Source organism: Brachyistius frenatus, unplaced genomic scaffold (genome assembly GCF_029030835.1).
Source record: "Brachyistius frenatus isolate BFR_SWC_R1_liver_20210118 unplaced genomic scaffold, ASM2903083v1 Contig_21, whole genome shotgun sequence".
Classification (NCBI taxonomy): Eukaryota; Metazoa; Chordata; class Actinopteri; family Embiotocidae; genus Brachyistius; species Brachyistius frenatus.
The window spans coordinates 4,837,060-5,123,494 of NW_027210620.1; the positions used below are offsets into that span (position 1 = coordinate 4,837,060).

General features: G+C 41.0%; 16 protein-coding genes and 1 non-coding gene across 28 annotated transcripts in view; 9 read left to right on the forward strand and 8 right to left on the reverse strand.

Moving 5' to 3' along the window:
* The first annotated feature begins 15,319 nt into the window (after positions 1–15,319).
* On the forward strand, positions 15,320–42,701 carry LOC138619823 (potassium channel subfamily K member 2-like). 4 transcript variants are annotated; one of them, XR_011310841.1, is made up of 8 exons: positions 15,320–15,705; positions 18,575–18,888; positions 25,673–25,790; positions 30,366–30,526; positions 33,532–33,727; positions 34,567–34,709; positions 37,964–38,716; positions 38,823–42,701. XR_011310841.1 is itself a non-coding variant. In XM_069696615.1 (8 exons), coding segments are annotated over exons 1-7 (1,278 nt in total). In that variant the 5' UTR covers positions 15,320–15,704; the 3' UTR covers positions 38,309–38,322; positions 38,540–42,701. The 4 variants fall into 4 exon arrangements, 2 of the variants coding, with proteins under 2 accessions (XP_069552716.1, XP_069552715.1); XR_011310840.1 differs by having other exon boundaries at positions 37,964–38,443; positions 38,540–42,701; XM_069696615.1 differs by having other exon boundaries at positions 37,964–38,322; positions 38,540–42,701.
* A 15,481-nt stretch (positions 42,702–58,182) lies between these two features.
* LOC138619869 (uncharacterized) lies at positions 58,183–81,685 on the reverse strand. Its single transcript, XM_069696679.1, is given in 44 exon segments — positions 58,183–58,852; positions 59,247–59,322; positions 59,837–59,899; positions 60,159–60,275; positions 60,592–60,755; positions 60,936–61,077; positions 61,478–61,567; positions 61,668–61,804; positions 62,304–62,424; positions 62,526–62,567; positions 62,701–62,748; positions 62,955–63,020; positions 63,662–63,750; positions 64,027–64,104; positions 64,317–64,380; positions 64,588–64,693; positions 65,146–65,259; positions 65,418–65,584; positions 65,754–65,884; positions 65,960–66,036; positions 67,243–67,332; positions 69,312–69,357; positions 69,570–69,661; positions 69,664–69,740; positions 71,866–71,933; positions 72,117–72,319; positions 73,146–73,311; positions 73,408–73,456; positions 73,536–73,709; positions 73,830–73,942; positions 74,242–74,287; positions 74,426–74,608; positions 74,710–74,870; positions 75,669–75,908; positions 77,766–77,833; positions 77,969–78,097; positions 78,957–79,073; positions 79,153–79,296; positions 79,389–79,474; positions 79,734–79,849; positions 79,969–80,083; positions 80,199–80,284; positions 80,405–80,528; positions 81,642–81,685. Coding segments are annotated over 44 exon segments (4,716 nt in total). The 3' UTR covers positions 58,183–58,765.
* Positions 81,523–88,763, reverse strand: fdft1 (farnesyl-diphosphate farnesyltransferase 1). Of its 2 annotated transcripts, XM_069696617.1 has the most exons (8): positions 88,547–88,763; positions 87,071–87,168; positions 85,626–85,809; positions 85,354–85,482; positions 84,504–84,695; positions 83,895–84,071; positions 83,248–83,400; positions 81,523–82,719 (listed from the first exon to the last, which is right to left on the reverse strand). In XM_069696617.1, the coding sequence occupies exons 1-8, from the start codon at positions 88,643–88,645 to the stop codon at positions 82,492–82,494; spliced, it is 1,260 nt and encodes a 419-aa protein (XP_069552718.1). In that variant the 5' UTR covers positions 88,646–88,763; the 3' UTR covers positions 81,523–82,491. The 2 variants fall into 2 exon arrangements, with proteins under 2 accessions (XP_069552718.1, XP_069552717.1); XM_069696616.1 differs by lacking the exon at positions 88,547–88,763 and having other exon boundaries at positions 87,071–87,583.
* A 6,781-nt stretch (positions 88,764–95,544) lies between these two features.
* Positions 95,545–103,810, reverse strand: gata4 (GATA binding protein 4). 2 transcript variants are annotated; one of them, XM_069696267.1, is made up of 6 exons: positions 103,070–103,810; positions 98,389–98,555; positions 98,123–98,248; positions 97,153–97,234; positions 96,596–96,732; positions 95,545–96,375 (listed from the first exon to the last, which is right to left on the reverse strand). In XM_069696267.1, the coding sequence occupies exons 1-6, from the start codon at positions 103,590–103,592 to the stop codon at positions 96,250–96,252; spliced, it is 1,161 nt and encodes a 386-aa protein (XP_069552368.1). In that variant the 5' UTR covers positions 103,593–103,810; the 3' UTR covers positions 95,545–96,249. The 2 variants fall into 2 exon arrangements, with proteins under 2 accessions (XP_069552368.1, XP_069552369.1); XM_069696268.1 differs by having other exon boundaries at positions 96,596–96,754.
* Positions 103,811–120,972: 17,162 nt separating this feature from the next.
* On the reverse strand, positions 120,973–121,044 carry trnae-cuc (transfer RNA glutamic acid (anticodon CUC)). Its single transcript has one exon. It is a non-coding gene; the product is annotated as a tRNA-Glu (tRNA).
* A 220-nt stretch (positions 121,045–121,264) lies between these two features.
* ncoa7b (nuclear receptor coactivator 7b) lies at positions 121,265–136,569 on the forward strand. 2 transcript variants are annotated; one of them, XM_069696619.1, is made up of 17 exons: positions 121,265–121,346; positions 122,137–122,328; positions 126,639–126,790; positions 128,858–128,928; positions 129,056–129,163; positions 129,250–129,351; positions 130,270–130,392; positions 130,861–131,045; positions 131,558–131,712; positions 132,125–132,718; positions 132,930–133,101; positions 133,331–133,478; positions 133,647–133,772; positions 133,873–134,025; positions 134,358–134,453; positions 134,538–134,611; positions 134,728–136,569. In XM_069696619.1, exons 2-17 carry the CDS (start codon positions 122,291–122,293, stop codon positions 134,861–134,863), a joined length of 2,433 nt encoding a protein of 810 aa, XP_069552720.1. In that variant the 5' UTR covers positions 121,265–121,346; positions 122,137–122,290; the 3' UTR covers positions 134,864–136,569. The 2 variants fall into 2 exon arrangements, with proteins under 2 accessions (XP_069552720.1, XP_069552719.1); XM_069696618.1 differs by lacking the exon at positions 121,265–121,346 and adding an exon at positions 121,373–121,633.
* Positions 136,570–137,506: 937 nt separating this feature from the next.
* Positions 137,507–142,778, forward strand: LOC138619870 (adenosine 5'-monophosphoramidase HINT3-like). The gene is made up of 6 exons (XM_069696680.1): positions 137,507–137,608; positions 139,418–139,535; positions 139,943–140,012; positions 141,290–141,416; positions 141,668–141,744; positions 142,655–142,778. Exons 1-6 carry the CDS (start codon positions 137,507–137,509, stop codon positions 142,776–142,778), a joined length of 618 nt encoding a protein of 205 aa, XP_069552781.1.
* A 19-nt stretch (positions 142,779–142,797) lies between these two features.
* Positions 142,798–145,102, forward strand: LOC138619643 (adenosine 5'-monophosphoramidase HINT3-like). The gene is made up of 5 exons (XM_069696270.1): positions 142,798–142,916; positions 143,016–143,133; positions 143,676–143,745; positions 143,952–144,078; positions 145,003–145,102. Exons 1-5 carry the CDS (start codon positions 142,839–142,841, stop codon positions 145,048–145,050), a joined length of 441 nt encoding a protein of 146 aa, XP_069552371.1. The 5' UTR covers positions 142,798–142,838; the 3' UTR covers positions 145,051–145,102.
* A 2,308-nt stretch (positions 145,103–147,410) lies between these two features.
* Positions 147,411–174,547, forward strand: ppp1r13bb (protein phosphatase 1, regulatory subunit 13Bb). Of its 3 annotated transcripts, none has more exons than XM_069696620.1 (19): positions 147,411–147,775; positions 148,101–148,259; positions 155,034–155,181; positions 156,440–156,559; positions 157,718–157,788; positions 163,519–163,620; positions 165,126–165,300; positions 165,605–165,804; positions 165,899–166,063; positions 166,333–166,525; positions 167,270–167,398; positions 169,508–169,641; positions 169,873–170,323; positions 170,657–171,441; positions 171,534–171,671; positions 171,848–171,981; positions 172,098–172,264; positions 172,438–172,637; positions 173,455–174,547. In XM_069696620.1, the coding sequence occupies exons 2-19, from the start codon at positions 148,251–148,253 to the stop codon at positions 173,494–173,496; spliced, it is 3,363 nt and encodes a 1,120-aa protein (XP_069552721.1). In that variant the 5' UTR covers positions 147,411–147,775; positions 148,101–148,250; the 3' UTR covers positions 173,497–174,547. The 3 variants fall into 3 exon arrangements, with proteins under 3 accessions (XP_069552721.1, XP_069552722.1, XP_069552724.1); XM_069696621.1 differs by having other exon boundaries at positions 165,899–166,039; XM_069696623.1 differs by lacking the exon at positions 167,270–167,398.
* Positions 174,548–176,310: 1,763 nt separating this feature from the next.
* Positions 176,311–177,744, forward strand: LOC138619871 (tubulin alpha chain-like). Its single transcript, XM_069696681.1, has 2 exons — positions 176,311–176,393; positions 177,333–177,744. Exons 1-2 carry the CDS (start codon positions 176,311–176,313, stop codon positions 177,742–177,744), a joined length of 495 nt encoding a protein of 164 aa, XP_069552782.1.
* A 1,165-nt stretch (positions 177,745–178,909) lies between these two features.
* On the forward strand, positions 178,910–225,687 carry LOC138619829 (disheveled-associated activator of morphogenesis 1-like). Of its 3 annotated transcripts, none has more exons than XM_069696626.1 (26): positions 178,910–179,058; positions 204,863–205,154; positions 207,536–207,625; positions 212,296–212,367; positions 212,706–212,800; positions 213,397–213,730; positions 213,852–213,962; positions 214,097–214,200; positions 214,599–214,665; positions 214,757–214,874; positions 215,763–215,901; positions 216,128–216,186; positions 216,299–216,486; positions 217,424–217,732; positions 217,820–217,927; positions 218,843–218,872; positions 219,229–219,326; positions 219,415–219,499; positions 219,854–219,960; positions 220,689–220,777; positions 221,023–221,191; positions 221,394–221,501; positions 222,054–222,114; positions 222,230–222,361; positions 223,472–223,642; positions 224,177–225,687. In XM_069696626.1, the coding sequence occupies exons 2-26, from the start codon at positions 204,963–204,965 to the stop codon at positions 224,387–224,389; spliced, it is 3,249 nt and encodes a 1,082-aa protein (XP_069552727.1). In that variant the 5' UTR covers positions 178,910–179,058; positions 204,863–204,962; the 3' UTR covers positions 224,390–225,687. The 3 variants fall into 3 exon arrangements, with proteins under 3 accessions (XP_069552727.1, XP_069552726.1, XP_069552728.1); XM_069696625.1 differs by lacking the exon at positions 178,910–179,058 and adding an exon at positions 193,749–193,964; XM_069696627.1 differs by lacking the exons at positions 178,910–179,058; positions 218,843–218,872 and adding an exon at positions 193,749–193,964.
* A 456-nt stretch (positions 225,688–226,143) lies between these two features.
* Positions 226,144–236,506, reverse strand: LOC138619830 (trans-L-3-hydroxyproline dehydratase). 2 transcript variants are annotated; one of them, XM_069696629.1, is made up of 6 exons: positions 236,469–236,506; positions 232,808–233,292; positions 232,549–232,718; positions 231,691–231,813; positions 226,764–226,901; positions 226,144–226,606 (listed from the first exon to the last, which is right to left on the reverse strand). In XM_069696629.1, exons 2-6 carry the CDS (start codon positions 233,283–233,285, stop codon positions 226,481–226,483), a joined length of 1,035 nt encoding a protein of 344 aa, XP_069552730.1. In that variant the 5' UTR covers positions 233,286–233,292; positions 236,469–236,506; the 3' UTR covers positions 226,144–226,480. The 2 variants fall into 2 exon arrangements, with proteins under 2 accessions (XP_069552730.1, XP_069552729.1); XM_069696628.1 differs by lacking the exon at positions 236,469–236,506 and adding an exon at positions 234,621–234,685.
* Positions 236,507–237,071: 565 nt separating this feature from the next.
* On the reverse strand, positions 237,072–253,174 carry LOC138619828 (voltage-gated delayed rectifier potassium channel KCNH5-like). Its single transcript, XM_069696624.1, has 12 exons — positions 252,440–253,174; positions 250,656–250,779; positions 250,278–250,384; positions 250,068–250,196; positions 249,120–249,235; positions 248,602–248,994; positions 248,391–248,483; positions 247,477–247,906; positions 242,625–242,824; positions 240,864–241,116; positions 240,354–240,550; positions 237,072–238,230 (listed from the first exon to the last, which is right to left on the reverse strand). Exons 1-12 carry the CDS (start codon positions 252,510–252,512, stop codon positions 237,076–237,078), a joined length of 3,270 nt encoding a protein of 1,089 aa, XP_069552725.1. The 5' UTR covers positions 252,513–253,174; the 3' UTR covers positions 237,072–237,075.
* A 1,872-nt stretch (positions 253,175–255,046) lies between these two features.
* Positions 255,047–261,941, forward strand: LOC138619831 (sphingosine-1-phosphate phosphatase 1-like). The gene is made up of 3 exons (XM_069696630.1): positions 255,047–256,073; positions 258,624–258,713; positions 259,849–261,941. Exons 1-3 carry the CDS (start codon positions 255,330–255,332, stop codon positions 260,398–260,400), a joined length of 1,386 nt encoding a protein of 461 aa, XP_069552731.1. The 5' UTR covers positions 255,047–255,329; the 3' UTR covers positions 260,401–261,941.
* Positions 261,942–263,430: 1,489 nt separating this feature from the next.
* abcd4 (ATP-binding cassette, sub-family D (ALD), member 4) lies at positions 263,431–272,353 on the forward strand. The gene is made up of 19 exons (XM_069696632.1): positions 263,431–263,754; positions 263,864–263,982; positions 264,214–264,341; positions 265,174–265,313; positions 265,517–265,633; positions 265,952–266,077; positions 266,416–266,466; positions 266,646–266,740; positions 266,945–267,066; positions 267,579–267,670; positions 267,780–267,869; positions 268,056–268,261; positions 270,479–270,570; positions 270,737–270,773; positions 271,034–271,083; positions 271,224–271,276; positions 271,384–271,460; positions 271,588–271,703; positions 272,078–272,353. The coding sequence occupies exons 1-19, from the start codon at positions 263,714–263,716 to the stop codon at positions 272,171–272,173; spliced, it is 1,848 nt and encodes a 615-aa protein (XP_069552733.1). The 5' UTR covers positions 263,431–263,713; the 3' UTR covers positions 272,174–272,353.
* Positions 272,354–272,358: 5 nt separating this feature from the next.
* LOC138619833 (acetyl-coenzyme A synthetase 2-like, mitochondrial) lies at positions 272,359–283,573 on the reverse strand. The gene is made up of 14 exons (XM_069696631.1): positions 283,148–283,573; positions 282,796–282,892; positions 282,520–282,719; positions 281,509–281,684; positions 280,900–281,052; positions 280,359–280,506; positions 279,452–279,589; positions 278,333–278,425; positions 274,762–274,874; positions 274,016–274,142; positions 273,793–273,920; positions 273,255–273,318; positions 273,049–273,170; positions 272,359–272,947 (listed from the first exon to the last, which is right to left on the reverse strand). Exons 1-14 carry the CDS (start codon positions 283,461–283,463, stop codon positions 272,780–272,782), a joined length of 2,043 nt encoding a protein of 680 aa, XP_069552732.1. The 5' UTR covers positions 283,464–283,573; the 3' UTR covers positions 272,359–272,779.
* A 1,868-nt stretch (positions 283,574–285,441) lies between these two features.
* Positions 285,442–286,435, reverse strand: part of LOC138619872 (visual system homeobox 2-like) — a 5,098-nt gene continuing 4,104 nt past the window's right edge. Inside the window, exon 5 of the mRNA XM_069696682.1 lies at positions 285,442–285,800. Within this exon, the coding sequence (XP_069552783.1) occupies positions 285,442–285,800 (359 nt within the window). The remainder of the gene's footprint in view (positions 285,801–286,435) is intronic.

The window sequence follows — 286,435 nt, forward strand, 5'->3', positions numbered from 1 at the left end:
GACTTGTGTGCAGCCTGGCACGAAAGTAACAAACAATGAACTTATAAAACTACTCGTGCGTGTTTGTAATGCAGTATACTCAGAAATGAAGGCTGCAAAAGCAACACCATATGACAGGCCAGTAGTTCAGACCAGTTCAGTGTAGTTCTGTTTAGTCTTTCTTTTCATAAGGCAACATATAAAAATGAGATTTTCAATAAATAAGAAGCCTTGGTCAACAGCGTGACACAGTAAAGTGATTCATAAATCTTGTCAGGTTAATTGAGATAATAGATATAAGCTGAAAAACATTTCAGTGAAGAGGATGTGCTATAAATTCATAAATGCCGTACGCAGCGACAGATTACATTTTGCCTGACATTTATTCTGGTAACCATGGAAACAACACGTGCAATGGTCATTTGTGGAGGGAGAAAGTCCCCTTTCTGTTCTGATGAATGTGGAAAAAAAAAAAAAAAGAAAGACCCAAGAACGTATGTTTGCCTCATACCAGATGGAAAACCAGGTTCTGTGGCTGTGATCTCATTTCGAGACTGACTGAGTAAAGAACAGCTATAATCCTCGAGACTGCATGTCCAAGCATAACTCTATCCTCCCACTCTGGCTTTTTAGCTTATCGCTCTCTGCCGACTTGAATTGCTTTCTTCATTTCTTATTTGCATAATGCTAATGACAACAGGGATGCGTTTGTGTGTGCGTGTGCGTCTGGGTACTCCGCAGCCTCCTAATGTGTAATTAAACGATGCTGCTGCTTCTGACAATAAGGGCTATTGTACAGTTTTTACAGGGTATCCTCATTCATTGTTAAATACAGTCTTTGTAATTGTAGGAGCTATTTCTGTTATTGTTGGCATGTTATTTTGTTCAATGTTTTGCAATGTTTATTTTTTGGACACATGGTGACAGTAATTGAATACACAGGGGTGTGTGGGTTTTGTATAGAAAGGGCACCGGAAACAGGAAAGAGTGGGCACAGGTACGTGAAGAGCACACAGTTCTCACCAGACCGCATATCGGACGATTCGCCAGAGCAGAACCACGCAACACGACAGATTCATGGTATGTTAATTTGCATGCTGTTCAACTACAAATCTTCAATAAACTGCAATCATACGGGAAAATGTCTGGTACTCGTTTCATGGTCTGCGTAAGAACTTAAACCTACCTGTGAAGTAATGGTAACAGGAAAACTGGAACAAAGGATTACCATTATAGTAATGTCTGAAACAATTTGATCATCCTCATTGTCGTTAGCAACTGATCTGCTGTGTACAAGGTTTCATAATGAATTTCATAATAAAAAAGGAAAGTGACAATATTTAAAAGACACTTCAAGTCCCCTTCTAGAAAGTCAATAGTACAACAAATACAAATCAAGCAGGTTATGCGTGTTTTTTTTTGTTTTTTTTTTCCAGTTGTCTGAACCATAGATGTAAGAGAGGAGATCAAAAAGTTCAGAGACTGCTCCTGTTGCGCACAGAGAAGAGGGAAGCTAGAACCTTTGAGTTATCACTCCAGGCTATGTCTCTTGATCATCATCATTGCACATGATTTTGTGAGCAGTAGTCCAGGTACGTCTGTGATTTCTCTGTAGACACGAGCAGAGAGCACACGTCAGATTTTGTTAAACTCTTGAAACTGGCAAACAGACCCAAGTGCTTCAGAAAGCCTACGCCAATTATGCAATGACTCGGGCGAGGTGTTTCGAGTGGCATTTGCATTTCCGAGGGGCGAAACATCACTGTCGAAAACCAAAAAAGGTGTGTCAGGTCAGGTGCGCAACCAGGTGGGTTTTCTTTGATGAAAGTGACCAGAACTGTGGCACAATGGCACCGTGGTTCTCCAACGTAACAAACGCACCTGCTCACAAACGGGCACGTTTCGGGCCCACAACGACACAATCGTAGCTCCCCACCACCCTCACTCACCGGATATGACTCCCTGCTGCTTCTGTCTGTTCCCCAATAATTTGTCACAAACTTCGATGTGCGCTCACTGCTTAAGTTTCCGCTGCGTAAAACATCACCGACGCATTTGGATTACTGCTCACAAAAAGTGTGGATCTCAAGAACTGGTAATGACCAAGCGATGAAATCTGAACCAGTTACTCGTTAGGGTTATGCCTTTCCCCTTCCTTGCACGTCACGGTGCCGTGCCATGGAATTTTATTTGATGTGATGCGGGATCGTGCTCACTAATGAATCCAACGTGCCAAAGTCAAGACAAGTTTTAGCCTTTTCGGTGACTGAATTTCTATTATTAATTGGTCCGACTGGCTATGGCGGCTAGGCTAACATTAACTCCGTTAACTACGGCCAGCTTTAATGTTTGCTTTCGGCACATCCATCGGTGGTAAAGGAGTGGCATACCACTCGGCATCGGTACATAGCAGTGATTGCTATACCGATGCAACAGCCGCTTTCCCATCTCGGTGCTACTGCCGGAAATCCTCCGGAAATGGAGCTAAAGTTGACGGACCGGCTGATGACGCTACCTCCATAATTTTGGGGCTGCAAGTTGCACTTCGGGACTGCTCCTTAATGTTGTTGTGTTTTTTTTTCTTTTTGTTTTCATGATTTGCGCTTCAGGGCTGCTCATTTTTGTGGTTGTGTTGTTGTTTTTTTGTTGCTGTATTTTGCACCTCGGTGCCACCGTAGTTATAGCTTCCTCACGCTCCGTGCACGTCACAGTGGCGCGCAACAGGAGCAGTCTTGAACCTTTTTGATCCATCCTTATGTTAATGAGCCAATAGGGAATGGTGCAACGCTTAGACATAAGGAAAAACGTAACATTTAGGCAGGAACATGTTCCACAGCAGTCACAGTATTGGATGTCTAGCCTGCAGTCAGAATGTGACAGATCAAAGGTCAGTGAAGAGACGAGGATTCCCATAATTCGTTAATGCTCATTTTCCTAGTCCTACTCCTCATCTGAAGGCATTAGACCTATGCTACTGCTGACAGGCATCAGACAAAGATAATGACAATGTCATTCTTGAATTAAATCACACATTATATTTCAGCCATATGAGAGGGCAATTTAATTAATCCAAATTCATGGGTCATTCAATAAATACAGGAGCATCCAGGGTCAGTCCCTCATCAGTTACGTATTTTCCAGCATGATAGATGTTCATATTACAGATTATAAGAATCATTTTAAAGCCCTGAGTCTGATTCTAATGAAGGATAGCATATTTTAAAAGCTCCCTATAGGTCAGTGTCTTTCTTTTTACTGTTGATGTGAGAGGGTTTCTCTTTTACACTAAAAAGAGAATTATATAACGCAGACATGTGAAATGTTGCGTGCTTTTTTTAACCTTTTTTTTTTACAGGACGTGCATGTTCATCACAGTATGTGTTGTAATCACTGATACTGACACTTTCTTTTTCAAAAAACAAATGCATCTCATTTTATGAGACTTATCTGACTCTTTCCTTTTTTTTTACTGTATCTGTTTTACAGATGAGTTTGTACAATTATAGGCTGCTGCATGCCAGTACATCACCAAAAGCACAAATTGGAGAACAGAAAAAGAGAGGAAGCTGTGTTTTTTCTTTCACTGCTTTAAACTTGGATCTTTCAGCAGTCCACAAATAATCCTGAGAGAGAAGTTCAATAAATGTGTGAATTATTGATACAAGTATATTAATTTTACATCGCACAATCCAGGGTATTCAAGGTCGACAAATTCAAAATGCATGCTCATGACAGGGATCTGGATTGTCACAGCACAGATGAAGGTTGATGGGCGTTGAATTTTACATGAGACGTGTGCAGCTGAAGAGTCGAGCTAAATGGTAACCTCAGTACACAAGGATACAATCCATCTTGCATCATTAAATATTGTGTATTTAAAAAGCCAACCTATTATTTTTTTTAATAATAAAATATCGCAGAAGGCTTCCAGGCTTCCGACAAATTTCAAAATGACATGGCCAATATTTGTTCTGACAGAGACACTGATGTAGAACACCTTGATTTAAAACTATAATTCTATTGTACATTGATAGTATTACAATAGATGCAAAACTGAAAAATGGCTAGTATTTAATTTGTTAATTCTTATTTTCATCTAAAAGATCATATTGAATTCAAATTCATGCCAAAGCTATCGGCCTAATGCCCTTTGGTGTTATTGCCATGACAACCAGGGTTGTCCACAGGGAGGGCGGTTGGATCGGACAAGCACAGGACTTTCATCTAGCAGACCGTTTTTTGAGTCCAGGAGAAAGCAAAAACCATCATGGTTTTCTGTTCGTATATAAAATATAAAACTCTGCTGGCAGTACTCAATGGATTAAAATGGGATTCAGATCCAGCTTAATTATTTCTGAAAGGTGTGTCTATTGAAAATAATTCGTAAACTAACGACATTCCTTTTGAAGCTGATTTTATGGTAACTTAAATGTATTGACTGCTGACAGGTACAGGAGATATGTATGCAAATTAAAATGCTAAGTCTCTTACCAGAGAGCCAGAAGCCTTGGGGCTCCCTCACATTACTGCACCTCATTGTTGTTTAACCTCACGTTATTCTCTGGCTCATCTAATGCAGCCGGAGACGCCATCAGTGTCTGCAATTACAGATCAGACTTCTTCCCTGGAAAATTACTTTGGTTGCTGGGCTGAAAACAACATCTGAGTCTCATTGCTCAAAAATGTCTTGCTCTACGCTTCATCATGCAGCACTTCAGGTGTGAAGAAGATGCAGCCCTGAGTTCATCTGGCCCTGAAGTAACTGCTGGTGTAGCCATCTGGCTTATTCACCGCTCCACAGGTTGACAGCTACTCTTGAAAAGACTGAAAAGCCCACACCACTTATGTTTCACAGCAGCGTGAAGACGTTGTGGGGGCAAGCTGTCCATAATCACTGCAAACAGAGATTTGTCAGAAAAACGGTATATTTTTCTGTTGTTTGTTGCCTCGGGTGGATGACGTTATCTCGTCGAGGCTGCTCTGCTCAGCGCCGAGTCTCTGGTTTTGCTTTTGAGCAAACTTTTAACGCTTCGGTTCTCAGCGTCTCAATTCCTCAAGCTGATCATTATCAGTGAGAAGAATATCCTCCTATGAATATAGGCACCACTCGATCTTCTTCCTTAGCACACTTGTTAAAAGGTGAAAAGCCTCATTCAAGAGAAGCAGATAGGTTTATTCTTTCCTTCTTCTTGGGTTGGTTGAGTTGACCATATGTTGCCCTAATGCTGGTGTGAGTACAGGTCAGTGAGTTAGGGTCCAAACGCTCGATTTCCCTTGCACTTTGAATCGGCATCAAATTTGAAAGCATATAGTGCAAGTCAAGTATATTCTTTATTGAGTGTTATGTAACCTAAAAACTGTTGTGAAACTTCAGCATCGCACCTTAGCTTTGATATTTTTACACCTCACAATCCTGTTTATGCTGTCAGAAAGAGAGAATCTGTATTTGCAGCCAAAAAGCAAAAGCTCTGCCTCAGCATCATGGTATTGCAGATTGTGATGCTGCCAAATGCGGCGTCATAGATCCTTTGAAATAGTTTACACCCATACAGACGACAGTAAATAGGACAAGAATCCACAAATATTTGATCCCGTTTAAGAAAGTGTAGTGGCGGATGAATTGTCCATTTTAATCTTGAAAAGAAATTGGAACTATCTGCATCCACCATTTGAATGGCCCAAGAACGTGTACACGTGTACCTGCAGGAGAAGAATATTTTTGTGAAATGTTTTTTGGGGAATTTTACAAAGATTTTGGCTTGACAGGCTGTTAGAAAAATTACTCAGAGGCTGGATTCAAAATCAAACATATCGGACATTTATTCTTGCAAGAAGGAGCAAATACATGTACACTCAAAGAAGGATGCCCAGCATTGCTCAACATCACTCCTCCGTACGGCAGCTTTTATACAGTGTGACAAACAGTTGACAGTGTCACCCCCATTCCCTTTGTATCTGCTTTTGTATGGTAATACTGAGTTGGTTGCAGGTCACAAGATAACACAGGGGAGTCGTCAATTAGATGCGGAAAGTAAAACAAAAGGAACTTTCCAGGACTCACTTGCAAATAAGAGTAAAACAAAAGAAGCCTTTCGGAGCCACTTGATGAGAAACTTTCCGGAGTCACTTGCAGACAGGAAGAAACAATCTTTTTTCTTTCCATCACTGGCGGAGTTTTTTTTCTTTCTTTCCTTATTACAGTAATGCTGTTATAGATTTGGTCACTCATCAGCAAACACTACTACTATTTATGAATCAGCTCACACTGCTGCAGCTTTTGAAAGACTTCAAATTAAAATGCACCTTCCCTGTACAAATTATTTTCCATCTGTGAGCAGATTTGGTTGCCCAGTGTTGACCGCCAATAACGTGTACTAAAACGTTACGTGAACATTTCAGTAACATTAACACTGCACAAAATCACTAACCAGTTTCAGCAGCAGATTTTCTCAGCTTGTTCGTGACGATTACAAAAATACACAATGTCAGCAGCTTTTAATTTCGTGAGGTGATGACAACAAGGTATTCCGTGTCACTGTGGTAACGGCGTCAGAGAGGTGGTAATTGTTGATTCATTTATACAGACTGCCAGGTAAACGGGAGAACACGGATTAAAATCTGGTTAGTTGATATCTGTCAGCTGCCGGTTTAATTTCCACCCACATGGCACCTGATTTCTCATGTGGATGGCAACAGAGACACCTGGAGATGAGCTGCCAACACATCTAAATTTCACTATTCCTACTCGTTTTGTGTGTGTGTGTGTGTGACTGTGATCTACCACCCACACTGTTCATCTGGCTGATGTGCAGCACGCTGAGTAGAGGGGTTTAAAAAGCAGCAATGAAAACATCTGATCTTTGCTGCAGCACAAATTGGGAATATAAAGCACTCTATCATATAAGAGGGGCTGCAAGTGCCAGAAAACAAAACAAAGCAGTTTAGTTTTACAGAGAGAATACATAGAGTTGTATCATGCAATGTGATGTTTTTAGAGAAAGAGCCAAATCGCAAGTTTGTATGATCTCGATGGGGCAAAAGCATCCATATGCATACGAGAGCCGCCTTCCAAGTATAGTATCTGCCACCGACATGTTATTCAACAGATAATGAGACTGTTGGGCTGCTGTGAGTTGAAGGCTCCAAAGGGAAATCAGTAACCACCAAGTCAATGTGATAGGACGAGAGGGAGGACCTCGGCGGGGGCTTTCTTATCAAAGCCACACCACATAATAATATCCTTGGGCAGTAGCGTATTATACAAGGTGCAAAACCCCGATCATGCATGCTTCAGCAGTCTTCCCCTCAAAAGGCGTCCCAGATGTCTAAGAACATGAGTATTTTTTAACCGAACGTTGGTATCTGTGGCTACAGAAATATACTGTTTGTTAAAAATGGGAATAAAAATATCTTTTGTGGTTTGATGGTGTCGTTCAGTGGTCATGTCTGGCAGTTAAATATGAGAGCCCAATTCACTAGTATGGATTCGCTCAGTTCAGCTCTGTCATGTATTGATTGGTCCGTCATTGTCTCTGACTGGCATTTGTCTGTAAAGACAGAGACGAGGCGATTGTACTACAAACACATTGCAGAAACTGTAAAAATGTGTGCGTACAAACAGACAGAAAGAGAATGACAGATGGTGGGGAAGTTGTAACAGAAATTATAAAACAATTATTGTAACCATCCCTTTTCCAAAGACACTTTCTTATTAATGAATCAATCTAATGCCACTGTTAAAATTCAAACCACAAGAGGAAGTTGTGATTCTTGTCAGTTTTATAATTAGTTTCCATTATTTCACCTCACACCGTCCTATTATTTAAACAGCTCATCTTGTGTTGTTTGTCATGGCTGACAAATAACACATTACTTCCCTGCCAAACAAACAACCCCCAGAGGAAAGTTCCTTATGCACTTCGTGGCTGATCCCATAACAGTCTTGGATCCTGCAGGAGGAAGAAAAGGCTGAAAGGAGCAGAGTCATTGTCAAAAATTGGATGGATTAGTAGAGCAGCCATCATGATATTATTGTTAAAGGGCCTTTTTTTTTTGTCATTTCAGGAGGAAAAAGGTTCATTCTTTAACTCTGAGATATATGTGCAACACTTTAAATTCTGAGAAAGTACTATTCTTATAACTTCATCGTCTGATATAGGTTCACTACACCTTAATAAAACTATTTTTTTAGCCTCTTGTTGTCAGACGATTCCCCTGAAGAGACCAAATAGCAGCATCGTGCTGAAAGTTGAAATACAGTGCATCCGGAAAGTATTCACAGCTCTTCACTTTTTCCACATTTTGTTGTGTTACAGAAGTATTGATCTGGAACCCTGAAACTCTCCATTATTTACTGAAGAACAATTGTGCGTTCGCACATTCCCTATTTCCACTGCTTTTCTCCTTTTGACTACCAATAAACATTTGGGTTTATCACCTGTTGTGGCTTGCAGGCACGCTTGGATTTAACCACAACCATAGTAGCGTGTAACACCAGCTAATGAAAAAAACCAATCAGATGATCTACGGACAAGTCATACGGAGACAAGTTCAAATCCGTAGTTTATGGCCCCATATGTGCTTTCTCTTGTAATAAGCCCTCTTCCCTGTCAGCAGATTAAATTAAAGTTTCTGATTTGTTACACTTGAGAGGGCCAATGAGAAGAACATCAATATATGTGCTTTATGACCTTGCTTTTCTTTACCTGATGTGCACTCTCATGGATAGGTATCACTGCATTCTGCATGGGCCAACGAACGGTTATCACCTCTCACCAGCTTGTGTGTGTGTGTATGAGTGCGTGTGTGTGTTTTAGCTCGGTCAGCAATACCTTTGTCAGCCCCCACATGAATCTTAATTAGCCCTCCGCTGCTGAGGTATAGCCATGTGACAGGGCATTGAGGAATGGGTGACATTGACATTTCAGCGGGTGTTGAAGAACACGGACAGAAAATGTGTTTTTCTCTTCAAGTCTGAACTGTAACGCAACCAAAGGAGCGGAGCAGGGTCAACTGTCAAGGAAGACCTCAAGCATGTTCTAGACAATAAAAAAAACTACTATAAGAAGTAATTATAGAAATACACTGATGAAGAGCAATGTGCTTGAAACGTCACTGATGTTTTGGTGTTAATGAATGAATTGCATCGGGGTCTTTGAATGTACATAATTGAGTTTACAATCATTCATAAAATGTCCTTTACATGTAATTTAATTGCAATTCCTTTGTACAAACCCCTGGTTGCCTTTTATATCATATGGCTGAGATTAGCTACTGCATCATGACACGTGCCAACTGCTTGACTAGCATTCAGGAGGTTACATTCAAAAGAATATTGTTTTAATTATTTATGCAAGGGGGATGAAATACGTATAGGACATCCATCAAACCTGTCATTTTCCCCCTTCTAGCTTATGTGGGAATTGTTGAATTGTTGGGTTTCTCTGTATAATATTGTAACGTCTTGCTGTAAGGACGTTAATGTGTTAAGTGCCATGAAATAACCTGTGTTGTGATTTGGCGCTATATAAATAAAGTTGAATTGAATTGAAATTGCAGAGGCCACTGAAGTTTATTTTTTGTTGGATGGTAAGACAATAAATTGTAATTTTAGTGGTATAGAGTTTTGGTTTTTGATTTAATAATACATTTGAGGAAAATGTTGATGTTTCAGCAGCCTCTGTCTCTCATCAGTTATGCAAGAGACTTTTGTGTGGGATTAGTTTTGAACTTTTGTACAAAAGAAGTGTCCAGACTGTTAGAAAAAAGTTTAAATCTTCCTCAAAATTATCCTTAAATTTTTGGGTCCAAATACAAACCCAGAGAAGACAGTTGCTTTTTTCCTTCTCATTCAAAGCCTCGCATTTCAGTTCAGACTCCATATTTTTACCAACTTCTACAGCATACTGTTTCAGAACTTATTCTAAAATGGATTCAGCCTCATCTACTGTAAATCAAGTAGGTCCAGAAATGTCCAAGAGTTCAAACGTTACCTAAAATTCGACCTGTTTTTATTTATTTATTTATTACAGTTAAGTCTTTTGAGCAAAGCATTAAACCTTAATCAGTTTCATCAGTTAAGGCCTGGCCATAATTTTTTTTTAATCCAAGTCTGTTTTTTCAATAGGTTACCATCTCATTAACATTTTTATGACATGCAGAAGGAGCCATTGATGGCATACCTATTCAAGACAGTCGGGTAATTATTGTTGCTGCCCAAACCTTTTTCACACTTCACTTTTTCCTCCCCTGCTCTCCTGACTTTTATACTTCAAGGCACCGCAGGTTCCACAGTGACTTCATACATGCGTGTTCATTCAATAGGCCCAGTGCGTTTTGTTTGTACATGCACATGCATGAGCTTCGTTGTTCATGATGATCAAGTTTTGCAGGGCTCAGTTGACTAGAAAGTAGATGAAAGACTCCATTCAACTGTGAAAGCAGAAATACCGCTCTGTCATCAAGAGGCAGTGATGAGAACAGCCAGACCTGACAATGAACATGCAGCGCAGTGTTAATGAAGGAGAAGCTTGAGACCAACATCGGATTATAACAACTATTTCCACATGAGTGTTTTCTGTGTATGAGTCACCCCAGTCAGTCTCAATTGGTCTGCAATTGACTGAACTTATCGGTCCACTGAAGCTGGAGGATGATGTATTTATGCATTTACTTTGTCTCCATAGCAATATATTGAACACTTATTTAGGAGATTCACGGTACTTTCAGTGAACGTATACCACGAACGTCCAGCTTTTCATCACAGTAACATTTACTTTATATCATGTTTAATGACACACAGTCATAATCTGTGTGGAATTTTAATGATGTCACAGATGTAAACTTAATTTATTGATGAAACATCAAGCTAAAAGCAATAATTTGACATTAACTAAAGGCCTCTGCAACTGATAAACTGATACATCTCTGCAGGAGGAGGAAACTGCAGCCCCAGTCGAAATGATTCAGGTAGATTCAGCAGGATTGGGGAAGAGATGAAATAGATTTGGCCAACATAAACCCTCTGGGTTTTTACAATGCAAGCTTGCAGACGAGAGTAAAAACCTATGTAGAGATTTAATCAAATGCAACTTTAAGCATTTTTTTGTTTTTTGCTGATGTTGTTGATCATCTGCTTCCTGTGCTTTTTCATTGCTGTCAGATTTTGACCAGGAATTGTGCTGTACTTTTGTCTGACCTTGCATCTACAAACATTGTAGGGAATTGAGTGGAGAACAGTATTTAGAAACAGATCTTCAACTATCTGTTCCTATGATACAGAATATCTTTTGCACTTTTTGTATCATAACCCACTGAGAAAAACATTCACAGAATGGTACACGCTATAAAAATGAGCACAGCACATTCAAATTATCAACAGTAATAGGATGTATGACATGTCTGAAGTTTTTAAAAAAATATATATATAACTATATATAAAAAAGAATGTGGTCTTGGATCAAATTAAATCCACAACGTTTATAAATAAAATCCTAATTAATTTAAAATTCCTGGTAAGAAACTTAAAACTGGTCAGGAGTGAACTCTAAAATGGATCACTACCGATATAATTCTGCAGTGGCACGAGAAGAGATTACTGTGGTAATATGGCCCATTAATGCAACGATGTCACCAATAATAAGATCGCTGGCATATTTACTGTCGTGTAATAAATTACATATGTTCCTGCTACATGTAATCCTGTAGAAAGGAGCTACAGGTGTAATTACAGAGAAACAGTCAGCAAATTGAGACAAGTGATGCTGAGGCATGAAGTTATCGTGTATGAGGAGACTCTTAATGAGACAAACAAGAGATGACTCGAGCTGCGTTTCATTTTTGTGTACAAAAAAAAAAAAAATACTTGAATAGATCTCAAGAGCTGGAAACTACTCTTATGGTAAAAGAAAAAGAAAACACTTGAAAAAGAATTTCACATTATTCATTTTCAGCAGCTTTATTTACTCGGCAGTGTTTAGAAGGTTAAAAATACTCTCAAACACAAAAACAGATGAATGCAGGTCACTTAAGTTGACATCTCTTTTTGACTCTTGGTTTAACTTCCCGTTTCATTTTGTAAGTTATCGACCAATAGTTTGATTTGTGCTTTTGCTTCCTACACACCATTGTTAAGTTTCCTGCCAATTTCTTCACCTCTGTACTGTTATCCTATCAATCAAGTGTGCATATATCGATCACCCAGCTGAAAGATGTTTTTCCTTGCAGTTAAGAGTGCCCACAATTCCTTGTACTTTGTTTTTTTTTTATTCCTTGTGTATGACCTTTTGGCTGTTATCTGATATTTGTCTTATGCCTTCTTCATACAACGCCGACAACTTTACTGTGTATGACCTCTGGACTTTACCTGCTCTAATTACTGTTTTTTAACAAAATAGCCTACAACTAAAGTTAACCCTCCTGTTGTCCTTGGGTCAAGCTGTGTTCAACCAAGTTCTATTTTATTTTCCAATTTTTTTGGGGGGGTCATTGGTGACAAGGAGGCTGTGAGCGTTTCTTTAAAGAATGATCACCAGTGATCCCAAAAAATACAGAAATAAAATAGAACTTGGTTGAACACAGCTGCGGGTCATTTTGGCCCGAGGACAACGGGAGGGTTAAAACAGCCCTAAAAGCAGAGTCAGAAAGATGTACAGACTATCAATGTCCCCCAGCACAAACATTGCTGTTGTGTTTTAGTTATGTTTACAAATCACGGCAGCATTAATGGTAAAAGCCTTTTTGAAGTACATTTCATCAGCAGGAGCCCTATTGTATGAATCCTCCTTGAGCGCTAATGAATTCTGCGCTGCAGGTTGACCTGTTCACTGACCTGAGGACATTAGGCAGAAAGAAAAATTTGCCTCGGTAGATTAATAGCTGCTTACAACGTTTTTTGACAACTGAATAATTAGCACACTCAAAGCCTGTCTGTGCCTGATTTAGTATCGTTTTCTGCTGCTCAGATACATTTCCATTTTTCTTGTCTAGATCTGTCGACCACAGCACCGATAATATACTGCCGTGGAAACAAGTATACATGTCTAGTAAGTTTTTATGAAGAAGGACATTAAACAGGGTGAATTGAAAGAGTCGAGCCGGGTTTTCTGTGTTACCTTAGTAGATGCTGCTGCCTAAGACATTGATCTACTGAGAAGAAATGTTGATATGAATCTTGGACCTACAAGTCATTTGTAAGCAAACACAGGAAAAAGTCTTAAATTAAAAGATTTGTGGCTATAGCATCCTTTGCTACACTCATAGCATAAGCATTACCATAACAACATGAGCAAAGACAGATTAGATTATTAATCAAAACCCTTTAATTTCACTCAAAGAGCCCAAGTTCAAATTGGACAAATAAATGTGATCCACTTGACCTCTTCAGTGTGGAGCAGCGATATGATTGGATGTGAGACAGAAACCGCAAAAATAAAAGACCAGAACTGAGGATGCAACAAAGCTGTGCAGCCTCTCATTGCCTGCTGTTTTTACAATATGAATCTACAAAGAGAATCTGGAAACAAGTAAAGCAAAGACTTCAAACTGACTGATTCAGGGCTGTTATATAACTATTGCATCAAACAGGTGACAAGTAACCTGACGCAGGTTTATTTCCAGTACATACCACCATTCAGATCATTCAAAGTGCTGTACAGAGGCGTAAATATACATTAAAAATAAGATATTAAGAAATTAAACATCATCATCTCTTAAGAAGGAATAGGTTGCCAATTTCTTGAACGATGAGTAGAACTCTCTTGGTTGATGTTGACAGTGAAGATACACGTGTTTGATGGATTCAGCCCAAAGAAGATGAACCCAGAATCTCATACAAAATCCCATCTGCCATTCTTCAGTCATGTGAGTGCATTTTGGATACTGCACTGATTCAAAATCATTATGGGAAGGAGAGATGATGAAAGGGTCAAGGAAAGAAAACAATGAGAGCAAAAGGAAAGGATGAAGCCACAGAGCAAAAGTTTCTTGTTGCAGACAATTTACGACAGAACAAGAGGTTGTTGAAATATGAACCTTGTCCAGTGAAAGCGATTTAATAGGTGAAATATAGACTATATTTTTCCACTTTGTTGTTTTTTGCAGAAGAGGCATTGTGTCCTTTTGCAAACTCAGCTACTGCAAAATTGAGATGTCATCAAAAATGGGGCTTATTATTCTTTCGGTTATCTTTAGGACTTGGATATATGATAATTATTTTTAGAGCTTCAAAGACGGTGTTCTGCATGTGTGTGTACCCACCCAGACTCAGGGTGAGAGTGACAGATAGAAACAAACAGAAGAAGCAAGAGAAAATCAAACAATTGTTAAAGCCATCGGTTTTTGTCTCCAAAGACACCTTCTTAATGAAGGAATCATGCAGCAGTAAAATGCAGTGTGTGTTGGAGCGCAGAAAAAAAAGAGCACAGTTGCACAATTCCCTCAATTCAATTACTAGAGTAGATCATGCAAATGAGATCAATAGTGTGGACACATCTGCACACGTGCTCTTTCTTTCTCTCGCACACAGACACCTTAGCAAGGACAGACGAAGATGAGAACCAAATTACCATTCAAATCTATGCTAGCCTTTGTTTAGTCATGTAGAGGTCATATCTGCATGTCAAGGTGAATAACAATTAACATCAGGGACATAAACCTTTCACACAGTCTCAATAATTCAAATGAATTGAATTAATACACTTAAAACAGTGCTTCAGAGCATGTATCGCTTCAACCTGAGGTCTGCTTCCGCTTACTGATAAGCTGGCTGTTGCCTGGAGGTGGCATGTGGGTCCAGATGTCACCAGTTTAAAGCACTGGTCCAGCAAGGACAAAGCTTGCCTCATGTTTCTCCTACAAACAGCATAAAAGTGTCCTTGAGACAAAAAAAACTGTGGCAAAGGTAGGCAAGCCCCTGATTATGACAACATTTCCTCTACAGGGTGCTTTGAGTGAATTAAATGAGGTTAAAATGGCAACTCGAGTGTTGAGTGTTCATTCAGTTTCTGTCAGATCTCAGTCTTCAAAGGAGAAGCATTTGGCCTACAGTGCAGCTTTCTGGTGTGCCTAGTTGAAATGTGCTGCTGGGAATGAACTAGAGTGGTCGTCTTTCATAACCATGCACAAATAGGGATATCTTGACTGACAGACTTCTTTTTTTTTTTTTTGCTCAATCCACATCTCCACTGGAAGGAGGCACCGTAAATACTGTGGTCTTCCTTTGTTATGTGAGATATAGCAGAAAGCAGCTTCCCCCCCCCTCTCTCTCTCTCTCCCCCTCCCTCTCCCAAACAGAGCGCACTCGGTCCGCACTCTGCAACACAGTGGGAGTGCAGCGCGGCGCATCCAACGTGACACACTGATGAAGTGCCTCTCCTGACCCTTACAGTCCAAACTCCCGTGTCCTTCCGTGAAAAGCCCCCGCAGCACGGCACAATGTCTCCAAACACCAGGATGGATTTCATGGAATCGATTTGTTCCCCTCGTTCCTTTTACGCTCCGTCTTAGCGCGTTTTTTTTTTTTTTGTTGGTAGGAACGCTATGTTCTGGATGTATTTTCTCCGGAGACTGTGAAGTAGAAGGAGGCGCAGCTCGTTGAAGCCATGTGGAGAACGGACACGTCGCTGGGTGGGAGCACCGGAGGCAAAAAGCGACTCTAATTGTATTTGCGCTTCCTTGGACAAAAAGATCCTTCTATGAGGAAACAAAGAGAGAAGAGATGGTAGAGAAGTAAGTACGCAGACAACAAGTTGAAATTCAAGATGATGATGATTACACATATTCTACATGACTTGTATTTATTTTTACTGTTAAGTTTGCTCTTCAGAGAATGGAGGTGTAATTCCACATTGATCAATTTAATAGTGAATTATGGCATCGTTTTAATTCTATTGCACGAAATCCGTCATATTTCAATCTTTATGATGGTCGTTCTGTATATGTGACATTTTATTTTAAATGAAGTAAACACAAATTGCTTACCACAGATGTGTAACTGTGCAAACTGCAAACGACAGGCTATTTCCACAAAACTTGTGAAAAATTATTTATATTTTGATTATATTATGAGCTTACTGTTGAGTGAGCAATCCTCTCCATAAGTTGTTTACTGTAAAATACTGTCCAGTAAGACCTCGGGGGTTATTATGTAATTCTATTTATTGTAGCAAGCTGTTTGGGAAACGGGATTGTGACAAAGAGTGTTTAATTTTTAATGAGCTTTTATTGAGTAGCTGGAGGCAATTGTACTGTGGTACCCAAAAGCAATAGAAAAAATTAGTATTATAGTCCTGTAGGAGATGTGCTTCTATTGTTCCTATATTGTTTGTACACATACGAATTTTGTTTCGGTGTTATATTAATTAGGCTATGATCCTTTATTTATGTTTCCATCATACTGAATGTTCAAACTTAACATTTATTTTCTACTTTGATTCAACTCAAAGGAACCTTCATTCAGAGTCGCCTTATTAGAGCCAGCTCAGACGAGGTTTTAGAAACACGCACAGTCCAGATATAGACCTAACGTTTTTGCAAAATTATTGCAATTCATTGGAGGGGGACTGCTCCACTGGTTTCTTATGGAAAGATAAAGAAAGAAATTGAGAGATCCAATAGAGATTTAGATTAGTCAAAACCTTGGCATAAAATATAGATTCTCTACCACAAAAACAATGGCAAGTGGAGACATTACAAGTGCAAAAGCAGCCTCACAAGCCAAGCAGGGCCAATGGACAACATGGGGAAATCTGGAAAACCACAAACTGACTTGGAAAGATCTGTGGGAGATGGAAGGAGGTAGAATTAGTTTTATCATCTGAGCCAATGTGCTTTCCTCTTGCAAGAACTTAAACCAGTGGATTGGAGAAGGTCAGACTGCAAGGCACAAGCTGCAAAACCAGACTTTTCCAAGGTCTCCATATCTGGATACACAATCAGGTTCACCAGCCGCTAGTATGTATCCTGTAGAAAAGGAGATCTGTTGCCAATGACCTCCATCCTTAAACACCTGGCTTCTCCACCGTCACTGCCTTCTTACCATCAGGATAACTTCCAAAACCTTCTAATCCCAGAAGGGAAACCATCATGTTGAACATTGCCCCATGACTGGAAGATGGGTAGATCTAGACCAGAAGCTTATCTTTTTGCCAGAGATCATGACAACAAATTTCAGGCTGTACCTGGTCTTGTGTTCTTCCTCACAGAAGTCCTATGCATTGGGGAACTAACTGTGCCTTGGGAGGCTGCTGTGGAGGATTAATGTTTGTACTAGTTTGTATGAAGTAAATAAGTGCAAGACAACCCCGTGCTTTGCATTAGTCCAGTTCTCATTAATACCACACCGTATGTCCCGTCCTCAATACACCAGAGACCAACTTTTCTTTATCATGCCTGATCTGTCATTGTCCATGTTCTGCAGACATCTAACAAGTATTGTGTCAAAGAGGGACATTGAGATCTTGCAGCTGGTTATGCTGGTCTAAAACATCTCACCTCTATGAGGAAACAAACTCCTCTATGGTCTTAAGGAATGGAGAGGAAGGTGGAAGGAAAGGTGACGCTATCCTGGGATGGCATGTAAACCACTTTGTGACTGGAAGGGATGTGATGAAATGCCTCTCATCATCCCACACAATCTTCCTTATGCTCGCACACTTGACCCTCTCCGTCCCTCACACAAGTATTTGAGAGAAGTCATTCATGAAAACAGTTTCTCATTGCTTTATGTCTCATTTAGATGTTTATGCATTTTTTTTTCTATTTCTAGACGTAGCAGAGTGTAGCAAATTACTGTGGCTGAGGTTCTGAAGAGTTTTGAAAAAGTGAATTCAGTACTCGGAAAGGTCTGTTAGCAGTTGGTTAAAAACTGTACATTTTCAAAGTGTCGGAAGTACAAGGCTGAAAACCATTTTCATTCATTTATATTTAAAAGATGGGGAAATAATAAAAAGCTTTTATAAAGAATATTCTGTAATAGTATTTTGGGTTAGGGCTGTCCTGAAACACTTTATATGAGTTTAATATCAACAACTTAATGGCAGAAGACTGAAGAATGAAATTGAATGGCCACTAATGATAAAGTTTAATGGAAAGTTGCTTGCTCAACTTTCTTGATATGCTTATCTTAAATTATTCTCCTACATAGAGCGGAAACAAATGGTAGATTAAACAATTAGTTAAGTGACAGAAAGATAATTGGGAACTACTTTGATTAATTAAACAATTAACATTCACTGGGTCCAGCTTCTGCAACAGGAGGATTTGCTGCTAGTCTTTGTTTTATATGATTCTAAACTGAATATGTAAGTTTTAGACTGTTGGCTCGACAAACAACACATTTTAAGACATTTGTTTCCATGAGAAAAAAACAACAACGAACATAAATTGTTTGTCGCAATCTTAAATTGTATGAACCCTACATGGTACATATTGTGGCCTATGGATAGTATGTCTGTGGTAGTAACATCAATAGCACAGATAGATTGATAGATTTATATATTGACTGGCAACAGACAGGCAGAGGAAAACATTAGTTATGCAACTAATGAGTAACCATTTGAAAGTGATTGATCCTCATTACTCATTTCCATCCCTGCAGTGGCCGCACCTGACCTTCTTGACCCAAAGTCTGCCGCCCACAACTCCAAGCCTCGCCTGTCATTTTCGGCAAAACCAGTGGTGCTGAACACTCCAGAGGACGAGTGTGACACCCGGATGACCGTCATGAGGTGGAAAACCGTATCAGCCATTTTCTTCCTGGTGGTGCTCTACCTCATCATTGGGGCGACAGTGTTCAAAGCACTAGAGCAGCCGCATGAAAGCTCCCAGAAACTGGCCATTCTTGCTGAAAAACTGGAGTTCTTGACCATGCATGCCTGTGTGAACTCCTCTGAGCTGGAGGATCTGGTCAAGGTAGGTGGAGCTTCCGCATCGTAGAATTTTTTTTTTCTTAAACACAGCACACACGTATTAAAGGAGAGAACAACATATTGAGGTTAAAAATGGTATTTGGCAGACATGTTGTTTACCCATTGTGGAAACAATGACTGCGAGCACTGCTAGAGGTTTAACCCAACTAGTTTGTTTACAGATGTTCATTCTGCGGCCACTGGGAACCACAGTAGGGGAAATGTGGAAATTTATTGAAATAACACTTTCAATAAATTTCCACATTTCCCCTACTGTGGTTTTACATTTTACACCCTCCTGGATTAAAAAACACATTGCCGGCTTTAATATAAAGCATTACTCAACAATGGATGGCAGCTGTTGGTGCTATAAGCTAAGATATGAAGATTCTGGGTCTCTAACCTTTACAGAGTATTGATTTGAACTCCAATCATGATTTTTCTTCAAACCCAAGCAACGTGGTTTTGTGCTTTGCCCTAACCAAACCTTAGCCAGAGCATTACATCCAAAGTGGACTTGGCTTCCTGGTCTGAAAAATTAAGCAGATGCAAAAGTGCCTTAAACTGCAATACCACCGAGAACCATGAGAAATTCGAGTTATTTCAGTTTTGCTAGCTAAAGTAGCTTGTTATTATTATTTTTCTGGTGGTCCATCTGAAAGTAATTCCATTATAGTTAGAAAATAGGCCTCAAAAAGCACTGTTTTGGGGGGTGTGTGTCTGTTTAATTGACACGCCTGTGGTGCTGTCAGGTTACGGCTATCGGTGGGCAGGACGTAGTGTCGCCGGGTTTCAAATCAGCTCCCCTCCACCTCATCCAAATGTGGGCACTTCAGGCTCCAAACTACCAAGATGGTAACAGACAAAATTTGAACTTGAGGTCTCATAACGGCCATTCATAAACCAATGAGTGATGTCACTGTTGGTTGCCACTTGATTTTTTTTTTTTTTTTTCAACAATTGTTTGTAGTCATTGTAGAGGGCAAATGATGCTGTCCAGGTAATAGTGGTGTCACATCAGAAATTGCTTCCATGTATTATTCTACCATTTCACCAAGTGGCAACAGCCACGGCTTTACTTTGAGGCCAAAGCATAAGTAGTGCGAAGCCATCAACGGGTGCTAGATGTTGATTCTCATTCTCTCTATAAATACTGCGCCATTCTTCTTCTTTTTTTTCCAATGAGTCATTATGGTCTCATTATGGTAAATATGGACGTTCTAATAAATGCACAGGGTGTTATTTTGAAATGTATTGTTGTGTTAAGAAGGTGTTGGTAGGGCCGTTGAGTGACAGTTGATTCCCCAGCTGCTCTCCCTGGTTTTTGAATTTGTATGGTCTCAGACTATCACTGAGTTTGCTGTTAAGGAGTTACACTAAAAAGACCCCTCAGAGGAGGCTGTCACCAATAAGTTAATGTCTAATGATTGTACTTACAATGCTTGCCCAGTTGGCTAGATATAGATAAAGTAGCTAACGCCAGGCCACATGTGGACCTATCACTGTGGCCAAGCTTGCTGGTGTTCAGTTTGGTCCACAACACAACCACAACATCCCTAATTTTGACTGCACTAACTTTCCAACAATAATTATGAATAACCGTCATTTCATGCAAAGTTTCTAGTTCAGGGCCCCCCTAATCCCTTGGGCTTTGCTTTGTTGGTAATCTGCATGCTGGTAACAAAATCAGAAAGGTTATTACGAATAAAGCCTGAAAATCTCAAAATGAAAAAAATTAAATCGGACTACTATAAATGAAATGACTCTCATTAATTTTCAATTACAAAAATGTTTTTAATAATAAAATTGCACTATAAATATCAGTATAGAGTGAGCATGCTTCTAATAATAGAGAGCCCCTGACTTCCTGACTCTTCCTTTATGGCTTAGTTGATCCCACCACCAACAAAACTTGTCAGGGTTGATGAAAAGCATTTCCTCTTGGGGAATCTAGGTGGCATATTTCACTTGTGAGTGAAGATTACTTATCTAATGTGCCAGAGCTGAACGGTCTTTAAATCTCAGGGGATACCTGATTTGTTTACCTCTTCTAATTTTGACTCCTTGCTGCAATTTTCCTGAGTTAAAAAGTGGAGCCACAAAAAAATTACTCAAGTATTCAATCTCACTGTTAAGTACGAGTAGCCTAATGTAAGAAATGAAATTGTTAAAAAAAAGGGTTAAATAAATGCATTTTTTCACAGTGTGACTTCAAACATTTTAATTATACATGATATGTGCATGAAATGTATAGTGAGAATAATTGTTTGTATGCTCTACATGACTAGTGAACTAGCAAGTAGTCTAGTTTCATGCAATAACATAAAATTGACATCACTTTCTTCTCCTTTTGTTAATCAACAGCAAAAGTTAGATGTCTTTTTTGTTTTAGTAAACAAGTAGTCACAACTTGTACAACTTCCTTCCTGTATGTGTAGAACTGCTATTGTTTTTCAGATTAACTCATGAAAAACAAGAGAGATGTTTAATTATTTCCATAAAACATAAGAATCATTTTATTGTTATAACAAAAGGGAGACAGGTCTCGTTATATTTTTCTATTCAAAACAAGAAAACCTCAGGTTTAAGAATACAGTTGTGTCCACATGAGTGTGGACATATAAATAATGAAAAGCCATGAGACTAAAAATACACAATTTAATAGCTGTTGATTAGAAATATAGTTTATTTTCAGTGGTAAGCTAAACTGAATGATTTTGCCAACTCTGACAAAGAAGAAAATGTTGCATTATTCCTCATTGCACAGCTTCAGCTATAAGTGTAGTTTTTGATGTGGAAACAAGCGTTCTCATTTTAACAACACTTTCCTTCGAGTTTTAAATTTAAAACATTCACGGCATAATGAGAATGTGACTTATTTTTTCTGGTGTTGCATATTGTACAAGATCTTAAAGTATAGTTAATGCCTGTTCCCATTTATTTAGAATAGAAATGTAAGCATTTTGCTAAATTGGATATTTCCAAATAGGTTTTTTTTTTTCAGATCAGCCAGGCTGAAGGAATTGACTAGATATAAAGTATTATCTATAAATCATGGCTTTGATATTAGAGATGCAGCGGGGCTTGTGCAAGCAACAGTGTAATATTTAGTTGTGTGTAAGGCCGCAAGTCAAATATTAATGAATTTGATATTCACTCATGTTTGAGGTGAATATGAAGCAGGTCGCTGAAAGAGGACGAGTCTCTGAGAAAGTTTGATTTGATTCTAGCTGTTGTCATATTAAAATCTTGTTCACTAGTTGTCTACTGGGTTGGCAATTAGATCAATTTACAGTCAACTAGGCTCTGACAATATTAAAACTGACCTGCCGACATAGATTTGTAATTGAATAATACTCAGCGCCCACCCACTAAATGGAAATTAGATTATTTTGTATATTAAGAGGGGCTTGTAACAGATGGCAGTTATTTGTCTTCAAGATGCTGAGCTAATGTTTAAAGTGGATGATGATGCTTTCTCTCCTGAGTTCATCAGTTTTCCAGAACGACTGTTATTTATCTCTTGACAGTGAAATGTGAGATCAGCAGATTCCTCAGTATAAAACTCTCTCTTTTCACTCCATTTAACCTTTTATTTATGTTACCTTAAACATAAAAGTGTTTAACTATTCAATGAAGCTCCTTCACTGAACAGACAGTCTGATATTTTCATTGCTGCTTCCCCCCATATATATATATATATATAGAAGAATTCGCATTTTTAATGGAAAACCTTTTAGCAACCTACCACTCAGGGTCAGACTGACAGCCTGTTGCTCAGTATTGGGAAGGATTTCCATGAATGTTTGTACATTTATAGATCTTTTTGGTCCCTGAGGGGTGAAGCCTAATGATGCTGATCTGCCGAGGTAACATGTTTCTCTTACCCAATTAGAAATATCGACATTTTCTAGAACAGGGGGTACCAAACCAAAGACAAGAAAATAAACGTAATTAGTTATTGACTCAAGAATTTAAGCTTAGGAAATCTGGGCAATTAGGATCTGGGAGGCTTTTAAAATTTTTTTATGTTTCACCTAAATCTAAGGCTAATTGTGAGGCCGTTTCTCACGTATGTGTCGACCAAACATAAATCTTGCCCTTTGGTGGTTTTATTTGACCACGGTCCAACCAAACAGCTCTGCACATCATCCATCACTGAGTAGCTTAATGAGTTAAGCAGCCTTTCAGGCAACTATTTCTCTTCTGATAATTGATTGATGCACGGCTTCAACGCAGGTGTCCCCCACTCACTTTCACTTAACTATGCATACAAACACACATATACACCTATCACGCTCCCACTGATCAAAAGCCAGTCAGCAGAGGATTGAGGAGAGCTGCACTCTCAAGGGGAGTAATTAAAAAAGGGAGCGATGGCAAAGAGTTGAGAAGATTTAATCTCTACTGACTGACTGACTGGCTGGCTCAGCTCGGAGACAGCCAGTGTGGTCTTCACATCATCCCATCTTATCTTATGTTTGCATATAACTGAGTGCCAAAGAAGTGAATTAATAAGCCCACTTGGCTGGGAAACAAAGTGGCTGAGCTAAGCCTGTCTGAATGGGCAACTTGCTAAATGATGTTGATGAGGCACTCGCTCATAAATAAGTGATTACTGTCAAATATGCCACGTTTTTCAGCATATAAAAACACCAGATGGACATGTCAACAAGGTTAAAAACTTGATTATCTTGTAATAATAATAATAATAAAACATTATTGTAGTCTGTCTCAATATGTCACAAGTTCAACCCTATCATCACACAAAAATGTTAATCATAACAAAATTCTGGTTCTTAAACATATGTCCAATATTATGTTTTTAAATCCAAACCCAACATTTCTAAAAATGTCCACTTATTGAAGGATGTAAGTGAACGACAGACTTGGCATACCTCTTCCTTCACTGGCACTAAATATTGGCAAATTGCAATTGCGAAATCATCCATATTTCCCAGGACTATCTGGCCAAAGTGTTTTAGAAATATGATTTTTTTTTTTTTGTTATTTGAGTGAACCAATGCTTTCAGCTGTTTTTGTGTCTGCAATTTATTAGCACCAAGCTCCTTTTCATTTTCAGATTACTATACACCGATGTTAAACACAATTAGCCCTTAACTGTCCACCTTCTGACTTCTCGTTTCATGTTCTCATGTTGTTACATTAGTGCCTGTCCCTTAGTTTCCAGTTTATCTTTCATTCATCAGCTTTCGCATACTCGATCTTTACTGCCTTATCACACTCAACAGTTGTGGGCTAATGAAAGCTCATTCAGTTTGATGATGATGAATCACAGCATACAACAGCCTGACATTACTGTGACCCTAAACTGTGTCACATGAACATCATGACTGGAGTATTACTGCTCTGTTCTGGGAGGTACATTGATTTTAAATACAAAAGATGGAGATCATCAAAAGCTGTTAATCCCAACTGATACAAGTCTTGCATTATTTAGGTGTAACACACCAGAATTAGATCTTGTAAATGAGCCTTGAATTGGAAAGAAAATACCACTTATAGCCGAGGAATAACACTTTAGTCCACTAAAGTATTTCTCTGCAATTTATGAGCATCAGCTCTGTAGCAGTGTCTGCTGCTCCCCTGATGTCTCAAAGCTTTTCACTTTCATTTGTCTCAGTAATGATTCTGTTGAGCTCTTGAGACACCACTTGAGCCAAGAAACCCTTCGCCTCACTACAGTATCGTGGCACAATATTGGCCAGAGCCAAGATGGTAAAATCAGGTTATCAGTTCATTTGGAAAATATCTGTCTTTAATTAATGTTGCAGAAGGGGAAGATGCAAGAGAGCTTTTTTTTTTGGCCAGCAACCACCAGTTTTTCCCACTGGAATAAATGTTGTTGGCATTAGCTGTTAGTGTTGTTTGAAAACTCCAGCTGACTTTTTATATGTCTGTATTCTTCAATACTTCAGATATATATAGGTGATTTCATGCTAAAAGAAGGATAAAAGCTGCGTTGCCTGCAAAACGCAAGTCATTTTGAAAAAGCAAGATTTGGAGAATCTGGCAGACATTTTTTTTTTTTTTTTTTTTTCAAACTCTTTTTGCTCTTGTGTTTTTGGTTTTGGAAAGGCAAAACACATACTCAAAACTCTTGTACTTCAACAAACAGTATATTGGGCTTGAACCTAAGCATCTGACAATCATGACATAAGCCAGAGTTAATTGTTTTCCTTCTTCTGGTAAAAGTTCAGAAACTTGTCTGAGCTTTGAAATGAAAAATCAAGCTTTAAGAAAGGTTGTGACACCTCTGTCTGAGCTTGTTTACCCAGTAAGCATTTTGACAGCATTATGAAGGCAGTGAGGAACGCCCACTGTGTTAAAACGCTTAATAGAGTGTGAGCATATTTCACGCAAACACAATTAGAAAAAACTTGAAATTCAATCGTAGAAACCACTGTGTATTTTGATGCATATTGTGTATAGGTGGCCATGCTCAATGACTAAAAACTTCTTGGAATTATTTAAGGGCTTTAATGAAGATCTTTAAGTTTTGCGGTTTGTGACTAAAAATCACACTTTTGTGAGGAGCACAGGTATTAAAAATGTCACTCTTGTGCATTTCATTAAGGTGACAGATGCTCCTCATCTTTCCTCACTGCTTCTAATTGGTTTTGGTTGGATGTTTACCCTTGCTGTCATCTATTCCCCAAGAAAGGGGATGCACACCACACATTTTTATGTTTCTCAGCCCACCCTGTGACACACTCCCAGTGAGAGACACTACATGATGTGCAAAATATGTCTTCTTTCCATTCCAGCAAGTGGTTTCTGCAGTTCGAGCTGGTGTGAACCCATCAGGAAATTCATCCAATCAGACGAGCCTCTGGGACCTCAGTTCCTCCTTCTTCTTTGCGGGGACCGTTATCACCACCATCGGTGAGAGGACTAGTTTCATTCTCGATTGTAAAAACCTCTGACTGTCACTAAATGCATGTAGTGCTTTGAAAGACTTTTTTTTTTTTTTTTTTCCTTTTAAAATGTAGAAACATTCTTTGTTTGAATGTTATAACATTTCCATTTAGCAGGCTCAGTCCATTTACTCTTGTTCAGTATGCACAAAGCTGGAATGGGCACAGTGAAATGTGCATGAAATTGCTTTGCGTTATAAAATTACTTCTGTTAAATCAAAACCAGCATCAGCTTCATTTCCAGATTGTGCCTCTTTGCAGCAGGATTGCACAAAAGAGCAAAAATGAACCGGTCATATTGAATTGTACCACAAATCTGCCCTTTTGTTTGCACTTAACAGAGGCAGTTACATTTATCATCAACCAAACAAAAATTTGTTTTCACCCATTCATTTGGCAGAAATTAGGCCGATGAATTGAGAAATAACTAGATCTGCAAGCAATACACCAAGGTTCAAGTACCCACAGGTGTAGTTGTGACTCAGGACAGTTGAGACAAAACCACTGCTGAATAGACAACTGGTTTCATACTTTGATGCTCCAGCATTGAGTATCAGTACAGTCATCTGATCTCTGTCTTCAGTGGAATTGTTGTGACTAAATCATTTTATGCCTTTTTGCAAGTTTTGAAGTGTCGTCAGGGTTAGTTACTGTTCTCAGCAATACACGTAATCTCCTGATCATACACAAGAACAGAAATCAAGTGTGCTGCTGAAATATGAAAAATAGCATGTTTCTCTATATCAGAAAGCTGCAGCCTGTAACTCCAACACGTAGCATCATCCTGAAGTTGTAACAAACCACTTCTGTGGGTGTGTGGTGTTTTTCAGATTATTGGCCGTCATGTGTAGGCAGAGCGTGATCTTGATGAAAATTTTGGCATCAAATTGTACTTGCTAACTCAAACCCTTCTCCTGCACCATATCCAGATTTCTAGATTTTGGTGCAGTGCGTCAGGCTTCTGCTTTTACATCTGCTCAACAAAAATTGCAAAAAATTGGCAACAACATACGTCAACACAAGCATCTAGTCTTATCTGGCTTGTCCAAGCAGACCTTAACGCATCAGCCTGCAGCGTAACATAATCATAATTTGGCCTCGCTGCAAACACACGTTTAGCCTATGCTGCTAACTTCTTGTCCATTTGCTGAGGAGCTTCTCGCTGAAAGGTAGTTTAGGAACGTTTAAATTAAGACGGTTAAAGATACATAAAATAGGCTTTGACTTAAAATTCCTATATTGTTGTTGAGTGGTTACTTTGAAGTCTGTTTATGGGTCCCTGACAGCTCCCAGACCCCCAGTGAACTACACTGAATGCATTGTGTGTAGTTACGCCATTCATTATCAGCTTCTCTATTTGGCCGTCTGTTGGCCTTAATTTCATGTCTCCAGTATTGTTTCGAAGCTCATTTCCTAGCGTCAAAATGGTATGTTGCAGTGGCATTGCTTGGTAATAAGTAGATTTTGCCATCTGGCTGTACAATATATTCGCTTTTGTATCAGTTACTCGTGGGTAAGATCGAGTACGTCTCGTCTGTTTTTCACGAGTAGCGCTCTCTCTTGATAAATGGTCGGTTTGCTGAGACGTGACTTGGGGATACCGAGGTGTTTTCTCAGAAAAATAAAGCTTAATGGCTGTAATTTAGAGTACATTAAAAAAAAAAAAAAAAAAATGCAAGATGAAGGTGCAGCGAAATCAAGAAAAAGTCTGAAATAAAATGAGTTCTTTCTGGTACATAGCAGTGTGCTCGAGCTTTACCTTTGCTGCAGAAATCTCTCTCTCTCTGGTGGCGTTTTGTGTGCTTTCATCTTTGATGCTTGTCCGTGGAAACGGCATATAATTGCTGTGCCGTCGGTTAGTAATCATTATATTTTTTTCCAATTGGTACAAAATGTTCTGTGACCTTCGTGCAGCAATGAACTCAAATCATATTTTAGATATGCTTTTGAGAAAACCATTCAGTAAGCAGCCTATTAAGAAACACAACAAAGTCCAGAATGTAAAACATTTCTTTAGGCATGTCAGACACAATTTACACACACCCTCCACAGATTGATTTGTCCATGGGGAGATCTTTAATTGGATGGGCATTATTGAAGCAAAACATACCCCCTCCAGCCATCTCCCCTGTCTCTCTCAAACACACACACACACACACACACACACACACACACACACACACACACACACACACACACACACACACACACACACACACACACACACACACACACACCACCCTTGCTTTCAACTATACTCTTCAAAGTATTAACTTTGGAAACCCTTGCATCTGAGAGGTATGCTGCAACGCAACAGATGTTATAGGATGTGCAGGTGTTTTGATTTTCTATTAACTCTTTCACATTCTGTGTGATGTTAAGTACTGTGACATATTTTTTTTGTATCTTTATTCTTGAATCTGAATGTGTAATTCATCCAGCAGCATCCGTATGTGTCTAATTATCAGGATTTCTGTCTGTGATCTACCACGGTGACAACAGCGTGATAGTGTTTTCCTTGTCAGCTCACTGTAATCCCACCTAAGACCCACCGTGACAGCGTTTGATTGCATATGAAACAAGAAAACAAAACCAACACTGCGTGTCTTTAACTGAAGCTCACCCCAAGCATCACTTCATGAGCATTTTCTCCTGCTATGCCCAGCATCTCTCCCCCATATGTCCAAACTATTTCATTCTCACCTCTTTCGCTTTGTCTCCCGACCATCTAATCTGAGCCAATATACTCATTCCTGATCCTGTCCAACAAAATTCTCGGCATCCTCAAATCTGCCACGTCCAGTTCCACCTCCCGTCTCAAACCACACAACACAGTTGCTTGTGTAACCCCCCCCCCCCCCTTCAGACACTCTTCACTCTGTAGTGCACCTCTCATCTTCACCTGTCCTCACTTTGAACAGCTGACCCCAATTATTTCAACTCGTTAGACTTCTCCACCTCTGCTCCGTAGTACTCAACATGCCCCCTACTCTCACTATATATCACTGTGTTTGTCTTGGTCTAAAGAGACTCCTGCCTGACCTCGTCCGTCAACCTGTCCCTCACTACTGCAAAACGAGAGAGGGCTCAGAGTGTGGTACTTCACCACTGCCACACTGCCCTCACACACATCCTGCACCGCTCTTTACAGACTCCTCTGCTCCTCATAACATCTTCATACCACATCTCCTCTCTCAGCATCCTGTCACACGCTTTCTCTGAATCCACAAAAGCACAATGCAGCTCCTTTTTTTTTTACCACCGAAATCTTTGTCTTATCCATGCAAGCAATGTTGTACTAACTAAAGGACGAGGAAAGTAACAACACTGGACTTTAACCTTTTAATAAAGGTCTTGTAGGAGAAAGGTATCTAATAAGACCAGAATATGGAAAAAGTCTTTCGACCAAGCCTTCCTAAGCTTAGCTTGCTTTATATGTCGGTCGCTGAGAAAGAATTTAAAGATGAACTGAGAATATGAATAAGACTTTATCTGCTTAATTCAGAAAGAGTATGAATAAAGTACAACTTCAAATCAAAAAGCTCCTGTTTGTCGTTCGTTCTGCAGGGTCACCCACAGGTGCTCAAAAACTAATCTGGCCTCCTGTCTCCGATTGAACTAATCATGAAAATACCAGGCTTGATTGGCAATTTTTTCCTCACATTCGGTGTCACCCTATTCCAATGTGAGACTGGTAAGCCATTAGAAGGCACCCTGCAGCTTCTATCCTGAGAGAGATGACTGCATTAATACAGAAAAGTGGATGTGGTTCATTATGCAGACACCTTATAAGATGTTGAATAATTAAACTAATACTGTGTGTTGTTGAATGTGTGGAGTCAGGTTTATGTAAGGTGCAGGTCTCTGAGGTTTTTGTTTAAAAGGATGTGGACTTCTATTAAGCACCATCTGACTCTCTAGCTGCACATGATGATGGGTTTGAAGATGAGGTAAAAGGCAGTGAACCTGTCATAGGCTCAGATTTCTGTTCATGTATGAGTGTCTGCATTCATATGAAGGCCTGTGTACAGCTCGCTGTATGTCTTTTCAGTTTTGATTTATGTCAGAGTTGCTTGAGAACGGTGGATTTGAATAATAAACTCTAGTCTGAGTCAGAACCTCTACACGCCTGAGCTTTTCTTCTGTGTCAGATTATAGCAGTCGAGGTTTGTCATAAAGTTTTCTCGTCTATTAAATGTAGTTTTAAGGAGCCCATAACAAAGTGACACAGTGGAGGTATTTGATTGCCTGCCCATGCAGTATTTGACAATGGCACTTCATTCACTTTACATTTGTTTTTTAGTCACATACTTTTTCCAGCAAAAAGACCATATGTGAATAGAGTTAAGAAAAGGTTTACCTTCCCAGGGAAAAGACAAAGTAAAATTAGCGGAAATGCAACACCTCTCATTAAAAAATAGAACACAACATTATAATTTTTACCCATAAAATTGTGCCAACTCTTGACAGCTATAAAAGAAAATGACACCCACCAAAGTGACAACATGCTCATTTTTTTGTGTCCGTGTCTCCTTTCTAACAGGTTTTGGGAACATCTCTCCGCACACAGAAGGAGGGCGGATCTTTTGTATAATCTACGCTCTGCTGGGGATTCCCCTGTTTGGATTTTTACTGGCTGGTGTTGGGGACCAGCTGGGGACCATTTTTGGGAAAGGCATTGCCAAAGTCGAGAAGATGATTGTGGTGAGTTCCTTTTGTTTTACGCGAGCTTGTTTTTGTCTCTGCCAGTGACAGAAAGGGGACTCGTACATGAAAAAAAGTTTAATTTAAGCTGAATGTATTATGGAATTACATCAGAATAAACATGAATCTGGAAGGTCAGTATTGAAATCAGTGTGTTGAGCAGTGTAGTGTGCGATGGATGCAAACAAAAACACAAGGATGCCTGTGAGACGACACCTGATTTATTCGGGTGTATGCTGTTTCTTGTTGTCTTTCCCTCCTCTGCCCGCTGGCTCCTGAACCACGAGCCAAAACAACCATACAAGCAGAGAGGAATGGGCGTCACTCTCTGAATCATTTACATCCCCCTACACGTTTCCCTGTGTGCAATAAGCTGTTTGAACTGAACAATTTAATTATCCGGGTCGTATAGACACAGCTGTAAAATTATATTTCTGTAGTTACAATGCTAAGTACGCCTCAGACTTCAGCAGCCAGTACTTAACTGTGTGCGGATGCTGTTGTGTGGTTGCCATGTCAACAGACTCCTGGCTGGAGATCTGAAATGCAGTTTGTTTCAATATTAAAAGCTGAACTATGTCGGTTGTTTGAGAAATATTTCAAAAGTCGGCAACAAAAATAGTTTTAGTTTTTTTTATTGGCTTTTTTACTGAACTCACCGAACTGTTACCATTATGTTTAATGATAGTGGAATAAACCAGCGGTGCACACAGATGGTGGGCATATAATTATGGAAGGCCTATTTACCACATTGCAGGTCCCACATTGTCCTCTGTCCATACAATATAGACATCCTCACTAACATGTAGGACATGGAGAATATAAATGGACTATTAAGGACAGTCTGGTTGATGGTTAGTCATTAGAAGTTGCCTGGAAACTCAAAAGGCCCACACTTAAACCTGAGAGAGCTGCTCAGTGAAAATGAGAAAGGATTTTATGTGTCGGGAACAAGGACTGCCAATGAGCTTCCACCCCTGCACCATAAGTATTTTGTGGCTTAGTTAAAAGAAACAGTATGTTGTGTAGGTTGCAGATTACTACTAACTGAATATGCTTCCCCTAACCACTCACTATTCAAGGGTTGGTGCTAGAAGGGATCAGAGAGACGCACGCTCTTCACTGCACTCTTTTGTGATTGATGTCATGGTTTTGGTCTTTCTGCCCTTTCAGTTATTTGGATTGTTTATTCCCTGTGTGAAGTCTTCACGCCCACCTCACCTGTTCCCAGTTCTCTAATCTGCCCCACCTGCAGGCACTCGGCAATAAACCCACGCAGCAACATATCGTCTCCCAGTCTGACACTAGTTGGTGGATCATTACGTTTTCATCAAAATCTTTTGTCACGAGTCTTAGTTGGGCAGATCTTGTTTTTTATGGAGTTTTATGGAGTCAGCTTTGTACCCTACCTGGATTTTATGATATGTAGGAAATGCAGAGTCCAAGCAGGTGAACGCAAAAGTCAAGTTCTCCATTTGCTTCACACCTGCCTCTGTGTTGGTTGATTAATTCATTGCCCCGATCTCCACATTCACAAAGTTTCCCAGTTAGCTTGGGGCTTAGAACTTAGGGCTGTCGCACTGTCAAACTTTCAAGTCCTTGAGGGCTCTCATGTGGACTTGTGACCCCTTTCTGCGCCCTTGCTATGAGTTGGCATATCTGCAGACTTTCCTGAGGCGCTTTCCCATTGCCCCGCTTTCGTTCATAGCGAAATTGGTGATAAAAAACTTGGTTGTCGGGTGGTTCTGCCCCCCACAAAGCCAACCATGGATGGTGTAGAGAAGAAATCCATTAAGAAGTGTATCTGTAATTGACAGCACATGGCTACTTGCTGTTGTTATTTAATGCACGTTTGTAAAGTTGTTTGTATTGGGTTTACTTGTGTAAATGTCTTTCCTCCTGAAGAAAAGTCTCTGATTTCAGTATAAGAGGCTCTGGTTTCACAACAAAAGCACTTACAGCAGCTACTTTTCAAAGTCCAGAATCTCAGCAGCAGCAGGTTAATTATGATTTTGATTCATTGCTGTCTCTGCCAGTGCGTCTGGGAGGAAGACAGAAGTTAGAAGCTCAATCTAACAATTGGAAATAGATGGACTGTACCACCTGCTGAAGTCACTGCTGTGCATTTGACATGCTGCGCAGCTTCATTTGTCCCCTTGGAATACAATAATGTTACGTCCTCAGTCTGTCAGGTTGATTGTAGATATCTTTAACTTGTGGAGGAGATAAGACATCTGAGGTCTGTCTGCGCTTTGTACTTCTCCTCAGAGCCACGGTGCTGTGGGCTTACATAACTGGAAAGGAAAAGGGCATGATGCACAGGGAACCAGCTGGAAGCAGTCACCTCAAGTGGAAGGGCAGCAGAGAATACAGCAGCATGCAGAATATACTGTAGTGCACTGTAGCTTTGACGGAAAAAAGGGACTCGGGTCTATAGTCAAATTGAGACACATAATTACAACTGATGGCGTAAGCTATAATTATAATGAATCCATTAGGATATATGAGAAGTGACTGAATGTGAAATATTTAGTAAGTCAACATATTACAGCACGTGCGAGGCATTTCAAGTCATGTGCCATCTCATCCTGACCGTGGTGGGCGTACCATCTGACAGTGAAAGCTATGTCACAGGAACTTTGTGCCTTGACGTTTGAGATGTTAGAAAACATTAAATGTATTCCTAGAAGGAGGTCGAAGGAAGTGACTCATCACTATGTTCATAAAAGCCTGTGGAGAAATCAGACAGTCAGAAGAAGGCAGCTTGTTAATGTAAACACTTATTGGCTCTTGATTGTTTGGGTGAAAGAGATGAACACCACAAATCAAAATGAATGGTAACACAAAACCATCAACTCCATTTAATACAGCCTCATTGTTTGCGGTCATTGTTTCTGCTCTGCTCTGAGTGTTTAATTTATTTCCCTCTTCTTCCCACACATATAATTTAAAGGATTTTTTTTTTTTCCTGTGAACATTATGTATTCTTGTTCTAAACATTTCAGAAGTGGAAAGTCAGCCAGACAAAGATCCGCGTCATCTCCACGCTGCTCTTCATCCTGTTCGGGTGCCTCATCTTCGTGGCCCTGCCAGCCGTCATCTTCAAGCACATCGAAGGCTGGAGCACGCTAGAGTCCATCTACTTTGTCGTCATCACCCTCACCACCATCGGCTTTGGAGACTTTGTTGCCGGAGAAAAAGGTCACTTGATGTTCTTTTGTATTTATAGGCTGTCTTTCATTATTTTTGTCCTACGGCACTTCAGAATCAATGTATTCTGACAGTGCTTCTTACAGTAAGTGTTCACGAGGGAGAAAAAAAAAAAGCAAGAGGGGGGAAGAAAGGGAGACACTGGGCGTGTGTGTGTGTGTGTGTGTGTGTGTGTGTGTGTGTGTGTGTGTGTGTGTGTGTGTGTGTGTGTGTGTGTGTGTGTGTGTGTGTGTGTGAGGTGGTATTGGGTTGATTTGACCTGCTTGGCAGATAACAAAAGACCGTCAAATGGGAAAAATCACAAACACTTGACTGCTAGATTAAACTTCCCATTGCAGGCTTAATGATTATAGATTAGATTTCGCCACCTGTGCCAACCCCGGTAGTTACAGTAAACTAATCAGCCTGAACTCCTGTTACTTAAACTGCTGCTGTAATGAGTGGTTATCTAACTGCACAGTGAGCGGGCTGTCTGCTTCATCCCAGCTGATATTTTAAGAACTCATCGAAAGGTACAGATTACAATGGGAGCTCATGCGACATTTAAATGTACTCATATCATCACATATATGGATTTACAGGGAAAACACATCAGTCCCTTAATATTGTTTTCTAGATGTTCAATTTGTGCAATTTTATTGTTATTAGTGTCACTTTCCCATTAAAGCTACAGACCAGTTTTATTTAACTCACTGCATCAGGCCTTCATACCCTAAACTTTCACTAAAGTCCTTCCATCTTTCTTCTGCTCCTCCTCTCAGAGGTTGCTGAGTATCCCAAGAGGATTTAACAGACTTTTAAGCCCCCTTGTTGTGTCCTTTGTTCGGCAGGTGGGTCAGAAAATCTTGAGTACCTCGACTACTACAAACCCGTGGTGTGGTTCTGGATCCTGGTGGGCTTGGCGTACTTTGCTGCAGTGCTCAGTATGATTGGAGACTGGTTCCGGGTCATCTCCAAGAAAACCAAAGAGGAGGTAGGTGGTGCAAAAATCTTTCTTCAGGAGTTTAATCTTGAAAGTTTTTCACAGAAAGGTGATTTTGAAGGATTTTGAGTGTCAACGATAGCCTGATTGTAGCTTTATGTTCAGTTGCTGGAGGTCATTGTCAGTGTTTGTTTTATTGATAAATAGAAAGACGCAGCTGTCCAGATAAACCCCTGTTTTTCCCCCAAGAGCAAGAAATGTCTGTCTGAAATCATTATTGTCAAATATTCTTGACAAGAAAAGAGCTGTGTTTGAACTACGTCTCAAGTAAGAACCACTGTCAGTCCCTCAAGTCCCAAAATTTGTCACTGTTAGTCAATAAGAAGATAATGACAGTCTTAACCACCTCTTAAAGTTTTACACATTGAACCAAGATTGTGATTGACACTGCCTCAATTGCAATATTAATAAATATTGTCCAGAGAAGCTTATTGGCATATTTGTTTTTCACACAAATGTTAAGGGGATGTCTGGTTCAAATTCCATGCATCTCTGCCTCCAAATCACTCTTTTATAGATCCTCAGGGCAAACATTTGCTGTTTGGCTCTTATCAATTTGTAGAGTATCCACCAAGTGAGAATTATAAGAGTTAGAATACTTTGATTAAAAATGGTAAAACCAGATTTAGCCCTCAACAAGACAGTGAAAAGATGAATTAGCAATACAGTCACACTATTCAGTCAATATCTAAAAATGTAAATTGTTATTTTAATTAATCAAATTAGCCTGGAACTATAACTTTTGTAGATCCTGCATGACTGGAGTCTCGTGGCTTTTTGCCATTTCTTTGTCTCAAAGAATCCTGTGTCTTTTCCCCGTCTTCATAGTCTTGATGCGATGAATCATACAACACTAATGACTCCCACTTTTTCTAGTAGCAGTGCAGTCAGCATTACGCCCGTTTATAGGAAAATATCCCCTTAAAAATCCCATTAATTTAATTGCTGGATAATATGTGTCCGTTTCTTTCATGGTTAAAAAAAAAACACATCATTGATAGTAATGAAAGTCTACGGGCATTAGGCCTCTTTGAGCTGCTGATTTATGTCCAACCATACTTATAGTTGGTGAAACATTTGCAGTATGTTAACAGGTGGCATCACATCCACCTTGCCTCATGGACACAGAGTAACACCTCTATTTTCCATTTGAGTTTTCAAGGCATAAAATCCGGTGTGATGAATCTCCACCCTGCCCTCGCTCTGTGAAGTAAATACCATGTCATACAAGACTTGGATTAAATATTAGGTGTGTTTGCAGTGGCTGGTGCTGAGTAATAAGATACTTTGCTGCCCTGGCAGGTTCATTATTTACATGTGAAAAGGCTGGAGAGAGCCACACATCCACGTACAGAACTCTCCTGCATAAACCAATTGCATGCTTTTCTTATTCCTTAATTCTATGTAACATGGAGAAGGTGCTATATGACCGTCTGCAGTGGGAATCCTTCCACCGGTATAATTAGGAGTACAGCTGTGGAGGCTGTGAGCTCTGCAGAGAATTACATTACAGAGAAAGACAATGTTTCAGTGGGAGGAGGGGAAGGATGAGAATAAGCAGGCAGAGAAAGTAAAAGTGCTCTAATATGCACACACAGAGAAACATGCAACAGACATTTTGTTTCAAATGCTTTAAACAAGTGCACTTCAGAGCCTATAAATAAATAAAGAGCCTGGAGAAAGAGGTTTAATGTGCTCACTTCTCTACCCCACTGTCAGTTTTCAAGAAGCATAAACAAACGCACTGTGCTTATCAGATACAGTGTACGGTCTCCTGAAGCCTGTGTGATTGGATCACACAGCGCTCAACCACAAACAGATTGTAGGAGCCAAAATGTGTATGTTTATGCTGCGATCAAATGGGGTTGTACTGTCTTTACCGTGTACACGAGGAGAGTCCGTATGAATGCTCGTGATATTCATGACCTCGGAACTCTAAATTTTCTAAAAGCCCCGAGTTCAAAAGTTGTGACATGTTTGCTGACGCCTACAGTAATGGCAGAGGCCATTAAAGTACTTTTTTTTGTTGGATGTTAAACTAATGTATTGTAATTTTAGTCATGTAGAGTTTGTGGTCATAACTCGGTATAACTAGCCTACGTCTAAGGAAAATGTTGATCTTTCCAACGGCCTCCTCTCTTTCCTCTGTTTCCTGCATTACGTTACCCCCTGTTAACGTGTAGCCTACGTGGCTTCTAGACGCCATCCACTTTGCCGGTGCCTAGCAGCACTGCTATTGCGACTTAACCACTTGAACGCCAAGCATATGGTGCACACGACTTACCATTTTGTAACCACGAGTTCCATTTGGAGGCAGCATTAGTTTGTGTCGTTTGTTTGTCGGTTGGACAGGTGTGCAACCTGCAGTCACTCTGGGTTTATTCGCATACTGGTGTGATTTCACATTTCCTTTACCTGTTCACTGCACAGCAGCACAGAGACACGGTGAAACAAAGGGTGAGTTTTTGGGCTCAGATATTTTGTGTTGACAGTTGAGTTTGCTTTCCAGTATTTGTCACTTTTTGTGTTCATTATTAAATCCTATAAAACCCGTATGGACTACAGGATGTATTTGTTGAGACGCTTCACACACACACAAGACAAACTCAGCGTCATTACACAGATCATTTCTTATTTGTTGTTTGAGGGTCCTGTACTCAAATGTTTTAGACAACAAAATCTCCACAGAGAACTATTGATTGAGTTAGGATATGTCTGCACCTTTTGAAACGTGTAACATCTTTCAATGGCAATCGCTGCCTTATAGTTGTGCAGAGCTCAGAAGACATCAGCACAAATCTACTTCTGAAGTTCAATATGTTTCTGCTTTTATTCACATTATTATGTTATGATTAGACTCAGCAATTAAGGAGCCTAATCTGAGTCTTTAATTTCAAATATCAATTAATTTTGGGATGTATACATTTATATATTTTCTGAAACTAGAAAGTAAGATTTGGATGTATGCAAAGCATCTTAACTATTATGACAATAAAAAAAAGGTTCATATCAGTCATGAAATCTTGATAAAATCTTTTAATAAAAAGTGCAAAATCAAAAGTCATTAGACAAATCAAAGCCCCTTGAAGATTCCAATTTTTTTAGGCCATTTTAACCACTTCCCGCACCTCTACTTCCAACTGATATGCATTCACCGAAGACAAACTTTTCTAGCAGCAGGTGAAATTGTAGGAACAGGTTGTTTGGTAACCTGTGGGACATCAATCTTCATTCGGTTTCTGCAGGTTGGGGAGTTTCGTGCACACGCAGCCGAGTGGACAGCAAACGTGTCAGCCGAGTTCAAAGAGACCCGCAGGCGGCTCAGCGTTGACATCTACGACAAGTTTCAGCGTGCTGCGTCCATCAAGCGCAAGCTGTCATCTGAGCTGGGTATGAACCAGGAAATGACCCCTGGCAAGAGGACGCTGTCAGCCAACCTGTGTGAGGACAGAGAGTCTTACTCCAACCTGACTCTCTCCATCAGCCCCGTCCCGGGGGCCCTGGCCAGGAACGGCAGCCTCTATCTCAACGGGCTCAGCCCGGACTACGCCGACCGGCGGGAACTCGCCATCGTCGAAAATTTCAAATGAGGCGCAGCATGAAAGTAAGATATTTCTGGAACGGAGTAAAAGAGATCTGCTCGTGGACTGAGATTACAAATGAAAACATGGTTTCGTGCTTATTGACTGAGAATCTTTGATGCGGTACCCGGACGCATTCATTAGGTAGATTGTGTCCCGATCGTCCAATCACTTAAAGACAGATCAATCTTCAAGCTGTGTACCTTCATGTGTGTGTTTAACTCTCTCTCTCTCCCACAGGGTGCAATCATTCTATGAAAGGAGTCCGACTTTCATTATGTCCCTGCCAACGTGATCGACAGCTGTGCTGTGATTGAGCCAAGTCAAAAGTGAAAAGCACTGGAATATTTGATTGCATTAGAGGCCTGAGCTTAAACTTCTCTCATGAGCAGGAAGGAAATGAAAGCCCAAACTGAGGTAACAACACACTGGACATCTTCTCATACGCCGCGTAAGCACACAGACAAATAAACTCATTTGATTTGGGAAGCAATAGACACATCTGTGATTGTTGAATTTCCAGAGGCCCTGAAATCTGCATCAGATGAAGAGGATCCTCCCTGCTATAAACGCTTGTCAACAATGAATGCTGGTTCTTGACGAGGCAGCAGTCCTGCACCAACACAAAGGAATGTCGCTTTCTCTTTTAGTTTACACTTCTTACAGTATGAATTTTTATGCCTTGTATTTGCCGGTCAGTCTGCCCTCACTAAAGAGATGAATATTGACATTTCAGCTCCTTCATGACTGACATTCAGTTTTTCGTCCTAAGGAATAACCGACTTGTGCCTTACTGACAACCACACTGAACATGTGAGGATGATGATGCATGAAAGGTTGAGCAATGCTTAATCCACCCACTAATACTTGGTATATTGGAGCACAGCAGTGAAAACAGATGTTTAGGCTGGACCTTGGAAAATAACGACATTTTCAATTCATGCATTTTAAGAGGAATCTTGCAAGTGAGTGTAGAGACTTTTTCTTGAGATAAGATAATCGATTAAGATGACAACTGGGAAAATGTCACCTCTCTCTCTAAGGATTTAAGTATTTATTGCCCATCTCATTGTGCTGAAGTAGTTGCATTAACCACACAGTGCCAGGCTTGCTGATCAAACCCTGCTCTCCCCCATACAAAAAGTAAAGACCCTCCTTTTCTGACAGAAGAAGAAGGATCTTCAGTCTGATCAAAGGATCAGGAGTCCTTTGTGTTATTTCTAAATCCCATCCTGAAATTGAACCAACTGTGGTGTTTTCCATGAAGCTGAAACAGCGATTGGTGAGTCTTTTTTTTCTCACTAATAAGCCCCTGGCATGTGTGGTACTGTAGCAATGAAATCTCTGGAGCTGTGAGGCATCTCTCTCCCTTCCTGCTTTTCCCGATCGAGCGAGTCGAGGAACATTTCCTCAGCTCAGAAAGATTGGGTCTGTTCTGTCTTGCCAATACTGAATGTATGCCATCAGAAACCTTTACAGTACCTACTGTACAGCCCTGCAGTAACTGAATTATCATGACCTTAGAGGTGTGTGAGTGGCATCACACAGAAATAGAAGAACTGATTTAAGTGAAGGCTTCTGGGTCCGGTTTGTGTTGATTACAACAAAATAATTGGAATGCCATCAGACGCATTTTATATCCGACTTTCATCCATAATAGAAAATATAAATGTTAGTTTTCCATTTTAAGTAAACCTTTTTTAATTATCTGGTGCCATTACGCAGGGATATTTAAGTTTTGCTGTCTCTAAGTTGAATGATTATGATTGTCCATCTTTTATGGTTTTATTCTGTGCATTTATCTAGCAAAATATGTTGTAATATTTTCAATACATTTGATCGTGCCATTTACAGTTTGTAGCACCACAAAACACATTTACAATACAGTGCATCTTACAAGACTGTATGTTATGTGCTATGCCAAATATCTGCATAATTTATTAGTTTAGTATTGTGTTTATAGTATTTTTAAAGTTTGGGATCCATTTGTTTTTGTGTGTTACAGTGCATTTCAGGGCAACAACAGTCATTCTTTTATTATAGAGCAGGAGCAATTTGCATCCGATTTTTGTAAATTGGGCTTATTCATAACTTAAGTGCTTAATAAGTGGAGTTTGGTCAATCAATAAATTAAAGGACTCGCGTGCAGGACTCAGGGGGGCTCTACTGGCAGAAATGGAATATAATATTAATAATTATGTTTTCATCAGTTTGTAATCACCAGAAATTGATCATTGTTGTTTCCATTACTGTAGAATGAGCCCCCCATAGCTACATAGGGAGCAGGTCCTCTTCCACAAGCCTGCCATCTTTCTACAGTAGCCAAGAACAGACAAACCAAATACTGTTTCTGGAGGGCCTTTCCAGTTTTTCACAAGTTTTGCGGCCGTAGTAGATTTTCTCACAAACTCAGAACAGGAGGGTGTGGCGAGGAATTTTTAGCTGATTGCATTCTGCAACTTCGCCAGTAGATGTCACTAAATCCTACGCACTGCTCCTTTAAAACAGCTTGCAGTAAACAAACTTTGTCTTAAATAAAGATTAGTTGTCACTGAATATTTACACACAGTAACTGCCAGGTGTTACTGTTGCAAAGCCAACTAAATGATTTCAAACTAATGTCAGCTTATTGATTCATTAGCCATTTAAAAGACAAAAATGAGTAATGGGATACAGTCAACACATCTGACTTGACACTTTGTTTACTGATACGTACAGGGGCGATTTTAAATCACAAAAATGACAACATACCTCAGATTCAAAACATTATGCCAGTGCTGTTAGGGTAAATGACCAAATAACTAATGTTTTCACACACATTCAGAACTGCATAAATACTTCTGAAACACAACGCTCCATGCATATATTTATGAATAAAATGAAGAGTAATACTTGCTAAAAGACTAGAGGCTGAGCGATTTACTAATTTCCAAAGATGTAATTTTTGTTTCGTAGGGATTATAGCCAGTTCCCTCAAGCCTCGACAAGCTCAGATATTTCTTATGTTTTAATGGTCCTGCTCAAATGTGACATTAGCAAGCAGGACTACACCTCAACCTTGAAAGAAGATTTCGGATTAATTGGTGCAACACATTCCATGACAGTAAGTTACAGGTTGGCTCTCTTTTTCTGAACCGAATCGCTTTTTTGGGGGGAAAGTTTGTCCTGAGTAAGTGCACTGATTCTTGCAGAGTGTACAGTAAGGTCATGAGCTGTCATGTGTGATCACATCAAATACAACTCACCAAGATATTGTGAAGCAAATCAGATAAAAAAGGCCAGGAAGCTTAGAAAAATACCAGTCTTTTTGTGTTTCTAAAAAAAAAAAAGCAATCAATAGCATCCAAACACTTGACTGTATGTTGTATTGACTTGCAATACGCTAAGAGAAAGAGTACCAGTACATTAATGCTGAGTTGCCTGAGGAAAGCCTTCCCAGCCTTCGTGTAGCTTCTGAAAACGAAGCTCACTGAAAGTGAACATATTCCTTTTTTCCAGTCAGCCGTGTGATTGCCTGTCAGTGCTGCAGAAAGTCAAGGAATGTTGTCAATGAAGTGTCGTGCAAAATGTCAGGCCACGTAAGGCCACGAGCGAGGATCAGTGTGCATGAACATGACAGTTTATGTGGGTATGTGCATTAATGAATGTGTGACTGCATTTGTGCATTAGGGTTTGAGGAAAGTCGTCACATTTCCACCCACACCAGCATTTTCACATCTTCTTCTTTTCCCAAGATGACAGTTTTTAATTAACTCTGTGGCTCACTTCGAAATCTCACTTCAAGCATGTTGAATGTATCTACCAATTTATGACAGCAGAGATGAGCCTCATTATGAATGTAAGCCCATTCAATTTTTAACGTTGTGATTAATATGTGCAAAGGAGGAGTTGAAACAGCTCAGAGGATATGCTGGGAAATCAACAAGCTTTTTAAAGCTCACCGATTAAATAAATTAAAAAAAAAAAATTAAAAACATGCCATACAACATGATTATGTACTGATATAATCATAATGATCATAAGTAGATAATAGTGTTATCACATGGTTTCAGAAAATATATCTGTGGCATCAATGATTATTTCTCAAACCACAACTTTGGTTTAGATTTGGTCATTTGCCTAAAATGAATGCATGAAAATCGTATGAATGATTATGGAGAGACAAGATAAATACATGAGAGGTCATGTCCCCACAGGCACATTTCATGACTTAAGCAAGTGTTGCATGCTACTTAAAATGTTACTTCCAGTGTTTTTAGATCAGATGTGTCTATTATCCCAGGCTTTGCTTTGGTTTTAATAAAAGTATAGCATATGTTTCCAGTATGATACAATGTTAATGTTGGTATGTCACTTCAAATCATGACCCACTTTTCTGAAAGTTTAGAATAAAATATTTTATATGGAAAAAAAAAAAAAAACACTGAAGGTGAGTTTTCATTTGTTCTTGAACAAAACTGTACTTATTGAAATCAATGATAATGATGGCGTACTACTTTATTATATTCTTTATTTATACTTCTTTATCATACTTTTTTTTTTTTTACTATCAACAAATCTCATGAAAAGACTTCCCCGGGCTGCTTGTGGAATTCAGTGAACTCCTACTGAAGATGTAAAGCTATAAAAAAATTTTTAAAAAAAAGATTTTACTTTAAAAAGGCTCAGTAATTCCACCGATCAACTGGGTTACACAAACAGTGAATGTTGCATTACTTGCAGACAATGCCCAAGAAACTGTACAAATGAACAACGTCCATGTTCATGGTAATGAAGGAACAGGTCACCCAGTTCAACGATGTGGCAAACGGATTAGTTTTAGCTCTGTGGCAAAGAAGAAGAATCGGCAGTCTATCACGATTTAGCCAGGCATGCAATATTTGTTTGTCTGATTAATTCCTTGTTGGTTTGGGTCTTCATGGGGTTTGTTGACAATGAGAAAAATGTAGATTATCACTAGCTTTGTCCCAAACAAGAAAGAAATCCTAGAAAAAAACAAAAACAAATCCAAATAGAATACGTAGAAAAAAGCTTTTACAGCAAGATTCTTAATGACTTTTGTACTGTTCATACTGCATTCATACATAGTAATGTTTTGAATGTTTCTCTCATCAAATTCACTCATAATAACCATAATTTTCACAAAGTCTTCTGCATTTGTCCTCGACAAACAAACTGTGGTTCTGTGCAGCTCAAAAACAAGGTACACAGTACTGCTGTAGTCCCATGAACGCAATGACAGACACCGCCTGATAACATTTAGGGCTGTCAAACTGATCTGAGTCACAAGTTACAAAATGTTCTTCATAGCTCACAAGCACAGCATGGACTGAAAAGGCTATCACTCGTGAGTCACTATTCTGGCACCTTCACTTAATCGGTATTACAGAAATTTTTATTGAAGATTTCCGTTTTTCTGTTTGTGCATCAAGACGACTTTTCTGTCGTCCGTCTTTGGCTCTCTTGTGTACTAAACAGAAATATATAAAGCAATCTGCAACATGAAGATAGAACGGTCAGATCAGATGCTATGACAGTTTTCCTTAATGCAAACTGACAGATTACTTAATGACTCTAAAGATAGAGAGTGACACTGTGTCACATTCAAGCCTCTGTCCTGTCAGCTTCTTCTCACTCCCAGGGCATCAAAAACCACCCGGGTAGCAAGAAGTTGGAGGTGGTTGGATGGAAAACACAGGACTTTCACTTAAGAGACGGAAGTTTTGAGTCCATGAAAAAGCAAAAATAAACACGGATTTCTTTTAAGAAATGCAACGTATTTAATGTAAGTGACATACGTGAAGTAACTTGCGTAACATGGATAATGTTACTTACAAAGAAGTACGTAAAAGTAGATTTGGTGCCTGACCTTCAGAAAATTACTGTAAAACATTTTGGTGCCTAAACCTGAGGATTCTTGTCCGCCCAGGGATGAGAACAGATTCACCCTGTCAACAGACAGGCAGGACAATAAGCTCAACCTCAGATGCTGCATTACACCAAGACGATACATCTCTTGACTTTGTTCCCTTCAAGCAGGCGTGAGTATTATTCACAGATCTGAATGTTGACTTCAGCCTGAAGTATGAAGATACAGATGCAGTAAACAGATTTGAGCCCTTTTCTTGGCTGAGGATTGGTAGTTTGAACAAATGTAAGCTACAGACTTTAGTTTTTTGTTGCAAGTACAGGGATATATACAGAAATCTTCTTTGAGTAGAATTGTGTTGTCTGATCATAAAGCAGGGAGTAGACTACACTTTCTATAACCGTTGCTGTAAATCTTTGCAGTCACTTAAAAACCCCTCCAAAGGTTGCTTGTTTTCTACTTAACAGCAAAGAGGAAGTATTTCTTATTGTGCAGGAAGGCGCCCACGGAGCCGCCGTGGTTGGATCATTAGTGATTCTCTCTGCAGTGACATCAGAGACAAACGGTGACTCAGCCACCAACTACGACCGGCTCAGATTGGAGAGGTACATGGTGAGAGCAGCAGGACGTTACCTCACACACACACACACACACACACACACACACACACACACACACACACAGAGCGAGCTGGAACTCAATGTGTGTGTGTGAGGAATGATGTTATGTGACAGCTCCTTTGCAGACTGTCCAATTTTACAGTTTTATAATTGACCTCAATGTTTTTCTCTTTTTCAAGATTTAATTTCTTTGCACCTGTCAATGGGTTCTGAGCTGAGCAGCTGTGACCATGAAAGCACACAAAGTAAAATAGAGAGTATTGCTTGCTGAAGAATTGCTTCCAAAGACACCCACTGTGGCACCCATGTGTCTGGCTACTATTGTATTGACAACCTCAGCTAAAAGGACCCTCCTTTTCATGAAAAGACAGTTTGTCTGACTGTCAGTCAAAGCTTAACGTGTCCAATGCACCGTACCTGCCTTGTCTAGATAACATTTAGGGATTAGACAACATTTTGATCACTCCGTCACGATTCTGCATTTCACTTTGTCTTTGCATATTGTCTTATATTTTGAAGTCCTCATCTGTATTGCCATTTCACTTCCTGTCCTCATGCTTTCTTGATCATCCACACCTGATTCCAGTTAATTACCTGCCCCCGTTTACGCTATCAGTTAACCCTGCACATACCCTCCCCTGGTTTCCCTGTTCCTTTGCCAGATTGTCCTCGTTCGTCCTTGTGTGTGCATGGTTACCTGCATTTTACTGGTTTTATTCCTATTTTTCTTCCCTTAGTTCCTATTTTTTTCATTTTTGCCCTCTCGTTGTTTGTTCTCTATTCAGTTTTTGCTGACCGGGGGCGAAACATCCCCCTTTTTCTTTAATGTCTCTGGTTCATTTAGGTCCTCCCTCCTGCGAATGTTTACTTGCTGACAGTCAGGTATTACCCGTCTCATGGTGGGTTACCACTTCACTTCCAAAAGAAATTTCAAGTTAAAATTCTAACTTCAGAGAGAAATTTAATTATTAAGATATGCTGCATGTTTGCCACATGCACATAGAGAATACACCATGGATCTCTGTCCTTATTTACGGGCAATCTATCCGATAGCTGTCAAGACATGTTAATAAAAAACAAAATGTCAGCCTCATAAGGGAAAAGTCAGGAGATCACCAAAGTCAAGTAGGATTGATTCTGGGGACCACAAATATCTCTAAAACATTTCGTGCAAATCCATCCAATAGATTTTCAGATTTTTCAGCTTGGACCATAGTGAGCTGGATGGACAAGAGACCGACATTCACCATCCGAAAAAAAATACCCAACGCATCTAAAGATCACAAATTAACATGTATTGTTGTTTGTTTAATATGTGCACATATATATATATATAAACACTGTTTTGGGGGGGATTGCGTGCTGTAAATAGATCTGAGCGGACAGCTGGATGCAGTGACCTTCTGCACTCTTGCTTCTAATTAACACAATCTTCTGTATCTTGTCACAGTGTGATTTGATACCAGCTTTTGAACAGAGTAAACTAACAAGTTGTTAATTAGTGAGCTTTAAGAGATGCTGGTAAGCAGATTTAACTTCTTTTGACAGAAGTCGGTGAACCATTTCCTCGATATCCATCTTCCCATTAAACTATCAGAAAGCAAGAAGAAGCCTTTTCAAGAACGTACAAATAACCTCCTTTAGTTTAGAGGAACCTGTTGCTCTGTGCGGGTTCAGAAAATAAGGCCTTTAAATTAAATCGAAAGTCAAATACTGGGGATATAGTTTATGTGACTTACTAAGAATAAAAGATAATAAAATCCCATCATCTTTCATTTAGATTTAGAATTTGAAAACAAAATCAATTGGAAAAGTAAACCTGACAACAAAGAGCAGCTCTTTAAGCATTATGGGGGCATTATTTAAACTTTGACCTTTCACTCAAATCGCACAGCATTTTCCTGTTGTGTCCAGGCTGTTGCAGATCGGATATCCTCTCATGCTGGGAAGATAAATGACATCCTGACCTTTACTGCTTCAGCGCTCCCTGCGGAGCATGAATAGATACAGTAAGAGGAGGTGTCCTTGATAAATAGTAATGACAGCAACCCAGTGACATGACTTTTTAAAATGCTGAGATGCTTTTAGATACATAAAAAAAATTGTGTTGCAAGGCAAAATTAAAAGACAGACATTTAAGACGCATCATTTTAAACATCTGTATCTGTCTTGTGTGTAGAAAAAAAGTCAATTGTTTTGAATATTTGTAGTATATCATCATTTCAAAATCACCTCAAAACCCCCGAGGGGCTGTGGAGCAGGAAGTCTTTGCCAAAAGCATTAAAGCTCAGGTCAGGAGACATTTTCTACTTCGTTAGAAACATCTGTGACTTGACAGCACGGCACAGATGTCAAGATGCTTCTGTGCCCTTAAAGTTTGTGTGAACATGTTGAGACAGAACTTTCTGAGAAATGTAGGCAATTTCTTACCATGGGTCCCAATTTGATTGTCTTAATTATGTCCTAAAATAGTTTAGTGTGTAGAAAAATATTTAGATATTGGACAACAATTTAATTATTCTCAATAGATCATGAGGCAGGTGGGATCCAAAACAATTGTCCCAAGGAAACAGAGAAGCTGGAAATGTTGATCATAAGGATGCAATACTTTTGCCCTGCATATGTTTTTATATTACAGATGCATTGGGAGGGCATAGAGCTAAAGTTGCCAGCAGTAACAGCAAACCCACAGATAATTATCACCTAGCTTTGAAGTTCTTCTCGGTTTCGACAGTTCTCAGTTCTTTTGTTTCAGATTTAACGACCACAACTTTAACATTTTGGTTCCCTTATGCCTCTTATCAGTGTCAGTTCCAGCTGCAGGAGATAACCATTTTCTTTTCAGTAGACAGCTCTGATAAAGCCTCATCACTAATGTTTGGCAGGTCTAAAAACAGAGTAGCCTTCAAGATTTGGTGGGGAAAAAACAAAGCTAAAAATAGAAAGTGAATATTTTTTAGATGGCCAGAAATACAAAATGATTTCAACTTGATGTTAAAAGTTGTTCTTTAGTTTTTCTTAAAGCGTGGTTCAGTCTGTCTCAGAAGCAGAGACATGTTAAGGCTAATGTGGAGGTCGATGTAGAGTCACAGCAATTGTCACTGTTCATATTTTTAAAGTGCCTTTCACCTTCCACATCAGACATCCTCTGTCGTATTATTGCTCGGTTGCATCTGCAAGCTCTGTCTGAGAATCGCCCTTTAATCTCTCCGTGCTTCTATTTCTGCCACTGGCCTGAAAGTTTCCCGCTAATGGATTATAACCACATCATTCCTCAGCGCTGACAATGAGGAGAAAAAAATAACGTGAAATTTATTAGATTTGGAAGGGAAGGTTATAGTTCATGAATCATGAATAGTCCGACTCCCTTTGATAAAACTGACTGTAATTCTGGACATTGTTGCAACAGCAGCATAACACTTTCTCAGTCGCCAAGAATTGTGCCTCTTCTGTATTTACAGCTGTTTGGTTTCAATTTCACAATCAGAAAAACTTGATTGATATTTGTAGGAAAATTGCTCTATGTAAATGAGCTCGACAAATGAACACCGGGCATATTAATAAAAACAAAGCCTAAAATGTAATAATAAAGAATAGTAGTTAAACTGTACAAATTAGGTAAGTCATTTTACAATAATCTCAATACAAATTAACAGCAGTGTCAGTGGGTTGTACAAGTTGTAAAAACTACACAACTTTAGAGAAGGAGAGGATTTATATATCTGGATAGTTACAGGAAGGACGGACCTTAGGTGATGCTCAGTGGAGCTTTTTAGCCAAACCCCAAATACATGGAAGGTTATAATGTACTGTGTGTGGGAAAGGTTCCAACTCCCCTCATGCTCAAACCAAATAAAAGACAATGGATGGGCATTTGATTAATGAGAAATTAATGACTTCTCATTTATTTTTGAGTTTCTGCTACACCGATTTTTGGGGCATTTTTTACAGCAATGATGAGACCTGTATACTTTTTTCTGGCTGCTGTTTTGCACAACATGGTTATGACAGAAATATGAAATGCAATGTAGCTGTAGATATACTGGTAGGTATGTATTTGAACTTTAGACAAAGCTGGGCTGTTACCAATTTCCCCTTTTCTCGTCTTTATGTTTTGTGAAGCTCACCACTGCATGCAACACTCACACTAGTTTCTGATCTAAAAAAAAAAAATTAAGCATATTTGCAGAGGTATTTTAAGTATAGAAGTGTGTTATTGGAGCAGACACGTGGTTTGCCAGAGACTGGAAGTGAAACAGAAACAGCTGTTTAAAGCGTACATTTTATTTAAAGCACATAACTACCCCTAAATGTTTCTGTTAGTGCACTGATCGAACGCATGAGAGAGAGTGAATTCATCAGTGAGCTCTGGATGGTAGTACGCATATTTTTAGGCGTTCAACCTAAATGACCATATACGTAATTAGCAGTTGGCAATTAGGGAGGAGGATGAGGGGGCATGCCATCGCTCGTTACCAAAATGATCAAAATGCATCCTCCCTCTCCATCCCCTGTAGCAGAGAGAGTGCCGAGGCAGAGCGGTTGTTTAGTTGAATATGTTGTTCTATTCTGCCCGACTTACTGATCCTTTATCTGACTGAGGTTTGTGCAAGATAGAGTCATGGTTCTGAAATATCAAGAGCATAAACTGTGCTGATTATTGATAAATCCCACCCTGTTAATTGCTCCCACTGGACCATTTGTTTAAAATAACAAATCACAGGATTTGTTAGTCCCTACACTGACAAGTATTGGGAGAAATATGCCACTCATTTTTTTTTAAAATAACCGTTTATGATGTTTACAGAGCTATAATAAGGGTTTGGTTAGATTTAGGCAGAAAGGCAGTGACATCTTCTCAGGATCTGTATTTACAACCCGGTTTGTGTGTGCTGAAGAACGGAAATTAAACATTGTAGATACCTGTAAGTGCAGTTGTTCCAAAGGGACCTCAGTACATTCATGCACAAGAGAAACCCATCACTGACGCCAAATTAGGAAGCAGCTTCCAAACCATTTACATAGAGAATTCATGCACGACTGAACTTTGACTAACTTTGTTTGGTGTGCTTGTAAAACTTGTGGGGAAATGGGAAATAATTGTTAACAGCAGCACACAAAACAATAGCATTATAGATACAATAGGATGACAAAGTGGGTGCAGACGTTTCAGCTGTTGCCAGGATGGATTAATTTTCAAGTCAAATTTCATGCAGTGTGAGATGGGAGGCAAAGGGAGGAGGGATGTGAAGAAAGCTGTGATGTAATCTGTTACACAACTCAAATCATGACAGAATTTAGTCTGGAAAATTATGGCCATCACTCGTCTCCTTGTTGTGAATGAGCCGGCCTTTCCTCAGAGATAAGAACATGCAAAGTAGAGAAGGTAGTCAAGAAAAAACACAAGGAGGGGCAACCCAGTTGTTGTGATCAATGTCTGAAGAGCTTTAATTAGCCATTTGATCAAAAGACACAAGCAAAATCTTTGACTAAATTCAAGACTGAAATCAATTCTGGACTTCCTCAATTAAGATGTTATGCAACTACAATGATAGCTGTCAGGAAATGAATGCATGTTGAGGATTAAGATCCTGCATACAAAATATGCTTCTGCATGTATCTGCATGTACCATATATTGTGCATACACAAGCAGCTATGTGCAGTGAAGTAAATTATTGCCAGCAATGCAGATTTAGTTCCAAGTGTTTCACCACTGAGACCACTGATTAGGATCTATGTAACAACTGATACTCAATTGGGAATCGGCTGGACTACCAAAATTATATATCACAGCAAAGTCAGTATATTTCAGGCCTGCAGCAACAGGTGAAGAAAAAGTCAAATAAATAACAGTCATCGATTCTATCTGCTACATCAGTTCAAACACTCAGGAGAGAGGCCCCTGATGAAAAAAAAAACCACAGAAGGAAATCTCGAAGGAAATCTCATGCACGAATTGACGAATTGGCGAGTCCTCATTCTGTAAACAGGAACGAGTTAGAGTGAAACACAGGAGAGAAGTGAGTACTGAGGAAGAAGAGCTGCTATACCCAGTGTCACATTTTTAGCTTTCAAGGTCTATTTTTGTTTTTTTGTCTTTCCTCTATGGCAACTTGCAAGAGGAGTGACATTTCCATGTCAATATTGTTTATGTGAACAATGGACCAAAAGAGTATTTATAATTTGAAATGAGTTGCTTGTTGAAGTGAACACAGAGAGAATTACTGACTGACTGCACTTCCAGTATTTTAACATTATAATTTTAGCCAGTTGTTTTAGCTTAAAACGCTAATGTTTTGGCTCAGTTTTACAGCTCCCATTTGTCCTCTTCTTTTGTGTGCATTATGCAGATGAGGCATAATCTCTCAACCAGCAAGAGTTGGAAGAGTCACAATCTTCCAAAGGAGAGGTGAACTATGACCAAAAGAAGTTGATGTAAGCTGGGAGGATAGGGCTCAGTATGTGGAACTCCGTCTTGCACTTAGTACTCTTCTACACCCCAGCCAACCTGAGCACTACGAGTACGCTATCCTGCTGAAACACATCAAGGTCCCAGTGGCTCATCGGCTTATTTTGGCCCATGCAGAATCTAAGACAACTTACACACATGCCTTTGAATCTCTCGATGACAGGTATGGCCGTCCATACCAATATGCCCTATGGAAGATAGAAGAGATGGAACTTCTCTCCACCATTAGGGATAACAAAGCCTTGGATGACTTCTCCATAAGAGTTCAGTCCTTGGTAGGTATGCTGTGGTCTCTTGGTGAGAAAGGAGAAACAGGAGCGGTTTTCACGACATCAATACCACCAAAGGTTTACTCTGATTGAATTTTCTGACTGGTTGAGGTCCAATGCCTGGATTTCGGCTATACCAAGCAATCCAACAATGAGAGGAAGTTCAGACCCAAATGGAGATCTGAGGCAACGACATTGATCCAGGGGACTGCAAACCCAGTCCCACTCACCACGCCAGTCCTAACCCCCTGTTCACCAACTAAAAAAGGTGTTAAAGGCAAGGGCCACTTTGCATACTGTGAGAAGGTAGAACATCATCAGTGTCAGGAGTTCCCCAAACTAACCAAGGAGCAGATCACAGATTGGATAAAGACCAACAGGAGAGGCCGGTGGTGCGGCCGCGACCACCTAGATGCAACCTGTGACCTGAAGAAATCCTGCCCTCTGTGCAAGTCTAAACATCTTGCTGTTTTTCACTACATGAACCAGAGGGTAAGAGAGAGTTAAAATTCAGTAAACACCACAATGACTGTTTCCCACTCCACCGATGTTGGTTCCACCACTGAGATTCTCTGTCAACCAGTCTAGTGTTTACAACAAAGTGAAAATTTCTCAGCTTCAAACTAAGTACCATCCCCTCAAAGGCATCCCACGCACCTTCTGTGCTACAAGCCCTGGCTCCTGGACACTCATGAGCCAACTATGCGCAATATCTACAAGATATTAGCAAATTATTACAACTCACTTGGTTACATTTTGCCCTTCACAACAAGAGCTAAGGTGGTGGTACAAAAGCTTTGGACTAAGGACCCTTGATGGGATGACCCAAACCTTCCATCCAACCTTTTACAGGAATGGAAATCATGGGAAGGTGAGCTTCCACACCACCAATCCATTAAGCTATCTTGCAGCCATTTCCCATCTGAGGTAAACCCTAAGTCTTCCTCCATCGAGCTCCATGTCTTTTCTGACGCCTCTGAGGCTGCCTATGGTTCTGCCTATCTGCAATTGGAGGATTCCTCTGGCAAAGTCCATCTGGCCTTCATTCTGACTAGGTCCAGATTGGCACCAAAACAGCAGCTGTCGATACCACACCTCGAGATCAGTGCAGCTGTGATAGGGGCACAACTTGCTGCTCTGATTCAGAGCGCACTAACCCTCAAGGCTCAAGAGACGGTGCCATGAACCAATTCGACAACTGTATTTGGTTGGATCCAATCTGAGTCCTACAAATAAAAACATTTCATTGGGACATGAATAGCAGAGCTAGAGGAGCACACAAGGGAAAAAAATCATGGAGATACGTTGACTCTTCATCAAACCCAACGGTCAATATCACCCGAGGCCTGATACTGCATCAGTTGTCTGCATACAACAGATACCACCAGGGTCCATGCTTTGGCCAGTGAAACCAACAACCTGTGAGATAGAGGAAGCTGATGAACTCAATAAAGCCTCATTCCTTGGCCACACTTCCTCTGCACCAATTCTTGGAGTTCCGTCAGCAGCAGACTTGACTTCATATGAGGACATGGTAGAGGCCACATGTCAGGCCCTTCATGGGGCGGCCTCCCTCACAGGTGCACTGACCGCTGACGATTACACATTGCCGTAAACTATGATCCTTCAGCAGGCACAGTTGGATAGCTTTGAAGAGGACCTGAAGCAGCTAGAGTGGGAAACCCGTTCTATCCACCATTCGGCTTGTCACACTGTCCCCTCAAATCGATAAGTCTCTGGGACTGATTCAAATTGGAGGGCAGTTGCGGCGTACTGGGCAATTAGAGGATGGAGTCATCCACCCAATCGTACTGGACCCGAAACACCCCAACACCCAACTGATGATCTGTCAGTATGATGCCAAATTAATGCACCCTGGAGCTGAGAGAGTATTCGCAGGATTACGAACTGCATCTTGCGTGGCCGTGAAGCCGTCCATAAACACCAGCGCTCCTGCCCTGAATTTCAAAGGTGGAGAGCCACTCCAACTATTCAGAAAATGGCTGCCCTTCCTCCCCAGCACGTCTTCGATTTATGACCCCAGCTTTTTACTCCACTGGAGTGGACTATTTCAGACCGTTCTTGGTTAAACAGGACCGAGGCACAGAAAAGAGGTGGGTCATCCTATTCAAATGTCTCACCACAAGGTGTGTTCACCTGGACATCTTGCAGAGCTTAGACACAGACTCGTTCCTGATAGCACTAAGGAGATTCATAGTTTGCCGAGGGACCTCCTTCGAGATGTTGTCAGACCAGGGAACCAACTTCCATGGAGGAGAGTTGGAACTCAGGGAAGCCTATACCACGACGTGTGATTCACTGAAACTCCCGCTTTTATTTCCCCCCTTGCAGCGGCTAAGGAGGTCTGAGTAACGTCCAACTGTACCAGTTCAACCTGAGGAAATGTGATGATTATTTAATAGTTTACCGTCCAGGTAACGTAAAGCAACACACCGTGTAGTTGTTCATCCTCTTTCTGTTTGTTCCTTATATGACAACTGAACTTAGTTTTTTCTGTCCTTGTAGATAAAACAAAGCTTTGTAAGTCGCTGAGCTAACATTGTAAAATATTTGGAAAGGGGGAGGTGAACTGCAAAATGTTGGCTACTCGTAGAGAGGGCAGCTGAGGCATTGGTGAAATTTTGCGTAATATCTTCATAATATTTTCATGATTTATTAATAGCAGCCGTACACAGTTGTGGGGAAATAGTTCCATGTTTGTTAAGCTTACTTAAGTCCTGTTTTAATGTGTCAAACAAAATACATTTAAGGCAGTAAATGGCAGCCCTGGCCTTTTTTGGTTTTGCAAAATTGGATGTATTGTTACTACTTGACAATATTTATTGAGAAAATCGTTTTTGGAAGTGTTTTTAATGTAGTATCCATCAGTGGCTCTTCATTGCTCCCATACATTTACACTGTACCGTCCCTTTAAGAGGAAACCCATTTTTCTTCAATTCCTACTAGTTCATTCAGATTCAGACTGATTGAAGTGGTTGCATAAGCACAGATATGAGAGGCTCCGCATAAATTTGTAGATCAGCTTTCCTGCAGTCTCAGGTTATGAAATGCCAATCAATGAGCTATGTGATGCAGAGCTCGATATATACAGTAAAATCTGCATCCGAGCAAAATGAGACCTCTGAGAAAAATGAAGGAAATGTGAGTGGTAATGGGGTAAAAGACACAAGACACAGAATCACTGAGGGGGTTGGTCAGTGTTGTATCCGGTCTCACAAAACTGAGACAAAAGGCAAAATGGGGGATAAAATCACTGCAGATCAGCGGGGTAGCTAATCATTTATCAGAACCACCTCACACGGAAACAAATGCCCACTCAGACTTCTCAAACATAAGTGACCAAACAGAGAAGCAAGCAGCCACAGTAGCTTAAGTAGACTGAACACAGGTGCACACACTAATTAATCAACACAGGTGTTACCACTGAGTCTAGTTAACTCAGGACTGAGAAAACTCAACCAGAAAGAACATCTAATGGCAAAACAACCAAAAAAACAGAGCAAGATAAAACTCTGCCGTGACATAGATCATTGCTTTTCCCTGGTGTTTTAAACTCATCTTCAATCCTCTCAGTGGGCTCAGCTGATACGTCTCACAAAGAGAGCGAGAAACACCTGAAGACAGTGAGATTCACAGGTGGAAGTCAGGATAAGTAACAATCCAACCTTTATTGGAACTGTTGTTCTGTGCAAACATTTTGTTTCAGTCTCTCTAAAACTTTAATTAAGTGCCGAGATTAAGTTCACTGTCAAGTGGGTTTAATAAGCAGGATCAGCAATGAGAGGCATTTACACTGAAGACATATTGTATATCAGTGGACAAAACTATAAGTGGTGACAGATAACATGATATATGATGCAAGACTCCACGATGCAATATGTGAGACATACAGTACAACACATTACATGGTTTAGAAGTGGTAGGACGCAATGATCTTGGAGATCTTCAAATAATATGTTCTGATTACACTGGATATTGTTTCCTTTGCAATGAACTCTAAAAAAAAAAAAAAAAAGATTATTAAAATTGATCTATGGTTAAAACAAGGCTGGATCAACTCCAAAGAATGTCCATGGTAAAAAAGTGTGCCATGGTCCTTCTTTGTAACCCTGCCTCCTCCTGAGTCAAATGCCCTGAGCACAATATAAACCCAAATAATAATGGTCTTAAAAACATTTTTTTGAAGAACATTGTTAACATGTCCATGTGGTGGTCTTTATATGCTAGAAGACATATTACAAGCAAAATAAGCTGACGCCATGCAGGGAGTTTTGGACAGCCTCAAAAACGTTGACATCCAAGGTTTCATATGTCACAAACCTACAGATCCCGAGAGTGGCCATAGAGAGAAAAAATAATGTTAATCTTGGGCACGAAATACTAAATTGTGTGAATGAAATAGCATTTAGTTCCCACGTTTTATTTGATTCGTTCACATGTTTTATTTAATTCGTACACACGAGATAAGTTTATATATAGAGACAGCACAGCACAACAGGCTTTCTCCTCAGTATGAAGTGCACTCCACCTGCTTCAGGTGTCAGTTGACCATCTGTAAAGTCGATGGCATCCTCAAAGTTTGCATATTTCCAACTCTCCGTATATATAAACTTTTCTCGTGCGCATAAATAAATTAAAATGTGTGAAAGATATAGTAAATCGTTGCCGCGATTTAGTATTTCGTGCACACGAATTAATTAAAACGTGGGAACGATATAGTAAATCGTGGCTACGATTTAGCATCTTGTGGCCTCGATTTAGTAAATCATGCGCACGATTAAAAAAATTTTCCTCTCTATGGCCACTCCAGGGCTCCGTACAAACCTAAGGAACAAATCCCATCAATTTATTGCGTGGGACTTTCAATATCATCAAGCTGCAGACGAGCAGCAAAAGGTGGGCAGAGATAGAGGTGGGAACTACCAGCATAATTACAGATCAATGCCCATTGAATGAAGGCAAAAGTGTGAAATTATATACAACCTATTTTAAGACATTTCATGACTTTTTTTTCTAGGAAATAAAAAATCTGCAGAGCACTCTATGCAGCTCATAGAGCTTACTGCTGTAAGAAAATGGTTGGAGGTGACCTGTATTAATGTATCAATATTTTCAAATGGAAAGTGACATAATATTTGTGATATATGTAATATTTTTCTCCGTGTCAAAAATTTGCATGAAAAGCCCAACAACAAATTGATCCTAATTATTTTAATTTATTTTTATATCACACTCTCTATACACCCAGCCTCCAGCAGGCCACGCCCACCTCACCTGCTCCCAGTTTCCCAATCGGCCGCACCTGCAGCCACTCTGCAATCAGCCCATTCAATATATCTACTCCCAATCTGCCACTCAGGTCAGACGCTTTTGCCGCCCAGAGTTTAAGCCGCACGTTTCCGAGAGGTCCATTTTGTTTTCAATATCTTGGCAGCTGTACACCCTGCCTTGACTCAGGACTCTGTTTTTCCCCTTGGGCATAGTGTTCACCTGCCTGGCCTTTCTATTAGTCTTTCCAAGTTCTGTTTGCTTCAACCTCCCCTACCATCCTACACTTTGAGAGTTCCAGCATTTACATCCCAACCTCGTATTATGGCAAAGACTTTAATGCCCTCCCACCCCCAAATGTGTAATAATCAATGTTTGAATATAGCCCCCTCACCAAAGACAGAGAATGGAAGTCAATAGGAAGTCTTGTATTGAGACTCGGATTAACATTTTGGGTTTTTCTCTTTGTTGTGTTCCTGGAATTTGTTGACAACATAAAACACGTAGTGCCTACAAACAAATCTTGATCCTACATGCAGGAGACCAGGAAATCAGAGATCACTGCTGTGACCACATTTGCACTATACTGTGCATCCTCTGGGCCACTGCTGTCATTGCTGTCAATGTATTAAATTCTGGGCTTCAAGGTGTTTTTGTTTTTCTGCAGGAAGGAAACATCTGGTTGTGTTATCTCTTTCCCACTGGAAGATGCACTTACTTTCATGTGGCGTTTGCTTTCTGATGTGGAAAACTGGTCTCAGCAGGCACATAACATGCATTAACAGGACGAACAGGATGACTCCTTTCTCCTGCCTTTTAAAACCCACTGACATGTCAGACAGCTGTACCCCTCCAGAGCCAAACAATCCACTGCAGCCATTGTCGGTGAGATTAAACCTGTAAACCCCCTCACTCGGTCACAGGCCATTTTCTTCCCTGCAAACATATTTTTATAAGCACAATACAGTGGTGTGAAAAAGTGTTTGCCCCCTTCCTGATTAAATTTGTTTGATGATCTGAAACATTTAAGTGTGACAGACATGCAAAAAAATAAGAAATCAGGAAGGGGGCAAACACTTTTTCACACCACTGTATTTCCATCCTGTTTTTTTCAATATCTCAAACCTAAGCTTCAAATACTTTCATTTCTTTTTGCAAGCTATGTGGTTGATTTGGCCACAGCCTCAAAAATGTACCATTTCACATCCAGGATTTGTTTGTAATACGATCGTGAGTTTAAGTAGGAAACGTTTTGAGCTGATTGAAGAACTTTTGTTCACTCACCTCAAATCATATAGAACATTTTTCATTAGGTTCTTTTTTTTTTTATCCAAACTTTAAGGAATAACTCCAAGAAAGAGACAGTTTAGAGTAAACAACTTTGTCAGTATTAAAGCAGCTTTGCTATGAGCACATTATCTAGAACTACATCAATCCAAAATAACAAAAATGGAAGTACACTACAGATATGACATTAGTATTGATTTAATTTTTCAGGTTTGGTAAGAGCTGGCCTCTTTTATGAATTGTACCATATAACACAAGCCTTTATTCTCAGCTAAGCTCTTGGATGGTTGTTTTATTATCATGTGAAGGGTGTTATATGTACGATGTTAACACTTCTTCATCAGGCACTGAATTTGGAAACAAAATGTCCTTACATCTTGTTCTAACAGCTCTACATATTTTTGTCCCTGACCCACATAGAGTGGTTGTTTCCATATAGCAACAGAGGAGTTTCAATCTAATTTAATAATCAAATTAAATTGATGTTCTTTCAATAATAAGCTCCTTCCACCGTCATGTTGTGTTAACGGGACTGTTTTGGCCCCAGTTGAGGTTGAATAAGGATTTCTAGAAATATTCTAATTTGGCTCCATATTTAGTTGATATGAGCAACTCTTTGGCCTTTTTAATCTTTTTTTTTTCTTAACATGACTACGTCAGATTCAAAAATCACGGTCCCAACCGGAGAACTCTTCGTCTGCCTTCGTCTGGTCATGAGGGAAACGATCAAAGTTGATGTAGCAAGGACCCTGAAGGAGGACAAAGTTTTGTTAAATTGAGATTTATGGAGGAAGCTGGTATGCTAGCCTGTCCCTCAGCATATTTTTTAAACACAATCAGAGCTGATTTGATACGATAGATTTCTGTAAATAACACCCACACAGTCCCAATCAAGCACAATAGCTGAGTTTTGAAGCTGTAAATTCCTTTATAAATATGAATTTAACCTTGATTGTTGCACATTTATTAATATTAATACAAAATTAAAAAAATACTAGCGAAAAAGGCTCTTAATCTTAATATTTACCAATGAAATCCTTTCAAACGGTGAACCCGCTGTCATTTTCTTGTTTATTAGAAACTACAAAATGATGCCGCCCTCCACTGTATTGGTAAAAACACTCAGCTGATAGTTTGACTTGCCTTGCGTATGAGACGTACTGTGGGAGCGTCAAGCTGACCCATACGAAGCTTGTGCCAGTTCATACTGCTGAACCACCTGGAGGGAGATTACAGGCAAATCAAAATTGTATTATTATTATTATTATTGTTGTTGTTGTCAAAAGGGGAAAAGCTTGATGTAGGAACATTAAGACTAAAGACATGAAAATGCAGCCACAAACAGGTTTATACCACAATGAAAAATAAAATGCCTTTTTACTGAAAGATTGTAGTATCACAAATAGGCTTACTTAAAATTCTTACACTGTTTGAAATCATCCCTAAATACATGCAACATATATTTACTGTATGTAAGCATATTCACTCGATAGTGCCATGGAAAATTACACATTAACACAAAACAATTTTCTATGCTTACATGGCATGTGCAGTTCACTGACAATTCACAGATGCAACATAATGATTAGTTTAGTTTAATGTCTGAAACCTCAGATTACTGCTTACTGAGTTACTATTGAGTTTGCATTACACAGTATAGGCAGAAGGGAGTGACTGATCAAGAGCATGATTTTGGACTCGGCCTCACATGGATGACGTATTGCCATGGTTACCTGTGATGCCGGACATCTTTGATTCCATTCTTGGTGTTTCCTAACCTCTGACCCGGCCGAGGTCTGCAATCAAACATGATTCAGTCAAAGGGCAATTCATGAGCTTCCTCTTTTCGGGACTTCATGCATTCAAAATCCATTAAAATGCAGGTGTACTGATCTGCAGACATGTTTCGTAATTCATCATCCATACTGAGGCAACACTATGAAATTCCCAAATCGACTTTGTTTTAATATGATCTAGTTCTACTTAGGAGAGTGTATGTTGCAGCATTGTCAATACGTAAAAGCTTAATCATGCCCTCAATAAGTGGTACCTTACCTGCACAGTTTGCTGATGATAGACTTGGCTGCCTCATTCAAGTATGGTGGATACTTGAGCACCCCATCCAAAATTTTGGCATAAATCTTCTGGGGCTCTGAGCTTGAAAAGGGGGGGCTGACAAATTGAAAAGAGAATAGTGTTATTACATTTTAAGACTGTTTAACAGGACAAAAAGGGCTAAAAAAAAAAATCACCCAGTCAGTCACTTGCTGTTGGGTAACCTGAACCTGAGACTGCAGACACTGAACTCTGCAGATGTCAGTTATACTTCTGTGCTGCCATCTGCTGGTTAACAATAGAGCTATTTATGTGACTGTTGTCACAAAACCCCTGAACACGTAAGAATGAAAAGCCTTGATCATTTTATTACTATATGCTATCGAGATGTGACACAGACCCCATATTAGTGTTAGTAATTTATTAGTATTACCTTCCCACTAGTAGTTCAAAGATCAGGATGCCGAGGGACCAAAAGTCAACTGCAAAATCGTGTCCCTGGTTTTTGATGATTTCTGGGGCCATGTACTCGGGAGTGCCAACAAATGAGTAGGTCTTCTCACCACGCACCAACTCCCTTGCAAAACCAAAGTCAACCTGCACAAACGCAGACAACCGCACACAAATCAAAAGTCAAACACACTGTCTAAAGACCCCATTCATGGAAAAGCACATAAACAATCTCTTGTTATGCTGCTGTATTTCCTGAACATATAATCTGTACTTGGAGCTAAAGCTGTGGAAATAAACGGGCACTTCTACACAGTTAAAACTCACCAGTTTGACGTAGCCCTTCACATCCAGCATTAGGTTCTCTGGCTTCAGGTCTCTGTACATGATGCTCTTCTTATGGAGGTAGGCGTAGGCCTCCACCACACAGGCAGTGCAGAACACAGAGATGCTTTCGTCAAAACGCCCTCTGACAATCACAGAGACGTACGAGGCTGAACTACTGTGCTCCAAAAAACACAGTTTATGTAACAACTTTAAGTTTGAAATGTTTTTATTTCCCTCAGTCTTTTTATTGCTGCTCTTTATATCTCCTGAAAACGATGTGATAATGTAGAGCAGTTATATTTCTGTGTAATATAGTGGTAGCTGTGCAGTTTTATGTATTTTTTTTTTAATTGGTGATCTGAAGATGTAATAAAATATGTATCCAATCAATCAGACTGTCACAGCTCTCGCAGCAATGTTCTGATCTCCTTGATTTACTTAACTTTGCGTAACAACCCAGCAATATTCTGCATGAACCAAAAAATAGATGTCTGAATGAGGACGAAACACTAAAGTCATTTCATTGGGACTTGACTTCTTACACTTCTTTGAGTTTGGTCCAGATCTCCCCACCACTGCAGAATTCCATGACCATGTAGATGTATCTGGTGTCTTTGAAAGCTGCATGAAGTCTACAGTGACGGTAGAAAACATGTTCAAGTTCTCTGTGCATGCAACTGTTATACAATGTTATCAAAAGATTGTAGTCAGTGTCCCTTTGATCGCAGATACCTGACAATGAAGTCACACTGAATAGCTTTAAGGATCTTCTTCTCAAACAGCATGTGCTCCTCCTGTCTCTTGCTAACAATGTGCTTCTTGCTGACTCGCTTCATTGCGTAATATTTCCCATGATTCAATGTGGTCATCTTGGAAAAGCAAAAAAACAATCATTACAGGGAAAATATTTGTGCTAAATTTTGTGGATTTTTATCAACCAAGAGAAATTTACTGTGGGCTGGGAATTAAATTAAAAAGGTCAACAAGTTCAACCAGTGGACTGACAAGTCTTAAATTGTTTGTACTGCACATTGTAGTTTTATCGGGGACAGAAAAGATGGCATCACAAAAGGAGACTGGATTTTTTTTAATTATTATTATTATTGTGTCAGCTGTTAGGTTGAGGGTCCTACAGTTTTTTTGTTTGTTTTTTTTAAAGACAATTTGATTTACACAAGAAGTGGTATTTTTCAGTAACTTTTATGCAGTGCCTGTATTTTGTAGGTTTTGTGCTGCCGTAAGTAGTTATAGTTTTATGTCTCTCAAATAAATGCTTACGGGAAAATAAACCAATCAGCTCTGGAACAAAAGAACTAATGTATTTTGAAATTCCAGCTAATATTGAAACAGCAAACGCAGACAAAACACACAACTCACCAGCTCCACGCGGCCAAATCCTCCAACTCCAAGTGTGACAGTATCTCCTTGAAAGCGGCCCTCCTGATATAGCACAGGAACCAGATCCTTAAACCTCAGAGTGGAGCTGGGACTGAGAAAAAAAGAACTTCTTACAAATTTCATTTTAAGGAGATCATGTATGATTGTGTTACATCTTTTATCCTCCACGCATCATCTTCGACAGCCACTCACCTTGACTTTTCTGGAGTTTGTGCCTCCTGCATCACTTTGGAGCTGCAAGTGAAAAACAACTCGGGATGTGAGCAGGAAACGAACCTTGGCATTCTATTTAAGTTCCACATTACATTATCGGTAAGATGGAGGAAGATTTTCATTTATGAATTCAACAGTGTTTTGCGATACATACTCATCAAAGAGCTCCAGGTGCTCTACAGGAATTGTCTCTTCAAATACCCTAAACAAAAGGCAACAATGATCAACCTGTGCATCTGTCACCAAGAGGCAAAACACCACAGAGGGCAAACACAGAGAAAGTCAACAATGACAGAGAACAATTCCACTGCAGCATTGTTCTCTTCAGGAAGCTGTCACTGCAGAGCGTGACTGAGCGGGAACATCGCCTTCATTTACGATCAGAATTCAGTGTAGAGTCAGACTCACTCCTTGTCAATGGAGAAGCAGGTAACCGGGCCGTCAGCGGAGCAGGTGGCAGTTCTCAAGACCTCCCTGCAAGAGGATAAATAGTGTAACATGTCATTGTCAACCCCTGTATGTAACTGCTATATATTTATTTGTGTGGATATTTTCTGGCTGCAAGAATTTGAAGTAAAGCTTCGTTTCGGCACCTGAAATTAATTAGTTTGCATGTTCTATACAGTATTTTACTGTAGTTGTACTGCCTCAGGAATACAGTCCATGAAAGGATACACAACATTATCTAATACTGCTAAATAGATAGAGAAAAGTTATTTTCAAGAAGTGAGAACATGTTGTATCAATGTCTCAGTCAATAAAACAAAAAAGCTGCCTTATATCTGACAATTCAAAGGCAGACAACACAAGCTGGATGACATCTGATGATTGTTTTGTTTTTTGCCAATATTACCCTTATGCAATCAAAACTATATGTCTGCTATTGGACAGTAGATGACACTATATTCTTGTATCCAAGCAGTACATCCACAGCAATAAGTTTGCTACAGTCACTGAAAATATTGGATGTCTGCTGGATTTTGTAAAGACGTTTAAAATTTTTGTCTGAAGTCAGTCAATTTTACGGCCAAAACGTCAAAGATGACTGCAGCCAAGGACGGCGTACAGAGGCTCTCCCAAATGTCCTCAGGCATGTGTTGTGTTTCCATGGTTACCGTATGAGGGCCTGTTCCCCGAAATGCTCCCCTTTTCCCATCCTGCGAATCTGCTTCTGATGCCCATTCACTTTCTTAGTCACTAAGACCTGAGGGGGGAAAACACACCTCTGATTCAGGATTTAAGAACTTATTGTCATTGTGCGAGTATGACTAAATATAATTTGCATCAGCCTAAAATGGTGCATTTATATGAGAGTTCATGCACGTTTACATTGAAAAAATAAGACGGGAATAAGATGAGAACTGTAAAATATCAGCAGTATGAAAGCACAGAGAGCAGGAAGGAGAGAATAGGTGCAAATCCAAACAGCTGGAATCACATTTAATTTAGGATTTGCAGTCACATAATGACATCCTATTACCTCTCCTTTGAGGATGATGTAGAATGTGTCTCCCTCTGCTCCTTCTCGAACTATAACGTCTTTGTCCTGGTACTTGACCTGGAAAAGGTAAAATATAAAAAACATAAAGGGTCAATTACACATATTTTTATATATATATTACTCACAAAAGCTGTAAAATTTCAGGAGCTAAAAAACTTGTGTGTGTTATAATATGCATCTTATACAGTGGAATTTTAATGTCTAATGTCTTTCTTTTTTTTTTAAGTTATTAGGATTTAAATTTCCCAATGAGACTTCTAGGTACAAACCTCCTCCATGGAGTCAATAATTTTGGACAGTTGGACATCATTCAGGTCCTTCAGAGTACGAGACCTGTCAGAGCAAATTTAGCACAGTTAGACATAAGGGGTCATCTTGTCTATAAATGCAGCAAAAAGTGGCAACTCTGTTCATGAATGTGTTACAATAAAAAAAATTAAAAAAAAACACAATCACCGAGATCTGCAAATAGATCAACACTTCAGGACGCTGGTTTTCAAAATGCTGAGCTATTCCTTTAAATGTGGTCTCTAAACTTACGTCTTGAGGAAGCCCATCAGCTCCTCCCGTTTCTTCTTGGACTTGTTGGTGATGATGGTTCTATAGGTCTGTCGCTCCATGCACCACAGATGCACCACTGTCTTTGCTGCAGCATGTGTGGATGATAATGGACTGAAATAACTCACAAAATAATACTGGACTTTAAAAAAAAAAAAAAAAAAGGGTGATCAACCCTGTACCATACAGAGCAATTTGAAAAGTTTTACCAATAAGATAATTTTTACTGAAAACATGTTTACTTAGAAAATAGCAAAATGTTTATTGTACAGTTTGGCCACTCTGGTTCTGTAAGAGGCATTCCCTTTGTTTTGCTGTGTGTGCATCATGTGCTTCTATCAAAGAACTTTTTTGCTGAGCAGAAGAAGTTGGTATTTTTGTGTGTTTTTGTTTTTTTCTTATTTAGTTAGGCTGATGGACAGAAAGAAGCAAAGACAAAACCCTTCAAGTCACCATGTACATCACACACGTCTACAGTATAAAGAACAAAATCACTGTGTCTCCACATACCTCCCAGGAGGCATCATTACATGGCCCTACCTTTGACTGTTGCTGTCCGTTTGCAGTTGTACAGAATGGCCAACTCTCCGAAAACATCCCCAATTGTTAGAGCCCGGAGGTCCCGGCCTGCCTGGGTGACAAGGAGCTCACCCGCTAAAAAGAGAAGGAAACACCCTTTAAAAATGCTTTCTATTTGTCTATATTTTATACACATTATATGAGAAGGGTACCTAAACAAAGAGACATCCGGCTGTTTTAAATACAATCCTGTATAGACACGCATCCAAACACACACTCCGTCGTGTCCCCACCTGCCACTATGTACATGCTGTCTCCTTCAGTGCCCTCTTTAAGGACATCATCCCCAGGTTTGAAGTCAGATACCATTAAGAGATCCACCATCATGGCTATTTGCTCATCATCGAGGCGGCTCAGGAAGTCATTCTTCTGGATGGCTTTGACTATCAGACTTGTCTCACTGGAGATGGAAGGTGAAAGAAGTCATGTTGATGTAAGGTGAACCCGAGGGCAGCCCCACAAACCCTTCATGTATTATTTAAGTGTTTCACATGAGCAGAGGAGGCAATTAGAGGCAGATTTGGCAAAGCAAAAATAGTGGTATTCTCTCGTCAGCAGCACTAATTTACGCACCTGACAGTTTTCTTGACCCTGGTGCGCATAATCTCCAGGGTCTCCGGGATTGGTTCGGAGGCTATGACAGCCGCACGGCTCTTCCTGACCTCGGGTTCAATCTCATTACCGCTCTGGGAGGGAAACTCTGAAATGGGCAAACAGGCCGAAACAAATATAGGGTTAAAGAGTGCCGTCAAAGATCACATGAATCATGTGTGACTTTCTGCCTCTTACCGAGATCATGATATTGACTGTGGAGTTCTTGCAAAAGTTTTTCTTTCTCCTGCAGTCGTTGCTCTGTTGAGGTCAAAGCAGAAAAACGTAGTCAACCTACAAAACATGATTTAGTATGTAGGCTAGAAATGTATGATTTTTTTTTTAGGCAGATACAGATGTAAAATAGTTTGAAATGTCCAGTTAAATAATGTTTTATGCAACATGCATTACATTTTTCCACTCATTGCGCAACAAAGATGCATCCACCATAATTGCACTAAACTGTGGTTTCCAACTTTTTTGTCAGCTATAAGCCCTTCATTGACATTTATCTCAACCACTTTTACTTTTTGCTCTTGGCAAATTATTTCAAGTGTTTTGTTTATTAAGTTGGAACTTTTTATCACGATATCTAACATTATACTTTATAATGTTTAGTTTATACAGTATATTGTAAGTATTTAACTTACCTCTTGCTACTTTGCCCACTTATAATAAACGTTCAACACGTTAATAAAATTGACTCAATGCGTGGCTATCTTTCAACCCACATCGTAATTTATTTTTTATAAAATTATTTTAGCTATTACACAATCTGGCCATGTATCTCCATGCAACTTGTAACCTGGCTTTGCCCGCCTACTGCTCACAGCTTCAGTTTTCACTGTGATACCTGTTCGCATGATGGTTCGTTCAGCCACTTTGAAAGGTGGACCAATCAGCGACCAGCGGGCGTGGATAAGTGTAAAGATGTTCTAGGAATGGCGGTGGTGGTAGAGTGAGATTAAGCAATAGGAACAGCTGTAGCAACAGCAGCAACAACAATGATACCTGTAGCCATTCACAAAGTCTGCAATAGTCATTTACTGACATGGCGTCACATTCTGCCCGCAATGGGAAAGGATCTTTGTTGTTCACAACTGGGTGAGTTTTGGCACTCAACATACAGTAGCTACATCATATGGTGGTCAATGCTGATTGCTATATTTTGAAACTATAGGAGCAGCCTTTGACCAAAAGTCGAGACCCATGTGGATGCAACAACTGGAAACAATCCCGAATGGGGATAATACCAGGCTATGCACCTTCAGAAGTATCCCAACATCGATTGTAGTGCTCAAATACAGGTAGGCCTTTAGTGCAGTAATCGCTACAGTGCTACATCAGTTATGTGGTTCGACCATGGATGTGTGGGTTCAACTAATTCACACCTTTCACCCGATCCAGGTCAAACAATGTCTAGTGTGGAGTGACCCTTTACAGTGGAAAAGTTATTGTTGTACTCACCCAGGTCTTTATTTTGTCTCTGCAGCTCCTGGTTGATCACAAGTTGCTTTTCCAGCTGCTGCTTCAGGTCTTCTAGTTGCTTCTCCATAGCTAAAGGGGAAAATATGAAAAAAATGAAATATCAGGGAGGACATGACATAATCAGAATAAGAGAATACATTTAAATTATGCATCAGAACACAGATATAAAATACACAGAAATACCAAACATAACGTTGTGTGTGTCAGTCACACACACACACACATACGGAGCCCTAGATATGCCAGACAAACTGTATTTGTGCTGATGTTTTTCACGAGCTACTGAAATCCACTCCACTGTCTGCACACAGCAAGAGTCTCGCTGAATAATGCAGACTAATGATGGACAGTCAACAGGGTGCCCTCTGAATGCTGTTACACCCTCCCAGCTTTTCCAGAAGATGTATTACTGTTGCTGTGACTGATAATGGCAGAAAACTTGTTAAATAAGTATAAAAAAAATAGAATGAATGTGCCTTTATGTATTTCTTTTATTCTTTCCCTAATGCTGCACCAATGTGAAACATTAACAACCTCTGCTGTGCTGTTTAAGTTAGTGTTTATGTTGTGTGCATGCTAACACATTAAAAGGTCCATTAGCACTGCTGCATGAGGTTAACCATACACCAAATCCAATATCCCTTCGCTCAGGTGACCTGTGTGCAAAAGCTCTACAAATAAGCTTCTTCACTGTTTTCATTTTGCTGTTATTGGAAAAACTGATTTGCCTCTATGGACAGGCAAAACATACAATCAATCCAAACACAAGGCCATTGGTTACCTGCATAGTCAATTTAATAAACGCACATATCTGCTTCAGGACACCTGACCTGTTTGCTTCTGATCACTGTGAACATCACGTGACATTGAGTTACTGCTGCCTCACCCTGAACATTGGACAGTTCTGAGATTAGACGGGATGTTAATCATAAGTCACCGAGCAATAGACCAACAAACAGTGCCGTAGAAGTATAAAATGAAGAGAAGATAGTTTCTTTGATGCAAGTTTAAACAGAAGGTGAAAGTTGGATAAGAAGCGGAGGCTCTTAAAACCTTTACAGCATTTCCAGCTGCCTAAATTAGATAGTTTCCATTACAACAGTGATTCACCATCAAATGTGATGATGCAGTTCAGAAAATCATGCAACTGCAGTGCCAAGTGTTAATAGGCCTGTGCAGCAGTAAAGACAAAGCTGTAATGGTTATTACAAGTTTAAGGGAACAAAAAAAATATGTCCCTACATGTTGCAACTCTCGAGGGAGGAGGATTTGCCTCCGGCTGTTCAATTAACATGTCACCAAAGCACATACAGGCAGATCTGTGCGCACATAATTTGTACGCTTTCTAGGAACTGGCAGCTATTAAGGAAAGACAACTAGGACAGATTAGGATGACAACCTTTTGCACCTGCTGGTCACCATTTAATCAAGGAAAACCACTCTCAATTTAACTCCATGCTTTAGCCTGGGGTGACTGCCAGTAAAACAGCGATCCACGTAGGTGCTGCACTGACAAAAAAAACAAAATAACTCTCAGAGTCTTAAAGTTTATTTTAAACAACAATATTCACATAAGCATTGATCCATCCAGCAAATGTTTCAGAGCAAGGCTGGGAAATTTGAAGAAACAGCGGTTTCCAGCTATATAACAGGAACATGATGCCAGCTATACTGATACAGCCAGCATACTGTACACTTCATACTGCTTCATTAATAATTAATGGTCATGTGTAACTACAGCTGAATGCTCATAAGAGACACTGCAATAGAAACCTGTTTGGTCTGATTAATATGAACTCTTTCCCTGGACAGTATTATGGGTATTTTGCTGCAAATCCTCATCTTTTCTTTATAATAGTGCTGTAATATTAATGATTGCAATAAATAAATAAATAAAAAAGAAGACAACAGCTGCCAATATGGATTGGAAACAGTGAGCTCCATTATAAAATATGCATTTTGATCAAATAAAATGCACAAGAAGCCTTTTCTTTTTGCATAATATACAGCTTAAAGACACAACGTAACACACATAAGCTCACACTCACCTGCAGGCAGTGTGTGATCAGAAGACAAGATGAGTGTCGGTCCAGCCTATAAAGGCCGCATGGATCAAAAGAGCCAAATAATCCCCCTGGACTGCTTGCAATATCCACTCCCAGCTGCAGAAAAGTATTTGCTTTGCATAAAATGTCTGTGACCTGCTTGACTCTCCCAGACAGTCAACAGACTGGACACACCTGAACATGCAGCCTGCAACCTCTCTAGCATTTCTTTTTCTCCCTCTGCACACTTTCTCAGCTTACACTGCCATGTCTGCACTTCAGCTTCAGTATTTTTACTTCGCTCCAGCACTCCTCAGCGCTCTCTCTCTCTGTATCTGTCAATCTCAGCAGCCCCGGTGTTGAATCATTAACCATAACCTGAGGCTCCTCCTTTCACGCCAGGTACAGGAACACAGGCACGAACAGGACGGACTGGAGAGAAAGCAGAAGTTGAGGTGTAATCAGGCTCAGTGGGATGGAATCCTGTATTTTTCTCCAGTAGAATATCATCATGCTCAAGTTTTTCATTTGCGTGTTGTTTGCCTTGAAAGATACTGATTTGTAAGTTTGGTGACATTTAGCAGCAATATATTATTTCCTGCTGATGTATATAAGAGACACCTGAGGAAAATAAATCAGTCAATGAGAAAGTCATTGTAAAAGTTGACAGATAGGGGAAGTAATAAAGTGAAGCCAATATGAGAAGCAAACAAACACCACATGAATTGTATATATATATTCTCCCATGCTTCCTTTCACATTCTTCTACCTTCGTATTATGTAAACTATCCAGTCTTTTTACAGTATTTCCATTGTAAGTGCCTTTCCTCTGAGAGTTGTGGGGCATTATTGAAGCTGAGGGCACTCAGGACAACTCAGATTTTATCTGCCAGTCGGAAAATGCCTGCTTCTTTAGGTTCCCATTTTTCCACAGAGTAAAATGCCGCTGGATGTTTTCCAGGCTGCAAATGAATCTCAATGAGGTTAGAGGGTTAGCGTTATGACAGAGGGCGTGGGTCTTTATTGTTCACGGTTAATTATTGATATCTTTCTGGTTAATCAACGACATTAATGACCCCGCCACTCAGAGATAAAAGGTCTCGGGTTTCAGCGGTACAATCGGAGGGAACTCGGTGGCAGGCAGTGCAAATGTTGTGACGCTTTTCCATTAGCAGCCTGATGATATGTGTTAAACAAAACAAACCAAGGCTGCATTATGTGCTGCTATTGATCATGAGGATGAGTTGATCTTTTACTTTGCGCTTCCAACGACTTTGTTAATTCAAGATATAAAATCACCACCTGAAATTAAAAATTGTATCATAGTGATTCTTTAATTTGAGTGCAATTAAACAATACACAACCAAAAATATAATGCATAATGCCCAAATATTGCATCCTTTTTGATATTGCAAAAACATTGCGATTGTATTTACAGGTCATACATATAAAGGCAGGTGAATGTGTTAAACAGATGAAAACAGCTGATAAATTCACAAATTAAATTTGTGAAAAGTCACATTTTCTTCAGAAACTGAAAAATCGTCATAAATTGAAAGCCGACTATTAGCACCATTAGCAGCTATAGTCTTAGCATCTTCATGTTCCACAGTCGAGAACAGTAACAGTAGCTTTAGGTGAAAATGACATGAATCATAAATTTATTACTATCGTGGTATTAGCACAATAAAGTCTAGTGCATTTGTTATTAGTGCACGACTGGCAATAAAAACATAAACTTGTGTATTCTACACTGACTTGAAAAGACAGTCAGTGCACAAACACACATACTGAGCTGGTCCGTGTAAAACATTTACAATCTGTGATCAAATTCAAGACAAATTCCAGCAAACACTATGAATCATCATATGATTACAATCTTGACATGGTAAACATTCCTTCATCAGTCACATTTTCAATAAACAATGTGGGCAAATCACAGACTAAAGGCAGATTATAACACACAGAAATTCAAAACCAATAAATATTTGAATTATTGACAGCAAATCAATCGAGGTCCACACAGAGCTTTACTGTTTTAACAGCGTTGGCTCATTTACCTCTAATGTACTTCATACTTTCTATTGCAACCAAGCGTACTGCAAAAGCAATGCAAAGCTTTAACTTGGGGAAGTATAATCCTTTGAAGCATGTTGCACACCTTCTGTCAAACAATGTTTTAAAACTGAAGTAGAGAATTATCAAGAGGACAATAACAATACTACTGTTCTTATTTTTATATGAAATTCATAACTCCATTTTAAATACAATTTTCAAACAGTAAAAAGTTCAGTATTTAAACTGAAAGCGCACATTTTGATTTGCTTGCAGGAAATTAGTTGCCATTTTGTTTTCAACACACACTACAGTGCTCCAAGGGATGAAAGTCGTGCAGCTGGGACGGCGCTTTTTAATAATGTGGGCAAAAACAACACGATTAAAAGCAGTCAATATTCTATTGACAAATAGTTGTTGTTTTTTTAAAAAAAACAAAACGTTGTGTTTATGTTTATAAGTTAATCATAAGCTTTTCTAATACTTCAAGTTGCTTAAATACTCGAAATGTGTTTTTTGGGGCTTGATTTCATTCTTTTTTCGATCTCTGGCTGCTTTTTGAAAGTGAACCTGAGAGGATGAGGAGGTAGATTAGCAGAGCTGCAGTGAGGTCATCTCTTTACAAACATGAGGAAGACAACATTTCTGTGATGGGGTAATGGCATGTAGAGCAACTGTTTTTTTTTCTTCTGCTATAATATCAGCAGCTTTGTATTTTTATTTTTTTTTCAGCTAGCAAGCTCTCTATTATGCGCTCGCCTGCTGCTCTTTGATGCCGCAGGCTTTCTTGATGTCCCACGGGTGTTCGAAGACTGCTTGGACAAACTGGCTGAACAGGCGCTCCATGTAGTTCTCACCTCGTGGAAACAAACCCTGCAAGAAGGCAATGTGTCCACCATGGGCCGTCAGCAACAGGGCGACGTTGGGCAGGTCCTGGACTATGGTCACTGGGATAGCTGAGATTGCAAAAAGTACATTGAAAAACAGTCCAATTTTATTGAAAACAGACAAACCATCACACAGAAAGCCAATGCATCAATAAGAAAAGGACTTTTGTTCCATGAAGACTGATATATCAGACAAAGATTTTAAGAATTTTTTTTTTTTTTTAATTCCTACATCGACACCCAAGATTAGCTAAATATAAAAGATGAGTAACGTATAAATGTAACCGAAAGTTACCCAAAGATTTAGGCTATTACCACATCTGTCTTTTCAGTGCAGCTTTTTCTGTCAGATCACACATGACCTCGTTAAAGGTCAGGTGTTAATGCCCTCAGATGTCCATGAAAATCCAATCTCATTTATGGAGATACATAAATAAGACCCATTGTGGATGTTGCAAGCAAAACAAGCCATTATCCACACCCCAGTTTGTCAAAACAGGGCACACAGGATGGGAATTTCTTCTTTTTTTTTAAGTCCGTGTACTACGACAAGTTACACAAAATCAACCTCCTGCGTAGTGCGGGGATTATTTATAATATTTAGGACTGGGTATACATTTCCCCATTTTTAAATAGTCATTAGATCATAGATTATCAAATAATTTGTGCAACTATTGTTGTGTCTTAAAAATATTTTTTCTGCCTTCTGGTAGTCATACAATACTACCACCAGAAGATGGCGGTAATGCACATAAAAGCTGTTTGCCAACCACCATATAGCAACAAGAGGAAGAACACGTTATTACCAGGTCTCTGGTGATCTGGTGTATACACTGCCTCTAATGAAAAGCTGCCTCACAAAAATATAAACTTTACATAATGTTCATCTACTCACCATTTTGGGGTGAGAAGGGGTCATCAGCGGCGTTCAGACACAAGATGGGCACTGCTGTGTTGGGGAGTTTTTTGTCAGGGCTGGCATCGTGGTAATAATCCAAGCAAGATTCATAACCAAACATCAGAGACGTGAAGCGCTCGTCAAACTCGCGGATTGTCTGTGCCTAAAAGAAGGGGGCGAAATCCGATGACCTTGGAGAGGAAAGGCAACGATACATACGATACATGTCAGGAAATGAGAAACTCACAAAGTGCCGTACCTTCAGGATATAGTCAACGTCCACCACTTTCTCAAGAATCTTCCTGTGCCTGTGAAAAACGGATTTAGTGTTTTAGAAATTGGTCCTCAAACCTGATGTGTTAAAGTACATTCAAGAAGCTCTCTGACTTGGTGACAGCCCGACACAGGCCACTGGTGAGGTATTTGTTGAAGAGCAGCCAGTTGAGAGGTTCTTCCATCGAGTCAGAGGACTTCACTGCATCCCAGGGGACGGAGATGGTGATACCTGCCACCATCCCCGACTCTGTGCGCTTTCGGGCAAGGTAGTTTAACAGAACCATGCTGCGGAGGGAGAACCAAAAGGAAAAAATACCACAAAAGGTGTCAGAAAGGGAGGAGAGGGAGAGACGAGACAACTCTAAAGAGAAATACCAGCCAGAGGAAACGATTACACCAACTCACCCTCCCAAAGATACACCAGCACCAAGCACAGGGGCCTGTGGGTAGAGCCCTTTGACGTGACGCACCACACGCTCCAGATCCGAGGTATTAGCAGCGCAGTAGGTGACCGGCGTCTCAAGTGAGCAGAGGGACAGAGGAGGAGTGTTAAATGCCATACCAGATTTTGTGCTACCGCTATTGTGAACTACTAAACTGCAGCTGCTTTCACTGCATATTTATCTTCTTGTAAAAAAAACAAAAAAAACAAGACCAAACCAACAATGCCTCAGTTGGTCTCTCGGTCATTTCTAATTCACTCTGCTGTCAGCGTGGCTTTTAAAAAGCAAATATGTTCCAACAAAAGAAGTCCATCTTAAATTCACAAACCTCAGAATTAAATGTGACATGACCATTAAATAATTATTGCATTTACCAACAACTCTTCCCCTCCAAGCCCTCTGTTGTTGAAGACCACACTTCTAGAAGAGAAAGTGTCGATGAAAAAAGCTTCAGCAACAACCAGATACGATATACATTCATTTCAGATGTACTTAAATATTAGAGAATTGTGTTTGTACATTCCTGATTTTGGGAGACGGGTGAGGAGCCCAGCTGACCTGTAGCCGTGGCGTGTGGCCTGGCTAATTGCATGAAGCACATAGGATTGCTGGCTGTTCCCCGTCAGGCCTGGGAGGATCAGTACTGTGGGGCGGGTGAGGGATTCTGGGTAGGTCACGCTGGCCTGATTGTCCACCCAGTCCAGAGAGATCTGACCACCATCAACGGTACGGATCAGCTCACTGGGAGATGAAGGGAGAGGACAGGACTGAAAGCACTGACTTTATACTTCTATATATAAGATGTCTGCCAACAAGAGAAAGAACAGGGGTTTTCTCCCTACTTGCGATAAGTGACGGGGGGTCTGGACTTGAGGACGGCACAGACCAGGGTTTGAAACCGGCCCCCCCAGCACCAGGGGGTGGGACTGAAGCGCTCAGCCACCACAGGACAGTGTTTGTGGAGGAATGCGCTAAAAGCCTTACTACAAACCAGAGCTGGTGGCTGAGGAAGGGGGAAAAAAATAAAGAGACCAAATGAGGACGTTGGAAAGCACAGCATCTTTTAAATGAATATCCGTCACAGACAAGAACACATGCAAATCAAGACGAGAGAGAGCAGGCAGTGTGTGAGGAATGCAAAAGCAGTGTGGTTGTGAGGTTTGGTGAACAGTACTATGCTCTATTAAAAAATAAAACAAAAATTTAAAAAAAACCTAGCTCTATGAAAATACAATAATTTCATACTATGTTTTATTATGGCAGGTGTCACTGAAAAATCACCTCGTGAAATAAAATACGAGTATTTTGGGGTTATCAAGCATGCAGTCACTTAGTATTTCCTGTTTGTACACCATATCCGGTATTGTGCACAAGTTTTGGGCACGTCTCAGTAACTGGTTAATAAAAGCTATTTGTGGCTTTACTTTTGAATGCAGCCTTGACTTTTGTTTTAGTGTCCAATTTTTTTTTGCACAGTGCTATATCCACGTTTAATATCAGTCAGTTCTTGACAAATACAGTAATCAAATGCCTTTAAATCTCCTTATAATAACATTTCTGTGTAACAAACATTGTGATTGTTCATATAAACTTTTTTTTGTTGTTGTTAAAAGTCAAATATAATTTTTCGAAATGAAATTACAAAATATACGATGAGAAAAGGTCAAACACCGCAAAAGTCGATTTTTAAAAAACAAAACTAATGCTACTACTAAAAAAATAAATAAATAAATAAAAGATTAAAAATGTTGAAGCGGATATAGTGCAGTCGTTACCGATAACCTTGACTGCAGTGACTGACCTGACACTTGCGGCCCCGCAGATAGTACAGAGCAGCCGTGAGGGAACAGATGAGCACAGTGTAAGGTCTGGAAACACACTCCCAGTATGTTCTCCACAGCTCCACATGGGTTAAAAACATGGTAATGACCTGTGCAGCGAGCTCACAGCAGAGAGCTACCAAATGGGACACAACTGGACAGAGAGACGTGACGCAGGCAATACCCGACAACCTGCCTTCATCACCACCAGCTAAGATGTTTTACTGCAGCTCCTCGACCCCGACGCGTCCCATCAGCTCTGACGATGGCGGTCAGAGTCCGTTATCCACCTGCGTGCTTTTTGGGTTAGGGTGTCTCCTCCGGAAGCTGCCACTTCCTGGATCTTGCGCTGTGCACTTTGCACAGGGAACTCCTTTACTGACTGCAAATATGGAGGTTTAACCAAACACGCATGCGCGCTCATCCCCCCCCCCCCCCCGTTTTGTTTGTCACCACCTTTCTGCGTCGAGGCTCCTGACTGAAACTGCAGGCGTGAAGAGCTGTTCAGTGTTTCAAATCAAATGAATGAAGTGACTTTTCAAAGACTACAGAGGTGCTTATAATGTTTTAAGCTTTTTCTTCTTTTTTAAAAAAAATTTGTTTTACTGCATATGCAGTGGTGTTTGAACATGTTCACTGCACATGCACTTGCATGTTCACAGTGTGACTGCAGGGGGCGGTGTGGCAAGCGGTTGTTCCCATTATCATTCAGTTGAAGTACCTGGCAATGTAGGATTACATTATCTGATGATTTGTGTTACAAATTGTCAGGTACTATCTAATTTCTTTCCAATTTTTTTTTTACAAAGATTGGGTAATACCAAAAATGATATATAACATTGGCCCATTATAGTGTAGGCTATCTCAAGGCTTTAAATAGAAATAGCCTATGTTGCATATTGCCGTGGTCCTTCTTTAACCTTCTTAAAAGATTGAATAAAATGCATCAGCTGCTTGCACAAAGTAATATTTATGCAACAGCCTCCCCCATAATCGTATTTTTTAGTGTTCACATAATGCCCTTTTAAATTTGTTTTTATGGCAGGCTGCTTGGATGAACTACTACAGTTTTGACTCATAAAATCAGGAAAAAATAAGCAGCATGGAAGATGAAATATTCTGCTCATTTACTGCAGAATACTGCAGTTTAAAGAGTCATAATATATAGGCCTATTATTTTGTATTATTATTGGTTGATGCATTTACAGTATATGATATGTAGCCTGATGCAGAGCCAACACATCCCACCTAATGTTGTCTTCAAAAGGACTTGAACACCTCAATTTGTACTGAACAGACCTTAAAATCCAATTCATGAAAAATACACTTTCTAAGTTGCGTTTTTCTCTTGTTTACTTATAAATATGTGTCAAAAAATAATAAAATATTCCTTATCTTTTCTCCTATGAAACCTAAAAATATATTTTACCTCTGAACTCAGGGGGCAGTTGAGTAAATTTATCTGGTCATAAAGTGTGATTTGGGTGTTTTCATTAAATAAAACCACATTTGGCTGTAGGCACCCAGTTAATTGGTAAACTATGACTCCATATCACAACAGCACTGTCTTCACAGCTCAGTCTTGCTCCGTAATCCCGCCCACTTTTAAAGTATCCAAATCCATCTCATAACCCCCCTCCAAAAAATTCAGTTTCACACTAAAACATCTGGCATTATGGAAGCTGACTTAAAACATTATCAGGTAAAAAATACTGTTACTGGTGCTTGGAAAGTGACTGAGAGCTCTTTTTAATATAAACTTAAAAAGCTCACTACTGAACATGGTTGATATTTTTATGATTCCCTCATTATGATGAATTTCTTGTGCATACCATGACAGAAAGTGTATGAAGTTTCACATACATTCTCAAATTCATACAAACTTATAGACCAACATAATCATTTATTTTGCACAATGACCAAAAGACAAAACATTTTTTGAATCTGTTTAATGAAATCTTTCAACATCTGCCTTGAAATGCAAGGATCAAGTCTCAAAGTAAGATTTTAATTTTAATGTTTCTTGATTGATTTATTTCATGACTGTCTGCAACCAGGACTTGTTTGATTTAGTTGAGTGGGGTTCCTGCAACTACCTCCATCTCGATACCACACTCATCATTTCCACGCTTGATCTTGAAGAAACCTGAAATAAGAACAAAGTAGACGAGGACGTGATTAAATTTCGACTCATCATTTTACCAAATTATCATTAACAACACATGACAGCTGTCTGTTCTGGACATATGACACAGAATATGTCACCAAGGTTACGTTGTACCTTTGTCTCCCCAGTCACTGTTCCAGGAGTTTGCAGCCAGCCAGTAGGGCGTCCCGTTCTCCTCCCCCCAGCCCAGGATCTTAATGGCATGAGCGCCCAGCATCTCCCCAGTCACATGCTGATACACACCTAATACAGTGACACAGGACTCAATTACTTAAACAACACCAGTGGGTTTTTTTTTCATATTTGAAAACACCACTTACAGCAGCAATTTTAAAGCAAAGATTTAGCTAATAGATTGGTGGTGCGTTCACTTGACTCCACATCTGAGATTTGAGAGTCAACTACCAAAAACTATTTAATTCGCACATTGTTGGACCCAACTTTGAGCCCCAAAATAAAGCTGTGATAGAAAACTAAAAAAAAGTTCTGTTACAGAAATGAATGTTGTTTTCCCAGATTTCTTTTTCTTGTAAAAATATTGGCATTAGGTAGGTAGGTAGGTAGGTAGGTATATACTTTATTAATCCCCGAGGGGAAATTTTTTTTTCTCTTCAGGCCTGCCTGGGTTCTTCAAATTGAACATTTAGAAAGGGGAAAAAACTCTCTTTGGTTAAACTGCTTGCATCTCATGTCCATATTAAGGCCCTAACCTATGACGAAGGGTCACACATTGCTGTATTTTAAAGGGCCACGGGTCATTTTGAAGACAAACAATAAGCAAACATGGATGGTATGACAGCAATGTAACTTTGGCCAAAAATAAAGCAAAGTGCTAACTGTGAAAGTGTTTCAAGAGATTAGAAACAATTGAAGAAATTAAGGAAATGCTGAGGAAATAGGTCAGCACAAATGCACAAAGGTAGTTTGTAGTTAATGGGCTTTTGAAGAACAAACATTAAACAGCACACTTGTATATGCAGTGGAGGTGTGTGTGTGTGTGTGTGTGTGTGTGTGTGTGTGTGTGTGTGTGTGTGTGTGTGTGTGTGTGTGTGTGTGTGTGTGTGTGTGTGTGTGTGCACAGCATGCAGAATATAAGCCTCACCAGTCTTATACAGCAGAAAATCTGCATAGACAGAGAAGGCTGCCTCCACAGGCCCGTTCTTGTACAGCTCGGTCATGATCTGCTCCTGCTGGGACGGGACGCTGTACGTGCGTCTGCCTGAAAAGGGAGACACAGGAGACATTAAGGACGGACACAAGACGAGGCATGACAGAAAAGCTATTTCAGTTTTCATTACCAAAGTGTTTATCCTTCTGATAAGATGGCGAGTATCCATCAACGCACAGCTCCTCACACTTAGGAGTCTGCCCTTCACCCTGACAAGGAGGACGGGTTCCATTGACATGATGTTCACAGGGAGGGATGGTGTAGGGCCGGCATCCTGTAATGCACAGTCACCATCCATCCATCGTAGTCAAGACTTAAGTCAGACAAATATTGTAATAACTGTAATAATGAGTGTGATGAACTCACCAACGTTGGAGTTGTACAAGCCTCCTGTCACAAGTCCGTTTTTTGCCCAGAATTCCCAAGCAACAGAGGGATAACCACCAAAACAGCTACAACCACATGGACACACTTACTGTAGACTATATGACCCCACATCCCCAGTTTTAAAAAGTAATGCAGACTTTCTGTTAAAAATGCAAAGTCTGAATCCCAGGCTGAGACAATGACTTAATCAGGGTTCATTTCAAGCAGACGTTGGATATTTTTCAAATGAAGAAATCCACTTTTGAAGACTTAATTGAACTTCAGAAAGTTGTTGTAGGGCCCCTTTAGATAAATGGAATATCGCTTTGTCACACTGAAACTCACCCCATGCCACATTCATCACAGCAGGAGAGTAGATCTTCAGCGGAGATCTCCACGGAGATCTTGGCGCCACTGTGGATGCATAACCTGTCGGATATGGCCTCGGCTGCCCCGAAGGCCTGTGGGAAATCAAAACGGGAATACTGCTTAGAGAATATAGCTGCTTTTAAAATGCACATCTTTTGATTCACCTCAAGCTACCTTTAAAGATCAATGATATTCTCTTAGTCTGTCTCACCCAGCAGGATCCACAGGAGCCCTGGTCCCGGATTTGTTGGATGGTGGGACAGTTGGGCCACTGCTTGCGTGGGTCAAAGCTGTCTGGAAGCTTTATGCCGTCAACGTTATGAACCCTAAACAAGAGAGGACGGTCACTGAAACACTGTAGATAAGACGCACCTGCTGACTGTCACCTGTTTGGACACGTGAGGAGTGGTGCACACATCCTCATACATGGTGTAAACTTACACCTCTGGCAGCTTGGGTCCGTTCAGTATGGTCCCACACAGTCCTTTCACGTAATTTATATCAACATTATGAAAGTTATGCTGGGCCTGGAGCAAAAGTAGGGGAGTTAGAGTCAGAGTCAGTAAATCACTGCATTCATGAACAACATTTGTGGCAGCTGGTTTCTGCTAACAGCTCAATTGCAGCCTTTTTTTGAAGGCTCTCACCGTCCAGGTGGTGTTGGCCTTGTTAATAAAGTCGACCCCCTCTGAAGAGAGAAGAGAGAGGTGGGGGTGAGCGCAAGTGACGGTGACCGTCGCCACGACACAGAGGAGGAACTGCAGACGCATCCTGCGAAACACACATCAGTGAACACAGAGCATCGCAACTTAAAAGGGAGAGAGTTCTGTTTGATGAAACATTACAGCATCACAAGGCCATGAAAGTGGGATTCAGGTCAAGACGTTCCTCCATAATTTTGCTGTAATCACACTGAGCATCTACTGAAATTATTTTAGCCCACATGTCCATGTTGTCAGAAACATTTGAATTAAAGTATAGTTTAAAATAAGCACATTGCTGCTATAAATATACTTATAAATGTGCCTACATAAGTACACCTCAACTAAATCTGTTGCAATCAAGTCATATATCGAGTACAGTGTGCTCTATTTATAAAACTGTCAGAAGAATCAGAGTTAGAGCTGAATCTAAAGAATATTTGTTGGTTTAATAACTTGCATTATGTTGTTAAGCTCTCTTCTTATTAACAAATAACTTAAACCTTATAAAGAACAAGTACCATAAAATACAGATATCAAACTCATAATAACCCAACAGAAGACAAACATTGTTCCAAATCTAAGTCTGGACTCTTACCTGTGTTGCTGTTTCAGACCTACTTCTTTGGGGCACTTCTTTCCTCTCACTGAATGAAAACGTCTTACTGCCCTTTTTACAAGGCACAAGTTATGGAATCACGTTTGTGTAATAAATGTATCGTCAGTATACTGTACGTCTCATGTGACTCACAAAAATGTCTCTCCAAATGTTGACATGAGCTTTTAAAATTATGATTTGATGAGCGTAAGAAGAAAATTTGCTTCATCCAAATCCTCTTGCTTATTATTTATTTTGTTTAAAAGGTGTGAACTTCCTATGTGCACATGACTGACTAACCAAAAACCAAAACACAGCACATTTTATGAACCTTCAACTTCTGCTGAGATATAAAAAAAAATATATAGTTTTACAGCCTCGAGTCTAGAAAATCACCCTCAAAGGTGAACTCCACTAAAATATTGTGGCTCGTGTTGATCCGGATACTCACGTTTCACGCATTAGATTCTTTCACACCTCTTTATTTGTTCAAATATGTACAAATCAAAATGTCACATTACATAGCAATGTTTGTAGCTCTCCTTTGGTTCTGTACAAGATCCCTGTGCTAGCCTTTCCACTCACCAAAGCTGTGTTAAGGACACTTTGCTAGCAGTCTCAATATGCATCTCTTGTCAATACCAAACGGATCTGAAATTACATTTTTGTTCTCCCGTATTAATTTTAACAGTCCATGTCTAATAAAACTACTTTGATATTGCACATAGTTCTTTTGTTCCTCTTTTTTTTAAAAGACAGATTTGAAAGTGATGAACACAGAAAAGTGCTGAAAGCTCTACTGCGAGTTAATCTGTAACTTTTAAGTATTTTTCCAATTGTAACATAAGTGGAATATGAAACGTGCTTTAATTTGATGTGAGAAGTAAGAAAACAAAATTAAACAAAAGCTTCATGAATTTTGGTGACTGAATTCCCCAAAATCCTAAAATGGGTTTTGTAAGTTTGAACATTTCAGTCAACCCAAACAAGAAAATTAAACTTAATTATTGCCATGAAGTATTCAAATATGTTAAACAACTTCAGTCCAAACAATGGGTCAAAAATGTTTCAAACAAATCAAACAAAAAGGAAGAAAAACATAACCGACATAAACAACGAGTGACAAAAACAAACATCCTGAACTGTGTAAGTGTACATTTCTGCTGGTGAATAAAACCACACAATACAGTGTGTAAACAGTTTATCCAGACACAGGATGAACTACCACAAATCACTGTCAAATAACCTAATGAGACCTGTCTGCTACCAGAACCCCTTCATCGTCTAGGTATGTCCATGGTCCTGCAGCATCCACAATGAAACGGCAAAAATGGGAAAAAGGGGTTCAGATTCCCAAAGTCAGAGGAAAACTAGACCTCCAGAGCAGCAGCTTCTTTAGTCTATACGCCCCCAGGAAATGTGAGGAGAAAAGGGTTCACTGTCCCGGCATGTCGCCTGTGCCCTGCACCTGTGCTGCGGTGGTGCTGAGGTACTGCCAACTGAGAGCGGCAAGCAGCATGGCAGCAGACAGGTACATGGGAGACAGGTGGTGGGTCCTGGACGGGAGGCTGGACTGTGACGGGGTGGACTTCTCTCGGATTACAGCCAGGATCTGCAGGGTCTTGTCCCGTGACGGATCGGTGAGGGAGACCTTCTGTAAAATCTGCAGAGAGAAAGAGAGAGCAAGACCGCTCAGTGCATCAGTGCGGCGGTAGCAGGAGAGACTGGCTGAAGCCAAACGTCCAATGAGCCCTCGCAGACTGCAGTCAAATGTACTGTAACGTGTTCAGACTGCGAGACTGCAAACCTGCATAAGCCGCTGATAGACAGGCCTAAAAACTACAATCATCCACAGCATTTTGATTTGGTCTATAGCTTTTACTTAAGACATTTTTTCTGTATCGTGATGTGGTTGAATACTATTTCTGGACTACATGATTTAAGTACATTTTTAATAAAGTATTTGTTTTATACAATTACGATAAGTTGTTTTAGTTTTTCTCAGTCAGCATTTGGAAAAAAGACATCACATCCATACTGTAAGGAATTGCTGGGTAAAGTCTGAAGTCTGCAGAAAGTCTGACTGGATGAATTGCGAGTCTGGTCGTCCTTCGGCACTCTCTCTCTCACACACACACACACACACACACACACACACACACACACACACACACAGAAAACACACACCCACCTCCTGGCTATACTGGGTGATGATGGTCTGCACAGCTCTCATGTTGGTGGCTTCCATCATGAGGGTGACAGCTTGTCCCTTTCTGATCTTCACTACCCTCTGAAACACCATGGGATTGTTGTAGCACGACGATAGCGTAGCTATTGCCATCACCTGGTAAACAAAGGAACAACATCTTGCAAAATTGAAGATGTTTAAGCAATGCACTGAAACAATTTGTCTATTAATAAATCGATTTAAAAAAATATTAATCATATGATGTTTTTTCTCAAGCAAAAACTGCACACAAAAAAAATTAATTACTGTTTTTTTCTATATGCATGGAATATATTTTTTTTGGGGGGGGGGTTCACCTTTAAAGAAAGTATGATGACAAATTTTCACCATTTCCACATTTTACAGACTACTCAACTAATTAAAATACTCAACACATACATCCATATCAAATATTATATAATTCTTTCAGATGTTGAAAACCTAGCGGAAAATTAAGTTGGCTTATTTTTGAAATTGATCAAATCAAATTTGATACTAAACTTCAGATATTTATGTAGGCGGCTTACTAAAATCTGAGCTGTTCAACTGTCACGTCACATAAATCAAATGAATTCACCACAGTGTCAGTGTAACTAATGAAACGGCTTTACCTGTGGAATGGCACAGAAATTGAAGACGCTCTGGTTGCGCAGGCGAGACAGGTATGCGATGACATCTGGGACGTGTCCCAGAGCATCAGTAACCAGTAGGTTCAGACAGGACAGAGCCGACTCCAGCTTCTCAGGGTGGGCCAAATCCTCAAGATGACCTGCGAACTGACTCCAGGCCTGCACAGAGACACAGGAGACACAACATCACGCGTGCGTTTTCTCCACAATATTCAGCCGTCCTCCACTTCACATGAAGGACACGTGTCCAAAGGAATCATGCTGGTTTCTCTTTTACTCTGCGGTCTCACTTATCGAGAGTAACAACAAAAACTGTGGCTCTATAGAAAAGAAGCAGCATGGGAAATGGTTCATAAGAATGAAATCAGAGTAGCAAAAAGAAGGGTGTTAAAAAAAATCAACATATTTTGCTTATAAAATGTTAGTTAATATATAAATCTGAGTGAGATAACTTTTCAATACACCACAGCTGTTTCAACGAACACACAATGAAAAAAGAGGACATACTGAAAATGAGGAGCATGACGAGTATCAGTATAGTCAAATGTTTGTACTGCCCCGGGTGAGGCAAACCAACGATAGCGTTCCTACCTCTTGTGGCCAGAAGGCTCGTCCCTCCTGCGTGTCCTCCAGATAGTCTCGGATGATGTTAGTCTTCTGGAGGAACAGGCCCATGGAGTTTGACAGCTCGGTGTCCCGCCCCACTTCAGGATCTTCCAGCTGGGATGCAGAAAAGAGCTGCGACAGACCGATGCCGACCAGACCGGCGACGTAGTGACAGTACTGCACCGAGAGGGAAAAACAGACAACGTGGCAGCAGCTGTTAGAGTTGGAACAGAAAATGAACGACAAATTCTGGCTTACGATCGAACACGCACAGATCCTGTAATATCCAAAAGGAGCCGCAGAGTTCTCAGTTGAATTTCAGTGATGTAACATTTACACAAGACTCAAGTCATGCCTAATCTGTGACAGGCTTAAAGGATTTTTTTTGCACAGTGTGTGGCAAGACTTGATAAACTTTCAGACACCGGACTGGAAACGCATTGTGATGAAAGATAAGACAGCTGAGTAAAATGACTCTCTGTTGCCAGAGAGATAAACTACTTTGCCAATTAGTAATAATAACTGTGGCTTTTAAAACTTGCATAACAACGGCGCTGTTTTTATTTGAAGGACTGTCAAAGACAGTGTTGCACGCAGATGATAAGCATTTCCTTCAAAGCCAAAAACACAAAATATGAAATAGTAGTACTGTGTTTTGTGATACGTTGCCCCATACTGGGGGTTTCTTTTAAATCTCTACTACTACTCTGATATTTTAATTTCTAATATAATAGACTGTCAAAAGGAAGGCCAGAGTTTCGGTTGATAAAGATTTAAGTAATTTATTCCGTTGTTTTTCTCTCAATCGTAGCTATAGCACAAGGATAACATTTACCTGGTCCCACTCCTTCAAAGAGCCCACTTTCTTCTCCAGGAATTCAGCCATCCCGACTCCCATACGGTGGCAGATATCCGAGATGACTTCTCTGTATTCCTGAGCGAGGTTTCTGAATTCCAGTGATATCTGGATTCACCGGATGCACGGAGATTATAGTTTCTGATTTATTACAGTCTTAATCTGAGCGACAAAGCTTTCATAGATATAAAATAAGCCTGGAGAGCTTCTTGTATCCCACCCTCTATGTACCACCGTGGGGTGCTACTGACCGTGGGGAAATGCTCCAGCACCTGACGGTCCTTCTCCTGGCTCTCGGTGAAGCACCAGTCTTCCTGGTACAGATAGGTGTGGAAATCATTCAGCATGGGCACCTTTTTGTCCAGTGGGATGCTCATGTCGTCCTCCACAGTGTCCAGCGCGCGCAGCACCAGGTAGAATATACAAACTGCATGTCTGAATCAAAAAGACAGTGAGGAGGAGATGACAATCTCTTGTGTCACTTTTAGAAAGGCGACTAAAAAGTTGCCTCGTCGCGGATTTACAAAATGAGGCAAAAAGCAGACATGACAAGTAGATCGGGTTAGTCTATATGTAGAGAATTCCCTTTGGCAGAACATAAACAAAGCGCACAAACACTCACTAAATATTACAAACAGCTGTCATTTCATTACTGAAAATCTCTGCCCAGAATAGCAAGTTTAAATTAGGCAGCAGCAGCAGCAGTCTCCCCTTTACGGTTTGCTTTGAATTCCTACAACCGGTCTTCACGTTACAGACACATAAACACTCCTCCTGCATGGCTACATCAACAGGATTTATTTTACAATCTGTTTTTATATTGTACCTGCTCATTGAAAGAAAATAAAAACATTTTAAGTGGAAGTCCAATCAGTGTTTAAAAAGAGGCATTAGAAGTGAAACCATGAGATAATCATTAATCAACAATAGATATATCATATTACTTTTTATATATTTTATATGTAAGGTGAGGTTTTGGGGGGATTCAAAAGAAGCAATTTGAAAATGCTTTGGCACTAACTTTTAGCCTATTCTGTGACATTTATAAATCAATAATGCATTGATTTAAAAAAGATGTTTTGTTTCAGCTCCAACATGTATACCTGCATTCTTGGGATTAATAAAGTATCAATCTGTCTATCTATCTATCTGTCTATCTATCGGTCTATCTATCGGTCTATCTATCTATCTATCTATCTATCTGTCTATCTATCTATCTATCTATCTATCTATCTATCTATCTATCTATCTATTTGCAAGAGAAGTCAGCTATAAACTGCAGGGCCTGTTGAAAAAAAACAACCTGATGTAATCTATTTGTGCAAAAATCACGTTAATAAAGGCCTTTCTGAATTCATTTTGGGTGCCTAACACAAACAGTTGGCATTTGTTTTTGAAGGCATGCAAAGTAGCAGCTGAGCTGTGACACTACTGCAGCTCCACATGAGGGCTGTGGGCTCTTTTCTGGAGACCTCCAGACAAACTAAAAACCCAAGAACAGAACATGTATCTAATGCAAGTAATCTAAGATGCTGATTTGTTTCAAAAGTTGTTGTTTTTGCACATGAGTATGTTTCATAAAGTAAAGTAGCAGCCAACGCCCCAGGTTCTGCACGAGACAAAGAAAACCATGCGTGCTGCAGACAGACCCACCCACCACACCACCTGGAGCCAGCTGAGCTTCAGCTTTACTCACCTCAACTCTCCGTCCAGCGCCTGAATCACGGCTGCAAAGCTCCGGCTGGTTTGGTTCAGGTACAGGTAGCAGGTCCGCATGCTCTCGCTCATGGATTCCTGGCAGGAGGGACAGAGGAAGACCGTCTGTTGGTGGAAGCCTGCGGGTCTGACGGCGCTTGAGGGTCGGGCGGCCTCCTGCAGGCCCCGCTCCCCGAGCCTCCAGCCTGGCAGGAGGGACCGAGGAGCCGACCCGCAGCCCCGCGGCGCCACCGAGAGAGAGCGCTTGAGCACGAATAGAGAGACTGCGCACTTGCAGCAAGCCCCGGCCATGCGAAAAAAAACCCGTAAGCAAGACCGACCTTGCAGCTATAAAAGGACACCGTCCATGTTAACACCACACTTGGTGCGGAAGTGTGAAACACGAAGTCCAGCCGAGCTGAGGGGGTCGAGCGAGGTGAAAAAAGGTTTTGGAGGACGTTACGAAGAGTATAAACAAGACCTGCGCTGATCTGTAAACAATCGAACCTCGTGGAGTACGTAAGAAGCGTAAGAGCACAGCGTTTGCAGATCTGCTGATGTCATCACGCACACTCCACCCCCCCCACCACCACCACCACTACCACCACTACCACCACTACCCAAAACAACACCAGCGCCAGTTTCAGAGCCTGATTTCGCAATGAAATGCAGTTTGTACTAAACCTGTAAAAAAAAAAATAATAATAATAAAAAAAAAAAAATTAAAGCCATCTAAAATGTAAAATATGAACCAAATTATCCCCCCTCCCCTCCCAAGTTAAAATAAAAACTTTACATAAATCAAACCTTCCTTCGTAAATTCACCACTTACTTAATTCAAATAGACAAAAACAGAATATGTTTTTTTTTTATTAAATAAATCATATGTCCAAAAGCAATAACTTGCAATTTATCATAGTATGGTAAAATCACATTAGTATTGTGATTATGTCTCGTGGGGGTTATCACCACCTGTGACGTTGCATCCAATACTATTCTGAAAATGTATGTCAAGCCAATAAAGATTCAATTAAATTATGATTGCATCTACTTGTGAGAGTCACAAACACAATGCATGGATAATATTGAATTAATTTCCGTAATGCGCCATTTCATTAAAATGGCTCATTTGCTTGCAAAATAGGAGAGCTAGTGTTGCAGACCAGGCGGGCTATATACATCTCTCTCTCTCTCTCTGGGTCACATTGGTCTTTAAACAGTTGAATTAGCCGTCAAACATGCGCACAGCATCTCTCAGCTCATTATGTAACGTAAATCCCACGTCAATGGTCATCTCACTCCTGTGCGTGCCAACACAGGAGTGAAAAAGCGCACAGGTCTGGTTTGGTTTCACTCGTTACTGATCGAAAGGGAATCAGTGCACCGTGCAGGTTGATCTATTTCAGATTATATACAGTCATCGCGTGCAGACCTATATGACTGAGTGGGTTATAAATATGGAAGAGATTTTACTCACATAATCCAATTTTGGCATGACGGTTCTGCATCCCCCCATTTTAAATTTAAGCAGGTTGAATATCTCCTCCGGATGTCCCAGGGACTTCAGGATGTCCATGTTGCTTCAGGTGTCAAGCTGTTACTCTTAACAAAACTGACGTGGAAACCTAACTACACGCTCTCCATCCAAATTGATCGTCGTTAAATTGCGGCAGCAGCACCATGAAAACAATACAGCTTTCAGTTACAGCCTCGTCAGATCGACTGCTGACAGCTGATTGGCTGGCGAGCAATGGGCTTAGCGGTCGGTGTCCAATGAGCGGCGCCTTTGCCTGGTGTGATGCCCCGCCCCAAAGAGCTGTCAACGGAGCGTGGATTCTGATTGGTCCATTAGTTATCCGCAAAGGAAACCAATGATCGATGATATATAATAATCCCAGCCGGGACAGGAACGATACCTGTTGGCTGTGATTACCACACTGTTTAATGACACATTGTAGGTTTTGTGATCCAGAGAAATGCAAATAAATATTTATTCTAAATAATGTTATTATAAACAGAAAATCTTTTGTTATTTATAAGGTTATTGTTGTTATGTATTCAAATCTCTGTGGCATATGAAGAATTCAATTTCAATTTAACCTTAAAATGTTTAATCCCACTTTGGGAAAGTGTCATAGCAGTGTTAACATTTACTATGAGCAAAAATAACAGAATAAAAAGGTACACAGAAAAAAATAACAACCATTACATTAATAGTTAGAAAACTGCCAGAAGAGGGACAAAGAAGTCGCTAAAAGATGTACTATAAATGATAAATTATGTTATAAATATTTTTCATTGTGGGTTAAATGAGGCTGCAGTGGGTGTGTGTGTGTGTGTGGAGTAAAGTGTGCTGAGTCAAAGCTAAACTGAGCTCCTTAATTACCAAAGAGCCCATTAATATGTCAGTAGAGGAACTCCACACATCACACACACAGCTGAGGCAACCGTATCCACAGGCCTGCACAGATAATAATGCATCTTACAATAAGGCTCTTTTTATGAAATGTTATGTTGTGACTATTGACAATAGAAAGGTTGACACAAACACAGCACACAAACACACAATTGAAAAGATAGAGTATACAGTGCATCCGGAAAGTATTCACAGCGCTTGACTTATTCCACATTTTGTTATGTTGCAGCCTTTTTCTAAAATGGATTAAATTCATTTTTTTCCTCAACATTCTGCACACAATATCCCATAATGACAAAGTGAAAAAAGTTTGTTTAAAATTTTTGCAAATCTATTAAAAATAAAGAACGAAAATATAACACGTACATAAGTATTCACAGCCTTCGCTCAATACTTTGTTGAAGCAGCTTTGGCAGAAATTACAGCCTCAAGTCTTTTTGAGTATGATGCTATAAGCTTGGCACCTATTTTTGGGCAGTTTCTCCCGTTCTTCTTTGCAGGAGAAACTGCAAAACATGTTTTTTTTTTTACCATGTATTACGTTTTTCGTAACATTTCGGACAACGTACATGTTACGTTTTTTTAACCTTTCGGACGACATGACACCATGATGTTTTTTTTAACGTTTTGGACGACATACCGTGGCATGACTGGCATGTTCTGTAATCACCCCTACTCTTGTGATAAAAAAACATTGCTCTGAAGCTAAATTCTGGGGCTGTTCTGGAAATAATTTTAAATAAGATCACCGGCTGAGGAACCCTGGGAGTCCTGCACCGATCCACGAAGGTCACCGGCCTAAAATCACCTGTAAGTCCAGCGTCGGTCCACTGAGACCACCTGAAGGCACTCGCCTTGGCATTCCTGTGTCAGACCTCGGGAGGTCACAGTTGACCCTGCCCTCAGTACCTGCAACAGTCCACGGAGATCATCGGTAGTCGTCAAAGCTGCCTGGACTCTTGGACTCTAGTCACATTCACTCAGACTCTGAACATAGCCTGCAAGGATTCAGGCCATGACAACTAACTGTTTTCAATAAATAACTTCCTTGTTTCCAATTAACATCCTGATGTGTGTCTGCTTCTGGGCCTGCCATTAACACACACACACACACACACACACACACACGTAAATGTGTGGTGTTTTTTTCTTTCTCTTAAAAAAAAAAAAAAAAATCCAAAAGAACCAATTACAGATTCATTATAGCATTGGATCATTTAATGGTTCAAGTAAGAGCAGCAGTGTCATTAACATCTTTATATCCATCCCTGTTCCTCAATTACTGTATATACAGGAAACTCAAGAAGCAAAACAAGGATCATAGAACAGAATGAGCTTAAATAAAATGAATTCATCATTATTTCTTTTAACATAAGTGCTTCACCTAGTTTTGCAGTTAGGTGTGGCAGTTGCATAGCCCAGCTATTCAGCTTTTTTGCTGATCAGCCTGATTTTCAAGGCCCTGCACATGCAAACTGGTGTTCTCTTGTTACCTGGCTGGTTAGAACTCTGCTCACAAAACTCGATGGATCAATAGGAACGAGAACAGGGTGAAATGTCTCGCCCTGTAAAGTGCAACAAAACTAACATTAGACTCAATCAAGCCTGTTTTTACAGTCCTGAGAAGAGCTCTGATTAAGCAAGAGAAGTGAGAACACAAGTTTTTGTGCCTGCTTTCCTGCCTTAGTCCAAATGTCTGGAGAGGAGAATGAGTCCGTTGTATCTGCAGCAATTACCACAGGGCATTGTGTGAAAGGAATGAGGGCCTTGAAGGCTCCCAGATGAGGAACTCGGAGAAGGGAGCGAAAACTCCTGCCTGGCAGCTCTCTGTGTAACAGACTGCACTGCAACAATCCCATCAGTAAGCGTTATGGGCCTCCTCCAAGATCCTTGACTGGATGAGCCAAGAAGCTTTCCTCTCTCTAACTCTCCCTCTGTCTGTCCCTCCCTCTCTCTAACTCTCTTTCTACTTTTCCTCTGAAGTTAAAAAACAACAACCTGACATTAAAAAGTCAACATTCGGGACACGAACCACATGGGTGCGGAATCCATCAGCAGTGAGTCTGGTTCGATGAGCAGGCAGCCCTCTGCTACAAGTCATTCCCCTGCTCGATTGCCTCACAATTCCCCTCTGTCTCAACTATGACTTTCTAATGAAATCGTCTCACACAGTCGACACTCTGGAATGAAACACTGTCGTATTTCACTGTCGCAACAACCACAACATAAAAGTGCTGACAAAACACACTTGTTGCCAGTTCATACAAAGTAAGATCCAGAACCAGTCTAACATGTTACTCTGCTCATAGTAGGAGTCTTCTCATAACATGCCTTCATTTGACACAAGCTAAACATGCTTTGAGTAACATATAACATTTCAAGGAAACATAAAAGAGAGTGATTACATGTTGCAAATAAATTAGAAAACATCTTTAAAATTATATGATTAGGTTGAAAGTAATACACTGTTGTAGCTATTTATTATGAATGCAAATAGATTTACTGTATCTCCAGATAGCAGATCATTGGCCTATATGGTATATGTGTGAAAATAATAGCAAGCAAAATGTCTTACATTTTGATGAAAAGACCTTTGTGAAATGTTGGATGTGAACCCAGGCCAACATGCATAATGTGTAGTGGATTTTGCTCAAGGGCCAAGTGCTGTTAAACTTAGCCAACCTCAAGCTTAAATCTTTCCGACTCTCTGAAATAAAACGTGAACAAAAAGCCTCCCTTTTCTTTTTTTTTTCAACTACTTTGTTTTTCACTCTTTATATTATCTTTAACTGTGTCCTTTGTGAGGTAAAACTTGAAACTATTTCTAATGTATACTTGCCAAACTGGAAAAAAAGGACCACTGAGGATATCATATGACAGTTGATGACACACTCACACAAAAGAGGAGATACATTAACAGTGCAGGTTAGGTCGTATCTGCATGGCTGCCGGCATTGCCAAGAGGAGGAGGAGGGGGGGGGGCTGAATGCTATTAGTCACAAAACTCGCAATTATCTACCTGAGTGAACAAATAGAGAGTGCAACAGTTGACTTCTCAGACACAGAGAGAGCAAGAGAATCATTTTGGTTGGACATTTCGTGAGCTACCAGACGTGGGGAGACTGAATGGATTTACCCATGTAAGTAATCTCACTTTTTACATTTAGAAAAATACTCTTTTCAACTTTTAGACTTATGTCACCTCTCAGTCTCATGGTGATTAGTGTCCTCCAGTATAGTTGAACAGGTTCTTCCCATACACTACTCTCCGATTCTATATGTAAATCAGTCTGTGCATTTTCATCCAGGTTTAGTCGTAAACGGAGTCTGTTCGATGGATATGAAAAGCAGCCTCCTCTCTGTAAGAGGAAATGTTTGGCCACACTGAAAACTCAGCCGGATCGATACGAGACCGACAGGCTCAAGTAAGTACTGACTGACTAAGAAATACAGTTTATTTTTTATACTGCGTGGTGTGAAGTTGATCACAGATGTTATTTTAGATCAGGGTATTTCGGGTAACTTTCACTTCCACATGGCACGAAGTCAGTTTGGTCTCGTACACAATACGTCTGCAAACACTCAGTAGCAGACCTGCTCACCGTAGCAGAAGGACTGGAGGCAGGGAGAAAGCATGGCTCTGAAGGCAACAAGTCCAGCAAGTTATCGGTGTCGGCGTATAGTTCCACACATGACCCCTCACAAAACCATCAACTGCTCTTTTTATATTTCAGTTGTTGTACAGATGAAACAGACGAGATGTAGCATGTTAAATAATGACCTTGTTTGGCATATTTTACTAAGATTTGAAATTTTTGCATCACAGGAAAAGCCATGGTCACCCCTGCAAATGTGAAACGTGTGCAAATGGACAGACCAATCTAATCGACGCTAGAGGCCTCTCAGAGCAGACATCATCCTGGACAGACACGCAGTACTCAGTGAAGAAAGTTTTAGAGCATCTCAGATTCAAACAAGCCACAGAGGACTTTTTCCTCAGCGACTCGGTGAACAATAGATTTTTAGAGTTTCACCGTGACATCACCGAGGAATGTGGCGCGGAGGATAAACAACACTCCTGGGCAGTTATTGAGAAACTGGAGGAGGTCATCATGTATGGGCCATACTATCCAAACTACAACAAAGGAGAACACAGCGAGGACATCATTGTTAAACAAACCCAGGACGTGCTTGAGTCAGAGGGGCCGTCTGAAGACTGGAAGGTGTACATTTTTACCATAAACAGCCCATGTTTGTCGAGAAACACTGAACCATGCATGCTAAACCTGGTTCATAAGGCTCGGGAGTGGTGGGGTGTGTATGGAATCAGGACTCATATAGGCTATGCGAGATGTTGGGGCTTTAAAGGAACCAAAGAAACTCTGTTCAAGGACATTGACTTCAGACAAGTGGAATGTATCAATCAAAGTGTGTGCTATGAGAGCTATGTTAAAGCAGTTGAAAGGGGCACTGAATTTAATCCTCTGTGTGAAACTGTGTTTGCTGTTGCTAAAAATCTGTCGAGATCTGGACAAGTGAACTTTCCTTTGATTGCCGCCATGCACAGGCAGGACTGGAAGAGTTACTTCAAAAGTATGCACACTATTTTTGAAAGCCAAGCACAAGATGAGAAACAAGTCATGACACAGGAGACGAACACGATGATTGAGGCTGCAGAGGTTCTGCTTTCAGGGAAAGCCGAGAGTTTTGAGGAATATTTAAAAAGAGGACAGGCGTGGGCACTCGACTACACCTTTAGCTCACAAGTACGTGATGCTCAGCAGGATCAAATGAGACTCGTGTTTCAACAGTGTTGGAGGGAGATGGCACAGGGCAGGTATGCAGGGTTCATCAGGGAGAGGCTGACTGAATGCTTCAATCGATGTACCATCCAGCTTTTTATCAAAGATATTCTGAGGGTCACAGAAAAATACTTACAAATTGGGAAATTACAGTTTACGGAGGAAGATTGAAAAGCTGTTACTTAAATGGACAATTTGACAGAATGATGAAAAGACGATAAGACTAAATATTTGGCAAATGTTTGCCATGTTCTTGAAGCAGAATGAATGACACCACCTTTACATACCATTTGAATCATGTCAAAATGCTTTGTCTTTATTAGTCTGTGTCTTTACCTACAATATATCACAAATGGCGTAGTACACAATTATACTGGAGTGGAGATTTTAACGTATAAGATCATATATTATTGTAATTACATGTGGCAATATCCAACATTTACACCGGTTGCCTCCGAGCTCGTCACAAGAAAATTAAAGTATTAAGTCTTGATAACATACTGTACAGTCTTGACACAGTAGTCCTTCAAACAACCCTAATGAAACAGAAAATAATTAGATGATAATGTGGTTTGGGGTTGAGCTTATAGTAATAAATACTTATTGGGATATTTTGGTCAGGCCTTAAAGTATTAAAAGAAAGTCTAATGGATGCATGTCTGTGCTTGTGCCAGCAGAGGGAGTTATGCACCGGCGCTGCCATCCACCCACATTCACTACTCTGTTTTACTGAAGATTATTGGACTGTTGCTGAGGAGTGATAGATGTCATGTTGTAGTCATTTTATGAGGAATGCTTTTGATCAGGTTGTGTTTTGGAGGATAAGACACGCTGCGAAACGTCATAGCTGGTTGTATTCAGTGGCAATAGACCTTTGTCGCAGGAGACATTTATTTTTGCCATGGCAGGAAAAGCACAGGTGTAATTAAGAAGTCTAAAATGGGCTGCATCTCATTTGCATAAGGTGGATTCATGGTCCTGGTGTCCTGTCATGGCTTATTGGGACACCTAAAGAAACCGAGCTATTGTAAATGAGAGTTGTTTTGTTTGTGCTTTAACTGCTGTAGTGAGGTTTTTTTTATTTTTATTTTTTTAAAGAGGGTCTTTTAGATTGCTAATGCTGCTAATTTGGGATTCTATTTAAATGATCAGTTCAAACAAATCATAAATAGCAGGTAGTTTTGTGTTCATTTTTGTGGAGAGAAAAAAAAGCTGCTTCAGCTTCTGCTGCCACTGTATTACTACCGAGATGCTCAAATACTTAAAATGTGACATCTGAAGAACTCGATAGCAGTGTGCTTTACCAGAAGCAATATGCCGGTTTCTCCGGATAAAATACAGAAAAATTGTTGAAATTTTAAGACAATATTTTAAAGCTTTTAGCACCATAAACAAAACTCCATTTATCTATACTGCATTGTGGTAGTGTAACTGCATTCTTCTAGAGACCACGAGGGATAAGTGTGAAACTGTATTTATTACTTTTCATTTTTTTGTGAACTGACCTTTTAATTACACTCAGAACTCCTCAGTGGTGCAACGTTTTCACATGTTTTGTATGTCTTATCAATTCACAATAATATTACGCAAATCATCACAATGAAGAAAACATGTCTATATAAAAATATCACTGTTGTTTGTTATTGTATTATGTTACCGCATTTGTAAAGCAGTTAATGCCTCTGCAACGATGTTGTGGAAACGATGAGAATAGCATAAATTTCCCTTGTTCAAGAGTTATTGTGTGAATCTAATCACTGCTCAGTTTTCAAATGTCTGACACAAACTCCATTCAGTCCTTCATTGCTTTCGCATTTCTGTCCCAGTACTGACCGCAGTGGACAGTGTGTAGGACACAGTGGGATTAGCTGGAGCGAGAGCAGCAGTCTGCTACAGAAACCTCAGGAGGGTTTAACTGACACACTGTCGATAGGTAGGTCTCTGCGCTGGGCTGTAGGTCCTCTAAGCCAGGATTAGGTTGTTCCAGGGCTCAGCTTTGGAGCCAGAAGACCCGTTATGTGCCCCAGGGGGCATCTTGAGAGGAATGGCGCCTCCCTGAGCTGACATGTAGGCTGGTGGGGCTGAAATCTGAAAAGATGCAGGAGAAGATGATGAGCAGGAATCTTTTCATGCATCATGTCTGGTTGTTTTTATATATGAGGGCCCCTCTGGTTTTTCACCCTCTTTTTACATGATAATTATACATAGAAATACGAAATGTTTGTTACTTTTCATTGTTTTTGTGAACTGAAAAGCTGCTTTTGTCATTATATAACTTTTTTTTGTTGTTGTTTTTTTTGTGTCTCACCTGTACGTGTGTGCTGTGGTGTGTGTACAAGCTGTGATTTTCCGGCTCTGTCTTTATCTGGCGAGACTCTTCCGTGGTGGTGGAGGCGCGAGGAGTGCTGCTGGGTGTAACTGGAGTCCCCTCGCTGCCTGGAGTCCCTGCAGGGGACACGGAGGGTTACTGGACATGTATAGAAACATATGTGAATGGGTCTTGCTGCATAAACGCATGACATTTACGCGAACAAATCTACAAAAACATACTTTTAATCTTTGGTGCAAAAGTTAGTGGGGAACCAGGCGTGATGCATTAGCACTGCAAATTATTGCTCTGGGTTTGAAACACAGTTTATAAAACTCCACAAAATATAAATATGGGCACCGGATGCTTTTTCTTATTAGATCATTCGAATTTGTTTTTTTGTTTTTTCACTTATTGATGTTTTGTTTGTTCAGATAAATAATGATGGTCACAGGTCTCAGGGAAGAGAGACCTATAGCTTTGCCCCTGTTAATGTCATATCTAAATCTACATCTAGTCTGCACACAACTATAATGACAAGCCTTTTTGAGGCTCACCAGTTTGGGACTTGTTGAGGTTCTTGGGTTTGCGTTTGCGGGTTTGGATCCCCTCTTTCTTCATTGCCAGAGGTCGGGCAACCTGTGGAGACAGCAAGGCAAAGAAAGAGTCCAACTGAATTCAGATGTTATATGTGCAACATCCATAAAGGCTGGAGACAAAATCTCCCAAGATCAAGATTTAAGTTAGATTATGGCAAAAAAAAATATACAACTTATATTTGGATATCTGTAAAACTAAAACACTTATTTCCCACAAACTGGGAGAGGTCATTGGTTTTATCACCTTTATGTATCAGCGTTGATTGATTGATCGCTTATTGTCTCCTGTATTAAGGCCGCCCACCTCTGAGTCTGCCATTACAGAAAAGCCAATGGAATTTCGCATGTGCAAAAACCCATGTGATCACATGGGACCAGATACATGAGATAGTGCACATGTGCATTTTGCTCATCGGAAATGTGGTTTCGGAACATTTTCATGATGTAATGTGTGAAGCCCATGCAGATTCCCATGTGAAAACTTTTCCACATATTTCCCCCCTATTACCATATGTGCCAACATGTGGTAAACATGTGTCATAGATGTGACCACGTGTGTCCTATGTGGACATTTTTTTTTTTTTTTGGATGTAGTAAGGTTCTGATGCAAAGCCTTTACTACGTGAAGTGCCTTGAAATGACTTGTGTTATGATTTGACACAATATGAATACAATTGAATTTCATTTCTTACCATCCATGCAGCTATTGGTTTCAGCTGATTTCAATAAATTACAAATTTCTTACCGAAGCATTAGATTAGACTTTCATTACGAAAGTTAAACTATCACTGTGCTTGATCTGTACTATGCTCAAATGTGGACCTGCGTCCTCCATGTCAATTCATTTAGATTTTCTGAACATATTTAGAAGATGCAAATACAAATTATTTCCTAAAGTGAGTGTCCCTCCTCTCGCTCTCTCTCTCACCCCGTGGAGTTTCATGTAGAGCCCACAGGCGTTGCAGACCGGCTCTCCCTCTGCATTTCGTCGCCACAGGGTTGTGGTGGTGGTGTGACAGTTGGTGCAGCACAGGCCCACCCTCCTCGAGGCAGACTGAGGCAGATAAAACAAGTCAATCATCAGTGAAGAGAAAGAGGTGGAGAAATCATTTTTCATCACACAGGGCAAAAATGGTCTCTTTAATAGGAGTTGATGAGGAGAAGATGCTGCTCACGTAATCTGCTATCACCTACCAGCCGTCTTTGGGGTTTGATAAGAGGTCTGTTGATGCCATTCATCTTGTGGTACAGTCCACAAGCATTACACAGGTAGTGGCCAGTACCATCCCGCCTCCAGAGGGGGGTTGACATCGCCCCACAGTTCACACACTCTCGTCCCTCAGCGAAGTCATCAAACAAATCTATTTTCATAACAAATATGAAATAAATAATAAATCAAGTTACTTGACAGAAATGTTCTTTTAGTCGAGATAGTCCCGCTGTTACTCTCTATTCTGGTAGCAGTAGTTTCATCTTTAAACATCATAAGGGTCTCCCATATGAGCTGAAATAAGTTATTCAACACTTAGACTTTGAAACACATTCAAAACTTTGGTGGAACTAAGTCTGTGGTTCTTAGAAAAAATATATTCCACAGGGTTTATGCCACAAAAAAATATTTCCATAATTATTTCCTGCACAGTCCAAACCCTGATAGATTAATTATGACGTGCATTGGCATTCATACGCCAGCAGGAGGGGCAGGCTGCTGCCGTGAGGCCCCTCACAACGGCAGCCTGGAATCCCTCCTTATCTCACAACTCCCCTGAGATAAAAGCCGCCTGGAAATAGAGATGGAATAGAGCTCCATCATATTAAAATACTGACTCCATGTCCATCACATCTCACGACATCTGATAAATGCAATCTTCGCTCTCTATTTTGGCACATAACGGAGTATTTCCCAAGAACCACTTAGCCCTTCACGATTCAAGACATCAATCTGTGGGGTGGAGGTGATAGTTTGGCTTTCTTTTTTCTTCATACAGCTGTCATACCATCAGCACAAGTTGCAGCAGTTATCTGACGTGTAGACTCAGAATGTCTTGATGGATTTACACTGAAACCACATCATAATGTGTTTTTAATCACACACTTTGCTACGCATAATTACTCTTCTTCAGATAGTATGAACCTGGCCTAGCATCTGGTCCTCCCTTGCAGCACACTGCAACTAGAACGGCACTCGTACACATGCAGGCCTCCTCAAGGCTGAGAGCCAAACAGAGATGGCAGGGCAAGCTAACCTTGAGCTAAGCAGTCATTGTAGCCAACACAACGCAGCAATACGAGACAATACACAAAAGAAACACTGCAGCGCCCACCTCTATCTAAATGAAAGTTTGCTTTTTTTTTCCCAACTGTTTAAATGTCAGTGTGTGTCTTTATCAGGGTGCAGTTAAAAAAAACAAAAAAAAACACCCAGACAAACGCGTTAGGAGGCCAAAGGGGACAATGGAAATAAAAGGCTCATTCACATGTGACGTGAGGACTACGATCTGTACAGAGTCTATTTCTGTTGTCACAGATGAAGAGTTTATTATTTTAAGTACAAATTTTGGGTACTTCAACAATTGCTGAATATTTACTTTGTTTGGACAATAAACTTTGACTCTGTTACATTTCAGGTTGGAATATCAGGCTTTTACTTACACCCATCTATGTGGAGACTTCGTATGATCAAAATATCAAAATGTGATGCATACAGTTTATTGTCAGTCACTATATAACGTAACTAAATGCAAATCCAATTTTGTACATTCATATATTGCATACGTTTTAACATTTCAACCTATTCAAACTCATTTTTAGTGGATGAAAGTAAGTCTTGAGAACATTTACTCAAAAACTATATTTAAGTATTTCAATTTTAATTCTACTTTAAACGTTTTCTCCACATTTTCCTTTTACTTTCATTTTTACTGACAAAAAGAAAATGAGCATATAAGAGTCATTTTTACAGTTTACCCAACAATATAGTGTATAAAGCAGGTTAACTAGCTTCATCTGCAAGAGTAAAATTCTACTTGAGTACATCAGTAATAATTAAATGATAAAATAGAAACAATAATAAAATCTATAATGATGTTGGGTCATTTTTCTGCATCTACTTTTAATACTTTAAGTAATCACGTGATTTGTGGATAATATTTTCTTGGCATCCCTTTTGGATAAGTAAAATATCTAAATATATTCTACACCACCAGCTGCTCTTCAGAATAGAACGTATTTTTCTGTTTTGCTTTGAGTTTTTAATTAGATTTGACGTTAATTGCTTTTTAAATTGTACTTTACTAAAAGGTTATTTCCCCCACTGTTTACCCAAATGCCAAACAAACTGCAAATGCCTTCTTTTTTTAAAATTACTTTTTAAAGTCATTATCAAGTTATCATTTGTTTTTGTATTCTAAATTCCACAGCTAAGAAATGCTGCTCCTTATGTAAAATATACTTTTTATTATCATGACTTCCAGGGACATATTGGACTATATAAAACAGACAACATATTTTTGAGAAACTATAATAATGACATTATCCAACAAGTAATGATTTAAAAGATTCTGTAATTGGATGAATGGTTTAGCCAATAAATTTCCATCTTAATCTGATTTTGCAAAAGAACGATTATAATAGGATATAAATAAATGCACAAATTATGTCCCATAAATAATGATTTGTCTTTTTTTTCTAATCAGTAACAATATATCTAAGTTCTTTAGATGATAACATGTTTATCAGCCATTTTAAGCTGAAAGTAATTGTGACCTCATGGTCAAATAACACAAAAACTGAAATTGGGCATTTCATTTGATAATCAAAACGGTTTGTGCAAATGCTTTTGGTTTTGTTTCCTCATGCAAACCATCTGTTGAATACAGCAAGAATATATGTGATGATCTGTGTGATGATGAGTTTTCTCTTTCATTTTTTTAGTTAACAGATGAGGGAGTTCCCTGTCTCTTATTCGCTGACAGAATAATAGGCTTTTATGGCTGAATGCCACTTCATCAGTCTAAACTTTTGCAAACAAAAGCAGTGACTGAACAAGAGTATGACTGTAATGAGATGAAGAGGTCAGACTGGATCAATGCTGTTATCTCTCACACTGCTGCACAATTGATCTTTTTTCTGTCTTCATCAAACAGTTCAGGCGATGGCCATTTAAACTTAAATAAGCGCCACACAGGTCACTTGCAATTAACTGGTACAGTACGAGTACCTGGTGTTTAAAAATGACGGTGTCATCACCTGCTACTTTTAGTGATGTATCTTAAAATGGCCCGTAGCAACTGTGTAAAGTTACATGACACTGAATGGAAACATGCTCATATATTCAACTGCATAAAAAGATTAACGAAACGAGTCCGTCCCTCATCAGCCTGCAGCCGTGCACAAACTGTAGATAATGTGAGAAACACGGGTCAAACAAACTCAACGCTGATTAGTAGCATAGACTACACAAGGTGCAAGTCGCAGCCATTGAAAACCTGACAACCTACGCAAAACAAATGTGTTGTGAAACCTCTGTCATCCATATGGTCCAGAGTACACTGCAGCCTGCAGCTATAGGCCAAATTCAGGTCCAGTGCCGGGACACGAAGGACCCATCAGTCAGACTTTTGCTCAGGCTGGAGGCTGGGCAGGTCACAGCTACTCCTAACATAAATGTTTTATTTAATCAGAGAGGATTCACAGAAAAGACTCTCCTGTTAAGTTTCCAGGGATGTGATTCCCTTCAAATTAAATCTGATCTAATCTGATCCAGGAGGCCGCAGTCAAACACAACTCATAAACCACAATAATCCCCATAAACTGTGTTATCAATTCAGCGGCTGTTAAATATGAATTTGTATCAAACCAATAATGTTTCTTTGATTCACAATGTAAAGGAAACATACAGTCTGAAGCCTGACTTGGGATGGGTGCATTAAACATGTGAGTTTTGATGAGACAGTTAACTGACTGTCATGCACTCAGAATGTCTTTTTATACTTCTAATATATTTAGTCTCCACATTCATTTGTTTTACAACAGGAATACATATTTTAACGGCAGCTACAAAATAAAATACATTATTAGTCATTATTAATGTCATTAAATTGCTTCGGGAGATACAATATTAAGCTATATGGCCTATGTATAAATTATATAAAGTCATATTAAGGCTTAAGTTGTGTTGCATTACATGACTGTATCCAAGTGGGGTAATTTTTTTAATTGGTGTATTGTTGTTAATAATGTTCAAAATTAGATGTGATGAACATAACAACCTTGTTCTTTTGACGTTAATTCTCTTTCATAGAAACTCAATTATGTAGCCTGATCTGCTATTTTTTTAAATAAAAAACAGGCCAAAATATGAGGAGTGTAATGGATTTGATTTATACCAGTAGTTGTGTAATAAATCACACATGTAATATTGTTGTAGGCTATTGCATTGTTAGCTATAATTTACTTGCTATTTTAAAATCATATTTCGGGCCATTTATATTATAGGCTATATTATTGCTCGATTGGTCCGCTGCAGTTTGTTGACCGTCATTAAATAACAATTTTAAAACATTTCTCCTCGTTTGTTTGACATTTTACTGCCATTACCTTTTGTCGTTTTTGATTCATAAAATTAAGCCCAAACATAAGTAGCCCAGATGAAGAACGAAAACGTGTTTCTTTTTTTTTCTTTTAAAAAAAAAATACAATTAATGTCGTCTTTCTCCTTGTTGAAGCTGAGTTTGACATTCCTCTCATTTCTGTCTGGACGACCTCGAATTTCAGAAATTTAAACATATTTTATTTGAAAAGACAGAATGACTTTTGCACACATTTTTGAATGTTAAAATAAAGAAATAGGAGTATTTTATTTCCTGGTGCTCACCTATGTTTGGGTGCCGTGTTGTGCCGGGAGGAGCGCCAGTTTGGAGACCGTGGAGAACAGGGCTGTCGAAGGGGGGCGCCGGCCATGTTGCCCCCACGTTTGGGCTCATGTAGGCCGAATAGGGGCTGTGATAGGACCTGCTGAGGCCTCGGGCGCCGTAGTGCTCCCTACCGTTAGTAGAGATGTTTAGAGGGCTGGTGTAAGAAACTGCCGTCTCCCGGGCCGTGGCCACCCCGGAGGACAGAGGTGGGCTGGTGGAGAAGGTGAAGCGCGAAGGCACCGGGGAGTGGTTGTATGAGGGCACCGAGTCTGCGCCCGGCTGCGCCCAAGCAGAGTGACTCGACACGGGACTGCTCTGCTGAGATGCACCGGGCGTCTGGAGGTAAGGCAGCGCGGGAATCATGGGGGTGACGACCCGGGTGGTGGGCACGTAAACCGGAGAGGTGCCCGCCGAGGTGTTGTGCAGAAATCCGGCCTCATAGGAAGGGGGTCCGTGGTTGGTTGTCATTATGCCCTGGTACATATCCACTCCTTGGAGTTTAACATCCGTGTTGATAGACGAGATAAGTAATAGTGTGGATGCAGCGACGCACAGGGTTACTGCATATTACCGTAAAAACATGCACTTTAAAACAACCCGGCAAGCCCCCTGAAATCAGACCCGCTGTGAAGGTCTGCAAAGAAGCAAGCGAAACATCCACAAAATAAAAATAAATGTAAGAGAGGAGGAGGAGGAGTGATTCCTTGTGATCAAGATGCAGCTGTTATCTCTCTCTCTCTCTCTCTCTCTCTCTCTTTATTTCTCTCTTTCTGTCCTCTCTCTCTCTCTCTCTCTCTCTCTCTCTCTCTATGGGAAATAAAAACGTGAAGATTTAAATTTGATCAGTTTACAAAAAAATGTAACACCCAATTTTAGATATCCCATGTATTTGGCTAAATGTCTTTATGTTCTTACTGATTATATACTGCTCGATAAAATACGGTTTTGTTTCTTTGTTTTTAATGTTTATTAAGTTTTATTTTTCATTTGAGAATTAAATCAATGAACAAAAATGTTTGCAGAAGATTTACTGATTTATTTATTCTTAGACCTTCAAAATGAAGCGGAGACATTTCTATTTGTCTTCCATTTGAAAGATTATAAAATGTCTTCATAAAATCCTAAAAAAAATCCTTAATTTTATGAATAGATGATAAAGGATACAAGAGTTACTTGACATTACAAGAATTCACTGAACACTGCGCCCATTCGTCAAAACTTTTTGGTTAATCTGAAATGATCAGGTAGAGAAGCCAAATGTTTGCCCCACTTTTTCGTTTTTAAAACGATCTATGAATGCTGCAGCATATATCTCTTTACCGGTGATATTCAAAGTTATAAATAGGTGCATTCAGGTGCATGATAAACATCATTTTTTTGAAAACGTGTTTTATAATAGGCTGTTTGTCCTCTTTTTTTGAAGCTGCATTGAAATAAATCACTGAAAAAGTTGAAAATATCGGTGATGCAGAGTGGTGCCAAACGCGATCTTAAATCTTTTTTTTTTTTTTAATTATTATGTTCGTTATTAACGACTTAGAAAAGTCCTGAATTGGGCCATGTTAAGGGAACATTGATGTCAAAAATCCTATGTGCAGTGACCTGGAAGGTCGAACTGGTGATTTATTAGTTTCAATTTGTTGTCACATGACGTCTTGACGTCCATACTGAGTTTTTTTTTTTTTAACATGACAAAATGAAGAATAGTGTTGCTTTAGTCGGAAATGTCCGGCGGCTGTTGTCCTCATGAGGACAGATTTATATCTGTCATCGACACCAGCAACAGTAAACACCAGGTCATGTCATTGTGCAGCCACTTCCTAAAGACAGCCGCTCATTGAATTATGTAGTTCTGCACAGGCCAATAAAGCCCGCAGAGTGCGTGTGTGTATGTGTTGGGGGGGGGGGGGTGCAGGGACACCAATTAATACTCTACTGAATGGAGGTTAAGTTTTACAATGTGAAGGATAATAACTACCAATAATCTATTTCATTTCATTTTCAGTGTGATGCAAATTGATGACAACTGACAAATGTGCACTTTTTAACAGAATTTATTGCAGTAAATATACTAAAATATAAATTATAGCCTACTGTTGTGTTTATGAGACATAACAGGAAAAATAATAACTATCTATCTATCTATCTATCTATCTATCTATCTATCTATCTATCTATCTATCTATCTATCTATCTATCTATCTATCTATCTATCTATCTATCTATCTATCTATCTATCTATGAAAGATGAATAATGATCTATAACCTTAGTATTTTAATTCTGAATCTATTCGCCCTCATAGAAGTCAAGACAAACAGTGCAATATTGCCTCAGTGGAAATGAGGAACTGTTATCAATGTGTAACTGCGAGCTGATAAGGCAGCCACCAATTGCTGGCTAATAATATCAAGGTGTGGTTCTGTGTGCCTGAGAAGGCATAAAGATGATTTATGAGTTTATGGCTCCAGTTAATGTATAGAAGTTCAATATGAGTTTTTTGCTCTCATGTTTTGAGCATGAGAGGGAGACAATGACAAAGTGGGAAGTTTCTGCAATTTGGTGGTGAAACCAGCCAGCAATTGATATTATTTTTCTTTAAAGCTATTTCTATAAGCTGCTGCTATCCACCGTCTAAAGTGACAGAATGTAGGGTTAAAAGTTTACAGAAATACCAACAAAAATCAACCAGGACTCATCCTCTTTTCTGTTATTGTGCAGTACAGTGCGTGTTTTGATTTGTGTGTTTGCACATGCCAGGCTGTAGCTCTGACAGTGACAGAGGCCAGAGCCCGTCTTAAACTGTGTGTGTGTGTGTGTGTGTGTGTGTTTCTATGTGTGTTTATAACAATGATGCTGTGCACCCGTAGTGTGTGTTTGCTGTCAGTGTATATGAATGAGGAGGTGTTGTGTGAGGGACAAGATAGAGATGCTGGTATGTGTTCGACAGCAGACTGTTGCTGAGGAAAGTGTGTGTGTGTGTGTGTGTGTGTGTGTGTGTGTGTGTGTGTGTGTGTGTGTGTGTGTGTGTGTGTGTGTGTGTGTGTGTGTGTGTGTGTGTGTTTATGTGTGTCTGTGTCCAGGCACCAGGAAAACGTTCCCTCCCCGCCTTGGCTGGGGCAAAGATTCAATCATTTTGGGGTCGGTGACTTACTTTTGCCCTTCTTCCTTACACACACACACACACACACACACACACACACACACACACACACACACACACACACACACACACACACACACACACACACACACACACACACACACACACACACACACACACACACACACACACACACACACACACACACGCAACTCATAGACTCCTGGCTCCAGGAAGAACACTTCAAATGGAGAAGCAGGAAAACACAGAAGGTGGAATGATAGGAGGCTCGTGAAACGCTGACACACACACACACACACACACACACACACACACACACACACACACACACACACACACACACACACACACACACACTCAGTTGTACTCCTTGGTATTCTTCATTGGCGTATGGCGTTGCAGTGTAAGCAGAGAGTATTCATTCTTTTATCATCTTGTTTTATCTGATCAGTGATAGCAATGAAACAGTGCAAATCAATGTGAACTCAAATGGGTTCGTAAAGACTTCAGATCTCATCTGACGACTTTCAAATTTTGTCTTTACTGTTTAATTTATCCAGGTTTCTTCATTATCTGACAGCCCTCAACTCACCTTTAAATTTTACATTTTCTAAAAGTTTGCAGCAAGAAAATCGGTATGTGCACATAACTGATTTCATTTTTTTACAACAACAAAAAAAAAAAACAAGATTAATTTGATTAATTTGCCCTGTTATCAGTTGAAGTGGTTGAACCCGCTCACTGCTTGACGTAATCACTTTTGGACAACAAATGACTTTGGCATTAACCGTCTTTGTTTCTCTGGCCATTTATATTTGAGACCATACATTTTTGTAATTACAGTATCATTTATTTGACTGCTGTCTGCAAACCAAACTGCCAAACAGACATTAAAGCTTTAATCGTAGCACTCGACACAAAGCCTTGGTCTCTCTCTGCTCTCAGTTTACGCTGAAAAGTTCAAAACCTGATTCTTTGTGCGTCTGTGGTCTTTTTCCTTGTCGCTCATTTCAGAACATTTCATACTATTTACTACAAAAGAAACCCAATTTGTTCCCCTATTTTACCCTAAACACTCTACAAAATCACGACTGTTTGCTGTCCCGGCTCCTAAATGGTGAAATGAGCTCCCCACCGACATCAGGACAGAGGAAACTCTGTACATCTTCCGCCGCAAACTGAAAACACACCTCTTCAGACTTTACCTTGAACAGTACAACTTTAGTAGCGCTTAAAATGACACTTACTGATAGCACTTTGTAGTTTGGCTTTCTTGGAGAAATTGTATTTTCTTGATTCCTGTTGTTCTGGGTTTTGTACCCTCATGGTTGAAATGCACTTATTATAAGTCGCTTTGGATAAAAGCGTCAGTTAAATGAAATGTAATGTAATTTTGTCCTATGCAAATATAACATCCCAGTTTTACCTTAGGAAGGTTTAATTTTAGGAATTGTATTTATTTATGTTTTTCCAATTAATCAAATACTTTAATTTACTCCCCCATTTTTCCATTTTCTATAAATTGGAACAACTTTCTTGTGGCATCGTGCCTGTGTGTATGTAAATGTGCAAATCTCTGGATTTGTGTGTTATTCTAAGGTATCTGAATGTTATGCTTGTGGATTTAGTGTGTTTGCCCAGGTAAGGTCAGAGAGTCACGCTGGGGAGACACAGGTTTTCACAGCAAGACACCTGGGCTTCAGCAGCACATCTCTCTCTCTCTCTCTCAGAATAAAACACACACACACACACACACACACACACACACACACACACACACACACACACACACACACACACACACACACACACACGCGCATTAACCAGGAGTGTGTTTTTGAATAAATTATTAACTCCTCAGTTGCAGCTTCTCAAATGTGACGGGCTCAAGTTGCAGAATTGGACTCAAGATTCTCACAGTTTGAAGAGCAGCGCAAACAAATCACTAAGCACTCAATTACACATGATAACAATTCAATTATCAAAACCTCTTTTGTCCCGACGGTGTCTGCTGTTTGTAGAGCTACTTAACCAACTCACTTACGCAAATGTTTGAGTGTTTCTTTGACGCTTGTATGCTAATATTTGAAATTCCACTGCCGGGCGTTGCTGGCTTAAATATCAGCTATAAAATTGAGGAAAACCCTAATGAAGTTCTGTGAGTGACTTTTTATGATCAAGCGAGTATTTGACTTTCTTCACATTGACCAATCACACTGGCCAGGTATTTGACTGACAGCCTGTTAATACCAGTCATGGTTAGGTGTCCCATGACACTCAGAGTGTGTGCGTGTGTGTGCTTGCAATAGCGAGTGTATTTTTAGCAGTGAAGACCAAGGGATCCCAGGACCTCTCCCTGTGATAAGCAATGGCCAAAGTCCGCTGGCTGGCAAAGGCCTAAAGAGCAAATAGGGAACACACACACACACACACACACACACACACAAATGGAGAGCCAGTGTTTAATATTCTCATACATGGGGCTTAGTTTGATGTGGCAGGGAGAGGGAAAGCTGTTTGTTTGGACGTGAAGGGCAAATTAGGGGTAAGATTCAGGTTAGGCAAAGGTGAGGTGACATCACGAAAACAATGGATTCTGGTGTGGATGAAGGGTTCGTTCAGAGTTCATTAAGAGACGGCTAAAGAGGTGTCAGCGTGGCTGAAACGGCGTGAAAAGATGCTGTGTGTGAAGAACAGAATGAAGGAAAATTACCATTATGTGTACAACTTGTTCATCAGTGTCAAAAACGGCCTCCTTCTGTCAGCCAAAGACAGGGTCCCTTCATCTCTGAAGACACTGCAAGAGAAGACAAAAAAAACAAATGAGGAAACATGAGGAGAAAAGGTGCCTCACTCCTGGCTGTCACAAAGCGCATATAGGTACAGTAACAGCAGGGATATTTCCGTCGGGACAGACTGGAAGGGTGGTGGAGGAGAACAGTTGAACAAATTGGGCTGAAAGTAGACAGAGGGAACGTCAGAGAGGAGGAGACTAAGATGCCACCAGACAGGAGGAGAACTGGAAAACAAAAGAGGCTCCACACTCTGCTCTGTCTTATCTGTCTCAGGGTCTTATCCACCGCTGGCTCTGTTAGTGTAACCCCATTCCCTCCCTCCCTCCCTGCCGGCCAGCTCTCCTTCCACCTCATCTCTCCATCTCCAGGCCCCTCCACCCCCGCCCCTCCTCCTTCTGCTGGCCGTGGACCCCGTTATCAGGCCAGGGCTGACGTCAGGGGGCCCGCTGGTGCTGGGGGGCCGGAGACGGAGGCTGATAGCGCGGCAGAGGCTGCCTCCACACAGGCTGTGGGAACCGCCGACCCAGCCCACCTCGACCTGGTGGCCCCGCACGTCCACCACAAAGACACACACACAGGGGAGGATATACAGTTAATTTCAAGAAGGCGCGCACACACGCTATTTTTGTACATTAGTGAGGTATGAGCAACCTGAGGATGGTTTCCACAAATGAATCGTGGGTATTTAAGCTCAGACCATTGTTTTTAGTCTGGTTTAATTTGACTATAACAATAATATGAATAAAATGGAATAAAATCAAGGCTTCAGTATTTGTCCTCTAGAATATGATTTCTGCCAGTATGTAGAGACTGTAATGAAACAGTATTTAGACCCTCAAGTAAAGAAAAAGAAATAGAAAAAGTAGAATTAAACAGTTAATCGAATAAATATAAAAAATATATGGGTTGGCCATGGTAATCAACCATGACGTCTCCTATTGGTTTGTGAACTGCAGTTCTGAGGCATTTTTTGCATCGCTATCTTCCTATTGTAAAACCAGAAGTGACCATATTTGGACGAGCTGAGGAAGAGCGAACGGTGAATCTGACTCAATATCCGAGGACACGACGCCCGCCAACCTACAGCCAAAACCTGACTGCACCACAAACCAGACACGCCCCCAAAAATACCGCTTTTTGAGGCCTAATATCTAAGTCACGACTGGATTGTTTTCAGATGGACCGCCACACAACTAATAACGAGTGACTTTAGCGAAAGAAACCACATTGACTTGTGAACAAAAATTATTGACTTCATATTTAGAGAAGTTGAATGGGAGTATATGGAGCTCGAGCCTCTTTGGAGCCAACCCCTAGTGGCTCCCGCTGGTGTTGCAGTTTAAACCACTTCCACGTTTGCCAAATTTTTCATACCCACGACGCTACAGCCACTTTTTTATACAATCTATCGGGTCGACTCATGACCTTCAATCCTGGCTACAGAACTCCCTGATCCAAGTGCATCTTCCTACTACATATTTTGTGCCTCATCAACGATGGATATAAATTCAGCATTTAATGATCAAAAATTCCCAAATGTTGAACAACTCAGTAGAAACATCTTCACATCCACATCTACAAAAAAAACATGTCAACTTGCCTCAAGTGTCTCAAAGTTGCAATATTACTGTAATTCGTTATCTCCCATCATATTTGTCACAATGTTTAAACTGTGAATGGTTTGAAATAGAGTTCACAAGTTTGAAGAATCACATAATGTGTCACAAGTTGCATATTTTCAATCTTATTTTTAAGAAACCAATTCCCGAAGCACCTTCTCAGCCTGATAAAACTGCATATAATCTACAGTCCTGTCATTTACTGTAGCTCGACGATAAAGCTGAGGTTACTCTTTGTGGCATTTGTTAGCCCATGTATCATCATAAAAGCCAGTACAGCTGTACAGCAGTTGACAGATTGTCATGAGAGTTTGTGTTAAACAAGACATTAAAAATTATAAGGAATTAATTTCATCAGATTAGGTTAAGGAGGCACTTAGCCCTGAGTGGTGGACTGGCTATTATCATGCCAGAACAGTGTGAAAAGGTGTGTGTGAGAGAGAGAAAGACAAAGAGAGAGAGAGTGTGTGTGTGTGTGTGTGTGTGTGTGTGTGTGTGTGTGTGTGTGTGTGTGTGCGTGCGTGCGTGCGTGCGTGCGTGCGTGCGTGTGTGTGTGTGTGTGTGTGTGTGCGTACAGGTCAACAGGTGCAAGCTTGATGTGTGGGGGGGTGAGCGCAGCATGGATGGCTGAAGTTAGCAAGTTTCACATCATTAGTTGCAGGTGCTGCACTCCCAAAACATACAAACACACACACACATCTCGTGATCTTGTTAATTCCCATCCCTCAACATCAATACACACATTGCAAACAACTTTCTCTATTCCTCTATTTAATTGTGGTTTGACTCGTTTACAGCGATGGGAGTGAACCGGACCATCAATCTGCCATTTACTCACATTTATTTCCACTTTCCTACGTGTATCACAGATGTTTTCAGAGATGGATCTGTCGGATGGGGAGTGGAGACACACTTATCAGTGTGTTGTCCTCGATAAGGCAGAGAAGATTTGTAACTTTGCGGTCGGTCAGTCCTGGATTTGTTCGTACGTGTGTGTGTGTGTGTGTGTGTGTGTGTGTGTGTGTGTGTGTGTGTGTGTGTGTGTGTGTGTGTGTGTGTGTGTGTGTGTGTGTGTGTGTGTGTGTGCATTTCTCTCTCTTTGTTACACTGAACTTTTGTCGGCCGAGCAAGTAGGAGGAAGAAAAGAGTGGCCTTGACAGGGCGAGAGGAGGGGTGACATGTAAAAGAAGCGGCGAAATAAAGGAACTGTTGTTTCTGAGTTGCTTATTTCTTCTTCTCCTCCACCTCCTGCTGAAATTTTCTCTCACTTTCTTTGTCAGACACACACTCCCTAAATTTCACCAGTGGCCTTCGTGTCCTTGGGTGTAAATAACGTTAAATAGGTACAAGACTGGGGATGAAGCAAGGCAGAAGGAAGAAATGAATGGTGAACTTAGGGTGCACTCGTACTGCAACATGCTTTGATGCATGGGGAAAACAATAATATGCAACTTTATGCTCATAAAAGTGATAAATAAGTTATTCTAATAATGGCAGTATGAGCGAATGCACTGAAAAATATGCACTGGACAGGTTTATGGATTTGTTCTGATTGTGTTAGCCAGCATCACTTTACACTGCAGCTGAATACAAATATAAAAATATTGACTTTCTGCTGCAAATGGAACCTGAGCCTCACTGAATAAAGTGGTTTTACCTTCAATAGTTTGGGCAGGTTCAGTCTGTCTGCTGCAGTGTATACTGCTAGTATCTGATCCAGCCTTAAATCATGTGAACTGCAGTCTGTGCCAACATAAAAATCTGTTCTCAATAAATAATGTTGTGCTTCATTAACAGGTGAAAAAGTGTAAGTACTTTTCTCTAAAAACTGCAAAGTCAAAAAGGCAGTAAAAAACACCAAACAATAACAATAAATTCCCTATCTACACCCGCACTGGCCTGAACTATATATTGCCATTGTAGTGCAGCTTGCAGATATGATTGTATTGGCATGTGCTAAAAACAAACTGGGTGAACAATATTGCTGACTAACCAGAAAATCGTAAAGCACGAACAATCCATACATAACTTGGTGCTTAACTACCTGGAGAGTCTTTCTATTGTTGTTTTAGGAATCTTGCTTGTGAAGATGTTCAGGAATAGTTCATGTTGGATGTCTGCATTTCACTTTCTTGACTGATTGCTGGACATTTGAAACAGGAACATGGTGCTGTTTCGCGGAATCCTCTGTTCCCTTTATTCCTGCATTACTTCTTGTACCACTGGCTGCCACACAACCCCAAAGCAAGATACTTTCCCCCACAGGTTATGTTCTCATCCAATGCTGCTCCTTTTTTTTTACTCTTGACACAAATTTGGTAACTGTGGCCAAAAGGCTTAATTTGACCGTCATCTGTCCACAGCAGTTGCTTCCAAAAAGACTCTTGAGTATCCAGATGTTGCATTTCACACTTCAGATAATGAATTTTGTCATGAGGTCACAGGAAAGGTTTCCTTCAAATAGCTCTTTTATGTAGACTCTCTTTGTGCATCAACACTGCAGAGTGGAACAGTGCACCACCTCTCCTGAGCAGCCAAACCTTCCTGCAGCTCTTCTGGAGTCATATGGGGGCTTTGCTTTGATTCTCTGCCCAGCAGATGTGCAGTTTTATCTAGAAGTTTAGATTCAGATTGCAAACAGTGGAAAGTGCACCCTGGAGACACTTAAATATCTTTGCTTTCCCTTTTTAGACATCAGTGAACTTAATTTGAATGTACACTGACAAGTCTACTTTAAATAATTTACTAAAACCACAGCAAAAAAAGGAGATTTCATCTCTGGTGTATTACTGGGTAATATTATAGACTGTGTGAAGTAAAGTTTTAGGAAAGAGCACAAGACGTACAACTGCTAAAACGGCTTTTTCCACCACTTCATATCATAAACCGATTCCTACCGAACGACCCAAATCAAGTCTACTTGTATTCAATTTTATGCATTTTATCTGTTTCTTATGCATTTTATCTGTTTTATCTCATTTCTTTTCTATATTGTTAAATGTTCCGTTATATCTGTTTTTATGCAAAACACTGCACATAATTCTCTTGCTGTGAAGCACTTTGAGCTTCATTTCTTGTATGAAAGGTGCCATACAAATAAAGTTGTTATTATTATTATTATAATTTCAGGTCCTCAGTCACTTAGACAACCCAATGATTGATGAGTGCTACCAAGAGTCAGAGAATCGATCAGCTCTGTCCTAATGAGTCAACTAAGATGAGTGTTTACAAGTAGCAAATGCCCAAACTTTTGCACACACCACAATTAGTTTAAAATTGTTTTTAAAGTTCATTAAATAAAATGTAACACTGCGTTTGAAAACATTTTCTGTGTTATTTCATATTTCAAACAGTTCAATTTAGATTCTGGAAACTGGATGAGAATCACCAGTTTGAACTTGTTTTAAAAGCACATCTGCCTGTTATTCAAGATTATTTTATTGGGTTTTTAGACCTAGTTGTACTTGTATTGTACTTATCTTGTGTATCTTAATTTTTAGAGGCAAAAATGTTTGAACAATTTTGGTTAAGACTAAATGACTAAGGAAAAATGTGCATCATCGGGCTGGAATATGAGAGAAACCACTAACCTACAACATCTGTGGGAAACTTTAAGTTCAGTTCAACATTTATGATTTTTATAACCCACTCCATACTGTGTATATAAAGTAGACATCTGTAAGACAAGTTATGACCACCTGTGCTCTCTCCACTCTCTGCCATGCTGTCTGACTCGGTGCCCCCTCTCTGCCCTCTGGGTGACATGATAAGCTCAGGCCTCATTAGCCTTTTTAATTGGTCCAGCACAGTTGCAGTGGGCCGGTCTGAGCTCTGGATACATGCCAGGCTAAAGTAAACCGACCCAGTGGAAACACTGCACAGGCTGACCAACAGATCACAGAGACCGACAGATAATATCTCACTCAGATTAGACCAGATGGGAAAATTATGACAATTTTTTTTTTTTTTTATTCAAAACTGCCATTTCAAATCAAAATAATTTAAACATTTCATCTTTAAAAAAAAGAAAACAAGCTCCAACCGAACTTATTTTTTTAAGGCCTCGTTTCTGTATAAGCAAACGATTTACCAAATAACACAAAGTAATCCATTTCTAAACACATCCACTCCTTCCACTTGACAGCTTGCTGGCTTTACAGACACAAAACCTTGTCTGTTTAACACTAAATCATTTAAAACACTTATTAATCAGCTATTCAAAAGACAGTTTTCTTCCCAAGATGAGTAAAAAAAAACAGAGCAACCTCCAAGTTTAACCTTTGACTAATGCGGAGTTTGTTTTGTCTATTTGAACAAGCGTATATCCCTGTGTAAGATAAATACCAGAATGGCTTTTTAAAATGTGGTTTTCTGGCTAATATTTGTAATTAGTATGGATTTATTACGTGGTGTTAGTGGGTTTTTTTTTTTAACATGCATACATGTGTAAATTAGCTGATGTGTGTGTGTGTGTGTGTGTGTGTGTGTGTGTGTGTGTGTGTGTGTGTGTGTGTGTGTGTGTGTGTGTGTGTGTGTGTGTGTGTGTGTGTGTGTGTGTGTGTGTGTGTGTGTGTGTGTGTGCTTTGGCGTCTATAGCTTGTGGGGAATCCATCAAAGCTTATCATTATAAGTAAACATGACAGAGTGGACAAAATGTCTTGTGCGCCGCCAGACCTGCTATCTAACCACAAGCCATATCTGCGATGATGGACTGATGTGGCGCTGGCTTGGACTAACCAGAGTCTGAGTGTGAGAGTGGGAGTGCATGTAGGAACACACACACACACACACACACACACACACACACACACACACACACACACACACACACACACACAGGAGCGTACACACATCAAAAGGCGTACACACACACACACGTAGGCACTCAGACCCAGGAAGCATACACTCGTGTTACCTTATATCTTTTACCTCTCAAAGGCATAAAGTACATGAAGAGGTGACTTATCGCTCGGTCACAAATGGGCACAGTCAGTCATAATTCATATCGGAATTTATAGCTGTTATTTAATGGCCGATGTTTACTGGGGCTCATAGTTTTACCTGAGTTGAGCAAGGACGGGCATTCTTCTACCAGAAAGTCATGGTTACTGTACAGGACAAGCCTCGTTTTATGGGACATGAGATCAGAGGAGCGTTAAGGAGCGCTGAGGGAGATTTATTAGTAATGTTAGCTGATAGTTCATGATCTGTACTCATCATCATGGTTACTCTTAAGTATATGAATATAGGCCTCTGCTAGTGTGAGGTAAATTATGTCGAGTGTGTTGATCAAGAATCTAAAAAGATTTTGGAAGTGAACGTACATCTCTATAACATTTGATTTTTGGATCTTTTTTGTGTGTGTGTGTGTGTGTATTTGGCCGAGGTGAGGTTTCTTGCATCAGGGTGCATGTGTTGAGGTCAGCCTGTGTGTTCCTCGACTTGTTACAACACCACTGATAAGCTGGGTAAACAACCACGCACTGTTTGCTCCCCTACCACGGTCACATGATCCAAAAACTCTAATGATCATGTGTGTGTGTGTGTGTGTGTGTGTGTGGTGTGTGTCTGAGAGGGTTATATTCAGCTTATTCCCATTTGTCCTCGGGTTTTCGGACACCATCTGCTCCGAACTCGAGATGTGGCTCCTGCACTGTCTGGATAGTTAGCTTTAAGAACTAAAATCCCAACACTGATAATCTCTCCCCTGCTTTTTAGTTCCCGGGTCAAACGTCACGGCTGCAGCGCTTCAGCTGACTTGGCAGATTGACAGTAGGTGTAGTGGCACTGGATGGTATACAGTATAGAGCTGGTTCAAGCCTCGTCTCCATCACTTCCGTTCCCTCCTCAGTCTTTGTTAACTGGCTTGAGCAAGTGGCTTGTATGTGTGTGTGTGTGTGTGTGTGTGTGTGTGGGGGGGGGGGGGGGTCATTAACCTCACTGTACCCTAGAAGGTGGTCTTTGAGTCAGTCTGGACTGCCCTAGACCACCAAGGGAGCGTTGAGTGTCTCCATCATATCTAAACTATTGCAACTTGTGATATACAACTTTTTTTAATTTAAATTATGACATTTCTGCTTCTACAGTCATCCACAGGTCACTCTGACCAGCACTAAGTTGCGCCATCTTTTCTAAGTCCATTACAAGCGTTGTGTGTTTTGTCGCTCATTATTTTATCTGTGACTGTTACTATTTACTGAATAGAGTTCCTATTATTACATGTTGGGAAATACCTTTTTTTTTGGTTTGTTTTCTTGCAAGTAGTTAGATAAGTAGTTCAATGCCACTCTCATGTCTGTGCTGTACTGTATATGTAAAGCTATCTTAGCTTAGCACAAACAGCTCTGTGCCTACGAAACTACTACAGCTCAATTAACTTGATGGACAGTGTCTTGTCATTTAAATTCATAACAAGCAAACTGTAAAATGACCACTTGTATATATATATATATATATATTTTAAATTTGGTTTTGACACCATTATTACCGTGCAGACATGAGTAGTATTGTTCTTCTCATCCCACTAAGAATGGAAATAAACATAATTCCCAAAACTACTTTTAAAACAAGACTTAAGTCATGTGTAAATTGATTTCTAGGTTGTTGCTGACATCTGTTTGCTAATATCGTTATCAATATTGTAATTCCGTCGTTCGGTCCGTTATTGGTATAACAATTTGTAATTTGTCAGAATAAACTGTATATTGTTTTGTTCTGTTAACTGTAATTAAAAGATTAGAGATTTAAAAGATTAAATTGGTGTTAAAAAAAAACCTTTTAACCATGTATTATGTGATTTGTGTCAGTCTCATTTCCTTGTAGACCGTTAACGGTTAAAATATTAGCGCTGGCTTCATGTCAATTAGTTACATAACCGAAACACTTGTCAGATATTGGGAGAGCATATGTACAAATTCAAATTAATCTCTGCATTTAGTGATAATAAAATCCTGAATATAAACACAACTGTACCATGCCATATTTTGTGTTGAGGCCAATACTCTACTGTCTAATACAATTCTAAAATTCTCTGTTAGTTAGCAAAAGTTATAATTCAAACTTTATTTATTTTTTTTTTATCTTCAGCCTTTCTTGATGTACAATCATGTTACTTGTGCATCTGTCATTTTTAAGCTCTGTCGATTTTTCTTTATGTTTTATTCGGGTCCCCATTATACCTGCTATAGTCTGTCTGATCCAAACAAAACAATAACTTCGAAAACAAACAATTTAACTTTTAATTGATCACTGAAAGCCTGTTAAACAAGAAAGGCTGAATGAGAAGAAGCAGAATTTGACATAGGCTACGAAAGCGTAAACAACCATTACATCCAACCTGTTTAAAGCAAAGCCTGTAAATCTGTCAAAGCAGTGAGCTTTTCAAGTGGGACCCTCAATTCTGATGGGATTGTATTCAAACAGTTGTTTGGCTTCATTCACAAATCTGTTTTTAAAGATATTTTGTCCTAATAGTTTATTGCCCAACATTCTGACATATTCCTGTAAACACACAGATAAAAACACACATTTTTCTAAATTATAGCAGCATTTGTTTTTGCACGTTTTGGTTCATTATAATGAATTACGACCCCTATATTCTCTATCAGTTATCATTTGTGTGACATATACTTTTGCAATGTTTAGGTTATGCGTCTTCTTGCTGCCACAGTGTACTTGACGTTATCGGTGGTTTTAGTCTAAGCTAGAAGTGTGACGTCTGAGCAAAATGATTTTAAATCTCCCCAAGGCCTGCGCTTCTTCCTGTGCTTTGTGACTACAACAGTTTAAAAAGATATGAGCGAGATATCATCTTTGTTTGCGCTGACTTGGCAAAACGATTTCAAATATCTCACTCCGACACCAAACAGAAGTGAAATGTGACAATTAAATACAAGTGAAACCTTTATTTTTAAATGTACTGGGACTATTTGTTGGTACAAAACATTGACACACATACGTACAAGCATTAAGTTATGCTATGCGCTGAAAATGTGTTTAATCTTCTCGGTTTCTGTTTCTGCTCGCACACAACTGCTATGTGCTCGTATGTGTGTGTCTGCATGTATGTGTGTATTACTTTGAAGTAATATTAACATAAAAAAAACCAGACAATGTAATGCTGCCATGCTGTTTGTGGACCGGAGGGTACCGTAAAAACTCTAATATCAGAGGCTGAAATGAAAATACCTGTATACTGCACAGATCTAATATGACAGGGAGCTCAGAGACAATATGCTGGACAGACTTAACTCATATTATAGCTCTGTCTGAGCAGCACACATCTTGAAAACATTACTCAGCAAAGAGTCAAAAGTTGACCAGAGCTCATCGTTGTCTTTTTTTAAGTGTTTAAATTTCTATGACAATGTGCTATTCTGCCTGCCTCAGCGTGGTTTCCTTTCTTTCCCTCTGACTCTTCGAAGTCATTGTGCGTCAAGGAGGGAACAAAGAGAAATTGATGGAAAACTTGTAATAATAGAACCAAATTAAGAGAAAGAGTCAGATTGGAGGTAAATGTTGTTGTTTTTTTGTTGTTTGTTTTTTAAACGCCCTACTTTAATGACAGCATTTACAGAATAAGGGATGGTGCAGGGCAACATCCTATTTCTGAGTCACTTGGAGGTTTTGATGGTCTTGAAAGGGGAAGAAGATACCCAGAACCAGAGGGTCCCTGCCAACATACCCCCCCCCCCCCCCCCACACACACACACACACACACACTACCCTTTGCTCATAGGAGAGGACGGGGGTTGGATGGGGGGGGTTGACAAGAGTCTGAACAGGCCGGAGGAGGGACACACCGGCGCCATGGCGATCCCTAAGACAACTTATCTCCTCTCTCACAATGATAGTGCCTGTCAAAATAACTGCCAAGATACACAACCAGCCAGGAACTGGTTAACTCGTAGGCTGTCCAGTCAGAGGTCCTGCTGCCGCTGCCGGCTTCTCTGCTGTCTTTTCCCACCTTCGAGGGCTCTCCGGGGACCACAGGCCCACATTATGTCTGCCTCGTTGCTTTCTCCAACACACGCAGGGTCACCTTAACTTTACTGGACGGAATAACAGAGAAAAACCTACATTCAGTTCAAAGTTAAAAAAAAAAAAAAAAAAAGTACTCTATCAATTGTGGAGCTGTCTGTACACACATTTAAAATTATGCAAAGGAAAGGTTAAAGACACATACTTTGGACAATTTCCAGCAGAAACCGTTCTGAATGCTCTTTGCTCTGTTCTTTGACTTGTAAACAAGACAACATTTTAAAAGCGGATGTAAGTTACAGTGTTCTGAGGGTAGATGCTGTCTTAATCTGCAGCGTCTGCTGTGAATGGACCGCTCTTCATACCTCACCTCTTCCTCACTTTGCAGACCTGGAACCATCTTTTGTGAAATGTCGCCCCCTAGTGGTGCGGTTGATAAACTGTCTTGGAGGCGGTGGCAAAATTCAAGCGTTAACAGGCTCAAGGCAAATTCTGCCATAAAAATAACGAGCTCCAACCATTGGTAAAACAAAGTTTATAACAAAGTTATAGTGGCTTGGGTATAATTTTTTTTTTTAAAACGCCGCACTTGAGTGACATAATAGCAGGGGGAAACCTTGTATAAGTGCATTCACACTGATAAGCCTGGCAGTATGTCGTGCACTATGAATACCCAGATGGTGGTGTGCTCGTAACAGTCCAAAAATGATAAAGTCGTCTTTTCCTGGAAGTGCACAGTTGCAGTTTGTGATTTGAGTCAACGTTGCCCAGTAAAAAAAAATGCACACTCTTTGCAAGTAAATGCAACACGTGGTGACGTTATAAAAAGCTTTGTTAAGCTGTTGATACACAGCCCAACAGCATCAGCAGATATTCACTCACCTGTCTGGACGAAACGTTATGACGTCAGCATCAAACTTCTTTTCTGAACTCTCCAGCAGTGGGAATTATTTTTCGGGCCCGAGCACCGATTGTGCAAAAGCCCTATTGTTATTCAAGCGATTGTTATTATTATTTTCCGTAAACAGCTGTATTTTTGGAGGCTTTATCATACTCAAAAACTCATGAAAGTTGGTGCACCTGTCTCTCCCGGCGAAAAAAAATTGTCGTATTTTAGTGGAAGCGCGAGTGGGCTTTGGCCAAGCGGCTCGCTAGCGCCCCCTATACAGATGCCCCAGCGGCTCCATTTACGCACGAAATTCGGCGGACAATGTGTATCACACATGAAGACGCACAAAAAAAGTTCCACCAGCTTCAGTACTTACGATCAAATTCTGGTGTAGAAATGTTAAAGCAATGAAAAGGTTAAGCCGCAACAAAAAAACAACAACAACAAAAAAAAGCTTAGTTCCCTGACCGGGAATCGAACCCGGGCCGCGGCGGTGAGAGCGCCGAATCCTAACCACTAGACCACCAGGGAAGCTGACAGCCTGCGTGTGTTCCAGACTCTTTATTGTGCCACGCAACGAAGGCTGATACTGTTTAAACTTGTTAACCGTGTATTTATTAACCAACGATCAAACGGTAGGATCGCTTGCAAAAAAAAAATTCACTCACATACGCCAACAGGAGATTCGCTCCGAACAGAGACAAGCCCGTCCGTGTTTGTTTATTTATTTATTTATTTATTTTTTTTCCCAGTGCAAATGACACCAGAGGGCGTTGCAATGGGAGGAGGCTTCATTTCCAAGTCACATTGAGCTGCTTGAGGATGCACGCAAGGTATGTGTTCAAGTCCAGCTACCTGTTTTTTTACGTCAGATCTCCCGTTTAAAGGCGTTGTTTCGTGTCGAAGTTGGGGCGTCAGACTCGCGCCACGTCGGGCCTCGTTTTAAAGAAAGCGGCTTCGCGGATGGACCGGAAAATAAATAAATAAATCCTGGTTTTTTTTTTTTAACTCCCGTCACCAACCAGGTTGCTATTGTCTTGTAAACAAAGTGGCTCAGCTAACGCGGCTAGCACCAGCTGTCCAGTCAGCTGTCAGACGGCGGATTCGTTTGTTTATCGAGGTTGGGGGGGGGGTAACGTTGCCACACGTTGTTGTTTTTTTTGTTAGTCTTTTACTATAACGGTTATATAACGGGGGGCTACACGTGGATTAATCACGGTTGCTTTAATTTAAGGTGTGAGCGATCCTTTGTTTCGTTTTCAGCTCGTTGATAACTCAACGTGGGCCGTGGTGGTTTGACTTGTTTACATGAACCTCTTGCTATGAATAGAAACTTCTGCAGCGATCAGGCTGTATTACATAATATAACGTTAACTAGGAGCAGATGTTTATATCCTCCGTTGCTGAGTGATGCATTTTCCATCCTCGACCCGACGTGCTTATTACGGGCTGCTTTCATCGCCCTCCACTTAAAGCTGATAGGCCTTTTCGCGATCAGCTATTCGGCTTTTTTTTTTTTTTTTTTGCAGTCTTGTGAGTGTTCAGTTGAGTTGAAGAGGCTTCCTTCCTTCCTTCCTTCCTTCCTTCCTGATCTGCTTGCTTCCTTCCTTCTTTCCTCTGCAGGAAAAGACAGAAGTGTGAGAGGTGTCTGCTGGCTTGGACACACTGAGTGAGAGTGTGGATGTGTGTGTGTGTGTTTGTGTGTGTGGAGGTGAGAGGGTGGATGTTTGTATGGATGGATGCACATAATTACATGCAGATTTAAGACCCTGGCCTGATGGAAAAGAGAGACAGGAAGCCGGGATATTTTGCCAGGTAAGGACTTCGGTATATATTTTTTTGAACTACTCTGAATTTGTCTCTTTTGCACGTAATGTTTGTCGTTTTCATGCGTCACCAGAACAGTTTTTAACCTCAATACTCTGCTCTTATTTGTTGTTAATAACCCTTTTTTTTGTGCTCATGAAGAATTGATAATGTAGAAAAATCTTTGATTTTATGATCTGTGCAACATGCCACATTGTCCGTCCCCAAAAATCTGAATTTGTTTGAGAAAAATCTTTAAAAAAAAAAACCTCTAATTAATGCCCAGTGAATACAATCCAAATATTTTGAATATAGATCAGAGAAGTTGAGGATTCTCTTATATTGACAAAGCTGATTCATCAGCTGCACACAAATCCTTTCACCTGACACCCAGCCTTCGGTCTAAACTAATATTACAGAATAAGTTTCAGGTTTCTTCCAAATGTATTTTTCCAATAAATAAGAATTCTTCTAAAATATAAGAATCAGCTAGAAATGAGTTCCTATCAAGTTCAGTGTCTGATGAGCATCGACTGGACAGTTCATGGGTGAATTCATGACCTAAGCAGATGCTATCATATACATGTTGGGAAAAGTCTTTTATTTGTTGTGATATTTATTTGTTTCCACGTCACTCATGCTTCGGACACGTGTTGTTGTTTGTTTTTTTTAGGTCCAAAATATTTCAACAATTTATTTAGTTTTTGCTTGTAAGAAGTGAGAGTTGGGGGCTTTTTCATTTGGAGCTCTATGTACATTTTAATGTTGACTCTGAAGGGGAATTTACTCACGATGTGTTCCCAGCTTTCACTGTTCGGTTACCTGTCTCTGAGATGCACCCACCTTGGCCGTGCGTCAAGAGTTCAGTGGGTCGATGTTGACTTAGAAATTCGATTTTGGCAGCATTGTGGAACACGATATCAGGTAATGTGTGGAAAGAGGCTTACCACGGTTACGGCGTATAAAGCGGGCAGAAATTGGCAGGTCAACGGGAAATTGGTAGCACTACGCCTCTGACGTCTGCGAAGGTGGAGGCGTGTCATCGGACTGCGCGATTAGCAGATTAAAGTGGATACATGTGATTTAGTGGTGGACCACGGTGGCTACCCACACTCCAGAATATAGTTATTGTCCTGCTTGATTTAGTCCATCCTCTCCTAACCTGTTCTTCCATATCGAAACGTAAAAATAAGCTTGTTTGTTTTGTCCCTACAAATAGGCAACTGTTGAAAATGTAGGCCTCTTGGTAAAACCTTTAAATGTACCCAAAAAAAGGAATATTATAAGTTGCTTTTTGGATAAGCAGTAGTTGCGTGGTGAGCGTTCAGTCTCGTGTTATATTGTGAGGCGATGCAGTGTAGCCTAATGGGTTTGATTCTTTCTCATTGGGTCTCAGGTTACTTGTTCTAACTGCACTGACAGCCTGTTGCAAACCAGACATTCGTCTTGCGTGTCATTTGTCCTTTTGATGTTGGGAATATTGCATTATGAAGAGAAATGACCTCGTTCTGGCATCACAAACCAGTCGACCTCTAATAACGAGGTAGGCGGTGCATTAGTTCTTAATGGGATGAAGGCTTTGAGCTGAGTTAGAGGAAGTGTTCCCGCGCAGAGCCAACCTGTGCAAAAGAGCAGCGAAATAACAACGGCAAAGTGCTAAATAATACATCAGACTCACGCAGACCTCCGCTGCTGTAACGCTCCACAGTCACATTACACCCATCTGGACGGAGAGTGGACGTGTTAGGAACAGAAATAAGCCTTATCTTTCAACACAGCTTCTGCTGTAAACAAGTATCTCTCCTGCTACTTTCACTGCGTGCCGCCTCGCTTCTGGTGCGAAGGTCATTGTGCGACACACACATACACAGAGCCAATAAAAAGTATTCACCCAGCTAGAACTTCTTCACGCTTTACAGCATTTCAATTCGGTACGTTTGATATTTTTGACGCTCAACAATAGGAATGACTTTTGAATGTGAAAGTGAAAACAAGTCTCACCATACTGATCTATAGCTGAAGGGAACAAGACGGTGTCTGCTGTGAATGGACAAGACAAATTCACGCGTGTATTCGCAATATACACGACGATGTGTTATTAGAAAACACAAAATGCATTAAACTGACATCACATGAAGCCGTGACGAGTGTTTTTAGGTTAAATATCTTGACAGTTTCCTGGAAAACTACATTTGAGGAAGCAAGAAAAGATTACAAACAAGGTCACCGAAAATCCAAAAGCACTTAATATGCACACTAAGTATAGTAACATCAGGTATAGATAATTGAAAGAGTATGGCAGCTGTATATTTGCCCTGAGCAGCCTGTGCAAAACCACCGGTGACTTCACGGCTGTGGAAACGTTTTGGCCATTGAGTTACACATTTTTCAGTTTGGCTGTTTATTCAAATATTTTGTGGCCATTATTTGTTTTATTTAATCATTTATTAGACTGCATTTATTTTTTTGAAAGGTTATATCAGTTTTACTTATCTTTTATCTAGTTGTGTTTTATCTATTTCTTTTTTTTGCACTATTTTTTATTTCTCATGTACACTTGTGTGGGGTAGTTTTATTCTTTGTATGTGAACTGTTATTAGCAGCCTGCCAGTTACATTTTAAAGCACTTTGAATTGGAGTAACCTGAACAAAAGATGCCGTACAAATACAGTTTGATTGACTGACTGAAGAAAAACCTACTAGCGTCTCGAAATAGCACCAAGAATACAGCGAAAATTATACAGAGATGTCCTCAAAACATCTGTGGAGGGCTCAAGTCTAGACTTCTAGACATCACCTGGGGAATTTGTGGCATAACTTGAACAAGTCCGTGAGCTTACATTTTTCCAGCAGCTTCACAGAGCCTGACCAGATTAGCACAAACAAATATATATGAAAAATGTCAGTGTCAGATCCAGACAAATCCACAGAGATTGAAGGACTAACGCTGCCATAGGCGCCTGTCGACTTAAGGGTTGTGAAGATTTATGTATTTAGTTATTTTGTGTCCTATCAAAATCGGTTTGCAGATTAGTTTGACTGTTAAATGTGAGCAGTGTCATAAATACCACATAAATTTTTTTTTTTTTTTAAATCATCCGTCTGGGTCCATTAAACACCTGCCAGTTATGTTTCTTCATAAGCGGGGTCTTTGGTTTGCTCTGTTAAAGCACGATAAAGCCCAGTCTCTTAAGTGGAAGAGCATTTTTTTTTTTTAAATTGTATTGCACTTTCACACGTACATACTTTTGGTCATGATGCTGGGAATGAACACACTGTTTATAAACTGAAGGTTGTGAGGGACAGAAGAAGGGTTAAATAGTAGCTCATGAGATGAAGGGGACCTTCGGAGATGTAAGAAATGCCCCTGAGCGAAACAGATGGTGCTGAATGCGTCTGCAGATTCTTGAGTCCACTACCAGATGTGTGCTGCATCAGTTCAAGAAGGAGAGAGACTGTTGGAGAGCCCTGAGCTCTGTCTGTCTGCAGCGTTATCGACCCCGTGTCTCCTTTCCATTAGTGCACTCGAACACTCCCTTTTGTGTTGCTTCGTTATCCTTCCTCTGCCAGCAGGGCTGTGCGGGGTAACATTACCACCATCCCTCAAAGCATTTGATAAATCAATTTGGTCGTATCTTTTCTTAACACACTCATGTCCTCTCTTAAGCTTTCAGCCGGGCTCAGAGAAGAGCGTGCATTATGCTGAAGTGCACCACTAACCTGCGGTTCCACAGCAGCGTTCCCCTTCAGTGAATCCCAACAGGGTCTGGAGACGGTCTTACATCACCGCCTTATCTATAAATGATTAAACAGGGAGAGAGGGCAGTTTGCCAGCACAGTACAGCTGATTCAGCAAAGTAAAGCGAGGAAAAAGCGAAGGCTGACTTTGATAACTTATAGCAGCACCCGGGCAGAAAACATTCTCAGCAAGTCTGGTGCACTTTTGTGCCGTCTGGTGATTACAGATTATTTTGGATGGTAAACATTGGAACTTGCAGAAAATTAGTCATGGAAAATTTCTTACATCTGATTTGAAACACAATTTCTGTTCTGTTGTGTCAACATAGATCAGAAATAGAAATTCATCAAGTGCTTCATAACATGTTGTAAGAGTAACTACAACACTGGTCAACCATTTAAGGTTATTATTTCACAATAAGAAAAAAAAAAAAAATCAACGACAGCATTTTCCGTCTATTGACCCTGAGAGAGTTGTCATGGGTTAACCAAACATAACTGCAGCTATGATCCTGCTGTACTTTGGTTTCCCTCTTAATGAGTGTATGTAAACAAATCGTTTTCCTCTGGCGTGGCATCAGGCTGAAAAGGCGGAGACAGCTCAAGCAGAGCCAATCAGAGAAGAATGTGAATGAGCAGAACCCGGCGGTCATCTCCTGTCACGATGTCCCCAGTGATCCCAACAAGAAGACAGACGAGCAGAGAGTAACAGCAAAGCCAGCGGCTGGTTTAGGTAAGACACTCGCAGCAAATATTTTCATGACGTCTGGAGGCTTTGTGGTTTATTGTTTTGTTTTTTGTATGAGAACAAGATGTTGGATGTTGGAACACCCTGAAGCTCCTAATTGTCCTCAGATCTTCTAAAAACACATCAACACTGTATTATTTAATGTAGGACACTTGAAGATTTATGCACCTCCACTGACATTTTACTGTGTGAAACATGGCTCTGTAGATACACTGCTTCATCTGGCAAACGCCACCGAAGTGGCTGTGTAGGCGGCATGGACACGTCTGCTTGGGATACATCTGGTGCTGCTGCTATTTGTTTAGTGCTTCAGACACACGGCACAGAACCGCTACTAATCCTGACCTTCTCAGTGTGGGTCACACTTTTCATGTACCTTTAACTGTCCTGCATCACAAACTGAACATGACACATTATAAACCAGATTTATTGGTGTGTATAAAAATTTAAAAAAAAGAAAAAAAAAGAAGGTAAATCATTGGCTGAATGCACCATTCTTGGGTCTTGTTTTGTGACACTGCCGCCTGCGTGAAGTGGTCCAGTAAAGGTAAATAGAGTTAACCATTGATGTAATGGCTGTACTGCCTCATCATAGAGAAATCCTCTACTGGGAGTGTTAAAAGCAAGTTCCTCTCCTACTACTGCACACTATCATTGATTTAAATATCTGCTTGCCGTTGCCTATGTACCTTCCATGTTTAAAAAAAAAAAATTAAGTTGTTTTACAATATAAAAATGACTCTTCTCTGTTATTTGAAATGATTATTCTCTGATGACTGATGAGCGACACAAAGTCTGTCTGCGTTGAGAATCATTTATGGCGGAACAACGTCAGCAGTTTCAAAGGAAGTTGCATAACCTTTATCCTGTACCGTTTTACAGTTGATGAGGACATTTAAGGCAATGTAGTTACGAGGTTTGTGAGTAACGAGATTCACTGCTCATTTTATATCATAATATAAATACTCAGATGGCCTTATCTATGCATTACAATTATGTATAACCCTTGTAAGGGTGCTTTTTGCCATTAATATGATCCTTAAAGGTAAAAAAAAAAAAAAAAAAAATAGGAAGTCTTTTGAGGGTTTTTAACAGAAAATAGGTCAATAACAGTCATTTGAGAAAAACGAAATTGTCTCATTAGGCCATTGAATTCAATGTTTACATTCAGAATGACTGAAAGATTCTTTATAATAGACCAATATCAGTGTACTGTAACTGTAATGTAAGCAACTCAGAGTGATTTACAGTTTTAATCAATGCAGACTGTTTTTCTGTATTCTGTCTTCAGCGTATGCTACACGGTTAGCTTTATGTGTGGCGCTACAACGTGTTGCTGGGTTTGTTGGTAGCGGCATCAAACACAGTAACCTGACAGTGACAATGGACTCCTGTCAAACATGCAGTGGGTCAGCCAGCTGTGTAAACTCTGATGTAAAGAGCTGCACGCAATGAGAGAGTGTGGTCCAGGATGGGATGTATCCTGCTCGGTATATTACCAGCCGCAGCCTGGGTACAAACTCGGTGCAGTGTTCAGAAGAGTGACAGCGGCCTCGTCTTTGATGCTGGGTTCAGTAAAGAGCCGACACAGCTGGAGTCTGGCTGTCGAATGCTTCCCCATGCCCTCTTCTGTTTCCATGGAGGGGGGCAGCAGCATAACGAGGCAGTCGGGGAGTGGTGCTCTAATGGCTACTGCGTTTTTTGGCAACAAGAAAAATGCTGACTGTGGACCTTGTCCTACTATGTGGCTCGGATTGTTTTTGTGTATTTACAATAACTGCTTCAGCATGTGCAGTGATTTAAGGCTGGAAAATGATAGGGGACAAACGACTGGCACTGAATCACAGGGCAAGTAACCGCAGGATATTTAGAAGGTCCTCTCTGTTGGGGAACGTCTTTGTACCGCCCTCACTGGATGCTGCTTTCATTTCCTAAGTGGACACAATTAACCCATTTAAATATCCCTTATAAGAAAAACTGTGTTTTTTTTTCCCTGAAGAGATTACTGTTATTGCAGTTGTCCTTAATCTGCATGTCCTTTTTCTGTTTTAGATGATGGCTGCAAAAGTAACAATCAGGCAAGGATGGAGAAGAGGAGGCCACCGGGGACAGTGGAGTTCATTGTGAGTAACACAGCACTGAGAGCACCTTCCTCGTTAACAGGAAGGTTGTAGATTGCATCGTGTCGTGTTTTGCATTTCAAACGTCCTCAGAGACGCGTCTCACAAAGGAGCCGATCTGTCGTTACAGGTGGGACCTGATGATTCCCTCAACAGCATCGCGCTCACGTTCAACATCACCCCTAACAAACTGATCCAGCTGAACAAGTTCTTCTGTCGCAGTGTCTACCCGGGTCAGGTGAGAACAGTGACATGACCACGTTACGCTACACCACTCTCCCCATTATCGATTATCCGACTGCTGGCTGTCCATCATTATTACAGAAGCTGTTTGTTCCTGATATGAGCCAATCGGAGACGGACCTAAAGTCTCCCAGTTCCTCTGAACCCTCCTTCACCAATGGCTTGTCTAAGAAGTCATCACATGTAAGTAAAAAGAGTCTCATGATGCTGATTAGAGGACTTGGTGTGTTACACAGCAGTTTATAGCAGCCATTTAGGGACAAATATAGCAAAAAAAGGTGGTTAAAAGCTACACGGTGGGCTGTTCTGGTGGCCTACATCCACATCCCCGGTTGGATTCTGCCAGAAATCTTATAAATTTATATCCGCATCTGCTAGTTTATTTTGTGAGGTAACTGCCTGAATTATACATATTTTGGGGCTCTTGGAGTACTTGTCTTCCCCAGTTATTTTAAGAGTTACGTATATTATGAAATACTGCCCTACTTACTTCTTTTCAGCGGTTAGATGACAGTAATCCCTCCACAGATCCACCGGTCGTGTCAGAAAAGCGTAATATTCAGATTAAATTATTTTGCAAAGATAAAGTCTCGAGTCGCTGTCAATCTTTACATAAATGCTAAACTAAGACAACTAATCAGTAGCATGCAAAGCCGTTAATAGATTTTTTTTTTTTTTTTTAAAGTGAGACCAACTGAGAAAGTTGGTAGCATAAGTGCTACTAGTGGAGCCCTGAATCACCTGTGTATATTTCTCTCTAACTCTGAAGCAATTACGTCAATGCTAATGCTACAAAACGTTGTTTTTTTGGGGTCATAATTCAAATTCTGCTGCCCTCCATAATAGATTACTAATTTGATGAGTGAGCAGTTTTAACTGCATGAGAGCATATAGACCGAATGTTTTGCCAATGACACTTTTCTGTGGAAGACAATATAATCTCCTTACATTTGGCGAAGAAGTGAAAAAGTAACTTTTGAGACACCGCATTATTTTAAAGTGGGTAACAAATTGTCTGGTTGTGAATCCGCAAGGACACAAGCCGCACTAAATCCAAGCATAACGTTCAGGTCTCTGATCTGTCCCGTCAACGTCTTTTAGGACGGCATTCCATGCAGGTCGGCAAAGTCCATCCAGCGGGAGCTCTCTCCGAACTCGGAGGACGAGAGCCCGGCAACGGTTAAATTCATCAAGATGAGCTGCAAGTACTTCACTGATGGCATGGTAAGAAGAGGCCTGAAAGGTGTAGTGCTGTAATAATTCAAATGAATGCAGATTTTAATCAGCGACCACTCAGGATAGAACATTTATTCTGCGAGTCATTTACAAGTATAAAAAAAACAACTTGGTGCATACAGCTTCTTATGTTTCGTTTTTGTGGCGTTACTAATATTTGCTTGCTTACAATTGTAAATGAAAGTTTTTCTTTTTACTCTTGGTCAGATAATTTGAACTCAACGTCTTGGACTTTGCTAATTTGAGATAACATTTTGACTTTGTTTTTTACATTATATATATAATAAAGAAAAACTATAAAAGACTATTCTGCGTGTGATAATGTCTGTCAATCTCAAATATAAATATTTATCGAATTCCAGTTGTATCCAGCAGGTGCCGCCCACATTGTTTTTGTCCTAGATAAAGTTACATTGTTGCACCTCTTCCTGCGTTTTTTTTTTTTCCTGGCTGCAGGGCGTGGTCGGAGGCGTGCTGATCGTGACCCCCAACAACATCATGTTTGACCCCCACAAGTCAGACCCGCTGGTGATCGAGCACGGCTGTGAGGAGTACGGCCTCATCGGCCCCATGGAGGAGGTCGTCTCCGTAGCTCTGTACGACGACGTGTCACGAATGAAGCTCAAAGACGCTCTGCCATCGTAAGACCTCCCGACCGCCTCGCTTTTCACATTTGCCTCTTTTCTAATCGCTCCTCCAGGCCTCGACTTGTCTTCCTTGTTCCTTGTTCCTTGTTCCTTGTTCCTTGTTCCTTGTTCCTTGTTTCAGTTTTGATTTTGCTTGACCTGCTCAAAACGTTCATAGGATGACTTGAATTTTTCACCTTAGCCTCATGCCACATGCCTGAGTTTGTCTTTTTTATGAAACATTTTTTTGTTTCCCCTGAATCTCATCTACACTGTAAAAAAAAAAAAAAAAAAAAAAAATCCTAATTTGACTTTTTAATTTTTGAGCTTTTTTTTTTATTTGTTGATTATTTTCATTCTGTTTGAAATTTAAGTTGCTGTTTTACATTACATTCATTATTTTTAAGTTGTGCACCATATTAATTTCTGTTGGACATTTCCCTTGTCTTTGTTTTTCCTATTCTATTTTATCCCCTCACTTCCCCCACCATCGTTTGCGGTATGTGTGATGCCCCATGACCTCACAGAGACCTACCCCAGGATCTGTGTCCTGTGTACAGGCCCGGCGAGTGGGAGCAGTTGCCCTCGGAGCGCGAACTGAACCGCTTCAGCCGCTACGAAGCTCTGGCTCCAAAACGACCAATCGTTTTGGATGAAATTGAATCAACCCTTTCTGAAAGTGGTAAGATATCATTAAAAGCTGAGGTCTGTCGTCCAATTCTGCAAATATTAATATTTCTGGGTTATGTCTTTTAAATTGTATTTAGTTTACTTTCCAAAACCAGCTGAAACAACTAACTAGTTTGAATGTTTTTTGTGCTTTATACATTTTCCGAGTCAAGTAAATGTGACCAAGTTTGTCTCTTTTAATAATTCATCATGAAGCTTTTTAAGTTCTTTGTTAACCTGTAGGTGTAATTATCAGCATTGATTTACTGACAGTTCAAGTATAAAGTAGGAAAATTGCGATTGTGGCATTTTTACTATTTCCTGACCTTTTAATGATCGTTTAATCGATTAAATAATCGACAACATGAATATTATTCCAGGCCCTATCATAAAATGTGTTTAGCTGAACTTGTTCTTAATATCAGGGAGTACAGAGGGCACGCAGACAGAGAAGTCTCCATCAGATGAAGGATTTACCGAGCTGGAGGCGACCGTCAACAGCAGCACAGAAGAGGCAGAAGGGACGACCTGTCAAACTCCCTCCTCCGTCAGCAGGGACCAACGTGAACTTGTTGGACCAAGCTGTCCAGGCCGGGGAGACTTCCAGGACAAGTTAATGCGTGGTCAAACCAAAGGGAAGCTGGATGATGAAGAGGATGAAGGTGTAGCTCAGAACAGCTCCATTGAGGACGGAGAGTCCATACTGTCCTCCTCAGAGACTGAGAAACCGGGTGACCTGCATGACAAACCTACAAGACAAGAGCCAGCTGAAACCAAAGAAATAAAAACTTATGGAACTGAAGAGCTGCTTCATAGTGTAGATGATAAAATAACCAGTGAGGCAGTGGACCAAAACAGGAAGGTGGTGTCAGAAGTTCATGGGAAGTCAGGTCCGAGGAGACAAAGCCCAGACAGACTAGTAGAGGGGGACAAACTCAGCGAGGAGGAGAGACAGAATAAGAACTACGAGGCAGAGATGAAGTCCTGGCTGCTGGAGAGGATGCAGGCTCCAATAGAAGGTACCGATGATCTAAATATTAAAATCATGAATAGATTATGACAATTATTGTAGTTGTTCTGAATTGTATTGTGCCCCCTGAATGTCCCCAGATCTCTGAATTTCCTTCCTAATCGCTGTTAGTTTCTAGAAGCTGCAGAGTTCGGATAAGAAGCACAAACTAGCAAAACTGGTTTTTTTTTCTTTTTCTTTTGTTTTTTTGTTCTACGCAGACATGCTTTTCTCATCCGAGGAGAAGAGCAAAAACCCTCCAATGTTCCTTTGCTTCAAAGTTGGGAAGCCAATGAGGAAGTCGTTTGCCACCGGCATGACCTCCAGCCCTGCCCACTCATTTGGGGGCCGGGGAAAGCAGCCGGAGTATTGGTTCGCCGTGCCACAGGAAAGGTGAGATGATGACAAGCTCGTTCAGAAATAAATAAATGTACATTTCCTTCGACTGAAATCCAGCAAAAGAGCTACATAAAGACACACAAAATGTCCTGTATTATTTTTATAGTGGTTGTAGTTTGATGCTGCAGAAATAAGCACATGTAATATGGACATCCGTCGGCTTTCTGGAGGTTTGTCTGTCTGTCAGTCAGCAATACACTCATCTACTCTGTCTGCGTTGCAGGGTGAACGATCTGTACGCATTTTTCGTTCAGTGGTCTCCGGATGTGTACGGGAAGGAGGCTCGAGAGCAGGGCTTTGTTGTTGTGGAGAAGGATGAGCTGGACATGATCGATAACTTCTTCAGTGAGCCGGCATCTTGCAGCTGGGAGGTGAGCTCAGGAGCAAAGCAGCCTCCAATCCCACCCGCCGTCTTCCTTTGGCAGACATCTGTAATAAAGCCATAAGCAATACTTCCTTGTTTGACATTTTCAAATGAGGACGGATGTCCTGTTTCGCAATAAGAAGTGAGGTCTTCATAGCGTGTGCTTGTGATCTAGATCATCACCATTGATGAGGCTAAGCGTCGGCAGAGTTTTGGCAGCTGTGACGGAGACTTGTCTGTAGAAGCGCTGCCAATGCTCAGTGACAGCAGCGATGTAATGCAGGACACGCACATCGAGAAGGTAATTATCATATGCGCCCACATGCAGCTGGTTCCTAGTCAAAGAAATCAACCCAGAGCTGGATTCAGATATTGGAAAACAGCGATCGTTTGCTCTCCAGCTTGCCTGTCGCCTGCCAGCCCGTGTGCAGGGCTATCACTGGAGACTGGCCTACAGCACCGTGAAACATGGGACCAGTCTGAAGACTCTGTACAGGAACCTGGCGGATGTGGACAGTCCTGTGCTGCTAGTCATCAAAGACATGGATAACCAGGTAGATACAGTCCACATGGATGTACTGCGTGCAAATAACCTGGGTTCTCCCAGACTGCTGGTTGACTGCGTCCCACCCACCAGAGCCACATTCAGTTTAGCTCATGTGTGGGATTTAAAAAAAAAAAAAAACATGTTTAGGCGACACCTTGTGATAGAAACAAATAATACACAGAAGTAAAAACATGCTGTCAGGCAAATTTGAAAACTCTTATAATGATAGAAATGTACACAGGAGTTTTAACTACCTGCTGTAATTGTCTAAGTCTTTAATATTTTTTGTATCCAGGAAAAAAAAAGTTAATTTTAAACTGAATCTGACTCTTGTCACAGGTCTTCGGGGCGTTTTCAACTCATCCCTTCAGAGTGAGCGAACACTGCTACGGCACTGGAGAGACATTCCTCTATTGCTTCTGCCCTGAAATCAAGGTTTGTGCTAAATTAGTGTAAGATAGGTTTTAAATGTTATTCCTTAAATGTCAATATGCGACAAAATTTCTGGTATATTTTCAGGTGTACCGCTGGACAGGAGAGAACTCTTACTTTGTGAAAGGCAATACTGACTCTCTACAGATGGGAGGGGGAGGGTATGTAGATCCGCCTGCTGTGTTGGAAATCGCTTCAAGTTATCTTAGTCATTTAAACCATTTGACATCAACACTAATACCTTTTGCCCTCGTGTTTCTGCTCTGCTCACCTGCAGAGGTCAGCTGGGTCTGTGGCTGGACGCCGAGCTCTACCGAGGCACCACCACCAAATGCGCCACCTTCAACAACCAGCCACTCTCCTCCCAGCAGGACTTCAACATCCACAGTCTGGAGGTCTGGACCTTCGAGTAGCTCCGCCTACTTCTACACTCACTCTCCGATCCACAGCTCTCAAACCTTTTAACACTCCCAAGTCTATTATGCACCACTTTCAGGCAAACCTAGCTCCCCACGAATGACACTAAATGTTCTGTGAGACGAGTCCGGAAGCAGCTCGCTGAGTTTTGTCATGTTGACTGACAGCAGATCCAAGACGTCAGTCCTACGTGGCCTGTTTTGAGGCGGGTTTCGACTCGCGGATCGACTGGAAAGTTTACGTTCATCCATTCAAAGGTGGAAGTGTGACAGATGCCCTCAGTTCATTGGCTGCCTTAGACAGCCGACAACGCCGCCAGCTTTCCCAGCATGCAGACTGCCTTACCACCATAAGCTTATGAGGAGGAAGGGAAGGAGAGGAGGGCTGCTTTTTGACCCTGTGGCTGTGAGAACTACTGCCGATGTTACTATTGAGGCTATACCAAAAAAAAAAGAGCTGGTTTTAAGTCTCAAAAAAATAAAAATAAAGGAATCCCACAGTGCTGTAGGTTTGTTTGTTAGAAGCAATGGTTGGTGTAATTTGTATGGTTGGGGATGTACAGAATCAAGTACTGGAGAAATTTGTAGTGGTTTATGCTCTTTTTTTTTACGACACTGGGAAGTTGGACCTTGAAGGAAAGCGAAAATAGCAGGACATGATTTTTACATCGTCAACCAAATTCAAATTCACTTTAATGTGGGAAATTGTTTACAACGGAAGTGTTCACTTCCTCTAAAGGCTGTCTTGTTCTTTTATTTTGAAATGAGTGCGTTCCATTGCGTTTCTTCACAACCACATCGAATGTTTTCATTCCCTTTACAATCCAAAACAACTGATCCAATCAGGAAATGTTCACAATGACCAAATATGTTCTTTTTAGTTTCACATTTTGTTTTGAGCTCTAATTATTTGATAAAATATTTTCTATTTTTACATTCAGTTTTTACAAAGAATGTTCAGTTTTTTTCTTATGATTGTTTTCTTTTTCTTTTTTTTATAGAAATGTTGTGCTAAATATTTCAGTTTACTTGTCAGTATTGAATTTATATCTCAACTTAATTTCATCTTTGAATTTTTTTTTTTTTTTTTTTTTAATTTGTGGTCATTGCTATTCAGAGACTTACAGCCAGCTGGACGTTTAACATGATATCACTTTGCACTTCAGGATAAATTGACAGTTCATGCTGTGTTGTGGCCCTTTGTAATCGTAGCAAAGCATTTCTTCAATGTAAAATTGTTACTGAATGTTGTTTAATCCTGATTACAAGAGGGAAGCTGCCCATCCAACCGCGAGTCTGCTTTACCTTATAATGGATGCAAAAGGGATCATCTGTTTTTGCACTCTAACATGCCACTAATTAAACATTCAGATATACTAACACAGAACAAAAATTTCCATTTATATCCTTTGTATCTGAAACAGGCTTGTAGTGCATGAATGAACAGTACTGCAAATGTTTGACACCGCTGTTAACGATACCTGCCACACTATTCACTAACGTCGGTTATCGCTTCATGTGAAAATGAGCTTTGTTGTCTTCCGCTGTTCTGTGTTGTAACTGTGAATGCTCTCCAAGTATTATTTCTTGTGAATCCAAAACTGCTGTGGTCTGTGCTATCACTAAGGATCTATTTATTGTGTTGTTGTTGTTGCAACCACATTTAAACCGAAATAAATGTTAAATATATACATATAATATAATACTGTCTTTGTCTCCACTTTGCTGAGCATTGTATTACTTCCTGTTGAAGGAGAGGAACTTTAATTTACTGTCGTCTGGTTAGAAACCCGGATGTAACAGACGGTAAGTTGTCATCCCCGTCAAAGATCATTAATCGTGAAGATGAGACACTTAATAGGTAAAAACGAACTCAGGTTTTGAACAAATAAATTGCAGACGAGCTGCAATAAATTACTGCAGTTAGTAAGATTAAATGAGACTCCAGAAAAAAACAGCTTCTCACTGTTTTTGATTTATCCATTTACCCATGTGTTTAAAACATGACAAAGAACATTGCTTCAGATATGAGATCAGAATAAGCACTTTGGATGTGATGTAGATCGAAAGATTTTATTTGCTAAACCTTTAATTTGGTGATATCCTCATGCCTATCATACATTATGTATTAGAACAGAATCTAAACCGGCCCGCCGTGTTTTGCCTTCATTTGGTTTACTTATTTTGAAGAATACACTTTATTTAATTGGTAACATGTCACAGTCCAAGGCTGTATGATTTGTTGAGTCAAAATGTATATTCCCTTAAAATAGCTTCTCATTGGCTGTAGAATCTATTTATTTTTAATAAGTTAGGAAAAATTGAAGTCACTCAAATAATAAGAGACAAAAACGTTCATAGTGAGTTTCTGGAAACACATTCCTGTGTTTTGCTTTTCAAAACCACTCCTACGAGAACATAAAACTATCTGCAGTTTAAATCGTCTTTTGGGTTTTGGTCACATAAAAATATCTGCGCAGTGACTGCATGACGAGATAAAAGTGTCTGTAACGGATAAAATCACAGAGTTGCCTTACAATGTTTGGTGTTGAAATGAAGGAAACATTTAGAAAAGTTTTGCATAATCGCGCAACGTACTAATAGACGATCTTCGGCATGCTGTATCTCTGTTATCGAGACATGGCGAGCTGCAAACCAAACTCAAGGGAAGATGCTGTTGAAACTTGTATTTTCTGTTTAATAGCGACCGGTAAAGACAAAGAAGCCAACGTCATCAAAGAGGTAAGAAGCTTTTAAAAACCTTTTCTATGGACCAACTGCAGGTAAAACTCACGTGGACCGATCTAAGCTAGAGGTGGTTAATAGGACCCTCTGCCTGGATGTTTAGACGAAGTTATGTTAAACCAGATTAATACAAACAAAAAAAACAACAACATGTATTTATGCTACTAATAATTATAAAAACACTTAAATTTGATCAAATTATTCTCAGATTTTTCATTTTGATGTTCAGGCGTTTTCCTTTAGATTTTCTTTTTTTCTTTAATTAAAAAAAAAAAATCCATTAAATGTAGGCTAAACAAATAACTTGTGACTTTCTCTTTAAGATGGACTCGAAGCCCAAAATATTTGCAAAAAAACCCATGAGAACTAAACAGAAAACCCAATTTTTCACAATATAGATAAGATATGGGGACACCTTTTGCGTGTTTGTGATTGGAGAAATTATTGTGAGAAGTACAGAGCTGCAACAATTAGTTGAATAATCAATCAGTTTATCAACAGAAAAACTAATTACCAGCCGTCCTGACAATCAATTAATCATTTTGAGTTATTTTGTAATGAAAAAATGCTTAATTATGAAAATTGAATGTTTCCTTTAGGAAAAGGAAAGCATCTTTTAATTGTGGACTGTTGGTCAGGACAAGACACGTTAGGGTACAGATTAGACCCTAGAGAAATGAAGTGTTTTCGGTTTTATTGTTAAATTTTGTCTGATGTTGTTGTGTTTTGCACCTTGATGCCAAAGTCTCTTGGAGCCACGTTAATCTGTGTTTACGGTGTGTGAAAATCTTCTTCCCGTCATGGTGGTGAGTCAGAAAAGAGGCTCCCAATGCAGACCTGTCATTAATCATAGTCAATGGAAGAAGCTCAAAATCCCTGTTGAATATTAGTTTGCTCCCCAGGGCCTGATGCTACATTAGGGCTTATAAAATCAATCAGTCACCCCCTCATGGAGACAGAAATCTCTGTTCTCCCATTCAAATATTTTTCATGGTAGATCCATCCTGCCCTCAGAATAAAAAAGTAGGCTGTCCCCCTTACGACTTAAAGGACATTTAAGGTAACTATCGGTTATTAGTCAGTTTCATAAACATTAAAGCAAGCGTACATCGGTGAAGGAGGAACACCACAACCTCCGAGTCAGATTGTACAATCGGTAGTTTATTTGAATAAAGTTTACATTTTATTTTAGCCTGGACTTATTTATCTTATTTAATTGTGTATTCTAAAATGTATTAAAATATTTAATAAAGCCTATAATAATATAGTCTGATTCCAGCACTTTATCATCTATTAAGGGAATTCAAGCCTTCTAAATGATGAGTGACTGAATCATGATGATTCATGGTATCGAAGCACCATAAATGTTTTGGGTTTTTTCTTTCACCACGCTGAGTTAACAAACTCAGAGCTGGTTGAAGTCTTTCTGATCAACTGTTCAGGGACCAAAAACTCTGAGTTTCCTTTTGTCAGTCTTGGTTCAGGATTCAGATCAGAGTTTGTTTAACCTGCTTTGTGGTAAAAAAAAAAAAAAAAAAAAAAAAAAGGCTGCTGTGGTAACTGCAGGGAAACTAGGTCAAGGAATCAGGTGACAGTAAGCAGAAGAAAGACAAAAAGAAAAACTCGCCGCTCTGTTGGAAAGACCAGCAGCTGCAGTCTTCACTGGACGGTTTACGTTGACATTATACTCGCTATAACTACACCGCTGGTAACAGGTAGACTTTCAGCAATGCTTCATTCAAAGCTCAAGCGTGCCTTGAATCAGTTCTGCCTCTTCCTCTGTGATGTTTCCACCCTCGCCCACAGAATACAGAGCTGGTGTGTTTCAAAGACATTTCCCCTGCTGCTCCTCACCACTACCTGGTTGTGCCCAGACAGCACATACGCAGCTGCCTCTCATTGCACAGGGGACACATCGGCCTCGGTCAGTTAGAAAACAGATCTCTACCAAATTCTACTTTTAATGTTCTTTCCCACTACTGTGGCCATTATGTTGTCACTCCTGCTGCTTATGGTCCTGATTTTGCTACAACAGACTGCAAATTATGCCCTTAATCCTCTCACAACTACCTTTTAGCCTCCCTTACAGTGTATACCAGTAGACTTTTACTACTGGAGCTAACACTGCTGCTTTCCTACTCTGAATATAGGCCACTGTACAGTATTTGGGTGCTACCACTGACGCTTACCTTTTCTACTACTTCCACATGGCTTCTTCAATTTTCCGATTTACTAAATTAAATGTAAGCCTTTTACGGCTGCCTGCAAGAGCATATTTACTTTTATCTAATCAGATCTTTACTGACAAATAACAAGTAATTTATCCAATAGTTGAAAGGATGACTGAACTGGGGAAAGCTGTACTCCGTGAACAAGGGATCACTGATATGACGGATGTAAGGTAAGTGGAGACGGGTTGTGTGCATGTATGTGTGTGCTTCTTGACCTCAACCCAAAGGTTAAAGAAACTGTTCCACATTTTTTCAAATACCCTAATTTGTTTTCTGGTGGAGAGTTAAATAAGAAGTTTGATACCACACAGATAACTGCTGGTACAAAGAGTTGAGATAGAAGGAAACAGCAAGCCTAGCTTTGTCCAACTGAGATGTACAACGCACTTGTTCATATATACCTTCTGAAGTATGAAAACAATCATTTGGAGGAAAAAAGGGCACATCAAAGCAAACTGTTTTGCAGGTGGACCAAAATAGAAAAATATTGTACACAGAAACTGCTGTGCTCCCACAGTATCTTCTTCAGACACTGCTTTTTATGATTTTTCTTGCTACAAAAACAATAATTTGCTGTTTTATGAGGGTACCATTTCTTGTCCATGCAAAGTAACTTTCTATAGTCTATGAGCTCGTTGATTAGATGCTCCACCGTCAGCATGTCAACACTATTGATGTGTAATCAGTAATGAAAAGTTGTTGTTTTTAGTCCCTCTGATATTGAGGACATGACTGACAGCATGACGGCAGTGGATCTGCTCGATCAGCTCTGTGTTCGGCTGGTTGTCCTGCTTCCTCGCCACAGACACGCCTTAGACACTATTCACACCAATCGCTCATGAGCATAGATTTATGAGATCACAGCTAGTCTGTTGGGGAACCGCTTACTTCTTTAGTGACGAATGGAGATCTCTGTGAGCGAAGACTGTCCTTTCTGCCAAATAGCAAACAAACAGACTGACACGGAAATCCTGCTGACTTTCTAGAGTCTCAGCATTAGTCCTGATTCCTGCTCAGTCACAAAAAAACTGTAAATTATTGTCTTTTTAAATAGACAAAGTAATTTGTGAGTTTTGGAGGTGCTGGTGGGAAGATCTTTTTACCAATTGACAGAACCAGACTAGCTGTTTCTAATCTTTATAGTAAACTAAGATAACCAGCTGACAGCTGTAACTTTATTAGGCCTTTTTGAGAATTACCTCTCTATTAAGCGAATCATTTTCAAAATGTTGATCTTTTACTTTATCCCAAAAACTAGGATTATTTAATATAATTACTGTAATCTTAGTCTACATGGAGTTAGAGGTCAGGGTGCTCTTTGGCTTTTATCAGTCATCAAACTTTGTTATTTGCTGAAGTGATCATTCCTTCCCTGGTATTTCTAAAGCTGCACTTTGACCTGGTTGTCAATGAGCTAATCTTTGCATTGACATGTTTTCCTCCACAGACTGGGGTTCCACCAGCCTCCCTTCATCTCAGTAGAACACCTCCACCTCCATGTGCTCGCCCCCACCAGCCAAATCTCAAAGTGCATAGAGTATAAATTCATTCCAGAGACGGCAAATTTTGTTTCTGTGAGTGCTACAGCTTCTTTCTGCCCCTTTTCTCACTCTTAATTTGATTGACTTTCTTTATGTGTAATTATACTTTTTTATGGAGATACTTCATTTTTTGTTGCTGCTCATAAAAACACGAGACAAATGGCTAAACATCGGATGTAAATGTGAAAAAGCTGTTATGTTTTTAATGTGCATCTTCCATTAATCTCGACCATCTCTGTGCTCGTTCTCTGGCCTCTCCGGATGATTGTTTTTTCTCTTTGCAGGAAGAATTTCTACGGGAGCATCTCCAGGAAATTGCCCCACCGGTGCAACATCTTTTTAAAAAATGTATCTGCCTTTAGTGAGCCAGCTTCTCCCAAACTGGACTTTAAGTTATTGCAGAGGAGCAATAAAGTGTATCAGAAGAGTCTGTGAAACTGAATGGCCTTCACAGTCAGGCCGCTTTTAAAATACCACTGAAATTATGCATAAGTGACATTTACCAAGCGAGAATCATCCATCAGTACAGCCTGACATCTGGAAAGACGAGTATATTACAGAAAACTTTCTATAAAGCCAAGTCATTGCACTGAAAAATCCCTGCAGAACTAAACACACACATTAAGGACAAATGATAGTTTTATGGTCAGTAATATAAAGTAAGAAGACAATAAATTGATTCAATTGCACAAATAATGTTTGTCCTTTCAGTGTAAGATCGAGCCAGCAGGCTGTTATCCTAAATAGCTTTTCACAAAGACCAGAAACATCTGGCCTGACTCTGTCCAAAAGTAGTAACATCTGCCTGGTAGCTCCTCCAAAGTTCACCAATTAGTGTTTTTTTTCTCTTTTTTTTTTATTTCCATGCCAAAACGTACATGTAAAAATAACACATGGGTTATGTGTGTTGGAAATGCTGACTTTAGAAATTGTATAACATTTGGGCTTATAGCTGTAGCTTCATATTTATTGTGCATATGGTATAGGGCTGAAAAGTTAGGGACAAAATCAAATATCACAATTTGTTTGACCAAATAATTATATTTAGTGTAATGCAACTTTTAAAGCCATGGAAAAGACAACACTTATGCCATATCATAATATTACGATATCCAAAATCTTAGACGATATCTAGTCTCATATCACACACACTTGACAGTAATAATGATCTAATAGATACAGTGGGCTGTTTTATATGAGCTCGTTGATTAGATGCTCGACCGTCAGCATGTCAACACTGTTGATGTGTCATGAAAAGTTGTTGTTTTTAGTCCCTCTGATATTGAGGACATGACTGACAGCATGACGGCAGTGGATCTGCTCGATCAGCTCTGTGTTCGGCTGGTTGTCCTGCTTCCTCCCCGCAGACACGCCTTAGACACCAATCGCTCATGAGCATAGATTTATGAGATCACAGCTCGTCTGTTGGGGAACCGCTTACTTCTTTAGTGACGAATGGAGATCTCTGGGAGCGAAGACTGTCCTTTCTGCCAAATAGCAAACAAACAGACTGACACGGAAATCCTGCTGAGCGTAAGTAGAAAACTGCCGTCCATGTTCAGAAAAGTTCAGCGACTGAAAAACCCCTGAGTCTCTGTCTGTCTGTCTGTCTGTCTGTCTGTCGGTGTACAGGACGATCAGCTGGTGTGTTTTCGTGACTTGCAGCCTGGCGCCACACATCATTACCTTATTATTCCCAGGACGCATATCGACAACTGTAAAGCTCTCCAAGGGGGCCACATACCTCTGGGTGAGGGAGACAAAATACGAGCCAGCAGTCACAGTATTTGTCGTTTTTGTTTTTTGTTGTTGTTGTTGTTGTTTTTTGACATATAGCCTATATGAGTTACTTTACTGTACGCTAAATCAAAGATTAATTAATGAGTTCACGATTTTATTTACGCACAAGAAGTTAGTGAAAGCTTGCGTGAGCTGTGTTTTCTTGTTCGCACTCGTCAGTGAAGCCAGAAAGTGAATTGTTCATCATATTTGAAGAGATTATGTGACATCTGAAACTGTTAATTCGCTATCTGTGATAACTCGATATCGTTAAACAAATGTGTTTTAGTTCTCTAGTTCAGTGAGACATTTTTTTTTTTTTTTGCTTGAACCCTCAATGAAAATCAAAGGTCTACCTGAGATACTGACTTTTCTGTTCATGCAAGAATGAGGTGAGTAACGAACTGTCCTTTGGTCAGTTCAACCTCACTAATATAAACTGCTGTGTCGTCTCCTCTGGAGTTATTTCGGCTGTATGACTTCAGGATACTGATGAGATTTGCTTGTTGACAGTGGAGCAGATGGTAGAAATGGGAAGAAGTGTACTAGAGAAGAAACAAGTCAGCAACCTCGATGATGTCAGGTAAATACATTCCCAGTGAGGAGTTGTGACTCCTGACATTTACAAATAAATATGTGGCGCTTTCTTACACAGATCTTAAGTGGGTCTGTTTGATTTTAGTCATTTCTTTGCAAACTTTGGTTTGCTTCTTCTTTTAATACCAGTTTTTGTTGGTCTGTCCCCTGCTTTTAAATACAAAAAAAAAGTATTTTCCATCTTTTGTTTAGGATGGGGTTTCATATGCCTCCGTTCACCTCCGTTCCCCACCTCCACCTCCACGCTCTGGCTCCAGCCAGTCAGATAAACTTCAAGTCGGAGCTTCACTACAGTCCGCAGTCGAACTGGTTCATCACGGTCAGTTATGGCTGTATTGTGCAAATTTAATCATTTCAGACTTTTTAGTTGTGATTTACAATGAGTTAATTATCAATTCATATAATCACATAAAGAGATTAATGGATGAAATTTTGCATTTACAAAACCATATCAAAACACAACACAAAAATGTAATAGTTTAAAATATTAAAAATGTTTAAACTGTTGAATTTTTTTGTTTATATTAACGTCAATTTGACTTCAAAGTTTCTTGTACCTGGTTCCAAGTGAGCTGAGTCGATACTAAAAGGTGCCATGAAAACAGTGCAGACAAGTGACTGGTTGTCATTCACAAACTCGCCAGCCAAGCTCTCGGCCCCAAAGTATTTTATTCACTGCACTATTTGATTAATGGCAACCTGCAAAACAAGGCCATGGTAAATTAAAACAATGCAGATGTTCCTGTGGTTGGTCCAGTGTTCAGCGGGTTTGTGTGTCGTGTTAAGGACGACATCGAGGTAGTTTATACACCGTCGCTAGGGCGACCGTCTACACTGAGGAGGTACTGTCTAATGTCCACCCATCCATCCATTTTTGCCACTTATTCAGGATTGGGTCGTTGACCCAGACGTCCCTCTTCCCAGGAAGACAGCTCCTTCTGGGGGATATGCCAAATGACATGTATAAACCCTCAGTTTTAGAAGATTATATATCTCATCTGGCCATGGCTCATGTTTTTACTTTGACGTCACTGACCACACTTTAGTCTAAAGCTGCTTCTTTTTAAATGGAAGACATGCAGCCACTGCCACAAACAGAAAATGGAACAAGGTCCAGCCTTCAACAAAAGCTTATCGTAGCATCAATTGAAATAAGTCATCATCATTAACAGCTGAAAAGTTATTATTCAGTAGCTACAATATTGTGAATACTGTATAAGTTCCCTGTTTTGCTCCGTTGCAGGTAGACAACGTGCTTTCTCAGTTGAAGACTCGCGGCAAGGTGAAATGAAGAGATCCAAAGTGCCTGAAGGTGCAACAACCTTGTTCATGTACAAGTTACTTTGTTGACTTGACATTATTGTGTTAATCAGTCAAGATAATGTACTGTATAAAAGCAGCAAAGCTGAGGAGTTGAAAGTGGAGACTGTATTTTAGGTGGAAAATGAAATGGTACTTTGCACATTCTTTTACAAACTTCTCAAAGAATTCCTTTTTGTTTCTATGTTCACAAGTTTGTGTGTGTGTATGTGAATCAGTCGATGCAGCTGCTTATACCTTTGACATCTTTGTGTTTTAACTTGTCTTATGCGTGGAGATAGACCTCTTTTTTTTTAATATCAATACAATGTTATATATAAATTAAACAAAACATCTTGAGGAGTTCCAAATAATTGAATCCTCTGAGTTTCAAGAGTTGGTTAATCCTTTCTCCCACTTCACAAACACTTCAGCTCTTCAGTTTTTCTGTGTAACGGGAGACAGTGGGTCCTTATGTACATCTTAGTTTCTCTGCCAGCACATACATAATCGTCTGAGCAACACTAGAGGAAAAACACAAAATTCAATATGGCGCGTGATGCACACGTCTAAACGTGTCACGTGCACAGGCATAAACATATACAGTTTAAAGTATTTTTTGATACTGATTTAGACAAAACTATGATGTGGATTAAATATTATAAATTGCTGTGTGATCTTTGCATTAAGAAGAGGAACAAGGAGACTGATGCCATTTTTGTGAACCTCAAAAATTTTGTCACCAATTCACACAGTTCATTTCTCCTGTTTAATAAGTTTTAATTCTGAAGCTTGCCAAATGTTTTTGCTGCACTGATTTAAAAAATGAATAAATAAAGTTTCATACCTAAAACACAAGTGTACAGAGTTATAACTGTAACAAACTATAACTATAACTATAACCACTATAACCTGGTACCCATCAGCTGATCCTGCTCATCGAGGGGTTCCCTATTTTGATTAGGACTTCCCAGGATTTTCTTATTCAGCTTGACGTAGTGCACTTTCATTTTCAGTGTCTTTATACATTTGTTGACATAGAAACACTTATATATATATATATATATATTGCCCCTAAAATTATCTACAGAATCATGTTATACACTTGTCAAAGTGTCACTGAGAAATGCAGGAGCCAAAAAAAGAAAACCGATTGAAGGCCTTCATGTCATCATGAATTTGCCAAAACTATGGAGTGCCCAAAACTGTTATACATCACTCAGAGAAAATGACTTCATCACAATGAATAATTGGAATATGGAAATAATTAAGGGCCTCCATTTAATCCCCTGTTTAAATCACTTACTACTGGCCCCACGTTGTTATGTGTTAACTTGATTTTAACACAGTGACATCCCTTAAGACAGGAGCTCAAGATCAGGCCGCTGATAGTTTTAGTTTAGTGGCGTATATTACCAGATAAACTGTTAGTTAAATAGTGTTATATAAATTACCATAATTCCTTATGCATCGTAATCTGATTGCAATGCAAAGACCAATTGTGCAGTGGTGTGAGTTCACAGACTTTTCGGAAAGTAAGCGACTCTCCTTATGTTAGTACACTGGTGCAGTAAAGCAAAAATACAACTGTAGTTGCTCCCATGTCCGATAATGGATCCAGTACATATCTGCAACGCGTCTGTCATTTCTGTCACTTATATATATATATTATATACATAATATATATTATATATATATATAATAAATAATATTTATATAAATATATATTATATATATACTATATTATATATTATAATATATATAATTAATTAATTATATATTATAATATATAGTTAATTAATTATATATATGTATATATTATACATAATTATATAATTATAAATTATAATATTATAATAATTATAATAATTATATAATATATATAATTATATATCTAATTATATAATTATTTATATAATTATATATATATATAAGTGACAGAAATGACAGACGCGTTGCAGATATGTACTGGATCCATTATCCATTAAAATTGTAAAATTGTACAATTAATATAATAATAATTAATATAATTTATATATATATATATATATATATATATATATAATTACTTTAAATGCTTTTTGTACAATTTTATATACGGTATCCTCCACTATCCAGCTTACTACAGCTGGTTCATACATATGATATATATATATATATATATATATATATATATATATATCTGATTGCAATGCAAAGACCATGCCATTATATATATATATATAAATATAATGGCATATATACTGCTGCTTAATTACTTTAAATGCTTTTTGTACAATTGTCACGTTCTCGACGCCCGACGTTGACGTGACGCTATCACGCTGCGGTGTAGCCACGCCCCTCCCTGCGTCAACAACTGGATTCCAGCTATTTGTATTTTCGTCAACTAGCATAAGCTAGCCTGCTAACGACGATTCATCGCGTTCGTAAAAAAAACAAAAACAAAAACAACAACAACAAAAAAAAACGAGTTAGTCAATCCGGATGGATATTTATTCATTTGTATTAGTTTGAAACGCGCTCCAATCGACAAGCTTTGCGCCGATGTGCAGCCGATGCCAGCGGAAGGACCGACTGGCGCACCGTCCTTTAAGCCGCCTCTGAAACCAGCTAACGCCGCTAACAGCTGACCGCAGCTGGCTCGGTTGGCTCCGAGCCTTTCAACAGCGACGCAGCTGAGATTTATCCGCCGAAACCATGAATCTTCTCTGACATCGGTGCGTACGACTGCGTGTGTAATGTGGTAATGTCGGGTAACGGCACGTCATTTGTTTTGACTCGGCGGCGGGCGAGCTAACAGGCTAACCACGGGCTTGTTTGTAGCAGCAGCAGCAGCAGCTGCACGGAGCCACGCCTGGTCCATTTAAAGTCACGTTTGCGGCCTGACAACCTTATTTATTTATTTATTTTATTTGTTTTTGTTGGCGAGTGTTTCACCAAACTACGTTACAGTGCTCGTTTTTTTTTTTTAAATTTTTAAAATTTTTTTATTTATTTATTTTGTTAATGTACTTGAAGGAATTCCTGTGTTTTGGTCCACAGAGAGGAGCGAGGCCCAGTTGGTTGTCACATTGGAGTAATCCGAGCCCAGAACCTGGGAAGGTGGGTCTCGGTTCGGTTGACTCAACGGTGAAGAGAAAGTGAGTGAGCCGAAAGCCAGCTCGCTGGTTTGGATCCGCCGGAGCTGCCGACATGATGCCGGTAAGTGCACACATCATCCCTGGCATAAGGGGGAAAAAAATAATAATAATCTATTGTCCCTTTCATGTATTTATTCAAGATCAATAGCTATCGATTAATTGGACGTTTGCTCATAATCAAATCTGTGTGCAAGTTGTCATTCTCCGTATAGGAGCACATTTAAAAGGAGGGTGGGGTGGGGGGGGGGGTCCATCTAGCTTTCAATCTCTGAAATTATTCATAATAATCAGGTGTAGATAAAGGACACGGTTAGACTTTCTGTCAGTCCACACATGTTGCACCTTCAAGCAAGATCCATATCTTTTGCTTTCCCCTCCACTGCTTCTTTATCTTCTATTATATTCTATAATCTATAAATGATGTCAGTTCCTTCACATAAAAAGCTTATCTACGATGACTTTATCTGTTTTTACAGTACAGTGTATTTAAAGCCTGAGTGCATAGCTGCAGGACTTACATTTTTCATGGCGATACGTTTTAAATGACTTAAACCTTAAAAAAAAAAAATATATATATATATATATATATATATAAAAAGACTGCTAAAATGTAAACAGATTTTGTTATGTCTTAGGTCTAGTGTTTTTATATTTCTATCTGCTTATATCACCAATGTTTTTCCCCCTCAAGATACCATGTGAAATCTGTCAAATAGACAGTAGGAGCAGGTGGATTACAACACCGCATGTCATATTAGGGCTTCACACCCTCTGCTTGTCCATGAATTATAATGACCTTGTATTGTAAATGCAAACAAACCGGTAGACGTTGGCACACGTTAGATTCAGAACTATTTTCACTCGGTTGTTTTTCCACTGCTGTTATTGTTCAAGACGCTGGTGTGTTACAAAGAACATAACACCCAAGTGGCAGCCCCGATGGAGTCGTGCTCTGTTGGGACCTCTTTTGTTATCTTTAGTGCTGAGATTGCAGCGATGGATTGTGGGAGAAGTGATTACGGTCGGGTTTTTTTTTTTTTTTTTTTTTTTTGGCCTTCGGGGGGGGGGGGGGGGCAGGATAAGTTTACAGTAGGTTCACTCAGGTGTCATCACCTATGGAGGCGATTCCCCACTTGTCCGCTTATCTTTCCAAGTGATTGGTTGAAAATACACGCTGTTATTAGATTAAGTCCCAGAACACAACCCCTGAGAGGAATCGTACGTTTCCCGGAGAACTAAGAAAGTAACTCCATATTCGCTGCAGTCGCCCGAGTTCTCAGGATTGACTGCGACCGTAGCCTCCGTGGACAGTCGTACCCTGTGGCACCGACAGGCTATCAGAGTCAAAGAGCCAGTCGAGCAGAGAGGCAGCCCGGCTCTCGGTTCTCGCGTGACTCCGGCAGCCAATGAGACCCTGGCAGATCTAGGTCTGTGTGGCTGCGTCGACTAATGCTCTGTTGTTAAGGGGAACTTTTGAGCCGAGTAGATTGTCAAGTGGCATTAATCTCACAGTGGAACTGGGCAGAGCGTGATTTACAGGAAAAGTAAACATTGCATCTTTATTGTCGCTTTCCCATTTTTGTAGACATACAGGTTTAAAATAACACCCAGGCCAGCAGTTATGGAAAAGCACTTGGAATTAAAAAGTAATTTAATGGATCTAACTATTACTGTTAAGCCTTTTCCCCAAAACTCAACATGAGCAGATGAAAAGAGTCAGATATGGATTTATTTAACAACTCCTCACTGTTGGAAGAATATACATTATTAATTAGACTTTCTAAACGCTGTCCACTAAAGCACATTAGTCAGCTTTCAATCAAAGAGACACATTCTTTTTAAACAGGGGATTTAAACTTGTAGGGATCTGATAGATTCCCACTGTGATATTTCCTCTCAATCTTTTCAACACAAAAGCCAACGCTTTCCCGAATGAAACTGTGACATATAAAATGAGTTTGTGATTGATAGCTACGACACATGTAAGCTATACGAGTCTGTCACAGCACAACCAAAGTAACTAAACTATCCAGAGCCAAACATCTTGGACGTACCGCATTCAAGCCCAGCTAAAGGAAAGATGTCTATTTATTTGTGTCTTGTTCTTTGGTTGGTCAGTTTAATTCACATCATGTATCACATCGTTATCGCGTCTTTCCTCCACACTGTTTGGTATCAGTTTACCCTGATAGGCGATTTTTGGCGTTTTTAAGCCGCATTAAAGGGGTAGATTACACCACGTTTAATGTTAATCAAGAATGTCGAAGACAACATTGCCATGTTTACCTCCACACATTTGGGCTTCTGTTTGACTCGAATTATTTTGCACTTGCAGCTCCCTTTATCCTGATTGTTCTCCATTGTTTGGAATCTCTGGCATTTGAGTTCGAGTTTGTGCTCGGGAAGTAATATTCTGCTTCATTGTGTGCACCTCTTTGTGAGTAAAATGAGTGACGGGATTTGTGAGAGGAAGTGACGGTTTGAATCACGCTGCTGGAGATCAGGCCAGCCAGCAATCCCTTTCCCTCTCAGAAGTTAAATGATCCCCAGATGATGCCCGCTGCAGCATCGGGCCAGAGAGACTCTTGTCTTTCAAGTCATGTGCAGCCAACGTACAGTATGAGCATGATCTCAAGCTGGACTCTGCATGATAAGTGCTCTGACCTGCCTGCCAGTCGCAGCTGTGCCCAAACTGCTCTCACTAGCAGGGAGTCGGTGGTGTCGCAGCCTCCGGCACATCCCAGGGACACTTTTCCGATAGAAGAACTTGTCGGACTACACCCACCGCCCTGTGACTCCCTCTCTCTCTGTCCCTCTCCTTCTTGCTGTTTCCTTCACACTCAGGCTCCCCCCATCCCCCTCTGCCTCCCTCCCTCCCTCCCCAAACTGCACATGCAGCCAGTGTTTTTTTTTTTTCCTCCCAAGTCTCCTCTGCAGCACTTTTCTAATGCCACTGTCGGGTTTAGAGGTCCGCTCGAGATGGCGTAACAATTCCAGTCTCATGCCTGCAAAAGCGGCAGAGCTATGATGAAGAGGTTTGTGACTATAGTGTTACGTGGCCTCGTTAGCCTCTCCAAGGAGAACCCCATCTGGGCAAAGGAGCATCACCGGCCGCCAAAGAGGGAGACCAAGAGGAAACGGAGGGCGGTCAAGAGAGCCAAGAGTATGGGCAGACGCAACTTAGTGAGGGCGGTTCGTATTTCTCCACTGGTCACTCGGCTGGATCACTGGAGTCTCTGTTCTTTAATCTTCTCAATGTATTTTCACGTGATATTGTAGCTTCTCTTCATGTGAAGGTGTAGCTTTGGTGTCTTTTTGCAATTAGTTTAATTACATTAAGCCCAAATTTGCACCTCCTCTCGCGCGATTGGTTGACTGTACGGATTATTTGAAGGTTTCGTTTTGACATGGTCTGAAGGATGTTAAGCGTGCAGGCCTGATTTACTGATTGGAGTGCAGATTATGTTGGACTGGATACTTTTTTGTTAGTCCGATATGTAATGCATATTAAATAGGAAATAATAATACAGAAAATTGCCACCAGAGGAAATACTGCCATCATTCCTATCTGTATTCAAACTGTTGTTGCTGGCCTCATTTGGGCAGTTTTGTGTCCACTATATTTGATTCCTGCGCTGTGTTATATATTATTATGCAGCTGGTAGCACTCCAATATCCCTCGGGTATTAGCAAAGTCATTATCTATCAGTAAAGACCGAACAAGTCTCCAGCATATTTACAACACTTTGTTTCAGATTCCTCTCATTTTCATGTCTTGCTGAGGTCCATAAAATGACTCCCATTACTCATTTATCCGTCCAACAGTTCATAATAACTCTGAGACGCAAGAGGAAGCCACAGATGATTAGATGAAGGAAAGGCAAAAATAAGACCTGTGCCTGGGCACCATTTTCTCATCGTTTGGTTTCCGAAAGTGCGGCTAGTTGTTGGGCTCATAGTCAGCTGAGAGAAGCTGCAGGAGCTCCCAAGCGCAACTGATCGTATTGTTTCGTTTAGGCTGCTGCACAAAATGTCAATGAATCACATTTGCATCATTAGAAAGGATGAGTCACTTTGTCTTGGAGAAAGTGCTGGAGTAATAATCTATTGGTAGTGACTAAAGCTATATTACATGTGACAGCGGTGTGTGGAATTGATAATGGACCCTGAGGCCACATGTGCTGTTACGCATTTCACATTTGCTTTGAAGTGGCAACAAATTGTACATGTGTATAATATCGTCTTTTTCATTTAATTTTTGTTTTCAGTAAGCAAAGTCATTGGATTTGACTGAATTTTGTCCCTGAAAAGTGTATAACCTCCTTCACTATGCTAGATGTATAGTTGTGGTTTGATTGAACCACTTTGGCAGGTGTTTTTTTTTTTTTTTTTATTGATTTTGATTGATTTGTTTCGACATTGTAGTCGACATTAGATTGACATTGGGAGCCATGTGTCTAGAAGTCAAGAGTGGAATAACAGAGCTTGATGCTGTAAGTAATGGTTTATTTTTTTCTGCTGCCTCATACTTAAATAGTTTCTTGGCTCAAGTCCTCCCTGTTATTTAAAGGTGAAACAGTGAAAAATGTACAAAAACTGCCAAAGTGGATCAAACCCAACCTGAACTCCAGTATGAGGGATCCACACCTCCCTTTTCTACTCTGTTTACTGACAACGAGCTGAAGTCGGATCTAACTTGCATGAAGACCGTGCTTTTTTTCAACCAAAGCTTTTTTTTTTATTATTATTTTGAGCATCCTTCTAAAACCTGCTTTGTTTTCGGTTCTATGCACTTTATTCCGTAAACTCCTCACAGTCCTGTTTTTTTTTTTTGTTACGACGCAAAAGGCGAGGTGAGTGAGGCCTGTCACATGAAACAGGAAGGCACTCCTCAACCTCCTGGAGCGCTTTGTGCCACAGGAAACTCTGAAAGTCTGCCAGCCACTGAGCAGGGAAAAACATATTGTGCAGATGTAGCATAACACAGAATATAGAGCAGTTTTCTTATATTAATCTATTTTTCTTATCACATCCATCAAACCACATACATAAGCAAAATGTACATTTAACTCAAATAGTCCAGAGAGGATGAATGGAAAATATTTTTATATTCAACTAAATGTTTTGAGCATTGAATAAAAAAAAAAAAAAATGTCTGGGTCAAAGTAAGATTTTCATATCCATTGAATGCACCTCTTATCCTTCATGTTATTCATGTTATCTTTATTCTACGACACTGAGAAGCCTTGTCATAGGATCCAGAGATTATTCACCCAGGCTGTGAACATTCATTTATTGCCTGTATTTTACAACCTAAATTTAAAATGGAGCAGGTTGTTTTTTTTTTTTTTAATGCCTTGCAGAAATATTTAATTGAGTGAGTCAGTACTTTATAGTGACTGAATCTTTTTAGATATGCTTTATCAGCTTGGACCATTTGGATGTTGGGATTTATTTATTCATAAAAAAAAAAGTATTGGCCTTCTTCCAGCTTTTCTCGTTTAGGGGTAACATTGTTCACTGGTCATGTGTGAGTAAGTGTGTGTGCGCATTACGTTTATAGTAAAAGGTTTGCTTCGTAATTCATATGGAAAAAACAACAACCCTGTAGCCACTTGCTTTACTATTAGTTTGATATCACAACAGCTTTTTGTTGCGTTTCTGTCAGTGCCTTCATTGATTCGTTTCACCGTTTCAGGCAGTGACATACTGCCATACAGTCAAAAGGTCCCATACACATCACCCAACCAGTTGAGGATGTTTGGACAAGTAGTATCGTACAGTCTTATTAATGCTAGTAGCTCTTGAAGCACTCTGAGCTTTAAAGATCTCATATTATTTGAATTCAGACATTTTCTTCTATCACAAAGCAGGTCTAGGTGCAATATACATGCTGTGAAAGGGTCAAATCATACAGTCCACACAGAAATGCGCACAGCCAGCATTCAGGACTCTTTGGACCTCCATAAATTAGTAATGTCATAAATTCTCGCTCATGTCACATGTCCACTATCAGCACGGCCTGCTAGCCAACCTTTTATGTGGAAGAAGACACAGCATAGTGTCACTCAGAAAAGATTTAGCCAATCACGAGAGAGAGTCACTAATATCAAGGCCTTAGAGACACAGTCACAAAAAAGCCTTTTTGTGGTAGAACTCCAGAGAAGAGCTTAAGAGAGGAGATATTAAACTATATTTTTAACACTTAAAACCACAAAAATAACTTTTGATGGATTTCAAGACTGTAAATGAAAGAGAGAAGAAATTTCAAATTTGGGGCCTTTACCTTACAGGTAATAGCTTTAGCTTGAAAATACAGCAACACTGGAATATTTTTGTTTATTTACCTCCTCCTATCCTCAGTATTCTGCCTTTACATTACTAAAGAGTTGATGTTTTCTGACTGTTATCTCTTGACAGCTCAGAAAGACGTGAATGAACTCTTGCTTTGATGACTCATACAAATGCAGCCAGAAGCATGTGAGGGCTTGTATCGCTATGTTTTAACTTCCAGTCTGAACTGCGTGTGTTCAACATGTTAATCACAGTAAACAGAAATGTGGCAGGCACAGACATGAGTCCACCAGCAGCTCAAACCAACAGCCCCGGCTGGTCGACAGCATAGTGTAGTGTCAGCACAGTGGGCTTTGTACACCACTGGAGTGGGTTAAGCTTCATCCTTAAACCACTCCATCAGACAGTGACATGTTTTCTCATTTCTTGTATGTTATATATTTATTATTGCAATTTAAAAACACAAATACGTATTGTAATGTTGTGTCCTTCGGTGTGTTTGAGTTCGTCTCCTCCCTGACTGTTTGTCTTCCTCTTCCAGATGATATTGACGGTGTACCTCAGCGATGGGGAACAGGCTGTGACTGAGGTGCCCATCACCCCCGAGACGACGTGCCGCGATGTCGTCGAGTTCTGCAAAGAGCCCGGCGAGAGCGGCTGCCACCTGGCTGAGGTCTGGAGAGGCAACGGTAGGAACGGGTTAATGCTGCGCTGCTTCTTCCCGAGCCCGTTTCTCTGATCCGGGGCGCCAAATTGCCTCATTTGCGTTCACAAGTATTTCATTTTGTGAAGCAGGAGCCTTAAGCTTTATTTATTCACGTAAAAACAAGCATTTAATGAATTCAAGTTCAGGCGCCGAGCGGGGCCATGCTTGACTACCTGAGCAGAGGGAAATCTGTGATTCATCGAGCATGCAGAAGAGAAGAAAGACATGCTTTACCAAAAGTACATTTCTGTCATCAGAATAGAATAATTCACTAGAAGTACAAATGTATAGGTCAGAGTGGGGTTACGCGTCCGCTGCACTGTCACAATAGATTCCACGTTGTCCAAACGATTTGCTCTCATCACCCTTGCCATACTGACACGCCCGATGTTATCAGCATTTTTTGCTGAGGGCCGACTCCCCTGTTGAAAAAAACATCCCAGTCAAGGGCTTTATTAACTCGTGTTATGCAATCGTGTTTGGCCGGTGCCTGACAATGCAGCTGTCTGCCTCCGAAACCTCCTAAAACCTCGCTGTCGCGTAGTTATCCATCAATCGCTCTCTTCCTAAGGGTATCATAACTTGACTGATGACAGATAACTTAACAGAATAAGCATAAAGTGATTTAATCAAGCTCATCATCCTTACGAATGTATGGCAGGCTTGTTTAATGTAACACCCCCCCAAAAAAATGGGAAGAAAAGTGAACAAAAAAATAAACTCTTTAAAGCAGCAGAGAACAGAAAACTTATAAAAAAAAAATATTATTATTTTTTTTTTTTTAAATGCTGTTATGAAATTTATTTATGCCTATATGCCGTTTCTGTATGCTTAAAGAAATAGTTCAAGATTTTGGGAAATATGCTTGTTTGATATGAAGTCATGAGACCGGTAACTTAGCTTAGCATTAAGACTGAAACCTGGGAAACGGCTTGCCCATCAAGGAAATAGTTTGACACATAACTGCTTATACGTACGCAAATGTTGTCATTTTCACTCGAGTATTAACTATTAATTACACAAGGTGTAGCTTTTTAATGAGGGATCTTCAGATTTAAGCACATTTCGCTTCTTCGCTACAGCTGTTCCTGTTTTCCGCAACTGTGCTGTTAACTGGCACAGAAAGTGTGGAACATTGGACTGGTCAGACATACTCTAGAAAATGATCACACCATTAGTTTTTCCATAAAACAAACTTAACAGCGACTGTTCCTCCTTTCCTTTCCGTCTCTGCTTTTCAGAGCGAGCGATCCCCTTTGAGCACATGATGTACGAACATCTGCAGAAATGGGGGCCTCGCAAGCAGGAAGTCAAGTTCTTCCTCCGGCACGAAGATTCGCCGACCGAGAGCAGCGATCAGGGTACGTGAAGTCTGCAGCTCTCTCCGCTCTGCGTCGTAGTTTCTCCAAAGCAGAAGCCTCAACAGTTGAAGGTCGTCGGGGATTTCCTCTCACCGGTTCTGGCCGGCCGGCGTCTCCGCGTTCCTCTGTTCCTCCCGCCACCCTGCCATCTTTAGTCCTTTCAGTCTGCTCGCTTTCTCTTGTTGCACCTTCCAGCACTCGCATAATGCATTTTCCTCTCACTTAAGCCCAAACAACTTATTTATTCGTTGGTGTTTTTTTTTTGTTTTTTTTTTTACAGCTTTTTCAACTTTATGCTTTCTTAAATTGGGTTTAAGAGGTACCTTGAAACCATAGTTGGTGCGTGGTCTTTGTTTTCTCTTGAGAGGCAGGTTCTAACAGCACACATGCGCTTTAAAGAGTTTTCATCTGTCATCCTTTGGCATTAAGAATTTAAAAGCCTTTGTGAAAAGGAAAAAACGAAGTTTATTTGATGCTTGATGGTGACAGGCCAGAGGAATAATGGAATAATAATTATGCCAGTTTTCATACGCACAGTACTAACATGAATGTTTTTTTTAAGATTTACATCTGTGTGGAGCTTCATAAAAACACGGGTGTAAAATAATCCTGAACCTTAACATGATCACAGCCCTGTGCGAGGTCAGAGACTCACTACGACACATTCATTCTAGTACTTATGTTTATTTTAAGTTATTAAATGTATAAACGTACATACAAAATGAAGTGGTGGTAGGTATTTCAGAAATAACTGACTGTGATGTGATCCTGATTTGATTTATATTAGATTTAAAGAGGGAACTTCCTTAAAAAGGTTTATTTTTACCCAACAAAGGCACCATCAAGACACCCGGTAATTCTTCTTTTAATGATTTGTAGCAAAGTCAACAGTTTCCTGTCTTATTTTGTGAAGTTGAAAATGTTTATTCTCATATTCTACCAAGCCTTTCTTATTAAATACTATGAAGAAGGTAGCTTTAGCGAGCAGCGCCCGTCCCAGTTGTCAAATCCCTCTGTCATGTGCGATCATGTCAGGGAATTTTCAAACTGTTCCAGACAATGGTTGTTGTCTCTGAATCGGCGCTCGTCCGTGCACACTTGTGTGTATTGTATGTTTCAGCCCCGTGTTTGTGACGGTGACTGTTTCTTTTTTCGCAGGGAGTCAGCAGTCTCAGGATCAAACGAGTCGCAGAGGTGGAAATACTGGAGAGAAGCACAATGAGAACGGGGTGAGGCTTCATCAGCGTTGTCTAAATGTTGTCGGAATACGCAAAGGTTCACCTCTGCGTAGGCTGCTGAAGCAGTACGACCGCGGTATCGCAGGTCTGTTCCATTTCCAGACGCTGTCGGGGTTTCCCCGTCAGGTGTACCCGTTGTTGTGAATGTTCAGCTCTTTAGCTTTAGGATGAGTGTACCAGAAGATGGGAATGACTCTGATAAGAGCAGCCTCTGGCGCGGCGTCCTTTCTCTCTCAGACCATCTGTCCCAGATTTCACAATAGCAAAGTGTTGCGGTCAAGGAATTGTAACTAATTCAACCTTAAGGGTTGAAGGAAGAAGCCAGCAAAGCAGGAGAAGGAGGCTCTGCGGTTTTTGTTTTCAAAAGAAAAGATTGTGGCAGTCGAGCACAAGAGCACCCAGAAGCTATTTCTATTCATTATATTAAAAATCCACAACTTTTGGCTTTGTTTGTGTTGAGGAAATATGAGGGCATTCATTATTTCTATACTGTGCAAGCCCACAAGTATTTGGACGGTCACATATTGTTGTTCTTCAGGCTTTGTGCTTCAACACATTCAATTAGAGTTAAAAATAGTCTCAGCTTTGATTCGGTAAACTTAATGGACTACATTCATCATTCAGCAGGGAGGCGATTCTAAACATACGACCAAAGCAGCCAAAGAGTTCGTCAGGGTGACGAGGTGAAATATTCTCCACTGACCGATTCAGTCACTTGAACTCAGTCTGACTGAAGCTTTGAGCACTGTGTGTTAAAAGGGCTGCATCTCCCACGCACTTCTTTTTATATCGACGTAAATCCGCAGCTCACACTTTAATATACCATCCGTTATTTCATCTCATTGTGGATGTGCTTAAGCACCATGAACCGTGTGTTACCGACCAAATACTTTAAGGTTCGGACCGTAGATGCAGAAACTAGCTATTGATCGACTCCCCAAATGGCTTTTTTTGGGGGATTAAGCACCACGAGTACCGTGCTGCGAACATCTAAAGACACACCGTCTTATTTCTTAGGCACCATTTATTCCGCTTAGAGAGGAAAACATTACCGGTGGCATGGCTGGCTCCTCCTAACCTCCCAAGTGACGAGGCTCGCTTGTGTCCGAGTTTCTTCTTAATATCTGATTTAGAGGATTATATCAGTCGGCCTGCCGGATGATATAATGTTCCCTAAGAGGATCGTTGCTTCGGCTTTTCCACGGGCTGCTGCCCAAACCCCAGAGGCTTTCTCTCCACCAAGCAGAGCGGATCGTCCTCTGAGGGATGCTTTCTTAAAGAACAGAGAACGGCGGGGATCGCGTGCATTTTTCTATATGACCATTTTAGCTCCCATGATTGATAATGAAAGCTCATTGGCGGCATTGAGGCATCTCACTTCATTTGCTAAGTGATAAACTGTTCATTAGAAAAAGCAAAAAAAGTATTTGAATTGATTTCATTATTCAAGTGTTTTGTTTTTTTTTTTAATTTTTTTTTACACAGGCAAACATAACGCATATCCTCAGATTTTAGTTTTGCAGTTGAGAAATGTTGCTGCTTTTCTGCCATTTTTGATTCTTCATTGAAACACTTTGGGTTTGTAACTTTTGATTAACAAACATTTTACTTTTTATTTTGTATGTATAACAAATATTCAAGATATTAATCAATGATGAAAGTAACTATTTTAAGTAGCAATTATTTGCATTGTCTGTAAATGGTTTATCTTTTGGTCTGGAAAATATCACACTGTAGCGAAAAGTGTGGAGTCAGGAAATTATTGATAAGAATGAATTACTATTAGAGTCGTGGCTGAAGTTTTCTGTTAATCAAATAGTCTTTTTCATTTCTTCTAAAATATTTGCACCTCAGAATAAGATGGCATGAATAATGGCGATTAATAGCTGAGGTCTTTTTTAATTTTTAATTTTAATTTTTTTTTTATTCTAACACCCGCTGTATAGTTATGGGATGGGTTTATGAGCTCATCAGTGAGCTCTGCTCAGTTGGGGTGTTTCTCCAGCTCCCTTTTCACCATTATCCGAGGGGCTGTGCTGTGTGTGTGTCTCTCGTCCTCCCTCGGGGGAATCGTCACCGATGCGGTGGTGCCCGAGTGCATCTGAGCGTGGCCGGGTGTGTGTGCCGGTGGCTCCCCCCGCTCTCCGCTTCCCGGTCGAGTGCCCTCCCCCCTTTCCGAGTCTTTCTAGATATCCTTATAGCGACAGTAAATTCCTTTTACAAATGCTGGGTAGGAAGACACCGCTCGAGCCGTGAGGGCTAAATTGCAACGACGTGTACGAGTTTGGATGCGACTTCCACCAAAACCGCAAAAGTAGAAATTATTCCCAAAAATTAAAAACATGTTTTATTCAGACCACATGAGTCACAAAAAAAATTCCTGCCTCATCTAATCGAGGTTGAGCAGTGCACACAGCACTTTTGTCCTTGCATGTTTATTTGACCTGGACTTTATCTGCAGCACTTTACATACGAGCCGGATTATCTTCGGCAGCTGTAAAGCTTACACTTAAAATACAGTATGCTTCTTAATAATCTCATCACCGGTAAAGAAGCCTCTGTCTGAACCGGTATTCTACATTTCTCAGTCTGTTGTTAGAAATGAACACAGTGACATTTCCTGCATCGTCTCCTCCCTCTGAACATTCGTCCTGAAGGCAAAGTCTGGGAGCACTGCAGCATTTCAGTTGTAGTTTAGAGGAGTGTGTTCACTCGGTACGCTGCTTTGTGTAGAAACTGCTTCTAGGAGATTCAGAAGTCTGAAGAAGAAAACTTGAAATGTGCTAGTCAGCTTTCCTTTATTCTGCGAACAACATCTTGGTGCCGGGTTCTGGCTGAAGAAGAGAACTTCACGAAAAGTGTTTGTGGAGGTGAAAACTTTTTCATTTGTATTGCAGCAGGTTTACTGATATGTTCTACTGGGGCTCTCTGAAAGTAGATAACATTGTGTTGCATGAGGCTGTCTATGTCTTCACTGTACAAACCCTGCATGCAGAGTTTTCTCTCGTTACGATTAGAGCTGTGACAATCAGGCTTTCGTTGATTGACAGGAAAGTAATCGGCAACTGTTACAACAATAATCCGCTGATTGTAAATTTCAGTCGAAAAATGCCAAACATCCCGTTGATCCAGCTTGTAATGATAAAACGGTTGTAATGATCTGCTGCTGGTTTTTTTTGTTTTGTTTTGGGAGGTAAAACAAGCAGATTAATGAAAACATTGTAAAACTTTGTTTATACCCTCAAGTCAGCTACATGTCTGAGTTTTGCAGTTTAACAATGTAAAGAAAGAAAAAAAATTCTAACCCTTTAGCCAGAATCACTCAAAATATTATTGTAGGATATATAGTGGCACAAAGCTTTAGGTTTAAACACAATTGTTTCCCTATTAATGCAGATATGAGATAAAGCTGGTTTCACAGCTTTACATTGTATACTCTATAAATATAGTTGAGCTGCAACTATGACGTAATGATAACAGAAAGTTAATCACCAGCTATTATGTTAAATGTTTTAAGTGATATTTTCAACATGACATATTAAAGACCAAACAACTAATCAATACTTTGAGAAAATAATCAACAGATTAATCAACAATGAAAATAATCATAACTTGCAGCCCTTTAACATGAATGAAACCTGCTCACAACATTGACAGATGAATAGAAATACTTCCTGAGGCGTAAAGTATTTTCTCACGTTGAATACCCCAAACAGTTCATCAGGAAAATAAACAAGAAATTGACTCATGATAAAAACAGTTGTTAGTCGCAGCTGAAATTACTGTCATAAACCATAACGGTAATAACAGCCTTTCAAATTTCACTTTGCTCTGTTTCACCTCTTCTGAATGTTTTGAAGTATCAGAGCAACACAGCTTCTCATTCATTAAAACAGTCTTCTGGACAAAAAGGAAGGAAATAAGTGGGAAAGGGTGGATAGTTCATGCAGCTGAATGCCGTTTCATGTTTTGTGTTGCCGTGACAAAAGTTGCTTCTTTGTCTGGCGATAGCTTCATTACAGCTCAGTGTTTTCTTCCCCGTCTCATGAAGCTTATGCCTTGTGTGTGAACACCAAATGACACATTGCCCTCAGAGTCTCGAATCCACAGCTCACTGACTGAGTCTGCATCACAATTAATGTCCCGTCATAATGACGATGCTTTGGAGGAGGGAGAAGCCCGACGCTCAGCGCTGTGAAGTCTCCTGCTGTTTGACCCTCTGGCTGCAAATGGCTTATTTTTTTTTTTTTTTTTTTGCATAATTCCTTTCTTTGTGCTTTGTCTTTGCACTTAAATTTTTATGTAACGTTTTTATCTTAAGCCGGATTAATTTTCTGCACTGATTGACTTGCACATTTGTCTTAGAAGAGCTGTTATATCAAGCATGTAAAGATACACAAAGATACATGGCACCGACTCTCCAAACTTACCATTTGGATGTTTTAGGTACTTCTGATAAAAATTGATCTATTCATCTTTTAGCTTTTGTCAAAATTACCGAATGTTGATGATTTGGCGAGAAGAGCAGCTGTGTATTTTTGAAAGTGTGTCATCCTGCTCGTAGCAGCTCCCGTAGGGGAAAAATATAAATATCAGGTCATGGCCTGGTCTGAATCAAACAACTCTTGAGTACAAACAAAATAAGGCTGAGATTTTAAGCCTAATGTACATAATGTTAGTGAGTTCTTTTTCCTCGTGAATTAAAACATACAAAAAGTTCTGTGCCATGACGCGCGTGGAGCTATAAGCCGTGTATGTAAATACCTCACCTGATCAAAAACATCATGTGCGTTACACGCATTCTTGTGATCACTGGTTCGTGCGCGGAGACCCTTGAAATGATTCAGCATGCCTTCAGCAACGAAGCAATGACCTGGGCGAGGTGTTTCGAGTGACATCCGATAGTTTCAGAGGGGCGGGAGGTCACTGTCCCAAAAGGCAAATCAGGTCTGGAGCAACCAGGTGATTTTTCTTTGACATTCACAGGATTTGGCACCATGAATTTGTCCCCCGGGGGTCAGACTGTCAACACCGAGGTCCGCTACGACGCTCTCGGGCGTCTGAGGTTAAGCATTCGGTGCAAATGACCTTAAACTGTGGCGATGATAACGCCGTGCCCACTCACAGCGCGCTGGAAACACTTTGAGTTTCTTGCCCTTTGTCTCTTCCCGCCACTCCTGCTCTTTCCTCTTTCTGCTGCGCAGAAATTTGGACTTAAGATTTGCCGTGCGCTCTCTGCTCACATGTCGGCTCCGTGCTCAAATCATAGATGCACCCATACCGGTGGTCACAAAGACATGTGTAACTCGAGCGTTGATGTTGAACAACACACAACGTAACTTGGAATAGTTACTCACAAAGGTCATAGCTTCCTTCTGCTCTGCGCACGTCACACGGCGGCGGTCCGTTTGCGTGCGACAGAAGGCGGTCTCGGAAATTTCTGATCACCCCGTACGGTGGTTTCTGTAAAGAGGGATCACCGGCGAGCACATCTTTACTGTTTAAAACGCTTAGAAATTCTTATTTATCATCATTCTCAGTCATCATCAGTGGTTCCTGTAAAATCTCAGTGGGTGTCAACATGAAGATCACTCTGCTCAGATTTGAGTGCGTTGACCAGTTCTTCTGCCTGTGTGTGTGTGTGTGTGTGTGTGTGTGTGTGTGTGTGTGTGTGTGTGTGTGTGTGTGTGTGTGTGTGTGTGTGTGTGTGTGTGTGTGTAGGTGGGGAATCAGCGTGTGGAGCTCACGCTGTCAGAGCTGCAGGAGATGGCCACGCGTCAACAGCAACAAATCGAGGCTCAGCAGCAGATGCTTGTTGCAAAGGTAAAATCTTCAATACTTATCTCACTACAAATCTTTCCCCTGAATATGATCATGGTGTTTGCAAAATGTACTTCTTACTTACAAGGCAACACACTGACTGCATCCATTTGGCATTCGTGGATGACTAAGCTGTTCTAGTGTAATATTGGGAAACATTAGAGTGTTCATGTTTCTTCTCTGGCTTCATTTGCAGTTTGAATTGTCAAATCTGTTGTTATTTTAAGTAGAAATGATATCTGTAATTTGGCCATTTCCTTAAATCTTAACGTCCTCGTACGCTGGGATCAGACGACACGTTATTTTTTTTTCCTTTTACGATGGTTATTGCGTGACTCGTAAATTCTCACAGTGATTTATCTGAGAGTTTAGGCAGACTATACATCAGCACCCGGCCAATCATAGCCCGTCATCTTTTACATTTTCATACATGACCAGCGCGGTACGGGGTGGCTTTATATTGTGTCATTTAATCTGATCCCAGACGCAGACTGGGCATTAGTTCAGTGAGTGCAGGACAAAGCCTTGAACCTCCTAATGGACCACTGTTGCACTCGTCTCATCCACTCGTCTCATGACCGGAAACGGGGGCAAACCGTTACGTAACAAAAGCGATGAGATGCAGTATGAGTCACAGTGCAGGGATTGTCCAGTGTGTCAGAAATTATACTTCAGTCATTAGAGGAACACGAGCACAGGCGCAGTGTGTACTGAAATGATTCCACTTTTCTCTAATCAGCTGCAGCTCCACATCACTGTGTTTTTGTTTGGATCTGTGGAAAGCCTCCTTGGTAATATTTACCGCCTCCTTTTACCAGTAACGTTATTTGGAATGCAGATTTTGCCGCATTGGTGGACCATTCGTATTGGTTCGATTCGGTGACATCAGGATTTCCTTGTCTAAGAGAGGAAATAGTAGAAGACCTCCACCCTAACGGTCTACCTCGTCACTCTCGGTGGCTTGTCGGGACACTAACTCGGTCTGACCACCGTGCTTGTGGTAACCGCTCATCGGTCATGCAAGATGAGTCCCACTGTAGACCGGCAGAGAGAAAGACTATTTATTGCCTTTGTTGTGGTGGCTGAAAAGTAGGCCCACTTGAAGCCCTGCAGTCATTTGGAAACCTGGGCCTGTCATTTCCTATTTTAAGACCCTAAGTGGAGCAGTTCTCAGTTGGGTAGAGCTGAAGTCATCTGACCCTTTCTTCAGCCTTCAGACCGTCTTGACACGGCACAGCATTTAATCTAATGCTCACAGTAGAACGATGTAGCCTAGTTTTAGGGTGATGTCTGCCACAGAGATATCTTGTCAGCTTTGGTTTGGTGCCTTGCTGGTTTTACATTCAGGTGTTGCCAGTTTTGCACTGATGAGATAAAATTCCATACAATTTGTCCCAAACTTGCAAGAGCCTGTTTCGTTAAGATAAGGCTTGAGGTGATTATGCACTTTCTAATTTTTTTTTTTTTTTGTCCCTGTTAAATATCAATGTCTGTGTCGTTTTCTGAAGGAGCAACGTTTGCGTTACCTGAAGCAGCAGGAGCGGCGTACGCAGAACACCGTCTCTGAGAGCGAGAAGCTGCAGAGGCTGAAGGAGCGTGTGGAGAGCCAGGAGGCAAAGCTCAAGAAGATTCGAGCAATGAGAGGCCAGGTGGACTACAGCAAGGTCATCAATGGCAACCTGTGTATGTATACTTACAATATACACGCAACTTCAACACTCGGTAATATATCACATAAGCACATACTTTATATCCATATTCAAACCTAAAGAAAACATGATTTTGGCTAAGTTGAAGTCCAGACAATCTTAGTTCTGAGAATATGTTATTTAATTTTATTTCTTTTTTTTTTTTTCAACTATTTCATTTTTATGGATGTTATAAACAACTTTGTTCTCGTGACAATATTGACCTGCTAAATTAAAGCGTCTACTTTACTCTTGGGTTGTCAATGAGCTGACGCGAGTCCTTTGTTTTGCACGTGCAGCGGCAGAGATTGAGCAAGTTAGCGGCTTGTTCCAAGAGAAGCAGGTCGAGCTCCAGTCCGCAGTGCTAAGGGTGGAGCAGCTCAGCCTGCAGCTGGAGGACCTGCGGAGAGGAAAGCTCAACGGCATACAGAGTGTCCTGGGCGGCCAAGTAACCGGTGCTGCAGCCCTGGAGCTCCGTAAACTGTACCAGGAGCTCCAGGTAACGTGCAGTAGAAAGAAGTTGGTTGTTTACTTTCCCTCGGGCTGCAGTGTATGCTGGTATATTTGTTTATATCCTCATTTATCGTTCCCAGATTCGGAACAAGTTGAACCAGGAGCAAAACAGCAAACTGCAGCAACAGAAGGACATTCTGAACAAGCGCAACATGGAAGTGACGCTCATGGACAAGCGCATCAGCGAGCTGCGAGAACGCCTCTATAAGAAAAAAGCTGAGGCACGTCAAAAAGAGAACCTCCCTGTAAGACTAGGAGCGCTTAACACATCTCCTCCTAAGACTGTTTGCTTCTGACAAAACTTCCTGTATCTTTAAGAAGTCTGTTTACACATTACAGTTGTTCCTTTATAAAATCAAACAAAATCATTATTCTAGCTTTTCAAGTCTTTGTTTATGTCCCCTCAGCAGCTCTGCAAGCTACTTTTAGTATTAAAAATAGTATGCAGTTCTCTGCTGTATACCTCTGGACACGTCGTTCCCTCTTTCAACACGTTTGACTATTTTTCTTACAGCTGAACAGAGCCAACGGGCCTCCCTCTCCCCAGCCTGCTCCTGGTACTCTGGGTCGAGTTGCTGCCGTTGGGCCGTATATCCAAGTCCCTGTACCGGGTCGACAGGACGGAAGCTACACTTTACCCCCTGATCCGCTGAAGCCTCAGACACTGGGCGTCAATAACCAAGCCAACCACGGACGCACTAAATCCGGTTGGTTGACACCTTTTATAAAATGAAACCTACGGTGCATATTTATCTCAAAATGGTAGAAACTGTACAATGTGTGACGAGCTTGATTACAGGTAGTCCCAGAGGCAGATATCTTAGGGCTGGGTTATATATCTCAGAATATAATGGGGTTATAGTCCTGCTAAATGACCACACTGGAAGTGTAGCTATGCAAATGAAAGGTGGCGCAAGTAGCTGAGTAAAAAAATGGAAAATAAAGCCAGAAAGAGAGGAAAACATGCCTGCTTCTTTTCACACCCTCCTGCACAGTTAAGGCATGAAAGTGAGTTTGAATGTCGGATCATTTTCTTTCAAAAACACAATGAGCCCTTTGTTCGATGTTGGAGAAGTGTGCGGTGTGCAGCTGTCCGACACTATCTGACCACCAAACATGCATTCAGACAGACCGTGAATCCAGATGTTTGCTATGCTTTCAACACTTCCTGCATGAACAGTTTGTGACTGTGATTCCCTCCTGGGCCTGAACTGTTTTCCTTCCTACCTGACTTCTCCGTTACTTCTCCACCTGGACCTGATTTCTGTGATTCCTTTTTTTCCCTTCCTGTCTAACCTCTGTCTTTCTTCCTGTGTGGTGTGAACTGTATTTCCCTCCCTTGTCCTCTCCTCCTGTCTCGTGTGTCTACGCTGTCCTTGTCTTTTGTAACGTCTCCGTTTGGCTGGGTGGTGGGTTGGGGGGTGGGCGACTCTTACCACCCCCGGGGGCAGACGGTGTGCGAAAGCCTCCCGGCCCTTGGAAAGTGTCTGATTTAGACATCGTTGTGGACCCGGTGCCCCCATCCCTTCCAGAATCCCACCTGGGCCCTGGAGCCTCCACTGGCTCTGACAGCACGTCTCGTGAGTGCACGGTGCTGCATTAGTTAAAGGGATGGCACCTTCTGAACCTCTCGATTGTAGCACAGGATCCTCAGCATGCACCGCGATTTTTACCCCTCAACCGTACATGAAAAGCCAATCATATAATTGAATTTGAGAGCACAATGACTGGGTTCACCTCAGTCAAACCATGAGCCCCCTAAACTCGATTCGCCTACTGCTGTTTTCATGTCCCACAAAAGTGCCGGGACGCTGATGACTTGCTCCAACAGTCCTGGACAAAATGCAGATTGCACACAGCTGTGCAATCTGAATCCAACAATCTCTGACTGATGGCATCATTAAGCTCCCCTGCCTGTGCCGTATTGTGCCAGCTTATATATATTTATTTTTTTCCCCGAGCTGGAGTGCGAGTGCATGTCGTCATTCCGTTTGGAGCGTTTCCCTCTGCGGATTGGTTAATGACTTCAAAGTACTGGGGTGCCATGTCGAAAAACACTTTGCTGCCATCTGCAGAAAATTCCCGCTCTTGATCGCGGTTGATATCACGGCTCACCTGAGGAAAGTGTCGCTGACAAAGCACTGCTGATCCTGTGCATTTTTTTTTGTACACTTTTGAGAAGGTTCGCCGAGTTGAGTGCCTCATAAATATACCACATGCAACGCAGTTCATAACATCGTGGCTTTGTCATAGTTTCATAAGGCTGCCCACGGTAACCCTAACGTTCACGCCACATTCTCCCAGAAACTAATCACTTTTAGTTGTCAAACGCTTTACATGCACAAGGAATTGTACTTGTGCATGTTAAAGTCTCGTTGGATTCACACGGTAGCTGTCACCCCTGATAATCTGTGAAGATCCAGATCAAGAGGTTTCCTTTTAGACTCTGCTTAGTGTCGGTAGAGCTGCCTTATCGTTACTATATAGACCATTTGTACAGCAGACATCTTGGCATCTCAGAGCAAAGGAAAAGCACAGATGTAACTGGTAAGATAGGTGGGCCAGTTCCAGGCTCGCTGTCATGGCTTTCAGGGACATTTAATGGGTCAGAGGTTTTGATGACAAAATTAGTTTCATCTGTCCTATTCCTGCAATGACAAGTCGATGTCTGATGTAAAAACAAACAGAAGTCATTTATTAACATCTACATTGTGGCATTAAACGCATCGATCACCAGCGTAACAGCTGTATGACAGAAACTTTCAGTTCTGTCGAAGTGTACAGCATCTATTTCTGTTGTTTTATCGTCTTTCTTTTTCCTTCCTTTCTTTCACCCTATCTTTACTGTCTAAAAGTACATTTTTACTATGCGCACATTGTTTGTAAAAAAAAAAAAAGGTTTACTCTGACATCTTAGGCGGTATTTTCTGTCAATACTTGAATCCTTTAGTAGCTCTGTTAGTTAAAATACATGTCCAGTAGGAAAATACTAATGCGCATACATGTTCATCACCATCACTGATGTGAAGTGAAGGCTCAGGATTTTTGTCCTATTGACCAATAGCCCCTTTTAAAACATTAAGTAATAAAGAAAATGTGTCTGGTTGTGAGAACTTGTTTATAAAAAACAGACAACTTTCTGTAACTAATTAAAGTGCCCCCCAAAATATCTAATCCCTAGATCAGTGTATTTATTATCAGTGTTTGAAGTAAAAGGCACATGAAGTTAACTCTCTGAAAATACATTGGCTTTACTCGTAGTAAGGATTTTAATTGCGATGGTTAAAGACCTGCTTTGATTCTTGATCTCTGCTCATGAATCTAAAAGATTCACATCAACAAAAAAAGGCAACAATGAGTGTGTTTGAATGTCTCTTTATGGTGTCTGGTTAATAGGATGGGCTTCTCAAAATCCTGAATCCTCCATTTAATACCAATCCAAGGTCAAAATGGTACACGTTTTCTGTCTTTATAAAATGTGCTCTTAAAATACCATCACTAATATTCCCACACTGCGTGGTTATTTATGCGTGAAGACTCAATTCAAATATGAAAACGAAGAAAAAGCTACCATTTGGACCTAGCTCTGGTGGACACACCGAGTCACCACCCTGAACGCCACCTCAGTCATTGAATAGGATCTTTTTGTTCTTTTGCAACGCGCTCACCGTGTCCTGTTTGTGCTCTAGCCAATGATACTGGCTGGCCTCCTGTAGGCAAGACCGGCACAACTCTGAAACCTCCTGAGAGAAGAGACTCGGGCACCGATGCCCAGGGCAAGAGCCCTCCCTCAGGCTCCCCCGTTGCTCCAAGTGGAGAAAAGGTTTGTCCTCTTTCTTTGAAGCTGCTTTAATGCGAACAGACACGTTCATTTTTTTTTCTGTAGATATTACTGTCTTCACAAATTGTATTCAACTTCATGGTTAAAGTTCATTTATTCTGTTAGCTTGGGGTAAATTGTTATTTTAGGGCAAGTAATAGATATTTAGTTTTTCTCTGTGTACCAACTGTTTTTATTGATGAGTATATGTGTGTGATTTGGTCTCCTTCACAGGTGCTAGACTCCAAAATGGCTGTGTCCTCCCCTGCCATAACCAAGCCACAGCCACCCCCGTATGGATCCCACCTCATCTCCGCAAACTCAGCCAGCTCCTTGGACCGCCGCAAAGATGTTCCTCCCCCTCGCCCGCTTCCGAACCCACCGGCACCCGCTTGGCCCCGCGTCCCCCCCTCCACAGGCTCGTCCTCCCAGCAGATCCAGCAGCGCATCTCGGTGCCGCCAAGCCCCACCTTCCAGCCCAATGTGCCGCTTTTCCCTCCTGGGCTGAGTGAGCGGCTCGACCCTCCGCCGGCGGTGGCAGTGCGCCCCTTCATCCCAGACAGAGGATCACGGCCTCAGTCGCCCCGCAAGGGTCCACCTACCATGAACTCCAGCTCCATCTATCACATGTACCTCCAGCAGGCGGCGCCAAAGAGCCAGCCACTCAAGCCTGCTCTCAAAGCAGGTGAGAGCTGGCCGAATCTCGACTTTTTGCGATACTTTTGTCAAGAAATAATGTCAAATATCAGCTTACTGCAGCCTGAATATGATGCTTTTCTGTTTTTCTTTGATTCATGTCATAAATTAAATACATAAATTAAAGAGAATACAAGGAATTTTATCACCTCGGACTTTGGAATTGTGATGGGCAATATTAGCTTTGACATTTCAGACTGCCTACTGTCTGATGGATGAATACATATTTTGAATTGAAAAAATACTTGACTGGTGAATTAATAATGAAAGTATTATATTCAATGGTCTCGACTTAAATTCCTCCGTGTCTGTTTGCCTCCAGTATACGGGAAGCCTGTTCTCCCCTCCAGCTCGACTCCACCCTCGCCTCTGCCTTTCGTCCAGGCAGGAGGAGCCTTCCCGTTCATCCAAGGCCATCCCGGTGAGGACGCTCTAGACGGAGAGTTTGACGATCACGAGAGCTTCCACCACCTGGAGCCGTCAGCGCCTCCTCCCAGTGTGGAGAACATCCCACGACCACTCAGCCCCACTAAGCTAACGCCCATGGTGCATTCCCCGCTGCGCTACCAAAGTGACGCCGACCTCGAAGTGCTCCGCAAAAAGCTGGCCAACGCTCCGAGGCCGCTCAAGAAGCGCAGCTCCATCACAGAACCAGAGGGCCCCAGCGGACCCAACATCCAGAAACTGCTCTACCAGAGATTCAACACACTGGCTGGAGGCATAGAGGGAAACGGAGGCAGTGGATCGGGAGGTGGCAACGGTGCGGGTAATGGAACGCCATTTTATCAACCAGCTCATCCTCCTGGATATCTGGGAGGTGACTCTCTGGCTGATACAGACAATGGCAACCTCCTCTCTGAGACGGCGCTAGTGCCGCCGCCAGGGGAGGAGGAGCCGGGCTCTGAGGCTCCACCCACCTATACTGATGCTAATGATAACGAACCAATGCCCTTGCCACCAGAAGGACTGGTGGATCCCGCTGAAGCAGAAGGACCAGAGGACGACGACAACAACAATAACGTTGGGGGCTCTGAGGCGTCGCTGCCCAGCCCTGTGCCGGAGGTCACCACCCCGGAGGAGAGCGGCACGGTGGTCTCACAAACTCTGGTGAGAGTCACACAGACGTTTTATTGCATTGAAAGAGTTACGTTTTCAATAAATACAAGTGTAACGCCGGTGTCCTCTCTGCACTGTAACAGGAGAAGCGCACAAACCTTAAGAAGCCAAACTCTGAGCGCACCGGTCACGGCTTCAGAGTGAAGTTCAACCCTTTGGCCCTCCTGCTGGATGCATCACTGGAGGGAGAGTTTGACCTGGTCCAGAGGATCATCTATGAGGTATGTCGTGACGTGTGTGTGTGTGTGTGTGTGTGTGTGTGTGTGTGTGTGTGTGTGTGTGTGTGTGTGTGTGTGTGTGTGTGTGTGTGTGTGTGTGTGTTCACATGAATTTAAAGATATTTGCAGTTAGGACAATCACTCGCCTTCTGATTCAGGTCCCGCTTTGTTTTTCTCAGGTGGAGAATCCGAGCACTCCCAATGATGAGGGCATCACCCCCCTTCACAACGCAGTGTGTGCAGGACATCACCACATAGTCAAGTTCCTGCTGGATTTCGGCGTGAACGTCAATGCTGCAGACAGTGACGGATGGTGAGTTCAGGCACTCGGACCACGGAGAGCAATATCGATGAGTTGCGTCGTCTGCTGTTGCGTCCGTTTACGTTTACTATTTGCGCGTGTTTACCTGTTTGTATTTTCTTGAACAGGACGCCTCTTCACTGCGCTGCGTCCTGCAACAGCGTCCATCTCTGCAAGCTGCTGGTGGAGTCCGGGGCCGCCATCTTCGCCAGCACCATCAGCGACGTGGAGACTGCCGCAGAGAAGTGCGAGGAAATGGAAGAGGGCTACATCCAGTGTTCCCAGTTTCTATACGGTGAGTGACGACACATCAGTCAGTCCAGCGTGAAAAACAATCTGGAAAAAAATACACATTTCAATCCCTGAGGTTTATCCCTCGTACTGTGAGGCAAGCTTGTGTAATTTTTGGAGAACGTCTTGGTTTCTCTCAAACGTGACGTTGACAGTCTGTTTCGGACTCTGACGCAGGTGTTCAGGAGAAGCTGGGTGTGATGAACAAAGGGACCGTCTACACTCTGTGGGACTACGAAGGCCAGAATCCGGACGAGCTGTCGTTCAGCGAGGGCGACGCCGTCACCATCCTGCGACGACAGGACGACAGTGAAACAGAGTGGTGGTGGGCGCGGCTTGAGGACAGTGAGGGCTACGTGCCCCGCAACCTGCTGGGGGTAACAAAGAAAAAGCATTACTTGTCATGTTTGCCCCGTCTGTTAAATGATTGTAGAGCTGAATGAACTGATTATCTGGCCAAACAATAAAAAGCGCACTGCCAAATGCGGCTGAAAAGTACCGTTTCACTCTTTGGATGAAAGTTTAATCCTGTTTTACCTAAGTAGAAAATAATCTGCAGATTAATGGTGAACGACAACAATCATTAGTAGCAGCCAACGCAGAAGTCCCTTTCAGTGCAATGCCACTAAGAGCCAGTAGGGGCTGGCTCCACAAATACACCAATAGGCTTCCATTCAAAAAGCATTAACTTCACTCACAAAATACAAAGTCTCATACAAATATGGTCATTTCCAAAAAAAACTAGCCAATGCCAGACACCGGACTTTAAAACAGAAGTTCACAAACCAGTGGGTGATGTTGACAGCTGGTTGTAGCCCTGAATCACAGTATTACCCGTTAATAACCCTTAACTCATTGACTTTACTAAATGGCTGATTGGCCGGTTGAGTTTCTGATTAGACGTCGTTGGTTGTCGGTGCTGTTCCCTGTTCAATTAGGACTTTGATAAATGATCATATAAGAAGAATGAATTTGTTGGGAAATTGATAATATTAGAATGTCAATAAATCCAGTTTATTGTCTCATCCGTTAACGGGCTACACATGTTTTTAATAAGGGCTTAAAAATAAACATACACAACATGTAGCTGTGCCAAGGCGAAACAAAGAAATTCGAGATTTCAGCGACAAACTACATGATGAAGAACATGCTCAAATCAAACATTTCTCCTCTTTATGTTTGTTTTCTTTACAGCTCTATCCGAGAATCAAACCTCGTCAGCGCTCCCTGGCGTAGTGTCTCACAGTGCGAACAGCTGGACTAGCGACACAACCGAGAGCAGAGAACAACAAAGGAGCCTGGTGCTCCGTCTTCTCCCCGTGGCCATAACCCCCCCCCCCCCCACCCCTTCCCAACCACCACCCAGACTTGTGCTTCTCACAAAATCCTTTTTTCTCTGAAGCAGTGGGCACAAAACTCTTGACACACACTTACCATCTGTGCACATACAGAGACAAACACACGATGAAACACAAGCACTCCAAAGTCTCTTTAAATGACTTCATCCTGACTCCCCCTCCTCTCTTCCTCCACCTCCACCTCCACCTTTCAACATCTGTCATTGTACCGACTTGATTTTACCCCCAATTCAGTGCCAGCTCTGTAACAGACAGAATCAAACACTAACCCTCGTCTCAGTATTTCTTGCAGTGTTCACACTTCTTCAGCCATCTCCATCTCCCTAATGAGGTCTGTGGTGGCGCACTGGTTTACATGACAGTCTATGGTAACTGGAAGTTCATCTTTTGAGGGTGTGAAGTTGCTGAGTTTTGTCAGTGAAATATAATTAGAGTTATTGGACATTAAGTATTTTTTTAAGGCCAATTTGATCCCCAGGAAAAGAAAAAAAAAGACTGCATAAAATGCAGGAAAATGTGCTTTGACTGTAACCTAACCACCAAAGATGAATAAAGATTTAACAAGTTGAATTATATTGCTCCCTAAGATCTTGCAGAATCGTTTTAATAACTGCTGAGATAATCAGTTGAAGTGCTGCCATCAGTAATGATTAACAGCTCCTTCTGGATGTTCTCCTACAGCAGAAGATTTTTGAGGGGAAAATAGACCTTGTTGTAAATCCTCACTATTAAGTACACAGGCCACTCAAAAGAATTCCAGTGTATTTAAGAAAAGAAGACTGTAGATTGACAGCTCACACATTGTCATGAATTGCATTTGACGAACATCATTGCAAGATGTGATTTTTCATTTAGTGTCATCTGTTCAGAATCTGGATGGAGGATTATTGTGGATGTGTGGCAAGAACATGAATAAATTATAAGTGAGCCTTTGGACAATAATCAGTTTTTTCCTCCTGTAATATGTGATTTTTAAAGGTGTATTGAAACTTTGGGAAAACACTGTTTAAAGGAGCAGCCCAAGCATTTACGCAGAGTTGATATTTTTGGTAATCTAGTAATCATTTGGCGATCATTATCCCTGAATTTAGTTGGTCATATGCTGCGGTTTCCAGCAGTGTCTTGCTTTCCTAAAAAAAGGTTTTGATATTGAGAGGCTGTGTCTGTACAACAACTAGAGAGTGTGTGAGGATACGCATTCAAAGGATTTCTTTCTTATGGTATTACAGGAAGTAAACATAAGGAAAACTACGGTGAGGCAGGCGAGAATCAGCTCCACAGAGACGGAAAGGTGATACAAATTACGGATATTATTGGTTCGGTTTTGACGTTTTCATTCTTAAGCGTGTGTTTAAGTGTGTCATTAGTCCAGCTATTCATATCTAGTACTAGTTCATATCTACGTATTTCCACGATCAATGGTGTTTCAAACTTCCAGCATCTAAGATTTGGTTTTGGCAAGAAGACATTCTCTGCAGCTCAAAATGAAAATACAATCAAATTCTTTAAAGAGTCTAGACACCGCACCTCAAAAAACATCTGCCAAATCATCTTATCACTTCTGTTTACAGTTGTTACACAACGTCACACTCAGTTTGTCACATAATAACCGAAAGAATTTCCTGCTCGCTACGTTTTTCTAGCAAGTTTCTACCGCCTAACATTAGTTTTTTTTTTTTTTAAATTTTATGAATGTGACAGACTCGACCGAAACATTTAATTTCAGGACCAACAAGCTGCTGCTGACACATTTCAGCTTGGTCCTAGCACAGTTTGTACACGTGGTGTCCGTCTCTGCATAAACCTTTCTGCTTTCAGTTGAAGTCTTAACTGCGATCGTCTTCATGACATTCAACATTTTCTGAAAAGAATTTCAATCTATTGCTTACCGCTGAGTCTGGACCATCATAAAGAGGAATTATCAGCAAACCCCTTTCTATGTTCTTTGGATGGACCATAATTATCCTCGCTCTTAGTACTATTCTAGAAATGATCTAATTTCTTTGCGCTTTACGTAGCTGAAACACAAAGAAGCTTCTCGCTCTATTTACCATTATTATGGTATTCTTGTTTCATAAAGCGGCTTCAGTTTTACGAGTTAAGAGTTCGTCCAGATTTCTTAGTCTCTTTTAGTTCCTGAAGGATGATATTGTTTACTGTTGTTCTTAAATTCTAGCTTCAATATCCTAATTTATGTTTGTCACTGTTTCGTTATACACTCTTTCTTCAGTCTGGAAGTTGTGGCAGCTAGTTTTCCTCTCGTAACTGCAGTGTTGATACTTAATCATTGTCAGGTCTTATTTCAGTTTGAATATTAATACCTTATGAGACAGGATTGAGATGTTAAGTATTTGAAAGAGGTATCTGTCCCCATATCAATACGAACTGCTGCCTGGTCACTTTTGGTTCAATTCCACAGTTCAAAACCCAATGCCAGTTTTATTGTAACAATAAATAAATAAAGAGTGCAATCATCTTGGGATCATCTTAGCCATTTGAAGGATAAACATTTAAAAGGAATATAATCTCATAGATGTTGATTATTAATTGCAATGAAAAAGGATCCTGTACACATAAACACCGCTTGCTCCGGGTTGTGCTTTAAAACAGATGCACCATTTTGGTACTTATACATGAGCTTTTAACCAACAGAAATTCTGACGTGGCTGCTGTCAATCAATCAAACTCCGTGATGCGGGCAGCAGTGATCAGACGCAAGAAGATGCTGACAACACCTACGCAGCCCGGTGCTGGACAGAAACTGAAGACTGGTGGGTGAAGTCAGTGCAGGAGGAGTTCCTACCTGAAGAGGCCTTTGATGAGCTATGATTGCAGATAAACAGAGTATCAGACAAGTGAGTGTCTTTGCAGTGTACCGCGTCAGACTCACATCGTGCAGTTTTTCTTTCAGCCACCAGAGGGCGATAAATCTTTGTCCCTGACAACTGATACCACTTCTAGTAGTTTCTGTAGATACCGTTGTTCCCATGCAGAGGATGAGCCCATCCCAGACAGCAGACTAGACGGTGGAGGGATTTTTTTATTTTTATTTTTTATTTATTTATTTAGGGGAATTGTCTTTTTGTGTGTAATGTTTTTGATCAATAGGAAGATTAATGTCCCCAAACAACCAGCACAGCTTTCTTTTGTGGTTTGGCTTGTTCACAGAAAATAACGTTTTTTGGAAAGGGCTAATAGAATCTTCAATAGTTTTTATGTCAGTTATATGATATACTATTATTAAATAACAGAATCTGGCAAAAACAAGCACCCTGTTAGACTTTTGTTTGAAGAAACATTGACTGAGTAACACTGCAAGTCATCATAAAATGAATGGATTAATGCTTAAGTATCAAATTTAGGTTTTGTTGTGACTGTGACTCAGTTTTTTTTTATAGTGTCAGGGCAGTGCATGTTTTTTTTTTTTAAATACATGGAGCAAACAAATCATCCTTTGTTGCTATGTTATTACAAATAACTGGTCCTTTACCTAATCCCCATCATCAAAACTATATTATTGCGTTTCCTGTGTGATCCCTGTCTGTCTCACTATCCTCAGTCTGACCAGTGCATTGGTCTTCAGTAGCTAATCTTGTTTTTCCATTTCCCTCTGGCCACCTGTCATCTCTGCTGAGAAGCCTCAATGTGAGAAAACTTCCCAAACGCCTGCTTTGAGACATCCAGTCAGACAGTTAAATGTGACCGTTGCCTCAGTAAACACACGGCCTGCTGCTTTTTGTACCGCGGTGAGGTGCTGCCCAGAGATGTCGATGCTGCCACCGCCACCATTAAGACCGGGCGCACCATCCAGTTTGTGTACCAATGCCCTGCTCTGTTTAAGGTCAGAATTAACTACCAGCCGCCCACCGTAATTCCCAGTGGAGACCTGGCCAAAGTCCAGATGACTGTGTGCACACTGAGCGACACCGCTGCTATTGCAGAGGCCTGGGCTTGGCTTTATCAGAAATTTAATCTGATGTACGGTAAGCGTGCCTTTGTTCTCTGGTGTGTGGGTGAAGGGATGGAGGAGGGAGAGTTCTCTGAGCCCGGAGAGGCCACGGCAGCTCTGGGGAAGGATTACCAGGAGTTTGGAATTGACTCTGTTGTAGGAGAGGAGAGGGGGTGAGGAGTATTAGAGCATAAAAGGCACCAGTTAAACAGGATAAATAGTTCTGTTTTATATTGAAATATATTCCAGCGTTAGTGCTGTAAAAGGCAGTAGTTTATATAGGTTCGGATCAAAGTCCCGGTAATGTCAGTTTGTGCTAAAGTGCTAAAGACAGTAAGAAGCTGTTGGAAAAAAAAAGAAGCATGAGTAGACTGTGGAGGGGGAGAAGATAAGAGGCTTAAAGGTATTTGTAAAACGGGAGACAAAAAAATGCTCTTGAATGCCTCCAATTTTTTTTTTTAATTAAATTAAATCAAAGGCTTAAAATTCGTAGACATGAGTTTGATAAATTTCTGTACATGTTTTGTACAATGCACACTATATACATATATATATATATATACTACAGGCATTGAAATACTATATTTGAAAAAGTTGTAATGGTTTTTTATTTTAAAACTGTAGTCAGACTATTTGAGCTGTGGTTCCCTGAACGGATTCCCAGTGTTATGGTTTTTACAGTTGACTCTGTGGTAAATATAAAACATTGGTTATACCACCACGGTGCACAATCTGTTTCTGTAGGCTGAATGTTTATACTGTTTAGTCACCTGATGGAGACATTCTGTGCCCTGGTTAAAGCCCTGGACAAAAATTCATGACATCTTTAGAGGGAGGGGGAGGAAAATAATCTTGGCAATGAAAATAATTCTGGGTATCCACACCTACTCTGACCTAACTGCGAGAAAACCTTTTTTCATTTTTCAGGACCTTACATACCTCAGGACAGAATGTGGGTTAGGGCTGTTCATAATTAAATAAACTGTTTGCCCGTTAAATATCAGAAAAGAGTTGTTAAAAAGTCCATTATAGTCCTCAAGTTGATTCTCAAACTGTTTAGTCCAGTTAAGCGAAAACTTAGGCTGTCTGGTTTACAAACACATAACTTATGAAAAACGTGAAATTTCCAACACTACAACAATAATAAAAGGTACACCAAATTATTTTGGGAATATTCCAGGAAAATAAATATACATTTACATCTTGATAGCAGTGGTCACACGTCCAGCGGTATTTCTGAGGAGAGCAGCATTGTTTACGTCCCACACTACAACACCCATGAAGCACCGGCGTGCTGGCACAGACCGACGCATGCGCGTCACCCAGTCCAGTAATGGGATGACCTCACGAACAGCCCGGACCAACCAGTCGGTTTAATCATCGTCCTGCCGTCTGAACGGCGCGTCTCTCTTACTGTTTGCTTTACTTTTCCGCGACTCGCTTAATGACCTTGTGGACACGGCTGAGGAGACAAATGTCCAACGCGACGAGGTAAGCGTTTACAAAACAAAAACTTCCACCGTCACGACCGAAACAATACCCGCGTGAGCAGCCACCCACACCGGGCCGTTTGGTGCGCGGTGTTCGGCGGTGACCCGCGTCCCGGTGCGGCCCGGTGCCGGCCCGGTGCCGGCCGTCATGTAAACGACAGCTGCTTGACGGCTGACACGAGTTTGTTGTGTTTGTTGCGTTTCCCGAGTTTCCTGACGAGAGTCGCTGACTTTTTATTTTTATTTATTTATTATTATTATTTTTTTTAATGACACAGTTCATCTTCAGCGACTGAAACCTGGTTGCCGGACAGGAGTTTATGCGGGCCGGGGTCCGGTTCTTATTTGCATCTGTTTTGTTTGCGTCCCGTCTGCCTGGCGCTCTCCGTCTCTGTCGTTGGCCTAACCTGTTCGCACCAGAGGCAAAGCGACTAAACTGGGTCCCGGAGGATCATGAGGGATCTCCCAACGAACCGAGGAGTCATTAACATTAATACTCAGGTTACTGATTTAATACCACACTGTGAAAATACTTCCCCCCCCCCACCTCCCCCCTACAAGTTGAAGTCCTGCATGTACAAACCTCACTGAAGTAAAGTGATCGAAGTAGTATTGGCAAAATACACTTGTAGTAGGCTATCAAAAGTAATGCTGTGTGTCAGTGTTGTACTATGTTGTTGTTTTCGGATTGATATCACTAATTCATTAAATATATATATATATATATACATACATATGCTGTTGGTTTGTTTATTTTCCAGGAATGCATCATATTCTATAAGATCGTCATCAGTTTTGCATCGCTGACCTGTGAGAACCACATATTTCTGAAAACAAGCTCACAAAACACAGCTCACGGCTTTAAAAATGCACTTTCCAGCTGATCCAGGTGGGGTTTTAATTAGTTTATTTATCTTTGGAGAGGTAGGACGATTTTCTCAACCCACGAAGAAGCATTTATTCCTTAAGTTTATTGTGGAAAAATTGATCATCATCACATTTGCAGACACGTAGTTTTCGCTGCGTAGGAACAATATGAAAAGTTATACTCTGAAAAGTAACTAAAGCTGTCAGATAGATTTAGTGGAGTAATAAGTTCAATGTGTGCCTCCTCAACGTAGTGGAGTAGACGTTGCATAAAATGGAAACACTCAAGTAAAGTACGAGCACCTTTAACGTAAGCACAGTTGAGTTAGTGACATTCCTCCACTAAAATGCAGTTCCTGACGTGGTCATGGTAAGTTTTGGCTAATATTTAATTATTTTACACAGTTTTGTCGTATATTCTGGATTCATGAAGATGTCCATATCGATATTTGACAGTCTGAACCGTAGCTTTGGTGTGCCAATTTCAACAATTTGCACTGATGGTTACTTGCTTCAAACACGCGACGCACCACAAAAAGCCCTTCGTTTTGATGATTATGGAGATGTGACCAAGATATCAATCAGCTGCGTACTTAATTTATCTCTGATGGGGCAATCCGTTGCATGCGAGGACAACAACAGCCCTCAAAAGAGAGATCAGGGTGCTTCCCATCCCTCGTGGACATTATTTAATCATTTGATTGCCGCTGGAATGAAGCGCAGCTTTGTACTGTGTTGAAAATGAAACTTTGTCAGCGGTTTTGAGTGAACCCGTTTATCAGACAGGTCCATAAATGCTTCATAACTTGCGGCTACAGCTTTGATCAGAGCTCCAAAATATGTGTTTTAAATGCGGACATCTCCCCACATGTGCCGGCATCGCATCATCCTCAGCCCTGATTGATAAGCTGAGGTCACGAACAGTTTCTTTGCCCCCAAGTGCAACATTACCCTCTTTTTTTTTTTTTTTTTTTTTTTAAAGGACCAGCATGGAGAGATTTCAGACGTATGATGCTTTTCACCTGTTGTGATTTAATATTTACCTGTATTAAGTGTGGTGACTCACTTCTGGAAGTCATGAAGAGTTGCAGGTCAGTTGGGCAGCACAACAGGGAGATTATCCCTCCTTCAATCATTATAGTGGTCGGCTTATTCCCAGTTGGGTGCTGCTTATCAGAAAAGGCTTTACATTCCCGGGAGTTAAAATGCTCTGAATCATTCAGGGGCCTGTATGTGCTTGTAAATGGGCTGCAGCTTTGTGAAAGGGCTTCGCTGCTGCGGTGCGATCTGCCGGCACCTTTTCGCTGTAAACGGAAGCCTTTACGTGCTGCGCCGTGCCGTTTGTTTTTTGTTCACGGCGTTAATGCTCAGACAGGGAGTTGGCTGGTTACCGCTCAGCGTGGACAGGTCCCGACGTTCGCACCGCCTGTTTTCCCGAACAGATGCGCTTCGCGGACGATGACGACGACGACGACGACTCGGGTGTTGTAACCGCACGCCTTTCACAAGGGATAGGCCTTTTCTGTTGGAGCCTGACCGGCGTGTGTCCACAGGCTACGATATTATTGGTTGGTATTAACTTATCGCAGCAGTATCAGCCCGTGCACGTCGCCTCTTTGTCCTCCGCGCTCGAATCTAGTATTTCCACTGACTTTAAAGGCAAGGCAGCGTGTTTATCCGACCTGTCAACCAAAAGGTTTTGTTTTTTTGTGTGTGTGTGTCTTCTCGCCCGACTGTTCCGCAAACAGCCACAACACGTAGATTAACAAACGTGTTGTTTTGTGTCCAGTTTAGTTTATTATTTGCTGTTCGTTGCTATGGTGGTCACGTTTTAGCAGTCATAAGAGTGAAACATTATGGCGTTGCTTCCGCTGCACGAGCACAGCCTTCAACTACAACAACTGCCGGGTTGTTTTCGTTGGCCCTGGTCATGTTTTATGTCATCCTTCTGTTGTCACACACACACACACACACACACACACACACACACACACACACACACACACACACACACACACACACACACACACACACACACACACACACACACGTTCTGCTGTGCTGTTGGAAACAGACCTTAACAAACACTGTCCCTGGTGAAACTGGCCCGCGGCTCGGTTTCGGCGGAGCTGCCCTGTTCTTACGTTTCCTCATCGGTGATGATTTTTAATCTCTTGCTATTTACTTACTGCCGAAAGTAAGCAAATGAAGTCAGACTTCTCTAAGCCCAGATATTCCTGTTGCTCTTCCACCACCCAGCGGCGTCACGTCATGCCGTAAATCTATCACAGATGGCACTCAAAAAGACAAAAGTCGTCCCGTATAGAAATTGGCAAAGTGTTCGGTTCAGTTTTGTGCTCCACAGAGCAAAGCGCAGCATCAACATCCAAAGTACCAGTACCAGTACATAAGCAGTGGCGGTGTGGACAGGTATCTCTGTCTGTCAGCACACGCATACACCTGGGGGGAACCGGGTTCATGACCTGAGTGTTATGTTTCGCGGCGGGGCGGGGGGGGGCACACATTCAGCCCTACAGAGTGAACGGTAAAACGACAGCCCCAACAACAAGGGGGAGGTGCAGACTAATCATTTCTTTCACCGGTGGATGTCACTTAGGAGCGGCTGTAGCACAGCTGAGCCCTTAAGACCACCATATGTCTGCACGGTCTCTGGATGTACAGAGGCAGGTGTCGAGACGCGGCCATGCAATGTCTGCTTTTTTTTTTTTTTCAGCGAATACGCATCTTTGTTTAAGATGGCTCTTGCAACTCGGCTTTCTTTTTAGCATCCTGGACCATTTGAGGGTGCGCGAATGATGTTCAGCGATGTTGTTCCTGTAGAACCCTAAATGAACTGGTTTCAATGCACTGGATGTGTCTTAATGTCTCCAGTTGAGCATTTAGTGGGTGTTTACTTACTAAACATGTGCATGAACAGGTATTTAACAGGCAAGGAAGAAGGCAACAAACCAGTTAGTATACATACCATCACTACCTGACTCGGTTTGAATATTGAGTCATGCTCATCATAGTTCCCAGACTGTACACCGTCACACCAGGGTTAGGTGGAATGATTGTATGTGTCATGAGAGGACAGCGACGCGTCTGCTGTCAGTGGCGTTGTCATTGCTTTACGGGCGTGTTCGGTGTGAATCTGCTGATTCTTTTCTAAATGAATTGCTTGGTTTGCTAAAAACTCAGAAACTATTGAAAATAGACTTCCTAATTTTGGAAACTCTCACAGTTTTGGTGGTGTTAGTTAAATGATCATCAAAATGTTGCGAATTGATTAATTGTTTTGACTCTATACACGGTAAAACAGAGGAAAATTATTTGTCAAAAAAAACATCTGTGTTTCTCACAATGCGATTTGTGATCATGTCGGTTCCAACGGCAGACGTATCGGAGCTGGAGCGGCCGTCACCAGGTTGGACCAGTCCGGTGATTTTCATTGACGAACGGACCTGAAAGGTCCTCGAATTGTTTTTGGGGGGAAGGGTTCCTCCGTGTCACTATCAGTCCTTCTCTCCCTGCCGGTGTCGGGAGCTTCATGTTCTGCGATCAGGCTCAATCTGTGTGATGTGCAGTCGATCCTGCGGGATGAATGTGGACCTCCAGCACTCTGCTGGCCCGTCACAACAATGGGCCTGTATGACTGTTTGAATGTGCCATTCTTTGCGCGGTGTGCTTCACTTGGGCCGGACAATAGCTTCATTTAGCATCCCTTCTCTGTCGAGGCCTGCTCCATCACCATAGCTCCCCTGCCATGCCACACCCTGCCCCCCAGCCTTCGCACTTGTCCTCACTGTTGGGACAGCTGGGCTTCGACAGCCATTGTTGGCCACACCCAAGACCCAACCTCGCATTTTGAGGATTGTTGCTTTGTGGCCGTGCTGGCAAACATCTCAGCTTGTTACAGTTATCTTTTCTACAAAGCTGAATAAATATTCCAAGGCTCGCGTAACCTCTCGCCTGCAGCTGGAGGCAGGCCTGCTTAACATCGTTTACTGGAAAGAAAATAAAACGCATTAAGAGTCTATGATCAAAAGGGGTTCCTGCAGGGCTTCATGGTAGAGGCAGGCCACCTCACCTCAAACAAAGACCACCTCCACTAATATTATCAAAACATACATATTTATGAAATAAAACAAAACCCCTTCAGGTAAAAGAATGAAGGTGCTATTCCACAAAGGAAATGTTATTTTATATATATATATATATATATATATATATATATATATATATATATATATTGTGTCTATGTTTAGATCATCGGCTACAAACTAAACTGATCAGATAATAAGGCATGTCAGGATCTGGGTGGTTGCAGCCATTGCTAGATTGTACTCTGTAATTTGAGTCAGAGAATAGCTTTTCTTCTATTTCACAGGTATATATATATATTTTTTTATACTAGCACCTTTTCAATGAAAATATTAAAAACACATGCTCATCGTAAACGTTGGTAGTCGCGTTTAGTTCCCGCTTTCCCTTCCCCAGACCGCTGACTCTCGACCTTTCTGATTGTTCAGAGGTGAGAGGGCAGTGCACTCTTGTGTCCAGCTCAGCCACTCGGCGCTGGCAGATTTTTCATTAATGTGCTCTAAGCTGACAGACTTAAGACCCCGGTGAGTAATGGATCCTTCATGGAAAGTCATTCACTCTTTACCCAGTTTTTATTAGCGCTGAAAAACGCATCACAGCCAGATGATGTGAACTGGATCTCTAACAGAACCCGTCGGAGGTTACACGCTGTCACCTTTCATTTCCGTTCACATTAATAAGAGTATGAAAATCCGATGGGCCTAATTAGCCTCCATCTACTGAAACTAGTGTAATCATGAGGCGTGTTGATGTTTTTCAGAGTCCGTCCGTTTCACTGATTTTGCAGCATGTACTCGCCTGCACAGAGCAGCCCCCCCATCCCCCCCACCCTCCTCCTCCCTCCCCCTCCAGAGGAACCAGCCTTGATCTAGAGTCTTGCGGTTCTATAACTAGAACTGGGTGACCTATGAAATAATATTTTGGGACGATCTGGACTTGTTGCTGTTGTACCTTCGAGAGAACAGCACAGGCTGTGCTACTTCTGATGCCGAGATAGTTTTCTTTTTGAGACCGTTACAAAGGTAATGACCTTAAAACCATGACGCCTGCAGTTTAAAATGCGGCACGGAGTCTTTCACACTGATTGATGACGAACAGCACGTAGCGTTTGGGAGGTCGCGATAACGTATATTACGAATTTGATGCGTTTTAGTCTCGGGAAATCACCCCTATCCAAGCATCCAGGTGTATTTTCTTTATTGAATATTCAAAGCAAATTTGAATAGTTCAGAGTGAATTTGGAATAGTAGTTTTGCTTGAAATATCCATCCCTAAATATTAGCAGTTTTATCCTGAAGAAAGTACAACAGTAAATCTATTATGACAAATGGTTTACCTTAGGAAATAGAAGACCATATTACTGAATAACATTGCAGTTTTGGGAACTTGTCTTTCCTGGTTGCGGCCCTGTTATTTGGAGTAATTGTCTTGGGCTGTTAAAGTATGTCACATGATGGAAGCTATATTTATATTTTTTTGGTTTTGACTGAAGTCTTGGAGTCACTTAATTTTGTCGGCTTCGATATTAATTAATTTTTTTCCCCAATCGATAGCCTTTTGCTTTTCTTTTTGTGCTTAAGAGCGGCGTTCAGTTGTAGTTAACGAAGTTAGAAGGTGACTGTTCTCTTGCCAGACTGAAAGAAATGAGGCAAACCACAGATTACCATGACAATGAGCGTCCAAATTAATCACTTGTGTGCCTTAGCCACAAAATGTGGAGAGAGAGTAGCCCTGGAGGGGTTCAAACAAAGGGAGCATGTGGGTCTTGTCCTGTGTGTGTGTGTGTGTGTGTGTGTGTGTGTGGGGGGGGGGGGGTAGTCCCATAACCAAGATGTTGGTTTGGGAGGCTGGGAGGTTTTTTTTTTTTTTTTTATAGGCCAGGAGGGATTCATGTTTCAGTCTATCCTCGCCTCTATCCCCTTTGTCTCGGTCACATTATTAATGTTAATTCCCAGCAGAGATGCTCGAAATGAGAATTTTGCTGGAGCTCGCAGTTTCGGTGGACCCGTGAGCTGTCCGCCCTTTTTTTTTTTTTTTTTTTTCTCCTTGTTTAGAAGTGTTATTCTTGTAGGAGAGGTTCCCGCTGGTTGGATGCCAGCATTTGGTCTGACAGTAAATTCAGTCGGTTCAGGCTGCTACTTGAAGCTCTGGTAATAGCAGCTCTTTGACTGAAAGCTGACGCATGTTCAACATATTAAAGCGATTCGCATCACGCACGAGCAACGCTGCTCCGTTCACAGCCAGGATACATCTCCAAAGCGGAAGAGGTGACCGAGGCGGTGCTGGGATTTCGGGAGGGTGCAGACGCCACTGATTCTGGAGGTTGAACTCCTCCAGCTTGTTTTGACGTCTTCGTCTGACAAAGCTCCACTCGGATGCCCTCGCCGGTCCCAGCTGTCTGATTTCAGGCCTTGAGGGTGCATATATATACTCAATGGACCAGTTTTAGAGATGACGTAGGTTTTATGTGCCGCGCATCCTGTTCAATTTCTACGACCCGGAGGAGGTCAAGACGCCACCGTGTCTCTTCTTCAGACACAAACCAAAGCGTGTTGAACAGGCTTTGAAACAGCAGACGGATATCGGATTCAGCGGCAGACTGTGCCAGAGCACGACATGCTTTATCCTGCTCTTAAAATGCTGCCCCGCCCTTCGGAAAGCAACTTTCAAGTTCTGACAAGTTGACGAGCAAAACAGCAAGGGCAGAAAATGATGTTTAGGCTATGTCACTCGTCTATCTTTCATTTATGACGAAACTTGATCAGTTCAGAAGTTCAGAAAAGCGCAGAGGTGGAGATTCAAGTTTGGCGAATGTTCCATTCTTTTGGCCGGATGGTTCGACCGAAGTTGCTTTCAGGAGAATGGATGCGAATACATCTACATTTCGGTCCATGGTTTTCCTCTAGTCGTGTGTATACTTCTTAACTTCCCGTGCTGTTGGTATATTTAACATGATAATGTCATTTCCCGTTAACCGAGTTGGCATCTCAGGAGCCAGAAATGTCATTCTGATTGAATTAGAAGAATTTGTGATTTAAAAAAAAGATTAAATAAGCAGCTTTGTTCTTTTATCGTGAAGCACAATGAGACTTCTCACAAACAGCCAGAGCTCAAAGTAATGAATCCCAGCGTGGTCATGGACTCAAACTTAAATCCTCATATTTGGTATTATTGACGGGTACGAAACGTTTTCCGTTTATGCCGAAAGATAGTCGCGGCAGCCGCGTGCGCTCCTTCCTCCGGGAACACGAGACGTCCTGGTTTCCCTGGACGAGACTTAAGGCCGCCGCTACGATGAGCAGGTTCCCACAGTATAACTGAATCTGTGTGATAACATTACCGCGGAGAAGCCATCAAAACAGCCGCCCAGTCAGACCAAGCCAGCTGCGTCAATAGCTAAATATTCCTCTGGTGTGATTGTATTACAGCTCTTAAGTGGCGACCATTGTCCACGTCCATATTTCTGTCCTCGCGGTTGCGTTACGCGTTATACTTTTATCAGTGTTATGACTGTCCGGTGAGCCATTCCAACAACTGGTTCATTTTTCAGCGGTCTAACCGTGAACATGAAACGTGACTCGAGGCAGTTTTATCTGTCAGTTTGAATCAAAATTGCAGATATTAGCAGATTAACTGAATATTCACTCAAACGTTGCCGTTCACTTGCGGCTCTGATCGGCGTATGTTTGTCTCCCAGCGGTTGGCATCGCGACAGCTGATAGCCGAGACACCGCGGGGAGGTTGATCCTGTTCAACATCAGGTGTCCTTGTTAACGTCCCCAAACATTTTTAGTTCTGCCGTTTCTGTTTTGGTTTCATGTTTTTCCTTTACAACGCGCCGGTTCAAGCGGCTCTGTCGATTTTCTTCGCTTTAATCATAACAAAAACTAAATAACTTCAAAACTACCATAACAAGGGTACTTGGCAAACAAGGACAATAATGGAGAACTCGGGGGGGGGGGGGGGGGACAATCGAGTACAGACTCACAGTTGACAAGTGAAATCCCCAATACCACAGTTAAAAATGGAGATCATAATAAAATAATAAAAACATTAAAGAAAGCGGAGACTTATTTCATCGGAGGTCTTTGTTAGCTGTTCTGAAGAATTGGAGCCAGAACAGTCGAGGCCCCGTCACCCCCTCGTCTTCAAAGTCCATATCCAACGGGGTTTAACGCGACGATCTCAAACTGCTGAACTTATCGTTCCGGCTTGATGTCTCAGGTTGCTTTTTCTCCCCGAGATTATGACCCTTTGAGATAAGGAGCTTATAACTGAGCAATCCTGTCATGCAAGATGTCTGTTTACTGTACACCGAGTTGGTCTCGCTTTAGACTTTGCCTCGGTGAGTCGGTCACGCATCCCGCTGGCCGCAGGCCAGTCTGACATCCGCGTTCGGCGGTCAAAGAGGAGCCCCGAAACCTCCGACCTTTTCCACGTGGATTTAGTCCGGTGAACTAACTGTCAGAGCGCCCGTGTGTGACGTTCGCTTCATAGACCCGCGACGCTTTGAAGCTGTCTTCACCCTCAAAGCAGCCCGGACACTGATTGGATTAACATTGCTGCGTTTGATTTGTTTGTTTATACGCTACCTCCACTGTCCTCGTCTTTTTTTTTTTTTTGATCTCTCCCTCTCTGCTTGAAACCTTAAGCACTGATTTCTCGGTGTAGTGAGCTGGCCTACATCTGGAGGGATCAACAAGTTAAGCCGCAGTCTTTTAACCCTCAAATTCGCTCGATCCGTTACAAGCACGTCCGCCACGGCTGCAGCTATTCACGTCAGATGCATGTTTGCGGGAGTGCCTTCCACTTCTTCTGGTATCGGATCCCTTTTATTTATTTATTTATTTTTAATTCTCCCGGTTTTCTTGTGAGTCGTTTCACAATTCAAGGGTCTTAAAAAGTGGATCGATATTTACAGTTTAGAAAGCACCCTTCGTATAGTTTACTAACATGCCGAGTAATTCTTTGCACGATTAAAATACACGTTGTGGATGATTTAGTAATGATATATTTTAGTCGAGATTTGTGACGGTTAAAGGGATAATCAAAACAGCTGAAAAATAGCCTTGTTTTTTTATTAAACAACAACAACAAAAAAAGAATACTGCTTCAAAATAACTTGAGTACTTCTTCACAAGTTTGGTGAAGGAACAAATCCTTAAACTCACCGTCCACTTATTACCTCATCTCATTCGCTCAAAATGGAAATGAACTGAGAGAGCGCTCGGGGAAAATAAAACAGTAAATAGAAGCTCAGTCTTTTAATGATTACGTGAGATAAGAGAACATCGTGTTGGTACTCTAGTCCTGACTGATATACTGTAAACGCCCAGCCCCACCATTTTGTTAATCTCATCGTCTCCCATGTTTGCCACACCGATCCTCTTTTCGACATGCGTCCTTCTGTTCTCGTTTCCTTCCACAAATGCTGCTCCTTTTTCTCAGTGCTGTAAACCGCTCACTTGGACTTCCCTTTCATGTTCGCAGTCGTTCGGCTGCGCTGGCGAGATCAGTGGATGCTGAAAGTGGTGTGGTCCTTCTGGGATGGACTTGGTTCAGAGAGTAATTACAAGCTTTCCAGAGGGTGGGTAGAGACCGGTGGGACCCTTTTTTTTTATTTTTATAAATCCTAGCATTTAATTTGTGAACGTTAGGGTCTCCTATGAGGGAAAGACCACATGGTTGGAAGTTATAGATATGGCCCCACCCTGAATGAAAAATACGGTGTGGCGCTGCAGCCTTTCACCACATGATACAAGCCATAATATAACGTTCCCCCTTCACACATTTCTTCGCAGTACTTTGAGTACGTGGTTTTTTTATTATTATTATTATTATTTGGGGGCCCTCGGTCACGATCTAGCTCAGGATATACTTAACTGAAGTGTGCAGCTGGACTTTCTGATCATGTCCACGTAGGATAGACGTCATTTCTGTGCTTTCTTTCTATCATCTCCTGTGCGCCGCCGACGCCCGACCCCGCGTTTCACACCGAAAGCCGAACAATTCGCATTCTCACCAGATGCTTTCATTTCCTACATAACCAGAGAGACTCGGGTCAAACCAGCTTGTAATGTCTGCCGAACCTTTCAGCGTCATCTCCAGTCTACAGCCAAACAGATTTCAATGCTTCCTTGTTTCGTCGTTGACGTATTGGAAAGGGATTTTTAAGCTTTCAGTAGCTTTTAGCTTAATTTGGTCGGTGGAAATATGGTGGCCCCAAAAGCAACGTCTGCAGGGTCGGTGGCAGACTCTCAAGTGATTTAGATTATGATGCTTTGCTGCCTTGTGGCTTATATATTGTCCTGATTTTGTTTGTGTTGCTGGTCTACGAGGTGAACATGACACAAAACCATTAAAGGCAAAACCGAAGCAACAAAGAATTTGAAAACCATGAAGAAATGGGTAAAGTGGAGTTTTGTCTGATGTTGAATAGTGAACGGAAAAGTACAGAAAAGAAAGAAAACCACTTCGTAGAGCTCAATTCCTCTCCAGGTATCATCGTTTTGTCTTGCCACCTTGAGTTATTTCTTGGATTCAGATGCAAAAGCCTCAAGCTAGTGTTGGAATAAAGAGGCTGTCATGTCACTCAAGCTTGATTAATTCTGCTGTTAAATGATCCTGAACAGTCTGCAACTCCCTTGAAAAGATATTAGTGCACGTCAAACACAAAAAGAGTGTCGTTTTCTCATTCTCTTTATGTTAAATTACTGCAAACAGGTTGCAGATTGAGGTAGAGGTTAGAAAAACAAAAATCTTTATTTCATAAAGGTAGTGGAGGTTTTGATTGTGTAGCAGGCCAACAGGCTGTTTACGATTTATTTTTTTTGGATGATTATAAATGCATGAACTAGTCTTTGTAACCTGAAGAGAGAAGAGTTCATGCAAACTGTGCACAGACTAAACATATAATAAAAACCAATGAAGGACAGACTGTCTTACTTCAAATCGTCTTAACGCGACGCAGAACTGCGGGGCAGTGTTTTTGCTCATTGAGAAATGGCCCCGTCCTCAGTGTCCCGTACACTTCCTGGTGCACACGAGGTCAACAAAACATCAGTCCTGGCTTTCATGGACACGGACGATCCGTCCCAGCAGAACAGAAGCCCTCCATGAGAACTGGACCTGTCTGTTGTTCCAGCTGCACGAAAATTCTTTTCAGAGGCAGCTATCTCCGGACCGTACGGCTTCCACTGTTATCCATTCATGACTGCACCGGCGTGGCTCGCCACTGATGTCTGTTACGCCGGCCCCGTGGAGATAAAGTGTTTCACACGGGCCCGGCTTCATGGATCAACACTGCTAATTCAAACGTGGAAAAATCAAATCTGGGCAGAAAACTGCAGCGCTTCCGCAGATGAGGCTTTATATCAGCTAGCCATAACACGCGACTTGGAAGCGGTTCAGAAATCTTAAAGCTGCAGGCAACTTTACACGTTGGCATCTCCAAATGGCAGCTGTTGGAAGACTTTGAACTTTTAATAACCCAGAAATCGTGGAAAGCGACATTACTAACCACTTGTGTGGAAAGTGTCTGGTTTGTCGCGGTGAGGAAGACCGGCAACATTTCTAATGCGTGTCGAGTTTTCTCACAGCTTTTGAGGAAAAAGGTTTTAATTTGGCTTTTGGATTTGATTTGTGACTTCCTTTGGCGGGGCAGCGTCTGAGCTCAGCGTTTTCTTGGCAAGTACAGTAAATCCATACTCTCGGTTACAGGGCATGTGATACTCTCCTGTGTTTCTACCACACATTCTGATTGGACAAAACGGTGTTGAATGACAAAACGTACAACAAAAGCACTATGGCGTCCTGTTGTCGTGATACCTGTTGGTAAATGCTTGACTCACATCTGGAGAACGAGACGTGAATGACGGGCGGACACTTGCTGGGAAACCTGCAAGGTCTGAATCGCGTAGGAGACTTCTGCTCTCTTATGAGAGCATGTCTGATTTTCTCACCTTGTCTATGTGCAAAGTTGGACAAAATAGTAATTAATGACATCAGAGCTGAATCAGCATCCCTCCAGCACAGTCTCAAAGATATTGTGGCATTCTCAATAAGCTTCTTAAAGATATTATTGTCTTTGGTTTGGATTGTTTGTTTCTATTTCCAACAGACTGAGTCCCTGCTCTATATGAACACCAAGTCATTTTTCATCCATAAATCAGAAAGTTCATCATGATGAAAATGTTCCCAGCACTTTGGGAAACCACCATGTACTAGATTTGGAGTTAAATTATAACTTTGAAATACATTTTTGGGCTTCGCGACAACATTTTGTAGATAAAGGAAGAGCAGTCGTTGTGTAATGGGACAATGACAAAAGCCTTTTGTGATTTACTCACAGTTAATCTGTCTTGATAATTGGAAAATATGCGAAGTCGAGGACCTCACCTGACTGAAATAGTTCTTTATCAAATTACTAATTCTCTTAAGTGAAATCTTACTGTGAAGGCAAATTACTGTGACATAATGTTTCAAGTCATTCACTAATTTGATGAACATCCTGCATACAGACTCAAATTCCTGACATAATTAAATTGCTTTGTGTCCAAAATGCGTCGCAGTGTTGCAATGCAGGGATGTTTGCCGATGCTGGATTTAGTGAGTCGGTCGTTCGCTGAGATGCAGGAGTGACGTATGTGCTGTAAATCATGTGGGAGTGTCTGAGATTATTTGGATTAAAAATCCTTTGGATATTTCTATTTTTGTCTCGCCATTGTAACCTTTTAGAATGAAATCTGTCCAGTTTTTACATTACATTTCATTTAGCTGACGCTTTTGTCCAAAGCGACTTACAATAAGTGCATTTCAACCATGAGGGTACAAAACCCAGAACAACAGGAATCAAGAAAATACAATTTCTCCAAGAAAGCCAAACTACAAAGATCTATCAGTAAGTGCCATTTTAAGCGCTACTAAAGTTCTACTGTTCAAGGTAAAGTCGGAAGAGGTGTGTTTTTAGTTTGCGGCGGAAGATTTACAGAGTTTCCGCTGTCCTGATGTCGGTGGGGAGCTCATTTCACCATTTAGGAGCCAAGACGGCAAACAAGTTTCATGCCCTGAAAGGCGTTTGTGTTCGGAGGACTTCAAGTTAGAGGGCGGGAAGTAGCTTCTGTTTTCTTTCTTAATTTATTTCTTTGACATTGCTTTTTTTTTTTTTTTTTTTGAGATTAGCCTTGTCACACTTTGACTGCCTGCCATCTCTCTCCCTCTCACCCACATTTACGTGGTGTAAATGTGGGTGAGAGGGAGAGAGCATGTTTTTCCACCTTAAGCTTCGTTTTCTGTCTGCAGCTCTCCAAACAAACCCTAAACAAGTTGTCCAAAGCCTGTGCAGAGGGGAGGGGAGGGGAAGGGGAGGGGGGGGGGGGGGGGGGGGGATCTGGGCGGCGGCCACGGCTCGGCTGCATCCTATTAGGACTGGAAGTGTTGAAAAGGGGTGTGGCCTGGAGCCAGTAACATCTGTGCCCGTCCCGTCACCCCCCCCCCCCAAAAAAAAAAATCATTCTGCAGAGAGGAGCAGTGCTCGGAGAGAGAGGATACGCTGAGGAGAGAAGAACTCGCCCGGCCAGCTGGCTGTTAGCAAGATCTCAAACAGCAGCTCGTTCTGTATGGCGAGTTTATCCCTCGTCGTCCCCCCCACCTCCCTCCCCCCACCCTCCACACCTCTTCAGAAAAACGCAGCCTCCGTCTAACTGGGATTTTCCTCTCGGCTCCGGCGAGGTGCTTATTAGCCACTCCATCCCCGAGCCGACGACTTTTGAACCTGCGTGGATTTACATACCTTGCGCAGGAAATGCTCCCCCGTGCGCCGTGTTCGAGCGTCGCTTTTCCTGTCGACGGTGCAGAAAGCCGGACCCTGCCGTGATTTTTTCCGGATGTAAAGGGAATGCTCGGAGCGCGACGGGGACGAGCTCGCCGCCGGACAGGGTAAGACGGGCTCGCCGATTCCGCCTATTCTACCCTGTAATCAAATGAATGCGGGGAAAAGGAGCGCAGGAGCTGAAGCCGGCTCGCTGCTCGCTGAAATGTTTGTGACCGGGAGATAGTTGGAGGCTGTCGGCGTGAGGGGAGCTGCCGGGTTCGCTTTATCACTCCCCAGAATACAATCTGGACTCCGCTCATCCAAATACGTAGGTGATTGTGTCACGTCTGTCTAATTAGGAGGTGTTGGTGCAGGGAAGGGAAAAAAAAAAACACAAAAAAAAAAAAACAGTGTTGCCGTAGTAACTGGGGGATGGGAGGATGACGAGGGTCCTCCGATCAGACCCCGGGGCTGATTTCGTGGTGGGAGAGTAGTCCTGTGCATGCAGGGAATGCCCCCATAATGACAAGGCTGCTCTGTAGGTGAGGTGAGGTGGTGGTAGAAATATGTGATCTCAAACACACACACACACACACACACACACACACACACACACACACACACACACACACACACACACACACACACACACACACACACAGAGGCTACAGGCTGTTACCTCCCACCAGCTTCTCGCTCTGGTTTGGCGAACGCAGCCCGTTATCAGTATCAACTGAGCGTCAGACAGAGAGAGAGGATGGATGGCATACTCTTTCCATGAGGGGGGGCGGAGTGCAGATGATCAGGTCAATGAAAAGGAAAGTCACCTTGAGCTTGGAAGCGGGTCCGTTCATTCACCTCACTCACTTCCTGCTGCTGCCCATCCTTCTCGGGTTCCACTCGCGCTTCCGCCGCCTCCCTCGAGAGGCCGTTTATACTCCATATCGGATGTAAATACTCGACGGGCCGACGTTGTTGCAAAGGACTGACAGCTTGCCTTCGTACCTCTGCAGGATTTCCTGCCGTCTCTGAGCGACGGCAAACTCGATCTTACGCTGTAATCCTTAATGGTTTTGTAATTTGTTTTTGTGCGCCGAATTAGAGACACGATCCTATTTTCTTCCTTATAAACCTCCAGAACAGATTAAAAAGGAGGGTAATGTGCAATGGAAGGAGCTTACATTTAAATCGCCCACCCAGCCCGCACCGGTCACCCACCGCTCGGGTTGCCATAGCAACTGAGGAAGAGGTAGGGATTTTTTAAAGGACAGGCTGTCGCTCAGGGTACCCTAGAAAAGACTATAACGCTCTCCACGCCCCATTATTGACCGTCCTCTGGTCGTTTATTTCACTACGCGGGAAATAAATGTGTGGCTATTCTTAGTCGGCGCCTGGCCGTGGTGCACATCATAACGTTCCCTCCGCAGTACATCACGACGACAGCTACTGGTGCTTTATAATGTTTGCAGTCATTCAAAGAGCAGCTTTTCTATCTCAACTCGCCAGCTGTTTATTACTTCATTCTTTGCCTAAACACTCACTTCCTTTCCTTAACAGTAACGCTCAATTTCTCATCGTCACATCTTTAATGACGACAGAAGCAGGATGACACTAATTCAATAAATGCGCCGATCGCCTTTCCCGTCTGCTGATAATCGAGGACATATCGATTCCCAGCCTCCTGCTCACATTCTAGTCATCAGCTATCCGGTTAAGAACCTTCTGCTCATGAAAAACCAAAGAAAAATGTGCTGCTTTTTATGTGCATGTCCGATTAGCGTTGAGAGTAAATATATATATATATATTCCATGATACATTTCCTGCGTCACTGGAAAGGAGCTGCAGACGCAGTTCTTCTTGCACCGGCTTCCGTTGTCTTGACGCGTACATTTGTGGCCGGAAGAACGACTGCTCGGGCCGTCACGGTAGCCAGGAGGTGCTTTCCGTGCTGCACCCAAAAAAACCACCTAAATCTTGTTTCCTGACTGACTAGACTAGACATAGACCTGACTGACTAGACTAGACATCTGCATAAACGGGCGGAACGTCCCTTTAAATATCACAGTCTTAATGATTACGCGCAGCATTTCCACCACCGTCTGCTCATCGGATTCAAGATGACGCAGTACAGTTGTTAGGAACTTCACATGCAGAATTTAGGAGATGCAAATTACAACAGCATGAATATTGCTGAGGTAAACAATTTAGCAATTTATGAAGCGAACTTGAACCCGTGACAGATTTAGATCCTAGAACAAACGCTGCTGTCCTGAAATAGGCGAGTTGTTTGAAATGTTAGCGCGAGTTTGAAGCTGCAGTTTTTTTTTGTTGTTGTTCTGATTCTTTCACAAGTGGAACGACAAGAGCTCTTCATATTTTGGGGCTATTTTTAAACCGAGCTGTTCTTTTTTTTTCTCCCCCCTGTTTCGTGGAACATCACCAACAAACATCACCAAGTAACTTCGGCAGAAACTCTGGCAAGGATATTGTCGCCTGTTCAAGTAGTTCCCTGTTTTGCCCCGAGTCTAACCTCCACTTGAAGGGCTGACCCGTGGAAGAATGCTAACATGTTTAAGGTGGGGGTTGGAGAGTCTGTCTGCAGGACCAGTTTGACAAGCTTTGCATGTTGAAGGAACAGCAGCCTTTTAACCCACTTTTTAATCTCTGTCCTCCCCACATTTTAGCTGCACACTTCCCAGTCATAAATGTACTTTTTTTTTTTTTTTACTTTGTGATATTATTCTTTCACGTAAGAATTAAAGGGAAATACCACCAAAAAATTTTTTTTTTTTTTTATTTTTTTATTTTTTTATAAAGCCAATGGACAGCTCAGTATATTGTAGAGAAGACGCCTTCTTATTTTTGGAATAAAATGTGTTCTTCTCATGTCTAATCGAAGGCAAAAATGATCATGAACTCGCCGCAGAAATCGATTTCTAAAAACATTGCCGATTTGTTCAAAGCATCCAGGAAGTACAGGAGATCAGAGGGCGCAGTTTCTACTTCTGCGTTCGAGTTCCTTCCTTATTAAATTGTTATCGTCGAAACAAATATATGACGATAAACCTGCCGTTGAAGGGACCGTTTCCACGCTTCGTGAGAAACTACAGAGGGTACCGCATTTTGGATTCACAAGTGACTGAATATTTCCAAGGCATCGAAACAACGCTACTGACCGACATATCGGCACTGGATCTGCACAAGCCTCTGTTTGTAAAGTAAAGCCGTTGCCCGCCAGACAAAACATGTCAACGAGTCAGATCATCACCAAAATCTGTTGATCCAACAATCGGTTATAGCTCGAAGATCAAACTCGGTATACGCTGGTCAGCTTTCATCATACTCTTTCTCATTCTTCTCTTTATATTTAATGATCATTTTTGACCAGATTTTAACTTTGGCTGTGGTTGAAGATACAAGGGGTGTTGTTTTTTTGTTGTTGTTTTTTTTTTGCTCAATCATGTCAGTCGTCGTACACCCCCGACCACGATACTATCTCCAGATGAAACGTGTGTGAAGATCATGAGTCTGTGTAATGAGCGAAGATGTTGGATTAAATGACCTTTATGTAACGGGGCTAATGGAATCTGCTGGTTTTAGCCCACAACAGACACCGCCGTGTCTGTGCATTGGCAGCAGAGCACCAGAAGAGTATTTTGATTTATTGTGCACCAATATATTATGTTGAATAATACAGTTATCATCCTGACCTTCATTTTCACAAAACAGCCCACAGACAGAATTTAAAAAAAAAATTTCAGCAGCTGTTTAAATAGAAAACCAGAACAGTGTTTTTCCTGTTTGAAGAGTGAAGGGTTTCATTGTGGTTCGGGACATTTTTATAGTAACGGAAGCAAAGGATAAACAGACACAAGAATTTGTTAAATTGTTAAAGACTCTTGTTATAGCATTTGTAAAGCCCAAGGAGATATCTTCAGATTTCTTTTACGGTCCGACCAACGAGAATGCAACCCGAAAACATTCAAGTGATATAAAACGGATAAAAGGACTTAAACGACAAACTAAATCTTCAAATATTTTTACAATAAAACAGACTAAAACCACATGTAGCTTTAGACTTGATTAAAGTAGTTTAAGTAGTCCTATTTTAGTTTTTTTTTTTTTAAATTTTAACCGTGTTATTTCAAATCAACGAGTATATTAACGCGCGCGCAAAAATGTCATCATTTAAAAACAGCATATGCAAATTCTTTGCGTTGCCGCCACAGCTCGGACTCGGTTGCGGTCAGCGGTCACGACTTCAAAGTCTTACAAGAACTGAGCTTTTATAACCCGCGGCCCTGTAGACGAGTATAAAAACGTTGAGCTGGTGGAAGAAACGCTTCCTTTGTCCGTCCCCGCGCTGTTATCCGTCCCTCTTCGCTCTTACAGCGTCTCTGTATGTTAATCCTGTAATCTGAGAGTCACTTCAGCGCTGCTCCCTCAGCCATGTGACATTAATGCTCCGGAGGCAAATTCTTTGCCGCATCTCGACACCCGGTCATGTCATTTAAATGCACATGAACACACACATATTGCAGCCAAACGGCGCCGCGACCGCAACACTGCTGCGTTCACATCGAGGACAATTCTGACAGGCTCTAAAAAGTGATCGATTTTTTTTAATCTCCTCATAACCTGCCACTCAGCATTTCCGTAATGGCCCAGTTATTTTCTGATGAGTGTCGCAAAGTCTGCACGTGTTTACTCATTGTGTGCTCGGGGAGCCGACGGCTGTGTGCGCTGTCCAGCTGTGCAGGACAACATGGACACCTCTGTGTCATTTGTAGACGCCACAGCTGAACCAATGAAAATGAAGACGGTGTGAAACCCAAGTTTGAACGGGAGATATTTCCCAAGTCTGTTTGTTTTTCTTTCTTGATGGGACAAAACCGACATGCACGACATGCGCTACAGTTCAATTGCATTTGATTGTTGTTAATGTTGCACGTTTTGTGGCTGTGACCAAACCCCCTCCCCACCCCACCACCCCTCCTGTGGACACAGTTTTGAGTTTCAAAGGTTGAGCAAACAGCCAGTGTTCAAATGCTGGGTTGCTGATTGATTTTCACTCGGGCAGCTCCAGGCTCAGGCTGTGTATTTTGATGAAAGGACTACCACTAGCCTTATTGTGTTAGTCCTGTGCCTTTTATTTGCTGCAGTCCAGACTGATCCAAAATAAATGACCAAGCGCAGAGAACAACAGTCCTGGGGTTCTCCAAAAGCCTCTCGTGCTGAAAATGAGTGCAGCGTCCTGCAGTTCTTGCGCTGTCCTGCCAAACCATGAACTGTGCAGCGAGTATTGGTTTGACGTAAGAGAACACGTTTATAGTTCTCAAATGAAACTCTTGTCAGTGTGAGAGGCACTGTGTAGTGGAGCAGTGTGTCATGGCTGCAATGTTGAGTTGCTTGGCTTTGAAAATGCTGTGATGAGATGATCATCAAATCGTAAATCTGATGCATCCCAAATCCTAAATCAGAAAAGAAGATTATACTTCTGTGCACCAAATACCTTTCTGCTCCAGCCACAGCTGCAGCTCCACTCTGCAGAACCAAACCTTCTACTCACAGCTGTAACATCTTTTTTTATTTTTTTTTATGTAACATGAAATGATTTAGGTCCTCTTTGGCTGTTAATGTGGCAGAATGTACCATCTTGGGTTAGAGCCACGGCATTGTGTAAGAATGATGATAAGAGTAGTATGATGCTGTATTATTTTATATTTTCCAGGAGAAATTATATTTTTATTTAGACTTTAGGGATTCAGTTTTTCTCAAGGGTTTTTCACACAGATTGTTTCCAAGTATAGTTGTTTTTTTTTTAACTCGGTGTGAAGCAACCCTGCTGCCAAATATATATATTGAATTTCATTACTGTCTTAACGTCATAGACTTTATATAAAAGCGGACGCCAATGCGGAAGTGTCTTCAACTGCAGTACGTCACGTGCCGCTGGCTGGCTTCAAAAAGGCTCCGGCTCCATAGACTCCCATTCAGCTTCTCTGAAGATGAAATACAAAGTCAGTTTGATTGACAGGCTTGTGGTGCAGTCAGGTTTCCCGCTATAGGTGGGCGGGAATAGTGTTCTCCTAGGATGGAGCCAGATCCACCGGTCGCTCCTCCCCGTCTCGTCCAAATATGGTCACTTCTGGCTCCCAAGATGGCGACGGCCAAAACCCGAACTCGAGACGGCAAACCGGTGGGTGATGTCACCGTTGGTTTGCAGCTCGCTTTACACCCACATTCTTGTTCAAGATTTCTTTCGGCTCTACGACTTCTTTGGGAAAGTTGTTCATCTGTATCTTATTCCGTCAAACATTAGTGCAACTTATCAAAAAATTAAAGCGCCCGAATCTGCTGAGAGATGCCAGCTGGTGCAGAAGAAGGTATTTTGCACATCTGTTTTCAATACGCTGCTGTCCACTGTGTTCTCGTTCCAAGGTTGAATTCCTGCTCCAAGTCAAGCACATGCTAGGTTATTAGCATCAGCTTGAACTTGACCTGTTAGCATTTATAAATGAAGCACAAAGCCACCAATTAATGAACGCTGTTAATTCACGGCTGCTTATTTACTATGAGGATGATACGAACTATGGGGATTTTTGGATTTTTTTTTTTTTAGGAAGTGATTTCTTCGCTTGAAATGAGCAATTTGATTTCGCACAAATTGCTTTGTGTTAAGAAGAACTGTGACAGAAGGTCATTGTTGGATGGGCTGTCGCCCAAGCGACCGCAGCCCACCGGCCTACATTATTTCCAGTACGGAGTTTACTGTGCCGTCCGACAAACCCTTAAAATCTTTTTGTAATTGTGAACGGTAAGAGGAGGTTGAGGAGGTCAATGAAATGGACACCACCGGAAGAAAGGAAAAGGGAGAAGAGGCCGAGCCGGACGGAGACGGTTGGATGAAGGGCGTCGGGTCGTCGCCGTATTCCCGCTCCCTGTTCTTCACTCTCCTCCACACATGTTCAGTAACGTGAGTGTGTTCCTCTGTGTTTAGCTCACGATCGCTCCTCTCGGCTTCTGCCTTTTCTCCGGTCAGACCTGACAGCGCCGCAGGTTTTCACGGGGAGGTCTTGGACGGGCACCATGCACGGCCTCGCACTCACTTCGCAAACACTGGGATGCTTTTTTTTTTTTTTTTTTTTTTTTTTTTACAGTCTGGACCCGTGCCAGGTCATCCACTCAACCACATGGTCGAGAAAACAACAAGAGTGTCCGCAGACGGAAATCTCTCTCGCACAAAGAGAGAAGTGTTTGGCTGAATACGAGTGGGCGGGTCTAATTATCTGATGTGTGTGAATGAAGGAGTGCAAAAGAATCCGCCTTTTACCGTACGCAGCTGCCTACGAAAGGCACGACGGCGTCCGAGAGCCGGTTTACGTTGGTATAAACAGCTTTGTTCTTGGTTGTATAAGCGCAGCTGTTGCATGGCATAATCGTCAACTTTCAGACTGTTAACATTTCGAACGTGCCAGCTCGGAGGATAATTCCCGCAAATAACCAATAATCCTGCTAAGTGTTACTGCTCGGGCAGCTCAGGGGTCAGTTGAACCTGTCGGCTGGCACATCGGTGGACCAGCTCGGTTTCGAGCGGCTGACGGCTGAAGGTGTTGTTGTATGTACGTGTTGTTGAGCGTCACCAGGCTCACCTGGCTATGGGAGGAATGTCCTCCTGTTGCAACAAGCCTCCGTTGTGTTGCGAGCCTTGACCGTCTGACAGACAACCTCCGGGGGCTAATGTCGGAGCGCTTCGGTCTCAAGAGGGTTCGCAATTACGGCACAAAGTCCTCCCGGTGACAGCGGTCCGTTCAAACCTTCCCCGTTTCCTGCTTCCTGCAGCTGGAACCGGACCAGCGTCGTCCCGCTCTGCTTCACGAGTTTACACAAAGTTTACAGTCTGCTTTAGCTAATGGAAAAGATGGACAGGTTTGTGGACTAATATGGTCAAAGAGGGCTTTGAGTCGTTTCTTCTCTTCATGCCAGAATAGATGGTGAGCGTGAAGTCAAGCAGCTGCTGCCGAGGCCTCCAGTAGTCAATTTGGAAAAGTCAAGGATGTGTCAAAATAAATACACTATTCAGTGTGTTAGTAAGAGTGAGCTGCTGTGTACTTTATCCCACGTGTGGCCATTGGGCTTCGGGCACCTCTTCTGTCTTGTATACTATATGCTTTTCATTTGCTGCCCGTTGTGTATATTAGTCTTTATATTAGAACAGAGTCATTATTCTTATGATGGAATTTGTTATACTATTGTTAATTTTGTTTGACAGTTTGCCCATTTAATACTAGTTTGTTGGCGACCCGAAGACAGAAGTTGTAATGTGATTAAGTGCTCATTGCAGCACATTTCATTATTAATGAAATTAATTGTCTGCCTGAGACAAAATTGACAAAATTGTTAAATGATATTTTATCTTTGTGTTTTGATTTTAGTCCCTATGGATTTGCTTCTTTTTTTTCTTTTTACAGATGAGTAATGAAAGTATAACTGATTTCAAGATCTTCTGGTGGCTGGGAAGAAGCTTATAACAACTTTGGTGACTGTTGCACATTTGTTTAAAAAACACAGCTGCTGGATGGAGGAAACCCAGATGAACCAAAAAAGGGGCTAAAATGGGACAGTGATGACATCAGGCTTTATTTAGGTAGACCACAAAATTGACTTTTTATGACTCCACTCATAGGAAATGTCCTCACTTTCTCCTTCGGAAGAAATAACTTTCGCTGCCGTCTGTTGCCCGAGCTAACTGAGAACAGTGACCCGCAATCTTCGATCACAGCTGAGGACGTGACCCGGCCGGCCGGACTGAATTTAGAAATGGTTCTGGGTGCAGCTTTTGACCTATAGGAAATCACGGGGAACGGTTGAGTGGACATGGTAACCATGGTTATGGTCATTGGGCCACCGGTCACCAAGAAAAGACATCCAGAAATTCCTGCATGTCAGCACAGCCTCTGTGGTTGAAGATGCTCGGCTTCGCACCGCTGGTGAAGGAGGGAGACTGTGGAGCTGTTTTTGTGACATGCTGAGGACAGCGTCCTCGTGGATATCTGGACATTACATCCTCACTGGCCAGAAAGCAGAGAGTTCTTGCGCACTTGATTCCCATATACCGGCTTGAATTTGAGCCAGTAGGCCAGCGAGCACACAGCATACAGCTTTCTCGTCTTTCTGTCTTCGTGTTCCTGTATTGATTAGTAGTTTGTTACAAGTCCAACGTGTTTATGTTATTTGTAGGGAGGTAGGAAGTCGGGTCTCGTCTTAAAATCGTACGTTTTGTTGAACTTCTTTTTAGCTCTAGCAGCAACTTTAGCAACTGTGACTCTAAATGTATTGAAAGCAGTAAGCAGAGATAGTCTGGTCTCGTCAAAATAGTCTGCAACTCTGAGGGTGAAATGGATGTCTGCACCAGAATTTCATGCCAATTGATGCCAAAAGACATTTGACTCAAAGCCACATGATGGCAGTTGAGAAAGTGTCAGCAGTCATTGAAGTCATCACCGTCTCTAAATGTTGCTCCAATCCATCCAGTAGTTGGGTATTGAGATACTTTAGACCGTAGCCATGAATGTGATTCATAGAAACCTAAAATACACTCTTAAGCGTTTCTATGAATCTACTGAAATGCAGTCAGGCTCATTGAATCCTCACCTGGAAGAACTTTCTGTGACGTGCTCAACCCTCCTCAGCAATGCTGCTCATTTGGGACAGCTGGTCTCTATGTATTTTTATCTGTGATATACAGGCAGGGCAGATGATGCAATAGTCCAGCCCAAGGATTGGCCACATTTCCTACATTACTAATACAATTGCAGCTGCTGCAGATTTTAATCCAAATGTGTCATTATATCTACGAAGCAAAACAGCAGGAAGGGGAAGTCGGGCCATTATTATTATCGGGAAGATTGAAGTGTTGTATATTTGAGTTTGATGTGGTCTCTAAATGTTGTAAATCCCACCCGTCACTTTAACAGTAAGCAGGCTGACTCGTAACACCCCCTCAAGGGTTTGCAAAAAGGTCTGTTTAAGCTCTTTACCAGCACTGACCGGGCCAGTCTCCAAAACAACATGCAGCCTCGCACACCTCTCATCGCGGCCATTGTAAACACACCCCTCTAATCATGACTCGTTAGATCTTCAGAGGAAAGCCGATGCTGAATAGGAAGGGGTAGATGAGAAGGCCTGAATACACTAATCCAGGCAAATTATGGTCTCCATTTCAACCATCACACTGTCATCATGACAGGCCTCTATTGTGTAAACGATATAATTGAATCTTTCACTCCTTGCCCTCAGTGATAAAGTGCATTGTACTTTCCCTTCAAAAACGATGACCCGGCATCAGTAACCGTTACCAGGGCCGGAGGTTCCGGTTGTAAGAGTGCGAAACTCGGCGTCTTTGCAGACGGTGTTTTTCCAGCTGCAGTAAGCGACAGCTCTGGTGTTGCTGTGCATATATTCGAGTAGAGCAGAAAGTATCAGTCTTTGTATTTATTACAATCCAAATGGTGTGTCTGGGGCCAGCTAAACTGCTTGTTGAATAGTTAGATAGCTTTGAAGCTCCCCTCCCCACCCCCACCCTCCACCCTCACCCGCTCCCTCCTTGTGGGTTTAGGCGGGTTTGTGACCGTTTGCGTAACTTTCCAAAACCGACCATCTGAAACTTGCACCCACTTCACGCCCCGATTGGCCAGATGTGGTTAGTTAAGATCAGCATGCTGGGTTTGTCTTTCTCTCTATAGCTATATTTTTGCACTTGATATACAACAAGTTGTTCCACTTTTCACGTGTGCAACAGTGACGTCCTGCGTGGTCGGACAACACGTCTCATGAACCAGTTCTGACAGAGCGTGTGGTGTTTCTCGAGCTTATTATGTACTCGGTTTCTGTGATTGATTTTTCTGACCGCCTGTTTTAAAAAAAGGACGAACCTAAGTGGTCCTGACTTCATTCCGCTCTGTGAGGCTAAATTGAGGCCCGTGTTTGAAAACTCACCACGTCGCTTCTTTGTGTTCGCAGTACTCTCTGACGGAGGCCGAACTCTTGAGGTGGAGGAGGCTGTAAAAGAGGCCCTGACGGAGCCTCCCACCCTCCCTGCCCGACCAGTGGGACACGTTGGATGGCCATGGCTCCTCGGAAGCGTGGCGGCGGTGGCCGCGGAGGCCTCTCCTTCATCTTCTGCTGTTTTAATGGCAGCGACCACCCGGAGATCACCTACAGGCTGCGGGAGGACTTTGCCCTGCAGTCCATGGAGCCGGCACTGCCGATGCCAGGATATGATGAGCTGGACAGCATGTTCTCCGAGTTGGTGGTAAGGCACTCTTCTTCCTTTTCTGGTTTTCTTGTTAAATCCAGACTGCAGTGATTATAAGAGTCCATAAGAAGTGGTTCAGTTCATGTATCTGGAAACATCGCCTGACTAAGTTCGTGATAAATCTGGTGATATTCTATATTTTTAGTGTCAACAAACCCCTTAACAACATTGAATGGATCCTACTACCAAGTGTCGCCTGGGTAGTTAAACCCTGATATAACTCAATCGACTGCACCATCAAAAACACTTAAATGAGCCACACACTTGGGCTGGATGACCTAAAAGTTTGCAGTGGTCTTAATCCTTTTTCTCAAATAGCAAATACTACACAGTACAGTTTAGAAAGACAACCGTTTCGTTCCTAAAACGATCCGGGACGAATTCTGACATCTAAAAACCAACCTGTCATCCCAACAAAGAGGAAGGAACTTAATCGTTCACTCTGAAATACTTTAAACTAATGATCTTTTTAAAAATGAACACCGATGTTCAACATTTTGTTAAACTCAAAAGAGATCTTTTAAAATATACCTCATTGATTACACCGTCTGTTATTCACAAATGAACTGCCACTTCCTCCCAGTGTACCCTTACACTATCCTGTGAGTAATGGGGCCAGTCTGCTTTTCTTTCTGTCTTATTGTCACTTCTAATTTGTCGTGCCCTCCTCTCTCTTCTGGCCCCATTTCCTCTCTCATGGTTGCCACAGTAATCTGAGCATGGCATTTTTTGCACATCAATAGGCCTCATTCAGGAGCTCTTAATGTCTCAGCCTCCTCCATCTGCTAATTGCTTGTTTTTGTCCACCACCCTTTATGAAGACATAATTGAGTAAGTTGAGTGTAACGACGAGGAGGCTTTCAGTTGCTCTGTTTACTAAAAGAAAACAGACACGTGCTTTTCTTTTCACCCAGTAGGAGCCACCGCGGGCGTGCATAATCCAAATGGGTTTGCTGGGGGAGAAAATGGCTCACGTTATGAAATACATTCTTGCCAACTGCTCAGTTACAGTCACTTAAACCTGACCTCTGAACTTTCAATGTATTTGAACTCAAAGTGAAGCTTCTTTTCCCCATCCTACATTCGGAGATCCTTTTTTTTTTTTTTTTTTTTCCGAGTCAACGAAATCTTAAGCTACACATCTACTGCTTAAAACATGTAGCTGCTCTTTAGCGTCGAGATTATTTTGCCTTTAACACATTCAATACTTACTTGTGACAGTGTGCACCAATTTCACAAGATCAATCAATAGTCCAAACAACCACTGTGGGTGATTTGATCATTGCACATATTGATTTGCAGGGCTGCATCAGCACCATTTGCACTAGGTTGCAATTGCACCATTGTTTAGGTGTATATATCTATATATTTGTTTCTTAGCTGTATATATGTCTATATATATCTGTCCGTTTTTGTTTTTTTGTACCCTGAGAGAGAAGCTACAACCGGAGTCAAATTCCTTGTACGTGTAAACATACCCGGTCAATAAAGCTGATTCTGACTCCGATGGTGAACGCTTTAGCAAATATAACCCCAACAGGAAGTTCCACCATGAGTCATAAAACATTTAATAATGAATCTGGTGGGTAAATCACATGAAGTCACAGTAATCCTGATTTGTTGCCCAGTATGAACTCGAAAACAATCAGCCCGTGTTTCCTGGACGTTTTTATACTATACTACTAAATTGCTTAAAAGCTTCCTCATGATTTTCACCTCCTCTTTCACATGAGCTCATTTAGCTTCAGTTATCTTCCGACTGGACTGAAGAAAACCGGAACACAAATATGTTAAAGCTCTGAAAAGTTACATATCTTGCTGATGTGTCTCAGTTGTCCAAGTTTTCTCTGCTACTTATTCAGACACTTATTATGACAGCACCCTTCGCGTGCCTCTGGGAAATATCTGTGATAAATTGTGACGCATGTTGTTTCCAGATGTTTGTTACCACATGAGGAGCGCGCAAACCACGCCTTATCTTTCCCCCATTACTCACGTCTAAAGCCAGGAAGACATCTGATCTGATTCAGAGTCGTGCTGAATTTACTAGCGATATCTCAGCTGATTTCACAAGGAGATTTAACACAAACTGATCAGGAATTGAAACCAGAGCTCGATTAGAATTACGCCTGGCACTGGTTTTTGTTTTGGGGAAAAACAAAATAGATTTATGTACATACTTCTAAATTTGCAGGATGATGTTTGATAAATTTTGCAACTGAATGTTGTCCATATTTAGGCCCTGGATATAATATTCTCTCTGCAGTCTTCAATAAAGGATTGTGAAACATATTATTTAGACATGTTCCTTTTCCTTTGAGCCAACGTTTCTTGACTCTTTTTTTTTTTTTTTTTTGCTTTTTCTTTCAACTTTGCAGGACGAGCTTGACCTTACAGAGAAACACAGGGAAGCCATGTTCGCCCTGCCTGCAGAGAAGAAATGGCAAATCTACTGCAGCAAAAAGAAGGTAAGAGTTCCACATCCCTGTCAGCTGGACAGTGCTTCACTCCATAATCAATAACTTCTGTTATTGATTATGAATCCCCTGATCACAGCAGTGTGAGTGTGCTGTCTGTATCTGGGGAAAGCAGATGATCTTTTTTTTTTTCTTCTTCTTTGCCGTCGGTTGTGTGTCACTACCCACACAGTAGAAACACACGAGATAATACGGAACCTCGTGTTTTGTATTGAGATGAAGTCAAAGTTTAGTCCTAAAAGTGAGGTAAGATTTTAGATTTCAGATCTTCACAGGGGCTGACCAGGCAGTAGTTATTATATAATACCGGAGGGCACAGTTTATGTCTTTCTGTCCCCCTCCTGTCTTTTTGACTTTTGTTACAAATACAACTTGTTGTTTTACTCTGACATATTGCTTCTAACCAGAATAATCTGCATTGTCCTGTTCACGGCAGTGCTTTTAAACATCAAAAGCATTATAATTGACATTTTTGTAAATGTTCACTTTCCAGCCGAGAATTAGATGCGATGATCGCCACCACTCTCATATCGGCATCGTAAATATGAAGCTACTGCCGGAGAATGGTTGGCTTAGCGTAGCACAAAGACGGGAAAACTGGGGAATTTTGTTCCCTTTGGACAGGGCAAGGACGGTTGTCCTCTGTGTCCTCTGTCTGTGCTAAACGGAGGTAATCCGCTGCTGTCAGTAATTTTTGTATCTCATATCTGTAGATGGGATAACATTTTCAGACAGATCTGCCAGAGGAATCTTTTTATACGTGTTCTCCGCTCTCTCTCGCTCTCTTTCTTGGCAGGAAAGTGATTTAGCATTTTTTTTCTCAAAATGCCAAAGTATTCCTTTAATGTAGAAGCTTCATTACTGTAATGTACACCACTGCTCTGTACTTCATTCGTTCACCAGGTAGTTCTTCAGTCCCCAACATTTTGTCTTTAGCTGACCTCATCAGTCACTTCACCACCAGCTACTTTGTAATAATTATATTCCCCGGTCTCTTACGCATCTCTTAAATTACAGGTCCCCCCCCCTCCCCATCACTACATAATAACTTTTTACTGCTTGAAAAAGCTCCATCATGAATAACTCACTTAGGAGGATGTTACACAAGGTGGATATAAAAATAGCGACGTATAGAGGGAGTAAGACGAAGGCTAAATCTGGCCTCTTCCATTAGATAATCCACTAACAGGGAAGGCAGTGACAGGAACTATGAAAAGTTGAAATGTATTGTAAGAGTGAAGAATTAAAAAGTAGTGTTGTGTCTCCAGTACGTGCAAAGTTTGACTTTGACTGTTCTCCGACACTATAAGGTTGTTATGTCTTTGTTTCATTGTCCTACCTGAATGAAAAACAGAACAGCTCGGCCTGTCTGCTTAAAAGTTTTTTGTTTTTTTTAAATCATGGTTGTAGATAATACACCTCACGTAGCCATAACATACTCGACCGCTCTGTGACGGTGTCGTGTTTCATTACGGCCTTTCTTCCTGATAAAAGGACCGTCAGCTGTTCCGCCTCTCTCTGGATATGAATTCATCCTCAGCGTGCAGGAAAAACACAGGCGCCTGCTCTACTTTAGATCAATGTGAACACAGCTACCGCTGAATGTGTCCTCGTATTTTTACAGCAGTGTGTGTCAAGGCCGTAGGTATATGCGTGTAGGATATCCTGTCCTGACTAGTGTGCAGACATGGCGTGCAGACTCATTAATCTTTTCCTACATCTGGTAACAAACTGGATGTCGAGGAGTTCTGGGATTTAGCCTGGTGGATGGATGATATTTAGTGTGTCAGTGTGTCCAGTATAAATCCCCAGCAAACAGCTGCAGAAAGGCGCTGAGGTTATTAAAGCCACTGCAGCAAAAAGTCCTCATACTGTACATACAAAATATGGCACAGCGTTTGAAAAAGTCCTTTTTCTTCACAAATTGATCTTTTTATGCACATTTTGATTGAGTAGATGTTTTCAAAATAAACTGGGCCAACCTCAAAAATCAATGTGACAGTGTGTGACAAAAGAATGGAAATAAACATTGGCTCCCCCCTCCCCTCCCCAAGAGTTAGATGAGAAGATCAATACTCGCATCGAGGCTCCAGTAAGTCCCGTCTTAGTCTTATTTTGGGGGGGGCATTTTGCCTTTTGTTGGATAGTTGCAGTTGATATAGACACAACGCAGGAAAGACATTTGGGGAATGACATGCAGCAAAAGGTCCGGCCAGCTGGGAGTAAAACGGGGCGCTCAGCTGCTGGAGGCATTTTCGCACAAGTGTTATGCACCCTAATCACTTCGTCACTGGGTCGTCCCCAAGTCAGGATAACAAGTTCAGCTCCAGCGTCTTATCTAGCGTACGGACTTAAAAGTTGTATCAATCTTTTTATATAACTTGCAGTGGATATGCGTATTTCCCAAAATGTCCGCCAATGATGTGTTATTATGTTGACAGATCATTTTTATGTAGAAAAAGTTTCTGGTACTACGGGGCTAATAAATATGATCGGAGCGTTGAGAAGCCACGTCGCGAGCAATTATGTTTGTCTCAGGTTTTCCTCTTCAGCCGAACACTCCCTTTGTTTCAGTCTAGATTGCACTTATGGCTTTCTTTCGGCTGCGGACAGCATCCACCAGCCAGTCGCAAGAAGGGACGCGATGGGGGAGAGGACAGCGGAAATGCATCCGCCTGCGTCTTCTCTGCCCCAATTAGTGACCCTATTACAAATAGTCCCAAAAAAAATAAAAATCTCAACATGTTCTGCTTCTGTTCAGTTCATGTAGAGTTGTTTCAGCGTTGGTGTGAAGGTGGGGGAGGATGTGGGTCAATCAAAGCTTTATGTGCAGCATCGACCTGCAGAACAGGGGCCGGGAGGAAAGGCATCAATATCGCTGACTGTGCAGCTCTGACAGACGGATACATACTCCTCATCTGAGCTCAGGGGGGGAAGTGTGTGTGCGTGTGTGTGTGTGTGTGTGTGTGCGTGCGTGCGTGCGTGTGTGTGTGGGCAAAGGAGGCAAAGGAAGCACTCAGCTCTCCAAGGCAAACAGGAAGGCTTCACTTCCACAGGTGCAGCTTGTGTGTGGCGGGGGGTGATAAGGAGGAAGGTGGGGTCATTATCAGGGCACTCAAAGCTCACAAGTGATGAGGTAGCTCTTTTTCACCAGTCGTTTCTTGGCTTGAGAATTCGGGCTGGACGTGGAGGAGATAAGTCAGTCAAAGCTCGGTCTGTTTGGTTTGGCCCGGCACCTGAGCTGATGAAATCATGCTGGAGAGAATCAATCTTCTTCCTGCTTCTCGTCAGCTCTCTTCAAGGCTACATCATCATGCCAAGATGAAGATTTACTGATCTGGTTGTTAGCAGAGATTTTGTAGTTGGGTTTTAAGTTTCATTAAAAAAAAACCAAAAAAAAGAGTTCAACTTCTAAGAGGACGGAGCTGTAACTTCACTTCCCTTTCAAGCAGACTGCCCCATTAAATACATGAAATGGATTCCTGTCTCCTAATGTGTCTTTGATCTTTATTTTCTCAAATGTGGAAAAAAAAAAAGTTCCCCAGTAGACTCTCCCAGCTTTTTCTCTCTCATCATGACCCTAAATAAACTGTAGACATGTTAGTGTTTGGAGCCCGCTGACATCCGGGTTAAAAGATGGACTCTGTGAGATGTAACAGGAAGCGGTCCCACCTCAACGTCTGCTCCTCTAATGGACTGGACTCTCTCCGGCGCCCGCCTGGTCAAACTGGCACCGGTCATGAGTGGAACAGCAGAATCGGGCTGTCGCTGCACAAAATCCCTGCAGACCAGCCGAGGTCCAGAGTTTCGACCGGAGCAGCCAACTCTGTGCAGGCCCCTTTATTAACTGACGCCCAATTAGTTTCTGATGGTCACAGTTCACTTGTGCTTAATGGAGCAAGAGTTAAACTGAAAGCCGAGAGGCCTTTTATGTACCAAGCCAAGTTCAGGGTCGAGCCACTTTCTCCTCTGTGCTTCTGTCAGCTTTCTTAAATTGAAAATTAAATAATCTTAAGAATTTATGTTTTATTTTGTTTACGTTTCATATGTAATGTAAACGTGCCAGTCAGGAGATTAATCTCACCGTAAATCAGGCCGGCCGCGTCCTTAATCCACAGTTTTAACATTCATTTGCTAATCTCGAGATTTTCTCAAGCAGCTGTGCTCTGGTTCTTTGGAACTTGTCACCATCTCTTGAAAGTCAGTGAAGTGCTGGAGGATAAAATAGGTTGAATATCTGTGTCGCCCTACTTTGAGTTCTTGCTTCAGTTTTGGCTTTTGGCTATTTATGCCCAAGACCTTCTGTTTCCTGCTGGTGTTTGTGTGTTTCATGTCTTTCAAAGCCAAGTGATCTGACGCATGATGGAAAATGGGAGGAAAGAGGGAAAAAGTCCTTCATCTGTCTTTGAAGTTTGATTCAAACATGTGACATAAACCAAATAACGTGTCCTCTCCTGTGACTTTCTGAAATGTTTCCTTCAAGATCTCGTTCTTGTGTGACATTTTTAAACTCCAATCACTCACAGTTGATATTCATGAACCAAACACATCTTTCTTGAATTCACTTATGTTCTTTTTCTCTTATTATTGTGTCATTTTTCAAAAAATGTAATTTTATCTCAGCAAAGTGTCATTTATTTTTCTGTATGTTTGTTTTTCAGGAACAAGAAGAAAACAAAAGTGCAACTAGTTGGCCAGAATACTACATCGACCAGCTCAATTCAATGGCAGCTGTAAGTAATGGCATTATTTTTCTTTGTTACAAAATAGTCATCTTCTGCTCCCCCTAAGGTTTTATGTAATTTAGTGACGTAATACTATGACTGTACCTGTCATAAACTGTATCTTCAATTAATTTACAGACCTCATCTTTTGGCAATTTGCCTTTTGGTAATTATGTTATTAGACGGTGTTTAAACCGATTAAAGTAGTAAGCAGATTTTTTTTTGCTTTTTAAATCCGGTGGGAATTAATTTAACAAGTGACCTGCTTGTAATCAAGAAAATGAGTCTTATTTCAGCCTTTACTAATTGATTCGGCTCTTGATTATGTTTATTGTTTTGTTGAACAGAGAACGACGCTCCTCGCTTTGGAGAAAGAAGACGAGGAAGAGAGGAACAAAACCATAGAGAGCCTGAAGACGGCTCTGAGGACCCAACCCATGAGGTGGCTACATCTACATCTCCCTCTGTCCCGCCCTATCATCCCTGCCTTGTTATATATAATGCCAGCTATCATCACATCTCCTTTCATCTAACCTCCTCTCGCCTCGTCTGTCACTCTTTCCTGTTCTTCACCCTGGTATGGAAATGAGTCCTTTAAAAACTGAGCACCCGTAAAGGTCGCTGCGGCGCCAGTTCAAGGTTTTTCATTGACTTAAATGTACATTAAAGGAAATCTTTTCAAACACACTTTGGAAATAAATGTTACATTTACTGAAGATAATGAAGTTATAGCATAAGGAAATAGAGGCGGCTGAAGGAGTGGACACGCATAGACTTAGACATATTTAGCTATTTGATATGTGATACCACAGTTATAGCCGAGGACATTTTAGCTTATAATTATATTTCCCTGGTAGATCTAGACTTCCCTGAAGCAGTAAGGTCCCATTGACTGCATGTCTTTCCCCTGTTCTCTTCCCACATTTCCTGCCTTTCTCGTACTGGCTTTATCTAATAAAAGGGGGGAGGGGGAATACATCTTTAAAAGAATAAAATCAAGTTGTCTCTAAACCAGGATGACCCCTGTGTTGCTCTAAGGTTTGTGACCCGTTTCATCGATCTGGACGGCCTGACGTGTATCCTGAACTTCCTGAAGAGTATGGACTACGACACCACAGAGTCACAGATCCACACGTCTCTGATCGGCTGCATCAAAGCCCTGATGAACAATTCTCAGGGCCGCGCCCACGTCCTCTCTCACACCGAGAGCATCAACATCATCGCTCAGAGCCTGGCCACAGAAAACATCAAGACTAAGGTGGCTGTCCTGGAGATAATGGGTGCTGTGTGTTTGGTGCCTGGCGGGCACAAAAAAATCCTGGAGTCCATGCTACACTACCAACGGTTTGCCTGCGAGAGGACGCGCTTCCAGGTGGGCGTGAGCGAGTCAAGAGCCCAGTTGTGGTTTTAAATCTGTTGCCGACAGATAAAGCAATTTAAAAGCAACATTGCCTGAAGATATTTAACTCCTGTAATTGCTTGTCATTCCTCAGACACTTATAAATGATCTGGACCGGAGTACGGGGCGATACAGAGACGAGGTCAACCTGAAAACAGCCATCATGTCCTTTATTAATGCTGTGCTGAGTCAAGGAGCTGGAGAGGTAAATTATATGCTGCTATCAGGAGCCCTCTGATCCTTAGAGGTCCTTATAGTTGACCATTCATTCAAGAGACTCTTTAAAACATTGTTTGCATGCTTTTTCTACTGCTAATTTTTTGTTATTTTCTAATAAAGACAAGTTTGGAGTTCCGCATCCACCTCCGATACGAGTTTCTTATGCTGGGAATCCAACCTGTGATCGATAAACTACGGTCTCATGAAAACTCCACGTTAGACAGGTGAGAAGCAACCTCACTCAAAACCCTGATTTCTTTTTGGGAAGAGCTCCCTTCCTTTTGAGTGGTGCCAATAAATATTTAGTGATGAGGAGCTGAGAAGACATAATGAACCAGGACACTGCCTGGGACTGACTACGAGTCAAAAACTGAACTTACAAAGCCAAAAAACTTTCAAGTTAGAGAAAGAAAAAAGCAGATTGTCATCTAGTAAACACAACTATACCTTCCAAACAGTCTTTTTTTTTAGATTTTCTATTTCATGCAAATGACAATACATTCGAATTTTACTGTTTATATCGTCATTACTGCCTTCAGCGGTCTTTCTGAGTTAAGCAATTAGTATAGGAGTGCATCATATTTACAGGCTGTCTCTCTAATTCCATCCTTCCCTCTCTCAGGCATTTAGACTACTTTGAGATGCTGCGGAATGAGGATGAGCTGGCTTTGTCCAAACGTTTTGAGTCGGTAAGGAAAATAAAGAGCTTTCCCTGCATCTTGCACGATTTCGGTGTGAAATACTTTGCGGGTATTGATGCCTGCTGTTGTCTTCTTCCAGGTACATATAGACACCAAAAGTGCCACCCAAGTTTTTGATCTCATCCGCAAGAAAATGAACCACACTGATGCCTACCCGCACTTTATGTCTGTCCTGCATCACTGCCTGCTCATGCCACGTGAGTGTTTCTGTAGATTATCCATGACTGGACAAACTATAAATCAAGGCTTGACAAATATTGTGGAAATCACACAGAAATACACTTTTTGTTTCTACACCTTTTTTTTTTTTCTTTCTGCTGTCTAATGTGATGAAAAGATGCTGGGGAGTTAAAAAAACAAAACATTCCCTGAAATATAATGAGGCTCCAAGCAAGGCTGTAGTTTTACTCCCACCAAATACACAATATATCTGTACCTTCTGGTTTGAAGCCAAAATGATAAGAATGTTGACTTTGTCCAGATAAGTCAGTCCAGAAACTGGATAACACATTCCCAGCCAAACTGAATACTATACTCATTAAGAGTCTAATATTTAATTTGTAAGTGATTTTCTGTGAAACTTGCATGAAGCCCGAGTTCCCACAGCATCTGATTTGAAATCAAAGAGCCACTAAACGGCTTCAGATATTCCTCTTCCTCTCTAACTTACCTGAGGGTGTAACTAAAACGCAGCTACGTGTCATGCGTTAATAAACTTGTGACGGCCGTTAAATAAAAGGAGGAATCATAATTATATTACTGAATCTGATATGATGACAGGATGCCTCCCGACAGTTTTTTCTTAGAGTTTGCGTTTACAAGGATTTCGGGATAAAAAAACAAAAACGAGGCACCAGTAAGCATCTCGGTCCCCCCAGTGATGGACGCAGTCTCAACAATCAGAAACAAATCTGTACTTTCTTTTTTTCAATATAATGGCTCCTTTGAGCTGTTTCACCACTGTGGAACCAACTCTAATCAAGTAATGTCTCCGATATTAAGGAAATGTCGCTTGAGGGAAGTAAAGTAACTTCGGTCAGGAGACTAATGGGGAAACTTGCACCTCTTTTTGATTCCGTCTCCAGACAAGAGAAGTGGGAACACGGTGCAGTACTGGCTGCTGTTGGACCGCATCGTCCAGCAGATGGTCTTGCAGAACGATAAAGGTCACGACCCCGACGCCACACCACTGGAGAACTTTAACGTGAAGAACGTCGTCCGGATGTGAGTGTTGGATTTCCTCTGGACAGACAGACACATAGACGAGTACATGGAACAGATTACTTGACTGCCAGATTGAAGAAAGTAGAACAGTGTTGTGTTTGCTGAGAAGTTGAAAGCCACGTGCGTAACAGAGCTGGTTTAAAAATAGCTTCCCTTTTAAGTTCAGAAAAAGTGGAGCCGTTCATGTGAAGGCTTTGATTAACTCGGTGTGTCATTCTTTCTGCAGGCTGGTTAATGAAAATGAGGTCAAACAGTGGAAAGAGCAGGCCGAGAAAATGAGGAAAGGTGTGTATGATTCCAAATAGAACGAGTTCCTTAAATCCGGTTTCTCCTTAAAATCATGTTTTCATCAACTCCGTATGAATAATTTCGTGCTTTGATTGATTTCCCATCACAGAGCACCATGAGCTGCAGCAAAAGTTTGAGAAGAAGGAGCGCGAATGTGATGCCAAGACGCAGGAGAAAGAGGACATGATGCAGACGCTGAACAAGATGAAAGAGAAGCTGGAGAAGGAGAGCAACGAGCACAAAAATGTCAAACAGCAAGTGGCCGAACTCACTGCACACCTGCATGAACTCAGCACCGTATGTTCTTCTTTTTATTTGCTGTCATAATTACCTTAAAATAAAACTTGATTTACTATTACATTGGACATTGAAAAGCAATGGTGGTCAAGAGCCAGTCACACAATTTCATATAGGTGACAAAAAAAAAGCTGTGTGGTCATCCCACTCTGAGGAGCAGCACTTTTAAATGTTAAAATATGAATGATATATATTTGAATCATTAATAAAGTGTTCTGCTCCAGGTAAAAAGCAGAAATTCAAAAGTAGAAGCAATTTATAACTTCTATCTCACTGAATATTGATTTGTTATGTTGTTGTCTGTCCACCATTTTGTTGCAATCACCCCTTATTAATACTTTGCCAGCAGAGTACGAGATATCTGTCAATGAGTTGGGGGGGGAAAGCAGTTTATTTTTGTACAAAGCTTTGACAACTAAAATTGATATTAAGAAAAGCTATAAAAAAGAAAGAAATTTGATGCACATTTAAGAAATAAACCAATAAGAAACCAGTGAACATGAGAAAGTAAGAGATTAAATTAGCTTCTGAGAAAGTACCTTTTTGTTCTGTGTCCCCTTGAAATGACACATTATGGCAATTTGGTTTTAAATATTTAAGCCCGAGAGGGATTTTTCCTCCTCGGATTGTTTCACTTGAAGGATTTTGAGACAAAACAAAACTGTAATCAGAAACAAAATGTACTCTCGTATCCCTTTGATCATCCTCTGACTGCTGCTCAGGAATCACTGCAGCAGGACATAAAACTTTCTAAGGGATTTGTAAGGAAACATAAAATATTATTAAAGACGAGGCCGGCGATATTCTATAGTTTTTGTTAGAGTCACTAAATCCCTTTGAAAGACCTAAAACTATTCTCGTGTCCTGTGTTATGGGTAAAACATTAGTAACTTGGCAACGTTTTAAATCTCCCTGCTGTTATTATCCGTCCCTGCAGAGGCAGGCAGCTGTTGTTCCTGGCGGCCCTCCACTTCCCCCTGGCCCCCCCGGCGGCCCGGTGCCTCCTTCGCCCGCGCCAGCGTTCGGCGGGCCGTGCCCGCCTCCGCCGCCGCCTCCCGGTGGTATGATGCCTCCCCCGCCGCCCCCGCCGCCTCCGCCGGGCGGCCCCCCGCCTCCCCCGGGACGCCTACCCGTCGGAGGCATCCCTCCGCCGCCGGGAGGCCCGCTGGGACCATATCTGACGAAGAAGAACATTCCTCAGCCAGCCAACGCGCTCAAGTCCTTCAACTGGTCCAAGTTGGCCGAGGTGAGAACAGCCGAGACACAAAAGGCCCGAATACATTCCTGTTTCTGTTGAAGTACGAGATAACATGTCTGATTCTCCTCTGCTCAGAATAAGCTGGAGGGCACTGTGTGGATGGAGGTGGATGATGCCAAGGTTTTCAAAATCTTGGACCTGGAGGACATTGAAAAGACCTTCTCAGCCTATCAGAGACAGCAGGTACGGAAGGATGACGCAGTTCATCTCTCAAACTCGCCAAATGTCCTCCATCAGACGGCCAGATGTAGACAGCTGCGAGCAGAGGGGTCAGCTTGATTGTTGTTTTGCATTTAGTCTCTGCTCGTGTTCAGATGTTCAAAATATTCTCCCGTTTGGCAACTTTTGATTTCTCAGTTTGGTGAGGGAGAAGAGGAGAGGTCGGATAATTTACAAAAAAAACAAATCAGTCTGACAGTAGAAAGCAGCCAACATGACATAGATTCAGTTTAATAGTTACCAAACGTTTACGCTTGACTCATTCTAAACATTTGAATTGAATGCTGTTTTTTAAAATTTTCTTTTTCTTTTTTATTTCTTTTGATCATTCTGCCACGTGATTGAAAATGCATGAGTCAGCTGCTTACGATCACATTTTTCTTCCTCATGGCTTCTGTTTGCAAGTAGTTATTAGATATTCATTGTCTTTGGGTTGTTGTTTTTTTTAGCTTCACCGACAGAGATGAGCATGTTTTTTTTTCAAAGTTGCAAAATGTCAACAGCTTTTCTCCAGCTCAGCTCAGAAATAATAGTCCTCCAATGTGATCTTAAGCATGTTGAATACACACATTATTATATTCATTGAATTAAGAATCGACGCGACAGAAATTGACCGTCGGCCTGATGAGTTGAAACAAAATGACAAAAACTGGACGGCACTCGGCAGATTGATTTGCAGAGCATGTGAACAGCGAGCACGTGTCGATCAACTGGACTCCCACTTGCGTCTCACTGCCGCTCATTTCATCACTGATCCGTTTTAAGTGCTGAACGAGCTTCTATTCATTTGCCGTCTGTTCTTATGGGCTGCGATCACGTAACTGCTTTACTTATTCTAATGAGTGCTTCCATCTTCCCTGCTTCCTGCCTGCATTTTAGGACTTCTTAATGATCAATAACAGCAAACAGGTGAGTGCACTTACAGTACAGTCGGTTATACAGTGTCCTTGTGGATGTCATCAGACTGTGGTTATATGTTAAACTCTGTGCGTTTGTACTTTCGCTTCCTTAATTTGTGTCCGACAGCATTTCAACCTTTCAGACTTTTGTTCGGCATCAGCTGCCTTTACGTGTGTTATGGTTACGTGTAGTCATGAATGTGACGACGTCACGGGGTGTTAGACTGCGTGTCAGTCAGCCCCCCCCCCAGTTGTCATGTGTTTGTCAGTAACTGTAACTAAAACAAAATGTGTGTTATATGTTAAAAAAAAAAAAAAAAAGCAACAGCTTGATGCCTTCTAACCTCTTCATCACTCTGCTAACAGAAAGAGGCGGAGGACGACATGCTGAGCTCCAAAAAAGTCAAAGAGCTGTCAGTCATCGACGGCCGTCGCGCTCAGAACTGCAACATCCTCCTCTCACGGTGAGTCCGAGTTACATCGTCATCACGAACAACTGACACGAACGCAGGTTATGATTTTTTTATTTGACTCATCTGTTGTGTGCTGCAGACTGAAGCTTTCAAATGAGGAGATCAAGAGAGCCATTCTAACCATGGACGAGCAGGAGGACCTTCCCAAAGACATGCTGGAGCAGGTACGGCAGACCGTCTGCAGCTGGATTGTTGTTTTTGCATGAATGTTAACACACTGACGGATACAGTAATTACACTTGAGGAATAAAGCGGGTTTTCTGTTCACTGTAGGTTGGGGAAAAAAATGCATTTAAACCTCATTTTCATTATCTTTTTACAAAAAAATAAAAATAAATGCATGCTCGTCGATATGCATCGTGTAATGTGCATTGAAGAGAGGCAGTGAGATTCAGCCCTGTTCGTCTATCGGCATAATAAATCATTTTACTGTCTTTAGCTGAGGAAAAAAAGAAAAAAAGAACAGATGTCCTTCTGTTATACGTGTTAAATAAAAGACTCTTTTGCTTCCCCATCAGTTGCTGAAGTTTGTCCCGGAGAAGAGCGACGTGGATCTCCTCGAGGAGCACAAACACGAGCTCGACCGAATGGCCAAAGCCGACCGCTTCCTCTACGAGATGAGCAGGTGCTTCACTCTCTGGTTTTATTTTTTGTTTTTTCCCCCCGTGCGGCTCTGCAGCTCAGACCTGCTGACAAACAATAGCCTCGTTTCCCCTTCGTCAGAGCCGATAAATGCGATGACACATGGGTTTCTACTTAGCGGGGAACAATAGCTGTCTGTGCGAGCCATTATTTCTGAATGACGTCGGTGAATAAATAGACGCTATCACGTAATAACAGTATTAGGGTGGCAGTTTTGTCAACAGTCCCGTTAGATAAAAGGAACAAAGGAAACATGTCGCAACCGGGCTGCTAACCGCACAAATACACGAAGACCAGCTAAGAGAAGATCACAAACTAAAGTAACTGGTATTTCCAAGAGAAATGCACGAAAAGCACTTAAAGGCAGGATTATACAAATGTTCTTTTCTGTTTTAGCTTTAAAAAAATGCCTTGTCGTTTTAGGGCTTTGGTCCTAGAGAGCGGACCGGCGGACAGATGTCACTGTGGTATTTATTGGCTGCAGAGTCGGTGGTTTACAGGCTGAAATCATGAACTCGGCCAAAAATAAGCATCATTACCACAACCAGAACTTTTATACGGGCCATGAAGTGAGACGACTAGCTTTAGTTTACTCGAGCATAATGTCCGTGTGTGGCTCTTGTCTAAATTTGTGGATTTCCCTGTTTTATAATCGATTATTTTGATCCGTTTTTGTTCTTTTCTGACGCGTATTTTCCATCCTCCGTCCAGAATAAACCACTACCAGCAGAGGCTGCAGTCGCTTTACTTCAAAAAGAAGTTTGCAGAGAGGATAGCGGAGCTCAAACCCAAAGTCGAAGGTGGGAATTGTCTTAGTTTCATACATCAATGAATTTCATAAGCATATAGATTTATAGTGTATATTAATATTGTATTTACAACACCAAGCACTTTTTTTTTTTTTTTAAAGTAAGAAACATTTTGTATAATATACCCACAGGTTTCTGTTTTGATATTTCCCAAAGTTATTGCTTCGTTAGTCGAAATATAATTCACTCGGTCATCTTGAATCCGCTGGAAAGTGAAACGTTTCTTGGTGTTTCAGCTCTGACTCAGGCGTCGAAGGAGATTTTGCACAGCAGAAGCCTGAAGCAGCTGCTGGAGGTGGTGCTGGCCTTCGGGAACTACATGAACAAAGGTCAGAGGGGCAACGCTTACGGCTTCAAGGTGTCCTCGCTCAACAAGATCGCCGATACCAAATCCAGCATCGACAAGTAAGAACACCTTTTCAGCGGGAAACATCAAAACATCGCAGGCACTAAGGCAAGGAATGGAATTTATAAAAGTGACATCTGGAACTGGGAATACGATACTGGTGTTACTCTACTGAAATCTGAAACGCCGTAGTAAAAGCTATATATTGCACATTTGACACATTCGCCGCAGCTCAGTGTGTCTGAACAACTGTGTTTGCAGAAACATCACTCTGCTGCACTACCTGATCACCATCCTGGAGAAGAAGTATCCCAAAGTCCTGATGTTCCAGGAGGACCTGCAGAACCTCTCGGTCGCAGCCAAAGTCAAGTAGGTTTAAACAATCGGAGCCGTAGTTCCCAGTAAAGGGGAAAAGGAGGGAAAAATGAAGGTTTGTGAGCTGATTTAAAAAAAAAAAAAAAAAATTTGAAAATGCAAATTTGATCTTATACAATGTATTTATATATATACAACTTTTGTATTATCTTCACCTTTTGGATAGTTTTACCTTTTCATGTTTGTATTCATATTTTAATATTTTCTGAGAAGGGCACCCAACTTTTGATTGAACTATTAGTTAATAAAATGCAGCCTGTGACAAAGTCAACAAGTTACGAGTAAACTTATTTTTCTGGAATCACTGCTACCAAACTTTAAACTACTTCCTGATTAGTTAAAAATAATTAAAACTTTCTGTCTTTCTTTCTTTCTTTCTTTATCTTTCTTCTGTATCTCTTTCTTTCTTTCTTTCTTCTGTATCTCTTTCTTTCTTTCTTCTGTATCTTTCTTTCTTTCTTCTGTATCTTTCTTTCTTTCTTTCCTTCTTTCTTCTTTCTTTCTTTCTTTCTTTCTTTCTTTCTTTCTTTCTTTCTTTCTTTGCAGTATGACCGAGCTGGAAAAAGATATCGGCAACCTGCGCAGCGGCTTAAAAAGTGTTGAGAGCGTAAGTTGAAAAAAGATTCATCGGACAGTTTTGTGTTTAGTGTTTTAATACGTTGCATATTTGTTGTAGCTCTCCTTCACGGTGTCCTTCCTCTCCCGGGATTTCCCTTTTGCAGGAACTGGAATACCAGAAGAAGCGACCGCAGGAGCTCGGCGACAAGTTTGTGTCGGTGGTGAGCCAGTTCATCACCGTGGCCAGCTTCAGCTTCTCCGACGTGGAGGACTCCCTCACCGAGGCCAAGGAACTGGTGAGTCGGTGTCTCGAGTGCGTGTTGGAGCCCACCGGGCAGCGCCGCTGTCGCCCGTGGACGCTTTTATTGGTCAGCCTGCCCGTTGCCGTGTTCACCGGTTCAAGTGTGCGACCGGGCGCAAGAGGCTTGGATATTATTTGACATGCTTTTATCACCCTAAATGTGTGGCGCAAACACAATCGCAACGCTAAAGCAAGGAGAAGCGGTTTTATGGGGGAAAAAAAGAGGCTCCGTTAAAGCATCAACCTGAAACCGAGAAACTTGATGATATTCATGTTTCAAAGGAGAGTTTTGCCACCCTGGCGTTTAGATTTATGCGTCCGTCTTGCCTGCGAGGCAGAGTGCGGGCCACACTGACCCACGCGCTCGGCTTGTCACATGGCAACCATTAGTTTGTGTGAATCATTTACGGTGTCCCACAGTTAAATATTTGAGAGTGTTTACAGTGGTCCTCTGTGCTCAGGATTGAGAACCAGAGAACCTGCTGACCCTCCAAACAAGCTCCCTGCATCTGGTTCCTGTATGTGCGCGTGATAAAAGTGTTGCCGACCGAGACGGTGCGACAGTGATATTTCAGGAGTTGCGGTGTCGATCACAGCAATCGTGTTTCTTGATTTCTGCAGGATGTAAGAAAAAATTAATAATAATTACAATTCAACACGCAGCACACAAGTGACTGATTGTAAGTCATTGCCATGCGCCTTTCCTTCACCCGATTAAAGTGTGTGTGACGGACAGAGCTGCTGCTGCTGACGCGCACATTTCTGAAGATGCAGCCGAAGGTATACATCTTCTGAAGATTTATGCTCCCAGCGTGGTCTCGCATCTGGATGTTCTCCTTTTTAACTTACTGTGAAAAACACTCAACAAACACACTGCCTTAATTTGGGCTCTGGCTCCAATCTCCGACCTCGGCTGCAATCAGTAGCCGGTCAGATTTGGGTTAACTTGGGCTTCAAAGCCCGACTGTTTGGTCCCCCGCTCTGATTTCAAAGCGCCGAGACCTAATGAGTCTCCTGTAAAACAGTGGACGACGGAGTCAAAGCCGGTGTTACCGTGTCCTGCTGTAAATCTAACCCCGGGTGCCCCTTCTCTTTGGTCCCGCAGTTCCTGAGGGCGGTGAAGCACTTCGGCGAGGATGCCAGTAAGATGCAGCCAGATGAGTTCTTTGGCATCTTCGACCAGTTCCTGCAGTCGTTTGCCGAGGCCCAGCAGGAGAACGAGAACATGCGAAAACGCAAGGAAGAGGAGGAGCGCAGGGCCAAGATGGAAGCTCAGGTACGCCAGCGATCGACGTCCACGCGTTCCTTGAGGAAGAACCGCGCGGCTGCTAGGCAACAAGTATTTTAGATCCCACGGGGCCGGCTGTTCACCAAACGGGTCACGTGGGAGAGATAGTTTAACATTTATTTTACTTTTTAACATCGAGTTCGATGAAAAGATGGAATGGTGTCTGTCTGCTTAACGCACGACCGGAAGTGTTTGAAAACAGGGCAGCCAAGATCTGCTCAACGGTAACGTCGGCCTACAAACAGCTGAACATATTATATTTATATTATCTGAACGAAAAACAAGTGTAAAAAAAACACTGAGAAGTTTACAAGGGTGGGTCAACAAGATCGGTGCAGCAGCGGGACGTCCAGCGAGGTGTAACCCCGATCGACGTCGTCGGATTGTGTAGCCTTCAGAAAGCGCCGAGGCGTCCGTTTCCTGTCTTTCTGCTGAGCCAGCAGGGTTTTTAACCGCCTCGACAAACTCTCCATGGGGAAACAGAATTTCACCGAGACGCACGTTTTGTTTCTGTGTCACCAGCTGAAAGAACAGCGGGAGAAGGAGCGGAAGTCCCGGAAAGCAAAAGCCAACGGCGAGGACGACGGCGGCGAGTTCGACGACCTGGTGTCGGCGCTGCGATCGGGCGAGGTCTTCGACAAGGACCTGTCCAAGATGAAGAGGAACCGCAAGCGGATCAACAACCAGAGCACGGACGCCAGCCGAGAGCGACCGGTCACGAAGCTCAACTTCTGAGGCCGCCGGCTCCCCGACCCGCCACCGGCTCCCCGACCCGCCCAACCAGCTCCCCGACCCGCCGCCGGCTCCCCGCCCCGCCCCCCGCTCCCGACCCTGCTCCCGCCGCTCGGGTGAAACCGACCCGCACATTCCTCCTCCGCGCTCCCTCCTCCGCTCCCGCCCGGCTCGGCTCGAACAAACCGTGACCTCGCATCACGCAGCACAACATCTTCAGACCTCTCCATCCCGCTCCCCCACGTCGATACGGAACGGGAGCGGAAGCCAAAAGTTGACACTATTCGACCGAACGGGATCGCTTCATCCGGCGGACCGGTTCGGTCGCACGACGACTTTTTTTTGGTGTTTTTTTGTGTATTTTTTTTTTTGCGACATGGTCGTGCCGGAGCGACGTTTCCCCGAGGATGCTCACCGGCGCTCCACGGGACCCGGTCCTGTGCTGTTTTTTTTTGTTGTTGTTTTTTTCCGCGCGTCAGAATCTACGCACCGGCGTGAAATGTGCAGCTCGTAGACTCCTTCAGGGCCGGGACGCTTGAACCAAACGGGAAGACGGTTCCGCGTGGAAAAAAACAAACAGGAAGGGCCGTTTTGTACAGACTGATTTTCGGCAGGTTGAGAGAGAAGCCGCTTTCACTCGTCCGAACTGTCCCAGAGATCTTTTTTTTTTTTTTTTGGACTGAAGCTGAAGTCAGAGACGCTGTGTCGTTAGACAGATGTGGTTTCAACTGCAGCTGAGAAGAAGAGTGGGTTTTTTTGTTTGTTTTTCTATTCATCATTTATATATCTGATCGGTGTCTGTATTATTTGAACACGTTCCCGTTAAGAGCTGGCCTTAACTCTTGTTGATTTTACTTGTTGGGTCGGTACTCTGAAAGGCCTGGGCCTAAGTGTGGACACTCATGTCATAGATTCCATATATCCATATATAAGGGCGTGTGCTTGCTACACATGCACATAGGATTTCATGAGTACTTTGCTAAATGCCATTAAAACCAAAACCCAGCTGATGCAATACACTTGTTTTTTTTGTTGTTGTTTTTTTTCCTTCTGCAGAGAGTGCCCTCCTTTTTTAAATGTTTTCATTCGAATCGATGAAATGTGTTTTTCGGCGCGCCGGCCGGATTCACACGAGCTCTGATCCGCACGTGACGTTTTCATTCTCACCAGAAAAAAACCACGTCACGTGTAACTTCAGCTGTGTGGATCCATCCAGCGTCTCGCACCTCCACTGAACTTTTATAATTTAAATCTTGCCTTCCATTGTACGATGACCTGGAGATAATAAATGGGAGAACGTAGTTTTATAGAGTTTTTTTTGTATTTAGTCGACACGCACAAAAACGTGAACCACCGTGAACAGGAAGTGCACATTGGAGAAGGGATGGTGGAATCTTTTGACCGTGACGTCAACTGAGCCAGCGGCGCCATCTGCAGGTCACTGAGTGCGACACAAACTCAAACTTGCGTTCGACACAAATCCAAAACTATTCTGGCGTTACAACCTCAAACGTTTCACTTTTCAATTTTGGAGTTCATTAGTGAAATAATTTAGACTTGCTCTTTAAAATCATAGTGAACATGAAACCCTTCATTCAGTCGTACACGTGTGCGTGTGGGTCAGTTAACTATTATTTATTGATTACTATATGAATGCTACGAATATTTTTGCCGAGCGTTGATTTGTTGTGTTATTAATTTCAATGTTGTTGATTTTGTTTTTGGTCCTGATTTTTTTGTTTTTTGTTTTTTGTTTATGTTAACAGCCAGTTTCAGATCACGTTAATGGTTACTTGACAGTTTACTTTGCTAATCTACTGAAGATATTATGAATCATTATGAATCTCACCCACCAACAATTAAGACCAAATGTTAAATACGTTATTTTCTAATTCAGCACCAAGGTAAATCAGGATGGAATTAATTGCTCTCTTTAACCCTCATTATCAACCTCTTATTATAAATCAAAGTATCCAAGAGATGCTCTGTTGTCACGTGTGTTTTGAAGCGACAAAAGCACTTTCTGACGTGATCGTTCGGAGCGTATTTTGTACACGAGCCCCTTTTTTTAAAAAGGAAACCGGCAACTGACGCTCACTTAAGCAGAAACCCACGAGTCAGCTCGTCATCCGGCTCCCGCACAAAACGCGAGACTCCGGTATAAAAAGCTTTGCCGGCGACTTCCACCACGACAGCCTTGAAGTCTCCACACCGGGTCTCCTGAAGAGAAACACAATTATTATTATTATTTTTTTTAACAAATCACAATTCCTTTTTCTTGTAATATACGTCCGGCCCGGCACACAGGAGCTGACGGACATCAAAATGTGACGCAGCTTCCCAGATGACAGGAAAGAGAACATATGAGAACTGATACCTCGACGGCTTTCCCTGTGAACCGGGATCCTGTCGCTCCGCTCTGAAACGTCCTGGTCTGCTTCAGCCGGATGACACCTTTGGAATATTGAAGAGCCACTCGAGCTGTAACGCCGGAGCCGGTGGGGCTTCGGTCCACCTGAGAGGACAACGTCCAAACGAGTTGAAGCTTCACGGAGAGCAGACTAATACCAAAAACTCTTGCATTTTGTATGTGCTTGTGTATTTTTCCACCGCTCGACCCTTCACTTATTCAAGCAACGGTCCCAGCGTCATGTTTTAGAATTTTTGGGCGACACGCTACAGTATGACTTTTTTATCATATTTTAGACGACATGCTATAGTATGACTTTTTTATCATATTTTAGACGACATGCTATAGTATGACTTTTTTATCATATTTTAAACAACATGCTATAGTATGACTTTTTTATCATATTTTAGACGACATGCTATAGTATGACTTTTTTATCATATTTTAAACAACATGCTATAGTATGACTTTTTTATCATATTTTAGACGACATGCTATAGTATGACTTTTTTATCATATTTTAAACGACATGCTATAGTATGACTTTTTTATCATATTTTAGACGACATGCTATAGTATGACTTTTTTATCATATTTTAAACAACATGCTATAGTATGACTTTTTTATCATATTTTAAACAACATGCTATAGTATGACTTTTTTTATCATATTTTAAACGACATGCTATAGTATGACTTTTTTATCATATTTAGACGACATACTATAGTAAGACTTTTTTATCATATTTTAAACAACATGCTATAGTATGACTTTTTGATCATATTTTAAACAACATGCTATAGTATGACTTTTTTATCATATTTGAGACGACATGCTATAGTATGACTTTTTTATCATATTTTAAACAACATGCTATAGTATGACTTTTTTATCATATTTTAGACGACATGCTATAGTATGACTTTTTGATCATATTTTAGACGACATGCTATAGTATGACTTTTTTATCATATTTTAAACAACATGCTATAGTATGACTTTTTTATCATATTTGAGACGACATGCTATAGTATGACTTTTTGATCATATTTTAGACGACATGCTATAGTATGACTTTTTTTTATCATATTTTAAACAACATGCTATAGTATGACTTTTTTATCATATTTTAAACAACATGCTATAGTATGACTTTTTTATCATATTTTAGACGACATGCTATAGTATGACTTTTTTATCATATTTCAGACGACATGCTATAGTATGACTTTTTTATCATATTTTAGACGACATGCTATAGTATGACTTTTTTTTATCATATTTTAGACGACATGCTATAGTATGACTTTTTTATCATATTTGAGACGACATGCTATAGTATGACTTTTTTATCATATTTTAGACGACATGCTATAGTATGACTTTTTTATCATATTTTAAACGACATGCTATAGTATGACTTTTTTATCATATTTGAGACGACATGCTATAGTATGACTTTTTTATCATATTTTAGACGACATGCTATAGTATGACTTTTTTATCATATTTGAGACGACATGCTATAGTATGACTTTTTTATCATATTTCAGACGACATGCTATAGTATGACTTTTTTATCATATTTTAGACGACATGCTATAGTATGACTTTTTTATCATATTTCAGACGACATGCTATAGTATGACTTTTTTATCATATTTTAGACGACATGCTATAGTATGACTTTTTTATCATATTTCAGACGACATGCTATAGTATGACTTTTTTTATCATATTTTAGACGACATGCTATAGTATGACTTTTTTATCATATTTTAGACGACATGCTATAGTATGACTTTTTTATCATATTTTAGACGACATGCTATAGTATGACTTTTTATCATATTTCAGACGACATGCTATAGTATGACTTTTTTATCATATTTTAGACGACATGCTATAGTATGACTTTTTTTATCATATTTCAGACGACATGCTATAGTATGACTTTTTTTTATCATATTTCAGATGACATGCTATAGTATGACTTTTTTTATCATATTTCAGACGACATGCTATAGTATGACTTTTTTATCATATTTCAGACGACATGCTATAGTATGACTTTTTTATCATATTTTAGACGACATGCTATAGTATGACTTTTTTATCATATTTTAGACGACATGCTATAGTATGACTGTTTTATCATATTTTAGACGACATGCTATAGTATGACTTTTTTATCATATTTTAGACGACATGCTATAGTATGACTTTTTTATCATATTTTAGACGACATGCTATAGTATGACTTTTTTATCATATTTTAGACGACATGCTATAGTATGACTTTTTTTATCATATTTCAGACGACATGCTATAGTATGACTTTTTTTTATCATATTTCAGACGACATGCTATAGTATGACTTTTTTATCATATTTGAAACGACATGCTATAGTATGACTTTTTTTTAATCATATTTGAAACTACATGCTATATATAGTATGACATCTTCATCATATTTTAGACCAAATGCTATAGTATGACTTTTTTATCATATTTCAGACGACATGCTATAGTATGACTTTTTTTTATCATATTTTAGACGACATGCTATAGTATGACTTTTTTTAATCATATTTGAAACGACATGCTATAGTATGACTTTTTTATCATATTTGAGACGACATGCTATAGTATGACTTTTTTTATCATATTTCAGACGACATGCTATAGTATGACTTTTTTATCGTATTTTAGACGACATGCTATAGTATGACTTTTTTATTATATTTCGGACGACACGCTATAGTATGACTTTTTTATTATAGTTTAGACGACATGCTATAGTATGACTTTTTTATTACATTTCGGACGACATGCTATAGTATGACTTTTTTATCATATTTTAGACGACATGCTATATTATGACTTTTTTATCATATTTCAGACGACACGCTATATTATGACTTTTTTATCATATTTTGGACGACACACTATAGTATGACTTTTTTATTATATTTTGGACGACACACTATAGTATGACTTTTTTATTATATTTCGGACGACACGCTATAGTATGACTTTTTTATTATATTTCGGACGACACGCTATAGTTTGACTTTTTTATTATATTTCGGACGACACGCTATAGTATGACTTTTTTTATTATATTTCGGACGACACGCTATAGTATGACTTTTTTTATTATATTTTGGACGACACACTATAGTGTGACTTTTTGGTCACATTTCGGACGACGTGTATGACTTATTTCAAATTTTATCATATTTTGGACGACATTGAAGAAGCATGACTTTTTGTGCTATTTCTGACAACATGCTATAAATATGACTTCCTTTCATGTCATGTCAGGCAACACAATAGTGCAGTGTTCAGGGTTGTTGTCTCAGTCTAAATGTCCGTGCTTTGATACCCGTCTGGGACTTTCTATGTTGAATTTGCATGTTCCTGCATAAGTAATAACTTAAAAGTAAAATATGTCATCGAAAATATGGACAATTAGCTTATCCATGTTATCATGCATATAGTCCATGATGTAAAACAGACATCATGTAGTCGTAATTGTGACAAAGTCACACTCCAAGCAAGAACATGCAATCCTCCACAGACAGAGTTCCAAGCCCCTGATCGAACCCAGTACTTCCTGACTGTGAGATGACAACGCTAGCAACTGCAAAATTGTGCTGCCTTTATTGCATGTTTGTCTGACTTATATTACTTATATGACTTTTAAACATTTCATGGAAGACACTGGTTAGCATTGTTGACTCCCAGTCAGAAGGTTGCAGGTTCCATTCTTGCCCTTGACCTGGCTTTTGAGCTGAGATGGTAACATCATCCTTTCCGGGGCAAGTCTCGAACCTGGAACCTTCTGACTGGAAGGCAACAATGCCAACCACTGCACTGTTGATCGCTCTTCAATAACATGTTTAAAAGTTTTTAAGTCACATAAGTCAGACAAGCATGCAATAAAGGCAGCAAAATGGTGACGTTCCAAGCCAGCGTTGTCATCTCACAATCAGGAGGTTCTGGGTTCGATAGGGGGTCTGGAACTTTGTGTGTCATACTAGAATGGAATGAGTTAATCCTCTAGTCCAAATTAACACGTGTGCCAAATTTGAAGAAAGTCATTGAGGCTTTCCTGAGATATTTAAAAGAATGCCAAAAATGTGAGATCACAGGGACCTTAACCTTTGATCACCAACATTTTGTTACAGTGAACATTGGGGACAAATATGAAGGAATTCCTTCCAGGTATCACTGAAATATCCTGTATATGAGCACGGGTAAAAGTGAGGTGACGATGACCTCGACCTTTGACCACTAAAATCTTTTCAGTTCATCGTTGGTACCGCTGAAATGTTCTTTGGCAAGTTTGAAGAAATTTCTTCTTGAGAAAACGCATTCTCAGGACGGACTGATAAAAGGCATGAGGTCACGGTGACCTTGAATTTTTGACCACCAAACGCTAATCAGTTCGCAGTTCATTTTAAGTAATCCCCTCGTTCCTGAGATATGATGTTTATGAGAGTGAGTTGAGTTGGAGTCACAGCGACCTTGACCTTTGGCCCCTAAAATCTAATTAGGTAACCCTTTGTATCAAGTGAATCTTCTTCCCAAGTTGAACGAAATTCCTTCAAGGCATCCTTGAGATATTGCGTTCACGATAACGGGCTGGACAAACAGACAGACATACGGACAGACAACCCAAAAACATAATGCCTCTGGCTATGGCTATTGCCGAAGGCAATAAACACATACAAAAAAAACAAATGAGCAAGGGGTGCATTATAACTGTGCTGGAAGACAACCTATTGCAAGCAAATGCAAAAACAGTCCCAAAAAAGACTTCTGTCAATGACATTTCAGGGGCTCTGCTTGAACGTGACGTTTATCCAGCAGAGATCACTACAATACCTGAGCTTCAGCGAACACACACATATTGGCAGTGGGTTCAGGGGAATAATCGTCTTTTCCGTCTGTGAGGATGGTGCCATACAGGAAGGCCAGGTCGTCACTGGTTGGATGATGCAACTTCACCTAAGGTATAACACAAATAAATAAATGTAAGACCGTCAAATAAACATTCACAATATGTCAAATCCCTTAACATGCTGCGCACTTTTATTCCTGACAACGTGTCGTTTGTTCTCAGTTTGGTGCTGTGGAAGTTGACTGAAAAGTAGACCAAAGAGTGAAGAGTCATAACGGCAGTGTCGGACCACACAAACACTCCTGTGGCTGAAGAGCTGGGGCTGTCCACATACTTTTGACCCTGGAGTCTATTTGGGTAACATCAGACTGTAAAGTCACACGGTGCTCAAATTTGAAGCTGCGGACTTCGAGCTCTACAATCTTGTACTGTGTGGCTAGTACGTAAATATTACCAGATGTTTTCCTTGGTGTACATGAGGTTTCTAAAAACATCTTGTATATTTCAGTTAAGAAAACAAATTATCTCTGTAAATCGGGCCCACTTCATTTGTCTAAATTTCAAAGTGTGCCTTAAAGCAAATGCCTCTAAATAATTCTTCAAAATAAACAAGGAAAAAAAATGTATTATGGATTTTTATTCTTAAGAGGTACATCATGGACATTATTGAATATTGAGATTACAACATGCAACTCTAATATTCTTGTTTTCATATTAGATATCTGACTAAATTCAGATGAATTCAGCAAAAGGTACATCATCATCATCATCACAACTACTTCTACTGTTGCGTGTCTTTCTGTCTGCATTGAGAATAATGTGTGTAATCGTAAACTTCCTACCTGAGATTTGACAGCTTTGGTTACTGCTGTGGCTGCGTCTACCAGATCTCGAGTCCTGGACTTGGTCACATCCAGACCAAACCTCTGGGAGTCCACAAAGGCGTAAAAGGCTCCTCCGTAGCTGATGTCCACCGTCACCTCACCAAACCCGTCCACCGCCACTGTCACATCTGGTGAAAAGTCATTATTGTGTTCAATACCGTCAATCAAACATTTCTTTTCTCGTGGTGGAAAAAGAAAATCAAGGTACGTTTCCTACCTGTGGCAAAGGCAAATGCTGGCACACTGAGAAACCTCACTCCTCCCGTTTTCCCTTCAGAGTACTCAACAAACGCCTTCACCAGACCACAGGGGCAGTGGATGTTCACTTGTGTCTCTGGTGAACACGGTGCTTTCACCAGTTTGTAGTCCACAGCAAAGCGTCCCAGTGCGATGACGGCGTGTCCACACATGGTGCTGTAGCCCTCGTTGTGCATGAACAACACCCCCAGGTCAGCCTCGGGTATCTCGCTCTCCACAATCAGGGCGCCGTACATGTCGTAGTGTCCCCGCGGTTCGTACATCAGCACTCTCCTGAGGTGGTCAAGGTGTTCCCGGACGTAGCGGCGTTTGGAAAGTACGCCGTCACCTTTGACCTCTGGGTAGCCGCTGAGGATGATCCGTAAAGGCTCCCCGCCGGTGTGCATGTCGACCACAGAGAGCTCGTCTCCCTCGTGAGGTGGAAGCAGCGTCTCCATCTCAGCGCTGATTTCAAAGCAATGAAAACAACCGTCTAAATCCAAATACAGACATATTGTCTCACACTTCAATAGAGTAGAATATGCAAGTATTTAGCTTGTGGATAATTTTCAAAAACGTCCTTTTAGAGATCTACATATTTAGGAGAATACGCTCAATTGCCAGTTTTGTTACTAACACAAAGCTAAAACTAATGCAGTCCAATACAACAAGCCTACAATAAATTATTTCAATGTTCAGTGTTTGTTGAAAAGACAACAATCATGCCATATCACAATATTAAGACATCCAAAAATCAAAGACCATATCCACTCTCATTTCACAAGACAATAAAATATTGATATATTGACCATCCCAATTTGAAACTGTTGTAAAAAGGTGCTGCTGATTCAGGTGTTCCCACCACATTCATATTATCTAGGAATGGCTAGATAATACTGCAGAAACCTGTTAATATAATACTGCACAGCCGGGCTCTTCAAACTCAACAGCAAGAAGGCAGGACAGGAAGAGCACTGGGGGCTCGATGGCTCACTGAATGTTTTGTCGATTAATCGCGACAAATTACTCCAAATGTTAACAGATATATTAATAGGCTACACGGAACGAACAAATCACGCACATATCTTTTATGATATCATACCAGAATCAAAATGTGAATAGACTAAAAATTAGATTTGAGTTTTTACCTTAAAACAATGACATAATAAAGAGGTGTCTTTTACATAAAAGCATAAACAAGCACTTTCTTATCATTTGAAGAGGAAATTGCGTCAATGAGGGTTTTGAATTTGTAAATTTTTATTTGTGAATATGGTATTTTACCATAATTTGAAATAAAATGAATTATTGTCACTTAAATAGTTCTCAGTCAGGAAGCGTGTGAAATATTTCCATAAAAATGGCAAAATAAAAGGTTTTTATGGCACTACAGTAACAGAAATTCTTATACTTCTGCAGGTGATCCTCCACTGGTGAGGGGGAAATTAATTTCCACATTACAATTACTGATAAATATGTCCATCTTTTTCTTAAAGGAAAAAAAAAAGAGAGAGCTCAGAGCCTGTTGTGATTTTTTTTTAATTTTTTTTTTAAAGAAACCTATATTACTTGCTGGAGTTTTGTTTATTAGTTACATTCTATCTTTGGCTTCTTAAAGAACTTGGGTAATATTATTAGGGATCTTAAAGTAAAGACGCGTTTTAAAACTTTTGCGGCTTCAACTGAACGCAGCGAGTGTTTGTAGGACGGAAGTGACTCTCCAGCAAAACGTTGCAAACAAAAAGCGGCTCTAAATTAAAAAGTGCACCTGCAGAAAGTCTTTAAATGTTTACCTTGTTTTTGATCTTCTCTGTGCTTTGGTCTCAAACTTCTGCAGCTGTCGATCTTTTATTTTTCCTGTGCTTGTCCATGCGGGTTTTAAAGATCAGGAAAAGAAGACATTAGTGCCCCCCTCTGTTCTGGAGGGCTGCAGGAGACTTTTAATAAACTGGATACCGGCAGGGCTCGGTCAGGAGGAACCATTAGAAAAGGCAGATTTCTATGATTTTAGTATATTTGGTTCGTTTACTTATTGATCAAATAAGAGGCTGCAACTGATTGATGATGCAGGGTTTTTGTTTTAAGATTATATCCTGGAGAAAACGTTTTTCACCATCAATAAGTGAATCCTGTTATAATACCCATTTGGAAAAAAATAATATGTACACACAAAAAAAGCCTCATATACCTGGATTTAGGAAGCTTTTATTTGCTTTTGTTTTTTTTCCAGTAGATTTGTAAAAATCTAATAAAAGTTTCAATATGAAACATAAATTTGGAAACTTCAGCTTTCGTCAGGGACTCAAATGTTTTTGCTGGAGGACCAGATTTGGCTCCTGAGGCTGCTATTTACCACTGGACCACAATTTGTAATTTGGAGTGCAAAGCCATTCCTTGCAGACTTTTACTTTAAGAAAAATAACAAATATAATGCAGAAGTCTGTGTTTCTGTCAGAGCAAAGGTGAGTGTTTCCCATCCGTCTCCACTGTCGATTGAAAACAATTTTTTATTTTTATTTGCAAATGAAACGAGGAGGGATTTATAGGCTGAAATTACTCCCGTGTAATAAACAGAACAAGTTTGACCTGATCACAACATGTTCACAAACACTGCTGTGACTCACCTGGATGAACAAAACATCCATGTAACAGACAAAGAGAGTTTGCATGTTGTCATTTTCTGATTTACTTCTAAAGATGGACTTTTGTGTTACATAACAGAAGAGACTAAACAACAGATGGTGAGCAGGCATCGGTTTTCATTAGTCATTTCACAGTTGACAGGTTCCCTTGGACACATGCAAGGTCACTTATATATCTAACATAAAATAGATCAACTAGCAGTCACATGCTTACATCCTTACAGTTCACACTACATTGAATCGCAGTCGCACAGAAAACTAAAAACGCTAACCAGAATCCTCGAATTCCTTCGTACCACTTTTATCTAAACGGTACGAATGCAGTATTTTTTTTAATTTTTTTATCACCATGTGCAGCGCCGCTTCAATCCTTGTTGCATAGCAGTGCTCCATAGTAGTAAACCGCTATGTAAAACAGACTGTGTTCCAAATACCCAATGCACATCACCATCAGGTAGGCAAACATTAAAATCGCTCACACTCAAATAAATACTAAAGTTCAATATTAGAACAAATGTACCTGAGCAAGAGGCAAAGCTACATGAAGGAGCATACAGTGAGTTTGCTGCAATTGCCTGTTTGTTTAAGGAAAATAAATCTTTCACCAAAAAACTGAGAGGATGATAATTAAAATATTGCATTAAATCGACATTATTGCATTGCTACTCTATTTGACGTGCAGGGGAAAAATAAGTTGTTGTTTTTTTTAAATTTTCTTCAACTTTCTGCCGTTTCATTGTATAATTCGTTATCCTAACAGTGCTTTGGAAAAACGGGTACAACACCACCAGGTTATACATTTATATAAAGAAACATCTCAGAACCGTTAAGAGTTGATCATCCTTCACCAAAACAACTCTTTATTGTAAGGCACGTATTAGTTACCTGACAGTTAATAACTCTAAAGGTTGTCACTCCAATGAGGATGAGCAATAAAGATTGAAAACTGTGGAGTTTCCACCTCTGTAACATAAAGGAAGACGTTTGTTTATTACATACCAGACATGCGAGTTCACTGAGCTCCAGTTTGTCCAGAATAATGAATCTGCTCCCGTTATCTCTGCGACGAGAGTGAAAGTTGTTTAAAGAGAAAAGTTGTGGCGGGTGAACTTCCAGGTGTTCATCCAAAAACCGCATCCAGACCAAAAAAAAAAAAAAAAGTGGAGGAAGTTCATGAAAATGACAGCGTTACAAAAATAAGACTCAAACTCAAAATATGTTTCTGAAAGTGCAATTTGACCTCCCTCATATTTTCCTCAGGCTAACAATTGTCAACAAGCACCTTTATAGTATCATACATGACAGTCGCAAACCAAGATGCACTCATTTCCCTGGATACGACAATGCATGTGTTTTTACTTCTTTATTAATTGCTCTGGTTTCTTTTTGGTGTTCTTGAACACATCGTGTGTCAAAGACTATTAGAAAAATCCCTGGATTTTTGTGGTGATAAGGTGACATGAAAAGGATTTCTGCATGCAGTCGAGTGTTTAATGCAAAAAAAAAAAAAGTCTTCCAGTCCAGCAGGACATGCACGCTGCTCATCTAAATCAGTTTTTAATTAGCAGATCCCAGTCTTTTTGTTTGTTTTTGTTAATCAGTAGATTCAAAAAGGTCCATCATCTGTTTTCGGTGTAACAGGTCTGACGTCAGTGACCGAGTCTTGACTTTTCCCTCTTGCTTTTGGGGAGGAAGTCGGTGGCAGCGACAGACTCCTTTTTATCGACAGCAGCCTGAGGATCTCGCCCACCTGAGACTCGAGGAGCGACAGTCGGCCGCTCAGTATCTGAATGTCTCCCTTCAGCTCCAGCTTGGCTTCATGCAGCGCCGCTTGAAGCACAGCTTGTTCAGACACCGGCTGTACAAAGGAGTGCTTGAGGGAGACCTCGCTGTAAACCCCGAGGCTGTGCTCGAACGGATTCCTCTCCAGCGGGCTCTTTTCCATGGGGCTGCGCTCAAAGGAGCTCCTCGACTCTCCGGCTCGGTCGATGCGGAGATCACTCTTTGTAATGCCACTGTCGCAGGAGTCCGTTTTGTGCAGGGCGCTCGTTTCCTCTCCTGCACTGTTGCCGCCCTCTGCGCTCCCCGTCTCTCCGGCTTCCTCGGACTCCCGGTTCTTGTTGGAAGCTGCCAACTGTTCCGCGGACTCCGATACCTTCGGCCACTCCTCCGCTTTCTGCGTCTGCTTGTCTTGCTGGGCGGCGGGACGCGCTGGTCCGGCAGACGCGGCGTTTCTGAACTTCGCCCAGCCTCGGGTGCTTTGGCTGCCACCGCCACCCCCTGCAGGTCCCTCTCCACCCGCACCGCTGCTACGTGCGGGGCTGTCGACCCTCTGACAAAGGTGGCGCTCTGCAGAAGGCTTCGACTCCACCACTTCTCGGGTGGAGCTTTGCTCGGGCTTTTGAGCTTGGACAAAAGCTTGTGCAGGTGCAGCTATGATGCAGCCGCTGCCTGCACTCCCCTCTCCTGTTGTAATGAGTGAGCTGTACTCCTGCTGCTGGGAGGATACAGGCTGAGCTTGAGCGTAAGAGTTTGAGTCGGCGTGGTGGTGGTGGTGGTGGTGGTGGCGGTGGCGGTGCTGCAGTTCCACCTGCACGCAGTTATGATCCAAGTAAGACTCGCCGGGTGTTTGAACGTCTCTCTGCTGTCTGAACCTCTGGAACAACTTGCGAACAGGGTGGTCTTCAGGGATGGAGAGAGCCACCTCGCTCCTCTGGCGCTCCTGCTCCCGCTTCACATCAGCAATCTTTCTGAAGATGATCTGCGAGAGGGAACGTGTGCGCATGAGGACAGTGATGTGGGATACACACAGCAAGCCACATTTAAATCAGAAGTTGTGCCACATTTACTGCCACATACTGTCGCGCTCTCCTCGGGTAAAACAGAATGTACATATACAACGCAACTTTAAAGGAAGAATAGCCTCGGGAGCTGCAGTGTGTGTGTTGAAATATTTACAACTTGAAAGCAACAATGCACAAGGGAAACCGTTAATGGAGCAATAATTCAACAATGTAACGAAATCTCAGCCCTGATGCTGCCTAAATTCCCTCCAAAAACAAAGAAAAGAAATGCTGATCAACTTTTAGCTCCCTTTCTTTTCTTTCCTTTTCATTTTAAATAAATGTCATTGATATAACAGTGACATTAACTTTCAATATAACAACTTCTTATGTTCCTGACACAAATATGTCTAAATGTTCAAATTATTTTCATCTGTGAAACAGTTATTCCCCTGAATCACAGATTAAAGCAGGCACCACACATGATATAATTAAATATTCATGACAATAATTGGGAGGTTTTTTTTCTACAAATGGCACTACTATTCTATTAATGGTTAAGTCATGGTTCGAACGTTGGTTCGCCCCTGAAAGTGACCTGCAGCTTCCTCTTAAAGAAACAAAATATTGTAATTATGTCTAGTGTAAATGTAGCATAATAATACAATGCTAAATGTTTAGAGGTCAACTTTTTATTATTCTTATGTCAACCCTTAACCCGTCTGTGGCTGAATCTAAAACTGACTGGCTTAGATGTGATGTTTACAACCAAAGTTTGGGACTCAGCTCTATTAAGTAAAAGTTTCTTTAAATAATCTCGGTACAGATTTTGCTGAGCTGTCGGCTCGAAGGCACTTTTATTTCGTGCTCATGCAAGTAAACTGAATACATAACGGTAAAAGGGGTTCAGAGTAAACTTTAAACCTATGCAGTTTGTCAAGCTGCTCAAATAAATAATGAATGGTTGTATTTTCATTTAATACATTTTAAGTACGTGCCATAAATATTTCAGCATGCAGCCACAATTTACCTTGAAATTGCCGAGATTCACTGACTTTGAGTGAAATCAGAAAATGTGATTACATAAGACGTCTTATGAGAATGTTCGACTGGATGAGAAAAGTCTGAGGAAAATAAAAGTATACAGCAACTTCAAATGTTACAAAATCCTTAAAAAGCAGTTATTCTTTGTATAAACCTGTGTGAGTGTAAACACACTGTTACGTTGTAATTCTAATACTGCTGACGAGTCAGTTCGGGTTGAGATACAGAGGTTTTATTAAGTAATTATAAGTCTGTTTAAGTCCTTTGTAAAAGTTCATTTTAATTGATAAAAGCTTCTTTCAACTGTCCTGCTGCCTCAGAAGTGTTTCTTATAAGACAGTCCTTAACAAAGAACACAAGTGGCACATGTACTGGGTTGACTTTGAAGGGAATATCCATTAAGAATTTATGTAATGTTGTTCCTTAAAGGATAATATTACAGCAGTGTATAAGGAACTTAGTTTCAAGGCTACATATCTCAATGCCTCAATGGGATTAATCTGTATAGCCCGAAGAAGCTCTATCAAATATTAATGAGTCGTTGTTTGGACCGGAGAATTCTGTTCAGTTTTTCTGTGTTTCACACAAATCTTTTATAATTGGCCTTTAGTCAAATGAATGTTAATTGGTGGAATGTGCACGTGCAGAATTATTTTTATTCATTCAATAATTTCTATCATCTATAATCTATTACTTTTATGTAAGCACTGTCAGAAATGGACATATACGTTTTTTTTTATCTTGTTCCAACTCTTTATTGAAGCTTTCTGATGTTTACATTTCAAATATTCAAACCCAAGTTTGTGTGTGTCGAACTAAGTTTGGCTGCACAGCATTGGTTTGTAATGAAAGATCCAGTGGCGGAACAATACCTCGGTGTTTTCGAGGTTTAAGTCCTGTTACACCTTTACCGTGTCTGACAAAAGCCTAAAATATCCAAACAAATCTTGAAATGATCAGTTTTTTTTTTTGGTATACCTGCTGAATGTTTTACCTGCTGCACACTGATGGCTAACTGGAAAGAAAAACAAACAAACAGTGTTTCAGTCATTTTTACCCGTTTTCGCAGGTTACAGGTGAGGATGAGGTTTCGGGAGAACGTGCTGGCGAAAGCCGTGTAAAACTCCAACACCCTCATCAGTGCGTCTCTCCTGATGACGTGCAGATCGCAGTAAGTCAGGGCTCGCACGTTGGCACAGGCTCGAGCCGGCGTGGTCTCCTTCCAGAACACGTCTCCAAACACATCGCCTTTACCTGGACGAACAAGACAAGAGTCTTACATTCTCTGACATGAATATGAGATGAAAGTCACATTTACACACACCCCAGTCACACCCATAAACATAAAAAATAAAATGAAATGAAATGTAGAATTATAGCAGGAATAAAAGTAGCGCGTAACATTCAGGTCGTATCAGTGAAAATTGGGTTGAAGAAAACATTCACGGCCGGATCACAAATTCAAACGACAATCTCCGCTCTAGTTTCATCATTGCCAACAGGCACATATAAAAAAAAAAATAAAAAAAACCGGCTCAGTCTATTTCATAATATTGCACAGGATTACCTAGTATTGCGATGACCTCGTCGTCCTGGATGACTTCGAGTGAACCAGAGACTACGAAGCAGAGCGTGTCGACGCTCTCTCCGACATGGAAGATGAGGTCTCCCGGTGCGCAGTGTGTGGTCTGAAAGTCCACAGCGAGAGAGCGCAAACAGCCGTCGCTCGCCAGACGAAACGCCGGGTGCTCGTTGAACACTTGTCTGTTGAGGTGGACGCAGATGTCTGCGCGCATGTCTTTAGGACAAATGGAGAGCACCTGAGAGAGTATGAACAGATTTTACATAAAAAAAATTTTTTTTAAAAAGTGGCCTGTTTAAAGACAGTGTGTAACACCTTTCTACCTGTTCATTTACCAGATATTACCAGACACTTTAATGTATAAACATAAAACTGCAGAGATATTAAACCTGTAGTGAGTTAGTCACAAGAACCATTTAGTGGCAAAGATGCGTAATCTTTACAGTCCTGATTATCGGCTTTGAATACAATGATCTTTGACTGCCAGCAGTCAAATCTCAGATGTCTGAGAAAAGAGAGTTTCTGATTGAATCTGAATTACTTCTCGACACAGATTTGCTTTTTTTTTTTATTTTTTTTAAACCCGAAATAAATATCAGCCGATGGTAACATTTCATTAGGTAGTTAGTTAAAGGCAAAAGTGACACTAAGAAAAGTTTAAATTCCAGCAGACAGGGATAACTTTTAAAAGGAGTGTGTAGGAGCCATGTATTTGATTTGAGTTTAAATGTAATAATCCCCTCATGTACTGGGGGATGTATGGTGAAGGCAGAGACTGGCTACAGGGAAGTTCATGCTGTAATCACGTGTAGCTGATGGGGAAACAGTTTTTTACATGTTTTAAATTGGAAACTTATTGGAGGTGACTGACAAGATGACATATGGACACTGGTGAGAAAAAAAAAAACATTGGTAAAGACAGGGTATTGGTTTTTTTTACGAGCACCTGTCTAATCATTTCAGTAGCAGCAAAAGTCAGTAAAAAGTCGATATGATGAATCTACGCTTAAAGCCTGCAACTTCATAAGCTTAGCTTAGAATTAAGACTTGAAACAAGGGAAAATACTATTGACTGACTGTCAGCAAGTAACAGACAGTGCAAGAAGTCGCTACGCTTGGCCAAGAAATAGTTTAACACATAAAAACTATGAAACCACAATGACAACATGGTAATGAGTGAGGTTCAGAGATGCAGGTAGCCAGATGTTTTTTCCCTGAACTGGGCCGGTCGACCTGTTATCCCCTGACTCTGGTCTTTATATTAAGGTATTAAACTGGGCAAATCGGCTGCTGACTGTCGCCTCCTATTTATCATACACACATCTAACTCTCAGCTAGAAAGCAAATAAGTGTACTTTTTAAAATGTTGACTATTCTTTATAAGGTTTTAGAGGCCAAAAATCCCACCAAGGGGTGACTTTATTTTTTTAGCTGTGGCAATATCTCCGAGATGCTGAGAACAAACCTGCCTGCCAAGCACCTTGGAAAACTGCGAACTGATGCCGTTTTAAAAGCTAACAGTGCACACACTAACTACTGATGTAACTTAGTTTTGTTCTTATTAGTGCATTTTGTATGGAGTAAATAAATAAATAAACACAACGCATGCAGTTGTTTTGAAACACCCTGACTTAAAACCTTTCCACAGAACTGTATATATCATGAACACTTTAGAGTTTGTTATTAAAACTGGGTCAATTCATAATCATAACCACTAGCACTGCTGCTACAACTACCACTGCACACCTTATCTGTGTCAATGCCCTTAGACATGGCCCAGGTGGAGACGATGAAGTCCATGACCCTCTCGCTCAGACCCTTGGGAACCTGATAAAGCTTGAGGAAGTCACGCACGTTGTTGAGCATCTCGTGGTAGCGGTTTGTGTTGGTGTACATCTGCTGGAAGATGGTGGTGACATTTCCAAAGATGGTTGCATAGAGCAGCGCTAAAACAGAAGAGGAAGAGTAAAGTCAGATAACCACAGGGGAAAAGCATCAATACTGACATGAAGGGCAACAACATGAAAGGAGAGGAAATGTTTTTTTTTTATTATCTATTAGGATTTTGGTTTGTATGAAGATCTGAAATGCTTTTAGGTAAAAGTTAATTATATTTATAGAATATGTGTTCCTAAAAACATTCACATATTTAACCTCAAATAGATTTGTGGTTAAATATTGGTTAAATTTATGGATTATTAAGACTTTTTTTTGATGGATTGTATGCATGTATGCAGGTTTTTGAGGATAAAACTCTCAAAAATAACATTACACAACTCTGCACAACTTAATTTTTCATTCAAGATTCACCAAATATCAAAATAGTTGGTTAATAAATTCAGAGATTCTGAAATATGCATTTATAGCAGTTTAAAGGTTAATCAACGTAAAGAATCCCCAAAAACAGATACAAAAAAGGGGGAAATGATACGAGAAGGATACCCACACTTTGCACATTGCCTGTCAGAGCTACTGTTTAATCATTATTTTTTTTCAGCTCATGAAATAAAAACTACTTTACGGTGTCAGTAAAGGCTTATTTCTAATGTCTGCTGACTGTAGGGTTTGTGTTTACTTATTTTTCCTCATCAGCCAATTGTGTCATTTGTCAAAAGTTTTGCAAATCAACTGATTTATCCATTAGTAGCATCTCATTGATGAACCTTTAATCACATCATTATAAATATATAACTTAAAAGAAAAATAATTTTCTGATAATATTGAGCGTTTTAGTTTTATAGTGAGAGGGAAATAAAAGCCTTTACGATAGTGTTGTTCTCTGTTTTACATGATGCTGTAAGAGTAATACAAGCATAAAGGTAACAATAATATTTCACCGATGGTATTTAACGATGGTTGAGGCTGTTCAGAGCAAATAATGGAATTTTTTTTACTTACTTTTTATTTGACCGATTACACAATACAAAGTATAGCAAAGTGCGGCTCACTTAAAAACACTCATGTAGTACTTAGCCACATACACGCAATGATCGGTAGATTAAGTCTTTACAATGTAATTTATAATGCACATTTTCTCAGTAAGCGTGCGATGCTGCAGTGACCTCAAAGAGTCAGTCAGCATCTCTTATCGTGAGGTTTTACCCACTCAAGGAGAAAACATCGTCCCCGGTCGCCACAGCAGGATCACAGAGGTTAGGATACATATCTAACGTGATGGCTCATTGTCCATTTACTACTCTCGAGCCTACAGGCAAACTCTCCTTTTCTTCTGCCCCTCTCTCCCCTCACATAATTACTGTATCTGTAGCAGGAGATTTCGGCGGCCATAATTGGAGGCGACACTGCAGTGTGACTGAGTGATCGTTGTGATCGAGGCACCATCCGAGTAATGGGTGTTTACTTTCGGAAGTCCAAACCTTAAAGCGTGGCTGTCACTTTCTGTGTTCTCACTGGTTTTATTGCATCACTTTACATGCTGTTTTAGAGGAGTGGGCCAGAGGTTAGGGCACGAACGCGAGCTACGATGGAGGTACTGTGGAGGCAGTGACACTAAAGCTCTATCTACAGCGGGTGATGAAAATAATACACCGGCTGGCATAAAAATAGATACTTCTATTTTTGTTAAGCGGTTCAATGTAATATTAATGAGGTTGATGTGACCTATTGTTTAAGATATAATGGATATAACTTCATAAAATATACCTCCTAGTTTCTTTTTGGGGCGGATACACATTCCTTTTATGAAATAAACATTTGCTGTATTTAGATAGATAGATAGATAGATAGATAGATAGATAGATAGATAGATAGATAGATAGATAGATAGATAGATAGATAGATAGATAGATAGATAGATAGATAGATAGATAGATAGATAGATAGATAGATAGATAGATAGATAGATAGATAGATAGATAGATAGATAGATACTTTATTAATCCCTGAGGGAAATTTTTATGTTAAATTTATGTGAGAATGTCAACACAGCCCTAAATTAAAGATAGTTTTACTGTTATATAAAGACTATGATATGAAATGTCTATATGTGTTTGTAATGCTACACAATCATAGCGCATAACATGCTTCTTTCTTGTTACACAAGACGATACAAGCTTCATTTTGAGCTAATTTATAGTTGTGTCCCATTAAAAAGTGAAACTCAACGTCACATAACATTCAGAATGTAAATAATACAGTACTCTAAATGCTGAAAATGTAAAAGGACAATCAAGTATGAGTAATAAAGAAAAAAAATGTTCTTAATGTTTAAACAAATTATTAAAAGCAGAGAAGAGGGGTCAAACAATTAGAGTATGACTGAATTAACACATAAACAGTTCTTTTGTGATGTGATGACCAACCTTCAGACAGACACTCACAGAGCAGGCTGTGATGGGCGCTGAACATGTCACTTTCTATCATCGACAAAGCTGAGTCCTAAACTCTCGACTGCGGTTCAGGCTCCGAGGCTGCAGCTAAATGTGAATTACATGACCGGAACGAAGAGAAGGAAATATTGGCTGTGGATCATTTAACCGTGTTAAGGATAAAGTTTTATTTATTTTACTAAAAGCCAAATGCTGTCATCATCAAACAATAATTTAAAACAGTAGTTCAATGTCTTGATTTCTACTTCAGCCCTGAGCGAGAGTCCCGTAAGTCTGTGTGATCTAAACCTGACACTTCCGTACCGTTTATAGCGGTCTCACAAAGTGATCCTGATTACAGCTGTGAAGTAATATTAAAATGGTGAAGGGTTGTCCCTGACGTCCTGACTCTGCAGCTCCCAGCACTGGTGACTTCTAGGAAGAGGACGGCACAGAAACAAGGATGTTTTTATCAACTGCAATATAATAACCATAAATTTTACTATAAACTTTATCTATATATTTCATATTTTATACTGTAATTATTTATTTTAATACTTTCTGAAAGGACATTTGTATGCATTTGATGTTTGCAATGCATGTGATTGGCAATATTGTGCTTTGTTAGTCAAAAACATACATAAATTACAGAAACTATTTTTTTTTTCTATTTTACTAACTGCAGCAAAATTAATTTAAGCGCAGGCAAATACATTAAGTCTTGATACAGTACACCATGAACTAATGTGTATGTATTAATTACAGCAAGTTGGGACTAATTGTGCTGCATATCTGTGAAGACGCTGCCCATCCTGTACAACATCTACAGGGAGCCATATGTTAGTTTGCTGTCAGCTGTTAGATTGCCAGCAGGTTTTTGTAGCACATTATCTCGACTCGCATGCGGATTGTTTAATCTCCTGCAAGGTTCCACCGGCATGTTATGAATGGATGAATGCATGATTGAGATGAAAACAGCGTCATAGGATGGTGTGCTTTGTTTGGTGGAGAGCGACGGGGAGACTGAAAAGTTTCTATTAGTTGTTAATTTCCCCACGGGGACAATAAAGTATATCATATCGTATCGTATCGTATCGTATCGTATCGTAGCTTGTTATTGGGGCTAGAATTTAACCACATTTGGTGGCTCACATGGACTTTGACTTTAAAAAAAAAAAAAAAAAAAAACATAACATTATTCAACATTATTCATATAGAGTTGTCATTCAGAAGTTGGTCTGCAGTGCAATACATGTGCTCAATGTATGGCTTGCCACCGATTTGAGTATTAACTTATAGAGGCTAAAATACTGGTATCCAACCTGGTGTCTGAGTGGTATAAGTGACTGGCATAGTCCAGTAGAAACTGGTTCCCCTTTAAAACACGAGCTATTCTTATATTTTATGAATCAGAGTTGTAGCACATATTGCCTTTGTGCTCTGTGCCACAGAAACAGCAGTAGGGCTGCTGTTCTTTTGCCGCCTACTCAGATTAAATTGGTTGTGCTGAACGACCACTGAAGAAGAAAAACAGTGGTCAGTTTGACTGATGTCTGAAAGCTTCACTGGAAGTTCACTTGACAAGTGAAGGTGGGTGGCGGCTGATGAATTTTGGGTTGCAGCTTCTGTGTGTCTGTGTGACTATATAATGTTGTTACAATTTACCGATCCTTTAACAATCACTCACACTAAGATTATGTTGTTATGCAATATCGGATCCTGTAGATTTGTTACCACTTTAGCTGAAACTTAAGTCCCACTTAGAAATATGTTTATCTTCTTTAGTTTAAAACTAGAAGGCTGTTTTCACAATCATCAGCTGGAAGTGCAAAGTTACTCTGTGCTTGCTGAAAATCGGATTTTAAAGGGCGGACCTACAAGCTACATTTGTGACATCACAAATAGTTTTGAAGCCGTTCCTTCTCTAATATTCAGCTTACACAAACTTGATTTGAAAACTCAAAGCTTCCTTTTCACAAACACTGAAAATGTACTTTGTGCTGAAGTATGAGACATCGTGTGTCCAGCAGTTAAACATTAGAAATTAAATATATTTTCATATTCATAGATTTGGAGATTTCTACTGCGCAGATATCACGATAATTGGAATATTATAATCATCTCAAAACATATCTGAGGGGGAACTTTAACATCAAGACAATATAGCCTCCTTAAAAGTGTAAGAAAGATCTGAAAGGCTTTCTGCAGCCTCTGGAGTAACTCATTAATATGACGGATGTCGACTTGGTGTAAGGTGATCGAGTACTTACAGCCCACCATCATCATAGCCACGGAGAAAATCTTCTCGCCATCTGTTGTCGGGGCGATGTTGCCAAACCCGATGGTGGTGAGACTCGTCATGGTGAAGTAGAGAGAGGAAATGTACAGCGTTTCTTTGTTGGGACCCCCTTCCCACTGGCCCGTGCCGCTGGCGTTGTAACGGTAAGGAGTCCCCATGCTCAGGGCCAGCTGGCAGAGCCAGCTGTCCGTCTTAATGGTGTTGGTGGCCTCGTCGATGACCTCGTGGTCGCCGATGCTGTACCAGATGCAGGCGAGCCAGTGGGCCACCAGGCCGAAGACGCACACCAGCAGCACCAGGACGGCCGCTCCGTACTCCAGGTAGTGATCCAACTTCCGGGCCACTCGGCCCAAACGGAGCAGGCGGATGACTTTAAGGGAACTGAAGAGGCTGCTGAGACCCTGCATAGTGCAAGCAACAGCTGAAATGTGTGATCAAATTTGACACAGTTTTCATTTTATCAACGAAATACAGACGGACATGGAGCAACATGAGCATTCATTTGGAAACACATTTTTATCCACCTGGAGAATACAAGTCGAATATTTTATCTTTTTTTTGTGCTTTGTTTTGCTGCCACTCATCTCCTGATGGAATGTATGGTACGTGTTTTGTTTTTTAGATGCTACAAGCTCTACTATGTTCATCAGCTAGTTGCTAGATTGATTTTCACACCATTTGTTGAAGATAGTGAAGTCCTGGGCAGGAAAATCGAAACAAAGAGCTAAAAGACACTAAAATGTGCTCAACTGTTGAGTAATAATTCTGTATAGTTTTGTCGCTGCAAAGGACACCTTTTATATACAAATGGTAACGTGAACTGCTGTTAATAAAAAAGAAAATAATGATGACGGCAGCTTTAAAAGAAAGACATTATTGACTTACTGGGAAACCAGAGTCCTCTATCCGTGTGGTGTTCCTGTGGAAATTTGAAGACTCATGAAGATGGCTCACTGGAGAAGCATGTGTGAGGACGTCCTTAGTAAAAAAAAATTTTTTTTTTTTAAAAAGCAGTCAAGCAGATATATTTTGATGTTTACAGGTAGTGTGAAGTGCCATGATAGCAAGAAATCAATTAATCCACTGCGTAACTCACCTCGTCTACATGTTCAAAGGCATTGATGATGTCGTAGGGCAGGCAGGACAACAGGTCGATGACGAACCAGGTCTTCATGTAATTCATTCGAATCAGCTTGGCGTCTGATATGACCTCTCCGGATGGACCCACAAAGGTAGTGTGGAAGTTGAGCACGATGTCAATCAGAAAGATGATGTCAACGACACTGTCCAACACCAGCCAAGCTAAATTGTTTTGCTTGGTCTTAAAGGACACGTTATAGGGCACCACGATGGCGGTGTAGAAGGTGAGGATGAGGATGACCCAGTCCCACGTGGTCTTAAAGGTGCAGTAGTGGAGGATGATGTGTGGAGGGGTCTTCGGGGCTTCCTGTTTGTACTGAGGGAGAATGTCTGATCCCAGCTGGAGAGCCTTTCATTGATAGAGCACATTTACAATCATGAGAATCAGATGTAAATCTGTAGATCTTCTATTTTGAAGTAGAGATACACAGACACTGAAAACAGCTTCTTCATTCAGACCCGAGCGATGCTCACCTCAGCCAGTCTGGAGGGCTTGTGGCTGACCTCCGTCGTGTTCAGCGGCGGCAGCTGCTGCACCACGTTGCGATTGTTGGTCAGAGCCCGTGTCAGTCGGGCAAACTTTGTCCATCCTGTCCACAGACAGCAACAGAGACAGTGATCTGCAGGCACTCGGCACAACATCCATTTAAAACGCGACCACATTTTAGTTTTACAGGTGTTCCCAGTGATCAAAACAGAGCAATCTCAGGCAATATAACCTCTATTTGTTCATTTATAATTTGTAACAAGTCATCAGTGAGATGTTGGGAACAGAACTCAGTATTATTGATTTAAAAAAAAATGTGTTCAGTTTGATGCACTGTACCTTTAATTTTTCCAATTTATACAACTTTTCAATCAGTCCTGCATTTCTGTCCTCAAATATGATTAAATTACTTTTATGCAAAATGTCGTCATATTTTTGTTAGATCGTCCACATAATCTGCGGCATGTAGTAACAATATGTTTAAGCACATCCGAGATAATAATAGTGTGGAGGCACACTAGATGGTGTTTCAGTCTTCACTGTAAAACCTGTCACATCCATTTTTTTTTCCCCTCCAAGTACAAGCAGAATTTTCAAGCAGCTCCCTGCCGCATGTGGTCTGACTGTCCTTTGTTCCTGCTTGATGTACGTAAAAGGTCTTAGTGGCACACTTAATCCCCTGGGACTTGGCACTGCGTAGATCCACAGAGACCATAGTTCACTCACCCATGCACACAACACCTGGACAGTTGCATGTCACACAGCAGGAAACAAACGTCTGTGAAGTCGCAGAAACTCATTTATGCTCGAGACTTTTAGCTTCCTTTTACCCTTCAATGATTTGAATTTCTAAATTTGACTTTTTGCTGCAAACACAGTGAAGTGCTTAAACGACATCAGGCTGAACCTGGTTGGTCCACCAGATGAACGCTCACCTCGAGTTGATTCATCTTCAATCGGCTGCTTGAAGAGTGTAATGTCTCTGAAGGTGCAGAGGAAAAGGACCACCTTGTCATTTTCATTTCTGATCGGGGCCACATGCATGTAAAGCCAAATTGGTGTTCCTGTGGGAAACAATCGAAATAAGAGTCGGTCTGGCATTTGAGGATTTTGGTCAAATCTTATGATTCAGTTGTCATACTCACTGTTCTTTGAATAGAGCAGCACCTCATAGAAATTGGACTCATAGTTGTCAAAGGTTTGTCTGATTTTGTCTATAGTCTTCTTATCGGTCAGGTCTCCAAACATAAAACTGCAAAATAAGAGAGAGACAACGAAAAAATTACAAGTGAGTGTGCGATAATATGACTTTTTCCATTAACCCTTGTTAAACAAATAAAAGAAAATATTTTTTTTGTTAAAAAAAAAAAAAAAATTAAACATGTAAAACACTGGTTACTGGTAAGACTCTTTGTGCAAACCACTTAAGCCACTGGACCATGTGAGCAGACTAAAACGCTTCAAATATAACCCCTCCACTGTACCTGCACACTCAGGTCATTATACTACAAACATCATCTTACTTGCATGTGCTGCTCCTGTGCATGACCTCAGCTCTGTGGTACCCAGACAGCTTGCAGAATCCATCGTTGCTGTATACAACCGGCCACTGCACGATCTGTGCATTTCCCAGCAGGAAACTGGTTTCTGAGACAAAACAAAAGAAATGATGATAACAACACGGTGAGGAGGACAATCGCAGCTGTTGATCAACCTTTGGAGATTTGTCTTTAAAACTTGCAGCACAACCAGAGTTATGCAACTGTAACCTCATTGAAGTTACACAGATTTTTGCTGTGTTGTCACCGATTGAAATAAACTGCATATTATATTCCAGATGTTAAATAAACCTACTTTTGAAATTCACCGGTGTCATAAATTAGAGAAAACCACAGCGTAAATGTATGTAAACCCAATTATTACCACTGTTTAACGCTACTTTAGTGGTAATCAGACAAGTCACTGGGCAGAAATAGTTGCTGATAAAATGTTTATGTTGCAGCTTTAATGTAAATTAATTATTGATGAGGAATTGACAAGTTCTTCAGGTTTACAACAGTTTGGACGCAGTGTGCAGTCGCCAGAAAAAACAGTGAAGACATTTTCTACAAATTAAATTGTACAGTCCCTGTTACCTTTACCAAACTCAAAGCGTGTGCAGGTTTCTCTTAAACTTAATGCTTGACTGTATCTGTATTTATAATAAAACCTTTCAATCTCACACACATTCATCCTCAGCTTCATGGATATACTATCCAGATGCCTCCCATACAGACTGGCAATTTGCCAAATGAAATTGTATTAAAGCATTACAAGTATTAGCTTTGGTTGTGCCGTGATGTGCTGCCTCTCTTAAAAATACTGCAAAAAACAAAACAAAGTGAGACATCCAGAATGCTCTATAAATAAAAAAAAAAACTAGAAAGTGCAACTGAGTCACCAGAAGTCTAAATCAAAAATACACAACCCATTAAACGAAATGAAGAAGAGCTTTTTTAGACATGGCTACAAACCCAATCTTTGTTTCCATATTTACTGTTTCACTTAAATGTCTCTGAAGAGACACCATGCGTCCGATCTGTAGCTGCAGGTACAGTGGACATCGCTTGGACGTCAATGTTGAACGTTAAAAAGACATTTAAAAAAAAAAAAAAAAAAAAAAAAAAAAGAAGCTGTAAAAACTTTCATCCCGACTACCCAGGACGTGATTTGAACGTTCAAAGAAGTTGAACTGACATCTCCGTGACGTCACGTGTTTGCAGGGCAATTACATTACGTGTGAAACAATTAATATGGTCTTCTGTCACAAGGTCTACAAATAGAATCTGCCACACTGAAGCTTCAATTTTCTTAACATTATTCATCCATTTAAAAGGACATTTTACTAAAGAGTAGCACTTGAATCATCACAGCAATGAACAATAAACATTAAAATGGTGGTCTTCAGTCTCACCTAAATCACATTCATACAGTAAGAAACACACACACACACACACACACGCTATCTTTAAAAGACACCGCAATCACTATTGCATCTTATTCGGGACGAGAAACTAATTACATAATTCATCAGTATGCAAAAAAAATTCGTTGCCAGGTAGTTGTAAAAATTGTGTAACTTACAAAAGAAGTCTTTGCTGAGTCTGTTTTCTATTAAATGACACACACACACACAAAAAAAGACATTATTTGTCTACTGTAGCATACTAGCCCTGTGGTGTTGGGGAAAAAAAAATTATAATAATAAAATAAAAAATAAAAATCAGCATCACTTTACTCTTGTTTTCATTTTCGTTTAAAAACTCACCGCTGGAGCGCCGGACAATATTCTCCAGAAACGTGTTCTGCGGAGCCACCAGCCCCCTCTTGCCCCCATGCATCGCGGAGGCTTCGGGATAGAGACGCGGTGCTGTTCGGCGGTCGCGCTGGTGTCGACTACCCCTCTCCACCGCGAGTCGAGTTCGCTTACTGAGATAATCGGCATGTCCGGATTGAGGTTTTAAAAAATGAAAGCCTCGTTGCTGAATGTAGATTTCCCCTCAGTATAGATTATTGACGTGGGTAATGTGGATTATCACGCCCAAACTGCGAGTTTCACAGCAAACATTTCCAGCCACAAAGACCTGCATATTCAAAGTCTGGTGTAGTCATGTAAACCGGTTACGGTGAGAAATCACAACATATACAGGCCAACGACGTGGATGAAACTTCACTTGCAAAAAAAAAAATAAAAGAGCCGTTTCAGATAGGCTGAATAAATATTGAGCAAATTTTACATAACTGTCATATCAGCCCCGCTATCTATACACTTTACAGTATAGAAAAATAAGACCTTTATTTTGAAGGAAAGTCCATTGAGTGTCCTGGTGTTATTGTCTCTGGCTTCTCAGATGGACTGGTCTGAAATTTCTGTTGATAAACCTAAAGTTTGATTTTGATTCGTGATGGGTTGTTAAAGTTTGAGATTTAGTTGTATGTACTTGATGTGATCCTATGATCAAAGTAGGTTACTTTTAAAATCAAATAAATGGAATTATTTTTCTTGTGTGCAAGGAAATATACAGGAGGCTATGGTAATGTAGCTTCAATCTGATTCAAATATTTCAGTGTGATCTTTTACTGAAATATAATGCACTACAGATTAAATTACCTGGCAGTACTTTTTTGAACTGATCAATTAAAAGGTGGCATAACGAGTACATTTACCCTTGATACTTGTTATTGTCCTTGAGTACAATTTTGAATGCAGGGCATTTACTCGTAATGGCATGTTTTATATTGTGGGATCTTTTTAATTTTGTTTTAGTTCAGTAGCCTTTAAGCAACCTGGATACTTCATACAACACTGCATGTCAATTTAAGCAATAAGGCATTGTGATAGACTTAAAAAATAATCGGTCATTTTATGGTTCACAACAAGGGGTCTCAATGTGTGCATTATCGCAGGCAAAATCTACCTTTAGTAGGCTAATGCTTATTTTTCACCTACAGGTTTTTCCAACGCCCACATTGAGCATATTCAAAAATATGGAGTAAACTTCTAAATGCATGACTTTAATTTGTTTACTTGTCATTTTTAATGTAAATACATTAGACTACCAGCGTGCTTCATCCACCACTAGCCATCTTACCTGTAGGTAAATAACTCACCTCTGGCAAAATCCATCACACAACAATAACATTGTTGTCTGTGTTTCTTGGTTGTTTGCATATATATATATATATATGTTGACTGTGTTTCTTGGTTTGTTTGTATATAATATATATAGATATATAATGTACTGTATATACTGTGCATTTTATATTTTTTACTGCTATTTTATTTTATTGCTTTTCTATTATATTATTCTATTCTATTGTTTCTATTATTGCTTCTGTATGTATGCTGCTGTGGCGAAAAAATTTCCCCTCGGGGATTAATAAAGTATATACCTACCTACCTATATATAGATATATACTGTACTGTATATACTGTGCATTTTCTATTTAATATTTTTTTACTGCTATTTTATTGCTTTTTATTATGTTATTGCTTCCTGTATGCTGCTGTAGCGAAAAAAAATGTCCCCTTGGGGATTAATAAAGTATATACCTACCTACCTATATATAGATATATACTGTACTGTATATACTGTGCATTTTCTATTTAATATTTTTTTACTGCTATTTTATTGCTTTTTATTATGTTATTGCTTCCTGTATGCTGCTGTAGCGAAGAAAAATGTCCCCTTGGGGATTAATAAAGTATATACCTACCTACCTATATATAGATATATACTGTACTGTATATACTGTGCATTTTCTATTTAATATTTTTTTTTACTGCTATTTTATTGCTTTTTATTATCTTATTGCTTCCTGTATGCTGCTGTAGCGAAACAAAAATGTCCCCTTGGGGATTAATAAAGTATATACCTACCTACCTATATATAGATATATACCGTACTGTATATACTGTGCATTTTCTATTTAAATTTTTTTTTTACTGCTATTTTATTGCTTTTTATTATGTTATTGCTTCCTGTATGCTGCTGTAGCGAAGAAAAATGTCCCCTTGGGGATTAATAAAGTATATACCTACCTACCTATATATAGATATACAGTATACTGTACTGTATATACTGTGCATTTTCTATTTAATTTTTTTTTTTACTGCTATTTTATTGCTTTTTATTATCCTATTATTATCTTATTGCTTCCTGTATGCTGCTGTAGCGAAACAAAAATGTCCCCTTGGGGATTAATAAAGTAATTTACCTCTCTATACCCTAAATAGTCCTTTTGAGGCGGTGTTTTTGAGCGCGTGTAATGCGTCACAACGACCGGCAGGGGGCGGTGCTCGAACATCCTGCGCATTGACCGAGTGAAACGAAGAAGAAATGCGACTCGATGAAGAAGACGGAGGCATAAATCAAAACAAACCAGTCCTAACGGCCTTGACGCAGTTAGTCGGCGGCTGCAGGAATTTGCGGAACATACGGTGAAGCAGGCTTAATGGTTAACTGCACCCGGACTTTGGACGCCGTCGTCCAGAACTCCCATGCTGCTGCACAAGGTCGGTGTTTTGAAACCAGGCACGAAGTTTGCTAAAAAAAATTTTTTTGTCAATTTGTCCCCGTGTCTCCTGCGTAATGAACTCCGCCTTTACCAAACTCCAAATTGTTTAAAAAAAAAAAAAGAAAAAAAAAAAGAGAGTCATGATGGCCAGCGTCTACGTGAAGACGTTTGTACAGATGTGTAATTACCTCCAGGACCCCCTTCACGTAGCGAGGTTTCAGCGTTTGTGCGGCATTAAAGGAACATTCCCGGATAAAAGCACCAAGGCGAACAGCGGAGGGTCGGAGCCGGAGTGTCCCGGGCTGAGGTGGAGGGTCCAGCCGGGTGGGGTTGGAGGAGGAGGAGAAGGAGAAGGCTCCGAGCGGAGTGTTGGGAACGGAGCGGCCGCAGACGCCACCGTGCTGCAGGTTAATGGGTGTCAGAGCGACGATGACGTCAGGCCCGGTGGTCCTCCATCATCATCATCATCAGCAGCAGCAGTAGCAGCTGCCACCGACTCCGACACCACCAGAGCAAAACCCCTGCGGAGGAACTCCCTGACCGGGGATGTGGGTCGGGAGTTCCTGATCCGCAACAAGCTCCTCTTCTACCTGTTCACGTTTGGGACCGAGCTGGGCAACGAGATGTTCTTCATCATCTTCTTCCCCTTCCTCTTCTGGAACATCGACGCCCTGGTGAGCCGGAGACTCATCGTGGTCTGGGCCTGGAACCTCTTCGTGGGACAGTCCACCAAGGACATGGTCCGCTGGTCCCGGCCGGCGTCCCCTCCCGTGGTGAAGGTGGAGGTCTTCTACAACTCGGAGTACAGCATGCCCTCCACGCACGCCATGACGGGGACAGCCATACCTTTCTGTCTCTTCATGCTGACCTACGAACGGTGGCAGGTGAGCATGTTCGCAAACGACGAGGCGTAAAGTGTCAAAAAAATAGGTGCAAACAAATCATGCAGGCAGTTGATGTGCAATGTTTGGAGACATGGCAAGGATGCATCAACTGAGCTGCAGACCCCCAGGGCCACCCCCCCCCCCGGGGGTCCCCTCAGGGTTTTGCTCTTAGTTTGCTTTGGAGCTGAAATGATGATTTGATTTATTGTTTTGTAGATGGAGTGAAATTATTTAGGTAATCAATCACTTGTTTAATTTTAAGCATACATTTTCAAATGACAGCTTCTCACATTTTTTTTCTGTTTTTCCCTTCATGTGATTTAATGTTTCATGAAATATCTTCGACTTCCAGTCAGGCCGAAGAAACAATTTGAATAGCAGCTTCGCTTTTTAGAAATTGTAATCAAGTTTTTAACTTATCACCTTAATGGACGCACAACAACTTCAGTATTATCAGGCGTCTCCTTTATATCGACACCATCTACTTTCAATTACGTGATTGATATGAACCTGGTTTCCTCTGACAAAATGAACGTGTCACCGTAACACTTAAAATATTTCACATCGCTGAGCTCCACCCAAACCAGCTGAAAAAGCTTCTTTAAATGTGAAGAATAAAAAAAAAAAAAATGTATGATACACATTTAACCAGTATAGCTTGTGAGCTTCCAGGTAGCTTCAGGTTGGAGAGCGCTGACAGACACATTACGTAGGTGGATACACTACACATGTACACGGAGAGCGAAGAAAAGGGTTTCAATCAGGTCAACAGCTTGGATTTAGCCCCTGGAGTGTTAATCCATCTCTGAGACAACGCACAAGGTCGAACCTGATGAATCTACATTGACAAATATCACAATGCTCCACCAGTGTTATTCTCCCTCTTCATGTTGCCTCATATTTCCACACAGGATATGAACAGGCTTTAATAACCCACAGGGCAGACGGACAGTTTTGTACCCGACCATAACATCTTTCTATACGCGCGTCTGCTCAGGTTAAATCTACATTAAAAAAAAGATCAGAGTTTAAAGGGGGTGGGGGGGGGGGCACGTGACCTAATAATGTGTGAAAAGTCCAGCATCCAGTTGTTGTTTTTTTCCTCTGCAGCTCCTCGGTGTCGGGGAGGGTCAGACTACAGTCTGACCAAAGGAATGAAAAAGCACAGACTGCCTTTAAATCCTCATTAATCCTTGCTGCCCAGTCCCAAATGAAGAACAGCAGCTCCGACTGAGCAACAGCACAAATGCTTGTAGGTGTGGGATGAAACTTGTTGCTGCACAAAACGAGCATTCCTCAAAAGTGGACCGACGGGGTGCGTTGGAGAGAGAAGAAACCAGGTGGCTTTGTTTTGAAATAAACAAAAGCTCATTGTTCAACTTTGTCAGGGAGAGAAGAGGAAGTAGTGAATGTGACTCGGGGGAGGAGGAGGACGCTTCGAACTTTTCCTGCGATTGAATGTGTTTTCTGGTTCAGATGGGAGGAAGTGAGCTGGGAGGGTCTCTTTAGAGGAATGTAGCGTGCTGTATCAGCTGATCGGGGGAGCTCAAAGCAAGGAGACGTTTTGGTGAAGCCCAGACAATCAATACCTGCATCACAAACATAGGACACACAATTTAAATGTTCTTAATGTGAGACACATGATTAAAAATGTGTCATAAGTCTGTGGTTGGTTTGTGATGACTGTCAGTAAATAGATTAAAAAAAAAGAAAAAAGGGAAACGGTTGGTTGAATTCTTACATATTAGTGTGTTGCACGCCTGAATACAAACTGTCTGAACCGCTTGAACTTTCGTTGTGTCATCAAGTTCCCTTTAGTGTCATGACTGAAGGCAGAAGAACTGAAACCACAGCAAGAGGTTACTAAAAGTTACAAAAGATTAGGTGTGGGCCATAAATGGGTTTCAAGGCCGAAGGAGGACTCAAAGTATCATCTAAACAGTGTTAGAAGGCCGTGTTCGATTACGCTGGAAGGATGTCGGTCAGTCGGACAAGTAAATATCTTAACTTAGGATGGATTTCTACGATTTTCAGTCCACAAGATGAATTATAATCAGATGTTCTTTGACTTTCCATGCAGAACTACCACCAGGTCACAATGTACCGTCACCGTACTTTAGTTTGACATCGGCTTCAGACGAATTCTTTGAAGTCCTTCTCGGCAAATACCGAGATGGTAATCACAGTGCACATACCTGCTGAACAGTGTTGTCATAGTGAGCATGCTGATGTTAGCATTCAGCTCGAAGCACTACTGTGCCAAAGGGCAGCCCGACAGAGCCGCTGCTACCACGCCAGTCGACTTTTTGACTCGTTTCGTTTTCTTTCTTCCCCAAAGCTGTTGTTGTTGTTTCCACTGACAATAAACTGTGATTTCACATAGTTTGAACATATTGCCACAGAAACGTATAGCTTCCTTTTGCCACCAGGAAATGAGAAAAGTGTCTCAAAATGAATGAATTCTCATCGAAGAAGCTCTTGTGTTTGGAGTATTTACCAAACATACTGTGTGTTAACCTTTTAATGCAGCCTTCTTTATTTCTCTCTCAGTACTCTTTCCTCTTCGGCTTTTGTGTGGCTCTCAGCTGGAGTGTCCTGGTCTGCGTGAGCCGAGTCTACATGGGGATGCACTCTGTTCTGGTAAAGCACATGACACACTACATTCATATCAAATAAATCTTCCCTCACTGAAATCTGAATTCGATTGAGAATATAAGTGATGCTGCTGCACCCGGACCTTCGACCTTCACTGTCACTTACAGGCCATTTATTCTTTCATCCCAGTTCGATAGTGATGTCTTCCTTCGACGCGGCAAAAATGATCTCTAAAAAAAAACTAAATCCATAGTGCCATTTATTCTATATTATACAGCTTCATATGCACCTCAGATAGTTGTAAATGATACCTGCTGCAGTCCCTTCTTTTCTTTTATTATGGAGGATACCTCCAAACAGCAAGCTCGGCTTGCATGTCTGTATTTGAAATGACTTGTGCTCGTTTTAAATTTCTTTGAGGGGACAGATTCCCGTGAGAGGAATCATCAGACCAGTTGTTAAACTTGAGATCTTCTAAGGACACTAAACAAATTCCTGTGAATAGTTTTTTGCTCATTACATCATCTTGAATGGGTTTTGTTTTCTTGGCATTGTTCCTGCTGTATGTAACTGAGGGAACGACAGGAAATAAGATGGCCATTGCTAAGAAAGTCTTTCAGCCTGCCATGTATGGAAAAGTTAACATTCACAATAAAAGGACTGAAAACATCTGGAGTTCATTCACTGCAATACTGTGTGTAACATCCACTTAATTACTTCTTTTTCATGTTGATAACTCGTGGAAAATTATGTGCAAGCAGAGCCAATAAACAAATTAAAGCCAATAGATAAGGTCAGATTAGATTTGGTGACCGGGCAACTGCTGCTTGTAGTTACGGTTTATGTTCTGATTCTTTCAATAGTGACACCTGTTTATCAGTCAGTTGCTTTCCTGATTTCTCCAGGAGGATTTAGGACTACAAGGAAAGCCATTGCTTAAATAACATGTCTTTGTGTAGTGCGTCCTTCAGGGCAGGAAGCAGTACAGGCTTTTTTTTTTTGTTGAGAGTTTGGACTTTTGTGTTCATGATTTGTAATACGTTAAAAAAAAATGTTGGAGTACATTCATTTTAACTTCTTAAAGTCAGGTTTCTCGTTAAAAGACATCTTCAGTCATCAATACGCCTCGTCGGATTGAGATTTAATCTGCTTTACAACAATGCGTGTCCCTGTGTTGCAGGAGGTAATCACTGGCTTCCTGTACAGCCTTCTCATTCTCGCCTTCTTCCAGCCAATTTTGGGCAAGATCGACAACTTCTACATGATGGACCACTACGCTCCGCTTGCCATTATCGTGTCGCACGTGAGCCTGGGACTTGTGGCTTTCTCTCTGGATTCGTGGAGCACCTCTCGGGGCGACACGGCTCAGGCACTGGGCACCGGGGCGGGGGCCGCTCTGGCCAGCCACGTGAACCATCAGCTGGGGCTGATGCTGGATCCGCCGCCGTCCTCGCTTCCTCTAATTCTACCGGAAATCAGCGCCGGCTTGGTGCTACGCTCCCTGCTGCGCTTCCTCATCGGAGTCACCGTCATCCTTGTCATGAGGATGGTGATGAAAGCAGTGACTATTCCGTTCTTGTGTCAACTGTTTGGGCTGCCCTCCAATAACATAAGACGGGCGCGGCAGCACATGAGAGTAGAGCTGCCGTACCGTTACATCGTCTACAGTGTTGTGGGTTTTAGCTGTGTCTGCTTTGTGCCTCTCCTCTTTAGGATCTTAAACCTCGCCTGAGTGTTTGTGCTAACGGTCACGCCCTGCTGACATGGTGAAGGCCGACAGCACTTGGAAACGTGCTACTTGTTTTGACACAAGCGAACGGCTCTGTTTCTGCACGACAGAAGCCTTTTTAAAAAAAAAAAAAAGGTCGAGTCTGATGATATTTTCATTGGTAATAAAAGAGCAAAACCAATGATCGATTGATCTTTTTAACAAATATTATCTTTGAAGCCTGATGTAGCTCACTTCAAAACGATCTAAAAAAAATATTAGTGAGCCACACAGCTGCAATGGGTGACATGTTTCATTACAACAAGAACAACAACTGTAATCTACTTTAATCAAATCTCAGTCGTCGCGGCTATAAATACTCCTCAATTATTAATTATGTTTTAATCTGGGGCTGGAAATCCAGTATTCCCCAAGAAATGTACTCCGTTCAGTTTGAGTATTACTGAATACAAACTACAGACCCCAACTTTTTTTTTTAGGAAATTACCTTTTTTAAATGTGGCCAGATTTTAAAAAAAAAATAAAAAATCTGAGAACAAACATCCGCAAGCTGTAAGAGTGTGAAAGTATTGCACATCTTTTGGCCTTTTCATGAGATTTGTCGATGTATCAAATACACAGAATATCACCTGCCTCATCCTTTAAGATCCACCTTTGGTCAACACGTTCAAGTTTTATCTGGAAGTTTGGAATACAAAATCTATCAGATGTAATGCATCGATGCTTGTATTCATCAACGAGGAATCTATTGTACATTTCTGTAATTTGTCAGAATATACAGGAACATGTTTTGGACAGTTTTATGCTCTTAAGAATAAACCAAACCATGAATCGGGAAAGTATGAAGTCACTTCACTTTTCATTTGTCCCCGTGTATAAATCTAAACAACCTGGAAGCAATAAAAACAATACTTTAGGTATTCAAGCTGTCAGGTGTGTGGGTAGTTGATGATCTCTTTAAATATGGAGGAGTTTCTAACTATGAGCAGGTCTGTTGTGTCATTACCACTTTTTTACACTGCCATGGTCAGCATTATGTTGTCGCCTCGCTTTTGTATATTTTCTCGTGTCACACAATTATGTACGTGTAATTTTGGCCCAAATGTCAGTCAAGTGCTCTGAAACAGTTATTTGAAACAAGAGAATTAAGAAAAATTTATATTTTTGATCAATTCTTTTATCATTGTAATTATCTTGAGATGAATTGTTCCTCTACAAAAACTAAATTTAATATATTATCCATACTGTATGAAATCCAGAGACATTTCAGCTGTCCTGATACTCCAGTATATAAAAACATAGAACTTATCTGACTGTTGTAACTGTTTGTAATTTGTTGTATTGTTTTTAATAATGCTTAACTAATATTAAATCAGAATATTAATGCCCAATTTACGGTATATCGTGAAAACGTATAGGGATATTTATAGGTGTGCTATTACTATCAACCCTCCCATCTTTTTTCTGTTATGGAAAGACTGTGTCCACAGAAAACGTATGGAAACAAGATAAAAATAAAGTATTTAAAAAAAATGTTTAACCAAGCACGACTATCAAGTATTCGTTATTCCATGATGGAAACAGTGTTTTGCGTGACATACTGTCGTCATTCCACAATGAACTATTTTTAAGCGTGCCTACAGTCTTTAAATAGTCTTATTTCAAAGGCCCATGCTCACTTCTTTTTGGTTTAAACACTATGGTTTTCTCAACAATTTGTAGCTACAGGACATACAGACTTTTTTTTTCTATATTATAATTAATAATAATAATTCATTGCTTTGTACAGAGAAGTGTTTTTATTATTTAGCACATCTTCAGTGAAATATATTTGGATGGACAAAATAATAGAAACACCTGTCGGTAAAACACAAACCGCAACCTTCAAAATTATCATTGAATATTATGACCTTCATGTAGGATTTATCGCAGTGCTGCTTTATTAGACTTTAGTTAAATGTAGTTGTGCCTATTAAAGCTGGGATATGGAGTTTTGTGGAAGAGGCAGAATTTGAAAATGCAACCCTCCCTCTGCAGCTCTCACCCCGCCCCTCTCCGTCCTCCTAAGCCCCTCCCACCAAACGATCGAGGGCACATGCGGTTACCTGCCTCTCCTTTGTCTCCGGATCGCCGAGGGTCTGTCTTCAGGTGCACTTCGGCCAGGTCGAGCGCTCACCGGAGGGGAGGCCTTGACCTCTCACCGTCCTGGTGGAGGCTGTGGACGACGAGGACTGGCTTGGTGCCCCTGCGAGACGGGTATCACGTTCAAATGCACCCTCCTATTCTGGAGCCTCTCCCCCAAACGAACCGCCTCGTGTCCCCCCATCACGTCCACCCGAGAGCCGCACTGCCTGCAGACTGCTCCAAGGGCTGAACGACTGGACGTTGAGGCTGATGCAGGGTCAGCGTCCTGGCTCGCCACTTGAAACCTGGAGGTTTCGCCCTGCTCGCCCTCATGCACCTTGGAGGGAAGAGAGTTGAACAGGAGGGTTTAATGTCGTCTAGTTGTTGCCGATACGTTAATAGCAACTTCTTTCTGGGATTGTACAACAATTAATCAGACTGGATATTTAAATTGGACATCCACTGGCATCTGGAACTTGATTTGACCCGCATTAAGTCTTGTTATGGGCTAGATTTTCTAAGGCAAAGAGAAGCTGCAAAAGACTAATGTTCTCTCAGACCACTTGAATTATAATCTTCTCAAAAGTTATTATGGTATTTTTGCCTACCCATGGTAAGTATAAGTAAGCAAGTGAGAATATAGGCTCTAAACAGTCTATATATTTTGTAGGCATAAATGTATTGTATACAACTCATGGTCACTTAGCAAAAAATTTGCCTTTTTATAATCTCAATAAATGTTATAAAGTTAAAATGTTTACAAAAACTAATTTTCACCACGACGTTTTTTTTTTTTTTTTCCTTCCCCAAATGAAAAGCTGGTGTAACTTTTATTTTGAAAACCGGGAGGAACCGGAAGTCCGTACTTTAACACTCACCGACCAAAACATTCATGTTTAACATCTGCGATTCACAGTGGAGCAGCAGGACAGGACGCCATGCTTCAGTTTTAACAACATTTAACGAAATTAAATGTCGAAGAAAGCGACAAGCGAGGTAGTTACTTTAGATCGCGTTTGTTTACTTTTGTTTGTAATTTGCCTCGCTGGCCTCCAAACTGTTTGAGCTGCTGTTCTTCTCTGGCTGCGTTAGTTCGTATAAAAGTGAGCTATTCTGAACCTTTTAAATGAGAAATAAACAACGTATGGGAAGTTGTGTCTGAGGAAATACCAGCCTCCTGCAGCCAGTGCAGATGCCTCGTTTGGAAAAGTCAAATGGCAAAGGGACAAAAAGGTAAACACGTGCAGATTAAAGGCCCACCGAGACAGAAAGATTTCAACTTCCTCCTCTGCTCATTTAACGTGCATCTCTCTCTCTCTCTCTCTCTCTGTCCATGACTCAGACTGAAGTTAGACTGGAGGTTTGTTCAAAGGTTCTGCAGCATCCAGAAGGTCCTGTTCCCGTCATGGACCAGTCAAAGTGTCCTGATGTTTGGGACTTTGCTTGTCGTCACTCTGACAGGTAACACAGCTGGGCAACTTTGTCTGCATAAGGGGGGGGGGGATGATTAGGTCACATCAGGTCAAACTGCAGCTCGACGTCCTTCAGGTGAAATATTAAGAGCTTCTGATAGCAGCAGGCTGCACACTTTATTTCCCTCCCGACCTTTAGGCTCAGCGCGTTGCCTCATTTCTCCAGTTCGTTTTACAAGCCTCTGCTTCAGCCGTCTTCCATGTCTTTCTCTGCCATCAGAACAGCTGATCATTTACCAGGTGGGTGTCCTCCCCAGTCGCTTCTACAACGTGCTGGCAGACAAAGATTTCTCCGGCTTCAGGAGTCTTGTGGGCACAGCGCTGACGCTCATTTTACTCAACTCTTCTGTAAGTTGATGGGTGGCACAAGTCCACCTCACGCACCGACCCGTCACAACAGCATCCGTCTCTCATTCTTACAACCAAATAGTTCTTTAAAAGTAGACAGATCTTTTGCAGGAATTTGGCCTTTGAGCAGGTTTTTTTTTTTAATCTTCACACATGTTCAAACTGAGCCGTGTCCCTCTTATCATTTTCCTTTGTGTACACGCTGTACATTCACTGTAGTGATAAAAGTACTGATACTTTTAGAAGTCATATTATTGATTAACCGGTCTGTTCTTTATCAAGCCGTTGTTAGTAGGCAGAATATTATCACTCTTTATTGTTGAGATGAATTATTATTGTCCTTATCATCTGATTATGTTATTGTACTTGATTAAAATACAGCAGCACTTTTATCACAATTGGGACATTTACTACATTTCTAGTACTGTAAATGATCCATCTAGAGGCATGTAGATGTGCACCTAAACTAAATAAAACAGACTGTCACAGTCTTTTTTTTTTAAATTTTACTGTGGGGCATCAGCTTTTATTTTGGATGACTGTAAACTAAAGTAGTTGCTTTATAAAAGGACATGCTCGTTTTATAGCCTACATGTACTTGTTCTTGGCTGTGGATTTTGAACCTTGGAAACAGCAACCGATAACAGTTTTCTAGGAGTTTATTCTAAGGAAGCAGATATGCTACATTCAGTTAGGAGGCCTCTTCTGACAGGAGACATCATGTGTCGTGAGCTCTTGTTCCCGTCATCAAATTGTCCTTTTACTGTCTCACTGTTACTTTCTCTCTCTAATACAGTTTCTTCCTACGTGTCCCCGTCTTTCTCTGTCACAGCTAAAAAGCATCGATCAGTACATTTGCAATCAGATGTATGTCAGGTGGAGGAAGATGCTGACTGAAAGCCTCCATTCGGCCTACTTCCAGGGCAGAGTCTACTACACGCTTAATGTTCTCAGAGAGGACATCGATAACCCGTAAGCATCAATAGCTTTCTTATTTGTCGTTTTTTTTTCCCTCACAATAAAGACGGATACAATTTCAATTTATCAGCATGTACGATTGTGCAAAAACACATCGACAGTTTGAGTGTTGTCCAATAAAATGAAAGATTTGATGTATTAAATCGTGCAGTTAATAGAACATTAAACATGGACGTATTTTTGTGTGATTCTTGCAGAGACCAGCGGATCAGTCAGGATGCAGAGAGGCTGTGTAAGCAGATGAGCACCATGGCGAGTCGTCTGATTGTCTCTCCGTTCACACTGACTTACTACACCTACCACTGCTTTCACAGGTGAGTATCAAAACTGGCAGAAAAAAAAAAAAAAAAACTCGTCAAAAATACAGACTTTCCTTTTCATATGTAACTTTTAGCCATCCCATGTGGAAAAACAGCATTACTGTGTCTGTTCACTCTGAAGCAACTCTGCTGCAGGCTAAAAAGGTTTAACTTGCTAAGCTTGTTTTGTGCAAGCAGAGTTGTAACTGCGGCAAATGGCTGAGTTTTTAATTTTATTGAAATATATTTGTAATGTGGTTTTAAATGTGTTCCAATGTCTCATTTAACTGCGTTTGAAAAGAGGTACATAAATATCATCGTTTTGCTCTGCAGCACCGGCTGGATCGGTCCTGTTAGTATCTTTGGCTACTTTGTAATCGGGACTGTTGCCAATAGAATCCTGATGGGGCCAATTGTGTCAACGTTGTTTGAGCAAGAAAAACTGGAGGGAGACTTCAGGTAAGTTCAGTATGTGTACATAGAGGCACACAAGTCTGAGTAGATAACTTATTCTAACAAATAAATGCAGATGGACTGCTTTAACTGACCAGTCATAATGTTTTCCCTGACCTTTAACAGAGTGGTTGGCTATTTCAGCAGCTTTATTTGACAAATCCTCCAAATATTTATTGTCAAAGTAAACCAGTCCCTTCGTGAAGAGGAAATATCCGAGAACTTTGGCACACTTCCTTTTACACAACAGGATATGCATCAGCCTGCAATGTAGCTTTTTTTCTGAAGAGGAATCTGCGATGTTTGAAAGTGAAAACATAAATATGCCTTTTTTTAATGTCTAGATTCAAGCACATGCAAATCCGTGTCAATGCAGAGTCTGCAGCTTTTTACAGGTGAGGCACCAGATTTATATACCTGGTCAAGTTTATAATCTTTAATTCTACACTATCATGTGGTTGTATAATGTAGGCAACGTACATTTATTGGCATTATTTAATTTCACGCGACACTAAATCAGATCAACAAGCAAGCTGGAAAAAAAAGCTTGTTTTTTTGTGTGTTTTTTTTTTAGAGCCGGTAAAGTGGAGCACATGAGGACGGACCGAAGACTGCAGGCTCTGATGTTGACTCAAAAGAGTCTCATAAACAAAGAGCTCTGGCTTTATAGTAAGAAAACTCTTTACATGCATGCAAATCTTTGTGCCTTTGCTTACTCTGGTTTGAATAAACTTGTAGATATTTTACTGCTATTTTATTGCTTTTCTATTATTATCTTATTGCTTCTGCATGCTGCTGTAGCGAAAAAAATTTCCCCTCGGGGATTAATAAAGTAACTACCTACCTAACCTGGATTAACCTCTGCTTTCTCAGTTGGGGTGAACACGTTTGACTACCTTGGAGGTTTTCTCAGCTACATTATAATTGCCATTCCCATCTTTACTGGTGTTTATGATGGTCTCACTCCCGGTGAACTCAGTGCACTCATCAGTAAGGTAGACATGTTTTTTCCTTTCTCTACTTAACTTCAACTTTTTCTTTACAAATAAAAAGAACACCTCTTAAAAGCGTTGAACAGGTAAAACAAAAACCGTCTAATCTTTGAAATCCAAAAATATACTAAAATGTTATACAGTATGTGCTCATGGTATGTTTTCCTCAGAGTTGAGTTGAAACATGAAATCCATCTCTGAATAGTTGCCAAAATGATTGTCGCTAGTTGACCCACTAGGTGGCACCAAAACCCCTTTTTTTTTTCCCCCTTACAAGCAATTCAACTCTTTATGCTGAGTTCAAATGCTTGTTGGACAGATTTCACATCTAAAAGGTCCTTGGAGATATTATTTTAGCATCAGAACTGTCACAATCAAGTATATTTAGTATTAACGTGGTCTTGTCTCATTTCATGTTGTTGCCCAGTGTAGCCTGTTGTTTTACATTCAGATCCTCTTAATAACCTCGACTCATATTCACTCTCTGTCCTGGTTGTCTCCTCGTTCGTATTCAGAATGCCTTTGTGTGCATCTACTTGATAAATGGCTTCACGCAGCTAATAGACCTGTCAACTACTCTGTCAGATGTGGCCGGATACACCCACAGGTACCACGCTGCATACTTAAATTCACCTCGTGGAGGATAAATGATGACAGCGGGGTTTGTGCATGCCGTCTACTTTTTCTATCACTGAATCTGGGTGTGTTGTGGTCAGGATTGGGGAGCTGCGGGAGGTGATGGATGACATCCTACGCAAGCAGTGCGACTACGACCCTGCGTCAGGGGAAAGCTACGACTTTGACAGGTTTGCGTGAGCACTTTTACATCAATCTCTGCTGCTGAAGATGATTTGAGGAACAGGCAGCACTCGGAGAAGTCATTAGATTACATTAAACATACAGAAATAGAAACGAGACCATCAACAACAAAGAAGATGGCGAGAATGAATGCCAAAGTCATTCAGCCTCCTAATGGTCATTGTTTATTTCAGTGACTTCAATGTCCACGCTGGCCCTGCGGACACTGCCTTCATCCTAGACCATCTCTCATACAAATCGCCTTACTCTGACCAGCTGCTGGTAGAAGACCTGAGTCTGAAAATCAGTCAGGGAACCAACCTGCTGGTGGTGGGGAACACGGGCACCGGCAAGACGTCCCTACTGCGGGTCCTTAACCGACTCTGGGAAGCACACAGCGGTGAGAGAGCTGCAGGACCGAGGCCGTTTTTGGTCATTGTAATGCGCGACAGCACAGGCTCAATGAGAAGGTGTCAATAAAAAAATAACCCCTGACTGAAATATTTGCATGTACAGTGCATCCGGAAAGTATTGACAGCGCTTCACTTTTTCCACATTTTGTTATGTTGCAGCCTTATTCTAAAATGGATTAAATTCTTTCTTTTTTTTCCTGAAAATTCGACACACAATATCCCATAATGACAAAGTGAAAAAAGTGTTTACATTTTTTGCAAATCTATTAAAAATAAACAAAAATATAACTTACATAAGTATTCACAGCCTTTGCTCAATACTTCGTTGAAGCACCTTTGAATCCCTCAAGCTCCATCAGGTTGGATGGGGAGTGTCGGTGCACAGCCATTTTCAGATCTCTCCAGAGATGTTCAATCGGGTTCAAGTCTGGGCTCTGGCTCGACCACTCAAGAACATTCACAGAGTTGTCCCGATCCACTCCTTTGTTATCTTGGCTGTGTGCTTCGGGTCGTTGTCCTGTTGGAAGATGGACCTTCGCTCCAGTCTGAGGTCCAGAGCGCTCTGGAGCAGGTTTTCATCAAGGATGTCTCTGTACATTGCTGCATTCATCTTTCTCTCCATCCTGACTAGTCTCCCAGTTCCTGCCGCTGAAAAACATCCCCACAGCATGATGCTGCCACCGCCATGCTTCACCGTAGAGATGGTATTGGCCAGGTGATGAGCGGTGCCTGGTTTCCTCAAGACATGACGCTTGGCATTCAGGCCAAAGAGTTCAATCTTTGTTTCATCAGACCAGAGAATTTAGTTTCTCATGGTCTGAGAGTCCTTCAGGTGCCTTTTGGTAAACTCCAGGTGGGCTGTCATGTGCCTTTTATTGAGGAGTGGCTTCCGTCTGGCCGCTCTACCACACAGACCTGCTTGGTGGAGTGCTGCAGAGATGGTTGTCCTTCTGGAAGGTTCTCCTCTCTTCACAGAGCAACGTTGAAGCTCTGTCAGAGTGACCATCGGGTTCTTGGTCACCTCCCTGATGAAGGCCCTTCTCCCCCGATCGCTCAGTTTGGCCGGGCGGCCAACTCCAGGAAGAGTCCTGGTGGTTCCAAACTTCTTCCATTTACGGATGATGGAGGCCATTGTGCTCATTGGGACCTTCAATGCTGCAGAAATGTTTCTGTACCCTTCCCCAGATCTGTGCCTCGATACAATCCTGTCTCAGAGGTCTACAGACAATTCCTTGGACTTCATGGCTTGGTTTGTGCTCTGACATGCACTGTCAACTGTGGGACCTTATATAGACGGTGTGTGTCTTAACAAATCATGTCCAATCAACTGAATTTACCACAGGTGGACTCCAATCAAGTTGTAGAAACATCTCAAGGATGATCAGTGGAAACAGGATGCACCTGTGCTTGTCATGGCAAAGGCTGTGAATACTTATGTACAGGGGATTTTTTTCATTTTTTATTTTTAATAGATTTGCAAAAATTTCAAAAAACTTTTTTCATCATTATGGGGTATTGTGTGTAGAATTTTGAGGAAAAAAATGAATTTAATCCATTTTGGAATAAGGCTGTAATATAACAAAATGTGGAAAAAGTGAAGCGCTGTGAATACTTTCTGGATGCACTGTGTGGAAGGAAACATATTGTAAAGAGAAAAGATAGTTGTGTCCACATTACGCTTATAAAAAATGACAAATGAGCCCAACGTGGTTTCCCCTAAAAGAAATTGCCACTGTGGACATGAATATTTGGATCATCATTTGAAGCTGGTTTCTGGAACCCTTCAGTACTGCAGAAGCTTTTAACTCAGGGGACAGTATCATAAACAGTTTGATTTCTTTAATTTCAATTACATTTTTTCCTTTTTCTCTAAAGTAATACAAATTTGTATCATATACTACACCATGAACAAAGAAGAAAATACAGGAATTTGTCCAAGCGTTGCAGAAACATGTGGAGATGCTGTCACATTAAAGGCATGAAAATATTTGAGCTGTTTTCTGAGGGAGTAAAATGCTGCTATTAGTTTTCATTATTACAGATTCCGATTTGGCCACAACATGTCCACGCAAAAAAACATCAGAAAAGAACAGTAACTATAATCCATAAGGCAAATAAAGAAAAGTTGGCATTATTTGTGAGATCTGTAAACATCGGTATCCTCTCACCTGTCTGTCTAACCATTTGCTGTTTCTTTGTCTCAGGTTTTGTCCAGATGACCACGTGTTTCGGGCCCAGAGGAACCCTCTTCCTGCCACAGAAACCCTACCTGACTGATGGCTCACTGCGTGAACAGGTAGCTATTTTCTTTTATGGTGTTTTTCTTCAAGAGTAGTTTCTTTTTAAGAGCCCTCAACTTGTCAAACAATACATATCCAGTGTGTCTACAGGTGCTATGAGTATAACAAGAGCTCAAATCGACCAGAAAATAAAAGATTGACTGGAACTCTTCTCTCCAACAGGTGATCTACCCACTGAAGGACATTTACCCTGCATCAGGTATCATATTCAGTGTAACCTAACAGTTTACTGTCAAACAGTGTAACAGCCAGAGGCAATAACATTTAATGTACATTAAAACAGTAAATAAAGACACAGTATGTCATATGAGCTAGTGTTTGTATTCTCGAATATTGTGAACCTCTGGGAACATTTACATTTAATCCGGGTTTTTTACAACTTTGTGTTAATGCTGCCTCATAGAAAACCTAAAATAATGAATAATTTGAATGATATTTATAGTGTGTCCTTTTTTTCAGGGTCAGTCGATGATGACAGAATTATACAATTCCTCGAACTTGCTGGAGTGGTGGGTAACTTCATCATTCAGCAATATGCTTGAAAATCTTCGATTTGTCTTTTTAAATGGATTATTCACCTTGAATACTGCATTAGATGATTTTAAATTTGCATACATACTGATATGAAAACTTGATATGTGTGCTCCAGTCTAGTCTCCTTCAGCGGACCGGTGGGCTGGATGAAAAAGTAGAATGGAACTGGTGAGAGCAACTTCAATAACAAACGATGACTGTGTTTCCGTGCAGTTACACAGTCACACGTTACTTCCTCAAAATTATGACCAATCCCAACTGATTTTTCTCTGCAGGTATGACGTTCTGTCTCCAGGCGAAATGCAGCGACTCTGCTTTGCACGACTCTTCTATCTGCAGCCCCAATATGCCGGTGTGTTCCTAACCTTCTGCAAAGTTTTTACAAGAGCATCTCAGGAGGAAAGACATTTTATGACTCCATGTAAAATATTTGTGTTATGTTCTACAGTTTAAGTCTTTTTTTTTTCTTTACTCTTTAGTTTTAGATGAGGCCACCAGCGCATTGACCGAGGAGGCGGAGGCACAACTCTACCGAACCTGTAAACAGCTGGGCATGACGTTGGTCAGTCTGGGACACCGGAGCAGCCTGGAGAAGGTAGGCTCAACACAGGCTACGTGTCCCATAAACCTCATTAGAATTAAAGAGATGATGAGGAATTAAAATGATCAGAAAGTTTAAAAATTACAGTCCATAAACTCGAATTACTGTAGGAGGAAGTCGTGGGAAAAGCACATCTTTCATGCTTGATATGTGCTGCCTACTATTCAGCTGAATGCTGGTCGATTGATGGATTAGATACTACACAACTGAGTTCAAAGGGACGAACGCTTTATCAGTCTCTAAATCTCCTCTTGATAGGATTACATTTCTACAATTATTATTTTTGTTTTAAAATGTACCACCTTTAGTTTTGTTCTCAAATCTGTCTACATCTACAAAGGATGTTGTGTCTTTTCTGTTCTTCACAGTACCATGATGTCCAGTTGAAGCTGTGTGGAGGAGGCCGATGGGAATTAACCAATTTAAGAGAACCTGGAGGGAGTCTCAGAGAAGAGGACATGTGACCACAGTCATCTTGAAACCCATAATAAGAAGAACACATCAATGTCGGAGCCGAGAACAGAAACGCACCTTAATTAATCAGTTACTAATATTCAAGTGCTCTTCTTAATCTTCTCGGAGTCCACAATCAGTTTGATATTTTATTCCCATCTTGCTTGGTTAAAGAACGGGGGAATGCATCATTTCTTCCTAAGAGGTTAACGGGTTGAGGGAGGCATGTGGTTCAACAACCAACCAAAAGGTTCTGGATCCAAAGACAAATATGGACAAAAAACACTTTTTTGTAAATGTGGCGAGCGCTTATATGAGATCACAGTTGTTCATATAATGTTTACAATCAATACTGTATATGGGATTATTACAACACAGTTTTGTTATTAAACACAGTGTTCTTTGGTTTTAATAATTCCTATTAAAAACTGAGTACATATGTGGATACTACATACAAATTGTTCTTTACCTGATTTCATAAAATGTTTATATCTACAATAAAATATTTGGTCATTAAAATCATTTTTCATACAAAGGCACAAGTTTGGTTAATTGAAAAAGTGAGTTGTGAAATAGATCTTTGGATTTTGAGGTGTTCAGGAAAAACATGTTGATGGTCATTGTTTGCTTAAGAGTTCAAGGTGACCCTGAATGATCTCCTGAACTGCTGCGGGATTATCCAGCGTGCTGAGGTCACCCAGACCGTTGGAGTCGCGCTCCACGACTTTGCGCAGCACCCGCCGCATTATCTTCCCGGAGCGTGTCTTTGGCAGATGCTGGACAAACTGTGACGACGATCAAAGAATGGACAAGTTATTACGTAAAGTCAGTCTTAAATGTCAGTTTGTCTATCTATCTTATTTAAAGTCAGCGGGGCAGAATTTACCTGGATGAAGTCCGGACAGGCGTACTTGGCGATTTTTGTAGACACTATATTGTTTAGCTGCCTGGACAAGTTGGCCTCCTGCTCGTCGATGTTCTTTTTAAGCACCACAAAGGCATATACACCTGAGGAGGCGAGAGAGAAACGTGTTTATAGGTCCTTGTAAAACACAACATTTTTTTGAACCAATTGACACTTGTGTTGCTCACCTTGGCCTTTGATGTTATGCGAGTATCCAATGACGGCAGATTCAGCCACTGCAGAGCACTGATTCTGTTACAGAAATCACAATCAGGGTCATCTCTACATTTTATAGTTTAACTTCTACAGTTTTAGAAAATATATGTCTCTTTCGTTAAACATTTAGGGGAAAGACAATGAAACTGAGATATCTTCAACACTTCATAGATGTCCTCTTTCTTCTTTTTTACTTTTAAATATAATTGTACTCGTGATTCTATTGCTTAACCATGTTTGGGAACACGGTTTCATATCAAACTATGAATATGACTATAATTTTGAGACACACTACAATAGAATAAATTAAATATTTTGAGAAATATAGGATGGATTACCACAAAATGTAAACATGGACAATCTTTGTCCAATGTGTCTTAAAAATACTCTTCAGTTTGAAGTTAAATACACTTAAGTTATTAACATTGAAATCAATGAATATAGCATTATTTATAAAGTAAAGTAGGTTTGACTGACTTGAGTCTATTGAATGCAAGTCATCGATCTTACCACCGCGTCCTCTATCTCTGCTGTCCCAATCCTGTGACCGCTCACGTTAATGACGTCATCAAGGCGGCCAGTGATCTGGTAGTATCCCTCCACTGAGCGATAGGCACCGTCACCGGTGAAGAAGTAACCTACACAAATACAGAGGGAGCTAGAGACTGTATAGTTTTCTCAGAAAACACCATGAAAACCGAGGCTGTTTGTTCCTGAACACATCATATTGCACCTGGGTAAGGCTGGCAGTAGGTCTCAATAAACCTCTGGTGGTTGTTGTGAATAGTTCTGGCCATACCAGGCCAGGGCTGAGCTATACACAGAGCTCCAGATGTGTTGTTGGAGGTCAGAATTTTGTCCTGGGGAAATCCAAAACAGCAAAATGTTAACACAGAAAACAGAAACGTGATAATGAGTTAATCATAATCAATGTAATTAGTGCCAATAAAAATAAGTCCCAGAATTGCACAATTAGTGTACATCTCGTAGTAACAGTCGTACAAAAATATTCCTCTGTGACACGAAACCGGCACAGTTGGAGTGTTTTAAATGTCACATTAAACCCTGTAAATGCTGAAGCTCCCTCAAATGCTTCTGTGTGTTTCGGTTGCGAGGGAGGAAAAGAGATCAGATCAGACACCACTCCAACTGTCTGCACAATCTGTGCATCGCAAGAGCGTAAGCAACCTCAATAGCTGTAAAATAGTGCGACAGATTTCTAATAGGGAGTTTGGCACGCACAGAGTACGACTGATGGGTGGGAGCAGGGTGGGTATCAAAAGTGACACAGCTGGTGACTAGTTTATAATCCTAATCTGACCCTCTCCTCCAGGCCGTTCTCAGCCGTCCGACACACACACACACACACACACACACACACACACACACACACACACACACACACACACACACACACACACACACACACACACACACACACACACACACACACACACACACACACACACACCACCTGACCTCAGTGTCCATGAGCACTGGTTTAATGCCAAAGAAGGGTCTCATGGCCATTCCTGGGACAATCTCTGCGTCTGGGTCTGATGGCCTTGGGGCGATGCAGATGCCACCTGTCTCTGAGAACACACAGCAAAACAAAACAAGAGCATTTTCACTGAAGGATAAACATGATTTTATTCTCTAGTCAACAAATTAAAATATAAACATCGAAATCAATAATGTGGAAATCAATTTTTTTTCCAGTTCTTATTTATGTACCCTGCCGATGCAACTCCAAACCACCCGGATCCTACTGAAGATGAAAATCTTTAAAAATGCATCACAAATACATAGTTTCGTTTTTCTAAAGGCAAAGCAATTTCATAAATGAGCTGATCACTTGCGGGTTTCAAACAAAAGATACCCTAACAACAATACAAACAAAAAAATTGTTTTGGGGGACTACTTATTGCTGTGGATGAACACACATTTTTGAGTATTTACAGCAGCGGGAAGGTGCATGAGGGACTGACTCAAAATCAACTTTAATTTCAATTTAATGTGCTGTTCCACAAGGGTCTATTCTTGGCCCACAGTTGTTTTCAATATTTAGTGTATTTGATCCTTCTCTTCACATAATGCAGAATCATCTTGTCTTCCCATCACTGTTATGCAGATGACATAAACAAAACAGTCGCAGGCTAAATAATATCTTGCCTGCGTCAGTGATATTAAATTAAACTGCCAGTAATAGATGCAAACACATTAATTACCCTTATGATACCCTGCTTTGCTATGAATTATATGAATGAATAATTCACTTCCTTTGTACCTAAATCGATGGACGGGGCTCTGCTGGTCATTCCTGGGTTTCAGCTGGTGATCAGTAATGATCGACTAAATCCTTAAGGTGACTTTGCTGGGTTTTATCATCCCATTTTTGCCATCTAATTGTATCTCCAGTGTTTTATGATCTCTATGTTTGTTTTATCAAAGCATTTTGGAAAGAAAAGTTATATATCAATAAAAGTTAATTTTTTTTGGAAGAATAGGAAGAGAAAAAAGGTAAGCGACAGAGCTGAATAACAGTTTGTGAGTCTGGTCTTCTCGTTGCTACAGATGTAGATTGTGGAATTACAGCCATGCTAAGTAAATTAAATGCAATTAGGTTTGCATGGATCTACGGGACTCTGGTAATCCGCGTGGTGGTGTTGGTGGCAACAGTGGTGGAAACAGCAGAGAGGGCCCGTTATAAAGTAGGACACAACAGATGATCCGACAATAGCATTAGCAACTGGCATCCTGTTCACATAAAACTGTAACTGTGAGACTTGTGGATGAGAGTGCCTCCCAGAAATAATTATAAATCTATTAAACATGCTTATTAGCTTCCTTGTTGTGTGATACTAGTTTTGTACATCTGTCCAGTCAATATAAGCTGCAAGCACATGGAAAAAAAACTGCTAGACAAGCTTGTAGCTAGTCAGGTGGATCGGTGGATTTATTGGGTTTCCCTGTGTTTCCAGTGTCTATGCTAAACTAAGACAACTGGCAGTTTGTTATAGCTTCATATTTAGCATCCAAAAATTAAGTGTCATATTAATCTTCACATTTAAGGCTTGCTTGAAAATAAGAGTTCGAACATGTACAACTATTTTTGTTCCTTCGTTTGTGTTGTTTGAAGCTACGGTGGTTCCTGCACCCTCTCACCTCTCCTGCCCGATGATCCAACACAGTATAGTATGCCAACAGCGGATCAAAATCATTTTTTTCTCTTTAAACAGGCTACTTGCTTCCAGATCAACCAAATGGCATTTATGAATAATGCCACTTAGCCCTAATTGAAAACACTAGTCCAGGAAAATAACATAAAAACATAATCCTTTTTACTGAAGTAGGGTATTTGGGTCATATCTGTGTCTGTAATTCTCAAGCTCATGAGGCTCTGATGTTTAATTATCATCAATTAATTATAGATTTTTGCCATTTGTATGGTAATTAACACGGATTTGCTCCATTTGGTCATTACTCAATCTAATTTAGAGGTACTGAGGATGAAATACATAGAGTCAGTTGGGTCCAGTGTTCGTCTGGAAAATGTACGTTACCGGCAAATTCAGCTGATGGCCAACATATTGTCATAATGTCCCATTGTAGGCGACATTTGTGGAAGCACAGTGGTTATTTTGGAGTCACTTCAGAGGTTATCTGTTGAGGGTGAAGGACAGTTTTTCTGCAAGTTTGTTATGTCCCACCGAGTGGAAATAATTATACTGTCAGAGAAAAGTATTCTGCTTTAATCTGTACAGTCAGTAAAGTATAATTATTGATGAGGGCAGAAAATATTAGAGTTAATATATTTCAGTTTGTTTAGAGTCTTTCTTGGCAACAGGGATCCATTTTGTCAGCTGACTCTTCTGGCAGCTACAATCTGCATCCTGGTGGGTGAAACCTATCCAACTGCAATGTTTGAACGTTAATAGGTGGAAAAAAAATAAATGTAACACCCTGTTTGTGTTAATGTTGCCGATTATGAATATTCAATTGAGATCATTCCACTGTTTTCCTGTGCTGCTCCTGAAAAGATGTTTAGCAAAACATCTGGTTTGTTTCTGGAGTCCAGAAGTATTCAAAAATGTCCCTCCCTTGCAGGCATGTGTGCGTATCCATGTGCATTAATATTGTGCACGCACACACACAAACAAACACACAAACACACACACACACACACACACACACACACACACACACACACACACACACACACACACACACACACACACACACACACACACACACACACACAACTGTTATGTAACACTGTTATTGTCGGTGGGAAAGCGCCGCCTGCTCTCCCCTTTAAGATGACTGTTTTAGTGCTCCCGGACGTGACTGCATTCGGGGAGGAGTTCATGAACTTAACTTCCTATTGTGGAGGCGGAACTGTAATTGTGCTGACCAGCCACTGAAGTAGACCTTAAAACTCACAGAACTAGAAATGAAACCAATATGAGCACAAAGAATGACTTCGGTACTACTGCTGGCTGAAATAAGGAACCAGTTTTTCTAATCGAGCTGAAACAGCACAATAATATAAAAAAAATGAAACTCTAATCTGGAGAGGACAAAAAAATGGAAATAGTTTACAGCTAAGCATTAAGCCAATGCATCGTTTAGTCCTTTTAACGTTTGTATTTAGCATGGAATTAATTAAATCAATCAATCTTAATAATCAATTAATTATGGAGTCGCTCATCGTGCTGGCTACAGCTTCTCAAATGTAATGAAAGACTTTGGATTGGTAGAAAGGAAATGTTGTTAATCATTGATTAAGTTTTATGTTGTTGTGCTAATTGATCAATAATGTGGTTATTAATATGAGACAGTTGGATAACAAATTTTTTCTTTTTCCTTTTTTTCCACTTTCAATTTCTGAGAAATGAGTGATTTTGAGGCCTGAAACTAGGCTATTGTTCATGTGTTACCTTCAAATTTTGAAAAGAGTATTGTTCCTGTACTGTACTTATACAAGAACCCACATCAATTTTGTTGAAAATAACTAATAAATTCCACACTTCAGTGTATTCGGAGTTACCGGTTTGCCACCAGGTGTCCACCACAGGACAGCGTCCCTCTCCGACCACTCTGTGGTACCACTCCCACGCTTCGGTGTTGATCGGCTCCCCCACTGCAGACAGACAAGTGCATCTTAAATCATATGATGGCATTAGATGTTGGTTTTGTTTTTCTGTAAAATCATTTTTTGTTGTTGTTGGTTAGGAGGAGGATTTAAAGTTCTGATGTTAAGCTTCGTGTGCATTGGACTTAAGACTCATGTTTCAATGAGACGTGTGTGTTCCTGCTTTGCTTTGGACACTGAGGGACACTCAGGCACGTTGAAATAACAGCCCATCTTGACTTTGAGTATACATTAGGTATGTAACACGTGTGTCCTTATAGGAAAGGAATTCTTCTTATAATGCTCCACTAAAGGACACAAACACTTTACACACCAGAGGGTAGTCCTACATGTGATTTTGTCCTGTGTTCTATGTACAATCTGTATGTACATGACACACTGCCTTAAATTATTTGACATATCAAAGTGAAAATGGAAATTATATGCAAACAAAAGTAACCGCTTCACTCAGATTGCAGCTGCAAGATTACAAAACTCTGAGAGAGACGCTCTAAAAAACATGCTGTACGTAACATCAGCTTTCATGAACTTGTAGTTGTTATGCCTTCATGCATGTCCCAGGCTCGTGAACACGATATCTGAGGAACGCTTTTAGGGAAGTTCTTCAGTAGTCATAAGTCACACATCGGTCAAAAGTCAACCTCATGTCTATCCCATTTTCCAGTCCCGTTCTTACGAATATGATACCTCACGAACACCTTGAGGGACTTTCTTCAAATTTGGCACAAATGTGAACTTGGGACTCAAGGATGAACTGATTCGAATTTGGGGATAAATTTGTAGCTTGAATTGCAACATAGTCATGTGCATTATTCAAAACATACACTGTTACTACAGGCTTTAAAAGTTCACATTTTGTTTGTATACCCAAATAAGTTCAGATAATATGGTTCAATTGTGGAGTAGCCATCTTGTACGATTGCCTGATTGCTTGTGTTGCTCCTTCGAATGTTGTTGAGTGAGAACCAAGTGGCAAGAAACTCGTACTCTTTCTAAGCATCATGTTTCACATACCAGAGCCGAGAGTTTTGAGAGTGGAGCGGTCGTATGTTTTCACCCACTGGTCTCCGTACTTGAGTAGCAGGCGGATTGCCGTGGGAGCCCCGTAAAACTGGTTGATCTTAAGTCTCTCAACCATGTCCCAATATCTTCCTGTGAAAAAGAAAACGTGTTTACATTACAATGGTTTAAAGAGATATTCTACCATATGTTGAGGTGAAACTGAAAATCTTAAATCTGAATCAGAAATTAGAGATTAAAATTTAAACCTGAGAACTAAAGACTTGAACTGCAGAGGGCTTTTAGCCTTTAATGTGCTGCTGTTTCCCTTTAACAATAACAGGGAGTGGGTGACGGTGGTCTTGGCTGCTGTGTATACAGAAGCTGCTAATTTTAGTGTGGAAAGTATGGCCAAGTTCAACAGTTATTCATAGACAGAGATACAAGCAGAGTTCGTGGAAAAGACGGGGTAACTGAGTATGTGCCAATACACTTCATACACAACACAAGCATCCTAAAAGATGTCTCTGTAATAATACCATGAGAACTAATAGACATCTACTTATTTAAATAAATGAGTCAGAGGATTTACTGTGTAAGTGTGTAAGTGGAGGCGTTCTTTTGTAATGTAATATTGTAATATTTGTTCCTGTAAATTATGTTTGTCCAAAAAAGGGGAAGTAGAGGGTCTTATTTTATTTTAGGTCTTAGGACTTTTTTTAAATTTATTTTTGTATGCAAACAGTGCTGAAGTCTTTCGGTGTTTCCATCAAATAAAATGTTTACCTCCACAATCAATAACAAATTACTCGCAGCCACTGAGATGCTTTGATTAATATTATAATCTCTTATTTGCATATGAGGAATCTTAGAGCATCATGACGGTGTTATTAAAATCCAGTCCAGCTGCTGGCGTTCATACCTGGGTCGGGGTAAATGGGAGTGCTCTCAAACAGGACAGTGGTTCCTCCGTTGACTAGAGGCCCGTAGACGCTGTAAGTGTGTCCTGTTATCCAGCCAATATCTGCCATACAGCCAAACACATCTCCGTCGTGGTAGTTGAAGACATACTGGTGATGAGAAGGAAACATTAATCGGATAAAAACAAACACAGATTACCATTATAGAAACTAAATTTGTAATCAATATGCTTAGAGTTGTGCTTCAGAGATTGACTGATGGTATGTTGTTCCATTTTATGCTGGTAATAACCCTTTTAAGCTGTGCATGCATGCAGCTATAAATACATCTTGAGCTCACTGCATTACATAAAACCCATCGCGCAAAAAGTGGAGGAAACTCCTTCTGTAATCTGCCGTGATCAGGCTGCAGATGCTCACACACAGGATTATGGATCGCAGTTTGGCCGTCCGTGGCCTTCGCTGGCGTACAGCAGCAACACACTGTATGTCGAGAAAATAAAAAAAAAGTCTGATCTGTGACTTTTGGTGGTCGCTGTTTACCCTGTGTGTGAGTGCAGCATACAGCAGGTATCCAGCCTGAGTGTGGACCAGGCCTTTGGGCTTCCCTGTGCTGCCTGATGTGTAGAGCAGGAACAAGACGTCCTCGCTGTTCATGGCCGCAGGCTCACACACCACGTCCTCCTTTAGCATCTCCTGCACAACGCATCAATTAGCACAGCAATAGAACCACAACTGAACAACCTTCATTGATTTTTCTTGTACGACGTAGATGGACGGCGCACGTGATATAACCTTCGAAGACGTAAACGGAGAAACTAATAAATTAACATTCAGGCTAAAATAATTAGTTGACGGCAGTTTTAATTGTATATCACACGATTTTCCTCGGCAGGTTACGTTTACTCAGATGTATTGGAAGTGAAATTTCCATTTTTGTGTCAGCTAATACACCTCATGGTGAGATGATTCTGTCGACAGCTGCTTCGAAAGCACTTTAGAAATAAACTGATTAGCTGCTTGGTTATTTTCTAAGTACTTTATTGAGCAACAAATACCAAACTTTCCACAAAATCGTTCGTCATCTTAGCAAAAAGTTTGTTTTGTATGAGACATTTTCAATGAGTGCTGATTGGTTCTCTCCTCTCTCACCTCCTCCATGGCGATGTCCTTTGCTGTCATGGCGACCTGCTTTTCTGTTCTCATAGCAACAAACACCTGCTGAACTGTTGGACAGCTCTGCACCGCTTTGTCCACCGTCTTCTTCAGCTCTGCGACCTTTCCGGCCCTGACGCCCTGGTTCACTGTGATGACGGTGCTGGACTGAGCTACAAATGGGATGCGAATGAGAATTAAAACTTTTTTTTTTTTTTTTTTAAGTGACTTCAAGTTTCTTTGCTTTTTAATTAAATTACATTTTCAATTTAAATCCATCTTCTTTAGTAAATGCTACATAACTGTGACAGATAAAAGTTACCTGTTTTAGTATTTCACAAAATACATTAAAGACAATAGAGTTTAACAAACGTTCGCTCTGATAAATGGGAGGATTCGATCGTAAATTACAACTACAGTCAGTACAAAAAACACAGTAGTTTGGTGCGAAGTTGGCCTGTACTCATTGTTAATTTTCCTACCCTCATAGCGACCAATACATTCATAAAGAAATGCAGAAAATCGATGCAAATCTAAAATAAAACAACATATATTTACTCACATCTCTTAAGAGCTGCCCTGGTCAATATTTATACATTAACAACAAATAAAAATACTTTTTATGACATGACAGATGCCTGTCATAGTGACAAACCAACAAACATGTATCACCTGCAGTGACGATCTGGCTCTGTGGAGTTTTTTTAATTTTTTTTTAGAACCTTTCAGCTCATTGTTTTGGTTTTCCTGCCTGCATCTTTACTGTGGTTCAGTCTAAAAGCTCTTATCACTCTTGTTTAATTTGTTCTTTGGTCACTTGTGGGAAGTAGAAAACATTGAAACCACACAGTTACACCACCATAATGTTGGCAAACAGCTCGCTATTTAGACACCAAGCAGACACAGAAGAGAACGGAGTGGAAAGATCGCTTTCCCAGTACATCCGACAGGTGCAGCTTTAAAACGTTTGTGACAATCACCGTCAGCAGTTCAGTCACCCCGTCTCACCGTCTCTGATTCGCTCTGCGAGAGCCTCTGCACTGAAGCCTGCAAACACCACGTTATGGGCAGCACCAATACGGGCACAGGCCAACATGGACGCCACAGCCAGAGGGCAAGAGGGCATGTAGATGGTGACGCAGTCCCCCCTCTTCACGCCACGACGACGTAGCAGGTTGCCCACGCGACATGTCAACTCCAGCAGCTCTCTGCAAGGACAGGAATGAACTACCTCAGAAGGAAGTAACATCAATATCAATGCAACGCTAACTCCAAACTACTGACCTGTAAGTGTACTTGACCTCTGACCCCCTTTCATCTCTCTCCCAGATCAAGGCCACCCTCTCAGGACAGGTGTGCACGTGACGGTCCAGGCAGTTCACTGCAGAAAGACAACACATAAACAGAGATGGAAACTGTCATCAGAGTGCTCATCACTACATGTTTCCTTCAAGGTATCCTTTGACTAGATGAGGTCATAGTGACTGGTTTAAATGGTGATGCCTTCACTGTCTCTGGACGAGTGTTTCAAAAAACAAAACATGGAAAACTGTTAGTAAACCTGCCTAAAATGCAGATCTATTTCCACACATCTGATTACTGGTCATGTACTATTTAAATGTGATGATAACCTTACCGGACACGTTCAGCTTTCCTCCCGCAAACCACTTTATCTTGCCCCGGCTCAGGTCACAGTCCTGGACCGTGTGGAAAGGACTGATCCAGCTGAGCCTGTGGCGCGCCACCGCGGCCCAGAAGCGCTCACCGTTGGAGACGGAAAACTCCTGCAGCGCGGCGCGGCTCGACACTCCTTCAAAGCCCGCAGCCTCCGGCATGAACGCCGCTGCGTTGCATCTACCTCTCCGACCCCAAACACGGAAACAACATGTGAAGAGCCGACGGCTGAAGAAAGCAGCGATGTACTTCGAAGTGCACCCGTAAGGCAGCCGCATACTGTCAGTGGAAGTCCTCCGTGCCGTCCGAAATATGATTGCAAACCATTTCCGTGACTGTTAAGCGATTATGGAAATAACCCCCCTCAGCTTTAGTGAAAACTTAGAAAGTCCGGAGAGGAAGGGCTTGAGAGGAGTCATCCTTTAAAGGGCGGTACAAAACAATATTCAGAAACTTTCTTCCTGGAAAGTGGTCTAAGCTGCGGGTGGACTTCAACATGTCGGAAAAGAAATTGGGCTACATTTATAACAAAAAACAACAACAACAACAACAAAGTACAATTAGTGATAATTAAAGATCCCCTCCGCGCATTTTCAGACAGATTATGTGCTTTGATTAGTAAATAAGAATATGCAGATATGATTATGCAAATATTGGTCATGTAAAGTTAGGAGGCTTGAAGTTTCCATATAATTTAAGTATCTTTGTGTCATTTGATACAGGGCTGTTTCTGGGTATTTTGGTGTCCAAGGCTAAACTTCCTCTTTGCTCCCTGAGGAGTCCGATTTTTTTTTTCCTTTCAAAAACGTTTGCATCATTAATTTTACAAAACCTTTGAATTTCAAATTGAACTGTTAGCAGTTTCACTTAATTCCGATTCACATTATGATTTAGAACATGACTTGATTATTTATAAGATTCAGACACTCAACAACTTCAGCATGAACAAAATAAAGAATATTTCAAAGAACAGTAGCAGTCCAGGTGGATTTACCTGCAAAATACCACTGAAACAGACACAAAACAACCACTTTCTCACTTTGTTCACTGCTGCTGCTGTTCCACTGAAACTTGCCTGTTTCAATTACATTTGTGTTTTAGTGTGTAGATCATAATTTTCCTAAACCTACTTTTATTTCAGTATCAGCTATTTAGTGCAGTGTCTTGTTTTTTTGTTGTTGGGTAGTTGGTTTTAATGCCAGGGGTGCATTTGGACATCAGTGACCAAAGCAGATCAGGAGCAACCACCAAAAAATGTCTTCTGTTTTGCGCCTTTGCCTGAAAAAAGCCCCGATCTTATTTTAAAAATCCGTTTTTAAGGGTTCCCGAGGAATCGTCCCCTCCTCAGCTGATGAACGCCGTGTTAAACTCTGCTGATTGATGCTCAGTCATCACAGCGAGGCAACAAAAAGAAAAACATTTGAGTGGATGTGGATTTAAATAGCAGTAACTTTTAATTATACTACGGTTACATTTATACAGAGACAAACAGATAAAGGGTTAACTTCATAGCACAGTATTAACTATTGAACATTTTCAATATGTACATCACAATAATTTGAACAGCTGAAAAAAAAAAAAAAAGTTTAAGGTTTATAATTTCTTCACAGGATATTTGTACCAACTATTTTGAGTGGTAGCCATGATAGCTCCCAGCGGTTACCCAGCTGAAGTCTGTCATCACAGTCAGATGTCAAATTAAGCACCTTATAGCACCTTGTTTAAGATACTTGTTGTTTGGAGGGCTTGAGTGCAGGTTCCTCTGTTAAATAAACATTTCTCTATAATGCATCTCTGCTCCAACTATCCATATAAAAAAAAAATTGGTTCGTCACATAAAAAGCTGCCATGTCACAGAGTCTGTAAGTTTTATGTATATTTAAAGAAAATAAATATATACTCTAATGCAGCTCCAAGTCAGAACATCGGCTAAAATTCAGGGAAACATTTCTGTGCTTCAGCCTCCTCCACTTGATTACAGAAGGAGACGTGAAAATGTATTGTGCAGTTTCGGTTAGCTACAAATATTTCCACTCAAAGAGGAGAAATTATATAATTGGTTGAATTAACGAACTTCAGTCAGTGGGGGCAAAGAACCCTTTTGTTTCAGAGCCGAAGTTACCCGACGGGTACGTTTAAGTGACGGTGTGATACAGTTCAACAGTTTATTTTGTACCAAGGTTCAATTAAACCAATAAAACGAGATCTCTGCCGCTAAGAAGTGTTTGCAAGCTCCACTCTGCAGGTATTTCGCCATCAGTCTGTATCCTGTGGCCTTTTTCTGTTACTCTTTTCCACCTCTGTTTCCTGCTCCGTCACCTGATCCTCAGCCTCCTCTTGATGTGCTGTGTGGCTGTTTGTTCTGTCAGAAACTGTCCCGAGCATCTTGGCGCTGTGCTCCTGCGCCTTCGCTCGCAGTGCGGCGATGCTGTTCTCCCTCAGTTCCTCTTTAGAAATTGGTGAATTAGAGTCTTTGCTAAGTTTGTGCTTTTCTTCCTCTATCATTTTGTCCACTGTTGTCTCCTGTGCCGGAGGTGGTGGAGCTGGAGGTGGAGGAGTCACGCTGCTGGCTTTTCCTGGACAGGTGTGTGTAGTTTCAGATTTCTTGTGCATACCTGGATGAGAAAAAAAAAAAACCTGTATGTTTAAAAATTAAACTTTTTTAAATTAGATCATGTAAAAATATGGGTGTAAAGAATTTAAGTACTTTAATGTCACAAATCTCAAACTCAATTTGATGCCCTGAGGTGTTTGACATTGAAAGAGTGGAAGAGAATGAAGTCAGCAGGGATAGATATGGTGAATAGGACCTCTTATTCAATTAGACCCACCTAATTGATTTAAACAAATCAATTGACATGAGGCGAGAGGTCAGATTTCGTCTAATCTGTCCTGATGAAGTAGGATTATCACTGTATTGACAGGTACATTTTAATGACATGCTGATGCCTTTATTGGCTCCTGATGCGAGTCAGGCTTAACCCTCACTTCCTGTTAGGATACAGCTTAATCTCAGCCCTCAAACACAATCAGGTAACCTGAGAAAAAAAAAGTGTTCCAGTATGAATGTCAGGGCTTTCTTTGGATCTACAATTTTGCATCAAAAATATGAACTCGAAGTATTTTCTCAATTTTAGCCGGAAGATATCTTCTAAAGTTTATGCTGTTTGCAATATTTGTTTGCAGATTACATTTTTTCTTTCTCATGTATACAAAATGGGGCAATATCTGTATGTGTATTTGAGTTTCA

Bases quoted from the DNA above. Each gene is read 5' to 3' on its own strand.
- LOC138619823 (XM_069696614.1), top strand. The intron at 18,889-25,672 runs GTAGGTGGAGCT...TTTCCATTCCAG, and splicing joins AGCTGGAGGATCTGGTCAAG to CAAGTGGTTTCTGCAGTTCG. The intron at 33,728-34,566 runs GTCACTTGATGT...TTTGTTCGGCAG, and splicing joins CTTTGTTGCCGGAGAAAAAG to GTGGGTCAGAAAATCTTGAG.
- fdft1 (XM_069696616.1), bottom strand. From the start codon at position 87,381: ATGGCCGGGGCTTGCTGCAAGTGCGCAGTCTCTCTATTCGTGCTCAAG. The intron at 85,483-85,625 runs GTCAGTAGCACC...CGGTGAATCCAG, and splicing joins TGCTGGAGCATTTCCCCACG to ATATCACTGGAATTCAGAAA. The intron at 82,720-83,247 runs GTGGGTGTGTGT...TTCTCTCTGCAG, and splicing joins TCACCCAGTATAGCCAGGAG to ATTTTACAGAAGGTCTCCCT.
- gata4 (XM_069696267.1), bottom strand. From the start codon at position 103,592: ATGTACCAGGGCATAATGACAACCAACCACGGACCCCCTTCCTATGAG. The intron at 97,235-98,122 runs GTGAGAGAGAGA...CTGTCTCCACAG, and splicing joins TCTACATGAAACTCCACGGG to GTTGCCCGACCTCTGGCAAT. The intron at 96,733-97,152 runs GTGAGCCTCAAA...TGTCCCCTGCAG, and splicing joins CCTCAACAAGTCCCAAACTG to GGACTCCAGGCAGCGAGGGG.
- ncoa7b (XM_069696619.1), top strand. From the start codon at position 122,291: ATGGAAAAGAGAGACAGGAAGCCGGGATATTTTGCCAG. The intron at 126,791-128,857 runs GTAAGACACTCG...TTTCTGTTTTAG, and splicing joins AAAGCCAGCGGCTGGTTTAG to ATGATGGCTGCAAAAGTAAC. The intron at 133,479-133,646 runs GTGAGCTCAGGA...CTTGTGATCTAG, and splicing joins CGGCATCTTGCAGCTGGGAG to ATCATCACCATTGATGAGGC.
- LOC138619870 (XM_069696680.1), top strand. From the start codon at position 137,507: ATGGCGAGCTGCAAACCAAACTCAAGGGAAGATGCTGTTGAAACTTGT. The intron at 139,536-139,942 runs GTCAGTTAGAAA...TTTATCCAATAG, and splicing joins CAGGGGACACATCGGCCTCG to TTGAAAGGATGACTGAACTG. The intron at 141,745-142,654 runs GTGAGCCAGCTT...TGTTGTTTTTAG, and splicing joins AAAAAATGTATCTGCCTTTA to TCCCTCTGATATTGAGGACA.
- LOC138619643 (XM_069696270.1), top strand. From the start codon at position 142,839: ATGGAGATCTCTGGGAGCGAAGACTGTCCTTTCTGCCAAATAGCAAAC. The intron at 142,917-143,015 runs GTAAGTAGAAAA...GTCGGTGTACAG, and splicing joins ACACGGAAATCCTGCTGAGC to GACGATCAGCTGGTGTGTTT. The intron at 144,079-145,002 runs GTCAGTTATGGC...GCTCCGTTGCAG, and splicing joins AGTCGAACTGGTTCATCACG to GTAGACAACGTGCTTTCTCA.
- ppp1r13bb (XM_069696620.1), top strand. The intron at 171,442-171,533 runs GTGAGAGTCACA...GCACTGTAACAG, and splicing joins CGGTGGTCTCACAAACTCTG to GAGAAGCGCACAAACCTTAA. The intron at 172,265-172,437 runs GTGAGTGACGAC...ACTCTGACGCAG, and splicing joins GTGTTCCCAGTTTCTATACG to GTGTTCAGGAGAAGCTGGGT.
- LOC138619871 (XM_069696681.1), top strand. From the start codon at position 176,311: ATGCGGGCAGCAGTGATCAGACGCAAGAAGATGCTGACAACACCTACG. The intron at 176,394-177,332 runs GTGAAGTCAGTG...CCGTTGCCTCAG, and splicing joins CAGAAACTGAAGACTGGTGG to TAAACACACGGCCTGCTGCT.
- LOC138619829 (XM_069696626.1), top strand. From the start codon at position 204,963: ATGGCCATGGCTCCTCGGAAGCGTGGCGGCGGTGGCCGCGGAGGCCTC. The intron at 216,487-217,423 runs GTATGTTCTTCT...CCGTCCCTGCAG, and splicing joins ACCTGCATGAACTCAGCACC to AGGCAGGCAGCTGTTGTTCC. The intron at 217,928-218,842 runs GTACGGAAGGAT...CCTGCATTTTAG, and splicing joins CAGCCTATCAGAGACAGCAG to GACTTCTTAATGATCAATAA.
- LOC138619830 (XM_069696629.1), bottom strand. From the start codon at position 233,285: ATGGAGACGCTGCTTCCACCTCACGAGGGAGACGAGCTCTCTGTGGTC. The intron at 226,902-231,690 runs GTATTGTAGTGA...TTGTCCTCTCAG, and splicing joins GTGTGTTCGCTGAAGCTCAG to GTGGACCGAAGCCCCACCGG. The intron at 226,607-226,763 runs GTATCAGTTCTC...GTTTCTCTTCAG, and splicing joins TCACAGGGAAAGCCGTCGAG to GAGACCCGGTGTGGAGACTT.
- LOC138619828 (XM_069696624.1), bottom strand. From the start codon at position 252,512: ATGCATGGGGGCAAGAGGGGGCTGGTGGCTCCGCAGAACACGTTTCTG. The intron at 247,907-248,390 runs GTAAGTCAATAA...TGCACTATGCAG, and splicing joins TAGAGGACTCTGGTTTCCCA to GGTCTCAGCAGCCTCTTCAG. The intron at 241,117-242,624 runs GTGTGCAGTGGT...ATACTCTCTCAG, and splicing joins AGGGCATTGACACAGATAAG to GTGCTCTCCATTTGTCCTAA.
- LOC138619831 (XM_069696630.1), top strand. From the start codon at position 255,330: ATGATGGCCAGCGTCTACGTGAAGACGTTTGTACAGATGTGTAATTAC. The intron at 256,074-258,623 runs GTGAGCATGTTC...TTTCTCTCTCAG, and splicing joins TGACCTACGAACGGTGGCAG to TACTCTTTCCTCTTCGGCTT. The intron at 258,714-259,848 runs GTAAAGCACATG...CCTGTGTTGCAG, and splicing joins TGGGGATGCACTCTGTTCTG to GAGGTAATCACTGGCTTCCT.
- abcd4 (XM_069696632.1), top strand. From the start codon at position 263,714: ATGCCTCGTTTGGAAAAGTCAAATGGCAAAGGGACAAAAAG. The intron at 264,342-265,173 runs GTAAGTTGATGG...TCTCTGTCACAG, and splicing joins TCATTTTACTCAACTCTTCT to CTAAAAAGCATCGATCAGTA. The intron at 267,671-267,779 runs GTACCACGCTGC...TGTTGTGGTCAG, and splicing joins GTGGCCGGATACACCCACAG to GATTGGGGAGCTGCGGGAGG.
- LOC138619833 (XM_069696631.1), bottom strand. From the start codon at position 283,463: ATGCGGCTGCCTTACGGGTGCACTTCGAAGTACATCGCTGCTTTCTTC. The intron at 282,720-282,795 runs GTCAGTAGTTTG...CTGTCCTTGCAG, and splicing joins GAGGTCAAGTACACTTACAG to AGAGCTGCTGGAGTTGACAT. The intron at 281,053-281,508 runs GTGAGAGAGGAG...TGCGTTGTGCAG, and splicing joins AGGACATCGCCATGGAGGAG to GAGATGCTAAAGGAGGACGT.